The sequence below is a fragment of the Hemicordylus capensis genome, chromosome 8 (genome assembly GCF_027244095.1).
Source record: "Hemicordylus capensis ecotype Gifberg chromosome 8, rHemCap1.1.pri, whole genome shotgun sequence".
Classification (NCBI taxonomy): domain Eukaryota; kingdom Metazoa; phylum Chordata; class Lepidosauria; order Squamata; family Cordylidae; genus Hemicordylus; species Hemicordylus capensis.
In genome coordinates this window covers 25739208-25967374 of record NC_069664.1, presented here as the reverse complement: position 1 = coordinate 25967374, position 228167 = coordinate 25739208, and the positions used below count along the sequence as shown (strand labels likewise).

The following is a 228167-nucleotide window of genomic DNA, read 5'->3' as shown; positions in this document are numbered from 1 at the left end:
ATTACACTTCGAAATATAAAGCACAAAACACAGAGCCGCAAGTGCAAAATGCAGAATCAAAAAATAAAGCAAACCCATACGGAATAAACATTAAAGCAAATACAGATCCATAAGAGAATGTAAATACGTTGCACAGAATATCACAGCATATATCCTATATTGTATATGTGATATAGAATATCTCCTTGGGGTGGGTGCAAAAGTGCATTCTGCACATGCTCAAGGGGCTGAGCATCCCTGGAGCTCCTAATTCCCCTGCCCATGGTTGGTTGCAGAAATGCACTCTGCACATGCTCAAAGGCAGCCTCTTTTTGCCACTTGCAACCCTGTTAAGCATGTTATTTGTGTTCAGTGGGATGCATACCCGCCTTGCACATTAAAGCAAAATCAAGTGGCAAACCTGGGCCAAGATGCAGCTGAGGCAGTTGTGGGTTTCAATCCACCCCGCCAAAGACAAAAACTTGCTGCACAGAGGAAAATCAGAATCTCGGAGAACCTAGCATTCTTTTGCAGCTTTCTCGGCCAGGTTGAAATTCAAATCTCTGACTTATAACTCAGATGTACATTTCTACTTGTAAATAAAGGTTACTTCAGCGCATGGCCTAAGCAGTGCAGCAGAAGTTGGAGGGATTTTTTTTAGAAAAAAGTCAACCAAAGGGAGGCATGGTAGAGGTTTATGGAACTATGCACGGTGTGGAAAGAGGATTTTCTCTCCCTCTCTCCCAACACTAGAACCAGGAAATTTAGGGCCAACTAAAGAAAGTACCTTTTCCACATGGCACAGAATTAATCTGGAATCTATGATGGTCTATGACCGTAATAAAGATGACTGAGTGGATCTGTGGAATTATCCACAGATGGTCCTATTTCATTAGTTATGTTTCATTAACTTTTAAAGCTGCCCATTGATGTCTAGTAAACTTCAACCAACCAACTTTCCCTGTGATCCCCTATCAGTAGCTATGCTCAAATTTAGTTCTATATTCTATTTTGAGTCTCTGCAGCAGCATTTGTCCAAAATGGCCCCCAGCCGGTTTTCTTGATTCGGATCTAAATGTGTTGCTCCAAATACCTGTGTCATCCATGCATTGTGTTAATTCACTGTGCGTTGTGTGAACAACATGTTCTAGCAAGCTGGTGATGGCCACCAGCTTGGATGGCTTTAAGCAGGGCTTTGGCAAATTAATGGCGGACAATACTTATGGTTGCTAGTCTTGATGGCTATAGGCTGCCTCCTTGAGGCTCAGATGGCCTCTGAATAGCAGCTGCAGGAGAGGGGGAATGCCTTCATCTCTTTGTGGGTTTCATGGGGGCATCTGGTGGGACACTGTGGGAAACAGGATGTTGGCTTGGGGTTAGGAACATAGGAAACTGCCATACTTGGTCAGACCACTGGTCCATCTCGCTCAGTATTGTCTACACAGACTGGCAGCGGCTTCTCCAAGGTTGCAGGCAGGAATCTCTCTCAGCCCTATCTTGCAGATGCTGCCAGGGAAGGAACTTGGAGCCTAGATGCTCTTCCCAGAACGGCTCCATCCCCTAAGGAGAATTTCTTACAGTGCTCACACTTCGAGTCTCCCTTTCGTATGCAACCAGGGTGGACCCTGCTTAGCTTAAGGGGACAAGTCATGCTGCTACCACAAAACCAGCTCTCTTCCCTTGATGTTCTGGTTGGATCCAGAAGGCTCTTCTTAGGTTTTTGGCTCCATCCTCTGAGCTGCCATTTTGCATCTAGGTCTGCCTCACCCCAAATGGCACCTGCTTCTTTGGGTGGATCCCAGCCAGAGTTCTTGTCAGAAAATGAAATGGATCCCACAAGCCTAACATCTCCCAACCCTGTAGTTAGACAGTGTATTTGGGGGCAAGATAGCTTAAGCGGCCATTGTAGTCTCCCTCTGTGGCGATGGTTGATGTGTTGCTAGAAGACAGAGCTCTGCCAGCCGTGTTTCAATTATCAGGCACACCCTGTACAGAGGTTTATTATTCACAGCCACCATCAGATCGTATCAACCTGGGTCAAATTCCAACTGGAGCACCTGAAGGAGAACAGCAGCTAATTCTGCTCCCAAGTCCCGACTTTCATGTCTACAAGGGTGGCATTTGCATGGCTGAAGCAACAAGCCAGGTAACAGGACAGAGATAACATCTTGCATATTCTTTGGCTAGCAGGCTGCAAATATTGAGGCACTGCCAAGAACCAAGAGCTGGATCCTGTCAGAAGGCAAACTGACCATGAGTTGGGAGACTTCTATGGGCCCGTTGCACAGGAAAAGGACGCAGTGGCGTCGCAGCTCAGGGGGGAAACAGCTGCTTGGCATGCAGGAGGCCGGCCCCACATTCAATCCTTGGCATTTCCAGGTAGGGGGCTGGGGAAGACTCCTGCCTGAAACCGTGGAGAGCCACTGCCTGTCAGTGTAGGCAAGACCAAGCTAGATAGACGAAGCGTCTGACTCCATAGATGGCAGCTTCCAATGTTATTTGAGGCTAGGGCTGTAGCTCAGTAGGAAAGCATCTGTGGTTCATGCAGAAGGTCCCAGGTTCCATCCCTGGCACTTGCATTTGCATGCAGGGCAGGGAAGAACCCTTACCAAAGACCCTGGAGAGGCACTGCCAGTCAGCGCACCACTTCAGCCCCCGAGTGTTTAACTCCAACCCCCATCATCTCCAGCCACAGTGAGCAATAGTCAGGGGTGATGGGAGTGGTAGTCCAACATCAGTAGGAGGGCCAAACTTGGGCAGCCCTGGTGAAGACAATACTGCAGTATAGAGTCCAATAGTCTGACTTGGTATCATGCAGTTTTCTAGGTTCAAGAGCAAGGAGACCATGAGGCCATGCCCATGATCAGCAGAAATCGGGCTAGGGAAGGCTAGCCTAATTCCTCCCAATCATGGGAAGCAACAGGAGATGTGCAACTACCGGCAGCAAGCCCGCTTAACACCCCGCCCCCCGGCCCTGCTTAAATGAGGTTAAGCATGCGCCCCATTCACCCCGTTTCTCTGATCGCGTGTCACCACGCCACGACTCTGCGCCTTGGCGATTCACGAGTAGCTCCCCTTCTGGGGTGCTACAACAAGCCTCCTGCAGCGGCATCCAAAGTCAGAACAGTCCTAATGATAGCTAACCGCTGGAAGGAGACGGCAGCTGAAGAAGATGTACTGCCCCAAACCGACATCTCTGGGCAGTGTACAACAAAAATACAAATTAGACAAAATGAAAAATGATATGAACATTAAAATCATTTCAAACCCAACATTAGAAACTATTAAAACTATAAATCTAATTAAAAGCCTGGGGGAACAAAAGTGGCTTCAGTGCCTTTTTAAAAGTTGCCAGAGATGGGGAGACTTTTTATTATTTCAACAATAAATGTTAACGAGCTGGCCCGGCTGTGCCTCTGGTTCTCCCTTGTTCTCAGCCCCTCTCCCTCTTTCTCTCCCTGCCTTCCAGCTGGCCAGGCCACCACTTTCTCTCCCCACTGGCCACCCTAGCTACCACTTTCTCTTCCTGGCTCCCACTTTCTCTCTCCGCCGGCCAGCCAGACAGGCTGCCACTTTCTAGTGGGCAAGCTGTGGCATTTCAGAAACAAGGAAGGGCGCAAGGATTCACTGCCCTGTATAGTTCATTGTTTCCTTCCTACCTTGCAAAATGTATGCAAAGTAATTGCAATAAATGAAACTGTATGTTCATTTGGCTTGTGTAATTGTCTGACTGGTAGATTTCAGGGAGGAGTCTCTCCCAGCCCCAGGAAACGCACAGGGCAATGCTCCACCACTGGGTTACGGCCCCATCTCCAGCTGCAAGCTCTGTAAATCCTTAAATACAAATCCACAGGTGGTTACAGCAACAGTGATTGGCTTATTAGCAGAGACAAGTGCCTAATCAAAGCAGCAGCACCCATAAAGTAATCGCCATTTATTGATTCCAATATCAAGAAAGAAAGGAAACACAGATCAGCACTTGGGAGTCATTGGCTTGTCAGAAATGGCCCAACTGGAATTCTTTTAGGGTATCCAAAGGCTTTTCTGGTTAGCAGCCCGTGACAGATTGTGGGACAGACAGGCGGTTTCCCACAGACGGGTGGGCGGGTGGGCGATTGACTGCAAATGGAGGCGATCCCAACGAGAGGAGATCTGTCTCAAAGAACGCAACAGAGCTATGAAAAGGCCTTTGTGGTTGGATATATGCTTTCTGGGTAGAGTGTGAGAGGGAGGGAGGGGAAGCAGTGTCCTGGAAATGTGGACTGAAGAAGACCCCCCCCCCTGCCCCCCCAACCCAAAATGAAAGAACGAGACTATCAAGAACCAGCAGCTTCAGCCGCAGGAGCAGTTTAGGAGCTAGCTCATGGCCCTGGCAAAGATTCAGACTGGCTTCCTCTTTCTTTTGGAGGAGCAACAGGCCAGAGCAGATGGCCCATAGTTGGGAATCCAAGGACAAAAGGCCCCATTGAGATCCAGAGGGGATTTCAGTCCCCGAAGAGCAGCGGGTGTCAGGCGCTGCCTGTCACGGGAAAGCGGCTGCATATTTGAAACTTGGTCCATCAGGACTGTGATTTGAGGGGAGGTGGGAGCGGAGATGGGTATCCACTGGTAAGTCTCCCATCCTTTGCTCCCAGGATATGGCCACCACGGCAACCTGTAGCAGCTCGAGTGCACGGAGGTTGAAGACCAGCTCCAACTCTAGGCCTGTAGCAGACTCCTGGCTATGATCATCTTCATGACTTCATTGGTACCTGTGCAGCAGATTGAGAAAGTATTTGTATTAGCAAGCAAACGGACTGGATGCATTTCCCACACGGCTTGTCAGAGCAAGGAAACCGGACCACAATTTGTAACTGCGAGGATCTCAGCTCTCTCTCTCTCTCTCTCTCTCATTTAATAAATGTGTGTACCGCCCACTACCAAAGTCTCTAGGCCAGGGTTTCTTAACCTTGGGCCCCCAGATGTTGATGGACTACAACTCCCAGAATCCCCAGCCATGTCCATTGTGGCTAGGGATTCTGGGAGTTGCAGTCCATCAACATCTGGAGGCCCAAGGTTAAGAAACCCTGCTCGAGGCAGTTTACAGCAGAAAACAAAGCAAGAATTTAACAGTTAAAACATATACAAACAAGGGATGGGGCAGATCTAATCTCGGCAGGAAGTACATTCTACAATCCTGGGGCAACTACAGAGAAGGCACACCTTTGAGTTGCCACCGGACAAGCTGATGACACCCTCAGACGAAGCTCCCCTGAAGATGCTAATAGGCGGCAGGATTCATAACGTCTCTTAAGATATCTCGGACCCAAGCCATTAAGGGCTTTATAGGCAATAACCAGCACTTTGTATTTTGCCCAGAAACCTATTGGTAGAACCGGAGTAATATTGGTCTCTACAGGATGTCCTAGAGAAAAATCTGGCAACAGCATTCTGCACCAATTGCAGCTTCCAGACTACGTACAAAGGTAGCCCCACATAGAGTACATTGCAGTAGTCAAGCTTTCCTCTTTCAAGGAAAGCAAGCAGGTGTCATTCTTTATGGATTCAGTGACTGCCCCCAGGGCTTTGGAATGTGCTCCCTGTTGAAATAAAAGCATCTCCTTCTCTGTTTGTTTTCAGGAAAATCCTCAGGACTCTCCTGTTCTCACAAGCTTTTAATTGGAATTAGTTTTAAAAATTTGTTTTATAGTGTTTTTATTGTTTTTTGTATTTTGATCTGTGATTGTTAATATTAAAATTTGTACACTGCCTAGAGATGTACATATCAGGTGGTATAAATAAAATAAAATAAAATAAAATAAAATAAAATGTGGGAATGACGCTCCCATGCGTAGTTATCTTCTATGACAACATGCAACCACACAATCGAATCGCCATCATCCTCAGAACACAGTGCCTTGAACTTCAGTATTTTTCAAGTAGGGTCCATTTGTTGGGGGAAAATCTTCAGTGTGAGAGCCATTTCGCATCGTGCTGACCTCCATGCAAGGCCGCACTTTCCCCCGTGTCTGGGGCGAGTGCTGCTTTAAAGACTTGCCAAGCTCCACCGCCATCTTGGAAGACGTGCACAGAACACTAGGAAACATAGTTCTTCCCCACAGAGCTGTATGGAGGCAGCATTGGGAAGAACTACATTTCCCAGCACTCCATGCATGCCTTTCAAGATGGCACTGGGCTGGAGAGTTGCTCTGAGGGTTGATGGGAGATGCCACAGTGAAGGACACTGTTCTAGTAGCTCCATAGGGCCTCAGAGCCACTGTGGAGTGGGCTGATTACATGACCCAGTGTGCATTTCATCCACCTGGTTCTTAACATCAACAGGGAGGGCTGGAGAGCAGGGCTCAAATGGCCAGCGGCCACCAGAATGGGGCAAGTGATAGCCGAGGGCCCAGGTGGCATCCCGCAAATTACCTTCCAAGATCTGGTGCACCCGGATATCTCTCACAAACTGCTGCACAGCGTAGTCCTTCAGGTAGCCGTAGCCTCCATGCATCTGCAGGGCTTGGTTGCAGATCTGCATGGGAGAGAGTAGGAAACAGGGTCAAGAACGAGAGTGGGCAAACTTGTCGGGCAAGGCAATAGTTGCCATGCCCCCAGGATTCCGGGTTTCACCCAGATTTCAAGCATCTCACCTGGATCTGCCCGAATCTCAGCTTTTTCTTTTTTTAAAAAATAAAGCTAAGCTCTAGCCCTTGTAGAAGCGGAGTAATGGAACAAAAATGTGCAGTCACTATTCTGCTCAACCATTGGACTTGGATTAAGAGAGAAAGAGCACAGGAGGCTAGCCGGCAGGGTTTCACTTTTACAAGTACAGTGACCCCTTGAGGAATATTGCCTTGTTTGTTATCAGCAGAGGATCTCTTTCAGGCAGATGAGAGGATAGCTTGCTTTTGATGTGAATCACTCCCTGCCTACCAGGCTGTGTATTGTAATGTTTAAGGACTTGGCTTTACATTCAAATGCATGCCTACTTAGAAGTAAGCACCCTTGGTTTCAATCAGATCTTCTCTCAGAGAAGTGTGTACAGAATTGCAGCCTTAATTTAAAAGCTGTGCTTTTGTTGTTGTTGCTGTAGTTGTTGTTTTATTGCTGCTGTTAATATGTCAAGGAAAATGGTCAGGCAAAGATATCTTCCCCAACGATTGTTGGTAGATATCCAGAGCAAATGCAAATCAACTGGAAAGTGCAGCTGCTAATTCACATATGCAAAATTATTTTCAAGCCAATTTGCATAATATGCAAATCCGGCACCCGGATTTTAGAAAGCGAGAACATGGCAAACTTATCTGGCAATCCATAGCAAAGCAGATCTCTAGTTTAAACACTGCCTGAAGTAACAGGCCACTTTCAGAGCTGAGAACGGAACCCATGTGTCTTCAATCCTAGGAAACTCAGCCTTGCTTCTCACTACTACAGTTGTGCATATACTATATATCCCTTTCTCTCTTTCACGTAAAGAATGTAGTTGTATTTCCGTGGTCTTTTAAACAAAAGCTCAGGACGCTCTGGATGAAAAAGCAAGGCTGCCATCTAGTGGCAAACTGAAGCAGTGTCCAAAAATATGCCCCCCCCCAACGTTTTTGCTGCCCCATTCATGGGCAACGGAAATGGGCTCATGGAGCGGGGGGGGGGGATAGTTTTTGCAGTGTTCAGGGTGGAGTGAAAGGGTGCCTTACCAGTGGCAATGCGGTCCTGAGAGTGACCACCATTCCCACACAATCTGCCCCCAATGCTCCCTGGGAACGACAGGACACAATGACATAGCATCGTTCCCAAGTGCATTCCGGGGAAAATGTGGCTGCCACATTGGAAACTGGAAGTAGTGGCAAAAGGTGAGGGGAAAACCATGAAAAAGGAAGCTGGCTTGGTCCCCTTGCCGCACAAACTTGGTGCCAAAAATGATCTCAAGAGCTTTCACCTTAATTTAAAACCAGGGTTACTCCAATGTGGGTCCCCAGATGTGTGAGTCCCACAGGCAAGCTACGCTTCACCCACCATGAGTTATCTTCCTCTGCCAAGTACAGCTGCTACTACCACTACTAACACCCCTCCCCCCTCTCTATATGTATATGTATGTACACACACACACACACACACACACACACACACACACACACACACAGAGCTTTTTAAATATAAGCTTCCAAAGCAGTTTACAGTATGCAGAAAAATAATTAATAAGCTGCAGGGAAGCTTTGGATGTGACACAGAATTCTGATTATTAAGAATATTTCTATGCAGCTTTTCAGGAGAAGAAACCTCAAAAGCAGTTTACACAGAAACAGGAATCAGAAAAATGGTGCCCTGTCCCCAAAGAGCTCACAATAAAAAAAAGAATTGCGAGGGAGACGAGATGCCAGCAAGAGCCACGGAGAGGGATCCCGTACTGGGGAGAATAGGGGCAGTTGCTCTCCCCCTGCTAAGCAGAAGGGAGCCCTCTCTTTAAGAGAGGTCTCCTTGCTCTGGTGACGCAGGAAACTTCCTTCTACCGAGTCAGGCCACGGGCCCATCTAGCTCAGTCCTGCCGATTTGGACTGGCTGCAGCTCTCCAGGGCATCAGGAAGGAGTTTTTCAAGTTTTTGCAAGTATAGCAAGTTTACTGGGAGGCTTTACTGTGAACTCAAAGTTGTCCCCCCAAAACCGACACAAATCATGGCATTTTTTACCCCGGATATGAATCAAGCTCCACTTCAACGCACAGTGGAAAACCCAAATTGTGTGTGAACTGCTAACTGGGCAAAGAGGCACCTTTTACCGTGGTGATTCTCTTTATTGAGCAGGAGGAGAGTAACTGGCCCTATCCAACCCCAGCACGGGACCTCCAGTGACTGTTGCTGGTGTCTATCTTACATTTCTTTTTTAGGTTGTGAGCCCTTTGGGGACAGGGAGCCATCTTATTTATTTATTATTACTCTGTGTAAACTGCCCTGAGCCATTTTTGGAAGGGCGGTATAGAAATCGAATAAATAAACAAACAACAACAACAACAGTTCCCTGATAACTCGCAGGGACTTCTGGGTAAATCTGGCCAATATGTGGACGCAGCCCCTCCATCTTGGAGGGGATGCAAGTTAAAGGGCTTTAAAAGCCCGGTGTGAAAAACCTCCTGGACATGCTGCCAGGGATTGAACTTGGGACCTTCTACATACAAAGCAGGTGCTATGCCACTGAGCTATAGTCCCCCTCTGGGAAATGTCTGCCCTTAATACATATGAAGCTGCCTTCTACTGAGTCTGGTCATTGGTCCATCTAGCTCAGAATTACCTGCACTGTCTGGCAGCAGGTCTCCCAGGTTCCAGGCAGGAGTCTTTCCCAGCCCTACCTGGAGATGCTGCCAAGGATGGAACCTGTGGCCTTCGGCCTGCAAAGCAGATGTTCAGCTACTGAGGACCCCGAAGAAGCTTCATTCTTCAGAACGTAGTTGTGACAAGGGCCGATTTAAACCAGCCAACCGAATCTTTAGCTGCAGGTCCCTAATCGATGCAACAGGACTTGAACACGATTGCCTTTAACGGTACGGCGGGAACAGGGGTTTAAAAGGCTGCCGCACCTACCGCAAAGCACTCATCTGTGGCAAAGAGCTTGGCCATGGAGCACAGAGCGACGGCATCTTCGCGCCCCTCCTGCAGGGCCTGAGCCGCAGTCCGCACCATGAGCCGTGCCGCCACCAGACGCGTCGCCATCTCAGCCAGCTGGAACTGGAGGTACTGTCGGGAGAGGAACGGAAGGCGGGTGAAGAGGAAGGGGGGCTCGTTTAGGCAGATGGGAGCCAGTGTGGTGTAGTGATTAGCGTTGGACTAGGACTGCAGAGACCCCAGTTCAAATCCAGCCATAAAACTCACACAGCGACTCTAGGCCATTGACCTGTCTCTCAGCCTAGCCTCCCTCACAGGGTTGTTGTGAGGATAAACATAAACCATGTACACCACTCTGGGCACTTCAGAGGAAAAGCAGGGTATAAAGGTATAAATAAATGAATAAAAATAAAATGTGTCAGCCAGAGGCATTTATAGGAGTTTGGTTCTGGTTTGCTACTATGAAGATCCATGCACATGAAGCCGTTCAAGTATCCTTTGCTTCGTGTTTACTGGCCACTGACAATTTTGTAAGGATTTTGGTCTTTTTTAGACTGATTGCATCTCTTTTCGTTTCCCTCCAAACTGCAACTTGGATGGCGGTTATTGGGCAAGCGAGTGTTGTGCTAGACGGGTCTGTTCCTGCCTATCTATCTGTTCTCAAAATGGATGCCTCAATATAAAATGGCTGCGCTTGGGCTAAGGAATGCTTAGGGCTCGAAACAACAAGAAATGGGTTTCCCTCGTATAACTAGAGAGAGGACTGGCAGGAACGTGCCCGGCTAACACAACAAGCGCCTGGGGTCGACCACTCTGTTCCTAATAGGAACGTCCCATTCTGAGGCCAACAGAACGCACAACAAGAAGTCACCTGGTTGCTAGCGAGGAGCTTCCCAAACTGTTTGCGGACGTTGAGGTAGTCTCGAGCCAAGAGGACCGAAGCGTGGGCGGCACCCAGGGAGCAAGACGCTGGAGGAGGAAAGAGAAGAGATATTCCCCCGAGCCCATGGGCAACGGAATAGGTCCCCTTGGCAACCCATTCCACCCTCCGCCGCTCTTACCAATGTTAATTCTCCCTCCGTTCAGGCCTTTCATGGCGATGTTGAAGCCCTGACCTTCCTCTCCCAGACGGTTGGCTACCGGCACGGCGCAGTCCTCAAGGATGACAGCCCGCGTAGGCTGAGAGTTCCAGCCCACCTGAAGGGAAACCGGCGCCTCTTTTGCACTCTGCCCATCCTCAGATGGCCCCACTACACCTTCGGCCAGTGTGCAATTGCATCTTTGCTGTGGGCAGGCCCCAACGGTGTGGAGCTCGCAACCGCCATGGAGAAGTTCCCAGCCTTGGTCCCCCAGATGGAGCTGGACTACAACTCCCATCTTCCCCGGGTCATTGTGGCTGGGAATGATGGGAACTGGAGGAACATAGGAAGCTGCCTTATACCAAGTCAGACCATTGGTCCATTTAGCTCAGTATTGTCTATACCAGGGCTGCTCAACTTAGGCCCCCCACCGAGCTGTTTTTGGACTACAGCTCCCATAATCCCCTGCCACAGTGGGCCATAGCCAGGGATCATGGGAGCTTTAGTCCAACATCTGCAAATCTACAAGTCTGAGCAGCCCTGGTCTACACTGACCGGCAGCAGGGTTTCAGACAGGAGTTGCTCCCAGCTCTAGCTGCAGATGCTGCCAGGGATTGAACCTGGGACCTCCCACATGCACGCATGAAGGTGTTCTTCCACTGAGCCACGCCCCATCCCCTAAGCGCAATCCCTTACAGCACTCACGCGGAGTCAAACCAAGGTAGACCCTGCTTAGCAAAGGGGACAATCCATGCTTGCTCCCACAAGACCAGCTTGAGCTGCTCTTGGGGTTTGTGCAGGAGAATACTTCGATGCAGCTTAGCTCTCTTACCTTCCTCTCCTTCTTGCCAAAACTCAGGCCAGGAGCTCCTTTCTCCAACACCAGGCAGGAGATGCCTTTGGGACCTGGCCCTCCGGTACGGCACATGACCACGTACACATCCGTGTCGCCCCCACCACTGATGAAAGCCTAGCAGGTGAAGAATAAGAGGTGGTCACCGCCCGGGAAGAGAGAGTTCCCCAGTGCCCAGCCATCAGCAACCTTGGGGGAAGGAAAGAATGGAAGCGTGCATCATGGAATTGCAGAGGAGAAGGTAGGAGGGAGAAGAGACAAAAGATGCCGAAATAGTGCAGGAGAAGGAGAAGGGTGAAAAGGACAGGCAAGAAAAGAGAGCTCAGAAGAGCAATACAAAACTGTTAGGAGTTGACATAAGAATTCGCCTTGCAGGATAAGAGCGAGGGCCCAGCATGCTGTTTCCGACGGTGGACAGTCAAATTTATTCTATATTAAAATCATTTATATCCAACCTTTCTGTCTCAGTACGAGACATTCGGGGCAGCTCACAGGCGATCAAAACAGAATCACAATTAAATATAAAGTAGAAGCAAGAGCAAATCAAATACTTCAACCAGAATAAAACTGAAACGGCAGATAAGGCAGGCCCTCCCAGTCTTGTGCTGCTGGATCACAACTCCTATCATCCTCAGCCGCAATCGCCTCTGCTGGGGATGATGGGAGCTGCAGTCTAACATCTGGGGACTCAAGGTTGGGAACCGCTGAGATAAGGAGCAAACAAGGCACTACAGAACTATGGAGAAAAAAAACAAACCAACACACACCAGATGCTTTCTGGGAGTCCAAAAGGCAACAGCCCTCGCTGGGTCTTTGTTATCAGCATCAGGGATTCTAAGGTACACTGCCTCCAAACATGGAGGTTCTAGTCACTAAGGGTCTCTTCAGTTGACTTTGAGTCCAAGGCAAGAGTCATCCCCACATCTCAAAGCACAAAGGCATTTGTTTCCAGGCGAACATTCAGAGCCAAATTAATCCAGTGGAGAAAGAGGAAACATCCTGGACATCTGCAGGTATGACTACTGGAGGCACAGAAGCGTCCAGAAGTGGGAGAGGTAAGTAGGCATTTCTAAAAAAGAGAAGGTTCTTGGGCCAAATTTCTCTTAGAAAATATTGTCTTTTTGGATTCACCCAAACTTTCCAGTCTGCCTTTCAGGCTAATTTGCTCTTCCTGCCCAAGACCATGTGGCAGGAAAGAGAGGTCAGTACCAGTTGAAATCTGCGGAGGAGATGGCCTGGTACCCCAACCCTATACACATGGTCTCACCCAGCCCAGTTTCTGCCCAGGAAGGAAGCTAAGGGGTTGGCCTGGCTCCTGGGAGGCTCGAGGATCCCCCTGGCTGTACTGGCTTCTGCTGCTTCTTCTGGGGTAGAGGAGTGAGCAAATGAGGCTTTCTTTAACATACTTCTATACCACCCAAAATGTCCGCATCTGGATGGTTTAAACAATGGAGACCTTTTAAAATAATGACTCCAAGCTACAGGAGCATAACAGACCATGATGGCATTGCCTGGCACTGCTGCAAAGTTCCCATCTGGAGGATGATGGAACAGGACACATTTTGGGTGGAACGCCGCCTACTCCCCCTAGCTGTCCCATGGAATCATCCCTGCTATGAGCTGAAAACATGACAGGGCAGGGAAGCAAGGCTGACCTTCTCCTCGAGGGAGGGTCTGCAGGAGCTTCCAAGAGGAGGAATGCTGGTACCTTGGAGCCATTAAGGACATAGGTGTCTCCTTTCCTTTGGGCCGAAGTCAGCAAAGCAGCAGCATCACTTCCACTTCCTGTTTGGGAAGAGGAAGAATGGTAACAACGGTTGACCACGCAATTCCCACTGGATTCCTACCTGGATAACTGCTTTCTCCCCAACCTTCTATTGGTGCCAGGCCTCATGGAGAACACTCTGGGCTACCTGGGCTGTCCCAGGTGCCAAAATACCTTGGACAGGAAGTTCTCTTGCATCTCTCACCTGGCTCCGTCAAACAGTAAGAGGCTAACTTTTCCATGGAGCACAGCGAGGGGCAGAACTTGTGCCTCTGTTCCTGATTCCCAAAGATGTCAATCATCCAAGCACACATGCTGCAGCAACAGAAGAAGGGATCACAATGTAGACACGCCCACTTAGGTGACCATAGATGACCACTGCACAGCGTCTGCACCGGATACTCACTTGTGGATGCTGATATAGGCAGTGGTACTGACACATCCCGTCGACAAAGCCTCAAAGATGATGGAGGTATCCAGCCGAGATAATCCAGAGCCACCAACATCTGGCCTCACGTAGATCCCCCCAAATCCCAACTGGGCGGCTTTCCGCAGCGTCTCCATGGGGAAAATTTCCTGTTAAGGAGGATGGAGAGGGGAAAATTGAGCAAATCTGATAAAATAACAGAAATTGATTTATGCTGTTGAACCCTCCCCTTTTAAAACATATCTTGTCTTTTGATGCCCTTGCTTTTCTATATTTGCATATTTATTAGTATACATTTGCTTTTATTGCCTTAAATTTTTATTATTTATTGTTTTAATGTTTGTACATTACTTAAAGGCTGATGCATGGGGCAGCATAGAAATGTAACAACAAATAAAAGCAATCAAATACACCATAAGGTATAGTGGTTAGAATGCAGGACCGGGATTGGGGAGAACTGAGTTCAAATCCCTGTTCAGCCATGAAACTCACTGGGTGACTCTGGGCCTTTCACTGATCTCTCAGCCTAATTCACCTTACAGGGTTGTTGTGAGGATAAACATAAGCATGGACATCATGCTGGGCTCCTTAGAGGAAGAGCAGGATATACAAAGACGTAAGTTTTGGGCGGTATAAAAATATGTTAAATAAAATAAATAAAGATAAATGCAGTCAAACAAACATGCACTCGCTGATACTAGGTTTCTTGAGTAACTGTCTGCTAAGATCTTATTTAGGAGAAAGCCTATTCTATGTAGCCATTTTTGGAAGGGTGGTATAGAAATCAAACAAACAAAACAAAACAAACAAACCAGTGTCTACATTGCATTTTTTTCTAAGCAGAGCTATGAATTGACCCATTTGAATTGTTTATTTTTTATATACTGATTTTCAGCAAAACAAGTTTCCAAAGTAGTTTACATAGAGAAAAGAAGACTGCTAACAATAATAAAATGGTTCCCTACCCCCAGAGGGCTCACAGTCTAAAAAGAAACACAAGGTAGACACCAGTCTCTACATTTGCTGGAGGAAAACTAATAACATTTCATTAATTAATCCCTGGTCTTGGAAATGGTAACATTTACATATACTCTATATAAATAAATCTGCATATCTCAATTTTGCATTCATTAAATTAAGGTTTGTAGCCTCCTTTTAAAACTCACCACCACCACCAACAAAGAAACTGCCTCCTGTTGAAGGCACACAGATCAATGCACCAGTGAGTTCATGTTATTTTCCACCTCAGCTTTTGCTTTGTAAATTAAGGCGCCGTCACCTTTTCTTGGTGCTACATGAAGGCACTGGAGGTGAGTTGCTTCCTCACCTTTTCATCCCACTCTGCCATATGAGGGGTCATCTCTTTGGCGGCAAAGTCAAAGGCCACTTTCTGAAATTCTTTCTGTTCCTCGGTCAGGCCCATAGCAGCTGGTGAGGCAGAGGGAGAAAAAAAGCTTGCAAGACAAATACAAGTAACAAGGAGGCAGAGGACCATCTCAGGAGCCTCTTTACAAATCACGCTCTCTCAACATTACCCAAAGTCTGTAGAAATATATTTTCAGACATTACAAAATCAGGCCAGATCTATTCCACCTCTGGGGTTTATTCTGGGACACTTAATGATGCCCAATAAGCAAAGGACAGCTATTTATCTGCTTACGGATAATCACTCTAGAGAAATGGGGCAGCATCCGGAATATTTATTTACTTTATTTTTAAACATCCTTTTCTTAAAATTAAATCCAAGCAGCATACAACAGCTGCAAGCCATAGAAAAAACCCAGCGTGACTAGTAAAAGGAAAGGTGGTGCCATCAAGTTGATGTCGACTCCTGGTGCTCACAGAGCCCTGTGGTTGTCTTTGGTAGAATACAGGAGGGGTTGACCATTGCCTCCTCCCGTGCAGTATGAGGTGATGCCTTTCTGCACCTTCCTATATCACTACTGACAGATATAGGTGTTTCCCATATTCTGGGAAACACACCAGGGGGGATTCGAACCAGCAACCTCTTGCTCTCTAGGCAGGTTGCTTCCCCGCTGCGCCTTTAGGTGGCTCATTACTCATTAGCACGACTAGAGTCCTGGTTAAGTGGACCAGACTTCTGATTCAGTATAAGGCAGCTTGACAGGTCCTGCCATTCTTGGGAGAAATCCAACAAAGAAAGCTTTCCCTGTCTCACTGCATTTTCAGAGGGCAAAACTCCATCGGTTGAATTTCCCCAGAATCTCAGCAGATAAAGACCTCTTCATCCGCGCATTTCAGTGCAGGGGATGTGGAAAGTGGCACCTGTTGAACTCCTGCCTGCCGGATGTGACTGTTAAAAGCAAGGGAGTTGTGACACCCGCAAAGGGTTGAACAAATCCCTATTCTTCACATGACCAGCCTCTCGGCTCTTTCTCCCCGGGGTCTTACGGTCGATGCAGGAGGCAATCCCCCTCTGCCCCCATGCCTGCCTCCGCCCAGGGCTCCTTCCCAGCTGGGCCCCCAGCTTGCAGCAGCTTCTCCACGCCATGGTTTTGCAGAGACCCAAACATCCAATTTGACCGTCCTGGCTGCACTGCACGGTGGGAGTTGTAGTTCCCAGCTTTGCATCTCACCACGAACCCTTCCCACCTCCCGCCCTTAAGAGACTACCACTCCCAGCAGCAATGGGCGAAAGGCTGCAAGGGCTTCTGGGAGTTGTAGTGTTCTTCTTCCCGTGCGCTCCTGCAGGGGGCTTTCGGATTGGTTGAAGGCAGGGGGCCGGTCTTAAAGGCGTCGTAGCGGTTAGCATCACTTGTTATTTGTCCTCCGAATTAAGTGCGCTGTTTTCCGAATTAAGGGTGGTGTTACAGGGGAAGCATTTCTTTACCCTCTCTGGGGATTTGAGTTTTGCAGCCAATTAAGAGGACGGACTCCGGTTTGCAAAGAGGGAGGGAGCTAGTCGTGTAGACGGAGCTGAAGGAGGAAATCGCGAAGGAGATCCGAACACTGTGAGAAAAAGAAATTAAGTATTTGCATATGAATTATGATCGCCATTTAACTGTTTTTTCACTATGGCATTGGATTTGGTGTGCATTCACTTTGCAGCTCATACTGTAGTGAATGTATCAGCTATACCTACAGCACAGAATATGCAGCTTGGCTCACTTCTTTGAGTCACCCGAAACTCTTTGTTCTGCAGTTACTGTACTTCTGCCATATGATGGTGGTGTGTTGGGCTCGATCTCAGATGGAGAGGAGAGCTGGTCTTGTGGCAGCAAGCATGACTTAGGAATATAGGAAACTGCCATATACTGAGTCAGACCATTGGTTTATCTAGCTCAGTATTGTCTTCACAGACTAGCAGCGGCTTCTCCAAGGTTGCAGGCAGGAATCTCTCTCAGCCATATCTTGGAAAAGCCAGGGAGGGAACTTGAAACATTCTGCTCTTCCCAGAGCGGCTTCATCCCGTGAGGGGAATATCTTGCAGTGCTCACACATCAAGTCTCCCATTCAGATGCAACCAGGGCAGACCCTGCTTAGCTATGGAAACAAGTCATGCTTGCTACCACAAGACCAGCTTTCCTCTCCTTACTTAAGCAGGGTCTGCCCTGGTTGCATATGAATGGGAGACTAGAAGTGTGAGCACTGCAAGGTATTCCCCTCAGGGGATGGAGCCACTCTGGGAAGAGCATCTAGGTTCCAAGTTACCTGCCTGGCATCTCCAAGATAGGACTGAGAGAGATTCCTGCCTGGAATCTTGGAGAAGCTGCTACCAGTCTGTGTAGACAATACACTGAGCTAGATAGACCAGTTGTCTGACTCAGTATATGGCAGCTTTCTATGTTCAGTTGTGTTGGTTGGTTATAGGCAGATGTGAATGTACATAGAAATATAGGAAGCTGCTTTATATTGAATCAGACCATTGGTCCACTAGTAACTAGGAGAGTAACTGGTCCTATCCATCCCCAGCACAGTACTTCCAGTGACTGTTGCTGGTGTCTATCTTATGTTTCTGCTTAGATTGTGAGCCCTTCGGGGATCCATCTTATTCATTTGCTGTTTCTCTATGTAAACTGCTTTGGAAACATTTGGTGAAAAGCGGTATATAAATATTTGTTGTTAATATTATCTACCCTGATTGGCAGCGGCTCTCCAAGGTTTCAGGCAGGAGTCTTGCCCAGCCCAACCAGGAGATGCTGCCAGGGTTAGTGAACCTGGGACCTTCTGCATGCAAAGCAGATGCTCTGCCACTGCGCGACCGCGGCCCATCTCTTGTGGTCCTGACCTGAAGAAAGGTTCTTTTCTAGCACAATATCCTCTGAATATCCCTGTGTACTAGGGACAGTTTTAAGAAAGCTGAAATTCAAGAAGCCAAATTCTGTGCTGCTTTTGCAGAAATGCAGCATGCACACAGCCCCGTGTTTGTTTTTCTTGTTTTGTGTTATGCTAGGATATGCTTCCTGTCTTGTTTTTCCCTGTTGCAACTGCCAATACTTTATTCACAGCCACCAGCTAGAGAATGCCTTCACGAGGCAAGAAGAGACACAGAGCAGCCTTGGCAGGTCAGTAGGGGCGTCGGGTGTGTGCACTTTTCCGTCCCTTGCTCAGTTTCCCATGTGCTTTTTAAAATGAGAAAGGAAGAAGAAATGATTGGTGTTCTGACTGTGCATGTATAACCAAAGGCTATGCAAATATCACAGTCACTTGAGACTTGTAGCTTTATTTGGATGGTTAGTTGGACTCAACCATGTGAAATGCAGCCCGTTTCCCTATGCCTTTTGGTTTCAACGGTCCCTGCCCCCCCCCCCCGGGTACAGCCTTCCCTCCACTCCGAAGCCCTATTCACATGTTCCATTCAAGGCTTATACAATGAGTGTACAGTGCACACAGGTAGAGACCTGTACACAGGCACATTTATTCACATTATGTTGAACATGGATATAGCCGCACAATTCCTGTCTATACCCTGCATTTGGGACCTGTTCCCAGGTTCACTTTTAACATGAATGCATGTACAGTCATTCACACAAAAACATGAATGAGAGCCCAAACATCTGTACACTCGTACAACATAAAGACCTGACTCACTCAACAGTTCGAATTCAAGTTTAATGTGGGTTACCAACACTAGCATGATCGTGTGAATCCATACCAAGGTGGTTTATGACCTGAGATGAATCTGAGATTCGCACCTTGGGATGTGTTCACACAAGCATGCTAATGTTGGTAATGCATATTAAAGCTAGATTCAAACTATTGTGTAAACGAGACCAGTGTCTGAATAGGGCTTGAGTCTTTCATCCATCCTTCCATTAAGTTCCTACTTCTGCTTCAGAATTGATTTTCTCTTACTCTGGGTTTATTTCCCCCCAAACTTGGGCTCCTGTCTCTTACTCTTTTATTATACCACCATCCTACAGCCTCTGATAGTCCAAAATATCATGTTACTTCCTGTCCCCAATGATCCTCTTGATCCTTCATTTGCTTCACAGAAGCTATGCAGTTGACATACAGGTGCTGACACCTTTCTACTGCCCTGAGCAGGTGGAATTTTTGTATACATTCCATGACATCACATTCCATGGCACAGCAAATGGCTAATGTAATTTGCAAATACTAGGCAGGCAATAGCCAGTGTATATACATATGCTACGCTTCGCCGGAACTGGCATGGGGAAAAGTATGAATTCTACAATAGGAAAAATAGAATACTATCTGTTTAGAACTTGCCTTTGCACCTCTATCCCTTCTTTCCCCCTTTACTTATAAATATCAGTGTTCAAAGGATGGGTGGTGACTTTTTTAAGGCTTAGCTCAAGCCCACTGAACTCACATTCCTTATTTTTGACCTTGGCAAACCTCCAAGCTACAAAAGAACCAGATTTGAAGGTGACCAAATCTGAGACCAAGAAGGAGGAAGAGGCACCCGTGTCATCAACAGTCAAGATGAAGGGCCTTGCATCAAGAAATGCCAGGAAAAACACCGAAGGAGAAGTCACTGCTGAGCAGCAAGGAAGCAAGCCAACCTACAGTCACTGGCTTATGAAGTCTGAACCGGAGAGCAGGTTCGAGAAGGGAGTGGACGTGAAAGTAAGCATGTGGTCTTCTGTTATAGGTGGCATTCCTGGTCATCCACTTTGTGGTGTGTTTACACCAGTTAGAAAGCTAAGATTCAGTTTAATCTGTCAGTTTCAGGACAGACCGAATAATCTGACAGAACAGACTATTAACTTAGGGAACTCACTGCCACAAGATGCAGTGGTGGGCCCCCCTGGCTAAGGAGGCTTTAAAAGGGGATTATAAACATTCATGGAGGGGAGGTCTGCTATTCGTTATGATGACTGTGCGGCACCTCCCTGTACAGGAGCAGTCTCCCACAAAATACCAGTTGTTGGGGAGTAACTGCAGGAGATGACTATTGCCTCAGTGCTCCTGTTTGTGGGCTTCCAGGAAGCTTCTGGTTAGCCAGTGTAGGAAGCAGAATGCTGGGCTAGATGGGCCTTGCAGAGCACAGGTTCTCAGGGTCTACCTTAGCCTTTTGAATGGTTTTCAAGTTTCAGAATTATCTCCCTTTGAAAAACACAGATTGAACTTTAAATTGGCAAGTAATGTCCAGTTCTGTTATCAAGGACCCCAAGGCTATCCGTATCCAGGTGTCAAGTTCGAAGGTAAAGGGTGGAAATGTTGATAATCACCAAGCACTATGGGCTACTTTCTTAGCAAGGACTGGTCATGCAGCATCTCAAATAATGTGTGTTTTGCATCTGATTCTTCAGTTTGGCATTGAAGATTTGAAATCTCAACCCAATCAGACAGCTTGCTGGGATGGAGTCCGCAATTATCAGGTAAGTGTCCAAAGTTTCATTTTTTTGAAGACAGCATCTGACTTGAAATAACAATCCACTGAAGAGGCCACGTTAAATCTTAAAATCTCTTCTGGATTTGTTTTTTTCCTACAAGGAACTGAGCACCACATGTAAGTTTTGCTAAACAGATTTGCAGCTATTCTGTACACTGTAGCTTCTTGTAGATGCGTGATGTATTCATTAAAATATGTAGAGTTTATAGGCATAAAAGGGCTCTTAAAATCTGTTAAATACTCTCCCCCCCTTTGCCTCTGCTGTTGACATTTAGATTGTTTTGTAAGCTGATCAGGGCAAAGAATCTATCCCTCTTTTTTGCTTAGCAGTGCAAACTATGAGATGTAAAAATAACAGAAGTGAAATAAGATATCCAAACTGTTTGGCTTAATTCATGCCAAACTATGGCTAAGGACGTTTAACTATGGCTTAGTGCGATGCTTAACTGACCATGGTTTACAGTTAGCCAGCAGACTAGAATCCGAAACTTAAGGTGTGAAGTGGGTTTGCAAACCATGGTTTTGGCTAACCATGGTTTAGTGCTTAGGCTGAGTGACACCAGAGATGGAAGAGCTAAGCAGATGAAACTGAAAGGGGACAAATGCTTCTAAACCACGGCACAGCTTTTGTCCATTTGGAAATTCAACCTTATGGATTGGCTTCCAATTAGAGTTAACACAAACCATGTTTTAGTATGATTGAGCCTTTGCAGCCAGCTAGCATCCTTTCCTCTAGAGTCTGAGAACCACTGCTCAGAGTGCCAGCTATCTGCATGAGCACCGTGTTCCCTCTTTCCTGGCTTTGTTCTGAAAATGGCAACATCTTCTGCACTCCTTTGGCAGGCACGGAATTTTCTGCGGGAGATGAAAGTTGGGCAAGAGGCCTTCTTCTACCATAGCAACTGCAAGGAACCTGGGATTGCTGGCATCATCAAGGTAAGGTTTACTTCTTATGATTGCCTGCATATCCACGGGTTGAACGTGGCCGGAAAGGACCGCGGAGGTCATGTCCAGCCGCCATTTTCTTTCTCGGAGCCACAAAATGGCTCCCATTTTAAAAATAAAACATGACAATTTGGGGGGACAGCAAAGCATGGTAAAGACCATCCCCCACCCCGTGTTCCCCCTGCAATTTGGCTGAAAATCTGCATTTTTTTCTTAACCTCCAATTCCCCATTGACTCAATGCCTTGATATTCGCGGCTTCCGTATCCGTGGTACAATTGTGGAATGGAACCCCTGTGAATATCGAGGTCCCCTGTATTGCCTTGCATTGTTGCTCCAGTACATACAAAACTTACTCCTTTTGTCAAGCTGAGGGCAACTAGGCCGAGGTATAGCTGTCTTGATATAGCTGAGTGCAGTATATAGAGCCCTGGATTTGCATTCGTGAGACTCAGATGCCAGGTCCGGAGGCTAAAGGAGGGAGAAAATTGAAGGCTACTCCATACATGCACATTGGTCACAATGCACAACTTTGTGGTGGCTTCCACGTGTAAATGAGCCCTCACAGGAGATCTTGAAGTCCCTATATTACATATACAACTAGCATATGATCTCCATCACCAAGGTGTTCAATGGAGTTAGTTCAGGTGTGAGTCATCTGCGTAAATAGGGCTGTAGCTTGGTGGAAGAGCACGTGCGGTGCGTGCCGAAGTCCTAGGTTCAGTCCCTGGAAGCTCTGGGTAGGGCTGGGAAAGACCCCTGTCTGGAAATCTTGAAAGCTGCTGCCAGTCAGAGTAGACAGGCCTGAGCTTGATGGAGCAAGAGTCTGACTCAGTATATGGCAGCTTCTTCAGTCCTCCTGTGCATAAGTCAAGTGATGCACATGCAAGTGTGAACTGACCATGTGTTAAGGAAGCTTCTGTTTCACGGCCATCTTGGTGATGCTCATCCTTTGCCTGCGCTTCTTTCAAATCCTAGATAGTTAAAGAGGCCTACCCAGACCACACCCAGTTTGACAACAAGGATCCTCATTATGATGCTTCCAGTACCAAAGAGAAACCCAAATGGTCCATGGTAAGAGGGATCAAACTGTGCGCCCTGCTGGTTTTTAGCACATAATCTGTTTGCCCCTGCCTTGTTTGAGGATTACTCTTGCATTCGCTTGTCACATTCACTTCTGCAATAAGAAACTCCAATTTTGAATTAGGCATATAAATGGTCAGCTGTGTTCCTAGCCTGTGGTAACCATTACCTTGAGCCAACTGGGTAGGAGTGCTTTTGTGTGTTCAAGAATATAAGAAAAGTGGGACCACTCTTAAGTGAGAAAGTGGCATATACGTATTTAAAATGAACTAAGCACTGAGGTGAGCACAGTGTAGTGGTTAGAGGGTTGGACCAGGACTGAGGAGACCCAAATTCAGATCCTCGTTGATGAAAATCACTGGGTGATTCTGGACCTGTCACTTCTCACAGGGTTTTTGTGAGGGTGAAGATAACCATGTGCAAAGCTCTGAACTCTTTAGAGGAAGAGCAAGAGAAACATGTCAGTAAGTAAAGCTATCAAGCATTGCAGGAATAGTGACCCGCAAGGCATCTCTTTACCTTTCCTGCCTTTGGGTTACTTTTCTCCTTTACGCCGACAGGTCGACGTCCAGTTTGTACGCATGACCAAGCGCTTCATCCCGTTGGCTGAACTGAAGGTCCACCACCAGATGCACAGAAACTCAGGAGGGCCCCTGAAAGACGTGGCCCTCTTCACCAGACAGAGGCTTTCTGTCCAGCCCCTGACGGATGGTAAGGCTGAAGTCGCTGGCAGTCTGTGTAGACAGTACTGAACCAGATGGACCAAGGATCTGACTCAGTAGAAGGCAGCCTCCTAGGTTCCTAACTTGTGCTGACCACTGGGTGACTTTTGCTGATTTGCCAGTATTTGGTGCCATCTTGGGAACCCTTTACCAGTGCCTCTAAGGGAAGGAGCGCTCATTTTGTGGTAGTGAGCATGAATAGTCCCCCTAGTTTGCATTTGGATGGGTGACTGCATGTGAGTTTTAAGATATTCCCTTTAGCCTAGTGGGTGGGACCCTAGCTTAGTGGAAGAACATCGCCATGCTGACATGCAGCAAGTCCTAAGTTCACTCCCTGGCAGCATCTCCAGGTAGGGCTGGGAAAGACTCCTGCCTGAAACCACAGAGAGGCACTGCCAGTGTAGACGATACGGAACTAGGTGGACCAAGGGTCTGACACAGCGTAACTTTTCAGAGTGGTATGCTGAGCTTCAGCATGTAACCAGCCAATCAGGAGCAGAGGAGGGTCTTTGCTTTTCTGCAGTGGACACATTGCTGAGGACGCATGGGCCTCAAGCTGGCGATCCTCAGATGGGAAATCAGTAGCACGGCTGCAACATGGGGAGGCAGGGGGCTCTGGGTACCCCCTAAGAGCCCTTGGAGTCTCCCTAGGGGTACTAGCACCCCCTATTGGGAACCCCTGGTCTACAGGAATCTACTGACAATCTATTGCACTGGATGACTTGGAGGTCTTACTAGTATTCATCCCAGTGCCAATGTAGGTAAAAGGCAAATGCAGAGCCCTGGGGAAACGTTGTGATGCACCAGCAGACGGCCCTACTCATCCCCCCCCATGTCTATTCTTTTAAAGAGGCATTTGCATTCGTTTTGAGTCTGGAAGAGGAAAAGCAGCACTAGGAGCCAACTGCAACAGGCAGAATCATCCACAGAGTGGCCGAGAACTCAGTAAAACACATTTGTCCTATGCAACGTTAGGACTTCTGACTGACAAGAGAGGAGAACCTGGAACTGGACCAAAGCACTGTTGTCTTTGTGACTGCCTGTTGGCTGGGGCTGAAGTTTTGTGTTTTGGATTTGACTTTTTGTAAAAATAAAAAAGTTATTGTCTCTTTTACCTAGGTGGTTTGAGTGGGCCAGGGAAGCATGTTGTAGACAGGTTGTGCTGGAATAGACTGAGGACTAGTGAAGTGCTGAAACCAAAGACCTAAGAAGTCTTCAGCTTTTATGGATCAGATCCTGCTTCTGCAGAAGGGAGAAGAGCTGGTCTTGTAGCAGCAAGCATGAATGGTCGCCTTTGCTAAGCAACCCACCCCGGTTTGGATATGGATTGGTGACGACACGTGAGCACTGTCTGCTGGGAGGTATTCCTTTAGGGGATTGAGTCATAGCTCAGGGGTAGAGCATCTGCTTTGTATGCCCAAGGTGCCAGCTTCACTCCCTGGCAGCATCTCCAGATAGGGCTGGGGAAGACTCTTGCCTGGAACCTTGGAGAAGCTGCTGCCAGTCAGTGTAGACAAGGCTGAGCTAGATGGATCCATGGTCTGACTTGGTAGAAGGATGCTCCTATAAAATATTATTTTCAGTTAGTATATATGATTCCCAAGGCTTATCATGCTTGGGTCTCCAGATATGATTGGCTCACAACTTCCATCATCCCCAGCCCCGGTGACCAAAATCCAACAATATCTGGAGACCCACACACGAGTCTCTCACACACCTCATAGAGCAAAAAAATAAAGAATAAAATAATAAATAAATGTCAACAGTAAGACCAAAAGGCCATGAAGTACAAGAGGCACAGCTGATGACAATTCTGCGTAAAGCAAACATGTATACAGTGTGAGACAATTTTGCAAAAACAGTACTGGTGCCTCTAAGCATTACCTACACCCCGTAGAGTGAGATGTAAGATCAGCAGGGAGAATTCTCAGGCAGAGATGGTCTCCCACACACATCCTTTTATTTTTATGTCAGATGCTTGAAGGTGGGTGGGGGGAGGAATTACACCCCACCCCAAAAAGATGCAACAACACTCAACCACTGAAAGCCTAGTATGGCTCCTTTTTAATTGGAGAGAAAGAAAAAAACCTCCCATCATTTAAAAATACAACCATTTAAAAGACGATGAATTCAGAAACATGTAAACAATGCGGAGGCTTCAAATGTACAAGTTGCACTGCTTAACTGAGTACTTGTTGAGTCCCCACCACCCCTACGGAGCTTTCCGGAAGAGCAGACAGCCAGGTCAAATATGGGCTCATCTTCCATGCCATCTTGTACTAGAGATGAACTTTAACATGGCTTTTTCTAGGAATGATCAGAGGTGGTGGAAAGGGCATTGATATAACTGGAGAGGATTTCGTGGAAACGGATCTCGAGCGGAGGGGAAGTTTAGACAGGTGCACCAGAGGTATTCGGAGGGGTTTGCATCAAAACAAGTTGGTTGAAGTTAGCACACGATATAAAATGTGTCACAGTTCTGAATAATTTTCTCTGCTCATATTAGTCATGAAGAGAAGATGATAACCTATGCAGGGGATGAAAGCCCTGAAAAATCGTAACTTTTCTGAAGATTTCGCAAATCTTAATTTTGAAAATCTTAACTCAAGAGACACTTTTTGTGGCTTCTGAGATTTCACAAAGTAGCCAGCGACCTTCAACCATATTTTTGCAATTGCAAGGGTAAAGAAGTCACTTTAAATAACAAAAAGAAAATGAAAGCAAAAATCCTCAGGAACCTTTGTTTTAACACTTGCGACCACATCTGGTGCTTTTTCTGCACGTCTGTGGAATCAAGGCGTGCAGACCTTTCAAACTGCTTATACAGGGTTCAGTAAGAAAATGTGATGCTTGAGGAACAGGCAAACTAACACAGCATCCCTAATACAGCAAAGGTTAAGAGCCACCAATCTATATACAACATGAGAATATGGTATTAACTTAAAAACAAAAACTTAAGGATTCATCGCCTAAATGCTGACAAACTTCGCCTTTCAATTCAAAGTTGCCACCAGACATATGTACAATTGGAAAATATTTGCTTGGAAAAAAATTACACACACACATTTCGTTTCACATTTAGATTTCTCTGTAGTCCTGAAGAACAGGCACCGTGCATATAGAACCATCAGTTAAGAAATCCATGTATGGGCAACAAGAGACAGCCAGCACAGCATGATTCTCAATCTGGAAGGATGTTTGGATGATCACCAGTCAATGGTTAAAGTTGTTATGGACACAATGGGAAATTTTATCACCAGTTTGACACAGCAAAGACATCACATCCGAAAGAGGAACTAGAGAAGGGCAGTGATGGTTTAGGACAGGGTTGCTCAAATTTGGGTCCTCGTATGTTGGCTGAGGATGGTAGAAGTTGTAGTCAAACATCGGGGGACTCAAGTTTGAGAAACCCTTGGTTTAGAAGAATTAGCTGTTCTCTCTTCCTTGATGTCTCAAAGTAACCACCTTTTGCTTCAATCTAGGGAAGAAGGTTTTCCGACTTCGATACTGGTTTCTTGCATCCAAAGACCAAGGAAGTGTCATAAAAACAGTCCTGCTGGATCAGACTCCAAGCCTATGTAGCCCAGCATCCTGTTTCCTACCGTGGCCCACCCAATGCCCCTAAGAAGCTCACAGGCAGGAGATGAAGGCATGCCCTCTCTCCTGCTGTTGCTCCCCAGCAAATAGTGTCTTCCCTGCTTAGCGCAGGCACGGCAAACATGAAAAATGTTCACAGAGTAGGAGGTGATGGATGCCCCTGGCACATCGGAGAACTCCCTAGCTAGACAAAGGAGTATCTCTATGCGCCCGTCAATGATCAAAGCGTGAAACTAAAACTCACTTTGGCAAGTAGAAAGAGAGATCTCATTATGGACAGGAAACTTATTCCAAAAGAAACAGGATCTAAGGCATCCTCCTACTCATTACAACTGCCAGTGGATTCTCTCATGCATTCAATATTTGTGGAAGAGCTGGAGTGAAATCTTGCTCCAGCTCCTGCAGCTGTGAATGCACCAAAGAGTCCATGAACCTGGCCCACAAATTTTGGCCATCTGTGCCATTTTGGGCTGAAGATGCTTATTGTGATTGTTTTGCAACGTCTCTCCCGCAAGAGATGGGGAAACAGACAATAGCCTTGTTGCACTTACTGCTTTCTGAGTGCTATTACCCCTTCTTTATCCCTACCCCCACTAAACAATTTGCATAAAATTGCAGTCATTTTAGAGTTACAATTGCAGATGTGAAATCTGGACCATCAAGAAAGAAGCACATAAAAAACTGGGAGCCTTTGAGATGTGGTGTCTCAGAAGAATACTCAAGATTAAATAGACCAGCCGAACAACAAATGAAGTACTCCGAAAAGCAAAAACACAAACAAATGATACAGACCAATCAAGAGACGTAAACCAGAGAATTGTGGACATATCCTCAGAGGAGTAAATTATCAAATACCACCACTAACAGTAGAAGGAAAGCTAGCAGGAAAATGATCAAGAGGAAGGAGGAAGAAGGGGTGGATCGATGACCTGAAAGAATGGCTAGAAATGGACACAGAAGAAATCATCCACAATTCTAGGGACTGAGATCTATGGCTTTTGCTGGCCACCAACCCCCCACATGAAGAGAAGCAGACATTTCTGCACAGAGCAAAGGTGAAGGTAACGGTTAGGGTAACAATGAACAAATTGTCATATTTTCCCCATGAAGTAATCTTTCGAGGACAATTTGCAGTTCCATTCTTCTGGTAACATCCATACAATTTTACTGTAATTGTGTTTTTAATTTTTTTTAAAAAACAAACTTTGAGAACACTCGTGTGAAATTGGCCACTGTAGGCTCAGTGGTCAGGACAATAAAAGCATGATAGCACACCAAAAGCTGAAAATACTGCAATGCTATCATCTATTTTCCATCCCTAGGGGTGCAGACCGTGTCAGAAATCACAATGAACACTCACCCCTACGAATGGTACTGGACACCCCAGCTGGCTCATGTCGCTTTCGGTCTGTCAAGTGACAGAAACCTCCCTAACCATGTCTGTGCAGAATAAGCAATGAAAGACAATAATAAAGCTTGCTCCAATCCACCATGACGTATATACCAAGACAGCAGCTTAAAACATAAATCTTAAAAGTGCTGAAGTCAGAAGGCAAATTATAGAAATGTTTCCTATGCTATTACATTATCTAAAGTAGAACAGTTTCATTTGCAAAGAGGGGAGAAGAGCTGTTTCTCGAAATCACAAGTTTCTGATTCTTTGGAATCAAGATTCAGTATTTTAGGTCCACTCCTGCGAGAGAAAGCGAACATTTATCACAAATGGGGTGGAAGTGGGGAGGCAGCGACTGAGGCGATCTGTAGACAAGTTCAATGATCAATTAGCAAAAGAGCGACCCATGCTTACATGACAATACACACCTATTTACTCTGCAAGCCTATTTGTTCAAATTACTTCCAAGTTTATGCCCGTTTGCTGTAGTGGGAGGGGGGCAGACCCTTTGCATTGGGGGTACGGTTTTCCAGGTCAGGGGCACTTAGGAACTTGTGGCCAAATGCTGGGTGATGGCAGTGTTCCCCAAACGTCCAGTAGCCAAAGCCCACTTTTTCTGAATTAAAAGGGAATCCATGGGATTCTTGCATCCCAAAAGGTTCCCTTGCAGGCAGGGTCAACCACTGCTGTTTCAGGGCAGCAGCACAGCAATAGAGCACCCATTTGGATGCAGATGGTCCCAAGTTCAATCCCCAGGCAGCCCCAGTCAAATGATCTCAGTTAGGAGATCCAGCGAAAGACGTCTCCCATTTCAAATCTCAGGCCAGACGGACCAGATTAGCCAGGACCAAAAATGGTGGCCATAAGTACCATCTCGGGACGAATTCTCGTCGTGGTTTTTGGCAACATCTATCCGGCTAAAGATCAGAAATAGATGATAGCACTGTTGCACTAGCAGCTGTATGTGTGTCATCACCCCTTCCTTATCCCTTATTCTCGCCGCAGGCTCCAATAGATACTATTACTACTTGCCTACTCCAAACCATTAGCATAAAATTGCAGTCATTTTTGCACAGGGGAAAGGCTCCAGGGAACAATGAACCAGTTATTGTGCTCTGCCCAGGGAGTCACCTTTGGAGAACATTCCTGCCAATCTCCATTTCCATCCCACTGACAACATCTATGACCTTTTATACTAGCTTTTGGTGTTTTTAAAACTTTTAACACACCCTTGTAAGTCTGGCCACTGCAGCTCCAAAGGCTGGAACAATACAAGCATGAGAACACGCTGAAAGCTAGAAGGGCTAACATGCAATCACCTCTTTTCCATCTCTAGTCACCTTGTCAAAAACCAAAATGAGCATACCCTGCGCCCACAGATGGTCCTGATCACCCCAGCTGGCAGAATAACCCCCTTTGGGCTAGATGGACTGTCCCTTTCCGATGAGGCGGAGATGAAATGGCCTCCCCGCCCCGGACTTTTGCTGCCCTACTGGCAACACTTCCCAAATCAGGCTGTGAGAGCAGAGTACTGTACTCAATACCCTAAATCAATCAAAACTGGAGTGGGTCCAAAGCTTTAGTGTAGAGCATCTGCTCTGCTTGCAGAAGGTCCCAGGTTCAAACTGCCAGTCAGTGCAGAGACCATACTGAGCTAGATGGACCAAGGGTCTGACTCAGTATACGGCATCTTCCTACTGCAAGGCCAAAGCACCTATTGAGGAGGTGGCCTGTCGCACCTCTGTTGGACTGACTGCTCTGGCCTGGCCTCCCTCCTCAGGTGTGAGTGGCTGCTATTTACGGAATGATTAAAAAGCAGCCAGCCCCATCACACGCTGACAGGAACAGCTACCCCTTCCCAAACTGCAGAAGTACATCTTTGAGGGGGTAAGAGTGAAGCGTGGCTCAGATTACAAGAGGTGCGTTCCCGCACCTCTTGGAAATTTGGGGAATACTAGACCAGTGCTGTAGCAGTGCCCTCGCCAAGCCCCTTTTGAACTACAACTCCCATCATCCCCAGCCACAGCAGCCAATAGTCAGGGATGATGGGAGCTGTAGTCCTGCAGGAGGGCAGAAGCTGTGCAGCCCTGCGCTCGACGAAGAGCATCTTTGCACATGTATGCTCAATGCACCTTTGAGCCCCTCCAGCGCCTTTTCCAAAAGGGGGAAGAGTTCTTCTGTTGCTCTTAATAAAAACCTTGAATGTACAATCTCAACTAAGGAAGGTCAATGTCTACATTTTTTAAAAAGTGCTTTTTAGCGTCGTGTCTGAGAACACCCAGCGCCTCTCTGCCATTCCTCTCACACTTATGAAGCATCTGAGCTGCCCCGCCGAGAAACGGAAAGGGGCAAGCCTTGCACCTGCCACTGCATCTACTCTCTCCCCATCCTGCAAGCTGCTAGTCCTCAGGAGAAAAGGAATGAAGTGAGGGGGGAAACACACACACACGCGCACACACACCCAACCCAACAGATGATTTGTGTTCTCAAGTCTCTGTTGAAAAGATCCGTTCTGTGTTCTCCTTCTTTGCCTGCGTCTCCAGGCCTTGACCACAGTGGCAGAAGCCTCACACAGGGAGCTTCTCACTGACGACCGTTGTTCTCTGCAGGCTGGCTGGCCATCCGGCTCTCTGTCTGGGAGGACGTCCCTTCAAACCGCTGGGAGGCAATCGCGGCCTGATGGGACATGCTCTTCCGCACAATGTCCCCTTTGCGCCACAGCACCACCTCCTGCGCAAAAAGGAGAGGCGGGTTACTTGGTTTGGACCAGTAACAGGCAGAAACCCAACAGGTGCAGTGTCCCTCACAACTGCTTCCGATCTGGAGGAAATAAGCACCTGTTGCTATCCTATGGGTCAACTCATAGGAGAATGCCTCTAGCAACACAGTGATGCTTCAAAAGATGCTTCAGACCCTTGTTAACTGGGCCAAGGAGCACCATTTAACGTTGCTGTCTCATATTTAGCAGGGGGAGGGTGACTGTCCCTATACAACCCCAATACAACATCCCTCCAGTGGTGGTTACCAGTGTCTACCATATGTTTCTTTTTAGACAGTGAGCCTCTCTGGGACAGGGAAACATCTTATTATTTAGGTTTCAATGTGTAAACTGCTTTGAGAATTTTTGCTGCAAAGCAGTGTATAAATAGATATCCGTAATAGTCGTATTCTTTTCCACTTAAGCGGAGGACCTCGTGGAAGGACTGGCCAATAAAATGCCGTTGGAAAGGTGGCACATGGTTATCAGCTGTTTCCCCTCACTCGTCTTCCCCAAATATGGAAAAATGTAGATTGATCTGACAGCGTTCTCCCAGTCCATCTCAACTGGAAGCCAATATAGTACATTCAAAACTTATAAACAAGGAGGGATGTCCCCTTTCTATCCTTGGGAAGGAAAACTGAAGGATTATAGGATGCTTGCTTAGAAAATTATGTATGTATGTATGTATGTATTGTTTGCTTTATATACCGCTGTTCATTAAAATTCTCTCAAAGCAGTTCACAATACTGTATAGTTAAACTAATAAACCATTCAAATACAAAAAAGTAGAGATATTCATAGAAATAGAAAAATAATCTCTATTTTAAAAAAAATTTCAAGTCCTTGACTTGAAGGCAAAAGAAACGGATGGTCCACAGGATTCAGCCTCTTTTATTAGAAAAAGAATGCGACCGTGTGGGGTGGAGAGAACCAGGAGAGGAGGAGTCCCTTGTACTTGTGGAACTCCTTCCTACAGAATTTCACTCTTGCTTGCCGGATTAAGAGGCAACGTGCAGAATGCCCAGGCACAATATCCCACCCTCCCTCACCTGCTGCTTAAAATAGCGCCGTTCCTCCTCGTCGATCAGGACCAGGTTGAGGTAATAGCGCACCGAGAACTTCTTGTTGATGTCTCTCATGGTTGGCGTCAGCTCGTAGCCAGCTAGGAAGAGCCTGATAGGGATGGATTCCCCTGCAAAGGAAGGCAAAACAGAGCCTCTAAGTGGAACATGACATAAATACTGTCATCCCTCACCAACCGCAAGAGTTCCATTCCCGGAAAACCTCACGGTTGGCGAGCAATTGAAAAGCATTGGAGACAGGGGGCGTTAGGGGAATCGCATCTGCAAAAGGTCAAAAAAATGCAGGGGAAAATGACCCCCCCAAAAACCACCCGGAACCCCTTTAAAACTCTACTGGTCAGCAAGAGGAGTGAGGGGAGACCCCCAGAAATCACCCTGCGCCCCCCAAAACTGAAAAAAAAAAATCCCCCCTCTTACAAGAAAATCTCGCCAAACCGCAGATACTCAGGTCGCGGTTGATGAGACCTGTCACAATCTCCCAGTCGCAGATACTGAAAACCAGGACTGGGAAAACCGTGGTCAGCGAGGGATGATTGTACACAGCGAGGCCATTTATAGGTTCTCATGGAGGGACAGCTGGTGTGGTGCAGTGGACAGAGTGTTGGGCTTAGAGGGCTGGAGACACGGGTCCCAATTTCTGTTTAGCCACGAAAGCCAGTGGGTGACTTTGAAACTGGTGACACACTTCCAGCTAAACAAGTTCATAGCACTGTTGGGAAGATAAGAGGAGGACGCCCCATCTACACTACCCTGAATTATTTGGAGGATTCATAGTGAAAGTTTTAGATACCTTTCTCCCTCAGAAGGGGTTCTGACTGTCTTGAAGGAGTATTCTACACCATGAGTAATTTCCTGCTCATTTTGTCCCAAGCCCTCCTCCCCCCACCTCACCACTGAGTTCCATTAGCTCCGCCCACCTGGTTGTCTGTTAACTGTCCTCTGAATCCACAAACATTCTGCTCCACTGAGTTACAATGGGGCAGTTGTGGCCTCATTTCCCCCCTTCAGAACCGACATATCTGCGTGCTGCCCCAAGTATGCCGGTACCTCCCTCTCACACAGAGGTGCTCCAGTTAGATCATAACATCTCCAGCTCTTTCAAAAATAGATATAAGATTATATATTTTGCTCGCTTCCACATCCTTGGCCTCACATGCCTATGGTTCTTCCCAAGACCTCTGTTCGACTTCGACTTCCCTTGTCCAAGATACACACCAAAAGAAACAGAGGATTCTAAAGAACTAATTTTGGACCTCTCCTCCCCCCCCCCCCCCGCCGCCCAGATTTTGGAAACGCAGGAGGAGACAGCTCTAGGCTAGAGGGACCAAGGAAGCCTGAGGCACCTTCTGGTGAATTCCTCCTCACCTCTCACCGGTGCTCCATCCATGATCTCATATTTCGCTATTGTATCATTTTCGTGGTAGACATTGGGTCCGGTTCCTGTGGTTTCCCTCTTGATGATGTCGATCTCCATGTGTTTGATCTTGATTCGCACTAGCAGGAAGTAGATCTTCCCGACAATCACGTCTTTTAAATGGTATCTGATGCGAGATCACCAGCAAGTTAGTATGACAGATTGGAGAAGAGGCATTCACCAACAGTTCCTCAGTGAGGGTCTGGGGGATGCCTTACAACTACACTATGCCGTGACATACCAGCACTCAAGAGAGGCATTCTGGGGGAGCACTGCTGGTCTCCAAGGCTATTTCTTGGCTACATTTGAACACCATCTTTCTAACAATGCAGTCAAGGAGGTTCCAGTACCCCAAACGGTGGCTTACGACTGAATAAACACAACACAGAAGGCAAGAGAGATGAGAAAGGAAGAGGGCAAGAGCAGATACAGGTACAAACCATTATGTATCAACCAGGCAGAATGGTTAATCTAGTCTAGGAGATGGTTCTGGGTGAGAAGGTTTGGTACTTCCAGTTAAAAAAAACACACCTCTGCTCAAGGGCTGCTGCCTGTCAGAGTAGACAGTAATGGGATAGATGGACCAAAGGTAAGACTCAGAAAAGGGCAGCTCCGTAAACAGCCATTGGCCCCAGTTCAGCAGGTGCAGAGGGGCTTCAAGATCTCACCTCTGAGATGCAGGTAGGTGAAAGGACCACCAACAGAGGTTGTTTGGGGAGAGGAGAGGCCAAAGGGAGGAGAGCTGGTCTTGTGGTAGTGAGTATGAATTCCCCCGTGCTAAGCAAGGTCCACCTTGGTTTGGGTGACTACACGCGAGTGCGGTAAGATATTCCCATTAGAGGATGGCATCATAGTTCCAAGGAAAAGCATCTGCCTGCTTGCATACAGAAGATCTGAGATTCACTTCTCGGCATCTCCAGGTAGGGCTGGGAGAGACTCATTCCTGCAACCTTGGAGAAGCCACTGCCAGTCTATGTAGACAATCCTGAGCTAGCTGGACCAAGAGTCTGTCTCGGTATGCAGCATCCTATCTTCCTAAAGAAGTGGGTCCCAAGCCACAATAAACTGTAGCTGGGGATGATGGAAGTTGTAGTTCAGCTACATCTGGAGGAACCCAGTTTGGGAACCCACTGTCCCAAAGGGCACTTGGTCCCATTTGAGCCAGCAAAAGGAGCCTCACCTCTGACCCAATCGTGGCTACGGCAGGTAATCAAACCAGCTTCAAATACCCAAGACAGCAGAGACTTACTTGGACTTATTGTACTCAAACTCAATGTGCAGGCAGTCTTCAATCCCCACCTCCATCTTGATGGAGGAGTTGAGTTCCGGGTACGTGCTTAGCGTGTGGACAACAATGTCCATCTCCTTCACGACATCGTTCAGCCTGCGGCTCACAGTCGCGCGAAGGAAATACCTGCAAGGAAGGGGAGACACGTTCCTCAGGCTAGCGAGTCCCTAGCGACTTTAGAATATACATTTACTCAGTTGCTCTATGTCAAATAGGAGTGCTGTAAAAACAACTCTGCTCTCCCCTTTGAGTGCCTTTCCCTTTTGCCTTCCTCCTTTCTTTATGGGGGGCTCCCTGAACACAACAGAGCAAGATGGCCACTCTCAGGTGCCGTGCTGTGACATAGAAAGGTCTACTGCCTACCCTGGAACAGTGTTGCCTGTAACAAGGATTCCCAGACGATGTTGACTATAACTTCCATCACCCCCAGCCGTAATTGCTTTTAGCAGGGGATGATGGGAGTTGTAGTCAACAACTTCTGGGAATCCCTGATACAGGGAACACTGCCCTAGGGTTTCCGTTTTCTACCAGAGCCACCATCTAGATGCCTCCATCCGCTGTGTTTGAGCATCTATCTATCGCTCGCTCGATCAATCATATTTTTATACCGCCTGATATGTACATCTCTAGACGGTGTACAAAATTTAAAAGACTATTTAAAAGTCAACACAGATTAAAATACATGGGACACAATTAAAACAATAGTATAAAACAGTTACTGAAACAAATTATTAAAATTAATTCTAATTAAAAGCTTGCGAGAACAGGAGAGCCTTGAGGGTCTTCCTGAAAACCAACAGAGAAGGGGATGCTCTGATTTCAGCAGGGAGCATATTCCAAAGCCCTGGGGCAGTCAGAGAAAGCCTGGTCTCGGGTCGCCACCAAACGAACTGGTGGCAACTATAACCGGACCTCTCCAGAAGATCATAAAAGGTGGCAGGGATCATGACAAAGGAGGCACTTTCTTAAATAGCCTGGATCCAAGCCGTTAAGGGCTTTATAGTTAATAACCAGCACTTTGTATTTCACCCGGAAACATATCAGCAGCCAGTGCAGTTCAAACCTTTGCTGATTGCCAGAAGGAAAAGGCAAAATGTGGGAGCGGTTTTAGAGGAACAAGCCCCGACAGGAAACAGAGGTTCACCTTAATTTGACATTCTGCCCAGTGTACGACTCGTACGGCTTCTCCACATGCGTGAATTCAAAGTCAAAAGTCTGGGACTGGGTGAATTCGCCCGGACGGGCCAAGTCCTTCACCAGGGACACAAACTCATGGTGGTTCCCTCGGTCGTAATATAGCTCTAGAAGAGAAAGACATTTGGTAGAATACCACACAAGGCAGACCTACAACAACAACAACAAATATTTATATACCGCTTTTCAACAAATGTTTCCAAAGCGGTTTACAGAGAGAAATCATATATAAATAAGATGGACACTCCACATGCCACACTGGACACCCCACCTGCTGGGCTTTCTTTCCCTCCTAGGAATCTTGGAAACTATAGTTAAGAGCATAAGAACAGCCCTGCAACCTCCTGTTTCACACAGTGGCCCACCAGATGCCTCCGGAGAGCCCACTGACAAGAGGTATGTGCATGCCCTCTCTCCTGCTGTTGCTCCCCTGCAACTGGTACTGAGAGGCACTGTGTCTCTGAGGCTGGAGATAGTTCTGTAATGGAGTATGGGAACTCTAACAAGTGTGGGGCTTAGGTGCTTTTGGCTGCATAGAAAGGGGAGAATGATTTTTAAAAGATGCATATGTTTTTTAACTTTTAAACAGATTTGCATTTTTTTCTTATATTCCAACTGGCTATTTGTATTGTTTTAACTGTTTAATAGTTCTGTATTTTTTTTATTTACTGTAAAACACCTTAAGATTATTTTACTAAAAGGAAGCATATACATCTAAAAATCCATAAATATAGATAAAATAATGGCATTAAACGGAAGCAAAATCACAGTAAGCAACGTGTACTTCAAAACCAGAAGAAATGTGCTCTTTCTCCAGATTACACCGGCTGATTTTACAAGCTCTAAAACCAGCCTTGTGATTTTCAACGTCCGGGATTTAACAACACCGAAGTTCAAAGACCAAATTTGGATTGCACACCACATGATCTCTAGGATAAAGTTACCTTCGTGTGTCTGTGTAAAGAGTACCCAGGTCCGATCCTCTGCTCTCGCTAGACACAGCAAGCAGCCAGACGTGACTGGGACTTGAGAAGCAATGGGGACGGAATTCTGGTCTCTGTCCTCAGTCAGGGGGACAAGGGCCAGTGAGTGGCTGGACTGCTTCTATCCCAGCAAAAACACCCGGCAAGGGAAGATCTTCCTGACCCCAGCTGGATGTACCTTCTATTTATTTAACATCCCACCTTTCCACCTCCAAAGCTGAAGAGCTCAAGGCAGCTTGCATAACAGAACCCAACAAAGCAATAATAAATCTACCTTATTCCAAAACCAAACCAAACCAAAGGAGGTCTTCCTTGTTTCAGGTTTCATCCAGTGGCTGCCAGCTGGCATCATCAAAACACATTTCAAACTGTGATTTCAGCCAAGAGGTCCCATGCCCTCAGTTACAGCAGGGAAAGGCAGGGATTGACAAATTTTGACTGGGCTAAGTACGGTAGCCAAGATCTGTGGCTGCCAAGTTCCCTCCCCTTTGCTAAGCAGGGTCAGCCCTGGTTCCATATGAATGGGAGACGGCATGTGTGAGCACTGTAAGATCTTCTCCTTAGGGGATGGAGCTGCTCTGGGAAGAGCAGAAGGTTCCAAGTTTCCTCCCTGGAAGCATCTCGAAGATACGACTGAGAGAGCCTCCTGCCTGCAACCTTGGAGAAGCTGCTGCCAGTCTGTGTAGACAATACTGAGCTAGATGGAGCAATGGTCTGATTCTGTATAAGGCAGCTGCCTATGTTCCTATGACTCGGAGGAGGGGCAGGATTCAGCTCTCATTTCATAGATGGAGGTTGAACCCAGGGCCTTCTGCATACAAGCAGATGCTCTACCTCTCAGCTGCAGCCTCATCCCTTAAGGGGAATACTTTACAGCAGACAGTGCTCATATAATCACTCATCCAAATGCAAACCAAAACAAACCCTGCTTATGAAAGGGGACAATTCATGCTCATGAATGCAAGAATGGCTCTCCGCTCAGTCCTGATGAAGGAAAGAAGGGGCACAAATCCCTCTTCCTACTTCTGCCTTCCAAAGTGAGAGACCCACTCAGCCTCTCCATTGGGTTCTCTGTATGAACTGGAGGACCCATAGGAAGCTGCCTTAGACAGAGTCAGACCATCGGTCGATCTAGCTCAGAACTGTCTACACCAGGGATTCTCAACGTTGGGTCCCCAGCTGTTACTGGACTTCAACCCCCAAAATCCCCAACCAAAGGCCGCTGGAGCTAGGGATTGTGGGAGTTGAAGTCTAATAACATCTGGGGACCCAACGCTTTGGGAACTTTTGTAAACGGCTTTGGGAACTTTTGTCGAAGAGCAGTATATAAATATTTGTCGTTGTCAGCATGGTCTACACTGATTGGCAGCAGCTCTCTAAGGTTTCAGGCAGTATCTCTCCCAGCCCTACCTGGAGATGCTGCCAGGGATGGAACCTGGGACCTTCTGCATGCAAAGCAGATGCTCCCCCACTGAGCAATGGGTTAGTAAATAACTACCCAGACCCCTCCAGGCTGATGAGTTGCCACTGCCACCAGCACATCAAGACAGTTAGATATCAAATCTGAGAGGATGGATCAGAATGAAATGAAAGACTTCAAATATCTGGGTGCTTCCTAATAAACAGAGGCAGGAAAAACAGGTCGCCAGAGAACTCTGGCCAGGAAGGGGATAAGAGATCCACCCACACACTCAGGCTGAGGGAATCAGCCAATCACATACAACAGGAGATTTGAAATAAATGCCAGAGAGCCAGGAGAAATGTCAGCATAATTAACAGGCATCTGGGATGCTCCTCCAGAATTTAGAACACAGGCATGCTTAGCAAGTAAGAATGCTCCATACCCTGAGAACAAAGAGAGGATCTGGTACCTTGGCAGTAGAAAAGTAGGCTTATTCACATGACCATTTACTGGGTGGGACAAGCAGCCTACCCAGATTTGCGAGCATCCGCAGGATAGGGCAAGTATGCCCTCGCCAGATTGTGTCCCCAGCTGTGAAGAGAGTAGGAGGAAAAACCACCCTACCCAGCTGGGGCTTAGCAGGCAATCGTGCTCCCCGCCTCCTGCCTTGGTTTTTACTTGCACACAATCAGAAACCGGAACTGTGCACAGCTCCCAAAGCTGGGTAGGATGCTTGTCCCACCCAGGTGATGGTTGTGCAAACAAATCCAGGTACTGTTCCTAATTGTGTTAAGAGCACATATCCCAAAGATGCATGTGCTGAAGGCAGCCAGCAACCAATTCACACAATCAAACCAGAATGCCGATGAGATCGTTTGATCTCACAGGCGCCAGGGAGCCATGGCACCGAGAAACTTAATCATGATGCCTAGACCGGAATATATCCAGAGGTGGCTTTATTTAACAAAATCTTCCTGTTCTGAATATGTTCCTTGTAAAGGAGATAAAGAGAAGCACATCTGCCTTCCCCCTTCACAATGCCTGTCAATCAATCCTGCAATTTCTCAAGTGTCCACTATCCAGCTCCAAAATTTGGGGACTGGCTCCCAGGTTCAAAGAAAAATGGTCAAGGCCTGTCTTGCGGAGCCAGCCACATGGCAAAGGGGCCCTCGCAAGCATTCCACCATCAGCACAGATGACAAGCCACCTTCGGAGAATGAGTCAACACAGAGTGCGGGGTGAAGATCTCTCACAACAACCATTCCTTGCCTTCTTGAAATGCAGTAGTCACCTGAAGCTGGGGTTCTCAAACTTGGGGCCCCAGATGTTGTTGGGGTCTACAACTCCCATCATCGCTGCTGTGCAGTGTACTGGATAATGGGAGTTATAATCCAACCACATATGGGGACCCAAATTTGAGAACTCCTGACCTGAAGACTTCCTGGTTTGTGGGCCAGCACCAGTATAACCCTGTATCGTGGATTCCCAGATGATGCTGACTACAACTCCCACCAGGGCTGCAGAAATCTACTAGTCTACTAGTCTGTGACGAGTGAAAAATGATGACTGACGAGTGAAAAAAGTCTTGATGAGCAATGTACCAACACAGCTTGAAGAGTAAAATATTTTGTCTGGCTGATCAACTGAGTCAACATTCCTTCACCCCTGACTCCCACTATCCCCAGACAAGGGCTATTGCAGCTAGGGATGATGGGGGTTGTAGTCAACATTGTAAATCGCCCAGAGACGTAAGTTTTGGGTGGTATAGAAATATGCTAAATAAATAAATAAATAAATATCAGAGAATCCCTGTTACACGGGAAACTGGTCAGTATATTTCCCCCTACACTTATAAGACAGCATCAAAATAATGATGATGATGATGATTGCACATCCATCTCTTTCCCCACGTTCTGGTCAGGAAACAGGCAAGAATACCAGCCTCCCAGCCAGTGTTCCCTCTAACAGAGACTCCCAGATGTTGACTACAACTCCCAGCATCCCCAGCTGCAATAGCCTTTGCTTGGGGATTTTGGGAATTGTAGTCAACAACATCTGGGAATCCCTGTTACGAGGGAACACTGCTCCCAGCAACGCATTGCAATCAAAGATTCGCCTAAGGCCGTTTCCATGTTAACATTGCATGCTTAAAAACAACAACAAGCATTCAGCTCCATGTATGAAAGGGTAATCTGAGAGTTGACCTAGGAAGAAAAATAAAGCAAATCCCAGATGGGGAATTTGCAGAGAGGGAGGCAGGCCTAAATCTGGCAAGCTATGACTAACCCTGGTGCATGGGAAAGGCTTCTGTGGGAGAGAAATGCACACCAGGTATTGTACAGCATTTTGGGAACCAATCCGGGAGTGCAGGGCTGGAGGAGGAGAGAGTTGCTTAATGAGGCACCAGTGGGAGGGTGCGGATCCTGCAATGCTAGGAACCATTTCCACACACTGAGCATCCAGATTTAGATTCTGGAACAAGTCCTGAGAAAGGGACCCTTGAGATCTTGGGGCCGTAGCTTTGCCAAAAGCTTCTATCAGCTTTGCACACAAATTGGCGTCCGGTTCAATCCCTGCCAGCATCTCCAGGTAGGGCTGGGAAACCCTGGAAAGCACAGTGTAGTTTCTTAGTTGGGGAAGAAGGGTCTGGATTTCTGACAGAGGTTCTGTGAAGTGTTTCTGGCTTTTCATTGGGTTCACCTAGGACCTAGCACACTTCACGGAACCTCTATCAGATAAATCAGACACTTCTTCCCTGACTAAGAAATTACGGCACTGAATGCAAGAAAGTTCAAGAAATTATGGAACTGAACACCACAAGGATCACAAGACCTCTGGGGTCTGGACAGTCACCGTCAGGACCTGAAAGCAGCACCCTTCTCTTACGGTTTTCCCCAGCATATGATGTACAGATATACATTCTCTGCACATGGAGGTTCCATTCTGCCCTAACAGCCGAGAGCGGCGGACAGACCTCTCCCCCTCTTACCAATCTGCCCGATGAACTCCACCTTGATGCCTTGGTGCTCCAGCCGCTTGTTTGGGTGCTTGAGGGTGAGGATGACCCGGCCCGACACCGTCTCGCCATCATAGAAGAGGAAATATTTCTCCTTCTTGCCCTCCTCAGTCTTATGTTCTGCCCGGCGCCTGCTCTCCGCGTCGCTCAGAACCAGTTCCAACTCGGCACTCTGTCCAAAGCCAAAGAAGCTCATCTCAGCGCCGGGGAGAGGGGGCAGCACCCCACAGGGAGAGAGCGCAATGCCAACCAGGCCAGGCAGGGCGAGGAGTACCTTTGGGGATGCTGCTGCTTCTCAGTCCCAGAGAGGCGTCCAATACGGAGAGGGCGGCCCAAGCAGACAGAGCCGAAGGTGCAACCTTTTGCTGCCGGGGTGGAGAGCAGGTGCTCAGAGCAAGAGATGGGAGGCCCAGGAGGTGGGCATCCTTGAGCATGCAGAGATCTGGGTGCCAGGGAGGCAGCTTAGGACAGCGGCAATCGCCCGGTGTCGTCGGGTGACGAAGCCTCCAGACAGCTGGATTTAATGAGAGAGGGCCAGCGCAAAGGCACTACAGGGGAGGAGGGCGATGGGAAGAAGAGGGCACGGGAGGGGTGTGCCGCTTGGACCACAGACCAGAGAAAGGAAGGAAGAAGAGGAGATGCGGTCATGCGGGCGATGGAGACCACAGCTCAGGGCTGGGAATCCTGGCCCCAGGGATCGGCGGGATCCACGCAGCACTCAGCCCCGGGTTCGAGGGTGGGTGGGTGGCTCTCTCCCGACCTCCGACCGCCAATGCAGGAAAGGTGGGCGTGCAAAGGCGTGGGAGGGGGCGGCTGCAGCCCTACGACCGGTGCAACGCTGCACGCTAAAGGCAACGGGGCGCGGGGCGTGAATATTGTAGATGGGGGGTGGGGGTGGGCGGCCCAGCTCCCGCGGAGGGTGGGCAGAAGCATGCAAAGGGAGAAGGACCCTGCTTGCTCGGAGGGAGCATCCAATGCACGGGCCCACCTCCAAGGGGCTTAAAATCAAGGGGTGGGGAGTGGTGCGGGGAGCACAGGGCGGTGGGCGGGGGATCAGCCGCTGCGGGAAGGCCGGAGGAGGCTTGGGAGCCCCGTGCAGCGCGGCGCCGCAGCCTGCCTGCCCGGCCCGGCCTTTGCAAAAGCAATTCGCTGCTCGGCAGCGCTGGCAGCTGGCTGCGGAGCTCGCGCCGCGTCCCGGAGCCCAGGCCTGGCAGTGCGCATGCGTCGCGGCCCGGGGTGGGCGGGGGAGCCGGGGGACGAGCGTCCTCCCCGGCGCGTCGCCACAGCGCATGCGCCGCCTCCCGCTCTCGGGCTTCAGGGCGCTGCGCGCAGTGAGGCCGAGCGAGTTTCCCCAGCGCGCAAGCGCGGGGCGGGGCGCCACCTTCCTAGAGCCGGCGGTGATTGGCTGGCGGGGGGAGAGCGCGCCGATTGGCGGGTTCAAAAGACGGCGGCGGAAGGGGTTGCGGAGACCATGGCGGCGGAGGGGCTGCTCTGCGCTGTCGGGCGATGGGGGCTCCGCGATGTCAGCTCCAGTAAGTGTGGGGTGGGGAAGAGCCAGGCTGATGTCGCCCCCCCTCGCCAGTTCGTCGGGGGAGAGCTCGGATTCCTGGTTCTCCTCTAGGGTGGGGTAGTGAGAGACGCGCCCTGTGCAGCTCCCCCCGCCCCGCGGTATCAGGGATTCCCAGCCTCTGTTAACTACAACTCCCATCGTCCCCTGCTGCAGTGGTCTTTGTCTGTGGATGATGGGAGTTGAAGTCAGCAGCATCAGGGGATCCCCGTTGCTGCAGAGGTTCTCAAACTTGGGTCCTCCCCAGGCGTTGTTGGGTGATAACTCCCATCATCTGCAGCTACAGGCCCACTGCAGCAGGGGCTAGAGGCCACTGTGGTGGGGCATGATAATGATTGGTCCCCAGATGTTGCTGGGCTACATCTCCCAAGTTTGAGAGTCTCTGTCTTATGGGGAATGCTGCTCCTGAGCCTTTGCTATGGGAGAGTTTGGAGGGGATGCTTACTTTGATATTTATTTATTTATTTATTGTTTTATTTATTATGTTTGTACACTGCCCCAAATTTTCATCTCTGGGTGGTTTACAATAGTATAAAAGAAGTTAAAATATATACAGAAACTTAAAACAATTTAAAAATTTGACTTGTAAAGGAAGTTGGAGCTGTGTGTAATATAATACAGCATCCTAGAATGCCACAGTTGAAAGGGACCTTGGAGGCACCCTGCTTGGTGCAGGAATCTGCTGGATCATCCCTGACAGCTGGCTGTCCAGCCTGTTTGGAAACTTCTAGAGAGCCTACCACTGCATGAGGTGGGCTGTTCCACTGTCAAACAGCTCTTGCAGTTAGGAAATCCCTCCCAATGTCTAACCTAAATCTGTTTACTTCTCATGTCAACCTATTGGTTTTAGTCATCCTTCCAGGAGCAATAGTCTCTTCTGTCTTCTATTTGACAGCTCCTTAAGTATTTGAAGATGGCTCTTGTAGCTCTCTTTAGCCCTATTTTCTCTAGACTAATCATGCCCAGTTCCATCTAGGACTTGCTTTCCATATCCTTGCCATCTTGGTTGCTCTCCTCTGCACCCATTCCAGGTAATCAATGTCCTTCTTAAAATACAGGGCCCGGAACTGGAGACAGGATTCTAAGTGAAATCTGAACAGTGCAGAATAGAGTGGAAAAATTACTTCTTTTAATGCAGCTGAAGATTGCATTAGCTTTTTTAGCAGCTGCATCACACTGATGGCTCACAGTCAACATGTCCACTAAGACACATAGGTCTCTTTCGCATGTGCTGCTGGCTAGCCAGCTCCCTCCTATCCTGTATTTGTGCATTTGAATTTTCTTACCGAAGTGTAAGACTTTACATTTGAGCTCGGGTCTCTGTTGAGCCTTGTTGAACTTCATTTTGTTGCTTTTTGCCCAATATTCAAGCCTGTCCACATCAAATTGAATCATTGTGTAATTGGCCCTTGTGGAAATAGTTTGCCTAGTGCCATTCAAGTCCGCTGCTGAATGAAGTCAAAGCCGAGATTCATCCTGAGATTGCAACCTACTTTAGCATCGTGGCTGGAAGGATCAAAGCACTGGCAAGCCAAATACATTCTGTTTGGGCCTCTCTTAAATCTGGGTCTTTTCAGTCTTCACCTTTGACCTAGAATTTTAGGAGAAATTGAGCTTAGGATTGCCTGTCCTTTTCTATCCCTGTACTACCAATGTTGAATGAATAATGCTCAAAGAGTAAGGGTTATTGCTCCCTGTTCCTAGCAGTTTATAAATAGAAACATGTTTCACTGTTTGCCCTGGAACTGCAGAAACTGATGTTGGTAATTAGTTTTTAATAAGAGGTTCTAATTTATGCCTCATCCTTCCTTTTTCCACAGTCATTTAAAAAGATAATGACAGGGAAGCTCGGTGCTTATTCCTAAACTTCTGATGATTCAGTTTGCGCTCTCTTAAATAGAAAAGTGGGGAAAGGATGTATTTGGAGAAGGTGAAATATATTTTTGGTTCTCAGAATCAAGGTCTTCAAGAATTTGTTGCTCTTGATGCCCATTGTTGCCCAGCAGAACTTTGCTTCTCAGTAGTGCAACAGCAGGAAGTAGCAACAGTAGGGGACCCACTTGTTTGGGTTCAAGTTCATCACTATTTATTTAGGGGCTGCACATCTTTGGCCTTCCAGCTTTTTCTTTATCTTCTGCCACAGTGGCTAATAGTTGGGGATTGATGCAGCAGGGAAATGCTTGACTAACAAGCAGGAGGTAGCTGGTATGTTTCCCAGACTATGGGAAAAGCCTGTATTGGGCAGCAGTGATATAGGAAGATGCTGAAAGGCCATCATCTCATACTGTGCAGGAGGAGGCAATGGTAAACCTGGGTGCCAGGAGTTGAGATCAACTTGACGGCACACTTTACCTGTAGTCCAGCATCTGCAGAAGTGCCAAAGTTGTGCAGTCCAGTTCAGCATTCTTGACTGCAAGACCCAGTAACCAGTGGTGGCTTCTTTCGCCCCAAAGTGTGGCTCTCTAATTGTTAAGCCTGTGTGAAACTTTGGCCAAAGTTGAATACTAGGTCTCCCTGGCACTGTGCAGAGGTGACGGTTCCCAATGCATTGTGCTGCACTGTGCCCAGCACAGGTGGGGCCCCTTTAAGAGAAACAGAGCCCTTTTGAGCCCCAGGGCCCTCTTGGAAGGCACACACACAGAGCTGGGAAGTGTAGCCCTTCTCTGCATTTTCCCCAGATAGCTCCCCAGATTCTTTACAAACCTAGTACAACACTCTTACCTACTCTTCACAACAATACCTGTGATAACTCTCTTCCCCCTTAAAACTGTTTCTCAAGTATCTGTATATTCTGTACAGAGTGACAGGGAAGAAATGACTAAATCTTTTTCCTGTTCTCTTCCAGCCTGGGTCGACACAATCTGGGAGCTGGATTTCACGGAGACTGAGCCTTTGGATCCTAGGCAAGAGAGTGTGATAACAGAGGATGGTTTGGATGCCTTCACTCAACTCTACAAGGGTCTCTGTCCCTTTGCGGATGAGCATGGAACCACTGAAGTAAGAAGAAAACTGGCCCCCCAGATGTTGTAGGACTACAGCTCCCCTCATCCTCAGCCACAATGGTTGGTATGGATGAGGGGATTTGTAGTCCAATACCCTCCAGGGACCCAAGTTTGAGAAGCCCTGTCTTAAGTCAATGGCACTAGCAACACATTTTTGAATGCCATACAGCCCCTTCTTATGCAGAGTGGAGCTCACTTAGGCATTAATTTCAACAGGGCGCACCTATTTCAGCCTATGAAGCTGCCTTGTATGAGTCATGCCCTTGGTCCATCTAGCCTGGTGGTATTTATTCACATTGGCAGCTATCCCATTTTTGTCATCTTTTATATCACTGGCTGACATATCACGCAACATGCCATCCATCAAAGAGGGATGCATGTGCACAGTTTGTGAGCCAGCCAAGAACCTGCTCTTGCTGTTAGCAGAGGCCAGGGAGATCATGCCCACTCAGCTGCTCCCCTGCTTCTGCCATTATTTGCAGTCATTACGCACTGGCTCACAAGCCATGCATGTGCATCCCTCTTTAATAGGCAATGTGCTGTGTGGTATGTCAGCCATTCTTCCCAGTTTTCCTCACTCGACACTCTATGAGACCCAGGCCCAAAGAGGAGGCTTGGGGCTTAGTTCCTAGACTTTGCTTCCTCAGATGTCCAAGCTGTTTCAGTGTCTGACATGGCACTGATGGGAAGGACAAAGCACACTAATTTAGAAATGAGGAAAATGCCAAAGGTGCGCCGGAAATGTGGGTGTGCTTTTATTAGGCCCAGCCTGTTTCAAGTGGGCACTGTTCTTCAGAGCACTGATAAAGGAAAACTGCCTTTGTACTTTCTCTGGCCGTGAAGGAATGCCTCTGAAAGAACTGGTACTCCCCTTCAATTGCCCCTAGATAGGGCCAATGAGATTCAAGCTGGGACCTCCCCAGAGTGGGAGGAGCTTCCTTGAGAACCGCCCTGTCTAGTTCTGCAAAGGCAGGGTAGCCACGTTGCTTGTATCTTTTCCCTGTGAATTGTTGGTTGTTTTCCCCCCGTGAGTCTCACGGTGTTGCCTCCCATCAAATCTAGTCTTTTGTTTCAGAGTATCTGGACCCTGTTTGCAGAGAACAACATCTCTCACAAAGCCCTTGTTGCTGTCTTATATCACTTTGTCCAAGACGCCCAGAGTAAAAAGGCTTCTGTTCCCCAGCGGCTGCACGCTCTGCATGCTGCTGGGCTGTACTTCTTGTTGGTGGAAATTCCAGGTAAGCAAGTGACCTGGCCTCGTCATTGTGCCTGGGGCTTTATTTATTGAGAGCTGTTTTGATAGTGCTTTCCACAGTCATTCCAGGTTTCTTGGCAATTCTCAATATTTGTTGAGAATCAGCTCCACTGGGTTTTCTTCTAAGTTGGGCTCTTAAGTAGCCGCTCAGCTGCTCACCTCTGGTGAGTTGAAATGAGCTCCAGGTGACCAGCTAGGGAAGTTTTCCCAAGCCTTTTTTTCTCTCCTTGTGGGCCACGAATGACTGACACAGGCAAGGAAACTTTAGATTGATATTGGCTGTTGGTAATCACAAAACTGCCACATTTTTTTTAAAGCTACCACACATGCAATATCATGTGTGAAAAAAAATAAAATAAAAATCGGCAGTGGAGGCCCTGATCTAGCTTTCCTTTTTGGCAGGCAGCGTTGCCAATCAGATGTTCCATTCAGTGATGTTTGAGAAGTGTCTTCAGACCCTGTGCAAATGCTGGCCTCAAGCCTCGGACTTGCCCAGGAAAAGGAAAAAAGGCTCCAGCCAAAGCTCTCAGGGTGACAGGAATAAGAAGAGGGGACGATCAACACGAAAGGAGAATACCCTGGTAAGAGAATAATCACGTGTGCACATCCAGAAGAGCTATAAAGCATTAAAGTATGTTGACTCCAAGGAGAAGGGATGTCTGTCTAGCACAGACAGGATGACTTCTGCCCCTGTTGGAGGCTGCTTCATGCCCCAGATAGTAGTCTGGAAACCAGAAGGATCTCTCTCACACTCATACACACGCACCCTTCTCCCCCTCCTTGGCAGACAGTCTGTGTCATAAAGTTGGCACCATCTGTCACTTAAAAGGTCTGTGATTCTACTGCACCCATCCTTGTGAATACAAACGCACACCAAACCCAAAGGGAGATACACCTGAGTGTGGAATGTTTTGCAATTGTCTTGAAAACCAGGTTATTTTCCTTTTTGGTTGAATCTTTTGGGAAGAAAACAAGTCCAACAAATGCAGGAGACAAACTCACCAATACCAGCTGTCAAGAAGTGTTGGCTTGGTTCACCAGCCAGTCAAAATATTTTACTCAGATGGTTCCTCAAGCTATATTGGTACATTCAGGACTTTTTTCACTCATCACAGACTAGTAGATGAGTGGATTTCCTGGGCCCTGCCAGCTGTACAAATCCTATTTTAAGCAAGTGGCTCTGGTTGGAGAACTCTTATTATCCTAAACTTTGAGGGCTTTTCTCCCAAAGAGCCATTGCCCTACTGAGACATCCATGGTTGCTTGATATAAATACAGCTTGAATCCATACTTATGTTTCCAGCACTCCTTTCTCTTGTGAGCCATCTTTTCAGTGTGTTCTGAAGTTTCGTAGGACTGCTAAGGTCCACAGTGTCATTCCTTGGGGGCTGAAGCTGGCTTGAGGATCACCGGCTGGCCATCCCTGTTCTAGTGAATCCTTGTTCTATTTCCTGTCGTTCTAGATGGATGAGATGTTCGAGGAGGAAGAAGAGCAGGAAGAAGAGCTTTACTTATCTGCGCATGAGCTGCTGCAAATTCGAGAGGCCCTTTTCCTCCTCTTGAAAAACCTCCTGAGGCTTCTTTCCAAGTTCTCCCTGAAAGAGAAGTCACACTGTTTGCAGACTTGCATCCAGGTAGCCCAAACCGTCAGGACTAGAACAATATTGCATGGAGTCCTCAGTTTGTCTGGCCCAAAGCAGTGAGGACAGCCATCAGCTTAGTTGGTGCTGAAAAAGTGAATTCGGTCCCTAGAGGACAAATACCTCAAAGCCAACTAATAATACCTAACTAGAACCTCCGTATCAGTATAATTCTGAATACTTGAAGGTGGAAACAAAGGACAGGTTTTCATGATCATGTCTCCACCAAAAGTTGGGAGGAAAAGGTATGCGCAAATTTGATGAGAACCAGGGGAAATGGTGCGGACGTTTGGAGGAGCTCACACCAGCCGAGGATTTGACGCAGGGTGCTCAGGCTGGTGTGAGGTCCTCCTGGCATTGGTGCAATTTCCCATGGTTCTAGCAACACGTGCCGCTGGAGCATGTGTACCTCCTCCCGACTTGTGCTGGAGAAGCGATTGTGAGAATCTACCCCAGAACACACAGGGGAGAGCTGTAGCATTCATACCTGCTTGGCAAACTTCCAGACTTTAACTGGCTATCTCCTGCTGGAAATGGTGTACAGTCCTGAACTAAACAGTCCCTTGGTTGGTTCAGCAGAGCTCTTGAATATTAAGTGTTTGCAATTGCAAAGTGAATGCAATGCAGTTTGGGGGGTTTGGCCATTGCACAGTCGTCCTTGTGATGAGCTTCTGCCTCCTGTCGGATGGGGAAATTTCCCAGGCTCTGTGAGACGAAAAGGAGGGCTTCCCTGGGATCACAAATATGATTATAAATACAATTAAATATTTATGTACCACTTTTCAACAAGTTTCCCAAAGCAATTTGCATAGATATAAATAAATAAAATGGCTCCCTGTCCCCAAAGGGCTCACAATCTTAAAAAAAGAAACATAAGATAGACACCAGCAAAGAGACACTGGAGGGATGCTGTGCTGGGGCTGGATAGGGCCAGTTGCTCTCCTCCTGCTTAATAAAGAGAATTGCCACTTTAAAAAGGTGCTTCTTTGCTCAGTTAGGAGGGGACACGAGGGGCTGAATTAAATTTCTAAGCTGTATTTTTGTCAGCCTCCCAAGTAGGGTAAAATACAAAATGCAAATATCTCAGAATAAAATATCAAACAAGTTGGTATAGGAAATTAAAACAAATTTGGAGCATCAGCTAAAATGGTGAACTGGAAGTATGCCATACCAAAAGTCGAATGAAATAATATCTGTGTTCTGATATTCAGTTCAGTGGTGGCCAGTCTGGTGGGTGGGGGTGAAATCCCAATGCCTGGCCACTGCTAGTGAAAAGGCCTGCACTTCAGGCAGCCACAAAACAATAAAGCAACTGCTGATAGTCTGAATGGATGGGCAACTCAGTGTGGCTAAATGGACCGTATTTATCTGAATCAAAGGCTAGGTTTTTCCAAGTTCTTTGATGTTAGAAATCAGGCAGTCATCTTAAATTCAGAGTCCTGTACCTTTGGGGTAAACACAGATATAACCTGTAGTTACACTCTGTTTCTAAGGTCATCTTAAATTGTGAGTCTTCTCCTGGGATAAATATGGTATAAAGCGAAATAGACAAGGCAAGACATGAAAAAGACAATACTGTTCTCCTCACTGCTTATTTTAACTTCCATAATTACATCTTGTGCTGCCCATAGATCTTCGTTGGTCTGACCAGTTTTGAGCCCTGCACGTTTGAGTTTCACCCTTCAGAAAGAATGTGAGTTGCTGCTCTTGAATTGTAACACAGCCCTGCTTTGAGGACTTATGGGAGATTGTGGTGGGAGTGGGGGAGATCCCTATAAATACTTGAGGTAAAACTTGGGTACCTTCTCCCCCCCATTAATCCTATAATTAAGCTGGATGTTTTGTTCCTGACTTGTAATCATACGTACAACAGAGAATATAAAATAAATCCAATGGAAAGCTTTAAACTTTTTTCTTTTTTCACGCAGGACTCCTAACCAAGCCAGATATGTCCCTGAACTTGCCTATTTTGGCTTACGACTGTTGTGTTCCCCACTTCACAGCATAGAAGATAAGGTAAAAATGACACAGGCTCTCCTCTGCGTAGAATTCTTGCCATGTGGAGGGGCAGCAGGACCATTAGTTAAAGTCAGGCAGCCATCTCATGCTTCAGCAGACTTGGCGTGACATTAAAGCAAGCTTGTAGGACAGAGAAGCTTTTGTAGATTTGAAGGGTGGTTTGCTGCCCTCAGGGTGCCCCTGTTGTTGAACAGGTGGGTGATGGTCATGTGGGTGGGGATGTGGTGCAATGGATGGTAACTGCAGCTGGGAATTATGGGAGTTGTAGTCAACATCTGGAAATCCCCATTACAAGGGACACTGGTTGGGAATTCCAATCTCAAAGCTCCAGTGTAATGTGTAGTTTGATTCTGTTCTATATAAAGTCTATATTTCACCCCCACCCCACCCCACAATTGGTGTTTCTGAGGTCCTCTTGAGGGTTTCCTGCTCCTGGAAACAAAGTACAGTGTGTTGGTCCTGTTCCCCAACATTTGACCATGAGTCTATCAGTGGCCATGTAGTTCTTGAGCTTGCCTGCTAGAGGGAGCTTTAATACTGACACACACACAAACAGTCTTCTGGCGTTTCCTGATGCAAAGGGGCTGAGCAGGTTTTTTCACACACCACTCTGAATGCAACTCTGTAGAAAACACTTCACTCTGGTTCTTGGGTGGCCTGAAAAACTACATCGTTTCTGTCTAGTTGAGGCCGTCTATACATTGCTTCTGCCTCACTGGGGTTTTAAATTAAGAACATCACTTGCCGAACAGTGTGAGTGAAGGAGAAAGGGGGTCAAAGAGGCATTCACATGGAGTACAGGTTGGTCTCCCTGTACGTGGACCCGACATCTGTGGTTCCTCATATCTGCGGTCGGGTAATTAACACACAACATGGAAAACAGACAGATAAGGGGTTAATCCCGCATAGCCACAAGTCAGGGGTGGCCTGAAATGACCTCGGAGGTAATTTCCGGCTGCCATTTTGAGCATGGGTGCCATTTTATGGCTCGTTGATTAAATTTTTAAAAGGTGGGTGAATTCAGAAGTTGGACTGGTGTGTTCTTCAGTCTGGTACAAAGCTGTGCCTGTTAACTACACAGACAGCTTGTGATCTGAGCTGGAAGGTACACCTTCTGTATGAGCTCTTTTGAAAAGGACAGATTTTTTTGTTAGTACAAATCTCTCCAACACCCATCTGCAAGCCTCTTGTTTCTCTTCTAGGCTCTGCTCCGGGTCTTCCACCAGCTTCTGAGTGTCATCCTCATGTCTCCCAGGAGAGAAGGATCCAGCGCTGTGTCTGCCACTCTCCCGTCGCAGGTCGTTGCTGCTAGGAACCAGGCAATCAAATTCATAAGGTAACATCCCCAAAGGGGGTGTGTCCTCTGTCTTTTCATTGGTCCCGTCTTAACCCCTCTTCTTCTTGCCTGCTTCTAGCATTCTGCATCTTGTACAGATTCAGTCGAAGCAAACAAGCTTCATGTGCTTTCTCAGCAATGAAGTGTCCTACCTGATGACAACTCTGTGAAGCTTCACTGAACTCTGGAACTGCAAGGGCTAGAAACTTAAGATTGCTGCTGCTTTCCAGTTGCCGAGCATCTTCCCCCAGATAAGGCTCAATAAATGGTGTAAGGGGTGGACCTGGCTAGCAATCTGGATAGGAGACCCTTGAGAGAACCGTGATTAAGCACACAAACTAGAAGATACATACATTAAATACTAAAAACCCCGCCAGATATTGAGTCCTTAGCAACCATATTAGTGGAAGATGGGAACTAGTCTGTTGGTTCCACATTCTGTCTCACCATATTTCGATGTGAAGGTTAATTGAAATGGGACCTTTTCTGGGTTTTTGTTGTTGTTGTTAAATGCCCAGAGATGTACATTTTGGGCAGTATAAAACATGTTAAATATAACTAACTAACTAACATGGCTTCAAACTTTAAGATCCCTGCTTCCTCTGCCTAATTGCCTAGAGGGAATTCTTGCTCTCCTCTGACCAGGCAAATGATGACTAGGCTTTTTATGAAGCCTAGACTGTAGGAATTGGAGAGGGGTGGAACTTAGATTTAGACCTCTGCCCGACAGCTTCCAAGGGAATCATTCTAGATGAAGAGCCAGAGTCCAGCCGTAGAACCCTTGCTGTGCATGCAGAAAGTCGCAGCTTCATTCCACAGCATTGCGGGTCCTAGCCGGGAAGTGGTTCTCTGTTAGCAGGGCTTTGAAAGGCCTCTTCCTGGAGTCCTACAATGCTCCATTTAGCATCTCCCCTGCAATGCTCCATTAAATCTGGCTCCATGGAAGACAGCTTCACATGGTTTTTAGGGGACTGCTTGCTTCCGTTGCCAACATCACCTTTCAGGTTGTGCTCCGTCTGGTGCAAAGGCCTTCGGGACGGAGTAACTCCTGCATCTCCTGTTCTTCCGCAGCTCTCTCACTGAGGATCTGAAGGAGGCCGCCTTCCCAGTACTGCGCATCCTGTTGCAACATATTTGTGTCAAGGTGGGTTGTGCCCTTGTGCTTCTCCATTGTGGCAGAGAACCTCTCTCAGCTTCTGGGAAAGGAGAGCTCCTGCTCTTCAAGCCGACGGCGGAGCGGGGTGCCCTGGCAGGCCAGAGCAGACGTTTGAGTTGATTGGCCAGCCGAGGACCTTGCTGGGGTTGGGTTTGGCCCCAAGGCTGCTTGTTGCTGCAGCAGGAGCATGAATGACACAAGAAAAGCCCTGCTGGATCAGGCCAAAGGCCTGTCGAGTCCAGCATCCTGCCTCATGTGGTGGCCAGATAGGCACATCTGGGAAGCCCACAAGCAGGGCAAAGGGGGCAACTTCCCCCCCTCCCAGTAGTATTTCCTAGCACCTGGTGTTCAGGGGCATCCCCATCTCACCCACCCACCGATAGCCCTGTCCTCCAAGTCATTTTCTAATCCCTTCTTAAAAACCATCTAGATTGATGGCCTTATCACCATCCAGTGGTAGCAAATGCCATAGTTCATCAACATGCTGTGTAAAGAGGTCCTTTTTGCCTGTCCTGAGTCTCCCAGTGTCTCATAAGACAGCCTTCCTGCTGGATCAGGCCCAAGGCCTATCTAGTCCAGCGTCCTGTTTCCCACAGTGGCCCACCAGATGCCTGTGAGAAGCCTGCAGGCGAGCGCTGAGGGCATGCCCTCTCTTTCCTGCTGTTGCTCCCCTGCAACTGGTATTTAGAGGCATCTGAGGCTGGAGGTGGCCCACGGCCTCCAGACGAGTCGCCACGGATAGATCTGTCCTCCATTTTGCTCCCAGCAGCATTGTTCAGGTTGTTTTCAAAACACACAGCTTTGGGGAGCAAGCGAGCCCCGAGATGTGACCCAGGTCTTGCAGCTGTCTCTTCAAGGCCCTTCGCAGTGATGGAATCTGTAGCCGCCTTTCTGCTGAGGAATGGTTTGAGCAGTGCCTTTGTGATGGGATGGAACGGGACTCTGTGCTGCCATTCAGCATGTCGGCTTGAACCTCGTATGGCCACTGGGGAGAAAACTGTGTATGTGTCAGTCCCTGGAACGGGTTCTTCCACCCGGCAGTTTGCTTGAGTTGAATCCAGCCCAGGAGCTGCCAGTGGCCGCCGCCTGCCTCGTCCAGATGTTGCCGTCATGGTGGCAGATCGCCACTCTTCCATTCGTCTTGACATTTCCTTGCCTGCCTCTCATTCCAGGTCCCTGATAAATCGGAATACCGAACATATGCAGCCCTAGCGTTGGCACAGCTGCTGCCTCGGCTCCCTTCTGTGGAACACGCTGACTTCATCGCTTGGCTCTATAGATTCTCACGCAATAACAAGGTGAGGGGGCGGCTGGCGGGGCTCGGCAGCGTCTCTGGCACGAAGCGTGTCTGAGCAGAAGTGGGATCTCCGGCCGGCAGCTGAGGAGCGCAGCGGTGAGGGAGCTGCGTGCCGGTCCAAGTGAGCAAGCAGCAGAGGCTGTTGCCAAGCCAGGACAGGTCAGGTTCCAGGCCTGCCATCCAGGTTCAGGCAACCTTGGACAGGCGCATAGTCAAAATGAGGCAGGAGCAGAGTTCCAAGGCACCAGTCAAGGAAAGAGAGTGGGCTTGTAGGAATCTGCCTTACGGAGTCAGACTACTGTTCCATCTAGCTCAGTGCTGTCTACTCTGACTGGCAGCGGCTCTCCAGGATTTCAGGAAAGGGTCTTTCCCCGCCCTACTTGGAGAAGCCAGGGATGGAACCTGGGACCTTCTGCATGCAAAGCAGATGCCCTGCTACTGAGCTACTGGTCCATCCCCAACATAGGAATCTGCCTTATACCGGATCACACCTTTGGTCCCTCTAGCTCCGTATTGTCTACCCTGACGGGCAGCAGCTTTCCAAGGCTTTCAGTCATGAGTATTTCTCAGCCCTACCTGGAGAGTCTGTCAGGGAGTGAACTGGGACCTTCTTCATGCAGGCATGTAGATGCTCTTCCACTGAGTTACGGCCCCATCCCCAAAGGGGAATATCTTGCCGCATAAGAACAGCCTTGCTGGATCAGACCCAAGGAGACCCATTCAGTCCAGCATCCTGTTTCCCACAGTGGCCCACCCGATGCCTCTGAGAAAGCCCACTGGCAGGGGGTGAGGGCTTACCCTCTCCCCTACTGTTACTCCCCTGCTACTGGCTTATCACGTCATTGTGTCTCTGAGGCTGGAGATGGCCTACAGCCATCGGACCATGTAGTCACCCATCCCATGTAAACCATAGCAAAATCTTGTTGAACAAAGGGTTGAATTGATGCTTGCTCCTTCCTGGGTTCTGGCACAGGAGATGAGGAGAAGCTCAGTCAAGCTCTGAGACTAGCGCTTGACGGGACCTCGTGGGCCAGGCCTGGTCCTCGAGGCAAGGCTGAGTCGTGCCCGAGTCGGTCTGGCCCCACAGCCTAGAGGTCTCCCTCTAAGCAGAGCGCCCAGGCTGCCTGCCGGGCTCCCCTCAGACAGCTTGCGTCCTCCCCGTCCCCCACAGGTCTCCTACAGGGTGTTTGCCATCGATGCTGCCATGGCCCTGCTGGACCTTCCGGAGCGGGTCCCGGACCCTCCTTTGTCTGAGGAGCAGCAGGCCTTCCTGAAGCACAAGTTCCTGGTACAGGTCATGGTCTTTGGCCGGTGCTCGGATAAAGTGCCGACTGTCCGCAGCAAGGCGCTTTCCAGCTTGGCTCAGTGCCTGGAAACGAAAGCCCCGTCGAGCGTGGAGAGCCTGCAGGAGCTGCTGCAGGGCCGTGAGTATGGCGGGAGGAGCAGGGCTTGCCAGTCGGCGTGTGGGGGCGGGATGCTGCCCTCCTGGGGAGGCCTCTCTCCAGACTCCTGTTCAGCCGGGAGGCTCCCTGGGTAACCTGGAGCCCGTCGGTATCTCTTGCCTCGCCTGTCTCCTGGGTGGGGGAAGGCAATAACCCTCTGTGTGTGCCTCTGAGCTCTTTGAGGAAGGGGTGCATAACTAGGGGAGGAGTCACCACAGGAGGTGCAAGCACCCCGGAGGCGACTTGAAGGGCTCCCAGGGAGTACTCAGAGCCTTCTTGCCTCGCCATGCAATCCCCCTCTGAGACTCACTGGCTTGAAGCCAACGTGTCCTCAGCGATGTGTCCACTGCAGAAAGGGAGGGAGGAGGGAAGACTCTCCTCTCCTCTCCTCCTGATTGGCTGGCCACATGCTGAAGCTCAGCATACCCCTCCCCTCAGCCTGATTGACAGACTTCGGGAAATGAGCACTGAGTACTCCCATTGAAATTAATATAAGCGAACGTGGCCCATTAGCTTCAGTGGGGATGCATATGAGTAGCTTAGACTGGATGACTCTCATAATTGTAACGTGTGTGCACGTGCATGCACGGAGACACACACCCCACATCTATGGAGTCTCTGAGCTGAAAGTTTGCAAAAGAATACTTTAAAAGGGTTGGGAACCCCAGAAGTAGGCTCTGCTTGAGTGCCACCATGGCCCCAGAGAGAAATGACGTGCTTGGGACTGCTCTTATGTGTCTAGCCCAGGGCTGGCCAGTTGCTGACTCCTACCCCGCTTTGGGTGGGCAGCCATTACGTGAAATGTGGGCAGAGCCTCCTTAGGCCATCAAACGAGATCTTGTCATCTTTCTCTCTCTTCCTTGCCAGCTGCTGCTTCTACAGTTATGGGCACGGACACAGCTGCTGGGACTTTCCTAACCAATACAGAAGGTAAGAACAGCCATCTTGATAGTCAGAACAGCCTTAACATTGTTGTGCGAGTCCTTTAATGCTCCAGAGGAACTTGACACATACTTGTACCTTTTTTTACCTTTAAGGTTCCTCCAGCCATCGCCTGAAAACATTTCCAACATTCAAAACTATTGAAGTGACCAGTGAACATGATACCATTGAGTTTGATGGTAAGCTTTGGAATAGGATGGAGTTCTTTTTGCTTTGCTCAGATACGTGGTCCTCTTAATGTACATTTCTTCTTTGCAAACTGTAAGAAAATAATGGTATGTGTTGGTGTGTACACATGCATGCACACACACTCTCCGTCAGTCTATTTTGCTCTTTGGCCATAACCAGAAGACCTAAAACTGTATAATTGAACACATGCATATTAATAGCATATCTGTACACTGGTTCATTGGCAAGCAGATTACTCCACACTTGTATTGCAGAATAGAATTCGCAACTGCATTGACAAATACACACACCCTCAAAACTCTATAATTTGAGGTGCTCAGCCTCAAGTACAGGTTCTGGAAGTGTATCATAAGCACACCTTCTTTCTAAATACACGACCCTGCTACAGTACATGTTGGAACAAGTTGGAAACCAGCTTACATTTTGGCCACTTCATGCATTAGAAAACTCCTACAGAGAAGGCACTTCATACAGGGATGATGTGCAACCAAAATGGTTATGGTGGGAGAGGGGTGGGTGGGAGGGAGGCTGAGAACTCTTGTGCACGTGTTTTGTAATGGACAGAGTGGCTGGCCCTGTGGTGGCTGCCGACCAAGAGCACTGGAGAACAGTGTCCCCAGATGTTGTTGACTACAACTCCCATAATTCCCAGCCAAAGGCCATTGCAGTTGGGGATGCTGGGAGTTGTAGTCAACAGCATCTGGGAATCCCTGATACAGGGAGTACTATTCCCAATATTCTTCGTAGGAAGCAACCATTTGTCCTCATCAGATAGTCTCAAAAAGGCATGACTTTATTGTTCTTTTCAGGAATTGGGAGTCCCCTTGCCCCATGCTGCTGCTTGACTCTGTAGAGCAGCCCCTTGCTTTGAGCCCACAAGCAGTCATTGGCATTAAGAGGGTAATGGCATGCACAGTCCTGCACAGTTTTTGGGGAGGTTGTTGGTGTCGAAAACCCAGCCTGGTGGTTAAACCTGGTGGAGAAGCCTCCTACCCTGCCCTCCCTTTCTGCCCTATTTCCTTCCCCAGAATCTGCACACGCAAGGGCTCGTATTAAGAAAGGGGTGAGTGGTTGATAGTTTCAAGATGTACCATGTTGGTGATTCTTGCCTCCTTTTCCTGCTTTTAAGTGTCCGGAACCTACCTGTGTTCATTCTCCCACAGTGGAGGAGTGTCTCAATGTACGGGTGTGCTTCTCCTACTTGCTCCAAAGATAGATCCACTCAGCTTTCAAAATGCCCTCCTACAGAGAGAGAAGCTCACCCACACCTCCAGTTCTCATTCTGTCCCACTCCTAACTGTATCCATTTCAGCTGTTAAAGCATGGCTGAGACAAGGCATGGGAAGCATGCTGCATTCTCAAGGTGAAATGTGCAAATGGCAAACCCTTGTTCTATGTTCTGCTGAGCATGCCACAGTCACCAAGCTTTTTATTCTGTTCGTGCCTCCCTACCCTTCACAGGAAAGGAGATCATGGCCATGCTGAGACTGAGAGCTGGGGATGAGAAGACCAATGTTAGGAAGTCTGCACTCCAGGTATGTTCTTGGCTCAGGTATGTTCTTGGCTTCCTTTTGTCCTCCAATTGCCCGATGCTGTTCCTAGAAATACAGCCCTTGCACAATAAATCATGAGAGGTGTATGAGAATTACACAGTGCCCAAGTGCTACGTGCTGAACCCAATAACTGAGAACGAGGTGTAACTTCCAGTAATGTATAAAATAGTCATAACATGGATCCATCTAGCTCAGTACTGTTGATCTTCACGAGCAGCAGCCTTCTGGGATGTTGGGTACAGGCCCTTTTCTGCTTATGCATTCTACCTTCAACTGGAAGTGCCAGGGATTGAACTTGGGACTTGTATGTCCAGGGTCAAGGCAGCCTTGCTCTCTTGGAAGGGGGCCAGTCAGAGTTGGGGGAAGAGCCACGTGCTCGTGGCCGCTTGCTTTGCCACACTCCTGCTTCTTGGCTAAGGGATAGCCAGAGGCAGACATGGCTAGGACTCAATTGCAACTCTGGCATTGAGAAGAATGCTGCTCGGGTGACCACATCAGACCAGGGTACTTGACATACCGCATCCACACACATGAATCTGCCAGGGCCCTCCACATCTCAGGCCTCATCATTGATTCAGCCGGCAGGAACTAGAGATGGAGCCTTCTTGGTTGTGGCCCCTTGGCTCTGGCCGAAGGGCTTGGTGGTTCTCCCTCTCTCAGAATTCTTTTTAAAAAAAATAATCTTAAAACTCACCTCTTAGTTTCTTAAAACTGAGTACTAATTGGGTCTGTTTTTATACAGGTAAGCCCCGTTATCTGCTGGGGTTCCATTCTCCACTAGAACCACAGATAATGGGGCATTGTGGCAATGGTGATGTAGGGGTGGGGTGCTGGGGAAACCACTAAAAACAGTGTGTGGGGGGGGGGTGAAGCAGAGTGCCCTAACGTGCTCCACAGGTATCCAGCAATGCTCCCTAGAAGTCAAAATTTCTCATCCTTTTTGTATCCGTGGATATTGAGGTTGAGTAGCGATTAAGCCACTGTGGATATGTAGAACCATGAATGGCTGTGCTGTGAATAGTGAGGTCCCCCTGTATTGTGTGTGTGACCTCTTAGGCTGTTCTGTTTTTAACTTGGTACTGCATTTGTTGTAAGCTGCCCCAAGCAGAATGAACTAAAAGGTTGTCTTGGAGTTTAATGGGAGATGCAAGACATGAGAAACGCAACTGGTACCAGCCTATTGAGTATTAAGGACTGATTTTCAGGTTTGGGGTCCGTCTTTACCCTTTTCCTAATATGAAATTATAAATGCATGGTGACCTGAGCCCTTGGGATAGGGTGGGCGGTAAAGCTAAACAAACCAAATTATCATGGATTGGGAGCAATAATGGCTGAGAGATGGTCTTCCCTCCCTGGAAGCGACATTAGATGATGAACGGTGCCGAAATATGACCTTAATGTGGGCAAATACTTGATCTCCTGCCGAGAGATTTATTGCTCTGTAATGAAATATGTAAGCCTGAATAAATCATTTTTTAACGTTTAAGCCCTCGTGTTTAGAATATTGAGAGTGGCATAAAGGATTTTTGCAGAAGGGTAATGAATTAGCACACCCTGAAAGGTAGAACTGCTGGGATGAATACTGTCTGTTTCTGTTGTTGCATGGTCAGGGTAATCCACTCATTCCAGCTCCTGGGCAGGTGGTCTGTTATCTGGGGAGGTAAAGGCCATGGCACGATGGTCATGATCAGGGTCCCAAACTTCCACCTACCTGTCTCCCTCAAAGAACCCTGTTTGCCTCCCCAGCTTTGAACTAGAGAGCGAGTGTGGATTGTCCTTGGTGTCCTTCCACTTAGTGCTGTATGATTTATTTGGGAAGATCTATTTGGTACTCGAGTGCTAGCATCATTGCAGAACATGCAGATTCCTCTAAGGCTGGGTTGCCTGTGGGTTGGTTCAGCCAAACTGTGGCGTACACGCAATAACGTCTGGGCCACGATGTGAACATGCCTGCTCCGATGTCACTCAAGTATATTCCGAAGCAATCTCAGCACATTGTTTAATCATGTGTGAGGGGTGATAACATGAATTGCCCATTTGCACACAGTATATAATTCTCTAAGGCGTACCCGTGGCTAATCCTGTGTGTGGCAGCTCTTGTGAGAGTTCGCAAGCAGAAGCACCATGGTGATTGGGCAGTGAAGATTCCATATGCAGATAGGGAGGAGGAGCCTGATGGTTAAGGTCAGTTAGAATGCAACTGTTACTTGTCAGAAGATATTCTTCATTGGAGAGGAGAGGAGAGGAGTGTGTGTGTGAATTGGATGAGGAAACAAGATCTGTTAACTCAGAAAGGGAAGGGAAAAAGAGGGGAAGAGAAAGGAGGAGGTGCGAGGAATGGGCCTGAGCCTGTCAACGACCTGAGAGGAATGAGCAGCCATGGTGGTGCCTATTGGCAGCAAGGAAGGGCCCAGACAACCACTGCTGCTGTTCAGGGCTACCAAGGCCATTGGCAGAGGCAGGCAATGGACAGGCCTGGGCCTGTCAGCAGCCTGAGGGGAACGAGTGGCCATGGTGGTGGCAGCAGCAAGGAAGGTCAACCACTACTGCTCATGTGGGGAAGTCTCTGAGGATAGGGGGCTGTAGCTTAGCCAATAGGCGCTACAGCTGCAACCGTGAAGGGTATGGATGGAGAAGTGACCAAGGGGGATGGAAGCAACAGAATGGAGGAGGAGGAGCAGGAGTATGTTTCAGGTGAGGTTGGAGAGATCTCTGAGGTGAGAGGGGTTGTGGCGGGGTGAGGGGAGCCATCAAGTACTAGCATGCAGATGCTCTGTGTGGGTTAAGCTAGTTCAGATCATTGCTCCATATTCACACCGTGGCCCTGATCTTATTGCATGTAGGGGCTGCCACAGGCTGAACCAGCCGGTTTGTCTTGGAAGTTAATTCTAAGACCAGCTTTCTGCTGAAACTTATGAGCTGCAAGGACTGACAGTTGGAATATGTTTTCTGCCAGGTGGTTGGGGGTGTGTGCACACACACGTCTTGACTACCATGACTTCAGTATGTCTAACACCTGCCTTGATTGACCGCCAGGTGCTCATGAGCATCTTGAAACACAATGTGATTCCATGCACACCTGAAGACTTGGCCATGCTCCAGGATCGGTGTCGGGATCCGGCCGTCTCTGTGAGGAAGCAAGCCCTGCAGTCTATTACGGACCTCTTGATGGTGAGAGCGAAAGAGAGCTTGCTGTGTCTACTTCTTAGATAGGGCTGCGTGTCTGAGGCTAAGGAAAGCAGAACCTGACACCTGGGCAATCTTGAATTGGCACCACAAAAAGCTGAACTGCACAAATGGAGTTCATGGTCCTGTGCAGTGTGTCAGGAGGCAAATGTTTTGCCGCATGACAATGATTTGATTTGGTTTGTGCCATTCAGGCTAGTGTGCCCACAACCCTCCGACTGATAACACATCTCTTGCTTCTGGTTGACTTGGTACCGAAAGAGGCTGTTCATGCCTCTGCCTGAGCTCTAACAAAGTTTCCTCTTGCTTTAGTCTCAGCCAAGCAGTGTCCTGATCCAGAAGGCCTGGCTGACAGGCGTTGTCCCTGTGGTCATGGACTGCGAGAACTCTGTGCAGGAGAAAGCTCTGGAATGCCTTGATCAGCTCCTACTTCAGCCTGTTAAGCATGCAGAGAAGTTCGCCCCTCACAACAGAAGCCAAGTGTTGGCCTGGGACCTCCTCACGCTCTTCACCAAAGAGAGTCAAGAACTGAGGTAGGCTCAGTAGGCGTTGCGATGAGCTGGAACCCACGATTCAGTTGCATCTATTTATTTATATTTCTGTAAAGCGCTTTGAGAACTTGTGTTGAAGAGCAGGATATAAATATTTGTTGCTGTAGTTAGAGAGGAGACAAACGTTCCCTCATATTTTCCCCCCTACCTGGGCACAGAATGAGTTCTTGGTGGCAGTATCAAGGCTGTGTGTGTGCGTGCTCATGCATATGCATGCAGAATGGGGCCTTCCTGATTCAGTCGGAGCAGGATCCAAATTAGACTGAGCGGGCATTAAAACACCTACGTGCGCACGCACACGTGCACACCTTAGAGCAGGGCTGCTCAACTTTGGCCCTCCTGCAGAAGTTGGCCTACAACTCGCATAATCCTTGGTCACTGTGGCTGGGGGTTATGGGAGTTGTAGTCCAAAAATAGCTGGTGGAGGGGCTAAGTTGAGCAGGCCTGCCTCAGAGGGAACACAGATGGCGATTGGGCCAAATCTAGAGATACCAAGGCCTGGAACCCCCACCCCCAGTTTCCCCCCCCCAGGAAAAACACTGGTGGTCTTTTCCCCCCAGGTAAAAAGGGAAATAACTGTCCCCCGCGCCCAGTCCTTTTTCCAGGCCTTCACATCTCTAGCTGTAGAGCAAGCAAATAGAGCATCTGCTTTGCATGCAGGAAGTCTCAAGTTCAGTCCCTGATATCATCTCCAAGTAGGGCCGGGGAAGACTCCTGCCTGGAACCTTGGAGAGGTTCTGTCAGTCAGCGTAGGCAATACTGAGTTAGGTGGGCCAAGAAAAGTCTGACTCGAGATAAGGCAGCTTTCTGTGTGTCTTTGTTTTGTGGTGGAAGAGGGCAGTTGCGCAGCTTGCAGCCTCTTCCATGGCCATGGTGGGATGCTGAATGATCTGTACCACTGATCTGACGCAGGATAAGAATAAGCGAGGGGCTTATTCTTATCCTGGGGACCAGATGGAAACCTTGCAGCTGCTAGTCTCCTATCCTTAATATAGTCCCCCTTGATTTTTGAAGAGGCAAGATTGTTGAATGCTAATTAGAAGCTTGTAAATTAGAGTAGCAACCCTCTGCCGTTCATGGGGAAAGAAGCATCCGTCTTCATTCTGGAGCACAATATGGTTCGTGTCTGTGATTAAGAGTGTGTTTTTAGATATAGGGAGATGTGAAAGGGATGAGGTGATATTTCTAGAATGACAAGGACACGGATGCTGATTAAAAACACCGTATGTTTATTAGTAAGTAGCATGTAACACTCTCCCTCTTTCAAGCGCATCCCTTGGCTGTGCCACCTCACGATTCGTGATTCTGTCATCGATCCTAATTTTGGACCTTGGACAGCCTGTGTGGCATTTCTGTATTGCCTGCCAGATGACTGGCATGTCAGAATCCACCCACCCCACCAATGCAAGATTGGGGAAAGTTGCTACCTTGATTAATGGGGGGGGGGGTTTGACACAGAAATAGGGTGTGGGCGGCATTAAAGCATACAGGTAGCATTTGCCCAAATCGAGGACTAATTCCCAGATTCTGACGTGCTCTTCTGCTCCTTAGTCACAAAAACCTCTCTCTAATTTTAATTTAAGTTTCCAAAGCTTTCTAAATCCCTCTGCATTGTGTAGGCCAGGGGTTCTCAGACTTGGGTCCCCGTATGTTGTTGGACAACTCCCATAATTCACTGCAACAGTTACCTTTGTTGCAAGGAATGATGGGAGTTGCACCTGGGGACTAAGTTTAGAAGCCCTGGCATAGGTAGTATGGTTACCAGGATGGTCCTGGGCAGGAGGCGTATGTATAGGTTAGGTTAGCAAAGTGTGTGACAGCCCCCACTATAAAGGTGGCGGGGGGATGTGTGCAGTGTTCCCTCTAACAGGGGTTCCCAGACATTGACTACAATCCCCAGAATCCCCAGTTGTAATGACTTTGTCTTGGATTATGGGAGTTATAGTCGGCAACATCTGGGAATCCCTGTTAGAGGGAACACTGGATGTATGTATTAGATCTTTTTACAGGATGCATGGATAGAGACAGATCTTCCAGGTGAATGAACAGTGCCAGCCTGGACCTGGCATCTCAGCTGGTGTATTGGACAGACTGAGTTGTGCTGTAGACACTACAGCACAACTCTACAGTGTAGAGGGGCCCTTCTCTAGGTCTGGCTGTTGGCAGAGGTGAGGAGGGTGGTGACCAGAGAGAGGGCCCATTTTGCTCATGACTCCCCGTGTTGAAACTGGTGGAGAAGAGAACCTTGAGGATGATTGACAGGTTACAAGATCAGTTGTAGTCCTGGAGCTGAGAATGTTCATTTCTGAATATGACTGTTTGATGGTAGGTAAGGTTTGTCAGAGTTTGTAGTATATACCTTAATCAAATCTGAAGAATACCTCACTGAGAAGACAAATGTTCAGTGAGGTGTTAAGCAAATGTTAAAATTGGATGGTTGAGTCCAGAGTAATTACTTCTAACCATGTCAAATACAGATATCGATCTGTAGTCCTCAAATAACTTCAGCAGCTATCTCCAGAAGTCACTCCCCAGAGAGGTTTGCCAAGTGCTGAGTGGCAGTCTCTTCGCACAGTGTGAACCTTATTCCCCCAGGTCTCTTGGATATTCTTTGCCGTATATACTATATTGAGCTCTCTGGCTGCTGTGCTTCTCAACTGTGTGTGGTGTTTCCTGGGCTGGGCTAGGGTTATATGTCTTTCGTAAGCCACTCTGCAAATCCTCTTGGATTGAACAATGAGGTTGTAAGTTGAAGAACAAATAAATAAGTCTCCAAGAGCTCTATGTCTCCATTACATAGGACAGGAGCCAGGTGGAATATAGTGGACAGGATATTAGGCTTGGACTGGGCAGACCTAGATTCAGATCCCACTTCACCTATGAAGTTCACAGGGTGATCTTGACCAACCACCATCCCTTAGTCTAGCCTACCTCACAGGATTGTTGTATGGGATAACTCTTATGTTCGTTGTGTGTTTCAGATCAGGTGAGTGTAAGACAACTTGTCTTATACCAGAATTTTTGCAACCAGTGAGAGCTAAAGTAGCCATCTGTTGGCAACGTGTCCATTAGGTGGCCAGCTATTAATGTGTGACAATATTCAATGTCAATATCCCTATCCAACATAGCATCCTGCTGGTGCTGGTGTCTACCTTCTTATATTTTGGTGAGCCATTTTGGGGCAGGGAACCATTTTATTCATGCATTTTTCTCTGTAAACTGCTTTAATAACTCTTGTTGAAAAGTGGTATGTAACTATTGGTGGTAGTGGTAGTAGTAGTAGTAGGAAATCGAGTACTTGTGTTCTCTTGTGGTGCAAAGGGTGATCTGCGTTCTCCTTTCCTGGCTTCTTTTGCAGGCGATACTTGAGCAAAGCCTTCCACATCTGGTCCAAGCGAGACAAGTTCTCCACCACATTCGTCAACAGTGTTGTCTCCCACACGGAAACGGACCGTGCGGCACCTGCCTGGATGCTGCTGGCCAAGGTGGCCGGATCCTCGCCCAGGTTGGACTACTCCAAAATCATCGACGCCTGGGACAGTACCAGCAGGCAAGCGTGATCAGAGCAAAATGGAGGGTTGCTGGACACAGGGAAGGCTGCCTCCCCTGACCTATAGTGCTAGTCTCTCTCATTGCATAGTAGAATGATTCTGTGGGGCGGCTTACTCTGTGGACTAGGTGCTTTTTCTCCCAGGCCACATGAAGCTGCCTTCTACAAAGTTCGGGTAGAAGTCCATACTACTTCTGTCTCAAGTTACATGGAAGTTGGGTAGACACTGTGGCTACTAGTTCATATAGTCTAGTATTTCCCACACTGACAGTGGCCCTTCTGAGTCTCAGGCAGAGGTCTTTCCCAGACCTGTGACCAGAGATCCCTTGAACTGGAGGCGTCTGGGATTGAACCTGGAGTTCTCCTGCCGTGGAGGTATGCATTTGGCAAATGGGTTGCTCCTCCCCCTCATTCCTGAAATAGCCAATCAGAACTTGCCTGTTTGGAAGGAGGAGCTCCCCTTGCATCCCTAGTTCCAACTCTGTCTCACTCCATTAGGCAGGACGGCCATGGCAGTTGTCTTCCTTCCCTCCCTCCCTGATCTTCCCAGCTGTGGGTTAGATAGGGCTGGGCAGGGCAATGAAGAAGAACTGGCTTTGTTGCCCCTCACACCACCACCAACCTGGGTAAAGAGAGAACTGCTGTAATAAGATGGAAGGTCCTCAATTTGTTTAGGGAATATGGCACTCCAGCATCTTAGCACGTGCTAACAGCTGCATTGCTGAGCAGTACAACGTGGCTTCTGTACAGCAGCCAATGGACACAGAGCAGCCCTTATTAGAATTGGTCAAAACAGTAGAATGAATAGAAGATTGGGATTAACTCAGAGAATATAAATCACAATGGAGGAGCCAAGAGCAGTCCTTGCCCCAGAATCCTCCCTTTCAGGATTTCTCTCATGGTGTAATAAGGTATCCTTAATATGGGTTGTGGCTCCCACTTATTGTCTGTTGAAAGTTGGTTCTCATTGAGCTAGATCAGGGGTGCATAATTTCAGACCTCCTGAACCACAGTTCGCACCATCCTTATTAGCCCCTGGGGATGATGGGAGTTGTAGTCCAGCAACAGCTGGAGGGGTGAATTTGTGCAGCCCCTGAGCTGGATTTCGGCCAGAATTCTCATTCGAATTCAACATATGACCGCCGATGCAACATCACCACCTAGAAATGCACATATCAGCTGGTGTATCAATAGGTTAAATAAACTTTAAAAATGTGCAAAAGGGAGGCAGCCTTTTGTATAGTTCAGAGGAGAAGGATTTTTCTCAGTCACACTGATCTGCAACAACTTCTCTTGTTTGGGCTTCCCAGGAGTCATGCCTCTAGCTTGGAGACCACGGTGCACATCCTAAATGTGATTGGAAGCATTGCAAAGCACCTACCCCAGAGCGTCCAAGACTGGCTGACTGGTGAGTGTCCCTTGAAAAGCAGTGTTGGGGGAAGACTGAGCCCAGCTTCCGCCACAGTCTCCACTGCGTCTTATACTTCCGAAGAATCCCTAAGCAATGGTACCAGCTCATGCCAATCCCTTGGCCTCTTTTTCAGATGATATCAAATGCTGGCTGCAGGACTTCCGGTGCCCGCTGGAGGCCATCAGCCCCGCAATTGAGACACTCCAGAAGCTGTGCCATGCCTCTGCGGGGGACCCAAAGGAGGCGCAGGTGAGTCTGGGAATGCCCCTCCTAAGCCATGCATCTTACACTATGCCGGGAGTTGCACCTTCAGCAAACTGCAGGTGTTCAGTTTTTCAACCATCATTATCGGTCCGGATTAACACTTCTGCTATATACTCTACCCTTCAGTGGCTTATTTCAGGAAGTTGTTTGTTCAGTTACCTGGGCAGCATGGTTGCGGGCAGAGTTGAGCCACATGGGAAGCCGTCCATGTGAAGGGGCTTCCCAGACAGAACTGACTACCTTAACCACGCCAGCAACATGGTTGTGTGTGGTGTGATGCTTCTGTAACAGAATCCCAGAGAAGCAATGCTCAGGGAACTGGGTGTACTTCTGGAGAGAGTCCATAGCTTAGTGGCTTAGTCCGTGCTCTTAGCTTAGCATGTGCTTTGCGTGCAAAGGGCTTCTGGTTCAATCTCCCCAGCATCTCTAGTCCAAAGGAACTTGGGTAGTAAAGCTGGGGGACTTGGAGAACTTCTACCGGTCGGAGCAGGCGGTACTGGTCTGACTCGGTAGAAGATAGCTTTGCATGTTCAACGTGGCCCTTACAGTCGGGGTTTCCAAACTGTTCTGGTGCATCCGAGGATTCCTTGGAACCTTATTGGGAATTCTTCAATGATGCTTCCAATAAGAACAGCAGGTTACTTACCACCACCAATCATCCCCTTAAAACAGGAGTTCTCAACCTGTGGTACTCTGGATGTTGCTGAACTACAACTCCCATCATTCCAGCTACAAATTATTGTGGCTGGGGATGATAGGAGTTGTAGTTCAGCAACATCCAGAGTGCCACAGGTTGGGAACCCCTGCCTTAAAAGGACCAAGCAGAGAGGAGTGCTCTAAGTTTGTGGAGAACAGTAGTGAGGCCCCCAGTGGAGAAAGGCCTTGAGAGTTTGCTCCTCACACTCTCTCCACAGGCATGCACATATCAGTCATTGCAGTCTGGCCTCTGGCAGGAGGAGGCCTGACCTTCAACTCTGTTTCTAAACAGTTCATTCTTCTGGAAGAGGCTCCTTATTTAAGAAGGCCCTTGATCTTGAAAATAGGGACATAGGAAGCTGCCATATACAGAGTCAGACCATTGGTCCCTCTAGCTCAGTATCGTGTACACTGATTGGCAGCAGCTTCTCCAAGGCTGCAGGCAGGAATCTCTCTCAGCCCTATCTTGGGGATGCTGCCAGGGAGGGAACTTGGAACCTAGATGCTCTTCCCAGAGGGGCTCCATCCCTTAAGGGGAAGATCTTGCTGTGCTCACACTTCTCGTCTCCCATTCATATGCAACTAGGATGGACCTTGCATAGCTAAGGGGGCAAGTCATGCTTGCTACCACAAGACCAGCTCTCCTCCCACAATATGATTGGGGATTCCCACCCTCACCCCCTTTATGTGGTCCTTAAAGTGAAGACTGCTTTTATTTTTCAGTTTGGGTTGCTGTGTGTTGGATGGGAAAGTAGAGCCTACACTGCTGTTTTTGTAGCCAATATTAAATTGGATTCTTCCCACAAACAGGAGCTGTTGGACAGAATCTGTGGCGATCTAGTATCTGCATGTGAGCATTGCATTTCCAATATCGTCCTCCAAGAGAACGGCACAGAGCAGCTTGATGAGGATGCCTTGGTAAGCTTGGCCAGCATGTTACTGTTAACACTTTAAATACTGTATTTCTAACTTTATTTTATAGACCCAACCTACCGTCTAAGCAAAAGATAAGAGCTAGGAACTTGATAGTTCACCTGAACTGTACTGGGACGGCATTTTAGCTTCCAGTGATGGCCCTTCCTTGTCCTTGAACGATGCCCTTCCCTTTTTGGACAGGTGAGACACCTCTTCACCCTGGGTGAGGCTGCTCAGCTCTGCCCCGCCAAAGTGGAGAAGCGCATCTTCTTGCTGATACAATCCATCCTGGCAAGTCCTGTCGATATGGAGCCGAGTAAGCCCACCTTGCTCTTTTTCTGAAGTTGGCATTTGCAAAGTGCAGTGGCCGGCTTTAAGGGCCCTTTTTAACTTTTGCTGTGGTGTTTCTAGTGCCCAGCCCCACAGACAGTGAGGATCTGGTACCATCTCAGCCGTTGTCCCAGTTCAGAGGTTCCATGATGCCTTCTGTGGTCAGAGCGCATGCATTCATTACCCTAGGTAAGAGCTGTCTGTTGGTACAGTGCCTTGCCATCTTCAGCCTATGCTTGTTTTGCCTGTCTTTTCCTAACAGCCATGGTTACCACCTTTATTGCTATGTATATATTTAAAAATATTTATACCCGGCCTTTCCTTGCATCAATCAGGGTCCACAAATCAGCTTAACAAGGTTGTTACAATGCAGATAGAAAAGAGCCACATTATACAAACCACATTAAAAAACAAACAAACCAGCAAAGCAAGGTAATTAGTTCCCCCATTGGTTATCCCCAAGCTCTCTGGAATACAAGTGTCATCCATTGCTGCCTACTGCTACAACCACTTTTATACCACTTTTGAACAGAAGTTTCCAAAACGGTCTAGGGGTGTTGGCCAGTTCTCCCTTGGGAAGGGCATGCAAACACGTCAGTGCCACTGGAAGAAGCTTCTCCCGGAGAGGAGAGCTGAACTTGTGGTACAAGGAAAGTTGTGCTGTCGAGTCGGTGTCGACTCCTGGCAACCACAGAACCCTGTGGTTGTCTTTGGTAGAATACAGGAGGGGTTTACCATTACATCTTATATCGCTGCTGCCCAATAGAGGTGTTTCCCATAGTCTGGGAAATATACCAGTGGGGATTTGAACCGGCAACCTCTTGCTCCCTAGGTAAGTAGCAAGCGTTAACTGTCCCCTTTGCAAAGCAGGGTCCACCTTGGCTTGTATTTGGATATGTGACTACTTGTGAGCTCTGTAAAACATTCCCCTTGGAGCTTGCATGCAGAAGGTTCCAAGACTCCTGCCTGAAGCCTTGGAGAGCTGCTGCCAGTCAAAGTAGACAACCCCAAGCTGGATGGACCAAGGGTCTGACTCGGTAGATGGCAGCGTCCTGTGTTCACAACAGGGATATGGAACAGCGCCTCAGAAGTGGATCTGTAGGAATTGGAATGTACCTGGAGATTCCAGGGATTGAACCTGGGACCTTCTGCATGTAGATGCTCTTGCACTCAGCAAGTGCCCCATCCCATGCAGACAGTGGAGCCCAGTCTGGCCTCGGCCCTAATCCCTTCCTTGCTCTGGAATAGGTAAACTTTGTCTCCAGCATGAGGATCTAGCGAAGAAATGCATTGCTGCCCTGGCCCGCGAACTGGAGGTGTCGAAGGACGTGGCCATCCGCAACAATGTGGTCATTGTGATGTGCGACCTCTGCATCCGCTACACAACCATGGCAGACAGGTACATCCCTGACGTCTCCACCTGCTTGAAGGACTCGGAGCCTTTCATCCGGAAGCAGACACTCATTCTCCTCACCAACCTCCTGCAGGTGAGAAGCGGGAGAAGGTTTTCTCCAGTTCCCAAGGCCCAGTAGCTCTTCGGTCAAGTCTAGTGTGTCATTATGCTAAACCCAGAATATAACTCAAGTTGTGTATAGCCTGATTCTGCAGGAGCACAGGAAAAGCTTAGGGTATCCTGAGAGGCCTACAACGAAACTTCCGTTTTATGTGTGCATGTTTCTAGTCCTCATGGACTCAAGGCATGCTTGAAAGTGTAGGGGAAACGCCTGTTGAAAACCCGGAAGACAGAGAGGTGGCTAAATCAATTTTTTCAGTGATCCTCATGGCTTCTTGGTCCTCCCCAAGACTAGCAAAACCAGAGTAAATTTTGCAAAATGAGAATTGTGCATATTTATTACTATGTTTAAATTAGCTGGGTGCTGTACAAAAACCAGAACTAGCACAATCCCTGACCTCAGACTGACAGTTAAAACAAAGACATGACGCACGAGAGAGGAAAGGAAAGAGTTGGGAGGAAAGCTGGGTTACAGGCTACCCAAATGGGGTCTCTGTCTTTCTCCATCCTGTGCAGAGTGGCTGACCATTGGTGGAGGCTGAGAAGGGAGGGGCCAAGGTGGCAGTTGGGCCAAGGGGAAGGTGTTCTGCTTACCCAAAGCATACAGATTACAGGACTTGGCTTTCTCCTAGAGAGAGAGAGGAGTGCATCCAGATACAGGTTGCTTCTCCCCCTTGCTCCTGAAACAGGGCTGTATGGAGGGTGCAGCCTCATTTTACTGTGTACAGAGTACAGCTCTGAGAATGGCTTGAGAGGCTGCTGGGAAAGGCACGTGAGGGTAGATCTTGGTGGGATTGTGCATCATGAGGCAGTAGGAGTCCAATGTCCAGATGCCATCTGAATGATAACTGAAGCTCGCTTGCGTGTGTGCCTTGCTCTTGGTAGGAAGAATTTGTGAAGTGGAAAGGCTCTCTCTTCTTCAGATTTGTCAGCACTCTGGTGGACCCAAACCAGGATATTGCCAGGTAAAGGAACCTCTCCACGAAGCAGGCCAGATCTGGAGCTCAGCTCTGCTGACAGCTTCTGCTTAAATGTGAACAAAAGAGAATATGTTTTTAATTGTTTTGACTAACTTTGAGGCTTTAATGTGATTTTTGTATTTTAATTTATGTAACCTTGGTCTGTGTTCTATGAAGGACAATCTAGAGCTATATAAAGATCTTCAGAAGGAAGTTAGGACTTTGCCACTGGGCTGCCCAGGAAAGCAGATGAAAAAGCAAGAGTCCCCACTTTCACATTTCAGCATCTACAGCTTGTATCAAGCAAGCACAGAAACTAGCAGCGCTCACCACATTCATGCCGAGAATACTGACTGTCTGTCTTGGTCTTAAAAAGCAAAGTTTCTAGATCTCACAGCTGTGGAGATCATCTCCAGAGTGGTGGGCAATGCCTGGTGACATTTCAAAATTCAGGTTTCCTTAGTATGCATCTGACTCTCTCTCTTTTTTGCCTTTCCTCCTCTCCCAGCTCCCTTTGTGTACACACTTCTCAGGGACCACCCCACCTCCCACACAGCCCCTTTGAACTATTTTGAACAAGTGCTTTTGGAATGATTTGCGTGAAAAACATATCTGGGAGAAAAGTCACAGTTGGTGGGAATCTTGTATCTTCCATTGTCAGCCTCCCTGAGAAGTCCTAGGGATTTCTAACCCTGATCTAGCACTTCATTCACACACGCCCCTGCAGAGTTTCAAAGGCAGAGGAAGACATCAGGCTAGACGAGCCCTTAAACAGTAGACCTAAAATAATTCTGATCAAACACTACCGTCTTTGCTGTCCTTTGTCTTCCCAGGAGGTGGCGTTATTGTAGCGTCCTGTTCACAACCTGATTCTAGGCAGAATTCTAACTAGAAAATCTCTGAGTAGAACAAGCTATTTCTGGTGATATTCACCACAGGCCTTGACAAATTTTCTTTAGATCTTGGAGCCAGCCCAAAAGGTTAAGAGACAATGGATAAGAACATAAGAGCCCTGCTGGATCAGGCCCAAGGCCTATCCAGCCCAGCATCCTGTTTCCCACAGTGGCCCACCAGCTGCCTCTGGGAAGCTGACAGGCAAGAAGTGAGGGCATGCCCTCTCTCCTGCAACTGGTATTCGATCAAATGCTTGATAAAATTATGGGACTCTGATGGAGATTGTTGGGGGCAAGGGCAAATGGGCTACTCTTTATCCCCTTTACAAGTAATACACAGCAGAAACTGGACGGCCTGGGTCAAAATGTTTATTAAATAACCCTGCCTCTGAATATTCTAGTCTGAGTGCCACAGCTAAATTTCTAGATGCCCTGGCTCCCTGGCGCCTGGTCATTTGTCAAGCCCTGATTTACTGTTTTGTTAGAGCCATCCGATTAAAGAAATCTTCTTTAATTTAACTTGCGTGAATTTAAGTCAACTAGTTTTAAGATTGCATATTAGTGAAAGCATAAATTCTGAACCAAGGAGCATGCTCTTGGTTTTTATCAAGTATTTAAAATGAAGCATTCCTTCATGTGTGGGAATGCCTCTAAGATGGTGCTTGCTACCTGCATTCTTATGTGGGGTCTCTTCTCCCCCCACCCCACGTTCTATGCTCCCTGATTAATCAGGAGCATCTTTTTAGTTGGCTAGAAGACTTTTATTAAATTTGATGAATTGCCTGTGGCAGCCTTAATTTATTCCATTTCTGTCCGTCCCTCCTAGAAATCTATTGGGTTAGTCTATTTTATTTTCCTCCAAACCACCGTGTGAGGTAGGTTAGGCTGAGAGGTATTGACTTGCCAAGGCTTTCTGAGTGACTTTCATGGGTGTGCAGGGTCCCACTCCCTGACATCATATTGACATCTGCACTGTGGTGTTCATAAGAGCACCTCTTCCCTAAAAGAGACAGCTTAGATTCCTAGTGGTTCCACTACCTCTTTATTGGACTAGTAGTTAGGATAGCACACTCCAGTGTTAATGCAGAATTTTTTATGCAGAAGTATTCTGACCTGAAGAAGATTTCCATGGCATTCCAAAGCTTGCTGCCTTATACAACTCACTGGTTCAGTAAAAAGTACCTCTTGAACCAGCTCTGGTGAACCTCGGGGTTCTAATAAAAGCCAAAACAGATCCTGAAAGTCTGAAGTTTGCCTGCCTCTCCTCTTAAGAACTTGTTCAGTGTTGCTGAACCCAGCTAAATTAATCACTGCTGCCACATCTTGTGGTAATCTATTCCATACACTGTTCAAATTCATAATTAATGTATGGCTTTAATTTTCCTCCTCTGCACCTCAGTCATTTTTCAATGTGGTCCTTCCTCCACCCCAGCCTGTTTTATGCTGCAATGTAGCAAGGAATGTTTTTTCCTCCCCTGTGGAGCTTCTCAACAGTGCTTCTGAAAGTTGCCCAGCTATTAATAGGGCCTTCTCAATAAATACCCACATGCAGGCAGCAAGTAATTTTTTATTTATTAAGAACCACTCCTAATCATTGTGGATTCCAAGCTGCGCTTCGAGCTGGGAAGACCAGATCTCCTTAATAAGATCTTGCTAGCACCAGTGACTGCTAGTTAATTATCACAAACACTGTAATTACTGTCGGTGTTTACTGTTCAGTTGAGTTATTTCTCTCTTTAATTATGTTGAATTATAATTAGAAGCAAAATTGCAGGATGGGCCCAGAAAGCTTTCTAAAGGAGTCTTGGGGAAGGAATCGGCATGAAAATAGATTCTGTGTTCTTAAATATGGCAGCACCTAAACCACGGCTATGATCTGAGAGGGACAACTACAGGGGAGAGGCCCTGGTTTCATCTGGTGCTAGGTTTAGTAGTCCTGCGTAACTTGCAGAAAAGCCACTGACCAGCTGCAGATCAGCTGGTCAGTTGCAGAATCCTGTATTTACCTGACTAGAAGACCACTCTGAATTTGACGATGACCCCCTTAAATACAAGTTAGAAGCAGGCTAGATCTGTATTTACCTAAAAAGAAGAGAACTCTGAATTTAAACCGACCCCCACTCCGTAACATCAAATAACTTGGGTGGGCTGGGGGGGGGGCGGGGAGACTAGTCTTGGATTCAGGTAAATATGGTGGTATTATTCTATAGCAAGGCATGGAGGGATCTAATCCAATTGTCTTGGTCTCGGTAAGGAAAAGTACAAGGTGCCAGTTAATCAGTAAATGATTCTGATAGGATCAAAATGTTGCACCGGCAATATTGGATTCCTTGATGTATCTAAATCATGCACATTAAACAGACGTGCATATGTTTACATAATCTTACTGGGCAGGTTAGATAAACTGAGATTATTGGAACGTGGAATGTTGCACCCAGTGCTAGTCCTTGTGCTTATCATACCCCCACTGTGGAGGTCTGCAAACGCTTCCCCTGAATGTTAGAGATTGGATTCTTCCCAGCTCACTGTTTACTGTCCACCCAATTGGTTAGAAGCAGGGAAATCTGCATAAGATGCCCTTTAAGATTGCATTAATGGATGCCTTATATCTGAGGATTACACCATCAGGGCAGCTTGTTCTGTTGCTCTAATTAATAAAGCCCCACCCCTGCAGATCAAACGAAGACTCACTGGCCCTACAGACACTTGGAGGCTCAATCCAACTCGCATAGTTCTTCCATATTCCCCGCTCCTAGCATCTAAGATGCATAAAATATCTTTCACCCATGTCACTTTACAGAATGAGGGCTCTCACACACCAGTGTGAAAAGCAATCCAGGACCCATTGGAGCTCTCTCCTCTTAGTAACCTAGGAAGCTGCTTTATACCGAGTCAGACCCTTGGTCCATCTAGCTCAGTATTGTCTACACTGATTGGCAGCGGCGTCTCCAAGGTTGCAGGCAGGAGTCTCTCCCAGCCCTACTTGGAGATGCTGCCAGGGAGTGAACCTGAGACCTTCTTCTTTCAAAGCAGATGCTCTGCTACAGAGCTATGGCCCCATTCCCAAAGACCTGCTTTGCTTCAGTGAGGTGGCTGTATCACATGCCCTTAGACGGTTCTCTGAGATCCTTCTGCACCTCAGCTGCTCAATCTTGTGCCTGAGTCAAAACTGGAAAGTGGTGAGGTCTGCAGTCAGGGAAGGGCCCTGCCAGTAGCTCTGATGCAACTCGCACGGAGGATAAAGATGCTGGCGAGCCCCTTGGCAAAGTCGGTGTTGCTGGCTCCTTGGTCCCCTGCTCAACTGCAGAGAGGGCTCTAGAAAAAAGATGTTGCTGAGCAGCACTCGAAGAGATGGGGAGCAAGCTCTCTAAAGCCCTTCTCCTCCCTCTGCCCCCTGCATAGCTTGGCTGAGTTCTGCCTGGTCCATCTCCTGCTCAAGAGGAACCCGGTGATGTTCTCCCAGCACTTTATCGAATGCATCTTCCACTTCAACAGCTACGAGGGGCACGAGAAGTACAACAGATTCCCGCAGAGCAAGCGGTTGGTGGATTGGCGGTGGCTTTTCTTAACGTTAACAGGGCGCTGAGTGTCTTGTCGGGGCCAGCTGGAGAGGATGGCGATGGGAATCTGTGATCAGATTTCCCGTTTTTGAGATGGTGGCTCTCAAGAGCTCTGAGGTTGCTCTCAGTGAGTGGGGTCTCCAGGTACGGGAGCAAGTTTAGGCCACAGTCTGATGTGGTCCAGAGTGTGGCACTTCTACTTACTCCCATGAAAGTGGTTGCACATCACTCCTTGGGAGTTTGAAAGTGCTGTACTTGGAGACAACATAAGAGCAGCCCTGCTGGCTCAGGCCCAAGGCCTATCTAGCCCAGCATCCTCTTTCTCACAGTGGCCCACCAGATGCCTCGGGGAAGCCCACAGGCAGGAGTTGAGGGCATGCCCCCTCTCCTACTGTTACTCCCCTGCAACTGGTATTTAGTGGCATCTTGCCTCTGAGGTTGGCCTATAACCCTCAGACTAGTAGCCATTGATAGACCTCTCCTCCATGGATTTATCTAAACCAGTACAGAAAGAGCAAAATCTGCCCTCCACCCCCGACACTGGGAGACCCTCACTGACCTATTGCATTACCTGTGCTTCTTGTAATGCGCCAGCCCTTCCTCCACACTCGGACATGATAGCCATTTTGCGAGTGGCATGCTACTCCTGTGAAGTCCTAGGTGGCAGGCCAAGTGAAGGGAGGGGCAAAGAATGCTGGGAAGAAGAGCCAAGAGGGAGGGGGGAGTCGGTTGGTGGCAGTTGGAGGGAGAGAAGATGCTGAAGGAGAGGATAAAGTGGATAGGCAAGGTATTGGAAAGTGAAGGAAGGACATGGACTTCAGAACAGATCGGAAAGGAACCCTTTATGACGGGGATGTACTGCTACATAATCAAGAGTGGTTTGAGTTTGTGGCAAGTACCATTTTGTTCACTGTTGCCATTGCTAGTTGATTCTGCGAAGATTTCCCCACAATCTCATTCAGTGACTGCCCATCTCCCTCTCCTCATCCATGGCCAAGTGTGCCACCTCTTTAAAATAGCTCTATCTTCAGGAGGTGAAGGATGTGTGTGTGTGTCCCCATAACTCTAGCCCAAACACCTTCTGGCTACATTCAGTGTGCAAATGCAGAGTAGACCCAGAGAGGTCTTGAGTGAGTGTCCCCCTTAATGAATTGTGCTCCTTTACAACAGGGAGAGGACGCTCTTTTCCTTGAAGGGCAAAGCTCACAAGGAGAAGCGGACGCACATCTACAAGTTCCTGCTGGAGCACATGACAGACGAGCAGCGGTTCAACATCACTTCAAAAATCAGCTTGAATGTCTTGGGTATGGCCATGGCTTTAGATATGGAATGCATGGTGTGAAACGTGGACGGTGGGTGCCATCAGATCGGGGGCATCCTAGAGGGTGCTTCCAAGACTGCCCTTGTTGGTTTGCAGCTGCCTAGTTAGGTCTGCACCCCAACAGTGGGACCCCTGAAATGCGGCTGAAAACGTTGGCCGGGACGTCCCACAGTTCCAGTATGATCTCGGACAGAACTCACTCACCACAAGTTAAGGCTCCGGTGTGCAGGGCTTGTTAGTTTAGAAAAAAGGCAGTGAAGGGGAGACACAATCGAAGTCTATAAAGCTATGCATGGTGTGGGAAGAGTGGATAGGGAGAAGTTCTTCTCCCTCTCTCCCAGCACTAGCACCAGGACTATCCTATGAAACAGGTAGCCAGGAATTTTAGGGCCGACAAAAGTACTTTTTCACACCCCTCATAATTTATGGAATTATCTGCCACGAGACATGGCGATGGCCACTAGCTTGATGACTAAAGGGGCTTAGACAAATTTATGGGGGACAGGTCTGGCTACTAGTCTTGGTGGCTATAGGCCACCTCCAGGCTCAGAGGCAGGATGCCTCTCAATACCAGTTGCAGGGGAGTAAGAGCAGGAGAGAGGGCATGCCCTCATCTCTTGCCTGTGGGATTCTCAGAGGCATCAGGTCGGCTGCTGTGTGAAACAGGGTTAGATTTCCAGTATGGGAAACGGAACTAGATAGACCTTGAGCCTGATCTAGCAGGGCTGCTGTTATATTCTCAAGGTGGAAAATCTAGGATTCCTCTGAGGTTACTCATTCTTCTAAATGTGTTGGGTGGAATTCCTCTGTTGGCATTCTTATGACACACACATGGGCATCCTCTCCATTTGACGGTCTAGTCAGTTGACACAGGTCTTTGAGTGGCTTGTGTGCATTTTCGTATATGGGATTAGGGCCCTTGGCACAGAAATGGTAAATGTATGCAACCACACGAACTAAAGTTTATAGGTAAGCTTGGTTATGAAATTTGGGGACGGATACACCTCGATGCATTCTAAAAGTAACTGTTGGGATTTGCATGAAGAGATCATGCAGAACTTTACCATAGTGCTCCTAACTTAAACTTCAGCTTGAAGGTACTGCTTGTCACCGTTGCCTCCCATGTTGCTTCCAGCCTGCTTTGTGGATGGGCTCCTCCCTCTCGACATGGAGGCCAGTGAGCTGCTCTCAGATACCTTTGAGATCCTGAGTTGCAAGGAGATCAAGCTGTCGGCCATGAGATCCAGGCCGGAGGAGGACATCCAGCCAGACGAAGGCGAGCTGGCCATGGCCAATGTTGTCATGCAGGTGGCCCAGAAGAAACTCATCTCCCAAGTGAGTAGTGAAGCTCCACAGGTATCCTGGAGAAGTGACTGGAGTGAGCTTTGTGCCAGGGCTAGAAATGGGGAAATTCCAGTCCTTCAGAGCTAGGGCTGAATTTTTAGAGGCCTTGGCAACCAAGCACCTGGGCAGTTTGTCAGCTTTGCTGCTGTACAGTTCTCCATATGGGCAGTGTTATAAATAGTCAGGAGCCCTTTAGCAATAGAACACCTGCCTTGCATGCAGAAGGTCTCCAGTTCCATGTCCAGCCTTGCCAGGAAGCACTGGGAAAGAGCCTGATCGGAGAACCTGGGAAGTTATTGCTAGACAGTATAGACCTGGGGGCGGGGGGGACTGCACAACCAGCTCTCCAGCTGCTCTTGGACTACATCTCCCATCATCCCCAGCCACAGTGGCCAGTAGTCATGAGAGTTGCGGTCCAGCTTCTGCAGGAGGGCTGAAGTTGTGCAGTAGGCATGTGCACGACCCAAGGTCTGTGCACAGGTATAGTTCCTCCGGGGTAGCTGGGTGTGTCTTTAAAAAGGAGAACCCGCACACAGGTCCTTGAGGGGAGTGCTGTAACAGCATGGAGCAGTGGAGAGCAAGGAAGGACCAACTCCCCTCCTTCATGGAGATCCCACTCACCGATTTCCCTCCTGTCCCTGGTGACATCCCTATTGTGCCAGATGGGCCAGTGGTCTGACTTAGTAGGAGTTGGCAGCCTCAGTTCATCTTCTGGCAAACAGGGCCTAAAGAGGTAGCTGTCCTTGTGCTTGGCTGGCACCATCCTGAGCGCCCTTCACAGCATGCCAAGTCTTTGCCTTGAATCAAGCCGTCCCATTCATTGGGTAGGCCTTTCTCCGCTCTCTGTCCCTTTCAATGCACAGGTTCAAAAGAAGAATTTTATAGAGAACGTCATCCCGATCATCACTTCGCTGAAGACGTTGTTGGAGCAGAGCAGGCTTCCGGCACTGAGAGACCTCATGAACTATCTCCGGGTAACGTTTCTATGCCAGCCTCCTGCCGCTCAGTTGTGCAGTTAGGCACCGCCTCCGACCCGAACACCACCTGTTAGCAGTGGGTTGGGTCGCCCCAGGCCAAAGTGCCATGTCGCTTGGTGATGGTGAGCTTGCTTGCTGCTCTAAGAGTGCATGAGCAGTGGGATCTGAGATGCAGTCATCCCATGAGGAAGGACTCTTTCGCATGGCACATAATTGAGCCAGAATGGCTTGGGTCTGGGTTAGCTTAGAGAGCGCATGATCCCCATCACAAATTAAGATCTTCTGGAGAGGTCCACCTCCAGCTGCCACCGGTACATCTAGTGGCAACTTGCAATCAGGCCTTCTCTGTGGCTGCTCCTAGGCTATGGAATACGCTCCCCACAGGAGTCTATGGCTTAGCAACATTATTAGCCTTCAAGAGAGCCCTTAAAACTTAGTACTTTGGTCTGGCCTTGCGGGGTTTTAAGACTGTGTTTGAATTGTTCTATATTGTTGTTTTGGGTTCTGATTGACTGTCTTGGTGTCCATGTTGTGACCTGCCCAGAGCTGATAGGTAGGGTGGTATATAGAAATATAATACAGTACATAATGCATGAAATTCTCTGCCACAGGATGTGGAGATGGCCATTAGCTTGGATAGCTTTAAGCAGGGCTTTGACAAATGCATAGATTACAGGGCTATCAATGGCTACTAGTCTTGATGGCTATAGGCTCCTTCCAGGTTCAGAAGCAAGATGCCTCCAAATACCAGTTGCAGGGGAGCAACAGCAGGAGAGAGGGCATGCCCTCACCTTTTGCCAGTGGGCTCCCCAGAGGGATCTGGTGGGCCACTGTGTGAAACAGGAGGCTGGACGAGATGGGCTTCCTTGGGCCTGATCCAGGAAAGTTCTTATGTTCTTAAGCAAGACGAAGGAGATGGCTTTGAGGGTCTTGATGGGCCTGATGTAGCCTGTTGGTTGTTCATGTTCTCTTTTGGTGGAGAGGAGAGCTGGTCTTGTAGTAGCAAGCATGACATCCCCTTAGCTAAGCAGGGTCTGCCCTGGTTGCATATGAATGGGAGACTACATGTGTGAGCACTGTCAGATATTCCCCTTAAGGGATGGAGCTGCTCTGGGAAGAGCATTAGGTTCTAAGTTCCCTCCCTGGTGGGCATCTTCAAGATAGGGCTGAGAGAGATTCCTGGCTGCAACCTTGGAGAAGCCGCTGCCAGTCTGTGAAGACAATACTGAGCTAGATAGACCAATGACTTGGTATATGGCAGCTTCCTGTGTTCCTGGTTGGGTGTATGGCCAGAAGCCTTGGGGTTCACTTTCAAGGAGAAGCTTGAACTGGTTGGCCCAACTCAGAGGTAGGCAACCGTGGTGGTTCTGTTGTTGCTGGACTACAACTCCCATCATCCCCAGCTGCCATTGTTGCCTACCTGTGGTTTAAGTCATTGGTGGGCAACCGGTACAAGCCCTCGTTACTCGGGTCCTGCCTGGGACATGAGGAGGCCTGGCTCTACAGGCCAGAGGAGAAACTGCCCCAAGGCAGAAGAGTGTGCAGCAGAGAGGGCCCCCAGCCCTCGAGGCTGCCTTCCTAGGGCAGCAAGTACACCCCGCGTAGCGTTTGCAGCCTGAGAGCATCAGCTTGACCCTCTTCCCACAGCCTCCATCCCTCTTGCCTCTTCCAGGAGGTGATGCAGGATTATCGCAACGAAATCCAGGAGTTCTTTGCTGCAGACAAGCAGCTGGCGGCTGAGCTGGAGTACGACATGAAGACGTACGAGGAGCAGCTGGAGAGGGAGTCGGGCCAAGGCCAGGAGCCTCCTGTGGAGCCAGAAGCCCTTGGTGCAGCAGTGCAGGTACCAGCCCCAGCGAGGAGGCCCTGATGTTTCTGCTAACCACCGGGACCACTGGCCTACCTGTTAGTCGAGCCAACCAATCCCCAAGCCACTCCAAAATAGCCCATGGGCCAATCCGGCTGCTGCTCTTTTCTTTTGCGCAGTGGCATATAAAGAACCAGCCTGGACAGCGCGGCAAGTTTAGATTGGCTTCAGACCACTCCTGCAGCTTCTCTGCCCTGCCCCTCAGAATTCTGGGAGACCTCCTTGAGGGAGGGTGCTGGCAGTTCTGTTTAGCATCACCCCAAATTGTCCATCCCTGGGAAGAGGAAAAAACAGTGCTTAATTGAGATCTCTGCGCCGCGTGGCACTCACACCCTTTTCTCCTGTTGCTGTGCTTTGGAGACCCCCCAAGACCCCCGGGTGTTCCTCTTTCTCAGCTTTAACCTGCCTCATAGAGCGGTTAGGCTAAAAGCACTTCACTGGCAGTCAAAGGATGTCTTTTGTTGCAGAGGAGTTAGGCGAATGACACCATGTCAAGCCTTCTGCACACTAGGTGGGGTTCGTAATGGACTCTCGGCACGCCCCGTTTCTTTTGACAGAAGTCTCCCAGCTCGGAGAGAGCGGCGCTTCCAGGTGACCAAGACAAAGAGGACTCTCCTGCTGCCAGAAGAGACTCCTTGCCCGTGAGATTGCCTCCCCTGCCTCTGGTCCCGGTTGGATTTGCTACCCCCAGAGTGAACCTCCCGAAGCCCCGGCCCAGGTATGGGGGACTTGGCTGCCGTGGCTTCTCCATGAGCTCAGCCATTGCCTCTCGGCTTTGGACCTGGCAACTGCCACCCATGCTTTTGCTCCCTTGACTGCTAGGCTTCTGTAACACACTCTCTGCGGTGTTGCCTCCTTGAGGACAGTGCGGGAGCTCCATCCGCTGGGGAACACGGCCATCTTTCTCCTGGTGGGATCCTGTCACTAGAAGCCTAGCCTGCTGGCCTTGGCTTCTAGTCTCGAGAGCAGAGTCTCCAAGAAGGCCAATTCCATGCTAGGGATCATTAGGAAGGAGACTGAAAATAACACTGCTAATTTTATAATGCCCTTATACAAAGCTATGGTGCGGCCCCAGTTCATCTCCACCCTAAATCACTCGCTGGCTTCAGGTCAGCCTCACTCTCTCTCTCTCATTCCCACCTCTGCAATACGGGGATAAGAATGCCTATCCTGGGAGCGGGGGGGTTAAACACTTACAACCAGATAGTGCGCACAATAAAGGCTTCCCAGCTGTAGCACGTCATCCGTCCAAAGAATTGGTCAAATTGCAAGCTTCAGCACCGGGGTTTTTACACACACCTATTCATACGTGTGTTGTGTTAAGCTGGTGCTCTTCCGGCATCCGAAGCCGTCGTGTCCTTTAGGCAGCCAACGGCTCTAGGTGTGAGCAGATGGCTTTGGAGCAGATCCCCAACAGCGGGGTGAATCCAGCCAGCAGCTTGTGATGGGCAGCAGGCGCCTTTTAGAGCTTGCCCCGTCTCTCTCCTCGTAGGCATGTGTCCCTGAACACTTTGGCCATCCTCAACTCGGCGAAAAAGGCCGTGGAGGCCACTAACAAGCAGCGCAGCAGGAGTGTGGGAGAAAGGCCTGTGTCCCCGGGAAGCAGGCCGGGCAGTAAGCAAGGTAAGCCATCCGCAGGGACACGGTGTTGCAGAGCAGGGCAGCAGCAAGCAGCTCTGAAAGGGGCCTCAGCTGTGGGTCCAGGGCTGGTCTTGCAGGAGGCCCTGGCCACATCTGACACTTGTTTCCTTCCCTTAGCATCCTTCTGCAGCCTCAACCAACAGTCCCTGGGAGCCAACATTGCCCTGGAAGGCCGGGCAATCAGCACCCCCGAGAGTAAGTTTCCACAGCAGTTCATTGTGGGTCATTTGGAGATGAGGCTAGACGTGGGGGGTAGGCATTCCTGCTTTGGAGGCGGCGGTGGGTGGGTGGGTTGGCTTTGAGGCTTTCCACTGGCCCTCCCTTGCCACATCCAAGTGCCACCCTTCTGATGGAGCACACCCGGAGGGCTCTTCCCCTGCTGTGTCACTCGCTGCTGGCTGGGGAACTAACCCGAACAAACTCAGGGCGGCATTTGTGAAACTTTGTCCCTATTCCCACGTCGATTCTCACAACAACCCTGTGAGGTAGATGTGGTGCAATATCTGGGTCACAGTCCTTTCTCTCTGATTGCATTCGTCGCGTTCTGTGTTCGAATCCTGGTGCAGCCAGCCAGAGACTACCTTTATTCTGGGAGGAACCTAACCTCAGTGCTAAAGCACCTGCTGTGCATGCAGAGAGCCCCATAGGCTCAGTGCCCCATAGAGAGGGGATCCCAGGTAACAGCGCCGGGAAAGGCCCCTGCCGGAGACCTCAGGCCAGCAACGATTTTTTCAAATCTATCAACAGTAAGCTGTCTGCAGCGATTTGACCTCCCTGCTACCCAGCAGATGCCTTTCCCTGACTTGGCTATGCTGGAAAGCCTCCATGTGAACACCAGATGTCCTTAACTTGCCATCGTCTGCTTTGCAAACAGACCTGGGACGCCACAGCCGAGAAAATCTTGCCTTCCCCTCCGCCCAGGGGCTCGCGCTGATGCTCCACTTAAGCGACATATGCTGGGGAGGGGACTGCGCACCCCCTGGGGCGGGGGCAAAGCTTGACATCCCTGGTCCACTTCCCAGCAGCACCAACAATGTTGTGTTGCTGCTGCTTGAGGTGGCCTGGCTTGCGTTTGCCAGCAATGTGGCAGTGACCCCCAGGCCCCCCAAAATGATTGGGGAGCAATTTTCCTTGATTTCATCATCTAGTTTGGGAAAAATAGCAAATGTCATTTGGCAGCCCACCACCACCACAGTAGCGAGTGCATTTCTGTTCTGCTTTTGGCAAATAAGTGAGGAGAGCTGGTCTTGTGGCAGCAAGTGTGAATTTCCCCTTTGCTAAGCAGGGTCCACCCTGGTTTGCATTTGAATGGGGGACAACATGTGAGCACTGGAAGAGATCCCCCTTCGGGGATGGGGCCACTCTGGGAAGAGCACCCACATGCTTGCATGCAGAAGGTTCCCAGTTCCCTCCCTGGCAGCATCTCCAGGAGAGGGCTGGGAGAGAGTCCTGCCTGCAACCTTGGAGAAGCTGCTGCCAGTCTGGGTAGACAATACTGAACTAGACAGACCAAAGTTCATACAGGTACATGCCTCCAAGCAGGGGCAGCTCACAGATGTGGCAGGGCAGTGGCCTCAGGTGGCACTTGCACCATGGGATGCAAGTGGGTTGCACTTCACCTGCCTGCCACTCCCTGGCTCCGAGCAGCCTGCCACTCTTCCCTTCCTTTCCCTCAAACTGCAGCTCGCATGCTGTGGCTGCTGACTAGTAGTAGCCTAAAACCACCATCCCCAGTGAGCCCAGAAGGGGAGGCGGAGTGTGAGGCAGGGGGCCTTGGCACTGTTGGCCTGTGGATGGGGCGGCCTGGTATTGCCCCAGAGCTCATAGGAACATGGGGGGCTGCCTTCTCCAGGGGTCTTAGGCAAAGGCCTTTCTGGCCCTTTTCGCTGGAGATGCTGCCAGGGATTGTCCCTGAGACCTTCTGCATACAAAACGGGTGTCCTACTCTCGAGCTGTGACTCCTCCCGAAAAGCTACCAGCCCAACCAACGTTATGGGTAGCCAGCCCGCCCGCCCGCCCACCCAGCCATTTGTGGCACTCCAGTAGCCTAAAGCGGGGCCATTGCAATGCCTGGGCCAATCTGAACCAAACTTGCTCCAGCCGTAGGGACACGTGAGGACCAGTGTTCCCTCGAAGGCGAGCTCATACGCATGTGCTCACAAGTGTGTTTGATGTCTGCTCAGTTAATTTTAGATCTTGCTCAGGTTGAATCGGGAAGATCACACTCTGAATGCATGTGCCTTGAGACTGCTGCCCAGAACAAAACTCATTCCGCACACAGATGAGAAAAATTAGAACACTGAAAGACTCCTCAGTGGTGGTGTTTGTGGTGATATCTGTCCCAATTCACGATGGTGAATGTGCAAACATTTGAGGCTGACTTGGGCTAATGTGAAGATGGCAATTCGCAGTTAAGATTATAGTGAAAGGAAAGTAGGCAGATGAGTTCATACCAGAATGTCTTGTCCTTAAGCCCCCAAGCCCCCCAAGTAAGCCTTTGTGACTAGTCCTTTGTGTGTGTTTCAGAGTCGATTGACAACGTGACCTTTGGGGCAGGAGTCAGCTATATTGGTCTGATACACACCCCGGCTTCAGCTCAAGGTAACTCGCTCTTGTTATGATGTTGAGATTCTGTTGAGAAAAACCTCAAGCATATTAACGTTCTGGGCGTTCCACTTGTAGACAAAATGGGAGGCCAGGATCCACAGCGAGCAGTGGTCTGCTTGACGGCGCCCGATAAGCCGTGAGTATAACAGATGTCTGGACTGGGGTCAGCCCTACAACTTGGGAAGACTCAGCTCCTGCCGGTGGAATGTGTAGGATGACATGTGCACTCCCCTCATTTACAAACACAAATGGCACTGGCAGAAGTGTGAAGCATTAGACAGCAGGACTCATACTAGGCGCTAGATAGCTTGTGCTGCGTGTAGGTGGTGCAGTATAGAGAGGAAGAGAAAGGACATGTGATTTGGTGAAGTTCCTGAGTGAGGACGCTCTTCTCCCTGCTCGTTGACAAGCTGCCCAAATTAGCTTCAGCCTCCGAGCCAAAACACCCTTGCTCATTTGAGCCCCCGATGACCCCGACACCCCCCTTAAACTCTCCTTTCTAAATCTCTTTTCTGCATCATCTTGTAGATCATCCCAGCCTCCGCGGTGGAAGATAAGCTCCCCAGGGCTGAAAAACAGTGGCTCAAATATGGGGTTGAGGCGGTCCAGCCGCAAGCCGCCTCTGAAGCCAACCAATTGATCTTGTGTGCCTGCCCCAGCTGGCTTTTGTACAGAAGCATAATCATGTTGATATCCCTTCTTCCCCCACTGTTATGTTGGAAGATCACTGCTTCAGTCCATGTAAATTCATGTTTTCTTTTTGTACATGCAACAATACATCATGTTTGCTTTTAAGAATGGTGTGTTCTATCTGGGAATTTCTAAGAGACAGAACCTTGCACTGTGCTGGCTGGGACAGTCTAGCCATTATCCCAGAGCTTCCCAATATGTTGAAAAGATTCGGTTAGAATCTTCACCATGCAGCAACATCTGTCCCTACTCTGGGCTTTCTTGTTTCCAATGACAGCTCCTTCCTGCCAGTTTTTTTTTTTTTTTTTTAAGGCAGGAGCTCTTTTGGATTGTCCTCTGTTGAAAGAACAAAGAGCTGTGATTGGAAAGAGAACTCAAAAGAGCCTGGGTACAAGTGGAAGATTAATGCATGCACGGGCTTCTCTGCAACCAGGAACCAGACCCATCCTTTCCTCTCCAAAACAAGAGTGAGGTGTGTCCTCAGTTCCAGTTTCCACACATACCTCTCCAAAGAATCATGCCAAAAGTCGTCCTGCAGAGAGAACTTGCCTTGGCCGGAGGAATAATCTCAACATATGAAGGACTTCTTACATACACAACCCCCCCTGTTTGTGCCTTAAGGGATAATTTCCTGTCTTTGAGACATGGACCTAATTCCTGCTGCTACAATTGTATGCACAATAAATATAGAACAGAGTCATGCCTGCTTGCTTGCTTGGACTCGAAACTTGCTTTTCCTAGCTTTTGTTTTGGTTTTCTGAGGCTGACTCTCCCTTGCCTACTGTTTTCATTTCCCCTCATATGTAAACAGTGTAAGGTCCAGAATCAGCCTTGCTTGGCCAAGAGGGGTCTCATAAAAATTACAAGGATCTTGTCTCCCAAACAACTGAGGATGTTTCAGAGATGCTACTATATCTTGTAGGGGAGAATCTTCTGGTCCTGTGGCAGTGGGGGTGATTTTAAGTGACCCAAGGCTTATTTTGGGGGGTGTACCATTTCCTTATGTAAACACATGTGGCATATTTCTGCATATTCCTGGTGCAAGCAATTTGAGAGCATCTTAGCCTAACAGTGCAATCTGTCTAATCCAAAGTAAGTTTTAGGATAGGCAAGCAAGTTCTGAATGAATTGGACGAACAGAGGATCAGATATGTGCATTTTACTATCACCTTGAGTAAAAACCAGCAATGGTGGCCCAAAAAGCCTGCCCCCCCCCCAATGCCCCACTCTGATTTTAGTAGACTTGCTGAGAATACCTTCCAGAGTACAAAACACCAAATTTCCTTTCTATTGCAATTTGATGTTGAACCAAAAAAACCCACCCCAAACCCTGGCCTACAACCACCTGAGAACCCCAAGTCCTGTGATATGGCGACTTCACATGTGCAAATCAGTTGATTCTGCAGTTGTTGAATCTTAAGTGTGCGGAAGAGAAAGGGGGAGAAAATCTTAGCATCTGCAGGGAGTGTTCTACTGAGCTTCCGGGGGTGGTTTGGGCCTAAGCGGGTGCTAGGCTACACTTTAATTCCACCCAGGAATCTGTAAAGCCAGCACAGAACAAACCCACTCCTCCCCAGCTCCAGTTGCTAGTAACTAGAATCCTGTTTTCATAGCAGTTCAGCTTTATCCTCACAGATCCTTTGTAGGCTCCAGGATTCGTCTTGCCTCACCTGGAATCAAAAGCAGGTTCGTAGCCTTGGGACATCTTCGATCCCCTTTTGGTTAGAAGCCTCCCCTCCAAAAGACGCTCACACACTACTGGGGTATTTATGTAAAACATTCTTGGCAAAGTTAAATGCAATACATTAGTACAAACAGGTCAAATATTTACAAAGAGTTCTGTGGAGCTATTTCAGGGGAGGTGTCCCTTGTCCTGTTAAGGAGAGGCGGTTGGTGCATTCTTTGAACCCCAAAATAATATCTGGGTGGTGTTTCCAAGAAGGAGGAGCAACCAAAGGGAATCTTCAGCACACTTCCATACAACAAACAACCTGGATTAACTGTCATGGCTGCCTTCCAAGAAATGCCAGTGGCAGAATTCATGGGACCAGCTCCTGATCAGTGCTTCCTTGCTGTGTTCACGAGGCAGAAGAGAATTGCCCTACATCAGTGGTTCCCGACCTGGGTTCCTCCAGATGTTGCAGAACTACAACTCCCAGCATCCCCAGCTATGTGTTGAGGCTGGGGATGCTGGGAGTTGTAGTTCGGCAACATCTAGAGGAACCTCTAAAATGATGCAGTCCATTCTACAACCTTGGGCTTTTCCATCCCATTTTCCTGCAGGCGTGAGCCAGGCCCGAGACTGTCAGAGTTCTCAGATGACTGGATGGACTGTTCCACTTTTGGTGGCAACTAGAGAATTGAAGGGTGGGGTGGTTTTTTGCTGTCCCCCCCCCATTCCCCAAGTAAAGAGCTTCCAACTAAAGAAAGCTCTTTACTTGAGGAAGGAATGTTAAGTGCTCTTCTCTTCTTGAGATGCTACATGATATCCGAAGTAGCGGGGGAGAGCATGCCGGGGGCTGCATTTTTCAGCCCAGAAGCCCTCAGTCTTGCTCTGCATTTGTGCACCAGACCCATGAATCATGTGGGCCCCACAAGAGAAACCGCTACTCAGCCTTACATGAGTGAGAGCATTCAAAGACATGTCCAATTCTTGGCTGGCTGCTAACGAAACTGTGATGGCGTAACAAATCCTTGAGGAGAGGCTGAGCCATCTCTTGGATCCAGGTTGCAAACCACGGCAGTTAATTCGGTTTCCATTGGCTCTACAGACATACCTCAAGGCTGGGAGGTACCTGTCCTCCTTTTGGATAAATGGTTCTAATACTGAGGAAATCTCCGTTAGACATCCTCAAGTCATCCTAGAACAGAGACATTGGCCAAACTAAGGCAGAAGGGAGAGCCGTATTCCATCACTGGTAAGATTTAGAGGAAGAAAACATTTTGGCAGTGGATTAAGAAGTCTACTTTGGTTGAACGCCTCTTAGAGGTAGCCAAGGATAAATCAAAACAAGATGGCGGCAGTGTTAATGCATTGGTGAGGTGCCCTTTGCTTATGGCTGCCACCTTAACTTGGAAGGAGAGGTCTCCAAATTCCTGTACAGACATTAAATGCACCAACAACCTCTCCAAATCCCCTGAAGAAAGGAAGGGCGGGGGGAGCTTCGGTGTGCCAGATATTCCAAGGCTGGATTAATACAGAACAAGAATAAACTGAACACAGTTCAAAATCAAATATGCAGAAAATAATACTGTCTGCACCCAAAGTTAAGACCATCAAATTTGCAGCTAAAAAACACCAGCACTTAAAAAGTCTGCTGTATTATTTTGTTTGTTGGTCGTTTGAAAGAAGCACCACACCATTTCCTCCCGTCATGGAGCAGAATCACTCTGGCCGCCCATTTTAAATCCCTCGTGTGGAACAGAAGCTTCACCTGGAATCAGCTGCTTACAGGTACAGGTGATGAAAGCCCCTATAGCTGCTTCAAGCAAACAAACAAAAAGCTGGTTCCGTTTTTATAAAGTACTTCCACATCACCTTTTCTTCTCAGTTTCCAACAGGAATTTTTAAAGAGCTGAGATTTGTTCCAAGGAAGTGATGGGGAAGAGGTTTGTTAAAATGTCCTGCTGGTTGGACCATGCTGTGGACGGCTTCACGCGATCCGCCACAAGTCAGTAAGCAGGGAGAAAGTCAGTGACCGGGACTGCACGCCCAAGTCCGAGATTCTCCTGTGATTTTCAGAAGGGAAGCGAAGTAGGGCAAAAGCTCTTGAGACAGCCTTACTGGTGGCAAATGTCCTGCCATTTCAAAACCTTTTCAAAACCCTGAGAAGCTTCCTCTGAAGCACAGGACAGAAGTTTCTGAATAAAAAATGGCCAACAATCATGAAAGCAAGGGTGGAATACATTTTTCTGCACTTCCAAACCACCACCCCCTTCAGATAAGCCTTACCTGGAATTAACTGAACAGCTCTTTTGATCCTAGCCCATCATTTTGCAGGAAGAGTGGAAATACCAAGAGCAAGAGAAACAAGTATTCCTGCTTATAGAAAAATTTAAGTTAGGGGTTTTCAAACCTGGGTCCCCAGATGATGTTGGACTACAACTCCCATCCATCCAGTGCCACAATGATTGGCCATTGTGACTGGGGGTGATGTGAGTTGTAGTCCAACATCATCTGGGTGACCCAAGTTTGACAAACCCTGATTTAAGTGCTTCTTCCTTCCTCTGTCTACATCTATTCTCTGATGAGCCAAAAGGAGGAAGGGACAGGTGTTTTCATGCTTGTCTTGTACAGCTGTGTAGGTTCTGTGCTCTTTGTAACAATACTGATATGGTCTGAATCGGCACAGAAATGCTCACCTGTAGTTTTCAAAGTAAAAACACACCTTTTTTTAAAAAAAAGAAAAAGCTACATTATTACTTAACACTGTTTGGCCTACCAACCTATTTACATTTTAAATAGAAACATTAACCCCTTTGTTTTGTTTTTGGAAGTAATCAAAATATATCTTTGCAAAAAATTTAGAATGTGGAATTCTACAAAAGAAGGAACAGGGAGAGTAGAAAAGCTTTGCCTCCGGTCCTAGTACCATGTTGGGATTTTTGTCATTCACGCGCAAGAGGGTCCACATTTCAGGCTGACCAAGGCTGGGCATCTGTGGGCAAACACTGGCCTGAAAAGGAGCACCCTGTGAGCCAGACTGCCAAATGCAGATTTGTGTTCAAAGCGAGGGGTGCCCAGGGCTGTTTGGGTGGAAACCAAGGAATCCATCCCCTGGGGCTGAAGATGTTGAGCCATGGAGAGGAGATTCCGAACAAGGTGGGTGTATCTCTCTCCCCTCCTCCTGTGGCAGCTTCCTCAGTTGCTTTGAACAACGGAGTTTGTTCAACATGGGGATCCCCCAAGCCAGGGAGTGGGGCAGGAGGGCACAGCCCACCTGTCACCATCCCATGGCATTAGCACCTGGCAAGGCAGAGCCGATGGTGTCAGATCAGCCCTCTGGAGAACGGGAAGATGGCATTACATGTCGCCCTCCCATGAAAAGATGGCAGCTTTATCACACAAACACACACCCCCCCCAACCCAGGCAGTTTGTCAGCACAGTCCTATGCTCAAGTCGCACTCACTGGATGACGAAGGGATTGCTCTTAAATCCTTGCACAAGTGATAAATCCAAAGTCTAGTTTTAAGAGAGGTGGTGACCCTGTGTCAGGGCTCTACCGCTTTGGATTGCAGGTAAGGAATCACATGACTGACTCGTCCTCCACACAACAGCAGTCTTTGCATGCAGAAAGCTAGCATGCCAGGGTGACTGGTTTGAGGTGTGTCTTCTCCCTGACAAGCTAGTTTTCTCGGTGGACGGATTTTTGTTGTTGTTGTTGTTGTTGTTTCGTATGGAGCAACATTCAGCCACTTGAGCCCCCACTCACCTGCAGAACCAAGTTCACTCGTTTAGAGAGACCTAGGCCCATGTGAAGTCGCAATGGCGTGGAAAGCAAGGAAGAAACGCTCGACGTTGTTTGGGTTGGTATAAATGCAATATGCTGTGATTTGTTAATGGCAGCCATCTTGTGCAGTGTGTGTGTGTGTGTTGGAGGGGAGGGCTGGGGTCTTATACCAACATCATTGTGTTCCTTCCATTGCTGTATGTTGATTGGTGCTTTTCATGCATGGCTCATGGGGTGGCATTGTTGGCAAGCGACGTCAGAGGCGTTATGGAGACCAGGGACTCTGGGAGTGGCAGTCGTCGTCATAGCCCGCCTCTCTTCTTTAAGCCAGACCTTGTGGTGTTGTGCTTTTGGTGCTGCTTCTGCGGGAAGAGCACAGGATCCCAACTAGGAAAGCTTCTCTGGCCCAGCAGGGGCGATCTCCACTGGCCCACAGGGCCGGGCTGCCCGGCACTCAAGCCGGCAAAACGCGCTTTCACCTCCTTGTGGGGCGAGAATGTCATTCTGCTGCCATCGGAACACTGTACACAAACGAGATACATAGCAAACCAAGATGCGCAAACCAATTTCTAAGATTGTTCCTCCTCGTCAGCTTAGGCAGCCAGACAGTTTGTCCATTCCTGGCAGGAGGCAGCTTTCACAACCGCCAGCTATATGGCAGATTGTGGATCGAGGGCGGGGTACAGACACTTTGATGGCATCACTTGCTCCTACTGAAGGCTCAGAAGCGTCTCCTTGCCGCCAGGAGAGATCCCAGTGATTTGGGCGGAACCTTCTAAGGAGGAAGAGATTGGTTTGGTTTTTGTTTGTTTCTTAACCTTCTCTTGACTTTGGCAAAAAAAGTAAAAATCAGGTTTGCACACCCACAAGTGTGCATGGCTCCCCCCCACCCACCCCTTTTCTCGAAACACTTCCACGTACACGTCGTTCATTATCTGCTCGTCTTAAAAAAAATCCCAGGGGGGGAGGGTTTTTCCACACTCCATTCTTGCTGGTGGGCAAAATCCAATTTCTCGGCATTTCATATCACAAAGGAAGACTTGTGCCTGAAGTCACCCTGGAACAGAGGCACAGAAAAGAGTGTCAGGATAGTTTTGCAAAGAAGCCTTCTTTGTAAGCTGCAACCCACACACTCCATCTGATAGTCAAACCCTGTGGGATGGGGATGAGCTCAGTGGCAGAGAGGACCCCAGGTTCAATCCCTGGCAGCATCTCCAAGTAGGGCTGGGAAAGACTCCTGCCTGAAATCTTGGAGAGCTGCTGCCAGCCAGTGCAGACAATACTAAGCTGGATGGATCCATGGTCTGACTCAGTATAAAGCAGCTTCCTCTGTCCCCATGAGGCTATAACCTTCCATGCACCGCTCAACACAAACCACATCTTCCCACTGCACCCACACTGGTTTTCTAGGTTGATATACTACTGACATTTGGCCCATTGAACACCTCTTACCTCTTCATCTGTGCGGATGTAGTTCACACCATCTGGTTTCGCTGGAGTCTTGTAGCTGAAATAAGGGAAGAGGGGGGTTTACTGGGGGGTTGGGCATGGGAGGCCAGGGTTGGGGGTGGGAGGCTCTTAACTGGATCACCAGTTCCCCAAATTCCACCAGGCGACAGCTCTTCTGAGCTGTGCTGCCCATCCACCAGTGGGTCCATTTGTACTCAGACAGGCCTGCCTTAGAAGCAGCTTCCGCTCTACAGAACCGCAAGGAAGGGTTGTTTTTCTCCGAAACCTTAATGCATACAATTAATTACCTGCTTCCTGTCTTTGCCCCTTGTGCCATCCACTCCCATGCTTTGACATGACACAGAAACTGACCCATCCCAGGATACACCCAGACTGGAACCCCTGGCCAGCGTCTCAGTAAGCAAGGGTTGCAGGGGTGCCAACGAGGATGTGGGTGCAGAGCTTCCGGCCTCATTTTCCTCACATCCCTCCTCTCCATCCTGCCCTGCAAGTATCCAAGCAGGTCTGAGTTCCTCCCAATGGCCAGCCTGCACACATTCAGCGTTCACTTCCGGCTGAAGAAACAGGTCATCCCACCCCTATCTCGTTATAAGGGGTGGTGATAAAAAGGACAGCCACCCTCCGAATGCTCCAAAAGCCCAGTGCAGGGAAGAAGGGAGGCGCTCTCTGCACCCCCAAGGAATAGAAGTGGCTCGCAAGACTGGTGTTCCCCTCGGTGCTTCTCTCCACCGGATCTGGAGAGGGGAGATCCTGATGCCAAAGGGGCAAGGCCGAGCTGGAATGCCCCATCCCCTCATTCAAAGGTGGGGGAATTCTACCCATGTATCGTTTTTATGCTTGTATTTCATAGATTTTGAATTTGGTTTGTTTTTATATTTCTAGCTTAATATTGTTATTGTCATTTTACTGTATTTTTTTTAAACATTTGTAAACCGCCTTGAGATTATTTTTAATGAAAGGCGGTATATAAATTCAACAATAAATAAATGTGGGTGAAATTTGGGACAAAAGGCAAACCAGCTTCCAAAAATACACCTCTAATTCTAGAAAAGGAAGCACTGTTTACATTGACTTCTCTCCAATTTCACCCCAACTGCCCACCTCTGAATGAGGGGAGGGGGCATTCCAGCTTGGTCTTTCCACCTCTACGTTCTACCACCATGAAGTTCAAGAACTGCCCCAGGGGAATGGGTAGTTTTGGCCCCTCTTTTGCCCCTTAACCCCACCTCCTCAGTCATCCGAAACATCTTTCCTGAGAACTTTCAGCCTAACTTTGAATCTGGACCTAAACACACAGCCAGATTGGCTTAATTGCACATTTCCTCTCTCTGATCCGGAACATCCTCAGATAAATGTAGCAGCAGCAAAGTGGGCTTGTCTAGGATTACCTGTTTCCACCTTGCTTGTGGATTACTGTGAAGAACTGCCTGGTTAGCAGTTGCTTATGTCTTTATATGTGGCTTGGTCTGGGGGCTAGCGAGGTCTGCAAGGCAACTGTTGCTATGTCCTGGGGATGTCAGAGAGAGTTCCATGGATCTCAGAACAGAGTCAGTTGGAGGTTACCCGCCATGGAAGAGGCAGACACGGACTCGGTCTGAAGGGCAGAGAACTGTAACTGCTCGTGCTTTGAACTGTGCATTTCTTGGAAAGGATCAGTGTTTGTTTCATTTCTTAGTGAAACAATAAAGCCTCTTTATTTTTTAAAATATTTGGATTTTTTCTATCAAATTAAAGAATCCCCCACTATCAAAGGCAGTAGATATTATAAGAGAGGATGACTGAAGATAAATGGTGGCAGTGGCTACCGGAAAGATCCTCAGGCAAGTGTTGCAGCAGCAGCAAAGTGTGCTTGTTAGGTGTTACCTGTTTCCATTTTGTTTGTTGATTACAAAGACGCCCTTCCGGTAGGCACAGCAGATGCCCACCGTGATCAGCAACAGGACGAGCAGCACCACCAAGACGCCACCAATGATCCCGGCAATGTTAAGGTCGTCTAAAGGGAGAAAGACAGCATTGGCTCTGAAAACATTGCAGGTTTTGAAGCAAGGAGAGACTTTTGAAAGGAAGGGGGGGGAAGAGTTCCCCTTGGTCCCACTCCCACCCAAAGACCCCTGCCCACTTCTTCGCCAGACCACTCACAGACTCCTCTGTGGTTCTGGGAGGGGAGATCCCAGAGATGTACATATGGGGCAGTATTAAAATGTGCTAAATAAATAAATAGCTTTAAGGAGATTCCATTTGGAAAATGCACTTGTCCTTATGAATCAATCTTGGCTTTTTATCCAGGCCTTTACATGATTGTTTTATTTCTGCTTTTGTGTGTTTTTACCCGTGTATAGTTTTTATGTTTGTATTTTATATATTTTAAATCAGATTTGTATCATATTTTTAGTTTAATACTAAAACTAATACTAATAGGAACATAGGAAGCTGCCATATACTGAGTCAGACCTTTGATCGTGAGTTACGCCATTCTTTTATCGCTCCATGTTTCATTAATTTGCCAGGATGATATGATGAGTTTTATGTTGCCTATCTTCTCTCTGATAAAAGTTCAGGTACCACCTTTAATGTTGCCAAATTCTGTGCCGCAGCATGCTGCATTCGGCAAAAGGTGACGCTAGCCGCCATTTAACCTTCTGCTTGTACAGTCTTAGACAGATTATATCTTTGGTAATGTAAAGGTGCTCCGATGTATTCTAAAAGTAAAGTGTGCCGTCAAGTTGATTTAAACTCCTGGTGCCCACAGAGCCCTGTGGTTTTCTTTGGGTAGAATACAGGAGGGGTTTACCATTGCCATCTCCTGCACAGTATGAGATGAGGCCTTTCAGCATCTTTCCTATATCGCTGCTATTCCCCATAGTCTGGGAAACACACCAGCGGGGATTCAAGGCAACATTCTGATGTATTCTAGTGCTTGTTATTTTGTGTGGGTTACTTTGCTGGCTTAAGACTGAAATGAAATATCTGATCTGGTCACTCACAGACTTCCATCTCCTGCTCCTCACACTGGGCAGAGCCAACGTTGTTCGACGCGATGCAGTGGTAACGGCCCGTATCTCCCTTCTGCACCTCACTGAAGGCCTGTGTGGAGAATTGTAGAAGCATTTAATGCTTTGCTCAAAAACAGGAATATAAAAAAATAACAGATGGAATTTGCTGCCACAGGGTGTAGGGGTGGCTTTAAGCAGGGATTAGAGACATTCAGGATTGGTCTATCCACAGCTACTAGCCGTGATAACTAAGTGGAACCTCCATGTTCAGAGGCAGTGTACCCTTGAATACTAATTGCTGCGGACGGGGCAGGTAACAACAGTGGAGGGTTGTTGCCTTCTGTTCCCAGCTTGTGGGTTTCTTGAAGGCTTCTGGTTGGCCACTTTGGGGATTTATTTATTTTATTTTATTTTTTACATTTTATATCCCACTCTGCCTCCAAGGAACCCAGAGCGGTGTACTACATACTTAGGTTTCTCCTCACAACAACCCTGTGAAGTAGGTTAGGCTGAGAGAGAAGTGACTGGCGCAGAGTCACCCAGCAAGTGTCATGCCTGAATGGGGATTTGAACTCGGGTCTTCCCGGTCCTAGTCCAGCGCTCTAACCACTACACCACGCTGGCAGGTGGGATGCTGAACTACATGCAACTTTGGCCTGATCCAGGAGCTGCTTTCTTATGAGGGTAGTCAGAGCATTTCAGGGCAGCTCTCCTGGAATTGCACCCGTTCAGAATGCAGGGGCAAAAGGAATCACAAGGATGCCACTGTGGCTAGGGATGATGGGAGTTGTAGTCCACAGGGGACCCAAATTGGAGAAGCCCTGACCTAAGAGTGAATGAAGAGGTTGTGAGCTGAGAAGGCAAATCTAAGAAGCCTCACGGATGACCGGGCATTTGCAGAACACGCCGCTGATCTACGGCGACAGCAGGATGCTTCTCCAGCCAGCAGAAGATGGAATCCAGCAAGCCCCAGCCATGACCGGGCGAGTCAGCCATTCGGAGAGGAGATGAATAATGGAAATGTTCCCTTGCTGCACGAGGTTTGCGGTCCACGGCCAAACCAGCAACCAAGCCTTTGCTGGCAGAGAGCTGCCCTCTCCTTTAAAAGTGTACATGCAGGAAGTGGCAACCAGGGCCTAGGAAAAGAAGGGCAGATGCACCTCCTTTCCTTTGACTCATGCCTATATTTAGCACACACAGAAGTACTACTGGAGGGAAAAATGGTGGAGGAAAAGATGGAGGAGATGGCTGCTGTTGCTCCCTCTTGCTGTGCACACTTTGCATCCAATGGAAGCATGTACGCGCGCCCATCGAGATCTCTCAGCTCCACGAATGTATGGAGGAGTCCACAGAACTATAGCTAGGAGAGATAGTCCATCGATTTCAAGATGCTGCCCAAAGAGACGCAACCCACCCACACGCCTGCTCCTTCCCTGCCACATTAAACTCACCAGCGTGCCTGTTTTTGTGTTGATGGTGAAGGAGGAATTCTGGAACTTGGGGCTGGATTTGGAGTCCATCGGCAAAGGTTCACTGTTGCGGTACCAGGTGTACGTTGGCTCTGGGAAGCCCTCCTTCTCCTGGCAGTAGAGGGTGGCTGATTTGCCCACCGGCACGGACTGGGGCACTCGGCACCTGGGCGCCACAGGCTTCACTGTTGGGGAAGGAGATGCCCACCACGTCAGTGAATGCTGCGGGACCATTGGCCCCTGGTCCAAACTCAGAGAAGCTCTAGGAGCTTTAGTATCCTGTGGAGCTCCATGGAGTGGATCAGTGACGGCCAACTTTGTGTTGCCAGTGTGCCACAAGTCACGTTCGAAGTGGGAGGTGGTGCCACTCCCATGCATGCTCCAAGATGTACAGGCAATGCCTTGCTGGCTGCGTGAGCCCAAGAGAAGGCAGCAGTGCAGCAAGCAAAGGGCAAAAAAAAAAAAAAAAAGCTGCAGACTTGGCTTGGAGTTGTGTGCAATCAGACCAGCCACATGATAAACTCAGGTCTGCAGTTCCAGCCTGTGGCTCCTGCTTGATGGAAATGACTTCTTCCAGCAGGTGGAAGAGGCTCAGGGGGAGAGAGGGTGGGCAGTAGATGGCTGGTATCAGGGATTCCCAGGTGTTGCTGACTACAGCTCCCATAATCCTCAGCTACAAGTTGTCAACACATTTGGGAATCTCTGTTCCAAGGAAGGCACACCGTCCCTGATATAGATCAGCAGCCACACGAAACGCACCCGCATCAGCATAGAACCCCCTCCCCTCCACCACTGGAGGCCTCCAAGGAGGAAAGGGGGTGGGCGAGGCAGACACTGTTGCCACACATCCCGACACCCTGGCATCTCCAGGTGCAGAACTCAGGAGGACCCGGCTTGGGACCTTGACGTTCTACTGTCCTTCCGAGTGAACAGTACTGGGCTACATGGGCCATTGGCTCAGTCCAAGGCTGCTTCATGTGTGAATTGGCCTTCAGTTCCCAGGGGCCCAGTGACATTCGGGAAAAGGCAGCCAAATTGGCTGCCCCCGTACAACAGGAAGATGCCGATGACAGTACCGTGAACAGTCAGGTTGATGTTGATCTCCGCTCCGATGTTTTGGTCTTCGGGGGCCACCACTTCACACCGATAGATGCCCTTGTCCTCGCGGGTCACGTTGAAGATGATCAGTGACGTCCTGCTGTGGAGTTGGGCACGGTTTACCCAAGTCCCTGGAGGGAGACAGAAAGAAAGAAAGGGTGGCAGGGGAGCGCCTTGGAGATGCCTTGGCCGTGGGAAATCCTCTGCGACCCTCCAGGCTTCCATTGATCGCATTGTCCTCTTAGCCCAGATGCTTGGAGGGCATAGGAATCTGCCTTATGCTGAGTCAGACCAGTGGTCCATCTCGCTCAGTGGTGTCTACCCAGGCTGGCAGCGGCTCCTCCAAGGTTGCAGGCAGGAGTCTTTCTCAACCTGATCTTGGAGATGCTGCCAGGGAGGGAACTGGGAACCTTCTGCATGCAAGCTTGCCGATGATCTTCCCAGAGCGGCCTCACCCCCTAAGGGGAATATCTTCCAGGGCTCACACATCAAGTCTCCCATTCAACTGCAAACCAGGGCAGACCCTGCTTAGCAAAGGGGACAGTTCATGCTTGCTACCACAAGACCAGCTTGCAGGGGGAAAGACATTTCCCACATGCCCAGAGATACTCCTATTTTACAGCTGAGGAACACTGAGGCAGAGACAGAAGTGATAGGTGTGAGGCAGGCCACGGCAGAGAATGTTTTGCTCTTACCTTTCAGTCTTAGTCATTATTGTTAAACTACTAGGAGTCAAAAAAATATCCCGCTGATCTACTGCAAATCACTCAGAGATCCACCAGGAGATCCTGATCTGCCCACTTCTGCTGCAGCTTATGGAGACACGACTTGACCACCTTATTCAGGCTCCAAGCAACCCCAGGGGAGAAAGCCAGGCTTGCAAAGGGTTCCTACCTTGCATCTTGCCGCCGTAAAACACATAGCTGGTTTCCTTTCCGATCTTCTTCCACTCGATCCTGGGGTGGGCTGTGTTGGTGGTGGCAATAAGGCAGGAGAGCTCAGCGCCTGCAACAGGAAGAAGCGGGGGTGTGTGTAGTGCGGGAGCACAACTGCAGGCTGCCAAAGGACATCCGCAAGGGGAAACATCCTTTTCATGAGGCATGTTGGGGCAGACCCTACGATCACTGGAGCAGCTTTGGGAGGGATCTGCAGGCTTGGCAAGGAGAGCCTTTCTTCACACCCTCCTCGCAACACTTTCAAGAGGCATGGGGAGAGAAGCAGAAACGGCTTGTCCTACGGAGCCCTGAGGGGGCCAGCTCCCCCTCCTTCCCGTCTGCTCCCCGCCCCCCCCCCCAGTGTTAAGGAGAGCCACACTGCCTGCAGGCTGGCGATTCATCAGGTAGAGCTGCATGGTTGGGTAGGGCAGTTAGGCTAGTCTATTTCCCTCCTCCCCACTCACGGCGCCACTTCCACAGCTTGCAAGGTCAGTTTCGAAAGGGGGCTGACCCCCTCGGGTCATTGGGCAAGGCAGGATTTGGTGCCTTGTTATCTTGCCCCCCTCCCCGCCCCCGAACATCCTGGTATCCGCTCGGCTGGCTGGGGCAGCTCCAGAAGCTGCTGTAAGGGAGAGGATGGACTCAGGCCAGCCGATGGGAAAACAAGCCGATCACGAGTGCTGGGAGGAAAGGACACACCGCCTCTACAAACAGAACGGGCTTCTTTGCAAGGACTCCCTGCAAGCCTGGCCCAGGCGCAAGGTGGAGATGAGGCCACTGTTCACTAAGTGATGACAGGGCAGCAGGGGTCTCTTGGGCACTGGCCACGGAGAATTTGCAGCCCACCCACTCCCCGCTTCTTCGGCAGGGCAGGGCGCCTCCGGAACTGCCCCACCCAAAGGCAGCTGGCAGGGAGAGGTGGCCAGAATCCTGGAACACACTCGTCTTGCCAGGGCCAGAAGGGTAATGATAACAGGGGGCTGCCACATCGGATCAACCGATCTGTTAGATGAATCTGTGCAAAGCTTTTCATCAATCAAGAAAGTTGCCCTGATTCAGGAAAACATGTTAAAAACTGCAGGCAGAATTCATTAGAAAGCATCGAGTTTTTGAATCAGAAGGAATCTTAAGAGGTCCAGCCCGCTCCTGTGTAGCAGTCCATCAGATATTTGAAGATGGCTAGCATATCTCCCCTGACTCTTCTCTTCTGTAGGCTAAACATACCCAGCTCCTTCAACCATTCCTCATAAGACTTTGTTTCCAGAACCCTGAGCCATCTTGGCTGCCCTCCTTTGAACCCATGACAAGCACCATTTTGAAAGAATGATCTTTGATCATTGTAGAGGCATTCCCATTGTAGAAGGAATGCCTCTACAATGATACGGCTATGAGAGACTCAAGAAATCAAGAGAGTCTGTTTCTTGCCTCAGAACAATTGTTTTTAACCATCTGCAAATTTAATTGACAGATCAATGAGTAAATCAATTAAAACTCATACGATTAATTGGCAAAAAATTCTTTAATTGGGTGGCCACGCGTAAAAACAGCAACTGGTTGCAATTCAGTCCTGCCGGTAAAAAGCACAGGAGCCCTGCTGGAGACAGAGTTCTATCCAAAACAAAGGATTTGGTTTTCTGCAAAAATCCAACAGCCTATATGCTGGCTTGATGATACCTGGCACAGGTCATCTCTGAAGTTAAGCAGGCCCATCTCTGGCCAATATCTGGATGAAAGACAGGACGTTTCCCACCCACCCCTTACTCTTGCTTGGGCCCACCACACTTACGCTGAAATTCCTGCACCACAGGATGCATGTTGGTAGAAGTCAGTTCTACAGCCAGGATTCTATAACCTAGGAAAATAAACAAGACCCGGTTAAGAAACAGCAAGGATCCAAAGTCACTACCCATCCAGAGGCCATGCGGTGAAGCCCTCCCAGGCAATGTTCTCTCCTCTCTCTCTCTCTCTCCCTCTCTCCCATGAAAAAGTAATATGAGCCTATCAAAACCTTAATGTTTAATCTTAAAAACATAATTGGAAGCACTGTGCCATATAAACCAGAGAGAGTTTTACAGGATGACTTAAGAGAAATTAAAGCTTCAAATTTGCAGAAGGAATTTTATTGATACAATCGATATATTTATTTCTCTAAGGCATATTGGTGGCTAATCCCATGCGTGGCAGCTCTCGCGAGAATTCGCAAGCAGCTGCCCAGATAGCCACAGGGAAGAAAACAACTATGGAAGCCAGTGGCGGACAAGAGGTGGCTGCCGGGAGCAGGAGGCGGGCAGGCAAGCGGGCCACGGGGAGCAAGTGGCAGGCAGCCGGCGGGAGGCGCCCAGCGGGTGGACGGAAGGAGGTGGCAGGCCAAGATGGCCGGAGGACGGGTGGGTGGCTTGCGGGCCAGGAAAATCAGCGCTGGAGGTCGGCAGACAGGCGAGTGGGGTGGGGGGAGAAAACAGCTTCGGCAAACTAGAGCTGCAGATGCTGTATGCCCGACCCAGCTAGTTTTATTATAAACTAGCTGACCTGGAGCAGAGCATCTGCACCCCTCCCTGTCTCTACCCCCATCTTTCGTTCTCTGCCCCAGCCCCATTTTGTATTCCCACCCCACCCCATTTCGTTCCCCCCCCCATTTCTCCCCGCTGCTTTCCCCAGTGGCCGGGCAGTCTCTTCCCCATCGCTTCTCCCGGCGGCCGGGCCAGCCGGAGAGGGAGTACATGCCACCGGAGTTTTCTCGCCCGCCCGCCCGCCACTTTCTCTGCCTGGTGGCAGTGGCCATTCGCCGCTGCTCTTTCCCCGCTGGCCGGCCAGCTGCCGCTGCCATTTGCTTGCCCATACCCGTGGCTATCTGGCAGTGTTAATGCCTGTGGTGTGAATCTATGTATTTGTGCTATGCTTAGTTGACTGGAGCAAGGCCTTCAGTCTCACTCGCTCAGTCTGTAACAGTCTGTGCTCTGGTTCGGACGTGATGGGAAACTATAGTTTCCTTCCCGAGAATGAGTCTCTGTGAGTCACGGGCTCCCCTTCCTTCATCTTTTACATGTATTAAAAGGAGAGTGTTTCTCCTTCTCTTTCATTTTGAAAGCGTTCTACACTACAGTTCTACATTACATCCAAACTTGGAAACAGTGGTTTATTTCAAGCCACAGTTGAGGAAAAACAAACCCAGATCATACTAACTGCGGTTTCAACCCTTCTTGCCTCCAGCAAGGTGGCGACTTTGTGTGCCTTCTCTCCATGCCTTAGAACAGATGTGATGAGATTTTGGATTTGTGGGATCTATTTTCAAACTACCACTAGAAAAGAAAAATGGTGGTCTGAAATAGGCATGAACCAGTGGCACACGACGTTGCAACCTTGTCAGCATACGGTCAGTGCCTGGCTAGGAGACCACCTGGGAAGAACTCTATGATCTGGTTCACACTTGTTTGAATCTAGGTTTAAAGTCAGTAATCAACATTAGCATGATTGAACTGGTTCACACATTTGTTCGAATCTAGGTTTAATGTGGGTTGACAACATTAGTGTGTGAACCCACACCAAGGCGGTTTATGGCCCAAGATGAATCGGAGATTCCCACCTTGGTGTGGGTTCACACTATCACACCATGGTCAGTAACCCACATTAAACCTAGATTCGAACAGTTGTGTGAACCAGGCCAATTTACACCACCTTGATTTCTGGGGCATGGGAAAAGGGCAGGATATAAATTAATTAATAAAACATACATAAATGAATACAAGGAGGCCATGCAGGGAGTCGATTTCCATCCTGGCCCTGCACCTTCGAAGCAAAACCCTGGGACCCAGTCCACACACAAGACGGAACCCCTTTCATGCCCCCAGACCCACGTCTAAGCTGCCACGTGAGAGAATCTACTTCCCTCCTCTTCTTTTCCTTCATCCTTGCTTTCTTCCCCTTTCTGAGACAAAACACATCTCGCTAATCCCAGCAAAAAACCAAGGCATTGGCAGTAACCCGTGCAGCAAGTCTGGGAAAATCCCTCCGGAACCCTTTCCCGGCCCCTTGACGTCCTTATGTGGAAACTGCCACCGAGGCCATTTTGTTATTGCAGCAATGCCATGTGACAAGCTCCGGTGATAAATTGGTGCCATCCTCTTTGTTTTATCCATTATTTATTACTGGCACTTATCTGCCACTCTTCAGCCAAAGCTCTCAGAGCGGCATGCAGTGAAATATGAGGATAAAAATAACAATCGGATACATCAGACAGGAAGAGAATAAACCAGAGCAGCAGAGGAACGTTCCAGTTTTAAAAAACCCTAGCCATCAGAAAGGCCTGGGCAAACTCAGGCACATGCATGAGGGAGGAGATGATCTCGTAGGTACATAACTGAGTGCTGCACAATCTGTCAAGCCGGTCCTATTGGTATTCCCCACACATGGCTCTCCCCTCCCATTTTATCCTCACAACAACCCTGTGAGGTGGGTCCTCCAGCTGAGAGGCAGTGACTGGCTCTATTCCACCCAGTGAGCTTTGTGGGGATCTCAGCCCAGATCTTCCAGAATCAAACCGCAGAGGTTGGCCTCCAACCCCCATCATACCTGGCTACTGGCCATGATGACGCGGGTAGATAGTAATCAAAAAACAGCTGCCCCCATCCCCAGTCCCCATGGCCAGGAGCCAGGCATGATGGGAGTTGGAGGCCAACAGCTGGGCCACGGCTGGAGAGGGCCTCAGCTGGGGACCTGTGCCCTAGATTAACACTCCAACTGTCACACCAGACGGGCTTGCAGAACCACACGATCGCACAGCTCTGTCCAGGGCATCTTCGCCCGGCCTGTTATGCTTGCACCCAGCAAACATAAAGGAATTAATGAGATGGAGGCAGAGCACAACACAGACCAGAGTTGACTTGGTCTGAGTCAGCAACTGACTTCAACACACAGCCGCCTGCTCTTAGACACACGCAGTGTTGCTGTCACTTTACACACGAGTCGTTCTCAAACACGCACAATCGCTACAAGGTCCACCTTGCCCTGGAGACGCCCAGGGAAAGGGATTTAAAGCATCTCTGAGTCCTTAGTGGCATCCATTCCTCACGCCTCCAAGGCGTGACGGGGCGATCGTATCACCCACAAATCTGATTTATGGCTCATTGCTCTTCTGGCCAGTGTCTCATGTACCGCACGAGACTCTTTTGACAAGAGCGAGAGCTACAAGTGAAGGTGTCCAGACCGTGTCGAGCAGGACGCTCGTGCCAATCCGCGTTTTTGTGACCGCCGGCTCTGACAAGTGTCCTGCAGCGTTGCAAGGACTGGCACCGGGGCACGGCACGTCCCCCTTCGCTTGCAATTGGATCCGGCCCAGTGCAGCACAGCATCATCTGCCAGGCCATGCCCACGTGGCATGGCAGTGAATCGAGGCAAATCCATCATTTTAGATGGCTTCAGAAGGGGGGATTGACAAATTCAAGGGCAACTGTTGAATATTAACCGCCATCACGAAACAGAAACAGAGGCCGTGAGCCGAATTCCCAGTAACAGGGATCCCCAGATGTTGTGGACGACAACTCCCATCACCCCAAAGGTCATTGCAGCTGGGGATGCTGGGAGTTGTAGTCCACCACATCTGGGAACAGTTGCCCTGCAATAACTCCACAAGAAGTTTATTGGTGGGCGGCGGGGGGGGGGGCACAGGAGTGCCTGCAAAAAGCAGCCTCCGACTGGAAAATGGTCCATCTGGTCTAGAACTCTGTGCGGCCCTCTGGGTGCTCCTGGAAGCTCACAAGCAAAGCGGCAAGGACAGAGCCCCACCCCACTCCCCCCAGGTCTCAGGACTCAGTATTCTCCACTTGCGTCCCACTGCATGCAGGAACTGCTCCGTCAGCACGTTCGGCATTGTCTACCATTTGAATGAAATGAAAACCCGACTGACCCTTGCTTCCCCGCACCCCCCTGCTCTTGCCATGCCATAGGGGTCACCGGGAAGCAGGAGGGATTGGGCAGATGGCAGAGATAAGGGCCAGGTCCGGAAGCGGTGATGTCATGGCAGACAATGGATTTTCTCCGTTTTGTCACACACCAAACAGCTCCCCCCAACCATTCCTTTCTAGGGCCTATTGGTTTCTTTTCACTCTGAAAAAAATCCCAGGCGGCTGGGTCGGGAGAGAGGAAGTGCCTGATGACAACCAGACAAGATGAGGACCAGATTGCTCCACACCTGCCTGATAGGGCAGGAAGGGGACAGCGGCTCTTCACAGAGCACTGTAGGAAACTAGAAATATTTGGGGAGGGGTTTGTTTCGTTTTCCACACCCTGTAGGAAATAACGGAGGCTGAGGCACCCTTTCAGGACGCCGGGGTCTCCGCTTTCACCCTTGAAGCCTAGGAAAGACACGAATCGAATTACAAGCATGAATCTTGTGGCACCTTAAAATCAACCAATTTATTGCAGCAGAAGCCTTTGTGGACTGCCATTCACAAAACCAGTTAATGTCAGTTACCAACATTGGTGTGATTGTGTGGGTGCGAATCTGGGTTATGGCCTGAAATGAATCTGAAATTTCTGCTTTGACACGGGTTCACACAATCACACAAATGTCATTAACCGACATTAAACCTAGATTCGACAGGCTGGGTGAACTAGGCCTTGGTTGTCGTCTTCTGCCACAGACAAATGTAGCTATCCCTCTGGAAACAAATGACAGCTCCTTCCTGTTTCTTCCAGAGCCCCTAGTCTTTGGCCTACTCTTTTGTCTGGTTCACATGTGCATGTGTTGTTCGCACATGTTGACTGCAGCAGCAAGAGGTGACTTGCATATGATTTTGCTGGTGTGCCAACTGCATCGTTTTCTGGCTAAAAAGGACCTGGCCACAGTGATCCATGCCCTTTTCCTCTTTCAGTTAGACTACTGTTAACACACTCTATGTGGGGCTGCCCTTGAAGAGCCTTTGGACACTACAAATGGTACAGAATGTAGTGGCAAAAATGGCAACAGGAGCTAAATATTTAGATTACATTACACAAACTGCGCCAGCTGCATCAGTAGACTTTTGGGCACAACTCATGGTGCTGGTTATTACCAATAAAGCCCTAAATGACTTGGGACCAAGTTCCTTGAAGGACCTCCTCTTCCCTCATCACTCTGCCCAGCCCATAAGATCTTGTAGGAAGACCACTTTCTGCTTTCCCTCGCCATCAGTGATGAGATTGGTGGTCGCACAAGGTATACATTTTTAATACAAATCTATAGATATGTATGCGAATTTGCAGCCACCGATCAAATGCACCAGGCTGAAGTTTTGTATTGCTTCCCAAGCAACGTTTTTCAATAAAGTTGGGTCTCCAACATAGACCCTAGGAAGCTGACTTCTACTGAGTCAGACCCTTGGTCCTTCTAGCTCGGTATTGTCTATACCAGGCCTGCTCAACTTAGGCCCCCAAGCTGTTTTTGGACTACAACTCCCATAATTCTCAGCCACAGCAGCCAATAGCCAGGAATTATGGGAATTGTAGGCCAACTTCTGCAGGAGGGCCAAAGTTGAGCAGGCCTGGTCTACACCGACTAGCAGCAGCTCTCCAAGGACTCAGGCAGGAGTCTCTCCCAGTCCTACCTGGAGAGATTGCCAGGAACTGGATCTCAGACCTTCTAAATGCAAAGCAGATGTTCCACCACTGAGTTATGGCCCCATCCATAGACAATTCAGCTACCAACCAATGAGTGTCCAGTAACCAAGGACAGAGAAACCCAGAGATATGCATATATGAATCCTACCAGGGGCAGAACCACTATTGAGCGAACGGGTTCAAAGAACCTGGGCCAACGCCCCTCAGGGGCCACGCCTCTTATCCCAAACACCCCCCGCCCACGACCAACGTCAGATGGGAGGTGAGGCTAACCACTCCATGCATCTGACATCATGTGCTGATGCATGGGGTGGGGCTAGGGGGCTGCGGTGATCGCGGGAGGAGCCCGGGCTGCCACTGACCTCCCTCCGCGCCTGAATCCTGCACTCTACCCAATATAGACTCCAAGAGTGTAAAAATGGCAGATCTACAAAGGGCCAAATGAACTCCCATTCAGACTGGTATTTACCGACACCTCCCAAGAGAAGGGCTGGATAATGAACTTCCCTCATTCATTGTGAAATGCAAAAGAAAATGTCTTTAGTTCAAGGACATTAATCCCAAGCTCTTAGCAGCATCTGGCTTGACAATATTCGTAAGTGTGTGCCTAAGATCCAAGCAGTAATGAAGAGGAGCTAAAATTTCAGTCCCTAATCCCCGATTCCTCTGCCTCCTACACTAATCTCCTGCGTTCTCATTTCCCCATCACAATGATGAAGTGGGGGAAAGGTGTCGCTTGGAAATACACATGACAAACCTCAGTCTCTTCTTTGCCAGGGCAGAATGCAAACTGCAGAACCTACTGGCAATGGGGAAGCAGGATTTGCATTAGGATGAGCCTCTCAGCCGTTTTACATTTTTATGTATTATTTTACCTTTATGTGAACTATCTACGTACGTAGCAGCGTTGCTAGGTTGTAACCGAGAGATTGGCTCTGACCAGTGTTCCCTATAATAGGGATTGTCAGATGTTATTAACTGCAACTCCCATCATCCCCAGCCAATGACCACTGCAGCTAGGGGTGATGGGAATTGTAGTCAACAAACCTTGTTACAGGGAACACTGCCTCTGACCTTTTAAAACTGATAGTTGCGTGGGAAACGCCTCCCATTCCCACCCTGGTTATTTAATCTTTATCTCCCTGCTACCCACCCACCCACCACCATGGACAAGTTCAATACAATGGATACGAGAATATGCATAAGAGAGACAGCATAGCATAGTGGTTAGAGTACTGGACTAGGACCAAGAAGACCTGAGTTCGAATCCCCATCCAACCATGAAACTCACTGGTCAGTCACATAGCTCTGAAACCAACCTACCTCACAGGGTGGTTGTGAGGATAAAAATAACCACATACACCACTCCGAGCTCCTGGGTAGGAAGGGCGGGATAAAAATGTAGAGGTAAATAAATAAATAAATTTAAATAAATAAATAAATAAAAATATCTCACCTAATTGGTCTTTTGAGAGACAGAGTGAACCTCTACGCTGCAGCCCAACAACCTTATCAGCCAGAGCTGTCTCTCCTTTCTTCTCTCTCTCCGCCTTTTCCAATTCACCGTTCTCGCTCCCAAGTCCCAAATAAATGTGTGTCTTTATCAACTGCTTTTAAAGCAATAACCCCCCCATTCATCCCACCCCTTTGATCTTCAAAGGAGGCATCCTGGCATCTCTTGAGGATCCTGCTCAAGGTTTAGGCTGCAGTCTAGCCATTGAAAACCAAGGGGTATTACTATTCCTATATTAACCTCTCATCCTTTCTGGAATACTTTTTTCCTTTTAAAAAAGGCATTAATTGTGAATGGAGAAACACACCCTGGTTTCACAGGTCACACATTTTTTTTTATTAAACTTGCATTTTCAATTTCTCAAGAAAGGGGGGAAAAGGAAATACTGTCTAATAGAGAAACAAAAATATTACAGATATCTAATACCACTGCCAACATAACATTACAATTACATGTAACATTTAAGCAAAACTGATGAGGACAAAACAAGAACACAGTTAAGGAGAGGAAGAGAGAAAAACAAAATCTGAGTAACAGAGGAAAAAGTAAATTACTTCCTTCAACCTTGTCTTAGATCAGTCCTTATTCATTAAAAACGGCAGCTTATCTTTATGTTTACTCCTAGATCAGAACACTCTGAGGTCATGAAAATCCTCCCCAGGTCACATTTTAATTGGTGTTTTTATTCCCTACATATGTATCTCGCTCCAAGGCATCTGTTCCTAGGGCTGCCAACTAGGTTTGTCCAGCCAGTAAGCTCGTGCTCTGCCAAGCAAACACTGGGGCTGGGAAAGTGGCAAACCCCTGGTTCTGACAACTCCCCACTACCAATAACTGACCAGATTTCTATCCAGACTCCACCCCGTCACATCCCCACCACAAAACCCCCCAGTTCTGTCCTGGCTTTGCTTCCATCTTCCCCCCATGTATGGGCTGGTGTTTATTTTAAAACCCAAAGGTAGCATCCCAAATTGACCCACAGCAAACACATCCAAATATTAATGCGTTCCGGCTGTTAGAAATGTGCACATACTTTTTCGTGTGGAAGCCAAAATTCAGACCCCACCCCATCTCCAGAGAAAAGTCCAGAGATACGTGTTTTTTTTTAAAACTACAAGCTGTAAACAAATTTAGATGTTTGAAACCTAGGAAGCTGCCTTCTACAGAAGTTATTCTCACGATTGCTCGAAATGGTTTCAAGCAATCGTGAGAATCACTGGGCTCGTGGGTGAGCCCGCTCTCCCCGCACAAACCCCATCTGGCACTTCACATTCATCGTGTGAAGCGCCTCACTGAGTCAGGCCATTGGGCCATCTCGCTCAGGATTGTCTACACTGACTGGCAGCAGCTCTCTAAGGTTTCAGGCAGGCAGGAGTCTCCAGGGACGGAACTTGGGACATTTTGCAAGCAAAGCAGATGCTCTTCCACTGAGCTACAGCCACATCCTTCAAGTCTAGCCTTTTCCCAGGGATGCTAGTTTTCTACAGCTGGTTCACACAACCACAAGGATCCTGGTTAAAAGGTTAACCAGGATTAGTGAGAGGTGTGGAGTTGATTGTGTGAAACCATCCTGGTTATCTATCCTGGTTAGATGCTGGTTAACTGGAATGGTTTGACCAGGATTGCTCTGAAATTCTGGGTTTACACAATCAGCTCCCCCGGACTCACTAATCCCAATTAGATTTTTAGCCAGGATCCTTGCGATTGTGTGAATTTAGCCTATGTTGAGGTTTGTTTTGTTTATAGCTCATTCATAAGGCAAGATGTTGTTGGAGGCCCTTGTGGCTGGGGAAGATGGGAGTTGTAGTCCAACAGCATCTGGGGACCCAGGTTTGAGAACCTCTGTCATCAGGTATCACATGACTGATCAATGACTGATGCCATTTTTAAGACCACATCTTCTTGTCATTATTTAATGAGATGTAGCTGAGATACAGCTAAATGTTTTGTTTGCATTGTAATGAAACATGCGTGCAGCTACACAAAAACCCTCATGTGCAAATGCAAAAATTGCACAGACATGGTTGCGTGCTGGACAATCATGTTTTCCCATGGATGTCCACCACATAACTGCAAAATTCTGTGCACATGCGCAAGAGCGCTCCTGTGACGTGTGTGCATGGTCCATTCAAACACAAATGGAACGCTGGGCTGTATGGCAGCCTGTGTGTCCAGCAAACCGTCCCAATTCAATCTCCCCATTTCCAGATCTCCCTTCCCAAAATGGGAGCTGCAGAGTGGGCGCTGCTTTGGCGCAGGTCTTAAATTATTTCATGTTTTGGAAGCCCAGCATACACAGCCTTGACAACGGGTAAACATCTGTCAAGTCTTGTGTAACTCTTATTTCTTGGGAAACATAACAAATCAGATGCACGTGCCAAAAACTGGAAAGCCAGTGGAAGAATTGAGGAAACCTACACGTAACATCAGCAATCAAAAGGGGACTGCAAAGTATCAGGAAATAAAAGCTCCCTCCCAGCTGGAATAACTTGGCAAAATTAATCATCTTCTACGGCAATTTCCCTCGTATCGAAGACTGTGGATCCCAGCTGACCTGCCCCCTCCCTTTCCCACAAACTGGAATGTGTGTTCCCTGCCAGAAATCCCATAACCATTGGTCCATCTAGCTCAGTATTGTCTTCACAGACTGGCAGCGGCTTCTCCAAGGTTGCAGGCAGGAATCTCTCCCAGCCCTATCTTGGAATCTCTCCCAGCCTGGCATGAAAGGAGTTAAAGGGGTCTCACCAAGCATAGGCAAAACCAAGCATTTAGTAGAGAACTCAAATTCTGATAATCCTCAAGCTTTCTCTCCCTACCAGCTATTTTTAGCCAAGTATTCTTCCAACGTGCCAAGTTTCCTGATATCGCCGTCAGAAGCTTCTTGTTCCCACAGAGACTCTGCTTGTGTCTCAAGGTGCAGAAAAGCCTCCAAGGGTACATGAGATGCCCCTGTTTGGACCAGGGCCATTGGGTTTGGACTCAAATGTACAAAGATCAGCCCTTCCTCCCACCCCTATAGGCAAAGGATATTTGGACAAATCTCTCAATGATGCTTGCCAGATACATACTGGCCAACATCCTAATGCTGCGGTTGCACAAGAACATTACGCAAAGGACAAGGCTGTTGCACAAGCTCGTTGCACTCTATGTTCTTTGTCTTTTTTTTTTTTTTTTAGTTTTAGCTGGCTGAACAAGGTGTGCAAACAGGGGCATGCTGCATGTTTTGCAGGGAACTTACGCGCAAACATGCAATTCTGAAAAGCCCCAGTGATTTAGCACAGCTGTGTTGTCTTCTTGCACTAGCACAACATTGTTCGTTGTGCAAGTGCAGTGTTAGCCAGGACATGGGCCTGTATTTTCTTTAGAATCCGCTAATTATTTACAGAGAAGCCACAATTTCTCCCAACATTTTTGGACTTTCCAAACAGCATTTGTGGAACTGGAAGTTTGGCCATTTTGCTTCCTCATTCTGCTCTTGACCTCTGTCCCAGGCATATGCTGCACGACCTCAAGCAGAACATTCACTCTTTGAACACAAAGAACACTTTGTGTGGTAGCATACACCCTTTCCCCCTTGCCCATCGCTTTCCATGCCCCCCAAGCTGATGTTTTGTATTGTGAAAGTTTCTATGACCAAGTGCTTTTTGCCTCCATTTTTCAGACCATCGCCTGATCCGGACTGAACACCTCCGCCTCTCAAACAGGCAATGTTCAAGTAGTCTAGAAAACCAAGGTTTCTCTGTGTGTTCATGGTGCCCCACAAAATAAAGGAAGAGAGTCCTCTGTCCTTGAAGTCTAGCATTCAACACAGGTGAGGCGACAGACAAAAGGAAGTGAAATGGACACAGGGACTAGTCAATAGGTGAAGGATATGCATGTATTTCAGGTACACACATCCCTTCGACGTGGGTACAGCAAGCTGTGCATAGGCTACGAAGGCTTCAGGGGGAAGGTGGGTTTTGAGGAGGGAACTGAAGAAAGCGAAAGTGAGGGCGGCATGAAGTGGCTCTAAGGAGCAAAGTGCAAAAGCAACGAGGTGTGGATGTTGCAAGGCCATGGACGGTTCTGAAGACAAGGACCTAACGTTCATTTTCATCCCTAATTTTTTTTTAACTGGGGCCACGTTAAGGCTGGAAGAAAGGCTGGAAGAACGGCAGCATTGGTTTTGCCCACTCTACCTACTCTACCTTCACAAGCTGAAGCACGGGCAAAGGGCTCTATAACCCCTTCACACACATCGTGACCAGCAACAGAGGCCTTGGCAGAGGCCTGCCCATTTGGTGCGCCTCAGCACAGCCCCTGAATGAGGAGCTAGCAGCTGAGGGACATCGAGGAAGAAGGCAGGCTCGAGGAAGGCCTCAGTTCCCGTTTACACTGACTGGGAGCCATCTTGAAACAAGACCAATGCCGAGGGTGCTAACCCTTCAGGACTGCCTGGAGTCTCCCGGAATCAGCATCCATCTCCAGATGGCTCTTGAAAGCAACCTTGGAGGTTTTAATGGCTGGATATTGTGAAAAAGGCCTAGCTTTGGTCATAGTTGTCACCCCTAGCTGCGTCCTGCCCTTCTGCTTTCCCTCAGTTCCCAGTTCAGCGGAGACCATCACACCGTTAAACCGCCTCATAAGAGTTGGCGTCTATCTCGACAGGAGACACTCGCAGCTGGGAATGTGGGCATCTCTGTGTCCTTCATTTCCCTTTTAACCTTCCCCAGCTGCAAGGCTTCAAGAGCCAACGTGTTCTTTTCCCGAGCGCTTTCGATATCAAGCACAAAGAGCTGCCCTATATTGGCGGCTCCCTGGGTCAAGGAATGGACAACAACGGAGCCTTTTATCTCTTGTCTGATCACAAACGTCACTTCCGTTCCCCAGAGGGCGTGAGAGAGTTGAGCATTTTCAGAGCTGGCAGCAAATGCTATGGGGGTGGAGAAGGATGAAAGCCCTCAATCCAATACCTCCATGGGTAGATACAGAAGACTGTTACCACCCATTCTATTTTACATTTATATCCTGCTTTTCCTCCAAGGAGCCCAGAGTGATGTACATGGTTATGTTTATCCTCAAAACAACCCTGTGAGGTAGGTTAGGCTGAGAGATACGTGACTGGCCCAGAGTCACCCAGTGAGTTTCATGGCTGAATGGGGATTTGAACTCAGGTCCCCTTGGTTCTAGCCCAACACTCTAACCACTAACACCACACCAGACTTCTGCACCCACTATGTGATAAAATCCTTTCTTTTGTTTGGCAGGGTGATTCAGACAACCAAGCTACTGTGGGGTGGGAGAGCTTGCCCAGATGGACTCTCAGGTGCTTTGAAAAACCGGCAGTCAAGGGCTAAAGTGCTACCACTGTCAGAGATGGCCTAAGATATTTTGGTACCTCAGGTAGGAAAACCAACATGGCTGCCCAGGCCAGGCCAATCTTGGCAGAGATGCCATAAGAAACTAAATGACGGGCAATAAACTGCTCTTTAGTGGTATTCCAAAATCTTCCAGTTGAAGAGGGATGTGACACTTCGCCTTGTCAAATGATGAGGTTGACCAGTTCTTGTAGGCTGCAGGATAAATTTTAGAAAGCCAAGGAAGTCAATACTGTCTGCTGACATACATCTGTCCCTAACTGGGGTATCTGACCAGGGTTGTGTGTGGGGTTTTTTTAAAAGCAAATAGTATAGGGAGAGGCAGTCTTTGTTCCATGGAGTCTGAGGGTTTGGACATCAGCTAAGGCCATTTTGTTGCATAGGGCTGTGACATGCAAGAACAAGGGACATCTATTAAAACCAGACATACCTGCCAGCCTCAAGGGGAGCAGGCCTTTGAAGATGATCACTCATCACCTAGACTGTTAAAGAGATCAGAGCATTTCAGAAGACCTAGCTTTTCCTACGTTTGCAGCTCTGTGAGGCGAGAAGCAGCACCTGTACAAATTCCAAGAGTGGCGCACAAGTGAGAGATACTTGAGTGAACCCTGTCCCACATGGAATCTGATCTCCAAATCGGTGTGTCTGAACTCAGCTTCTACTGGGCAGAATTCAATTAACGCGTCGCCAAAGCCACACTCCAAAGCAAGGGTGAATAATTCATGGCCCCATCTGGTCAGGGACAGCCGGACACCCCTTGTTCCAGCCCCGTCACATTCCTGAGTTCTCCTTTGCCTGGAGTCCTCCTGGGGAAGGGAAGAAATCTGGAAAGAGCAATCTCATTACAGAGAGCTAATGCAAGCTGACCTGGCCTTAAGATACCCGCCTCACTCACAGCGTAATCGGAGTACCTGACCTGGAATAGCTCAGCAGGTCAGACTGCCGGAAAGTCAACTTTGATTAGCGCTAACTAATTCTCTCGTGCTGACATCAGCACTGGGCCTCTTTCTTGGGCCCACCAAGTAGCCATTCCCTTTTTAAAAAAGAGATGGAAAAGAGTGTTTAGCAATTATAGCCCCATCTCTTCCAACACCTCAGAGATAAAAATAGGGAGACGCTTATAACACTCAATTGTCAAGGCAAAGATGATTGCTTGAGTCTCCACCTTACCAGCTGCCATTTTGGAAAGGTCTTATCTTCTGGCTATATGCACCATTCACTTGCTCCATAACTGACTGCCTTTAGCATCTTTAATAACAGATATATTAGAAACCCAAAATTATTGTCCGATAATATGTGATCACGCTTCTGAACGTCAGATGGCAATGTGCACTATGTGGGAGAGAAAGCTCTCCATTTGGCACTCCTTTGGTAGATACAGAAGACCATTTACCACACATCTGCACCTGCGATGTGAAAAACGTCCTCCTTACCATTGGCAGGGTGATCCAGACATCCAAGCTAGTGTGGGGCGAGAAAGCTCATCCTGAAGTAGCTAGAAGGCCTGTACAGCTTCTGTATTACTTTGCAAAACCAAGTGATAGCAATGCCAGAGATGGCCCAAGATGTCTTTGAGATGACAGCAACTGCCGTATGTGAAATGGCAGCGCTACGCACATGAGCCCCCACAGACAAGGGACCCCCACCTGCTGGGAGATGTAACTTCCAGGAGGCCTTGGGGAGGGAGCTGAACCCTGGAAAAAAACAACTCCAGCAGTTCACCTGAAGCAAAGTTTCACAAACCACTTTAGGAACACAGGAAGCTGCCATATACTGAGTCAGACCATGGGTCCATCTAGCTCAGTATTGCCTACCCAGACTGGCAGCAGCTTCTCCAAGGTTGCAGGCAGGAGTCTCCCTCAGCCCTTGGAGATGCTGCCAGGGAGGGAACTGGGAACCTTCTGCATGCACCTTCTGCATGCAAGCATACTGATGCTCTTACGGTGCTCACATGTAGTCTCCCATTCAAATGCAAACCAGAGTGGACTCTGCTTAGCAAAGGGGACAATTCATGCTTGCTACCACAAGACCAGCTCTCCTCCCACCACACCTTACGAAGCCAGAAAGCAGGAGTGATTTACCAAGGGCAGGTGCAACACACAGAGGCTGCCCTTAGAAAACAGAGCAGTCAGAGCACCTGTATTTCAAGTGCTCAAGGGACTTCACACGCAGAAGAAAGAGGTACACAGCCCTGTAAGAGAGGCTAATAGAGCCCCGCATTGCAAGGTCCAGGGCCTGAAAGAAGAATGGCTTGCTGAAGGCCACAGTATCTAGGGCTGTGTAGGTCGGATTGGGTTGCATCGGAATCTGACACTTTGGCCTGTGCACAATCAACCTAATGGTTGCCTAAGGCCATTATGATGAACAAACCGTGGTTTCTGTGGCGGTTTGGACCGGTCTGCAGGCAGGTGCGTGGGCTACTAACGCTGCTGGTTATTTCCCCCCACACACACCTTACTTATGTCAAATCTGGCAACTATCAGGAGCAAAGGAGGAAGAAGACAGAGAGAAGGGAGCAGGGGCGGGAAGCATCCTACAGCTACAAAACTGAGCTCTGGAAAAGTGGCACAATGTGTTCTGTACCAGACACAAGAGCAACAGAAGGCCTATGTGTGTTTCTTCTTCTTCTTCTAAATCCTCCCCAGCTAAAAAAGAAAGAAGACTTCAAAGGGCTTATCCCTTTCCTTCCCCCACCCCACCGACTCAAGTGGGAGAGAAGCTTATTAAATCACGCAGGAAATTTGGGTGAGGACAGCTGGCCCCTAGCCTGACGGATCAGAAGAATCTTTATAGGGAGAGGGAAGGAACGAGTTAGTAGCCGGAATCACACACACACACCCCCCACAAACACACAAATATATACAAATGGAGGCACACTCTGGCCTGGGCTGGCAATCTCAAACTGCTACCTCAGCAGCCGAGTGAGATAATGCCCGGCTGTTTCTCCACACCTCCTAGTTTTCATTTTTCCTTGTAAACTCAAGGCTTTCTCAAGATAAACAGCCTCCATCTGGAAGGGTGGAATCTTAACTGCATATCAACACCACAGACTTAAACAGGTTTAACCAATCATTCCCTGTCCCTTGGGGACTGTCGTTCTGGGGTGTGTGTGTTGGGGGGGGGAAGTGGGATAGAGCTCTTCCCAGCACCCCTCCCCAAAATAATTATATGGTAATCTTATCACAAAATAGGAATTCAGTGTTAGTCCAAAGCTGGGTTTCAGAATGTATTAATGTGGTTAGGGGAAGGAAGGTTTGCCACCTGTCTCTCCCCCACCACCCAAGTAATTTTGAACTGCTTTGTGATAGGCAGAAATTCAACAGGTGCACCTTTTGCCAACCCAGAGCTGCCAGGATTTTATTTCTTTTATTCCTTTTCATTTGTAGTCTGCTTTTCTTCAACAACAGGACCCAAAGCATTGGCAACATGGGATCTAGGAGTGATCTACCATCCAAGCAGATATGGTCTATGCCTCGACCAGGTAGCTTCCTCATGTGCCATTAGTCCATGCCCTGAATGTGAAATCCTCCATGTACTTAGGAACACACCATATTTACCTGACTAGTTTTTGATGTTAGAAATTGGGGATGGAGGCCGTTCTCTTGAATTCAGAGTCTATTTCCTTTTGGGCAAATACAGTTACAACTTGTATTTAACCAGTATTTTTAAGGGATTCGTCTTTAATTCCGAGTCATCTTCTATTTGGGTAAATATAGTGTGTCATATCATCAGTCACACATAAGGTTGCCAGCTACTTTTTACTGCCACTGCTCCTCTGCCTTGAACAGCAGCCTGGCATGAAGATCAAACTCTTCTTGTCGCCTTATCTGTATGTTTGATCTTTCAGTCCTGGAGGCAAGGGTGCATCTCTACTCCAGTGAACAGTTTCCCTTTGAAGTTGACTTGTACTATGAAGGACGACGTGTGTTCTTATACCCTTGCAGGATCACACTCTCATTTTCCTAGCACTGACAACCCAGCTATGAAATTTTTCCGGAGGCTAATCTTGCTCGGAAGTCTATAAACACAGCTTTGTTAATTTTACAATACCTGTCTGCCTAGAGGATTTTCTTCCCCCATTGTGTGGGTGGTTCTTGGCTTTAAAAAAAAAATTAAAGAGGGAAGTGCAATATAATTAGATTAATATTATCACTGCTGGGTTCTAGAATAGAGCATTACTTCGCAGAGCTAGTCTTTTGCAAGCAATCGTGAAAAGCCAAAGTTGTACTGTAAACAAAGAACACCCCAAACTCAAGATACTTAGGAAAGCCAACAATGGGGGCCGGGGGGCATCCATGAGAGAGGTTTGATAACATTATTCATATTGTGCAGCAAGTGGACAGCAGTGTGCCCTCTAACAGGGATTCCCAGATGTTGTTGACTACAACTCCCAGAACCCCCAAGCAAAAGCCTTTGCAGCTGGAGATTCTGGGAGTTGTAGTCAACAACATCTGGGAATCCCTGTTAGAGGGAACACTGGTGGATTGAGGGAGGGAGGCTGTTCACATGAGCTGCCCTACAAGGGCTTTCACAGCCCGACCTGGGTATGGTTGGGATTGTGGCTGTCCCGCTGGGTAGCCCAAGTTTCTTCCTTGGACTATTATAGAGGCAGAAGTTCGCAAGCACACCCTTCCAGCCCAGTACCCAGTCATGTGTCTGTGCAGGCTGCCTACAGAGAGATTGTGTGGGAGCCGGAAGCTGGGTAGGATGGGCGTGGCCAACCCACATTCTGTCCCTAGCATTTTATCGAGAGTGGATGAAAAGCCATCCTCCCCAGCTCCAACATGGTCACCTTGTTACCTTTGCAAACCCACAACCGCCAAACAAGAGGATGCCCAGCAATCCTACTAGGGCTGGGGGCTCATCTGCTCCTCCGGCCACGTTGTGAGAACAGCCCCACACTGAGTCAGACCCTTGTTAGGGATGTGCAAACTGGCTCAACCTCAAGCTGGTTCAACATCGAGCCGGCCCGGTTTGAGGGCTTGGTTGAGCTGAGCCACACACACCCAGGCCAGGTTTTTTAAAAAATGTTTTTTTTTTAAAAAAAATAGCAGACTTACCACCTCCAAGACCTTTGGGAGTGGGGCTGCTGTGACTGATGTGGGGTGTGTGTGTGTGTGTGTGTGTGTGGCAGTTCCCCCTGGTCTTCCACGGGCAGTTTTGGCCCATTTGCGGGGACTTTCGGTCCTCTCTCTGCTCACAGTGGCTATTTTGGAGGCTGCTGTGAGCAGAAAAGGGGCCGAAATGCCCATGGAAGACTGGAGGAGGCCAGGGAGGGGAGGGGAGGGGCAGGGGAGGGGGAACCAACAGACACACACACACACACACACACACACACACACCATGGCTGCAGCAGCACCCCCAAGGCCTTGGAGGTGGTACGCCTGCCATTTTTAAAAGAAAGAAAAAGAAAAAAAATGTCCCTGGCAGCTGCAAACAGACTCTAGTTCAAGCCAAGCCAAGCCTCTCATTCGGGGTGCCAAAACCGAACATGCCCGGCTCGGTTTGAGTCCGGTTTTGTGCACATCCCTAACCCTTGGTCCCCTGAGCTCAGCACTGTCTACTCTGATTGGCAGAACTCTCCACTCCAAGGTTTCAGGCAGGAGCCTTTCCCAGTTCTATCTGGAGATGCCAGGGACTGAACTCGGGGCCTTCTACAAGCAAAGCAGACGCTCTTCCACTGAGGTCTGAACCCATCCCCAACTCAAGGAGACCAGAGTCGTTCATTCCGCAGACCCATTTTGGCACCAGGCTTTGATCTTCCTGCAGGAAGAGGAAGCCGACTGAGCACGCAACCACGTTAATTAATTTTGTCTCCTCGCTTCATCTGCTCTCACAGGCTGCAATTTCCAAAGAAGTCTCCAGACAGCACTAAATGTTGAACATACAAGGAGGAGAGAGATGAGGTTTACCCCCAAACCGTTTGACAACACAAATTGGAGCACTTTGCATAATGAGAAGGAGGGAAGCGTGGAGGGTTCTGAATCAGCACTTTACTGGCCAGTGGGAATCGCCCATCCTCTCCGCCTCCTTCACCCCAGCCCACCCTGCCGCCAGCGGGCTGCCGCTTTAGGAAAAGTTCACAAACATGCCATGGATCAACAGGGGTTGGGTGCAATCAGCTGTGAAACACAAGTTCTAAATTTACAGCATCATCCAGTTCTGCTTCAACACACAGACACACAAAGGGGAGGGGGGAACACAAGCCATCGCACTGCAAAGAATGCCAGAAGAAGAGACACAATTTGCTAAAGGGCAGACGTGAGCACACACAATTCCCCATTGTCCGCGGTCAGTGGTTTTCAAGCTCCCTTTTCAAGGAATCCTTTGGATGCTGATCAGTGGATAACTCCGCAAAAAGATCAATAATGACAGACCACCATTTACCACCAAAGAAGACGGCTGGCATTCACCTCTGCCAGCTTTCCCCATTTAATGCAGAGCGACATGGGAGCTTTGGGTGCGCTGTTAGTCCACATGAGGCAGTGGTGATGTCTAACACCGGTCCAGCCCTGAATAAACAGGGTAGCCAACTATGACCTATGCATGATGTGGAGAGAGTAGACACAGATAAGCTTTTTTCCTTCTCTTGCAGTAGTAGAACCAGGGATCGCCCCATGAAACTGATGTGGGCAGGAAATTTAGGCCTGGCAAAAGGAGGTACTTTCCCCACACAATGCATAATTCTCTGTCATGGGATGTGGTGATGGTCACCAGCTTGGATGACCAGTTAAGGGTTGCTCTGTTGGCAGAGCATTGGGGAAAGGCTGTTTTTTAAGTGTCCTTAACCCTGACCAGCAGCAAGGTGGATGGACTCAATTGCGACAGCCATGAACGCACCACTGGGAGACCTTCAAGGCCAAGTGGAAGACAGACCATCCTGGAGAGAATCTATCTATGTGGTCGCTAAGAGTCGACACTGACTTGATGGCGATCAATCAATCAATCCTGCTTGAGGTTCAAATTGACTCTATGAAGCAGTTAGCTGCACCCAATGCGTATCACTGCCCCATCCACTACAGAGCTGGACAAACACTGACTGGACAGCGAGGGTCTTCCTTGGTAGTAGCTAAATACCATCCATTCTCACTCTGTTGTGTTTTTGCTGCTTGGAGACCTTTTCTGACCAAATATAGCAGAAGATATATTTAAACCTAAATAAACAAACACTGGAGACAGCTTGACTCTTCAGAAACTGACATGGTTGCATTCCACTACAGAAATGACACGCTAAATAAGCCCTGCTAACTGAGCAGAGACACCTTTTAAAGTGGTGGTTCTCTTGACTGAGCAGGGGGAGAGCCACGGGCCTTATCCAACCCCGGCACAGCATCCTTCCAGTGGCTGTCGCTGGTATCTGCCTTACGTTTCTTTTTAGATGGTGAGTCCTTTGGGGACAGGGAGCCATCTTATTTAGGTATTATTTATTTTTCTATGTAAACCACTTTGAGAACTTTGGTTGGCAAGCGGTATATAAATATTCATCATAGCAGTAGAAATGGACATCGCTTTTTATTTTTTTACTTTAAAAAAAAAGTAACTCAGCCTTGATTCTTTGTTCAAGCCCTACGCAGAACCAAGGCATCAGCAAGGAGGCATAAAAATTACATTTGGGATGCCCGAATGACCACTTGCACCTTTGGCGTCTGGAAATAAACAGTTTAGAAGAGAAAGGAATCCTAGTTGAGTGTCAGGCCATTTGTTTTCAGCATACGGGCAGAGACCCGCACACATGCAAATGCATACCTCTCCATGTTCCAATGAGCATTTAAGGCTCCAAAATGGTTATGGTGAACATGGAGTGCAAAGGCAATTTGCCTGCATCACATTCTCGTCCAACAGCTGTGAAGTGGATGCACAAGAGACGGCACAGATGCTCCCCTGACGCTTTGAGGATGGCTTATTCACTGCTGCCCAAGAAACACCAAACCCTGCCCAAGAATGCTACTGAACCCGCCGTTCAAAGCACCCAGTTCTGTCCCAATGGAGCAAGCTTGTCTTGGGTCGCCTCTCCTCAGAAGACAGGAGGATGCAACTTCGTGCACACACCGCATTCCTGGCATTCACACCCCCGTTGCCAGCTTCGAGAGGCTAAAATCCAAGAACCCCGGAAAAAGAAACCCTAGGCCTAGACAGCTGGGACAGAGCACTTGCGTCTTGAAAGACAGCTGAAAGTCGGCATAAATGGGGCAGAGGGACCTCGAGACACTTTTACTACAATGCGACAAGACCGTCTTTGTAAGCCCACACTCTATTTGTGACTCTGGAGAATTCCAGGCCTCCCAACTATTTTGGCTCAGTTTGGGATGCAGTCCTTCTCAGGGAGTCCATCCAGAGCAGGTTGGAACACAGAGCGAGGTGGGGGTGATGGTGGAACAACAACAACAACAACAACAACAACTGCTGCTGCTGCTGCTACTGCTGCTACGACGACGACGTATATACTGCTTTTCGACCAAAAAAAGTTATCGAAGTGGTTAACATAGAAAAAGAAGATGGTGTCTTGTCCCCCAAAGGAATCACAGTCTAAAAAGAAACACAAGGTAGACACCAGCAACAGCCACTGGAGGGATGCTGTGTTGGGGCCGGATAGGACCAGTTGCTCTCCCCCTGCTGAATATAATAGAATCACCGCTTTGAAAGGAGCCTCTTTGCCTAGTTCGCCAGAATGAGGATTGTGGTGGAGTAATAGACAGATTTGGGGGTATGGCTATGAGAAACCAGGTACAATCCTCCACTCACTTCTGAAGCTGAAAGCAAAGAAAACACACTACTCTGATACAGTATGTACAGTGTTTCGGTTTCTTTCTTTTGTCGCAAGCCACCCCTGTTTTGCCTTGGCAAACCTAAAAGTTCCTAAAAGTATAAATGCATTTAGGAACATAAAAAGCTGTGTTACATCACTGGTCTATCCAGATCAATATTGTCGACACTCTCTGGCAGGCAGCAGCTTCTCCAAAGTTTCAGGCAAGAATCTTTCCCAGCTCTATCTGCAGAAGCCAAGGATTGAACCTGAGACCTTCTGAAATCCTCCCCCTGAGCAAAGAGACACCTTTTAAAGTGGCGAGTCTCTTAAATTTAGCAGGGGGAGAGCAACTGGCCCTATCCAGTCTCAGCACAGCATCCCTCCAATGGCTGCTGCTGGTATCTGCCTTAAGTTTCCTTTTAGATTGCAAGCCCTTTGGGGACAGGGGACCATCTTATTTATGTATCATTTATTTTTCTATGTAAACTGCTTTGAGGACTTTGGTTGAAAAGCAGCATATAAATATTCATAATAGTAGTAATAGTAGTAGTTGTCATTGTCATCGTCTCCCACCCATAAATGCACTTTGGTCCTTCTGTGCCCACTCACCCCCCATTTTTCTGGTTACCACCACTGTAAGACACTGCAAGCTGAAAGTACTGCAGTGCTATCGCCTCTTTTACATCTCTAGGGGTAACCTCCATGAAGTTATCCAAACTGCTCTTAATCAGAACATAATTCCCTCCAGTAGGAGGAAAACCTGGGTAGCCTTTCCTCCAGCCTTGCTTCCACACAATCACTTCTGCCCAGGTTTCCCTCCAGCCTTGCTTCCACACAACCAAAAAATGGGATCACACGCAGCTCCCAAACCTGGGTAAAACACTGTTTTTGATTGTGTGAATGACCTCAATGTATTAATGTGTACTGTCTGCCTGGAATCAGGACCAAAAAAGGGCAGTAAGGTAAAAAGCCCCCACCCCCACCCACCCCATCCCAAAACAATGACTGTCAATCTCAGAGACACACACACACACACCCCTCCCAGCCTTTATTAATAGCCAGACAACAAGCCAGGCCCCCTTGCACTGGTGAATGGAATTAGCAAATGTTTTTGCAATTAAAGCAGCAAACATTTGTGTGGGGCTCCTAGAACAAAAGGGGTTTGTCTTGGCAAGTGAATCGGCTCCAGTATCAGCTCTGCCTGGCTAAGCACCACATTCCTGATCCCCCCCCATCCCTCTGGAAAGGTGGGGGAGGTGCTTGAACTGTGGGGAGACTTGGGGGGCAGCCAGGACCTCTTGAAACTTGGACAGGGAGCGGCTTACTCTGCAATGGTGCTAAAGAAAAGAAGCCAGCCATTGGGAAACACACTTTGCAAATCACAAATCGTGATGCAGCCACTTTGTGTGGTGTGTGTGTGTGTCTCAAATTGCCTACAGATGGAGTAGGGGGGTGCACGCCATTTACTTTAATGGTGCCCAATAATCTCCTTCTCACCCGACCACATGAGAGCAAAATCTCCCTGCTTCCACCCTCTCTCCCAACTTCGCAACAAGAGTGTGTGTCTCAAAGTTACAGAAAGATGCAGGAACTTTGATTGCTTTCAGGAGCTCCTCTGAGTTTTTGTCCTTGCCTCCCTCCCTCACAAAAAAGGGGGTGGAGGAGTCTTAAAGAAAGACACAGAGCTTGATACACACACACACACACCCCTTGAGGAGTCCAGACACCAGTGTGTCTGTTTACTTGGCGACAGATGGGGAGAAAACTGTATCGACACAGCATAGAGACCCCCTGATTTTCAAGTCTGGAGGAGGGCAGGCTGACCCCAGGGTGAGGAAATACTTCTGACTTGTAGACCCCACAGGTGGGTCCTCCCTCCTGGATGCTGTCCCTTTCCCTCCAAAGCCGTTAGGGAGCTCCACAGCCCCGCCCTGGCCTCCTTTCACGGCACTGCTATCAGCGCGGTTCACACGGGAAAAGGGGGAGCCAGAGCGAGCCCCCCCACCCCCCATCACCCCCCCCACCCCCCATCACCCCCCCCCCCTTTCATGGAAGATGAAAGTTTCCCCGCGAGTGCCTTTGGCGCAGAGATGCCCGAAGAAGCCACGCGGCCACCCTCTCCCTCCTCCCCACCCTCCGTCCCCCGCAGCCAGACCCTGGTGGAGCCAAACATCACGGGCGTGAACAGCCTCTATTGTTCCCCGCACCGCCTGCCGACAGACGGGGAGGGGCGCCAGTCTGAGTCACATCTGCCCCCCCCACACACACACACACCCCAGCACCAACACCCAAATCCTGCCCCCTCCTTTGCTCCACTTGTGGGTGCTGGAAGCCACTTTGGGGGGTTGCTTGGGGGGCAAGGAAAGAGGAGCCGCTCTCCGCTCTCTCCAAGCCTCCCCACGCCCCAGCAGGGTCTCTCTCTCCCCCCCCCCTTCCAGCCCCAAATGGCCACTGAGGCCTCCTGCGCCCCCCTCTCCCCCCGGCTCCCTCCCACTCTCCCGCCGGGCGAGACTCACTGAGCAGCGGGAGAAGCAGCAGCAGCAGCAGCGAGAGCAGCACCCGCCGTCTGAGCGCCATGATGGGGATGTGACTGAGCCGTGGGGCTGGCCGGGCCGGAGCCTGCGCATTCCCGGTCTGGCCGGGTCCCAGCGCCGGGTGGGAGGAGAGAAAGGCGGCGAAGGAGGGAGCGAGCGATGCCGGCTGAGCAGGACTCGGCTGCCTGGGCAACGGTCGCTAGGCGACGGGAGATGCTGGGGCGCCGTTGCCGCGGCAACCGCATCCACAGACGCGCGGCGGGGTTGGTCGGGAGGCTCCCGAAGAGGATGGAGAAGGGCGGTTTGAAAAGCGGCTTGCTCGGGCGCTCGGCAGCCGTTGGAGGGCCGGAGGAAAGGCCTGGGGCGGGGGGGTGGGGGGCAGCAGGGGCTTGTCCACTGTGCAGCTGGGCACATCTGGGGCAGTGAGGGGATGGGAAACACCGTGTGCAGGAGGGACGAGGCCTCTGTGCAGTTGGGAATATGGGGCTTTAATAAGGAGCAGAGCTGTGGAGATGGAGCATGGAGGGGGCGGGGGGGGGGGAGGATGAAAGACACGGGCAAAAATAAGAGGATCACTGTGCCCCTCTTCATAGCTTTATATTGATAGTGTATTACTGGGACCGGATTCCTGAGTAGTCAAAAGCTTGTATTGACTCATGGAATTGATAGATAGATAGATAGATAGATAGATAGATAGATAGATAGATAGATAGCGAGAGAGAGCCTCCCCTGATAGTGGGATCATGTGGCACACCTCCTCTCACTTTCACTCTGCTCACACTATTTCAGTCACTGTTGTGTTTCTCTTTCTCTCTGTCTCCCTCATTAGGAAAGGCTGGGGAAGTACTCATGGATTAGGCAAGGGATGTGGTTGCCTCCTCAGCTACTTGTGCAGTGTGTGTGTGTGGCGGGGGGAAGGCTTAGAATAAACCCTGGCTTGGGGTTGTGGGCATACGCGCTCCTACCTCTGGACTTCGGGGTAGAAGTCCAGGGCCTCCACACCCTCTGGGGTCCCCCAAATCTCTGTCCTGTGTGCTGTGGTTTGTGTCCTCAAGAACCTACATGTTAAAGAATGATGCTTAACTTGCAGTAGGGGGCCTCCAAAGGCCTTTAGGTCCAGGCGCCAAAATTACCTAGGTGCACCTCTGGTTATGGGGGGGGCGGGGGAAGGAATGGTGTCTAGTGATGGGGATGCCATGGAAACAGTATCCTGGCAACAAAGGATGCTACAGCCTGAGTCCATTGAAGAAAAGGTAGCCATGAGCTTAGGTTAAGCAGTCTGGGGTTTGACTAGTGTGTGTGTGTCCTGGTCATTTGAGGGGCTGAATTCAAGCCTGTTCTCTATTCAATTTATATGCTGAACATATACTGAGAGAAGCTGGATTGGAAGAAGATGAGTGTGGTTTTAAAGCTGGAGGAAGAAACATCAATAACCTGCACTATGCTGATGACACCACTCTGATAGCTGAGAATGTGGATGATCTGCAAGCTCTAGTAATGAAAGTCAAGGAGCAAAGTGAAAAAATAGGGCTACAAGTAAAGAAGACTAAACTAATGACAATGGGTACAGCAACCCCCCGCCGAATTGATAATGAAGACATTGAAGTGGTGGATAGCTTCTGCCTTTCAGGAGCGACCATCAACCGTAAAGGATCCAGCAGTCAAGAAATACGCCGCAGACTAGCACATGGTAGGATTGCAATGAAGGCTTTGGAAAGGATATTTAGATACCGTGACATGTCTACACCTACAAAGATTAGACTCATTCAGACAATGGTTCCCCCCATGACACTCTATGGATGCGAAAGCTGGACTTTGAAGAAGCAAGATAGAAAAAGCATTGACGCTTTTGAACTTTGGTGCTGGAGAAGACTTCTGAGGATACCATGGACAGCCAGGAAAACAAACCAATGGATCATAGAACAAATCAATCCAGAGTTTGTGCCTCAAGGCACAAATGACTAGGCTCAAACTATCATATTTCAGAAACATTATGCGAAGACCCAGCTCCCTTGAGAAGTCCATAATGCTGGGGAAGTAGAAGGAAAGAGAAGAGGGCGACCAGCAGCAAGGTGGATGGACTCGATTACAACAGCAATGAATGCACCACTGAGAGACCTTAAAGGCCAAGCTGAAGACAGATCATCCTGGAGAGAATCTATCTATGCGGTCGCTAAGAGTCAACACCAACTTGACGGCAATTAATCAATCAATGTGTCACATTTCACGTGTTCCTTTTTCAGTGTACACTTCAGTCATGTTAGGTGTACATCTAAAACAAGTGATTTGACACATATTCATATGCTTCCTGTTTCAACCTCTTCTTAATAGATCTCTTCAGATGTCTTGGAGCAACATTTGGATGCTATGTGTGGACTGGAGATGGCTTTGTTCAGTATTCCAAATACAATCAAGTGAACACAGACAGAAACCACCTCAAGTGAGATGAGAGAGGTCTGCTAAGACTATCTCAAAAGAAAAACAGAGAAAAAAATCTTGCTTTTGGTGCCTCATCAAAGGTCTGAGCAATGTTAGGGACTGCAGAGAACCCAAAAGCCAACAGGCCTGGGTAGTTTCAAGAGAAACCCCTATCTCCCTTCTACCATGCAGTCGCTTCCAAGGTTAGCTTTTAAGATCGCAGGCACCAGCAGCCCAAAATTCATTAGCACCCAAAATAGCAATTGTTTTGAGCACAGACCGTGTAAAGTAGACACATCGGATCTGGATATTTGCAAGATCCAAATCTACAGCAGAGCAGAGAGGAGGCAGGATGCTATCATTCCTGGCTCTTATCTTAGTTCACAAAAGGAGACCCTGGTATGTTCTTCAGTGCACCAACACATGTTAGGATTGGGAGAGGAGGAGGTGAATCTCAAGCTAGTCACCGGTTTATGTTGGGCCAGAAAACTGACTTTGATGTTGCATCAGCTGCCGTGCACTCCAGAGCAAATGTCGGGAAATTAGCATTATATTTAGGAGAGCTGAATTCAAGTTCTCCCTCTCCCACACAGGCCTTGGATCAGCCACTTGGCCTCTCTGCTTAACAGTGGCCATTATTTTGGCTCCCCAAAATAACAGTGGCCATTATTTTGGGGAGCAAACACAACCAATTATGGCAATGTTCTCCGGGAACAAAAATTAAGCTCACATGTGGAAAGTGGTAGTAGGCAGAGCTCTCTTAAAGTACTCATGCAAAGTATAGGCATTTCTGCTCCCTATGATATCCTAAATACACAAATCAAGCCCAGATTCAAATAGAAAAAGGGCAGGCAGCTTGCTCTAAGCACTTGCTTTTGTATGTTTACAAGCAGGGGGTGTAGCTATAATTGGGTAGATGGGGTCAAAGTACCCGGCCCCCCAGATCCACCCCTCCCCATTTTCTTCATTCTCTCCCTCACCCCCAAGGGGCCACCAGGGGTGAACATGCCCCCCCCAGCTACACCCCTGTTTACATGTAATTAACCAACAAAGCCATCTCTGAAGCTCTTTACGATGGCCAATTGAGTTTCCTTTAAAGTGTGGCTGCATACCCTGCATTCTGATGGTGTTTCCCAACAAAAGTAACCATGCCATGACTAAAGGAGGTTACTCGAGGCCACAGAAGTCTTCTTTCCCATTTCCTTCATTTGCAAACTGGCGTCTATTCATGCAGATCTATATTATAAGTCTGGAGCGTGGCTGTTGCCTACTGACAATAGCGCCAGGCAAAAAATAAAATAACATTTAAAATGCTCGCTCTAAATGGACTCCTTAGGTGCTCCTAGAAAGGCTATCTAAAGAGGCTTGGCCACCCAGAATCAACAACCATTGCATTCCATCCCTGTGCACACTGCTGGTCCCTTAGGCGTTGTTATTTCTGGCTCTGGGTGATCCAGGGAAACATTTTTGTGTCTCCCCCCCCCCCCCCCGCCCGCTTCCCTGGAATGAATGTCTCATTCCTTCAGTTCGCTGCTGCATCTTGTTTCTCCATCTCCAGGTCAGCCAGAGGCTTCCTACCACCCAGGCACTAGCTGGAAGGCTGAGACGATGGAGCTTCACTTCCTAACATAGGGGAGGCACTGGACTCCTCGTTCTCCTGTGCTGCTTCCCAGAGTGGAACGCACCATGAGGCAATGTTGTGTTGTTCTCTCCGCCTGCAAGGGCCAGCCAGGGATGGCTCCACCCGGTGGCAAGGAGTAACGGGTGCTGAGCTCCCTCCAAATTATTTCCTGCTTCCCCATCCACCAGACGGGAACTTTACAGCTAAGTGCCAGGCAATACAGTCATGGCATCTTAAAGTCCGAGAGCTTGATAGCCTTTTGATTCTTCTAAAAGGTGCCTGCTGTTGTTTCACAGCCTCATTCACTCACCCCTCTGCCCCAGAACAAACAGCAGAAGACAGAGCGTCCACGTAGGTAAGAGAATCCTCCAGCCCCGCACAAGCCAGGCCAAGCCCTGGGATATTTATTTATTCTTATTTATTCATCACACTTATATATTGCCCCCAAACCCGCGTCTCTGGGGTTATTGAGGGATAACCCCAGGTAACAGATAACCCCTGCTAACTGAGCAAAGAGACACCTTTTTTTAAGTGGTGATTTCTAATTGAACTTCTGCAACAAAATCTGCCCCTACACCCCGGTAGTCACAGCAAGATTTATTTGTAAATGCCCCCTCGGTCAGCAAGGTCTTTGGGCTGTCCTGGTCTTTTGACGCTATCTCTGTTCTGACAAATGCAAAGCCAGGTACTGTTGATGGCCCTGCCCATGGTGGAAAACAAATTGTTCTTGGCAAGCCCTTTTTCTCATCCCAGTGCAAATAATATCATAAACTCCCCATGCACAGATGCATATAACGAATATTTATATACCGCTTTTCAACAAATGTCCCCAAAGCAATTTACATGGATATAAATGAATAAGATGGCTCCCTGCCCCCAAAGGGCTCGCAATCTTAAAAAAAAGAAACATAAGGTAGACACCAGCAGCAGCCACTGGAGGGATGTTGTGCTGGGGATGGATAGGGCCAGTTGCTCCCCACCTGATAAATACAAGATAATCACTACTTGCCTCTTTGCTCAGTTAGCAGGGGACATTTCTGCACATATACTTGTGCATGCATTTCCCTGGCTCAGAAACATTGTTATATATGGGATTCTAGACTATAATAACCCAGTATATACATAAAGAGAAACCAGTTGTATCGGGAAGTCTCTTTATGATTGGATACCCCATGGTGGGTGGGGGCGGGGGGAAGAAGAAGAAGAAGAAGAAGAAGAAGAAGAAGAAGAAGAAGAAGAAGAAGAAGAAGAAGAAGAAGAAGAAGAAGAAGAAGAAGTCTTGCACAGATATGGGCAAACATTGATTGGAAGTGGGTTTCGATGCTCTGTGCACCTAATGGCCCTCTCTTCTTCACTTTCAAAGACTTGGCAAGGTAATATGGATAACAATGCTCTCCCAAGCCCTGAGGGCAGGGCTCAAAACCGCACGGAATAGGAAAATAAAGCTCAGAGGGGGTTGTTTGGGTTGGCCATCAGTGTACTGGCACAACATTGGACTCTGCAAAGTGTACCAGCAGCACCTCTCCCCACCATTTCCTTTATTCTTGACACCCCCCAAGTGATCAAAGGCTGCTTAAAAAGGCAAGAATAAATATATGAATTTGTGCCTCTCTGGATAAATGTGTGGAGTTCGACTGCTTTAGAAGGGGCTCCATCTGCACTTTAATGCAGTGCTTTCTTGGCTTGTTTCTGAGGACCACCTTTGGGGTCCAGCCCTGGGTTTGGGGCACCCTCCGTGAAGTTTGACTTTGGCACGCACACCCCAGCCAAGAAGTGTATATGAATATGACAAATATTTATATACTGCTTTTCAGCAAAAAATTCCCAAAGTGGTTTACATGAAAGAAAGAAAGAAAGAAAGAAAGAAAGAAAGAAAGAAAGAAAGAAAGAAAGAAAGAAAGAAAGAAAGAAAGAAAGAAAAGGCTCCCTGTTCCCAAAGGCCTCACAATCTAGAAAAGGAACATAAAATAGATACCAGCAACAGCCACTGGAGGGATGTTATGCTGGGGATGGATAGGGCCTGTTGCTCTCCCCCTGCTCAGTAAAGGGAACCACCGCTTTTCAAAGGTGCCTCTTTGCTCTGTTAGCAGAGAGAGAAGAGCTCTGACTCTCTGGAGCTTGGCCAGATCAAATGTGCAGTCCATGTGGAAGATCAGCAAGTGACTAGCCCACACGGGCTTGAGGATACAGCGGGAGAGAGTTCCCAGTTTATGGTGGGGGCAAAACCCAAACACTTCAGAGATGAAAAGATGCTGCTGTGAGTTTGGGAATCCAGTCTGGAAACGAATGCCAAGGCAGGCCATTTGTTTTCCAGAACGGAAGTGCAGCTCATGAGACTCGTGGTTTATTGGGGGCTGATGTGCGTGCAAGGAGCAGAGACTGCATTTGGGGGTTCAGAGTGTGCAGAATCGCATCCTGTGCAGCGCTGCAGGGGTGCGATACAAGAGGGAGAGGGAGAAAAATCAGCAGTGCTCTCTTCTGGCGCTGTTCATGTGCCCCCTCCCCACAATGGGTGACCTAGGCAATTGCCTAGGTCTGTCTGGGGGACAGGCTGGCCAAGTCCATGCTCCACTCCATCTTGAAAAAATGAGAACTGCTTTTGCTTTCTGACTGCAAATGCCCATCTTCTTCCTGTCCTCATGTGCCACAGCCCCGATCCTTCTCATAGGAACACAGGCAGCTGTCTTATCCTGAGTCAGGCCATTGGTCCATCTAGTTCAGTATTGTCTGCACAGACTGGCAGTGGTTTTTCCAAGGCTGCAGGCAGGAGTCTCTCTCAGCCCTGTGTCGGAGATGCTGCTACCAGGGAGGGAACTTGGAACCTTCTGCATGCAAGCAGGCAAGTGCGCTTCCCAGAGCGGCTCCATCCCCTCAGGGGAATATCTTCCAGTGCTCACATGTGTAGTCTCCCATTCAAATGCAAACCAGGGAAGACCCCGCTTAGCAGACAATTCATGCTTGCAGCCACAAGACCAGCTCTCCTCCCTTCTGTCACTGCCCTGACGTTACTGTAAAAGGTTCCCCCGTATGAACTCCCCCCACCCCCCCACAGCCTAAGTGCAGCGAAGCAGCAGGAATAAACTCAAGAAGTTTGAAGTTAAGCATCCCAATCTCGTCCTGTATTTCACGGCAATTATCATCCATTCCTGCTAGCCTCATGGCTCCCCCTTGTGGCCATGCCATTCCCTTGCAGCTCACCTCTGATCTGAAGGCGATTAGTTTTTTCATTTTCTGAAGCTGGAAAGTATAACTTGGGGCAGGGGTTCCCAACCTTAGCGGAAATTTTGGGGAAGGGTACTGGTGGGGTTGTTGTTGTTGTTACATTTATATCCTGCTCTTCCTCCAAGGAGCCCAGAGCGGTGTACTACATACTTGAGTTTCTCTTTCACAACAACCCTGTGAAGTAGGTTAGGCTGAGAGAGACGTGACTGGCACAGAGTCACCGAGCTAGTCTCATGGCTAAATGGGGATTTGAACCCGGGTCTCCCCGGTCCTAGTCCAGCACTCTAACCACTACACGCTTGAGCTCTGCATGTGCTAGCAGCAGAGAGAATTGTGCAAGACAGTCACCCACCCCCACCCCCCATTTCAGCCCTGCTGAGTGTGCCCACACGCTCAGCTCACTGACATTACTCATGGCCGTGGGTAGCTGACACTCCGCAGACACGGCTTATTTCTGCAAGTGAAATGTAACCGATTTGAATTTCATTTTCTTGACGTGAGAGTTGTGCTGTTCATGTGAGGGACGGGTCACGAGCTGTGGGGTAAGTGTGGGGTGTTTTAGAGTGGCAGGTGGCAGGCTGCTTTTCTGCTGGCGGGGGGGCGGGCTTCTGTGTTGCATATGCCCCCCCCCCACAAGTATCGATAATGTAAGAGGTTTATACGCAGCTCTGTAGGAAGGTTCTATACACAGGCCTGAAGCTGGATTCCTCCCTTTTGGAGGGGCGGTACTTAAGTGCGCTGTTAATTCCCCATGACTTCCTGCTGCTGCTTTTTGAAAACAGATGCTGGGAGTTCCTGTCCTGTCTTCAGCTTCTGGCCCCCAGCATCAGCCTCCGAAACAGACAACAGACAAGGTGGAAATCGTGTGCTGGAATGTCAGGACTCAAGCCTGGACCGTGGACAATAACAGCAGCAAGAAGCTTGCCCCTGACCATGTGCAAAGTTCATTTCTGTCCCTCAACAATGAGCAACCATAGCTGTCATCTCACCGCCTCCCGCCCTGGCATCTGGAATCAGTCTCATGGCCTTTGGACAGATTCCTCGGGAAGGAGAGTTGGTCTTGTGGTAGCTGTAGTGGGCAGCCAGCCAGCACTGATAGAGTTAACTGGTTGACCTTGATTGACAGACTGGAGACTCTAGGTAATGACCCAATCAGTTAACTAGTGGGCGGAACTAGAGGGCTCCAGAGGGGCCTCTGGGAAGATGAAGATGTGCCCAGGTGAGAGAGGAGCAATGGCGTCTTGCCAGATTCCCACAGGGTGAGTTCTGCAAATCCCTGAGGGTCAGAGATTTCAGGGATCCATCTCACCTAGGCCCTGGTGAGGTCCAAGGGAAGGAAGTCAAGGCTTATGGCTTCAGAAGATTAGACTTAGGAGAATGTTTTAGTAAGACTTCCATTAGCATTTATGTTTCTTTTTCTTTTGTGTGTGTTGCTTTGTATCCCCAAGTATCTGCTTTTGCAATTATCTATCTTCAACTTCAGTCTAGCAAATGAACAAGTTAAGCACTGCCTGAGAACATCAGGGCATTTTGAATACTCTTGTAAATATATATTAAAACAATACATTGTTTTCTTTATTTTACAAGGCCTCTCAGAGTGTTTGACTGACTCTGGGAGAGTGGGAGTGGAAGCCTCTAGTTCACATGTTCCCAAACAAGCAGCTACAGCCCCACTTAAGCATATATATAAGTGGGACCACGTTTTTATATTTGCCTGTTAGCAAGGTAAAGCAAGGTTGGAAGTTTTATTGCTCTCTTCCAGTTAGGAAAAATTACTAAGGAGTGATTGGTGGCAGCGATACAATATACCGGAGATTCTTCTTTTCTTTTTAATTAATTTTAAACCCAGTCGGCTCACCAGGTAACAGTGAGTGGTGACTCAGCGATAATTCCTCTCACGTGAGCTGGCTGGGTCTGTTCCTTACAGTAGCAAGCATGGATTGTCTCCTATGCTAAGCAGGGTCCACCTGCTTAGGATGGGGAACTACATGTGAGTGCCTTCTGTTGTAAGCTATTCCCCTTAGGTGTTGGGGCTGTAGCTCAGTGGTAGAGTATCTGCTTGCATCCAGAAGGCCCCGTGTTCAATCCCTGATGGCATCTCCATGTAGGACTGGGGGAGACTCCTGCCTGAAACCTTGGAGAGCTGCTGCCAGTCAGTATAGACAATGCTGAGTTAGATAGCTCAATGGTCTGACTCAGTATAAGGCAGCTTTCTGTGTTCTTCTTGCAACATCTTTGAAGCTGGAGTCTATGAGCTATTGCCCAAGAAAGATGAACCAATGCCACCTGGATATCTGCTACATGTTTCTGGAGCATGGCATGCCTGGCATAGGGTCATCACAATCAACAAATGGACAGAGTTTGGAGTTGATAGCTACTGGTGAAGTCCCTGAGCATTCCACCAGGGGGCGAGCCTATCCCTCTATACACTGGGCTTCAAAGCCTTGCAGAACTCAAAACACTTTAATTAAGCATCTCTTTGGAATTATCTCAACATGATAAAGGAGAGTCTTTGGCGCTTTCAGCAAAGGAATTCCCCCGAGACGGAGCGGGTGATGCAGGAAAGGGAACAGGTGGGGTTTGTTAAGCAGAAAGATGGCTCAGGTTTCTCTTTGGAGTCAAGTCTCCCCAGCAAGGCCATGGTGAAGATTTCAGTGAGGATTCAGGCCAATGGGTGGTCAGGGCTATAGGGAAGGGGATACAAAGGGACTCACTTTGGGGGCACTTGGCAATCCTGTGGAATTTCTCAGTGGGGCCCTCATGTGGCACTGAGTGCAAGTTCCTAGCCAATTGGTGCAACAGGCCCAGATAATCATGGGAACCTAGGAAGCTGCCGTTGGTCCATCTAGCTCCGTGGTAGCGGCTCTCCCAGGCTGCCGGCAGGAGTCTCTCCATGCAGAAAGTCCTGGGGTTATTCTGCAGCATCTTCAGTGCTAGCATCAAGGAGAGAAGATCTCTCCGTGGGATCCCGAGAGACCTCCCGCTGCCAGCCGGAAGAGCTCTTCGTATTGGGCCAGGCGGCTTTCTCGTCTGACTCCCCACCAGGCAGCTTTGCATCTGGTGATGCGATGTTGGGGACCCAGGACAGGCAGGAAAGAAACCGCCGAGAGAACAACAAGAAGAAGAGGAGGTTCGCCAGTCCCTCTCTCCTCCGCACAGGCACGCAAATTGCCACCTTGATCAGCTCCCCGGGTTGTGCCAGCCATCTTCTGGCAGCCTCCAACGGATGCTTGAAGTGACAGCTTCATTCAGCTTAATTGCAGCATCTCTTTCCTCCTCTGTCAGCTTCCGTTCTCGTCTCGGTATCATGTAATTGCCAAACCCACCAGAGCAGCCACAGCTGCCTGCCTGGGGTTCGGGGCGGGAGTCCCTCTTCTTCTCCCCATCACTGCCTCTCCTTTGGGCAGGGGAACGGGCTCCCTTTGGGCCTCCTTCGGCACGGGAGAGGGCCCAGGACCTCTGCCCGTGCCCCTCGGACCGGCAAGGCCTCCTGGTGGCTCCATCCAGCGAGCTGTTAAGCTGGTTAAGCAGGGGGCCAACTTCCTTGCGTGGTCAATCGGGTGCAGTAGAAGCCGCCGTGTCTGGTGACCACTAGGGCTCAGGGCAGGGGAGGGGAAGAGAAACCATGCCTGCTAGAAGCCAGCTGCACAGCTTTGCACATGCAGGCATAGAAGCAATTCACACGATCGTTATCTGGAGAGGACAAGCAGCCTACCCAGCTCCGGGAGCTGAGTCCACTCCTGATTTTTGATGCGATTTTTGAGTGATCGTCTGGGTAGGACGGCAGGCTCTTCACCCAGGTAGGAGGGAAAGCCGCTCTACCCAGCTCCTCCCTCGCAGGTGGTCACTCCGCTTCCGCCTCTGCCTCCCTAGGTTTTTGCGAGCACCTGATCAAAAAACAGGAGTGCACACAGCTTGCCCTGCCTGAGATTGTATCAGAAGCCCCCTCGTACAGACAATCGTAGGGAAGAGCCCATGCACCATTGCTAGGTGGGAAGCATAGGGACAGAGGAAGATGTTATACGGAGTCGGGCCATTGGCCCATCGGGGTGCTTTCCAGATGACACCCTGCAACGGGGTCGCGGCGAATCTCTGAAGTGCGCTTCCGCACTTCCTGTGTTGTGACACCCCAGACCCTACACTGACAGCAGGGTGCCGTTCAGATTCCCAATGCCTTGTTTAAAAAAAAGCAAAAGGTGAGTGGACAGGGGAGGAACCAGGACCATCACTCTGGGCTCTTGGGAGAAGGTGGGATAAAAAGTGCAAGCCATATTTTGGAACATAGGAATCTGCCATATATCGAGTCAGACCATTGATCCAGCGAGCTCAGGATTGCCTCCACGTTGACTTCTCCAAGGTTGCAGGCAGGACCTGGAGATGCCAGAGATTGAACCCGGGACCTTCGGCACGCAAAGCAGATGCTCTTCCACTTAGCTACAGCCCCATCCCCATGCGTGTTTTGGGGGCAAACACCTGCAATCCAGCACCCTTTCCAGCTTGTCACCATGAAGCGTGCTGTGTGGTTTAAAAACTTGCATCCTTTGCTGCCCAGACCGGGGCCGATCCGGAAGTGGCCGCTTTCCCGGTTTGGAATCCAAGACGGCGACTTTGCCACAACGGCCTGTTGCGGGGGGGGGGGGGGGCCTCATCAGCACTGTGGCCGATGCTCCCTGAGAAAGTTGCGCAGGCACCGTGACCTTGGCGGTGGAGGCTGGAGGGACCCCTGGCTTTGACTGCAAAGACGCCGCACCGGACAGCCTGCATCCCTCCCCCAGCTCTGCACGGAGCTGGTTGCCTGAGACTCCCTCCCTCCCTCCCTCTCCTGGCTCCCTCCACACACAGCCCGCCTTTGCAAATGCTTCCCAGAGAGAAGGTCTCTGACCTTGTTTGCTGTGCTCTCGGTGTCCTCTGGAGCTAATTGATCACCGGGCAGGCCCTGAAGCAGGGAAAGGCCCTCTCCTTTGACATCCTCCTGAGCCGCATCCCAGGCCAGACAAGCTCCGTCCTTCTCCCATGAGCCACTCCAACTGGGGAAAGGGTCACTGGATCAGGACCGGCCTCCTCCTTAGGCAAAGTGTGGATCTGGCCGGGTTCGAGGGTAGCAAATGGACAGCCATTTCATGACACATTATGATGTCTGGATGTGTGCACATGCGGGGGTGCACTACCCCCCTGTTTAACCTTGCCTCCTCTGCCCTCCCCTTCCCCTGCTGTCTCCCTGTATTGAATGGCAGATTGTATGGCCCTTGGGGCAGAGACTTCTCCCCTGGGATCGAGTAAAGCCCCATGCACACAGGCAGCGCTGTCAAAATAGCGGAAACCATCAAACTGTTTTGTGAAATTCTTGTCGAAAAGCGGCAGGTAAATATTCTGACATCATCATAATGAGGGCTGGCATGATGAGGGGAAATACTCCATCGTGACATTAAAAGGGGAAGTGAGGCCATGCCTAACCCACTCCACATCTATCAGGAAGGTTGCTCCTTCCTAAGAGTGCCAGCTGACCACCTGACCTGCTCTTGTTGGGCCCTAACGGCCACTTGGTGGGCAGGAATCGGCAAGAGAAGCTTTTTGCAGAACGCAAGCCAGCACGATCCCCCTGGCTAACATCCGCAGATCGTGCTGTCGTTAAAGGCACAGCCATGGTATGTGGTTAACAGGTTGGCGGTCCTGCCCATCGCAAGCTCTGCTGCTGGATGTGGCTACTCCACCTTGCCCCGTGATAATTCACAGATTCCTTTAAATAGCAGCAAAGCAGAGCAATTCCATACAGCAGACGTTGGGTCCCCAAATGCTGCTCGACTACATCTCCCATCATCCACTGCCATGGTGGATGATGGGGTTTGTAGTCCAACATTTGGAGACCCAAGGTTGGGACCCCTGTCATATCTATCTATCTATCTATCTATCTATCTATCTATCTATCTATCTATCTATTCCCAAAGCAAGACAATCATTTCTTTGATCTCCTGGTTAGAAGAGGGAATCGGCATCTCCCCTCAGCCGTGCCTGCTGAAAAACCCAGTGCCATACCTAGGCCTGACAGCGCTCTCCTTGACACATTAAAAATCCATCTCGCAGCCGCCTCCTGCTAACGCTGGAGACGTCTCTTTAGATGCTGGAAAGATAGCACTCCTCCCATTCAGGAAAGAGCAGATAACGCCGCGTTCAGAAAATTGCCTCCGTTCTGGGCACGATAAGGCCAGATCGACGGAGATGGGGGGGCTTGGCAGCCACTCGGGAAATTTATTAGCAACAGAAGGGGGGGGGAATTGCAGCCGCAGGATGGAAAGCGTCGAGTGCATTAACACGGCGGCGTGGGCTGGATTTGGGCCCCAGCTGCGTGTCTGCAAAGGTGGAGTCACACCGATATTCCTTGGTGATGCTGCACAGCTCAGCTGTGGAATCCATCCTGGAGATGATAAGAGAAGCCAGTGGAAGAGCACAGACATGGCGCATGCCCAGCTTTGGGTTTTGTATCTGCCATTCAAAGAGCTCAGGGGGGCAGATCCTCCAGCGCAGAAGGGGACAGAAACCGTGGACGACATCCGGACGAAAGGACTCCGTGGCACTACTCAGGAGTTATGCGAAAGGACCGTGCTGCTGAAGGCGGTTGAAATTTCAGGAGGCGTTCTAGTACATTTTGTCAGGATGTCAGCCAGGGATCTGAATCAGGCCCAGAACAAAGATGGGAAGTTGGCGTCCTGTGGCTGGCACTTCAACCGCTTTGCTTCTCCTTTCCCAAAAAAGTAACTGCAAAGGACCTGATCTGGATGGCGCCTGCAGCAGAGAAAGAGGCCATCTATGCCCCCCCATCATCCTCCCCCCGGGGCAAATAAAGAACAGTGGTAGCACAGGAACAAGTATAGGAGCACAGAAAGCTGACTTATACGGAGTCAGACCCTTGGTCCCGCTAGCTCAGGATTGTCTGCACTGACTGGCAGCAGCATCTCCAAGGTTTCCAAGGCAGGCGTCTCTCCCAGCCCTACCTGGAGATGCTGCCAGCCATTGAACCTGAGACCTTCTGCATGCAAAGCATGGTCCCGTCCTCAACTCAAGGAGCCATGCATAGGGTTACATTAGGAAATGGCCCTAGTCAGAATCAGACCCTTGGAACATCTACATGCATGAGCCCTGTAAGATATTCCCTTTTGGGGGTGGAGCTGCTCTGGGAAGAACACCTGCCTGCTTGCATGCAGAAGGTTCCCAGTTCCCTCCCTGGTGATAGCATCTCCAAGACAGGGCTGAGAGAGACTCCTGCCTGCAACTTTGGAGAAGCCGCTGCCAGTCTGTGAAGACAATACTGAGCTAGATAGACCCATGGTCTGACTCAGTATATGGCAGCTGCCTATGTTCCTATGAGCTACAGCCCAACTGGCCAGAAAAGGAAGTCTCCCCCCACCCTTGTGTCTTTAACAGCAGCTCAGGGTGCAGAAATCCACGGGCAAAGCTTCCAGTGATAAGAGACAAGCGTGGGATTGCCAACTGTTCAGAAAAAAATGGCTTGGCTTGCTCCTGTGCCCCAAACAACAGCTCAGTGGCAGAAATCCACAGGCCAAGCTTCTCGCTGTAAAGGGACAGAAGTGATCATCTGCTGATGTCTCCAGCTCAAGGTACAGCCGGTGTGGCTGGCCGGAAAGGGGTCCACCCGTTTTGCCGGTATTGGGAAACGGAAGGGTGGCAAGCAGGGATAGCTGGCACGAGGCAGACCATGCCCTGTGCTGATTGCCAGAACGCCTCTCAGGAGCTGCGTGTGATGCATCTCTCAGTCTGGCTCAGTCGAAGAGCTGGTGGGCAGTCAGAGGGAAAAAATAGGCTGGCGTGGCTTGAGCGAAAAAGCGCCTGCCCGTATTTCCGTAGTGTTTGTGATATAAATAGAGCTAGGCCTGGTGCCTTTTGTTGTGATGGATTCCAAGCCGCTTCTTGATAAACAATTCCTCGCCTGTGCCAGGTTTCTGCCTCCGGATGAAGGACAGGAGGGAGAAGTGAGAAACTGCGCCAGGCAATGGGCTTCCTTCAAAGATGGCAACGGGCCGATGCGGAAGGCTCTTCCATATAGAAAAGAGCATACGGACTAACTGTGCCTTGGTCATGGGTGATCACTGCACACACGTGTGCCTGCTTTAGCTACATGTTAACAGGAACATAGGAGGCTGCCATATACTGAGTCAGACCCTTGGTCCATCTAGCTCAGCATTGTCAACACTGACTGGCAGCAGCTTGCCAAGGTTTCGGGCAGGAATCTTCCGCCAGCCCTACCAGGAGATGCTGCCAGGGATGGAACCGGGGACCTTCTGCATGCAGAACAGATGCTCTGCCATGAGACATTAAGAGGAGTGATCCTAACAGTAAGAGCTGTTCGACAAAGTGGAACTACCTGCCTCATGCAATGCTGGGATCTCCTACAGTAGAGAGATTGAGCAGCCATCGGTCAAGGATGCTGGAGCAGATTTGGGGCGGAGAGCTGGTCTTGTGGTAGCAAGCACGGATTGTTCCCTCTGCTAAGCAGAGTCTGCCCTGGTTTGCATTTGGATGGGGACTACATGTGAGCACTGTCTGCTGTAAGATATTCCCCTTACACCATAGCTTAGTGGTAGAGCATCTGCTTAGCATGCAGAAGGACCCAGGTTCAATCCTTGGCATGCCCAGGAGGGCTGGGAAAGACTCCTGCCTGAAACCTTGGAGAGCTGCTGCCAGCCTGGGTACGCAATACGGACTTAGATGGCCCAAGAGTCTGACTCGGGCAGCTTCCTGTTGTCCAAGGTTCCATTTCTGTGCTGAGCAAGGGGTTTGTCTAGGTGACCTTCAAGGCCCCTTCCAGCTCTGTGATTCCACGGCTGTTTAGTGCCAGCTCTCCCACCCCTGCTCTCCTTCCAGCCAGCAGGAGAGAGAAAGGCGGGGGAGCCCCCAGGGCGCATACGCACAGAATCCCCAAAGCTCTTTTTTCGGACTGTGAGGGCGCACAGGTGCTTTTCATCGGAGAGTGCCTCCAACCCACAGGCCACTGAGCTGAATCTGGGAGCCGCTGGCCTGTTGGAAGTCGCAGGCTGCAGCCAGGAAAGCTCGCTGGAGAGGGAGGAGAGATGATGTCATTCCTGCCTCTGCTGCTGAGCTGCTCTGCCTGCTGGAGCGAAGGATGGGGAAGCAGAGAGAGAGAGAGAGAGAGAGAGAGAGAGCTCCTGTCTGCAGCCGCAGCCCTTGTGACTGGACTGGGGAAGGGGGTCACCCCTTTCCTACCCCTTTCCTTCCCCTGCGAGGGGCAAGCAGGTGTGTGCCATGCAGGTGTGTGTGGCATCTTTGGGCCCCTCCCGAGATGGGAGATGCCACTGAAGAAGGGGAACCCGCCACCTCAGAACCCCGGAGTGATTGCCAGGCAGGGATTTCAATGCAGACTGCAGGAAAAGGGACGTTGGAGGAGGGAATAAAACTGGGGGTGGGTGGGTGGGTGGGGGGAATTGGAAAGACCAGGCCGGAAAGAGCTCTTTGCATGGCCAGCTTTCAAGGACCGAGTCTCCAGTCACAGCCCTGGCTGGCATCAGGGGCGTTGCTAGGTACTCGGAAGGTCTGGGGCCTGGGCAGAAGAAGTTCATCAAACTCAACCATGCTGCCTCCCCACAAATAATTCGATCTCACACCCCTCCCCAGGGGCTGCAACAGAACAAAGACTGAGAACGGCGGCTCAGAAGGGGCAAAGCGGGTGGGCGAGCTGTGTTAGATTTCTGCAAGCATGGCGTGTCCCTTTTGCTAAGCAGGGCCCACCCTGGTTTGCATTTGGATGGGAGACGACATGTGCGAGCATTGTAAGATATTCCCCTTAGGGGATGGAGCTGCGCTGGGAAGAGCAGAAGTTCCCAAGTTCCCTCCCTGGCATGGCAGCATCTCCCGATGGGGCTGAGAGAGATTCCTGCCTGCCGCCTTGGAGAAGCCGCTGCCCCAGTCTGTGCAGACAATACTGAGCGGGGATGGACCAAGGGTCTGACTCGGTATATGGCAGCTTCCTGTGTTCCTATGGGGGGCAGCTTGCGGGGTGGGGGGGGGCAAAGTGCTGAGAGGGCCTGCTTGCCCCATTGCCCCCCCCTCCCGGAGCCACCCTTGCTCCTCCCCAAAGGGCAGCTGGAGGGGCGCTAAAGCGTCTGCTTTGCACCTTTTAGGGAGGGGAGGAGACGAGGCGTGATTCCTGCTGCGGGAGGAGCAGAAGCAAAGGTGATTGCCGCCCCCCAGAAGAAGGGGGGACTGATGAGATTCGGGGCGCTGAGCCCCACAGACACCCATCCCGCTATGAAGCCCCCGCGGCTGGCACGAAAGCGGAGAGTTGCCTGGCGAGTGTGCGCCGGGCGCCAGCCGGCTTTGCTCCCGCAAGCCCCGCCGCGGACCTCCTCGCGGGATCGCCCGCCGCCGCCGCCGCCGCCGGGCTCTCGCTCCTGGCAAGGGCCTCCTTGGGTGTGCGCGGCGGCGGCAGAAGAAGAGTCCGAAAGGCCCGCGGAGGAGGAGCAAAAGGCCATCCCGCCGCCACGGACGAGCTGCTGGCTGCTGCTGCTGCTCTCCCGGGTCACCTTTCCGCTCGTCTCCTCTCGTTTTGGTGAGTCACTTTTTGGGGAGGGGGGGAGGGGGTGTGCGCAGCCCCCCCCCCCGCCCTGCTGCTGCTGCTGCTGCGTGATGACTAACGGGGAGCTGGGCAAGGAAGGCGCGTGTAGGCCGGAGGGACACGCGCTCCTTGCCTGTCTCCCCCCACCCACCGGCCCTGCCGGCAGCAGCCTCCTGCCTCTGATCGGCCTCATTAGATCGCTTCTTGAGTCATCTCCTTCCTTCCACCTCCACTTGGCGGGGCCAGGAGCGCGGCGGCGGGGGGGGCCGGGGGCTGCGCTCCAGCCTTCAAAGGGCTTCTGCGCGGTAAGCAGCAGCCGCGGCGGGGCTGGAGAGGGGATTGACCTGGGGACCGGCCACGGGGGGGTAAAAGGACGCATCTTTCACCGTCCCCCCCGCCCAGCCCCGCCAGTGCACAAAAAAACCAGGACGATCGGTCTGCCGGGGGGGGGGGCTGCTGAAGCGCCCTCTTCACGGCTTGCGTGTTTTAGGGGAGGGGGCAGTTACTCCGCCGGCAGATCTCACCTGCTGCTTGGCCCGCAGAAGGTTCACGCCCTGGCAGCATCTGCACCAGGTAGGGCTGGGAAATACCGACCCGGTATATAGAAGCCGGTCAGTGTAGAGCAGGGCTGGGCAAACCTGTCCCTCCTCCTGAATTACAACCACACACACCCATCATCCCCCAGACACCATTTATTGTGTGAGTTGTAGTGGGCTGGGTGTGCCCACCCGTGGTCAGAGGGGCACCTAGGTGATTTGGGACCCGGGACCCAAGGCCTTTGAAGGCCCCCCCTCCCCTGCAGACTAAGCACCATCGTGGCAACCACACTACCCAGGACAGAGTAAAGAGGATTTGGGGGCCCCCAGCGGCTGCCGAGGCCCCAAAGTCCAGGGGTAAGAGTGCCTCTGCCCTGGTGTAGACCATGCTGACCTCAATGGACCAAGGGTCTCACTCAGCTGCTTCAAACATTCGTGCATCCGTCTTGCAGTTCCCAGAGGGGTTTTGACGTGGGTCTCATGCATCCGGGGCCAATGATCAATAGCAGAGATGGTCAGAGTTCCCTAGAGAGTCAGAGTGATGCAGCAAAAAGGGGCAGCTGGAAATGACCTGAGTTGTAATCTAGTTGTAATGACCTGAGTTGTAATCTAGGGGAGGTTTTAGGGAATGGGGCGACACAGGGGCGTAGCTAGGGGAGAGGGGGGCCCGTGTGTCCACCCCTCTCCCTGTCAGCATCTCAGAGTGAGGGAGATCGTGAAGGAAATTGCCTGCTAACTTAGCAAAGAGGCACCTTTTAATGTGGTGATTCTCTTTATTTAGCAGGGGGAGAGTAACTGACCCTATCCACCCCCAGCACAGCATCTCTCCAGTGACTGTTGCTGGTGTCTATCTCGTGTTTCTTTTTGGACTGTGAGCCCTTTGGGGACAGGGATCCATCTTACTTATTTGTTATTTCTCTATGTAAACCGCCCTGAGCCATTTTTGGAAGGGCGGTATAGAAATCAATCAGTCAATCAAATAAATAAATAAATAAACAGGGAGGGGTGGAACTGGGGGGGGGCCCTCAGGAACTGGGGCCCCTGGCTTCTTTGAACTCATCTGCTCTGTTATAACAACGCCCTTGGAGTCGCAGCACAGAGGCAGAGGCCCTGGTTTGCATGCAGAAGGTCCCAGGATCTGTCCCTGGCAGCATCTCCAGGGTGTTTTCTATGCAGAGCTTTTAACTCACATCTCCTCCGGAGTGGAGGTCTGCATTCACACCTCGGCCAGATTTACCCCAAGGTCTCTGTGAGTGATCGGGGAGCACTTCACACATAATGTGTGTTTTTCATTGCACGTTAAGAGTGTAGCCCAATTCATATCCAGGGTAAAACAAAAAATCTACTTTTTGCATCAGTTTCTTTGGCTCGATGCCCCCTAGTGGTGGCAGGGAGCATCTCGCCACTGCTGCCGCCCCATGAATTTGCCGCCTGAGGCAACTGCCTCACCCTTGCCTCATTACAGGGCCGCCCCTGTCCATACCCTTCATACAGGTTGGTTTACGCACGAAAAGAGACAGAAGAACTCCGAAGGTGAGCTGCAGTCTTTGGGACACTCACCTGGAAGGCCCTGCAAGGATGTTAACGGGCCAAAGTGTCATGAGCGTGGATGGAGCAGGTGCCCATGCTCATGCCGATGCTTGATTTATAGCAAACTTCTCCATAGTAAAGCAGCTGCTATGTCAGCGCCATATTGCAGGAGAGTCTTCCGAGGGCGCAGCGAGCGACTGGAGAAACGCATGCGCGCCAGCTTGCGAAAGGTAACCCGCCCCCCCCAGCTTCTCCCAGAGCAGAAATACCATTACACACAACATGATCACCAGCCCGGCGAGAGCCGTTAGACCAGGAGCGACAGCCGTGTGTGTTAATCAAAGCTGGAGTGAGAAGAACATGAAGCTGCCAGTTGGCATTTAGTGTTGCCCCCAGGAAATTAATGAGCAGATGACGGGCCGTCATTTGCCCCTTCTCCGTCAAGCTCCTGGAGATATTTATGACTCGCTCTTGGTCCCTGAGAAAGGCACCAAAAACCGCAGGAGGAGAGCAAGAGGAAAAGATCCGTTCGGTACAGTTTTCTTTTTTAAAAGGAGACTAGGAAGGGGGGAAAGAAACACAAAGATTTAATGAGTGGGTGTGTGTGTTAGTGGACGGTGGCCTCGTCTTTGTGTGCCCAAAGAGAATGATTTGAAGATCTGTGGAGGGTTATAAGACAAGATCAACGTGAGCAAGTTGTGCCTGAAGACTGAGGTTTCAGGATATGTTCCTGCAGGTCCTGCATCGGAGGTAGCGGATTTGGGTGTACCATGACAGAGCAACAAATTGCCAGTCCGTTCCGTGGTTTTCCAGCTGCGGCCTGGCTTGGGTTGGGTTCCTCCCAAGCTTTTTAAGGGTTCCCCAGTGAGAAAACCAGCAACGGCAGAGAAACACGGATCTTTCTCTCTTCAGTTTACAGCTATGGCTGGGGGGTGGCGATCTTGAGTCCTTCTGGACGACTGCAAGGCCTAATGTCTGCCCCATATGAACGGGGCACACTCTAGAGCAGGGGTCCCTACATGTTGGTGGACTCCAACTCCCATCACCCCGATGGGGAGTTGTAGTCCAACGACGTCTGAGCACCCAAGGTACTCCTGCTCTAGAACCGACCCCGGAATGAAGAAACAGGTCCCAACACAGTCCTTCATCCTGCCTTAGCATGAGGAGAGTAGTTCCTTGTGAACTGTTCAAGAAACAAAACTCTTTATTTTTAGCCCAAGAGAACCATCCTGTTCTTCACCTTCTCATCTCCCGTCTTCTCCTTCCTACGTCTCTCCCTCCCTTTCCTCCTGCGGAGGAGGCTGTTTTGTGGCTTACAAAATTTCTCTAACGGGGAAATCACACCCACTGAAAATGCCAAATTCTTGGAGACTGCTGGCCAGTGCGGCTTTGCACGCAGAAGATCCCAGGATCAGTCCCTGGCACCATCTGGGAGGGCTTGGCAGGACCCCTGGCTGAAACCCTGGAGAGTTGCTGCCAGTCAGTGTAGACGATACTGACCTAGATAGACCAACGGTCTGACTCAGTATGGCAGCTACCTCTGCATTCTTTTCATTAGCGTAGGGGCAAAACTGGGCCCTTCTGAATGCAAAGCCTGTGCTTTGCCACCGAGCCAAGCCCCTCCCCCTTGCTTCAGGAGCACGAAGACAAGCTGGGTGCACACACAAGCCCATGCTGTGGGGCAGCATTGCAGCAACAGCATGCTCTCTTGCAAGGAATGGGAGAGCCTCTGAAATCCTTTCAGGTAAATAGCTAGCACTTCAGGGAGAAAGCAACTGCTCTCTGCCTGCTTGCTTTCTACTTGTATGGAGCTTTTAAAACAAAACAAAACAAACAAACAAAGTGGGCATTTCAGTGCAGCATCTACCACTGACATCTTGCCTTCTGCCTCTGACATTTGTGACTGAGGATGATGGTTTCTGTAGTCCAGCCACGTCGGGGGACCCCAGGCTGAGAACCCTTCCCTCTGGTGAACCATGGGTAGTTGATTCCTTTCGCTTGCCACTCATAGTATGACTGAAATCAGGGCAAGCACGCAGCCAAAAACACACCACCCCCAATGTCCCGTGTGCGAAGGACAAGGCTGCTGGGCAAGGTGCCCAAAGGAATCACCCAGGCTGTGGGCCAGAAGAAATCTCCTGGGCTAGGAGCCAGTCAGGGCTTCTGCAGGCCTCGTGCCAGGGAGAGGGATTGGAGAAGGTTCTCACAGGCTTGGTGAGCTTTCCTCCTGGCAGGCAGGGTGCCTCTGGGACCTTGGAGAGCGCCTCTTCTGATAGCAACCCTCCGCCACCTTCATTGGTCAAACCAGGCCCTGATTTCATGGCTCTCTCTTTCTCAGCACAAAACCAGATGCTGGACGCAGGGCCTTTATAGCTGTGGCTCCAGGACTCTGCAACGACTGCCATCTGGGCCTGTGGGATCGTGCAGAGAACCTCTACACTGGAGGAGCAGCGTCTGAGAGATGCCCGGAGCAATCTTCCCAGTAAGAGGGATTCCCGGATGTTGTTGACTTCAACTCCCATAATCCTTGACCGAAGGCCATTGCCGCAGGGGATGATGGGAGATGTAAGCAACGACATCTGGGAACCCCTCTTACTGTTTCTCTACTGTTCAGCCAGAACCATTGGCAAGGCACACATCACCAAAGGCTACTTGGACTCTATCTATCTGTCTGTCTGTCTTCCAACTTTGTATACCACCTTTCATTAAAACAATCCCAAGGCGGTTCACACAAAAATTAAAAACTCCAGGTCTGGAGCATCACTCCACCACCCTGGCCTGGAGTGATGCTAGTGAGAGGGCTTCTCCTGCTGTCTTCTGGGCAACCGACAACCCCCCCTCCCCGCTCAATGCCAGAGCATCCTGCTTTTTCAGGAGTCATCTCCTCCACCCCTGCCCTGTAACGCCCCCCCCCAGGCCTCAAACGGAGCACTCTCTGGGCACTTGCTCCAGAGTCCCCTCACCCAGCACCTGCTGCTTCAGCGTCCCCCTTCTCTGCCCCCAAGGCCGCTGTGACCTGCGGACCCATCCCTGCTCCATGGCTGCAGCCATCCGTGAGGATTATCGAATCAATGCCTGCCAGGTCCTCGGAAGATGATGCAAAGTGCTCTGTGAAGAAGTGCTGAGCGATGGATTTGCTCACCAAGGACCTTCTCAGCAGGAGCACAGTTTCAGCGTGTGCTGCTGGGGTGAGGAGCAAGCTACCTGTCATGGAAACCAGGTGTAGGCCAGAGACAGACCAGAAACGGCCTTGGTTGCCCAAATTTTCTTTTCTTTTCTTCTTTTCTTTTCTTTTCTTTTCTTTATTACATTTATAGACTGTCCCATCCAAAGGCCCTAGCGCAAGAGTTCACAAACATGGGTTCCCAGACGCTGTCGGACTACGACTCCCATCATAGTGGACGATGGGAGTTGTAGTCCAGCTACATCTAGGACCCCACGTTTGAGCACCACTGCTCCTAGTGGGTGAAATGCATTGGGAGCTGGACCAGAGGACTGTGACCTTGCCGGCCTCTCGGCGCCATTCAGCCTCATCGGCCGTGGTTTCCTTCTGGACTGCCTGGCAGGGATTGGCTTGTGAGGCACCGTTTGGTAGCTCTGCTCATATCTGAAGAGCAGGCCCTAGAAAGTGCCACCAGGGGGCCAGTGCCCGACCCTCAGCCTGTGGCATCCTGTAGGGTTCCATCTTGCCCCCCATTTCCTTGGAAGGGGCGATCACTGGAAAAGCATAGCATTGTCTGTCTGCTTATCTACAGACATATGCACGGATCACGGAGGAAGAGAATGTACGAGCTCAGACAGGGGCATCCTTCCCCATTCCCCTCAGAGGCAACTCTAGAACAATTAGTTTGGGGGAGCAAAGAGGTGGCAAAGAATGATTTTAGGGGAGCAAATATTTTGTTACACATTCCATTCTTATAGACGTAAGGTAAATGTTGTTGTTGGTATGTTTACCCGGTCAATGGAGCTTGTTTGACATTTTAGGTCAGATTCTTCAGTCGGCTTCCCAGGTTTGTTTTCGCTTCCTGTCCAAGACCATGTGGCAGGGCAGAGGTTAGGACCAGGCCCGCTGAAATCTGCACCCCTCTATACCCATGGGCGGCCTTCACACATAACGCCAGATCGGAGGCGAAAGAGCCTGAGGTTCCATTTCGTGGTCATCCGAATGCATGAAACCGCGGTTTCGTTACAAGAGCGACCCAAGGTTTCCGAGGCGAAAGCATAGCTTGAACCTTTGGTTGGTAGTGAATTTCGTTGCTCCAACCTGAGGTTTGAAGGTGGCATCATGTCGTCCGAATTCTGCCACTGCCGTAACCCTGGTTTGCTGCTGTTTGTGACTGCTGCCAAAACCATAGAGAGGGCGGCTCAGACCAGCCTAGAGTTGCACCCGCTCTATGCCTGCCACGCTTCTTGCTGGCCGCCTCTCTGAGCACTTGCCCCACCCTCCGCTTTCACCGCACTCCTCCAGCCATTGCTTGGCAACAGGGACGCCATGTTGCCTTGTCGCAAGCTTCAAAGATGTCAAAGGGGAAAGCCTGCTTTCCACTGTGTCTCATGGACCCTGCTTTGGCGATCTGCAGCAAAAGGGGGGTGGGATGACAAGATGAGCAGTTTGTGGAGAGGTCTCCGCAGATCAAGTGATAAAAGCAGTATTTGCACAAGTACATGGAGTCCTGGTGGCACCATAAACTGGGCAAGCTGGTTGTTGCCCAACAAAGAATACATGCCAGGGAAGTGATACCCGGGGTCCAGTGTTCCCTCTGACAGGCATTCCCAGATGTTGTTGACTACAACTCCCATAATCCCCAGCCAAAGGCTGCTGCAGCTGGGGATGCTTGCAGATGTAGTCAACAACATCTGGGAATCCCTGTTAGAGGGAACACTGCCGGGGTCTGTGCTGAAAGGCAACCCCAGGAATTCTTGAGGGATGGGGTTGGCCTGACTCTGGGGGGGCTGGAGAGGTCTGTCTTCTCCTGATCTGGCTGCACCGTCTTCTGGGGTGGAGGAGTGAGTGAATGAGGCTTCTTTAAGCAATGGAAGCCTTTTGAAATAACCAATTACAGCCATAGGGCCATAGTATAGGATGAGCACATTGTCTGACATTTCACTGTAAAGTTCCACTGTGGTGGATGGGGGAGTGAAAGGAGGTGCGGGGAATATTTTTTGGGGAAGCAGCCACTACCCCTTGCTGTACCCCTTGGAGTCATCCCTGCTTCCCCAAAAGCAAGGAGCTCACACGTTTTGCTAGCCAGCGGCAAACCTTAAAACTTACCTGTCTCTTTCCCTCCCACGTCCCAACCATCACAGTGTTTCTTGCTGTTCTGCATCCAACCTGGCAGGGAATGTCGTAGCTAGTACCGACCAGCCATCACGGCTCATTCCAGCAAGCGCCTCCCCGCTCTCCGTGCTCATGGACCTCTTTCTCCCTCGGCAGCCCAGACGCCTGGAAAGAGTCTCTCTTCTTGCTTGGCATCCTCCTTGCAATGTATTTATAGCTTCATCACGGCTCCGTGCATCGCAGTGGGGGCGGGCAAGCAGGCGCCTTTGGATTAGCGCCAGAGGATTGGGCTGCAGAGAGCGACACAGCCCAGCTGAGTAAAGTGATAGGAGATATTGCACCGTTCGGCTTTCTCCTTATTGGCTTGTCTCCAGATTTGCAGCTCTCTTGGACATTTTTAAAATCCAAAACAGTCATTATTTTTTTTACATAGGCAATGGGCACATCAATCACACCATGGGTGCTGGAGTGGCACATGTGCTTCCTTGACTCTCCAGCTGGGCCAGGGCCAGGGGTGTAGCTAGGGGAGAGGGGGCCCATGGAGCTGGGGGCCCTGGGTTCTTGGAACCCATCCACTCAATTATAGCTACCCCCCTGGGCAAGAGACTGGGGACCAAATACCAAGAACTGGATACACATGTTTCCTTTAAATACACATGATGCAGCTGTGCACTTGCTTTTTTCTGTGTAAAGGAATGTGCACGGGACCCCGGGATCCAGACCGAAATGGTGTTTGTGTGGGGGAGAGTCTTAGTGCCTTGTACCCCTGCGGTCCCAGTCTGATCCCCCCCGCCCCGGTCATGACTGCTATTTAACCTGTGATAAAAGGCCCCCTTGGCACCATTGGGAGAACCCCTCCCCACCAGATCAAATAATGTATCTGGGGAGGAACAATCTGGATGGGGACCACAGGAGCCAAAGGCTTTCAGCTCCTTGCCCCAGCCCTGTTGTGGTCCTGATCCATATCATCTCCATGCACTGTTTTCTGCAGAACTAGCAAGCTCATGGCTACATAGTGCACATTTCAAGTAACATGGACTCTGAGCCTATGCATTCATGTGGGTCGTCTCTGTCACTCAGCCCCAACAGCTGTTTTAAGTGCTGAGGCCCCGTTTTAATGATGCCTGGGAACAACAGTGCCTCCAAACATGTGCAGAGTACATAACTTAGTTCACAATGCAGCTGGAGGCATATGATTGCCAGGCACAAGACATGCCATCTAAGTAGGTTTGAGCTTTTTGTTTTGGAAGTTAACCACTCTTGGCATGGTCTGGCTATGTGTGCTCACTGGTCTGCTGTGCAGATGGGGGTATCATCTTCTTGGGTCTATGCTTGGCCATCAACCAGCCTGCATGGCCACAATATGGCAAAGGAGATGTAGTCCTGCAGTAGAGAGCATGAATTGCCCTCTTTGCTAAGTAGGGTCTTCCCTGGTTTGTATTTGGATGGGTGACTACACGAGAACACTAACTGGCTGTAAGACAGTTCCCCTTGGGGGCTATAGCTCAGTGGCAGAGCATCTGTTTTGGGTGCAGAAGGCCCCAGGTTCACTTCCTGGTGGCATCTCCAGGCAGCGCTGGGAAAGTCTCCTGCCTGCAACCTTGGAGAAGCCGCTGCCAGTCAGTGTAGACAACGCTGAGCTAGATGGACCAAGGGTCTGACTCTGTATAAGGCAGCTTCGTATGCTCCTGTGGGGGCCACTAATTGTAAGGAGGATCAGGGCTAGCTCAAGACTCTGCATTACAGGCAGGGTCACCCCAAATGTCACCCTGCCGTCGCCTCCTCCGCCTCCTCCTCCTCCTCTCTCCCTTTATTTAAAGCAGGAGTGACTTGGTGCCCCGATAATCTGCCACCTGAAGCAACTGTCTCACTTCGCCTCATGGAAGGCTGCCCCCGGTGAGGACTTCTTGGGACAGCCCTCCAGTTCCCAAGTCAATCAAGCCAGCTGAAATCTCTCCTGAGCAGATCCCCGCTACCAAATCCCATGTGCTTCCTGAAGTTTCAGGAAGTTAAGAGACCTGGCACCCCGCTCCTCTGCGATCCAGTCCACCTTTTGCAGCCGCTTCTCCCCACCCCTCCGCTTGCTAAAATGCTAATGTTATTAGCTGTAATTGATTGCCTTGGAGTAAGCTATATTTCTACTGCAAGTACCGCTGCAGGACAGGAGGGACAAGTTCTGCCTGGAGTTCGTGGACGTCTCTTTCTCCAAGGGTGTCTTAATAGATCACGTTGGGCTCAGGGTTGTAGAGGAGGTGGGGAGAGGCATTGCCCATCTCTCCAGTGGAACAAGGGAATTGAAGCAGCTGCGTGGGGTGGTCTGTGTCTGGGATCCATACCCAGCAAGGCAGGGTGGCCACTTAAGGGTGGTGACCAACCGTGCTTTTGCCAGATGCCGTAAAGTCGAGAGGAATGGGGCAGTGTCAACTTCTTGGGGAAAACTTGGGTGCAGCTGCAGAGAAGGCCCTGTCCTGTGTGCTCAGCAGCCGAGCCTTGGCCTTAATGATGATTAGGCTTGTGCACAGTGGAAAATGTCAGCTCTGATCCAGTCTGACCAGACCTGATGGTAAAATTGTCGGGAGGGCCACATGGCTCCTGCAAAATGGTTGGTCAGAATCGGGTTGGAATTATTATTATTGGGTTGGAATGTTGAATATTATTATTCCAATGTTGGGTTGGAATTCCCAACATTTACCCAACATTCCATCCGTGGCTTTCAGAGGCTGGAAATCGGGAGGGGAGGGGAGGGGAGAAAGACAACCCCCAACAGGTGACCTAGAGAGTCTGCCATGGGGGCGGTGCTCTGCTTCCCTCACTCTGATTTCCAGGGTGCAGTCCCTGAAAACCAGCCCGGCAGTTCTTGGGTAAGGAAGAAATCAGAAGTGAAATGGCCCAGGCAGCCTCGCAGCCAAGAGGTGCACATTCAGTTTCGTCTGGCAGGAATTCCAGAGTTCAGCCATGGCAGTGGGGAGCTGAGTGGGAGGTTGTGACGGTCGGAGCTTCCTGCCATCGCGTCTGACCTCATCCCGATAATGCCCGGCAGACCTGGCAGACCGACATGACTGCCCAGCTCTAGGATCCACGCACAGGCCTTGACATTAGACACGTCCCTGTCCAATCCCCACTCTGAGGTTCCTGGAAACACTGGTTGGGAAGTGAGCTGAACCCTGAGGAACGCCTAGTTTTGCAACTCATGTGGCATTTTCAAAAGTTATTCCTCAAAGACAAAAAATCCCACCCCTGAGTGCCCAGAAGCCAGTGAGTGGCGGAAGAAAGGGAAGGTGCGGTGGAACTTGCCTGGCTGGCACTGTCCCCGGACACTCGCGGGAGCATCGGGGCAGGGTTCCCTGTAAGAGAGGATCCTCACTGTTGTTGACTACAGTTCCCAGCATCCATAGTCAAAGGCCATTGCAGAGGGGGCAGGCACTTGCTTGCCTGCTCCCGCTGTAATGCACGGAGCCGTGATGAAGCTATAAATACGTTGCAAGGAGGATGCCAAGCGAGAAGAGAGACTCTTTCCAGGCGTCTGGGCTGCCGAGGGAGAAAGAGGTCCATGAGCACGGAGAGCGGGGAGGCGCTTGCTGGAATGAGCCGTGACGGCTGGTCGGTACTAGCTACGACATTCCCTGCCAGTTTGGATGCAGAACAGCAAGAAACACTTTGAAGGTTGGGAAGTGGGAGGGAAAGAGACGGACTCTGGGAGTCGTAGTCAACAACATCTGGAATTCCCTGTAACAGGGAATATTGGGTGGGCGGGGGCGGGGTTTAACATAGGGGGCGTGGCCAGTGGCAGCATGGCACCACCTCAGTTGGCTCCAGCACATAAGCCAGCTCCGGATCAATCTGCAAATTTGGGCAAATAGTAGAAAGTCACCCTAAATCTGCAGTGCCTCGGGGGATCCAGGATCTGAGGCACACTGCGACCCCCTGGAACATCTCAATGTGTGGGGCAGTGGGGTGCCTGGGAGAGGACAAGAAATGGCCATTGCTGTGGTTTGGGGGTAAGGATCCAGCCCGTAGGAAAGGGCCAGCTGTGCATTAGGACAGCAGGGGGCGCCATGGGGAAGGCTGATGGGATGCAGGAAGCCCGGCCCGCGCCATTGAAACGCTCCATTGAAGGGCTGGAGACTTCTCAGTTGCAGTCAATAGACCCAACACCAGCTCCTCTATTTATACGCCTGACAAAAGGCCAGCGAGAAGCACTTGGCCGAGGCAGCTAATCCTTGACACTGCTCCCCATTGTCCGCCTCGCCTTTGGCAGCTCCCTCCCCGGCAGACGGACACGCTCCCCATTCTAGCCCAGCAGCTGGGCCAAACCCTGCGCCAGAGAGGGCACTTGTAGGGCAGCAGCTGGGCCGGGGAGCCAAATGCCTCCTGGCAGTCGCGCGATGCGGCTGCGTCTGCGTCTGCTGCTTATGAACGGAGGAAGCCGGATCACTGATCCACGGAAGGCAGTTCTGTCCGTGCCGATTGGCGGCAGCTCTTCCAAGTTCCGGGCAAGAGTCTTCCCCAGCCCTACCTGGAGATGCCTCCAGGGATTGAACCCGGGACCTTCAGCATGCCAAGTGGATGCTCCAGCCCTGAGCGACAGTCCTTCCCTATAGGAGAGCTGCCGTATGCTGAGTCAAGCCACTGGTCCATTTAGCTCAGTCGTTTCTACTCTGATTGGCAGCGGCTCTGTCCATTTCCAGGCAGGACTCTTTCCCAACCCTAGCTGAGATGCCACCAGGGATTTAACTCGGGGCCTTGTTCTGCTTGCAAAGCAGACTGGCAGCAGCTTCTTCTCCTCCTCTGATTCCTGCAGGCAGGAATCTCTCTCTCAGCCCTGTCTTGGAGTTGCTGCCAGGGAGGGAACTTGGAGCCTAGATGCTCTTCCCAGAGCAGCTCCATCCCTTAAGGGGAATCTCTTACAGTGCTCACACTTCTAGTCTCCCATTCATATGCAACTAGGGTGGACCCTGCTTAGCTAAGGGGACAAGTCATACTTGCTACCACCAGACCAGCTCTCCTCTTGTGAACTCCTTAAGGCAGGAGTTCACAAACCCAGGTCCCCGGATGATGTTGGACTACAATTCCCATCACCCCCAGCCTCAATGGCTGAAGACCTGATAAATCTGCAATGCCGCATTCTGTCAGGTAGCCGGGATCAAGGTCTGAAAGGGTAGCCAGCACCCGGTTCTGTTCTGGCTGTGCCCCTGAATCATAGGGCCTGTTCTGATGCTGCTTGGTGGCCCCACCTTGGTAGGGGAGCTGAATTTGAGAAATCATAGCCTGGGAAGGGACCTCAGAGGTCTTCTATCCCACCCCCCTTCTCAGTGCAATAACCTGCTCTAGTACCTCTGACAGATGGCCCTCTAGCTCTGGATGAAAATCTCCAGTGAATGAGAGCCACCCTGTCCAGGATCCTGAGGAAAAGACTTCCAACCCCGCCTGCCAAGCAGATCCTAGACCCCACCCCATGCCCCTTGGCTTGTGGCCCTAGTTTGCTCCTTCCATCTTTCTGATTCAAGGTAGATCACCATCCCGGACATCCTCCATGCATCTACTCTGAAAGAGACCACTAGGTGGCCACTTGTGTGATTCGAGTCTTGACTTTCCTCCGCTGAAGGCCCTGGAAGCCTGCCAATGGCAATGGGCCCAGCCATTTTCCTCTACAGATTGGTGAGGAAGGGCAGAAGTCTGCTAGAAAAAGATGGAGGAGGAAAGAAGGACATAGATCTTTGCATGGCAGCATCATATCGAGGAAGCTTGTTCTGCTTGCTGGGCTCTGGGCTCTGCTTGCTAGAAAGGGACCACCACTCTCCCAGCCTTGAGCAATTCCAGGGGAGCCAAAAAGAGTACAAGGGTCTTGAAGGGTCCCATTTGAGGACCGTCCTACTCCCAATGACTTAGAAGAAAGTCCCATTGAAATAAATAACATAAAGGCGCAATCTGAGTGCGTGTGTGCCATTTTGCACACTACTGTTTTAGGTGAACACCTGAACAGGTAAAGCCTGGTTGCAAGGAACACCCCTCTGCAAACACATGGGCTGCACAGGTCCCCTTGGTATGCCATAGCTTGGTGAAAGAGCATCTCCTGTACCTGCACCCAGGTCCAGTCCTGGAAGCATCTCCAGGTCGGGCTGAGAGAGACTCCTGCCTGGAACCTCCAAGAGCCACTGCCAGTTGGAGTAGACCAGGGCTGCTCAACTTCGGCCCTGCTGCAGATGTTGGCCTACAACTCCCATCATCCCTGGCTATTGGCCACTGTGGCTGATGATGATGGGAGCTGTAGTCCAAAAACAGCTGGAGGGCCAAAGCTGAGGGCCGGAAACATCTGGAGGGACAAAGCCCTGGTCTAGGCAATACTGGAGGGACCAATGGTCTGACTCTGTATAAGGCCGCTTCATGGGTGGGGGCACTGTAGCTCCGTGGCAGAACATCTGCTTGGCACGCAGAAGGTTCCCACTTCACTCCCTGGCAGCATCTCTGGGTAGGGCTGGGAGAGACGCCTGCCTGGAAGCTTGTAGAAGCTGCTGCCGGTCAGTGTAGACATTGCTGAGCTCGATGGGCCAAAGGTCTGACTCAGTACAGAGCGGCTTCCTCTGGTCAAAGGAGGAAAAGGACGCAGAGAAACACACCGATGTCTGCGAGGAGCGACAAGGCATGAGGCACTGGGGGACGCCTGCAAGCACAGCCAGGCCTGTGAGCTCATCCTAGCTGGTTTGGAAGGAATGAGCCCCAAGCCACTGGAACAAGGTCGGCTGGATCCAGCCTGCCCTGCCCACCCCGCACAGAGCCAAGCCGGCTGTGCAGCCATGCAGGTGGTTCCTGGCAACCCTCCTCACCCTCCAGCGGGAAGCAATGGCACGATTGAGAAGGCTTCCCCCTGCCTATGGCAGGCTGGGCTCCCTGCCGCATCGCCCCCCCCCCCCCGGTCCTGCCTCCTGCCTGCCGCTGGGGATGGCCAGAAGTAGCCCCGTCCTCTCTCCGGAAGGCCCCCGAGGGAGCATCGCCACGCAGAAACTCCCCAGGGAGGCTCCCTTGCCGATACAACGAGGTCCAGGCACCTTTCTCAGAGCAATTAATCGAGGTCTCGACATCCCCGGAGAGGCTCGGAAAGCCCGAGTTCTGCCGGGCACGGAGGCTGCAGAACGAACGGCATTGTGTGCCGTGTGTGCTCCGCCTGCCGCTCGCTGCTTATTATTCTGGGCAAGTCAGGCCAAGTGCACAAGATCTACATACTGCGGCACAAGACAAGTTACCCTTCAAACCGAGCGTAGGTTGTGCTCAGCAGTTCCGCCAGCGGCCGGCGGTCCCAACCCAGAGAGCATCACCTGTTGGGCAACCCCTTTGAAAGCAGCCCATGAGCTGATTTCTTCTCCCGGCTCCTCTCCTGTTGCGGCCACATTTTGTTGTGCAGTCATTCAGCATCCAGGCTTAGCCATGGGCCATCTTATTTATTTATTTATTTATTTATTACATTTATATCCCCCTGTTCCTCCAAGGAGCCCAGAGCGGTGTACATGGTTATGTTTATCTTAACAACAACCCTGTGAGGGAGGTTAGACTGAGAGAGAAGTGACTGGCCCAGAGGCATCCAGTGAGTTTCATGGCTGAATGGGGATTTGAACTCAGGGCTTCCTGGTCCTAGTCCATCCCTTTAACCACTATACCACACTGGCTCTTAAAGGTGCCTCTACAGAGGTTGCCAAGTTGGTGGTTTTGGAACCGCTCCTGTGTTGTGGACTGTCCAGTGCCTATGGCTTCATCTTCATGCTGCAAAAAGTGTCTCCTGCTAAATTTCTACCTGTTCAAAGCAGAGGAGCAATGCAAAAAAAAATATGTTGGCAACCCCACTTCTGTTGGGTCAGGATCTCTGTTGCAGCTTTCAGGGGCTCTGCAGCATGTTCAGCGTGTAAATTCTCCCCCAAGCAACACTTCCTAGGACCGTCAGAAGTTGCAACAGTGCTGGGGAAGAGAGAACTTTCAGCAGCTGGAAGGGCATGGCGGGAGAAGGTGCATCTGCTGAAATTCTCCCCCAAGCGACACTTAAAGGATTTGCCCTTGATCCTATTAATAGGGTGTACTATTAATGCTATGGTTCAAAAAGTACCACATAGATTCTTTCTATACTTCCTACAACAATTTGAAAAGCAGGCCAGTTTTACCTTCATCTTTCCCCATATTGGGGTATGTGTAGCTGAAAGAGTAATGATCTGCCACAGGGCCCCCAAGGGAGGCGAGATGAACCAAGAACTTTCTGTCTCAAATCACTGAGCTAATCATTGCAGCTAGTCACACATAACCAACGGCTTGGGATGGGGATGTCAAGAGATGCACCCAACCAGTTAACGAAGCCCATGTAACGCAGACGGGGATGCATGTTCAGATGGGCAGTTCTGTTTCCACATGCAGACTTCCCTTGCAAGTACTTGCCACTGGAGTCAGCACATCCAGAGCCAAACTAGAAAGCTGCCTTATACTGAGTCAGACCCTTGATCCGTCTAGCTCAGCATTATCTGCACTGACTGGCAGCAGCTCTCCAAGGTTTTAGTCCGTCCCAGTCTTTCTCAGTACTAGCTGAAGACGCCAGAGATGCCATCACCATCTTTCCTTTGTGACATGGGAGTTCCATAATTGAAACTCCTTCTGACAGCTTTTTGTTTCTCAAAGGGCAGCTGCAAGGGTCCACCATTTGGATCGAGGCCACAGCGCAGGAGGAGGAGGTTTTTTTTAAAAAATATCCCCCCTAAGATGAATCCCTGACTTAAATTAGCCCCCACCCCCAAATGGTTATTAGCAGCCAAGGGGAGAGAGAACCATCAGGTTTTGGGTAGTGAGCTGCAGAAGGCAGAGGAAATGGGTTTCGAGCTGATCCGAATTGCCCCGTTCCCATGGCTGCAGCCCTGATCTGAATTGCCCCATCCCCATGAAAAAGGAAAATGTGTAACATGTTCCAGAAGACACAGAACTCCCATCTCAAGTGATGAGAAATCCCAGGATGGAAGCATGAGGGGCAGCAGGCCTTGGTGGGGGACAGAGTTTGTATCTCCCCCCGCCTTTCCCCACAGCCTTGTGGTAGCAAGCATGACTTGTCCCCTTAGCTAAGCAGGGTCCACCCTGGTTGCATATGAACGGGAGACCTGATGTGTGAGCACTGCAAGATATTCCCCTCAGGGGATGGAGCCACTCTGGGAAGAACATCTAGGTTCCAAGTTCCCTCCCTGGCAGCATCTCCAAGATAGGGCTGAGAGAGACTCCTGCCTGCAACCTTGGAGAAGCCGCTGCCAGTCTAGGTAGACAATACTGAGCTAGATAGACCAATGGTCTGACTCAGTATATGGCAGCTTCCTATGTTCCTAATGGCTTGGTTTTAAGCACTGCATTCTCCAGCCAGATTAACCCTCTCCTTCCTTGCAGCTTTGGTGCCTGGCTTGCAGGTGTGTGCAGCAAGATCATCTGCCTTCCTTGCTTCTTCCTGCCCCCAATCCTGACTCAGAGTTAGAGGCAGCCGGGATGGGTGAGGCAGAGAAGGCAGGTGTGGAATTTAGGAGTGGAGCGTGTCAGCAACGCAGGCTCAGCCTCCCATCCACCAGTCAGCTCCCCGCCCCCCTTCCCCCCCCCAGCCAGTCTCAGGGATGACATCACAGCTTCAAGGGGCTCAGAACTGGAGTGTGTTTAATTAGCAGGGAAACGCTGCATTGCAGGATTCAAGGACTTTTGAGGGTCTTCAGCTCCCGGAGATTTTCTCGGCTGTCTTTTTGTCGTCAGCTGCTGCCGGATAACCTACATCTGCAATCCTGTCCAGCCCAGGCGTTCGTTTTGTGTGTGTGGGGGGGGACCATATTGCACTTCTGTCTGAGGAGCTCAGCACCTTTGCTGCTTAACTGACATGCGCTTAAATTGCTCCCAAATATTCGGGGTCATCGCTTACCCAAAGGGGTATAAAAAGATGTCAGATTTCCTCTCTCGCTTGCTCCACTTGCTCACAACTCTTCTGCAATAAAGAGGTTGATCAAAACACTAATGAATAGCTGTGTGTGTGGCTTTAACAAAATCTGAGGTTTTGACTGAGCACGAATGGAGGAAAAATGAAACACAGTACATCCAGGTATACATTGAAGGTCTATAGGACCCCAACGTGGCAAAAGCTCTCATTTCACAACATAATAGTGGTTATGTTGATAAGGAAATGTTCCCATGGATTTCTGTTCCACTCTTCATCCAAAGAACTCAGGGTAGCGTATATGGAACTCTCTCCACCACCCTTTGTTTCCTCACAACAACCCTGAGAGATATTGACAGTCCCAAGATCACACCATGAGATTCACGGCTGGGTTGGAAGCAGAACCCAGATCTCTTCTGTCCTCACCCAACCCTCTGAACCAGGGTTCCCAAACGTGGGTCCCTAGATTGTTGCTGGACTACAACTTCCATCTTCCCCAGCCACACTGGGCAAAGACCATTGTGGATGTGGATGTGGATGCTGGGAGTTGTAGTCCGACAAATTTGGTTGAGAGCCCCTGCTCTGAACACCGCACTACAAATATTAGCTAGTCAACATTTCTCTCTTTTTCATGTCTCCTAGGAGAGACATGTACATCTCATCCAGCACTCTGCTAATTTGAGTATTTAATTATTTTTAACATCTACTTCCTGGTTTTCCTCCAAGGAGCCCAGCAAAGTTTTCCTGGTTATGTTTATCCTGAGTAACAACCCTGTGGTGTAGGTTAGGCTGAGAGATAAGTGACTTGCCCAGGGTCACCCAATGAGTTTCATGGCCAAACGGGGATTGGAACTTGGTTCTCCCTGCCCCTAGTCCAACACTCTAACCACTACACCATGCTGCCCAACTATGCACTGAATCTAACATGTCATTTGGCCTGGGGGCAGAAAGAGAGGGTTTTGTCAAGCACCAAAATATATAATAGGTGGCTTGCACTTCACCTACTGGACCAAAGAATGCAGCTATATTGTAAAGTCAGCATTATCCAGGTCTCCCCCCACCCCGCCTGCCACTACTAATGGACTGTAGTGTCAGCAGGGACTCAGAGAGAGCAACGCAGACAGACAGACAGACCAGCCGAGACAGGGAGAAATGCTTCCATGTGCTTGGCTGTCTGTTCTGGAGCATATGTGCCCCTGTCTGCTCCGTGCCTGCTGCTTATCCGATTCCTCACAGTTAACTTATGTTCCCGTTCCTGCCCATCTGTCTCTTTAGCTAGTCCCCTTCCATCTCACACCTTTAAAAAAAAAAAAAGATTATTCTCAGCTTTCTTCATTCTTGGCTGGCAAGCCGGCAGGAATTCCCAGTTCTGATCTTGCAATTTGGGTACTTGCATCCAAAAACTAGGAAGGGGCCTCTCGGACCCTGAAACAGTCCTTCAGAAGAGCCTCTTCGTCTTTTACTAGAAGTTATATGGGCCAGCATTCCTTCTGCACAATTATTAAAGGCCAAGGGCCTCCGTTTGCATTTCGCCATTTCCCCCGGAGTTCATGGCCTCCAACACTGCAGAGATGAAAACCAGAGCTTACTTGCTACCCTCCATGTTCGTACCAAGGATTACCGTCAGCATTCTGCTTAATCAAAATGCTTATGCTGTCAGTGCTTGATAGATAGAGAAAGGTGCCCTGGCAGGGAATAAGTCCTCATGAAAGGCCAGCTCTGAATAAGCTTGCCACCTTTTATCTGAGCTAGCCTCTTCTGCCTTTCATAGGCAGCCTAGCTCAGCCCAGCATATATGATGTAATCCCCACATCCTGAGGGGCTGGCTGGGAATGAAGTGGTCTGAGCTTTGGCTTCACATTTGCTCAGGAGTTTGGGGTGAGACCAGGGGACTGGAGCATGGGAGCCAGGTTCAGGATGAAGGTATGTTGCCAACTCTTTTTACCGGCTCCTGCGCCTTTAATGGCAGCAAACCTGCAGAAATCAGAAGAGGAAACATGGCATAGAGGTATCTGTTCATGCCTTCAGATACCTCTATGCCATGTTTCCTCTTCTGATTTCTGCAGGTGCACAGAAGCAGAGCAAACTGTTCTTTTCCTGATCAGCTAGCAGTCCTAGGATGAAGGTGGAAGCCAATGAGCTAGCTGACTGCCCAGGGCCTAGTTCCTGTACAACACCCTGGCTTTTGGTGTGTGTGTGTGTGTGTGTGTGTGTGTGTGTGTGTGTGTGTGTGAGAGAGAGAGAGAGAGAGAGAGAGAGAGAGAGGATACTGAAACAGCATCATTGGATATCACCTCTGCTATACAGGTCAAGATCAGAGTTAGCATTATGGTTCCTTTCTCCCAGCTGGAGGAATGATGGATCAAGTGGGGATGGGGCCCTCACTCAGTGATACAGCATCTGCTTTGCATGCAGAAGGTCCCAAGTTCAATCTCTGGTAGCATGTCCAGGTAGGGCTGGGAAAGACTCCTGCCTGAAGCCCTTCTGGCACAGGATTCCAAACCTGTGGTCCTGCAGATATTGCTGAACTACAACTCCCGTCATCCGCAGCTCCAATTTATTGTGGCTGGATATCATGGGAGTTGTAGTTCAACTTCAGCAACATCTGGACTTCTGCAGGTTGGGAACCCGTGGTGCCAGCAATATAGAGCGAGATGGATTAGTGGTCTGACTGGGTATCAGGCAGCTTCTCCTATGCATGTTTACTCAGAAGTAGGTCCCATTGAGTTCAATGGGCGTGGCAGAGAATCTTATACTCGGGTCCCTAGATGTTGTTGGACTACAACTCCCATCATCTATTCACACATTACATTGTCCACACATAAAGGTGTGTCTATGCATTTCCAGGGACTAGTCCCTGTTTCAAATCTCACTTCAGCCACTTGTTGGATCCCACCCAAAGTGCCTCTCCATAGGCTCTCATTTCCCAACGAAGCAGCCATGGCTTCTCGCAATCCTCGTTGCCCCCCCCCCCAGCTGCTGTTAGGGTTGCCATGCCAACTGACCAGAGAAAAACAGCTTGGCCTGCTCCTATGCTTTCAGCATCCTCTTGATCTGCAGAAACCAGCTGATGATGCTTATAACAGCATGGAGATATAGGGACGGTTCAGACGTAACGGGAAACCGGAGGTCTCTTCGCCTCTGGTTCCCAAACCTGAACGTCTGAACTGGGGAGTTCCAAAACCAAAAAATTGACCTGTGGTTTCCCTCTAATTGCAATTGTTACCTTCCATTTATATTGTGTTACGCTGCCGATAACTGCATTTTGGCAGCACTTCCATCATGTCCAATCCAGGGATTGGAGTTTGCCTTGACTCAAACCAGAGTTGAGGGAGGAAGCTCCTCCCTTGCTCCAGCTCCTATTGGCTGCATGGGCTGTCCTTCAGGACATAAGAAAGCCCACATAGCCAGCTCCCCCACCTCTATAGTAGGTCTGAACTCAGACCAGAGAGTGGGGGGAGGAGGTTAAGGTCCCATATGTTGTCTGAACCAGCCCATATTGTTACCTAGAAGTATCTGTGGGTCAAGCTGCTGTTAAAGGCGGTGGTTCAGCTAGGTAATTTTAGACCCTGGACCTAATGAGCTTATGCCCCCAGCCCTTGCAAAATAAGCTTCACAGTTCTCATGCAGACCTTTTGGAACACAAACCAACTTGAGCATAGTGCATTTGTTTTACGAGGTCGAAAATGCTGCAGTGCTGAAGGTGTGTGGACAATGGCCTAGAGAAGCTTAGTAACTTCTCTGCAGTGTGTGTGTGAAAATTCATTAAAAATCACAGGAGTGACCAATTTCCTTGAAATAAAATAAACAGAGTCCTGCCATCTTGGGCTACTACATGTGTGCCCCGTTTCAGAACTCTAAGCCCAGCCAGAAATGTAAAGGGTTGGGCAAAAGCAGGGAGCTTGTTGCATTTTTTAAAAAATGAAGGCAATGGGCAGATTCCTCCACATGGGGTGGAATGACAGTCCACGGGAAGGGCTTCCCTAACAGAAGCTTTTGTAATTTTCTGCCGCGAAACAAACCACTTCTTGGACTTTAAAAAATGTTTTAAATTATTATTATTATTATTATTATTATTATTATTATTATTATTATTATTTAAAAATCAATGGACAGAGCAGTCTGCTTCAAGATCAATACACAGATAATCTGTCCTACATTTGTACCACATTTCAGAACTCTAGTCCAGGCCATTCTGGAAATATACAAGGGGACCTCTTTCCCCTTGGGTAACATCGTGGGGCCCTCCATGAGAGTGGGCACACAGACCTGGTCCTCCAGGTCCATGCCTAACGGCACCCCTGCTTAAAGGCAGAGGAGCATGGGGCCGAAACAATTTGGCAGCTCTAGGAAGCAGCTGCGTGCCCTTCCTGTTTAACCGTCTCTCCCTTCTCTTCTCCTGGCCTCTCTTCCACTCATCAGAATAACAGCTTTCTGGAGGGGCTTTCATCGCATCCCTTCTCCTTTGCAGATGCAGGTTTATTGGGGCGCTCAGCTGTGAGTACATTTACATGTTGGGAGATTGATAGCCCTGACTGAGAGCTTGGCTCAGAGGGCTGGAATTCAGATCTGCAAGCAAGCCCTTTGCGCTCCCTCTGGCTTGCAGTTCTTGTGCTCTGCTCCACAGCCTGGCAGCTGTGATTTCCAAGCTGGATGATTCTCTTCCCTCGATGTCTGTCTGTCTGTCTGTCTGCTTTTTCAGATCCCATTTTGCCACCGTTGCTAATAGCCTTTGACAGAGCTATCCTTCATGAATTTGTCCAAGCTTTTTTAAAAGAGCTGCCACAGCTTGGAGCCATCATAGCATCTTGTGGCAATGAGTTCCACCAGTCAGTTATGCATATAAAACCAGGAGAAAAGTCTATCCATGCCCATTAGAAGATGAGATAGGACTACCATGCTCAGAGGTAGTATACCTGATAAAACAGGTACAGGGAGGAAAGCCATCACCTTAATGCCAGACAAGGTGGTCTTAGTCTGATTGGAACGGCTTTTTACCTTCATGGCAATGCCTCATCCAAAGACAGCTGCATTATACTGAGTCAGACTATTGGTCCATCTAGCTCAGTATTGAAGTCTGAGAACTGGGGCTTCTCAAACTTGGGTTCAGATGTTGTTGGACTACAACTCCCATCATCCCCAGCCACAACGGTCAAAGTGTAAACCCCTGGTTAACACTGACTGGCAGTGGCTCTCCAAGTTTTCTGGCAGGAGTCTCTCCCAGCCCTACCTGGAGATGCTGCTGGGGCGTGTACCTGGGGCCTTCTGCATGCAAAGCAGATGCTCCAGCCCTGAGCTACCATCCTCCCCACTTCCAAAAAAAATAAAAAAATAAAAATAAAGCTGCTTCCCAGCCAGACGAGGCTCCCCATTCAGGCCTGGGCAGGGGCATCTGGTTCAGACTGCACCGCTTTCCATCAAACCTGCCTAAAGACAAAAAGAGAAGCACTGCAGTCTCGACCCAGCCAATGTGTCCAGCTCATCCCAACTGCCAGGCACTTGCTTGTGGGCCCTGGAAGAGATGCTCGCTGATCTCGTTTGGATTGCCGCACCTGCTTCACGCCTGCTGGATGTTGCATGCATACCGGTTGTGCCCGGGTGTGGGTGTGTGTTTCAACCATGAGGGAGGGCACGCAGCTGCCTGTCATCTCTGTCCCTTGAAGGACACTTTGCTCCACCCTGGCAAGCAGGCCTGTGAGGGCTTCTCTGCTCTTCATATCCACTAAGAGCTCCACCAAGCGCTTTCTTCCTCTGCTAAATAAATCATGCTGGAAATGACCCTGCCTGGCTGACGGTGGATTTCTATTCACTGCTTGGCTCCCGATGAATCAGTGTTGCAGAGCCAGCTTGAGAGAGGCTACCCAGGCCCAACAGCTGAGGCTGCACAAATGTCAGCTCCCCATGGCAGCCTTTAAAGGCCACAGGATCGTAGCCGGCTCCTGACTCCTGTTTGCATCGTGCCAGCTAGTCCCCAGTTTTAACACGTTCTCCAAAGACACTCAGATCTGCACGCTGGCAGATCTCCAAGGGGGGGAAATGTGACATGGTAGTGAGCTGGCCACACAGGATGCCACAAGAGCTTCAAGTGAAGAGAGAGCCATCTCAAGAGGTTCTCAAGCTTGTGTCCCCAGATGTTTGTTGGCTCGTTGGCTGGTTTTATTCAGTTTCTATACTGCCCTTCCAAAATGGCTCGGGGCGGTTTGCAATTAAATGTTGATGGACTACAACATCCATTGTGACGGGCATTGCAGTCCATCAACATCGGGGCACCCGAGTTTGAGAACTCGGCTTAGCCAGGAGCTAAAGGTGTTTCCTTGGTGTGCTGGAATCTTATTAACGTACACATGCTCATTGGAAATCTAGAAGAAAACTCAGAAGGGGAAAGCAACATAGGAGGTGCCTTATTCCAAGACCATTGAGCTCAGTACTGTCTACTCCAGGGTTGCACAACTTCAGGTCTCCTGCAAATGGTGGACTATCACTCCCATCATCACTGCTGGAAGGCCAAAGTTGTGTAGCCCTGGTTGACACTGACTGGCAGCGGCTCTCCAAGGTCCCAGGCAGGTGACTTTCCCAGCCCTACCTGGAGATGCTACCAGGGGTGGAACCTGGGACCTTCTGCATGCAAAGCAGATGCTCTACCACTGAGCTATGACCTCATCCTTAACGTAGGAAACTGCCCTATTCCGAGTCAGACCATTGGTCCATCTAGCTCAGTAGTGCCTACACTGACCGACAGTGGCTCTTGTAGTTGCAAATTCAGAAGTGCCAGAGCTCTCCATGTCAGCCCCCACAGCCACGCCTACCCCCAATGGTTACCCACCCTTAGATAGATGCAGGTGTTTTTTTTTTTTTTTTTTTGGTGGTGGTGGTGGTGGTGGTGGAGGTAATCATTAAGCTTATTCTCTTCATTTCCTTTTAGGAACATACAGTAGGAAGCTGCCATATACTGAGTCAGACCATTGGTCTATCTAGCTCAGTATTGTCTATACAGACTGGCAGCGGCTTCTCCAAGGTTGCAGGCAGGAGTCTCTCTCAGCCCTATCTTGGGGATGCTGCAAGGCAGGGAACCTGAAACCTTCTGCTCTTCCCAGCGTGGTGGCTCCATCCCTTGAGGGGAATATCTTGCAGTGCTCACACTTCTAGTCTCCCTTTCGTATGCAACCAGGGTAGACCCTGCTTAGCCAAGTGGACAAGTCATGCTACCACCAGACCAGCTCTCCTCTCTGATCATCTTCTTGAGCATTGGGATACTTTTGCTGGCATGCTTACATAAATGGGAAATCTGCCCTTTGGAATAATTGTGTCTTTGCTTTGATTCCATTGGGATCCAAAGAACTTGCACTCCTCCAGTAAGGGTGTAAGAGTGACCATTCTGCCCACCCCTGCAGAGGGCTCTGCTAAATACTTTCTGGGTACAGTCCAAGCCCAGTCAGCCATGCCAAAATCTCCTTGAAATCAATGAGATTCAAGCTCTTAACTACGCATTGATGTCCTCTCTCTAGGATGCAGCCCCTGCCATTAAAACAAAGATGCTCTCTTAAACTGAGTCAGATCAATGGTCCATCAAGCCCTAGAACTTTTTATTTTTATTTATTTATTTTTGCTTCCTTTTCAGTTTAGCAACAGCTCTGTAGGATCTTTGGCTGGATGCCTGGCCCACCTTGCTCAGATCCTTTAAGGAAATTTGCCAGGGATTGAACCTGGGCTCTTATATATGCAAAGTATGGATTTGTCATCAGGGCTATGGACGCACCCCAGGGAATCCTGCACCTGCAATTCTGGCAGGCAGATGACAGGTACAATAAGAGCTAAAGGAAAGGGGGTGGCATTCTTGCCTGCATTAGGCTTTAGGTTCCATTTGCATTTCCAGGAGGTTTTTCACACCCGGCTTCACATCTCCTCCAGAATGGAGGTGTCATATCTGCCAGATTCACCCCAAAGTTGGGAGACAGCAATTCACACATAATTCGGGTGAATAAATGAATGCATTACGGGCAGTGACCAGCAATCAGCAAATAAAAATAAAAGTCGCAAAAGGCTTCTCGGCCTTTTGTCTAAGATCAAGTATTGTATCACAATTAGGGTTTTTCATTGCACGTTAGAGGGTAGCCCGATTAGTGGTTGTTTTTTTTTTAATCCACTTTTTGCTTCATTTTTTGGAGCAACTTCGAACTCGCAGTAAACCCTGCTGTCTGAAAATGCCCCAGGCTGCTTCCTTCAACAGGAGCGAGGTCTAGAAATGCAGCAGTGCTGAAGGGACATGGATGATGGTCTAGAGCAGGGATTCTCAACGTTGGGTCCCCAGATGTTATTGGACTTCAGCTCCCATAATCCCCAACCAAAAGGCCACTGGGGCTGGGGATTATGGGAGTTGAAGTCCAATCACATCTGGGGACCCAACGTTGAGAATCCCCACTCTAGAGAAGCTTAATATCTTCTTTGCTGTGTGTGTGTGTGGGGTGTGTGTGTGGTGGTGGCGGCTATGGGGGTGAGAAATCGGGGGCCTGCATATACTCAAGACTTCTGTTGACACAATCACTGATAGAAGTTGCATTTCTTTTAATTATACTATTCGTGCTCTCTTTTGGATGGATGGATGGATGGATGGATGCTTAAATACACAGCGATCAGATCACACACAAACAAACACAAAGGGTTACAGCTCAGTGGCAGAGCATCTGGCTTGGCATGCAGGAGGTCTCAGATTCAATCCCTGCCACCCCCGGGTGCTTTCCAGATTACACACGACAATCGTGTCACTATGTGTCCGTTTTGTGTGCTTCCATACTGCCTGTGTGGTGCTGTTCACATTCCCAACGCCTTCTTTCTGGTTTTACCTTTGCCTTGCAGGGCTACAATGTTGTTAAAAAAGCAAGCAAGCTGTATTTCCCTTTGTAGGAGGTTTGCGCAAGCTAGAAAAGACTTCTCCCCCTGCTGGTGGCTTTGCACAACTCCCCTTCATTTATGGTTTCAAGGCAATCCTGCCAAGCCGAAGTAAACTACCGCGGTTGTGGCGAGTAATCTGGAAAGCGGCCAAGTGGGGCTGAGAAAGACTCCTGCCTGAAACCTTGGAGAAGCCACTGCCAGTCTCACTCGGCATAAGGCAGCCTCCCGTGTTCCTCTATTGGGCCTACGGGAGCACAAAGCGTTAACGTCCCTCTCTCTACCCAGCATGATCCTGATCTTAGCTGCTGCCCCCAAAGCTTCTGTTGAGTAAAAAGAAAAGTTAGGTTAGTCAGAACGAAGAACATGCTGTACAGTGTGGCCCTTCCTCGGCGTGATTTTGGCTTCCAGTTTTTAGCTGTTGCAGCAGGGCCTGATTCATCACTCAGCCTTGCGCTGACGCTCGGTCTAGGGCCAGCCATCTGTGGCTGCCTCCCCCGCCCCCTCCCCCACGGTATATGCCAACCTCCTCCTCTGGCACCCATGACAAATCAAGAGCGAGGCTGAATGCAGCTGCAGAGTGGCCACTTTGGGCTAGCTGGCACACCCCTCATTCTACAACGAGATTCTGAATTAGTCACTGGGAGTGGGGCGGGGGGAAGGAAAGCTCTGTCTCCTTTCTCTGGGGTGCTTGCTTCCGAGGGCCTTCCGGCTGTGCTGGGCTAATATTGACTTCTCCCCACTACTCTGTACATTTTCTGATGCTTGTTGTGTTTGTTTGTTAAATGTTTCAGAGGCCCCCCCGAGCATTCTCTCCTCTCTTTTCCCTTTGTTCTCCTGCCTTTAGAAATCCTGCCGGTTCTCGTGCACAGTGTTTGTACCGGGGATTATTCCAGCCTGCACAGGCAAGAGGAAACAATGGGATGCAGTGTGCCCGTCCACCTTTCTGCCGCTGAGCCCAAACGTTGGGGATCTTAGGGATAGCCTCACGTCTGTCTCCCTCTCTGCAACGCCAAATGTGGCAATTCTCTGGGTCCGAAAAAGCACCTTCCTTTTTTTGCTGGCTCACAAAGCCCTTTGTGGCAGCTGCTTTCCTCTTCTGGAGGGTCTATTTATAGCCTCCCTGAGCCCGCACTTTCTTCCCAACGCAGCTGAGCAGCTGAACTCTTAATAGCTTGGCAAGGCCCCTTTGTCGTGGGCTCAGCCACATGTGAGCCAGGGGAAGAAAAGAGGCCTTTCTGAAGAAAGGAGGAGGAGAACAAGAATCGTCCCAAGCAGCTTTGAAAGCCTCCCTTCTCTGCATCCGCAGGCTCGTTGGAAACACTGGAAGCTGCCTTCTACCGAGTCAGACCACTGCTCCCTCTTGCTCACTATTCTCAACACTGACTGGCAGTGGCTTCAGGCAGGAGTCCTTCCCAGTCCTATCTGGAAATCCCAGGGAGTGGTCCTGGGACCTCCTGCATGCGAAACCGATTGCTCTTCCACGGAGCTACAGCCCCATCTTTGAAGGGGAATATCTTACGTCAGACAGTGGCCCACATGTAGTCACCCATGACCACATTTGGTCATCCATCCTGCAATAGACTTGCATTTGGTCACCCATCCAAATGCAAACCAGGGCAGATCCTGCTTAGCAAAGGGGCCCTTCATACTTGCTACGGCAAGCGAGACCAGCTCTGCTTTCTGTTGAGAGGCGTCTGCCTGCACCACGTTTGTGTCTGTTTTCATTCGCTCTGGAGCCAATGGTCTCAGGAAGCAACTGAATGAACGGGGAAGCTCAGTGACCCCATGGACTGGCACTTGGTTTCATGGTGGTTTTTTTGGTTTTTGTTTCAAATGTGCCTCTTGCTCGCAACAGAACTGCCTCCTTTCAGCGGCCATTTCAATAACCCACCTGGCCCGGCGAGGATGCTTCACCCCGGGGCATATGGGTAATTAAAACGAGGCTGCAACTGTGAGGACGAGTTCCTGCTGGGAGTTCCTGTTGCAAGGAAGAGATTCATTTTATTGGATTGAAAAAAAACCCCAAATGCAACAAATTAAAAGCACAAAATGGAAAAGAGTAAACAAAGGGAAATGAAAACATTTTTGTCAATTACCATGAAAATAAAATAAAAATGTTCTCTCTCTCTCTCTCTCTCTCTCTCTCTCTCTCTCTCTCTCTCTCTCTCTCTCTCTCTCTCTCTCTCTCATATGCCCACACCCACGGTCTATTTCACGTCCAAACACAGCTTTGCAGCCAGCAAGAGATGGCTGCCGTGCCTCCAAGTTCCGACTGTGAAGCATTCAAAGGCATTCTGATGGCTGCTTCTTGAAGGAGACAAGCTGGCTGGCTGAAGATTGGTCTGATCCAGCCAGACAATTGTACTTAATTCTTGCCACGGTTATTAATACTGTAGCACAGGGCTGCTCAACTTCGGCCCTCCTGCAGATGTTCGCCTACAATGCCCATAATCCCTGGTGAGTGGCCGCTGTGGCTGGGGTTTTTGTGGAAGAGCAAAGCAGATACTCTTCCAACGAGTGATGGCCTTGCTATGTAAAGTACTTTGAGAACTTTTTTGTGTGGTGGAAAAGTGGTGCATAAATATTGTTGAGAATAGCAGCCACCCACATGATGCACAGAGTCATGCTTCCATCATGCTGTGAAGTCAGAATGCAGCCCAGTGCTGGTCAGAGTGGGCGGTAGTGCTAGCAGGACCTCTCCGTTCCCCGCCATTCATCACAATGGGGAGAACTGTGGAAGCACGGCCAGCACTACTTTTCTGACCAGGGTTGAGGGCTACGTTCTGACTTGGTGGCTGCCCCAGGGTACAGCATCATGGAGAAGTAACAATGAGGAACCTGTGTTAGAACCAGTTTTTGGAGCCACATTCTGACTCTGCAGCTGTCCCAGGGTGCAGCATTTGGGAGACGTAACACTGTGCATCATGGAAATGTAGCACTGAACAACTAGGGTTAGAACCTGTTAACCAGGGTTAGGGTCCATGCTAGAAACATGGAAAGCACTGAGCAACCAGGGTTAGAACCTGTTAACCAGCATTAGAAACTGTGAACCAGTGTTAGGACAGGTGTTAGAATCAGTGTTGGGGCTGTGTTCTAGCTCTGCAGCAGTCCCAGGGCACAGCATCATGGAGATGAAGAAGAAGAAGATTTATATTCCACTTTTTGACCAAAGTTCCCAAAGCGGTTTACAAAGAGAAATAAAAATAAATAAAGATGGCTCCCCATCCCCAAAGGGCTCACAGTAAAAAAAAAAAGAAAAGAACCTTAAGACAGACACCAGCCACAGCCACAGGAGGGGTTCTGTGCTGGGGATGGATAGGGCCAGTTGCTCTCCCCCTGCTCAATAAAGAGAATCGCCACTTTAGAAAGGTGCCTCTTTGCTCAGTGAGCAGGGGAAACATAACATTGTGGGCCAATGTAGATACAATCCCCACCCTCCACAACAAGAATAAAAAGACAAACCAGTGTATTTGTTTATTTATATCTATGTAAACCATGATGGGAACATTTCATTGAAAAGTGGTACATAAATATTAATCGCATCCAATGTGTAGTTCCATGAGCGTGTGGGTGGGTTCACACAGCCACCAGTAAGATTTGCAAAGAAGGTATAGGGGGGATCGGGGGTTGCAGAGAGCACACGCTCCCATCAGGCACGATGTCTGAATCCACCCACGTCCAGTTCCCAGCCCCAGTTATCCACCTTTGCCTTAGATTTCACCAACTTTGTCAAGTCAGCTTCAGAACCGGTGCGGTGTAGTGGTTAGAGTGTTGAACTAGGACCAGAATTCAAATCCCCGTTCAGATATGAAGCTCACTGGGTGACTCGGGACGAGTCCCTTCTCTCCCAACCTGACCTACCTCACAGGATTGTTGTGAAGATCCAACAAAATCATGCGCACCACTCTAGAGTCCTCATACTTACTTTGTCAGTACCTACAAATGCTTGTGTGAGCCTGCCCTATGTCTTTCCACTCTCAGACCTCCAACACCTCCGGTCCCTGGCTGTTCATCATCTCCCAGCTCAGACAGCTGCAAAGAAAGGGCTATCATGAAACCTGGTGAACCTCTGAGCCCAGGCTATCCATATTTAGGGCTATTCTCAAGGGTAAGATTGCTTGAGGCCAATGTACATCATGCATTGGAGGGGGCTCACACCCACCTGCAGGATCAGGGCCTCTGGAGAGTAGATAGCCGTGTCGATACAGCTGCCTCCGAAGGGCTCCTCCGAAGTGAGAAACAAGGTGCCTAATTTCCCATCACTGCTGTGGCCACAGAAAGACCTTTCTCTGACTGCAGCCAAGGGAGCAATCAAACCCAGCTTTGCCATCAAGAATAATCTTTCCTATGACAATTCTTGTTTGCTATGCTTTTGTACTGAGATGTTTTGTGTGGCAGTAATTGTGTGAGGCACCTGGAGTACACCGATGCAAAAACAGGACATAAAATGAATAATTGGTGGGATCAGATTGGTAGACGAAAAGCCAAGGCAAATTTCAGAGTGATTATGGTTTTTCCCCTTTCAGCTAGATTTAGCTAATTATATTTAGTTATATAGGCTGACATCTGACTAATGCTGTACGCATGCTTTCAACAAAGCTGCTTCTGCAGTACTAGCTTCCTCTGTGCTAGCTTCCCTGCTTCTGGAGTGAGGAGGTCGCTCTTGCACAAGAGCACCATGATATTTGCCAATCTCCCCTTGCCCCAGAGGCACTTTTGATAGTGGAAACACATCCCAGAGAATGTGCAGCCCTGAAAAATGATGACCCACAAGTTCAAAAGAGCCATAGCAGCATAGGAAGATGCCATATACCGAGCCAGACCCTTGGTCCATCTAGCTCAGTATTGTCTTCACAGACTGGCAGCAGCTTCTCTAAGGTTGCAGGCAGGAGTCTCTCTCAGCCTGAACTTGGAGATGCTGCCAGGGAGGGAACTTGGAACTTTCTTCATGCAAGCATGCAGGTGCTCTTCCCAGGGGTGACCTCATCCCCTGAGGGGAAGATGTTACAGTGCTCACACATGTGGTCTCCCATCCATATGCAACCAGGGCAGACCCTGCTTAGCAAAGTCATGCTTGCTACCAGAAGACCAGCTTTCCTGAGAGAGAACCCATCAGGATGAAAGATAGACAGGTAAGTATTCTGACACAGCAGAAGCAGCCTAGGAGATCAATCACATTTGTGAGGCCTTTTTCAAAGTCAGAAAGGGCAACCAGATTTCTGTAAAAAAAAACCCCTATTTCTTTCATAGGCCTTGCAAAATCCAGAGCTGGTGAACAAGTTTGTCCATTGAGCAATAGAGAGAGGAGCCAGCTCTTTCCATCCTCATAGAATGGGAGGGGTCCCTGAGGCCATCGAGTTCACCCCTGCTCAGTGCAGGAAAATTATATTCATTTTTATGCATTTGGTAGAAAATAGCTCCATCCTACCTCTCAACGGTATCACCTATAGCTGAACCAAGAGGCAGTCTAGCGACATGTGGATAAAGATGCCCAGATATCCCCAGCCTCTCAACAGGATCTATTTCCTTTTCAATAAATGCATTTCACTAGTACTGAGGCAAAACAGCAGAAATCAAAGGTTTTCTGGTAAGCATAAGAGAGACCATCTCCTACCTCATCCTCCTCACTCCTCTGTGCTGATGTCATTGCTTTATTGACACAGACTTAAATTGGACTGGTCAGACTTTGAACTCATTTCGGTAGATTTTGTTGGGGTTGAAGAAACCAAGTCATTGCCAGTTACTGGAAGACTTTAAAATGATGGTTTTCAGTTCTCATGACACAATTTGAGCATGTCATTCCACAGAGCAGGGGATCTAACAGGGGAAGCTGTTATCACTTCATGCCAGAGTTGGGGGAAGATGAGGAACAAAAATAAAAACAGAATGTGCATGTGTGCATGCTTGTATAGATAGATAGATAGATAGATAGATAGATAGATAGATAGATAGATAGATAGATAGATTATCCAAAAAGAATGAGGTTGCCATCTGCTGTGTGGGCGAGAGAGCACGAGACGCACATTGGCCCCTCCACCGTACGACTTAACAAGGCATCTGTGATATTTTTCCATTGCCAAATGACTAAAAGGTGCAAGAAATGAGAGGCAAAGCTCTCCTTCAGGGACGTCGCCTCATCTGCCAGCGTCATTATTCGCTCTGTGTTCTAGGCAGAGGCGTGACAGAACTGCATCTTGCGAGGTGTGGCAGAGGGAGAAGTGAGAATGAGGGCCTGGCCACCTCTCTGGAGCCGTGTTGGTTCAGCTCAGCCCTAGATGGGATCACAAAGCTGGTGGCCAAATTGTCAAGGGGTAATTCATCTCATTCAGAAATTCTGAGGGTGCAGCCTTCAGCATTCTCTCACGTGCTCTCTCTGGACCGTTTCCGTCATTGAAATGCATAGTTAATCAGCCGAGATCTTGTGAATTGAGGGGCAACCCTTATCTGCAGGGGCAAATAAATGGTGCTAGTCCACAGGAACATAACAACGTAGGAAGCTGCCATATACCGAGTCAGACCCTTGGTCCATATAGCTCATTATTGTCTACACAGGCTGGCAGCGGATTCTCCAAAGCTGCAGGCAGGAGTCTCTCTTGGCCCTATCTTGGAGATGCCAAGGAGGGAACTTGGAACCTTCTGCATTATCATTATCATTATTATCATTATCAACATTTATATCCTGTTCTTCCTCCAAGAAGCCCAGAGTGGTGTACTACATAACTTAAGTTTCTCCTCACAACTACCCTGAGAAGTAGGTTAGGCTGAGAGAGAAGTGACTGGCCCAGAAGTCACCCAGCAAGTATCATGGCTGGATGGGGATTTGAACTCAGGTCATTTGCAGCTTTGATAAGTACTTATACTGTATTTACCCAAATAGAAGGTGACTCTGAATGTAAGATAATGCCTTCAGTGATAGAGGTTAAATACAGGTTTCACCTGTATTTAACCCCCCCCCCCAACAGGGATTCTGAATCTAAGATCAACCCCCCCCACCACCAATTTAACAGGAAAGAACTGGGGAGGGGATATTTACAGATTCATGTAAATATGTTATTAAATACTTTTAAAGGGAAAAAGTCAAATTCCGTGGACTGCTTAACCAGGGGCACTGGTTAGAAGTTGACAAGTTTTCACTAATCAAAGCATGCAATAAATTAAACACTGCTGCCTTCTTATATAGAGTACAAACAAAAGAAGAGGGAGGAAGGGAGGAGAAGAGGAGGGAAGGGTCACAAGGGATGAATAGGGACACATGCAAGAATTCCACCTCCTTTGAGGTGCCCATCTGGACACTTACGTATCTTGACGTACCTGCCAACCTGCCCCTATTTTCCCATTCAGGTGATGGGAAAATAGGGATATGTTGGCAGGTATGATTTGATCTAGCACAGCAAAAAACCCACACCATTTGCCAATGTCCACTCAGCACCAATGTTTGTTCTAATTACCCAGCAGCCCTTGCTGCCCTTGTCAGCAGCTCACAGGGAATAAATTCTGACTGGTGTCAACCCTTCGCGCCGCAATTAGTTACTTTTTAAAGGAAGTGCTATTGAATATTTTTGTAGGAATGGCGTTTCCATGGCACCCAGTCAGCAGAAGTGTTTGCACAAGCTGACTGAATCCCAGCAATCAACATGCACCAAAGCCTGACCTGAGTCAACTTTCTCGCTCTGTGATCACACATGTGTGGACTGTCCTGGCACATGTTCCTGCTCTGGCGCATAGGCTCAGCAATGTGGTCATGGGCATGTGCAAATTAGCAGAACAATGCATGCCGTGTTTCATGTCAAGCGGTTAACAGACATGTCCTTCTCTATCGTGTACATGGATAATGGTGCTACGTCTGCCAGCAGACCACTCTTTTGTAACAGATCCCTGGTTAGTTGCTGCTTCCTTAATGGGAGTCTCCCAGAGAACAATTTGTTATGGGGCAGCTAACAAATAAAATTTATCATCATCATCATCCACCACCATTATCATTATCATCATCAAGCTTCTGCTTGGCAGACAGCTGGCAATCTGCAAGTATTAAGAATGGGAAAACAATCAAAGTTAGAAAAGATAGGAACATAGGAAGCTCTCTTATCCTGAATCAGGCCATTGGTCCATGTCGCTCAGCATTATCTACACTGACTGGCAGCAGCTCTTTGAGGTTTCAGGCAGGAGTCTTTCCTAGCCCAACCAGGAGATGCTGCCAGAGATAGTACCTGGGATTCTCTACATACATGACCCCATCCGCTATGGGAAATATCTTACCCTTATAGCGAGATATTCCCCTTATAGGAGAATATCTCGCAGTGCTCACACATGCAGTCTCCCATTTAAATGCAAACCAGGGTGGACCCTGCTTAGCCGAGGGGTCAATCCATGTTTGCTTCCACAGGACCAGCCCTCCTCCCATCAGTGGTGCTTGAGCAACAGCTTGCAAGTGCTGCTTCCGGCTAGAGCTGTGTGCCTTTCCCGATGAGAAAGGAGGGCCTGGGTGTGAGATGTTGAGCCACAAAGGGTGGTGAGTCACGTCCTCTTGCCTTCCCCTCTCTAACCTTCTCACAGCATGTCAGGCCTGTGCATTTGCCTGCCCTTGGGATGATGCCTTTGTGACTGTGCAGTCCTGCTCTTCTTCCGAGGCGGTGGCAGGCAGCTCCCCCAGGAGTGCAGAGAAAGGCTCCGTTAGTCACTGCTGGGGAGTCACAAGCGTGGATTACAAATGTGCTGACTCAACGCTCTATTCTTCTCCAAGTGACACAGCGGATTTTTCTCGGGGCTTTCAACAGAACCGCTTCCCCTCCTTCCCACTCTCTGGGTCTTTATGCATGTGACAAAGGGGGGCTGCTGTACCCGAGGGCTAGGGGGGGGAGGCAGGCTGGCAGCTGCTCTCGGGATCTCAAGGAAGGTGAGGGGGCCTGAGTGGCAACCACGGGGGTGATGCAAGCGCCTTGTGCGAGAAAAGTAAGCCTGGGCCTGTGGGAGGGGTGGGTGGGCGCGTTGGCCCAAAGCTGCCAATCAGAGGGCACGGGCAAGGGTGCGGAGGGGGAGAGCTTGGTGTGCGCTCCCACTCGGGTTTCTCATCAGAGGTGCTAATTGGAGGTGATTAATCTAGGAAATGTTCCAGCAATCATTGCTGACTAAGGTTCTATAAGCTCCTTGGAACGACTCATCTGTTTGATGACAAGGAGAAGGGTTTAGCTGGAGAGAAAAGAAAACAGATGTCATAGAAAGTTTGCTCATTTTGCATGGGGGAGAATGGCATTGGCCCATGCTCATTGATGCGCCGACACGCAGGCTGGGGACTGAACCCGCGATTACGCGCCACAGTCCCCCTCTGTAATGTCTAGCGGAACCCAACGGGGTCGTGGTGATTTCGTAATTGCGCCAGCCACCCACCTCCAGAGACAGCCAATGCCGCCGAGCAAGACAGCGTCCTGCCTTGGAACACAGGGAGCTGCTTCTTACCGAACATTCAGGAGGAGAGCTGGTCTTGTGGAAGCAAGCATGACTTGTCCTCTTAGCTAAGCAGGGTCCGCCCTGGATGCATATGAAAGGGAGACTAGAAGTGTGAGCACTGCAAGGTATCCCCCTTTGGGGATGGAGGCGCTCTGGGAAGAGCATCTAGGTTCCAAGTTCCCTCCCTGGCAGCATCTCCAAGATAGGGCTGAGAGAGATCCTTACCTGCAACCTCGGAGAAGCCGCTGCCAGTCTGTGAAGACAATACTGAACTAGGTGGACCAATGGTCCGACTCAGTATATGGCAGCTTCCTATGTCCCTATGTTGCTCCTCCATCTACCAGGCCTGCACAACTCCAGCCCCTCTGCAAATGTTGGCCTACAGCTACCACAGTCTCTGGCTATTGGCCATTGTGTCTTGAGACTGTGGGACTGGTAGTCCAAAAGCAGATGGAGGGACGAATCTGTGCAGCCCTCATCTGTACTGACCGATGGCAGCTCTCTAAGGTTTCAGAAAGTGGTCTTTTCCAGCCCCGCCTGGAAATGCTGGGGCGGCTGAGCCTAGGACCCAAAGCAGTGGCTCTGCCCCTGACCTATGGCCCTCTCTGAGGCTCACAGAGACAAACAGAGTCCATTGGGGACATACTGTAGGCACAGAGACATGGGGCAGGCAATCGCCCACAGAATCCCAAGCTGGGTGACTGCAAAGGAATGGGTGAAGAGTACATTAGGCAGACAAGATCTGCAGGACTCACAGAGCTCTATCGAGCAGTCAGATTGCTCCGTAGCAGCAGAAGCAACATAGTCCCTTATACAGGAGAGCTGGTCGAACATAAGAACAGCCCTGCCAGATCAGGCCCAAGGTAGCCCATCTAGTCCAGCATCCTGTTTCACACAGTGGCCCACCAGATGCCTCTGAGATGCCTACAGGGAAGAGCTGAGGGCATGCCCTCTCTCCTACTGCTACTCCCCTGCAACTGGTATTGAGAGGTGTCCTGCCTCAGAGGATGGAGGTGGCCTACAGGCAGCCACCAGACTAGTAGCCCTTGAGAGACCAGTCCTCCAGGAATTTGTCTAAGCCCACTCTTGTGGCAGTGAGCCCGAATCGTCCTCTTTGCTAAGCAGGCTCTACCCTGGCTTGCATTTGATGGGTCACTACATGTGAGCTCTTTGAGATATTTCTCGTAGGGGATGGGGCCACAGCTCAGTGGAAAAGCATCTGCTTTGCATGCAGAAGGCCCCAGGTTCAATCCCTGGCAGCATCTCCAGGTAGGGCTGGGAAGGACTCCTGCCTGGAACCCTACGGAAGCCTCTGCCAGTCAGTGTGGACAATACTGAGACAGATGGACCAATGGTCAGACTCGGCAGAAGGCAAGTTCCGATGTCCCACCTCTGTGCCCAGGCTGCACAACTTTGACCCTCCAGCTGTTGGACTACAATTCCCATCATCCTCATCCACAGTGGCCAGTAGGCAGGGATGATGGGAGTTATACCCCAACAACATCTGGAGGGCCAGAGTTGTGAAGCTCTGCCGAATACAGATGCAGGTGCTCAAGCCTAAACCGAGTCCTGCCTCCCCTTGGCGAGAAGCAACTCCCCAAAGGGGCCAAATTCTGACTAGGAACCCAGCACTCTCTCAGCATGCTTATCAGTAGGTCAGTGAAAGCCGAGAGCCCTAGAGTGCCGAATTCTGATCTGAATTCCACATTTTCAGGGCACAATGATAGAACCATAGAGTACATATGACTCGGTGTCTCGCTTCGCTTCTTCAGAGCCCTATTCTGCCAGGATGCTTCCGTGCTTTTGACAAGATCCTCATCAAAAGACTCCTCTGGCTTTAAGGGAGGTGGAAAATGCAGGGGCCAAACAGACTCTCTGGCAGAATTTAGGGAGATCAGCGGCACTGGGCGATCATCAGCATATAGATTGAGATATTAATGGGACAGAGCTAAATAGATGAATGCAGGGTCAGCTAGCAAAATGAAATCCTGTTTAGAAATGGGAAGAGATAAACAGTGGGCAGCTGGGGGCAGGAGGAGGGAGGGAGGGAAGCTGTTCCTCTGAAATCCACATAATCTCCATTGTAACTGTACAAACACTTTGCAGGAATCTGTTCTTGTAGAAACGCATTTCGGGTGTGCACGGTGCTCACCGTATTTACCTGAATAGAAGCTGACTCTGAATTTAAGTCACCCCCCCTTAAAAAAACAGAGGATAAATATAGGCTATACTTGTATTTACCTGAAAGGAAGAGAAAACTGAGTTTAAGATGACCTCCTGGTTTCTAATGTCAAAGAACTCTGGGAGAGCCACTGCTAGTCAATGCAGACACCACCACCACCACCACCACCACCACCACCACCACCACCACCACTATTTTTATACTGAGCTAGATGGACTTCTTATGTTCCTATGGGAGTATACTCACAGCGAACAGTGCTTCCATACTGCTTCCCTCTTTAGGAAGGAGTAGGAAACTCCTGCGTGAAATCCGGGAGAGCTGCTACCTTTCAACCTAGCGGACCCTGAGCTAGGTAGACCAGAAATGGTCTGACTCAGGATGAGTCAGCTTCCCGTGTTCCTCTTCGCCCCCTTCCAGGTGTATACACTGGTGAGCCTTCACTGCCACAAGCAAGACGGTAGACCATGATGTATGGAAAGCTTTATATCCCTGTGGGCTGGGATGCATTCGGAAGGAGGTAAAGAGGAACACGGGAAGCAAACAGGAGCACCGGAAGTTGACGAACACGGAGTCAGACCACTGGCTCGTCTAGCTCTGTAGAGTCTGGGCTGATGGAAAGGACCTCGCCAACGCTGGAGGCAGGAGCCTTTCCCAGCCCTACCTGGAGATGCTGCCAGGGATTGAAATGGGGACCTTCTGCATGCAATGAAGATGGTGCACCACTGAGCACCACCCACCCCCATGTATGGCCCCGTTTAGCTCAGTATGCTGACTGGTAGTGGCTCTTCAGAGTTTCAGACAAGGGTCTTTCCAAGACCAACCTGGAGATGCCAAGGATTGAACATGGGACCCTCTGCAGGCAAAGGAACTGCTTTATATTGAGCTATAGCCTCATCCTTGAAGGTGAGGGGCCCAGAGAAGTGATGAGGGGGGGGGGAGGGGGGGTGCCTGGTTCACACATTGGCAATGGATGCTTGTCATTCTCCATCTTCAGCTCCAGGAATGTGTGAGCTGTATCTCCCTGCCCATATGCATATTTTCCACTGGCACCTACAGTGGGGATCTTGTCTAGGTTCTAAGATAAATTATCCAAATGGAGAGAGAGAGGGGTTGCCTTGGCAACCATCACACTAGCAGCAGCACCCATCATGTTGAGCATCTCGGAGGGACAAACTACACATTACTCCCAAAGGAAGGGAATGAAGCCCTGGTGGTTTTTGAGACAAAGACTGGCCCCAGGAAACTGAAATTCTGAGTGGATGTTGGGGGGCAGGGAGAAAAGAAACTGCTTACATCTCTCTGCACACTGACTGCTTCTCTGCTCAAAATGGCACTTCTAAACTCTCCCCACTGCCCCAGGGTTCAAAATGAATATTGGTCTGATGGCAGATGAACATACATGGGCACATTATGTAGCACCCTTGCTGAAGGAAAGGAAGCAGAGGTTTGGTCAATGACTGCCTGGGGAAACAGAGCTTGGATGCCTCTGAGTAGCAGTTGCAGGGGAGCAACAGCAGGAGAGAGGGCATGTCTTCACCTCTTGCATGTGGGCTTCTTGGAGGCATCTGATGGGCCACTGTGGGAAAGAGGATGCTGGAGTAGATGGGGTTTGGTCCTGATCCAGCAGGGCTTTTCTTACGTTCTTGTGTGCTGACTACCTGAGAAAATTATCTGATGTTTCTTCTTGGGAGGGACCCTGACATGCAGGCCAATCTGAGCTGTAGCAAATCACAGCCAGCGGTGGCTTCCGGTTTCAGTTTCAGTTCAGGCTGCATGCTACGCTAATCTTCCACAGTGTCTCTATCACTGATGGGCTCAGATCTCCATGATGTACTCACCTACGAGCTGTCAGGGTGCTCCAGATGCTGCTTCCCCCTGGTGGGTCCAATTACTCCAAGCAAGCTCTCCAGGACAGTTTCAGAATGAACAGATTGGCTTCCAGCACCAAAAGGCTGCAATTGGAGCTCTGGCAGAACAAAGAGCGCAGGTCTGTCTCTTCTCCGAGGGCTTGCTGCTCACCAGCTGCCCTTGCTGCCAACCTAGGCTAGTGCCCCAGGGCCCTCTGACTCTCACTGCACTGCGGAGGAGGAAACCCCCCTCTGTATCCCCTGCTGCTAGAACCACTGAGATAATTGCAGACACGTGGCTGCCATTCTGAGCAGAGAAATGGCAGGCCAGAAAACATGCATGTGACAGGAAGAGGATTCTGAAATGCTAGGGGCAGCCATGGGGGTCACCCCCCCCAGTTGGGCACCACAGGAAGCATGCAAGAAGCACTTAAGAGATGCCTCCCTAGCCCCATAATATGGCCCCTGAAGAGCTCTGCTGAGCAAGTGTTGGTTAGCTTCTCGGTCTTCTCATAGCTAGTAGGGGGCAGAGCCTGTGGTGGAAGAAGGAGGCTGCTGAGGAATCTTCACTAGCTACTCAAGCTGTAGGGTTGTTTCAGTTTCTCCCTGTTTGAGAGCCTTTAGGGATGGCTTCAGGGCTGCCATAGAGTTGCGGGGGGGGGCACAGGTACTGAACTACCATAGAGTTACCATAGAGTCGGGGGGCATGGGTACTTGTTGTAAATCTGTTAGCTCAGCTAACCCAACATGATTTACAACCCCCTTCAGCACTCCCCCTGTGACTTAGCAGAAAGTAGCAGCGACGCTGCACGAAGAAAAACAAAAAGGCTCACAAAGAAAATAGTAAATGAATCAAGTCCCCTGAACTGAACTAGGTACCCCACTCTAACAATAACTGAAAAGAAAACAACAGAGCAAGGAATGAAAAAAGAATGAAGGACACCAGAGCAAGGAATTAACGGTACAAGAACACAGAGCAAGAAAGAACAGAACAAGGGCTAACTGGAACTCAGAAAAGTTGAGCATTCAAAACAGAACACGGTCCGCGGTCAGCAAAAGTTGCTAACAGCATTGGTGGAAATCACAGACTGCTTGATATATGGCTCAAGAGAACCAGCAACCAATCAGGCTTCCCTGAGTCAGCATTTCTGCTTCCTCTCTTGTGATCTCCTGCGCCTGCGTGTCTCCCACTGAGCTTTCCTCTTGAGACATCTTCTCAAGACAGGTGAAATCCCAGCCTTCTCCTGATCAGCCTGCTCCTGATTAGGATTCTTGTCTGGCAGCTGTTCCGGTTCCTCAGCTCCAGAGTCTGGTCTCCCTGCCAAACCCTGTTGCTGTGCCTCTGAGCCCTCACTAGCAGACAAATCTTCCCGTTCCTCCTCTGACTCTTCTGAGTCAGAAGTATGAGTCATGACACCACTGCGCTACCATAGTGTTACCATAGAGTTAGGGGGCATGGGTACTGAGCTACTATGGCGTTACCATGGAGTTGGAGGGCATGGGTACTGCGCTACCATAGAGTTACCATAGAGTGGGGGGGGGCATGCTGAGCTACCATAGAGTTACCATAGACGGGGGGGGGGGTACCCGGGGGCCACAGTTCCTCTTAGCCTGATGACCGAAGCATGCCCCCAAAGTGGGAGCTGGTGCTCTGAGTCTTAAATTCAGTGATTTAGTTCTTATTTTTAGGCATTGTTGGCTACTGTATTTACCTGAATCCAAGACTAGGTGCCCCCAAGTTCTTTGATATTAGAAAGCTGGGGGGGGGGTGTCATCTTAAATCCAGGGTCCTCTTCCTTTCAGGTAAATACAGCATAACCTGTATTTAACCTGCATTTTTTAAGTGGGTCGTCTTAAATTCAGAGTCGACTTCTATTTGGGTAAATATGGGTATGCTATGCCAACCCAATTGCTTCCTTCATGGTGGATGGACAAGGAGATCAAAAGTCATTGCAGGCTTCCAAGGAATGCCTTGCCTTGTAAAGCTGTTGCCTTTTATTTATTTACTACCAGTACATGAAGCTGGCATTCTGCTGGTGGAGATGCATTCTTGGTGGCTCCTCACAGGGCCCTGTCTTTCAGGGCCATCCCTGATTCAAAGGAGTGACCAAGCAATGGACCTTTGCTCACCCAGCAGCATCCCCGTTCCATGTGCCGCTTGGCTGGCTCTGTGTGAGCATCATGGAGGATGTATTTACCAAACTTCAGCACCCAGCGAGTGTGGGAGTATTTCTTTCTTTCTTTTTTTAATTATTGGGGATATTTTAAGCTTGCTCTTCACAGTAAGAGATATCCCCAGAACATCAAGAAAAGCAACGATTTAACAAAGCCTACCTCAAAACAAAACAAAAGGGAAATAATAAAGACAACAGAATAAAGAAGCTTTAAAAAAGTGAGACACTGAGGAACTCTAGGCTTACATTCCATGTTCAGACTGCCTCCTGTCTCGGCATCTGATAGGAACATAGGCACAAAGGAAGCGTTGCAGTGGATATTAAACAGAACAGAGACAGCCAGCATAGTATAATGATACAGAGTGTTGGACTAGGACTGGGGAGACCCAAGTTCAAATTCCCATTCAGCCATGAAACTTACTCGGTGACTCATGGCCAGTTACTTATCGCTCAGCCTAACCTACCTCACAGGGTTGTTGTGGGAATAAACAAAGAGAGGGAGGGAGGGAGGAGACTGGGACTGACAATAAGGTCCTAGACTCTGGGATTTCCTGAGATAGGAACATAGGAACATAGGAAGCTGACATATACTGAGTCAGACCATTGGTCCATCTAGTTCAGTGTTGACTACACAGACTGGCAGCTGCTTCTCCAAGGTTGCAGGCAGGAGTCTTTCTCAGCCCTATCTTGGAGATGCTGCCAGGGGAGGAACTTGGAACCTAGATGCTCTTCCCAGAGTGGCTCCATCCCCTAAGGGGAATATCTTACAGTGCTCGCACATCAGGCCTCCCGTTGATATGCAACCAGGGCAGACCCTGCTTAGCTAAGGCGACAAGCCATGCTTGCTACCACAAGACCAGCTCTCCTCCCTTTGAGATCCTTTGACTGCAGGTGTTGTTGTACCAAAGAGAGAACTTTAGCGGGTGCATCCTCTCATCTCTTCAAGACAAACTCCACTTGCCAAAATCTACTCTTCTGCAAAGGTCATCCTGTTCGCCTCGGCACTTAGTCATACTGGATGAGAGAGGCAGGGAGAGAGGGACATATTTCTGCATCTGGAAGCTGGGCATGCACAATGTTCTACCAAATCTCTCTGTAAACTGGTGAGCATCTTAAATATACCACGGATATGACAAACAAGATCTAAATGTGGAGATGGTGATGAAGGGAGTGAGTGGTGGGGAGAAGTTGCAATATGTTATTACGGCCTTCAGCTGAGAAGATGACATTTTCTTTAGGACTTTGGTTTAGTCAAATAGAGGAATATGCCCCGCCCCCCCCCGGGCACTTATGCCTCAAAGATGGTTCTTTAATGATCGTTGATGGCTTGTGGCTACTAGACACACCCCATCTGTCGGACTGGGACGAAGCCACCTGGAGTTGGAATGTAGCCAGTGAAGGGGGACTGAAGTTGAAATTGTCTAGCTGGCTGGGGAGGAAGAGAGGAAGGGGGTCATGCGGTGTGCTTCTAGGGAGATGGAGAAGCTTCCTTTGGTCACTTTCTGGCCAGATGGTCAGTTTCTCTGGGTGGCTGTCTGCACCCCCATGCATCCATGTAAAGAAGCAGAAATTTCAAAATGCTAATCGATACATGGAATTGGATGGAGCAAAGGCTGCCTCCAGAGAAGCTTCCTTGGCCCAGAGTGAAGCATTATTATGGATTTCCCATGCTGCTGCCAGTTCTAATGGAATGCCCAATTTCTGTAAGGCTTCAAGGGGGTGGGGCCCTTATCGACCTCCAATGAAGCTGGAGATATTTGATTTATTGATGATATCCTTTCATGACCTGAATATGCGAAGCAGTCTTATACTGAGACAAAGCACTGGTCCACCCAGCACAGTGTTGTCGACACTGACGGGCAGCAGTTCTCCTGGGTTTCAGGCAGCGATCATCCCCAACCCTACATGGAAATGCCAGAAATGGAAGCTGGGACCTTCTGCATGCAAAGCAGATGCTCTCCCACTGAGCTACAGACCCATCTCCGGATCCTTGATGGAACTAAACAGGGATGCAGGTGTGTGTGTGTGTGTGTGTGTGTGTGTGTGTGTGTGTGTGTGTGTGTGTGTGGGGGGGGTGTGTCCCTGGGCCCTGAGGGAGGAGGGGTCTACTGGCTGGGTGACAGTTCACTCTCCCCCTTCCACCTCCCTGACTCTCTGACACATTACTTGTCCCCTGATTGGAGGACTGATCGTGGCTTCAAGCAAGACAAATCCTCTTCCAAATGGGAGGGGGGATGTCATGCAGCACCCCCATCCCCTCCGTCTCTTCCCGATTAGCTGATTTGTGCTCAGGTTCAGCCTACCTTCCCTCAACCTGACTAACAGGCTCCACAGTGAGGGGAAATGTCACTGAGCATCAGGCTTCCACTCATGAGGAAATGAGGAGGGAGGGTTGCTGCCTGACACTCCCCCCCGCTCCATCCCTCCAAAAGCTGAGATGGAGCTGAACAGATATTCAGTTAAAGGCACACTTTTTCAATCTGGTTGTTGTTAAAAAGATTGGAGGGGAGGGAGAGAGAGAGAAAGCAGAGTCCTGGGGGGGGGGGAGACAGGGGCCTGGGGGTGGAAGGGGCCCATCTTCACTTCTCGTCCCAGGACCCACTCCAACTTTGCTATGTCCTGGAACTGGAACTAAAGGCAGCATATGGCCAGCCACATACACCAACAGGAGACCATCATCATGGAACCATCAGGTTAGGGAGTCCAAAAACCAATCCACACTGAAAGCCCGTGAAAACAAGACATTATCATCACCAGCCACAAGAACATAATCTATCATCCCCTTAGGTGTCTTCTCTCTCTCTCTCCATGAAAAAGCCCCTGAGCACTTTGGCCTGTGTTCTGGCACAGATCCCCTTCCTTTCCATGGGTCCTGCATAGAAGACATCCTGAATGGATTCTGCCCAGAGGCTGCATTTCCTCTCCAAGCTCCATAGCATCTTTTTGGGGGAGCAGTCATTGCAAACTGCCATCCTCAGTCGTAGGACAGCTCCTGTTCTTAGCCTCGAAGTGTGAGAGACAAATTACTTGGGCTATAAAAACATCTGAAAAACAACACATTTTGTTTTGCAATCGCTGTCATCTTCTGTGCCAAAATTTTTATTTTTGTGGAATATATTTATAGTCTGATGCAGGGGGGCGGGGAGAGAGGGAGGGAGAGAGGGTGGGATGTTTCCTTACGAGCTCTTAGCATGGCATGCAACAGGGTTTTCTTTTCTTAAATCCCAGGGCAGCCGTTTGACCCTTCTTGATTTTAAGTGTTGCAGACAGGCAGATGTCAATTACCAATCCACAGACATGAGCAGAAGTGATGGGATCTCATCCGCTCCAAGATCCGAGAAGTCTTGGAAGTGGGAGCTGGACCCAAAGACCCAGGCCATGAGCCGGGGTGGCAGCTTGCCAGAAGAGGGCGCTGTTGGCTTGAGCACTGCCACTAACAGACTTCTCCACTGCCAATGGCCAGAGAGCAGAGCTGCAGCTATTAGCTCAGTGGGGAGGTCAGAGGTCACAGGGGACCAATAGGGATCCACCTGGCCATATAAAGCCTCTGATTCTAGCCCAGCTCCTTGGCCTGAGTGGCTTGTCTTTAGTATAAGTGCCAAGCTGTTATTGGATTGCCCACACCTGCTTCCCAGTTCCCTCACTGTTGTCCAACAACATCAAGGGAACCCTTACTTGAGAAAAGGAGTAGGCAACCTTGGCTCAGATGTTGTTAAACTACTACTCCCATCATCCCCAGCCACAAATGTCTTGTGCCCAGGAATTATGGGAGTTGTAGTTCAACAACAGCTGGAGAGCCAAGGTTGTCTAGAGCAGGGCTGCTCAACTTCGGCCCTCCTGCAGATGTTGGCCTACAACTCCCGTAATCCCTGGCTATTGGCCACTGTGTCTGGGGATTATGGAGTTGTAGTCCAAATACAGCTCGGGGTTCTAAGTTGAGCAGGCCTGGTCTAGAGAGACCTCACTGACCATTGCTGGAAACTATACTGAACTAGATGGTCTGATCCAGCAAATTTCGATGTCCTTATATCAAGCCAGTGGCAAGGTCACATTTGCATTCTTGGTATGATGAAGAGAAGGAAGGAAGGAAGGTCTTCACTCCTATTTTGCCTTGAATCTCTCTCTCTCTCTCAAATTTGTAGACTGATCCAAACTTCTGCCTCTGGGTGGTTTACAACAACCTATGAATATGCTTGCAATTTCAAATGCAGTTGCTTACCACCGACAGGGGTATTCAGTGGTGCTCTTAGCCCTGGACTTCGGGGCCAAAGTCCAGGACCTCCACACCCTCTGGGGAGCCCCCAAATCCTCTTTAGTTTGTCTTGGATGGTGTGGTGGCCACTGGCCCACAATGTGCCAGGTGGCCGAGTGTGATTGTGACTTATGCCGGGTGTTTTAGAGTCGGGGGAGGGGGGGAGAAAGATATGGGATGGGAATCTGTTAAGTTGCATGTTGAAATGCTTCTGCTAATGCATATTTGCAGAAATAGAACTGTTTTATATTCGTACGTTCTTGTACGAATTCAGTTGCTGTTTGTGCCCTCAAAAACCCATGTGTTAAAATATTACATGTGTCACGGTGTGTGTGTGTGTGTGTGTGTGTGTGTGTGTGTGATGCTTAACTTGTGGAGGGCGGGGGGGCGGCTCCAGCAGAGGGGTGTGTGTGCTCCAACGGCCTTTAGGTCCAGGCTCCAAAATTACCTAAGTACACCTCTGTGGATATTAGCAACAGAAGGGTGAGTACCAATGCTTTGCCTTGGAGTGGCTGGTCCAGAGGCACCAGAAGTAAACAGCCATTAATTAATAATGGGGAAAGGGCCCCGCTAGCCAAGGGAAGGCAGAGGCGTATTGAGAGTGGCCAATTGAAGGACAATGGAGAGGGCGGTGTGCTGCTTGGTGGAGTCTGCTTAGCCAGAGATCCTTCAAGCCTGCTTAGCAATCGCCTGCCTTTGCAAATGGTAGTTGTGAAGCCCAAAGAAATGACAGGGTGAAAGAACCCCCGCCTACGAAATGGAGGCCCCAAAGGCCCTGCCAAAGCAAACCTCTTGGATCAGCGTCATCTATGATTATTGGCTTGGCTCATTATTTATGGTCTTCAGCAAATCATCGCAAATTGTACAATAACAGGGATTAGTGGGGTATATTTGCGCCGTCTTTGCTGCCGCATTCTGGAACCCACACCTGCCAGGCCTCTGGAGCCTTTGCATGGCATCTGATGGATATTGGATCCAGCAAGGTGAAGGCTGGAGAACTGAGGCAGAGGAGAGCTGGTCCGGCGGCAGCAAGCGTGAACGGTGCCTTTGGCTAATCAGAGTTTGCTCTGGCTTGCTTTTGGATGGGTGGCTACATGTGTGTACTGGCTGTGGCGAGATCTTACCCGGAAGGGAGGGGGATATAGCTCAGTGGCAGAGCATCAGCTTGCATGCAGAAGGTCCCAGGTTCAATCCCTGACTGCATCTCCAGGTAGGGCTGGGAGAGACTCCTGCCTGAAACCTGGGAGAATTGCTGCCAGTCAGTGTAGATAATACTGAGCTACAGTAGATGGACCAATGGTCTGACTCAGCATAAGGCAGTTTCATGAGTCTGGGCCTTTTGCATTATGCAAAATGAGGTAGCAGGGTCTCTCACCTTGAATTCCATTTCTTTCATTGCTGCTTCCAGTTAACTCTGACACAATTTCCCAGAGGCCTTTGGTGCTGTCTTAATGTGAGCTGTCAAAATGATGTCAAGTTTTCAGTGCATCAAACTGCACAGCTTCCCTTTGTCTTGGGGAAAAAAAAATTCAAATACAGCCAATGTGACAATTTTGTCAAAGCTTGATTTGGGAAAAGATGCGTCTTGACTGGCTGCTCATGGCTCCTGTTGTAATCCGACAATCAGCCTCTGCAGCCAAATCCCTCACCCTTGGGAAGTGGGGGATTGTTTTGCAAGAGAGTAGGCATGTATTGCCTAGGCTTTTTTTGCCCGATTGTGGATAGGGATGGAGACTTGTTCTACCCCAGTTCAGGAACTGTGTGTGCTCCTTTCCCCTGATAACCTGTAACTTCAAAATAGGGTCGGAGGCACCATCAGTGACTGTGTGCTAAGCAGCATCCAGGCCAGAGGGCTCAGCACATGATCACAGCCACTGCACCTGGTCTTTAACAAGGCAAGAGGAAATGTTGCCAGGAGCTCCAAAACGGAGCATGAATTCACGGAAATAGTCATCTCTGCAGTGACCACCCCCGCCCCCATGATGCCCCAGAATAGGCTACATCCAAAAATGGCCGCCTGCAGAGATAACCATGATGAGGACGGAGTCTGATGGTTCTTTTCAGTTTTTCTAATAGTTCAGAAAATGGGAGGGAAGGAAGTTGCTCTGCTGTGATGCAAGATAAGCCCCTCATAATAAAAAATGAACAGGATAATGAAAGTGGACACCATTCATTACAAAATCCATGGTGGTCTGATTAAGCCCGTGACAACAAGAAATGGCATTTTAAACCACATAAATAAATGGCAAAACAACCACCACACAAAAAAAAGCTTTTTGCACACTCCTTGCCCCCAATTTTCCTGGTCTTGTTTCTGAAGTGGAACCAATGCATCATGAGTTCTCCATCAATCTGCTTTTTGTTTCTGAATTTTGTAGAGAGTGCTGTGCATGTGCCATTAGCCACAGCTTTTGTAGTGCCCGTAATTTACGTCGTCACCGCACTTTGTATTATAGATGTTTCTGTGTATATTGATAAGACATGACAAAAATCTGATCTGATTATGCAGAGATCTGAACCGTATCAACACTGTGTGTTTGGGTGGTGGTTCACACCTTCGCAGCATGTACTTCAGTCAATCAGCAAACAAAAAGAATCATACGTACAAGCCTCTTTTGCCATGTTTGATGAATGTGCATGTGTGTGGCAGTAACAGAGAGTGCAGAAGGCATGCCAGCACTGAAAGAAATGGAATGCAGTGACCAACTGCACATGCACTAATTCCAGAATTAATTTTAGAATTCTACCAGGAGGAGTGGAACTCAGGACAGAACAGACACACAAAACGATGAATGAATGCAATGGGGAGAATCTGCTTATCTTCACTTGTGAGTGAGGTTAATGTGGAATAGAAAGGGGAAGGCCGCTCTGTGGAATCTGGCTGTCTAGTCTGCAGTTTAGAGCTTGCCAGGACTCCAACTTCTTGGCTAGGAAAGATAATGGGCGGAAAGAAATGAATGTATATTTTAGAAACAATGAAGTCTTTATCATGCCACTTTCTCCTTTAATTTATGAGAATGTGCTGTGTTTATTAAGAGTGTGCAGAACCAGTTCTATTCAAACTTGGTCTGCATAGAACCAGCCTAGTTTGACCGGTTCAGCCTTGAACCAAACTGAACCCTCCAAAAAGGGGTGTGCTGGTCCGAGTTCGAGTGAAACCGGCCCCAATTCTAACAGAACCGGTTTGGAACTGGTTCAGCAGTTTGAGGGGGCATGCTTATAAAGAGGAGTCCGGGGAGGATTCCCATTTACAAGCAAAGGGAGAAACCCTGACTACCTTTAAAAAAAAAAAATCCTAATAGGGGCAGTGAGAGAGCAGCTTGTGGCTGGAGGTGGCGATGGCAGTGGCTCCTCCGAACTCTCCAGATAGGGCCTGGTGCTCCACTGTCTCTGACTATAAGGTGCCCTCTCACTACCCCATTAGGATTTTGTTTTTAAAGGTAGGCAGGGTTCTCCTGCTTTGCTCACTGGATTCCCCTTTACAAGCATGCCCCCTCGAGCCAAATCAAACTCATTCCAGACAGGTTCAGCTTGGTTTGAACCCTGGACCCAACCGGGATCCAGCAACTCAAACTAGCTCACGGTCTGGCAGTCCGGTTCAAGTTCGACCTGGACTGGAACCGAAGCACCAAAATCAATTCTGCAAACACCCTGAGTGTTTAACACATCGGCAGGAGCTGCCCAAGATATGGCGGCCTTTGAGTTAAGGAGTCAAGGCTACTTTGCTGCATGCCCCTGGTGGGGGCCAGCCCCTTTCCAAAACTGACCCCTGCCAGCTTTGAAAGTGGCCAGAGGGCAGAGAAGAGAGAAGGTTGCCAGCAGCCTCTCTCCTCTCCTCATCCTGCGTGCCAGCTTGGCGAGGAATTGTGAGGAGACACACTCTTTGCAAAGTCTGCAAGCATCAGATTAGTCTCAAAGAGCTGCTCCAGTGGTGATGGGGGGCATTTTGCTGCCCTGCTGATGCCCCAGCAATCTGCCACCGGAGGCATCTGCTTCGCCTTGCCTGATGAAAGGGCTGCCCCTGCACGTCGGAAATACAATATGTTCAAAACGGCCATATCAAAGGTGTGGTGCTCAGATCACCAATCATAGCTGGAGTCTTTCTGTTGTGAGGATACAGAAGGGAATGAGCAAACCAGGTTCAAAATATACAAACTGGTGTGGGGGGGAAATTACCATCTTCTTGGGGGGAAAACCCATCAGATGCCAAGCAACTACACCGAATTCTGCCGTGCATGGACAGATTATGGTCAATGTATTTTCTCCTCCTTGTGATGGGTTCTCTGGGCATTTTGGAGCCCTGCCAGTGCAGCAGACCTCTGGGTGCCCCTCCAGGCTCCGTAAACCAATGGGGATGGCGGTGCTCACGTGCTTCTGAATGCCAAAGCACAGTCAAGAGATTGGGAGCTGGGGCCATTTGCCGCTCCCCTGCTTAGAACATAAAATGGAAGTTTAAAAATAAAAACCAATAAACATCATACCATCAAAATGGGATTAATATAACATCAAAAATCTTAATGGGATTTGGAGGCTTGGTAATGAAGGCTGAGGATTATGGGGATGATTAGAATAAATCCCAAATGCTGAACAAGGTTTCCAGTGTGTCTTTGTGAAACTGGGATGCGTTAGGGGGAGTGGAGCTAGCCCCTGATGTGGAACAGCATTGAGCTGTAACAGGAGGAGATGTCAGGATACCTGAGGGCTCTCTCATGGCAAACCCCAGACCCCCACTGCTAGCTCCAGGATTTGGGGAGAGCCTCAACTGGGAGATCTTTAGTAAGTCCTCTAATAATGCAAGCTGAGAGTTCTCTCACACGGCTTTTGGCTTGTGTCATGCAAAGTATGATGCTGTTGGGATGGGGAGCCATTTCTCACATTTGGGGCCCCCAAAGTGACAAGTGTCCCCCATCCCAACAGCAACGGCTCCTTTGCATGGAGCACCCAAGATGGTCAGAGACAGTGTGAGATAATTCATAGGATATAGGAAGCTGCCATGTACCGAGTCAGACCTTTGGTCCATCTAGCTCAGCATTGTCTACACCAGGGGTCCCCAAACTGCGGCCCTCCAGATGTTGATGAACTACAATTCCCACCATCCCAGCCACAATAAGTTGTAGTCGGGGTGATGGGAATTGTAGTTCAGCAACATCTGGAGGGCCGCAGTTTGGGGACCCCTGGTCTACACAGACTGGCAGCAGCTTCTCCAAGATTGCAGGCAGGAGTCTCTCTCAGCCCTGTCTTGGAGATGCTGCCAGGGAGGGAACTTGGAATCTTCTGCATGCAAACATGCAGGTGCCCTTTCTAGAGCGGCCCCATCCCCTAAGTGGAATATTTTAAAGTGCTCACACATGTAGTCTCCCATCCAAATGCAAACCAGGGTGGAACCTGCTTAGCAAAGGGGACAATTCATGCTTGCTACCACAAAACCAGCTCTCCACCCCTTGCATTGTGAGGACATAGTGCCCCTTATTGGGGTGTGTGTGAGGACACACATAACCCAGTAAAGATGTGTGTGGGGGGTGGGTGGGATGCAGCATGTGCAACAGACCTCACTTGACCTGTTTGCCATAATGTTAGTGCACTCTCATGTGTGGAGAACGGGCACCTGGCCATGTGCAGAGTTTTTCCAAAGGCCCGGAGCTGGCCCTCCTTTCTGCCACTTTCATGCTGCAGGGTACAAAATGTTTACATCTTCCAGCAGAACTTCTTTTCTGCCTCCCTTTCATGTCTGGCTGTTGATTATGTTGTCGCTCCCTGCAATTTTGTTCTCCTTGGCAGAGGGCTGAGGCCCAATGAAAGATGAAGCAGAGGGAACGGAATGGAGGAGGGCGGGAGGATGGGGAAGCCAGAAGTTCTGCCAGCAGACAGACACCGCTCTCTTCTCCCCCTGACAGCTGGGCTTGGAATCTAATCCCCTGCCCTGGGTAATAACCAGCGCCTGTTCCCAGCTCAATAATCTTAAGCATTGATTCCAGCAGGAGGGGCCCCCTGGCATCTGTGGATCAAATTAATTACTCTGGGGGGAGGGCAGGGAGAGGAAAGTGGTTGCTTCCTTGGACATTTCAGTGCCAAGGGCGTCTCCTGCAGCCTTCAGGGGAAGAGGCAGAGCTTCCTGGCACCTTGACCTTGTCCAGGACTTGAAGGGGGCCACCAGGAAAGAGACACAATCAGATTTCCCCAGCAGGTGACTGACCTTCCAGCTGACTCTGGTGGGCTTCCATTATCGGCATTTGTGCCTTGCAACAATTCCTATGCTGACCTCGGGCCATGCTTCTCAGGAAGGTGACTTCATAACTGGCATAGCAGAGTGGCTATGAGTGCAACCTGGGAAGGTCCCAATTCCAATCTCTCTTCAATCACATGCATGTCTTACATGGCCCAATCCAGTCCAGATGGAAGCACTGTCCTGTTTGGGTTGAATCAGGGCCAAATTTGGCCGAGAAGATGGGTCCAATCTGATTGGGCTGATTCGGGTAGCTGGATCGGACCGATTCAATTTGGGCCAATTCAGGCACGTGGCAATTCAGAGTCGATTCAGGTAGGTGGATCAGGTTGATTGGGCTGATTCAGGAAGCGGGTGGCTCTTTGGCCCCAACTCGAAGCAATTGCTTTGCATGGTTCTGACACCAAATGGAAGCCACCTGATGCCTCGAAGCTTAGCCGGGCTACTTCACACAGTAGTACTACTTAGGAGTAGCACTTAGTGGTTGTCCTTCCAGCCCCCCAGACTCCCACACCATCTAGGCCTCCAAGGATAAAAGCAGTCATTTGAATTGTGCTCTGAATGGACTGGAAGCCAGTAAAGCTCTAGCGTTCGTGTGCTCCAAGATCATGCAGAGCTGTCACCTGAACAAGAGACACAGATCAGACAAGGGACACAGATCAATTTTAAAATTGGTCTCTATGTCTGGACCAATAGAAACTATGGAATTTTGGTTTGGGGGCTCCCAGCTCCCTTGTGGTTTCTCCGTTCCCAGTTGCCTTGGTTCTCCTTTGATCTGATCACACTTTCTGAAGCACCCTTGGAAAGACGTTGGTAACAATGTGATCTTCTCCTCTGCTGGCTTCCACTTCCCCAAAGCCTCCACAGATGCCAGCTCGCTCTCTGAAATTCTCTCTTAATCACCTCTGCTCCCCCCCCCCAGTATAGTGGTATTGTCATCCCAGTTAATCAGCGACCCTCACCATTAGGGATCATTAAAGCTTAATTCACTGCCCGGGGAAACATTTTCATTATTAAGTGGAATTGTTGATTAAACGGGTCCCGATTAGGGAGGAAATCCTCCTCTTCCTGATGGAAAAGAAGGAGGGGAGTGCTTGCTCTGCCAGTGGCCTGTGTGGAATTACATTGGAATTGGGTCTGCATGCCCTCCGACATTTGTTAGGGGCATCTTTATATTATGAATATTGCTACTATAGTGCCATAAGTGTACATAGCATTTTGCAAGATGAATAGAGATTTCTGCTCCAAGGAGCTTACAATCTGAACCATAAACTGCAACTCACACTTTGGTGTCTAAATATCCACACACAGAGAACTCCTTTCAGTCAACAGATGGACCATCCACTCCTGTCTAATTTTTCCTATTCACTAAGGCAGAACTTCTGCATCTTGGGTCCCCAGATGGTGTTGGGCTGCATCCCCCATCATGCTCAGCCACAATGGCCTTTGTGGCTAGGAATGATGGGAGATGTGGCCCAACACATCTCGAGACCCGGCTGGGAATCCCTGCACTCAGATCATAGGAACATAGGAAGCTGCCTTATATGGAGTCAGACCCTTGGTCCATCTAGCTCAATATTGTCTACACAGACTGGCAGTGGCTTCTCCAAGGTTGCAGGCAGGAGACTCTCTCAAACGCTGCCAGGGAGGGAACTTGGAACCTTCTGCATGCAAGCAAGCAGATGCTCGTCCCAGAGCAGCCCCATCCCCAAAGGGGAATATCGTGCAGTGCGTTTTTAAAATGGGGGAATTATAAATTGTACCAAAAAAATAGGGAACTATCTGTGGGTATAACAGAAGAGAGACATTTTATACAAGTGAAAACTTCACAGATGGCTGCATATCATCCTGGAAGTGAAGTTTCCAATAATTATGGAATGAGATCTAATAACTTTGTTTGTCAATGTCTTTTCAGTCTCCCATAATGTCTAAGTGTTGTGATCAGGATTCTTATCCAAATGCTGGTAAACCATTTCAACAAGGTTTAGGCAATTTCTAAGAATCTGTAATGTAAATTATTGCGGCATCCAATGAATAAGTTGTTAATTTGAAATCTGCCTCCAGAACTGAGTTTTGTGAAAAACAGATAAAGACTGTCTTTATATTATAGGGAGGAGCGTAAAAAGCCATATCCTCAATCTTATCCAGGATGTTTTTCCCAAAGTCTTCAATTATTGGACAAATCTAAAACTTATGTAACATCCCTGCAGCTGTGCTTTAGCATCTCCAACATCAATCTCCTTGAAGATTATAAATAAGTATATTTGAAATGCAAGGAAGTAAGATACCATCTAATCATTTATGCCACAGTTTTAACTTGTAAAGAGACCAGGTCTTTGAAACAACCCTGTGTGGTACATTGTTATTTTCTTTCCCAGTTCATGGATGAGGGGCAGTGGCTGAGAAAAGTCCAGCCAACGAGATGGTGTTGCAAGGCAGTTGGAGAGCTTCAGGACCCTGGAGAACTCCAAGTCAGCAACCTGATCCAAAAGAGCCAGGGAAGGAATGAGATCTTAAATACCTCCATGCTCAAGTTACCTCCCAAAAGCTCCACCTCTCTGCTTGGAGAACAGATTTAAGGACAAACTGGCCTGGAGTATTGCACTCTTCCATGTACCACATTTCTCTTGGCCAGTGTTGATGTCCAGGCTTGGAGGAACACAAAACACTTGTGTTGGAAAGAAGGGCCAGTTTGTTTTCTATGGGAGAAGAATGGATCTTGTGGTGGCAAGCATGAATTGTCCCCTTTGCTAAGCAGGGTCTTTCCTGGTATGCATTTGAATGGGAGACCACATGGGAGCACTGTAAGATATTCCCCTTAGGGGATGAGGTTGCTCAGGGAAGAGCATCTACATGTTTGCATGCAGAAGGTTCCAAGTTTCCTCCCGGGCACCTCCAGATATGGCTGGGAATGGCCCTTGCCTGCAACCTTGAAGAAGTCACTGCCAGTCTGGGTAGACAATACTCAGGTTGATGGACCAATGGTCTGACTCGGTAGAAAACAGCTTCCTATGATCCCATGTTATAATGGCCTGTGGGGGTTGAGCAGTGCTGGTCTCATGGCAAGAACTCACCAGGGCAGTGAGATGTAAGTCAAGGTCACCATGCTGGGGTCAGAAGCCAAGAGGTCAGGTCTATGCAGGAGTAAGATTAAGCAGGTAAAGGCACAAGCTGAAGTCAGAAGCCAGATCTACACAGAAGCAAGGTAAATACCAAGCTGAGAGCTTGACCATGATGATGCTCCAGCAAGGTCCTGCAGAAGACAAGGCCCTTTTGAAGGAGAAGTCGAGCCTGGCCATGTTTCCTGGCCTAGAGGGCTGGAAAGCTCCATGGGCCCACACCTTGTGATGTGGTTGCTGGATGTGGCATAACTGAAGCACTGGTGGTGGAGGAGGATGAATAGGGCAAGGGGACCTCTTCAAGTCAAAGAAAGGCGCGAGAGATACAGGGTCCCTTAAGCCCCAGAGTGGGGGAAACCTTCATACTGCTTCTCGCTCTGCATCTCCAGAGTCTGTCTCAGGGTCAGACCCAGGGATCATGACAGGCCCCTCCTCTGAGTCCTCAGGGTCTAACTGAGAGTCTGTATCAGACAAGTTGGGGTCAGGCTCAAAGATCACGACACTTGTCAGGAGGCATGGCCTCAATGAGCACGTCTTCGGGGTTTCTAGCTCTGGGGTCTCCTGCCTGGTATCAGGATCTGGGGCAGGGACTGGTTCTGGGTCTGGATCTTCTAGCCTGATTGCTCCGCCACCAGGGTCATATTCTGAGCTTCTGCTCAAGGTGGGTGTCCCAGCACTCTGCCCCTGCCTTCCTGCTAGTAGTAATCGGGGCTCCTTGGAGACCATCCCTATAAAGCACTGAGCCCACAGGCTGCTCGAGAGGGTGTGGGTGTGGGTGTGAATTTGTCTTCCTGATGCCTGGGTCAATGGCATCGACCTGGCAGGAGTGACGAATCAATGGTAATTTGGTTGACAGGACTGCTGCCATAGCAAGGACTGAGTAATTAGGAGGGCAAAGACGTCGGGAAGAGGGGCCTTGGCTGAGCCCCCATCTATGTTGTGGGCTCGTTAATGAAGTCCATAGCCAACTTGACAGTTATTAATTTGGAGGGAAGGGGCTTCCTCTCGGGGTGGGTGAAATAAGGGTGAGCGGCATTCCAGTCTCTGCTCTCCCCATCTCCTTGCAGCATCTCTGTCTCTCATGATGTGCCCCATGATTCTGGATTTTAGTGCAGCTGTAGTTGGGCTGGTGGGCTCTTTCTTTCTCTCTTTTACAGAGCAAGGATCTGCCTCAGACCAGGAAAGCATCTAGAGGGCTAGGCAGGATGCAATGGGGGAGAAACCAATAGATCTGTAAGGGAAAAGGGGTGCAGACTTGTGACTAAAGTGTTGGAGGATTGTTGCTCTAAGGCAGGGGTTCTCAAACTTTGTTGGACTACAACTCCCATCACCCCCAGCTACAATGGCCTTTGGCAACCCTAGCCACAATGGTTACTTCATGCCAGTAACAACGGGTGTATGGTGTGCAAGAGAATTTCATATTAACTTGCTTTATTCAGTAAACCCAGAGAGATACATTTGCTTGGATGGCCTGAAAAGGGGCTCAGAAAAATTCATGGAGGTCAAGTCTATCAATAGCTACTAGTCTTGATGGCTAGAAGCCACCTCCAGATATAGAGTAGGACACCCCTGAATCCCAGTTGCAGGGTAGCAACAGCAGAAGAGGGGTCATGCCTTCACCCCCTGTTTCTAAGCTTCCCAGGGGCATCCAGTAGGCTACTGTGGGAAACATGATGGTGGACTGGATCAGTCTTGGGCCTGATCCAGAAAAGCTCTTCTTAGGCTCTTTTGTGTATTTCACATTTCAGTGTTGAAATTCAGATGTGCAGTTAGACCACTTTGACCACTTACTTAGACCACTATTAGACCACATCTGAAGAAGCCTACCTTGGATCCTTCAGAGTTGAGCAACTATAGGCCAGTCTCCAACCTTCCGTGGCTGGGCAAGGTAATTGAGAGGGCGGTGGCTTCCCAGCCCCAGACAGTCTTGGAGGAAACTGATTATCTAGACCCATTTCAGACTGGCTTTCGGGTGGGCTATGGGGTGGAGACTGCTGCCCCGAGGCTTTGGAATGTGCTCACTGCTGAAATAAGAGACTCCCCATCTCTGCCGGCTTTTAAAAAGTCTTTAAAGACACATCTGTTCACCCAGGCTTTTACTTAAATATTGTTTTAATAGTTTTAATACTGTTTTAAAATGTTATTTAATTTTTTTAAAAATTGTTGTAATGTTTTAACTTTTTCTTGTTCATTTGTTTTAACTAATATTTTACTTTTTTCTGTTTTTACTTTGTTGTAAATCACCCAGAGATGTAAATTTTGGGCTGTATAAAAACATTTAAAATAAATAAAATAAAATAAAATAAATAAAAGTTTCAACACCAAAATCAGCTTGAAAATCATAGTGAAACATCAGCTTTTATGGATGTGTGAACCGGCTCGAGGTCGATGACCCAACCACGCAAATGGCCAGGAAGCATGTGTGGTAGCCTCCAAAATGGCTGCCACCACCAGGGAAAGGGCCAGAATGGCCACCAAATGGGCCAAAATGGCCCTTGCAGGACCGAGGGGAGGCTGGTGGGGGAATGGGAAGCTAAGGAGACCCCCCCATGGCTGTACTAGCACCCCCCAAGGCCACTAGACCCATGGCACCATGGCAGTGAGTATAAATGTTTTCGGTTCAGTTCCACAAAACCGAAAGTGCCCAGTACGTTTTGAGTCCAGTTCGGATTCGAACCAAACCAGGCGAATCGGCTTTGTGCATACTCCTATAGAGAAGTCCTTTTGTGCGTGCAGGATCTGTCCTGATATAAACCAGCATCTTTTCTGCAGTCTATGTTGACTCCCCTCACCACCCACCCCATGAGTAACTTCCCACCCTCATCTTTCCAAGTGTCAAACAAAAGATCTCCACACAGGAACATGAAATTGCTATGCACTTTTTGTTTACAGACATGGTCAAAAGGAACAGATTGGCAAAGAAGCAGTGAGAAGAGTGTAGAAATGCAAGCAAGATTTCGGAGGAAGTGTTGTGATGAGGCTTTGTGGTAGGCCTGAGGCAGGGGGTGGGGGGGAGGAGAGTGGGGCTCTTAATTGCTGCAGTGAAATAGAACAAAACAGCCACCCAGAGCTGCTCAGATCTTTTTTAGGCTTCTCTGATTCCCTGGAAATTTCCACCCACCCACACAGCACAAGCCTGAAGCTTCCCAGAGCAGTTGGCTATGCAAGGAGCAGCAGCAAAGGTCAGAACGGAAGCTCAAACTGCCAAAGGTGGAGTTGTATTATGGATGGCAGAGTCCGGCCAGTGGACACAACCTCCTGACCTCTCTCAGCAACACACTGGACAGGCTGAAGGGAGGCGGCAGATCTGGGAGATTTATATTAGGCAGCGTGACACCTGGTTGGCCCACTGCAGTCACCTGACTCCCTGGGCCAGGAGACCTTTGCACAATTGTACGAGTGCCCCAGATTCATCTGCCTGTAGTTCCTTCTTCTTACCAGCAGGCCCCGCAGTGTACAGAGCAAGGAGTCAACAGCATCTGCTCCACTGGACTGATTTAAGCCTCCTAAATCTATTCGAAGTATTACATCAGAGTTGGGATATCGGTGATTGTCTTAGAACGCAACCTAAGAAGACAATTGGTGATTGTCTTGAAAGAGCTCTGTAGCTCCTGGATCTCCTCTTAGCAGCCACTGTGTTCAAGAGGAAGAGATTCACCTTTCTCTTCCCCCCACCACTCTACCATTTTATTTTTCCTGAGTAAGGCTCTTCAAATTCGCCACCAATTTCTCCTTAGTGAAATTCATTGCAACTCAGAGGTGTGCAAAAAAAACCAATGGGCAATTTTTCTGTAGAAATTTCCCTTGAAATTTCAACAGAAGCTTTGTGTAGGAAATTCACACAGAACGTTGCTTAAAGCAACATTCAAGGGGCAACTACTTTGAGGCCAATAGCTCCTGCCTAAAAGATGCTGGTGAACAGAGAGAGAATACAAATGAGACTGAGAAAAAGAAAAATGAACTGGGAGGAAGAGGGTACTTTGGGCACTGAACAGAAAGATGAAATGATGCAGGGGAGGCTGAAAGGACCAAAGAGAGGCGAGAAGGCAGTCTTCAAATATGAGTCAATGAAGGTGGATGAGTACCCTTTAAAAAGCAACACCAGCCGTATTCATTTGCTGTTGCCAGCCTGGTAAGTGCTGTATAAAAGATTGGATGGCAATGAATCTATCAGTGTGGTGTGGGGCTGTCAAAATGGCTGTCCTTGCAGCTTTGTTATTTTTACAGCAAAGTGGAACTGCAATCCAGAGATGCTCTCCTCTTTTGCAAGGACACACCCGCCATTCCTACACCCTTCATCAGCCTTGCCTCCTGAAAGCTAGGCCGGCAAACGTGGAGGAAAGAGGCAGAAAAGACCAAGAAGACTACGGTAAGTATTCTTACTCTTAGCTGCTGGAAATTGCCTTCTCCAAAGGGGGGGGGGATAGGCTGACACCCAAACTGACATGGCACTGGTACAAGAAAGAAAGATACACACACACACACGTCTTGTAGCTAATTGGATGCCCCAAACTGCATGATTGTGCACAATCTCTGTCTGCTTGTGCAAGCATTACTGCTGCTCATGGCCCCGCCACTAACAGAGATTCAGTTGGCGGGGACTAGAGACAGGGCTTTTTTGGTTGTGGCCCCTCGGCTTTGGAATGCCCTCCATGAAGGGCTTCACCATGCCCCCTCCCTCAGTGTTTTTTAAAAACAAACAAACACTAAAAACACTTCTTTTAAAAGAGGCTTTTAAATGCCCCTTCTGTGGTTATTTCTGGTAGGTTCTTTAGTTTTTCATTTTTGTAATTCTCAGTTTTTAGCTTTTACAATTTTTAATTTGAAATTTAATACTGATTGTGGTTTTTAACCTGATTTTAACTTGTTTACTTAATTTGGTTAATTGTATTGTACTGGAGGAGCGGGGTACAAATATTTTTTAACAACAACGAGTCAACAAAAAACAATTGGAGAAAATAATTAAATACAAGGACCTTCAGATTGAAATTGAGTGGCTCTGGAAAAAGAAAACAATAGTGGTGCCAATAGTTGTGGGTGCCCTTGGTGCAGCACCCAAAGAACTTGAATACCACCTCGACACCATGGGCATCAATAAAATTACAACACATCAACTACAGAAGGCCACACTACTCGGGACAGCATGAATATTATGACAATATCTTTAATTCTTCTTTAGTTATCCTAGACCCTTGGAAAGGGCTCGATAACTGAAGTACCAAATCCAGTCAATAACATCTGGTAGAATGTGTAAATAGCATGATGATGATGATGATGATGACGACGATGATGATGCAAGCTCCTGGCTTAATGGAGTCAGCGAGCATGACATTGTAGTTCTAGACTGGAGCACAAGATTTTATCACCACAGCAATATTTATTTATTTATTTATTTATTTATTTGATTTTTATACCACCCTTCCGAAATGGCTCAGGGTGGATGACTGGATGCCAGTCAAAGAGAGAGAGCCATTGCACATTGGCAGTCTGACATGGTTGGCATATGACTCCCTGGCCAGGAGACACAGTCAACACTGATGGAGATGCAGGAAAGGAGGGAGTGAGGAGGAGTTGGAGGAGGAAGAGGAGGAGGAGTCGGAGGAGTCTGGGCTGTGCTTTAGTTGAGCTTAGCTGTGGGACTCCAGGTTCTGCCTACACAGGGCTCTTTGTCTCTGGTGGCTTTCTGGAAGGCCTCAACACTACTTGCTTACTCAGGCTTCTGGTTGCCTTTAATTCATTTTAGAGGGTTTCAATTTGTTTGTGTGGTTTTAAATGATCTTGAATTGTTTTCACAGCTTTGCTTTTCATTGTATACTGCCTTGTGTCTTTGTGATTTGGAAGTATAAAAATATGATGGATGGATGGATGGATGGATGAATAGCCAATGGTCAACATTCTTTCTGCCTCTTTTTCACAAGGTTGTGTGTCTTTGCCTGCCCCCACCCCCAGCGTGGGGGTTTCATATGGCAACCAGGATTCAAATGGCATGCCTGGCTCACAGGTGACATAATCCACCTGGTAGAGAAAGGGAGTGCCCATGCTGCTTCTCCATTGTGTGAAGCCTGCTGCTGACCCAGGCCCAGGAAATGTAATGTAGAAAGAATTGTATCGGTCAGGGGTAGACAGCCTTTGTCACTGCAGCTGCTGTGGAAATACTGCTTCCATCATCCCCAGCCACAATTTATTATGGCTGGGGATGATGGGAGTTGTAGTTCAACAATAGCTGGAGTGCCAAAGGTTGCCTATCCCTGGCATAAAGGGTTTATTTGTTGATGGCTCTTGTTGAGTTCTAGGGGACAGAGTGGAGAGGGAGAACAGGCTGTCCTCATCCCTTCCCCCACCGGCATGCTGGTCCTACTGCCAATTCCCTGCAGCCAGTCATTCCTTTGCTTTCAAAATCTGCCATTTGGAGAGAAAGAAAAGGAGCTGCTCTCAAAAAATGGCCCTAGCTCTATTCAGGTGCTTGAAAGATGCTGTGACTGTTTGATAATTGGAATTATTCACCTGTGAAGAGCTCTAAGGGATGAAGTATTTAGAGTGGTACATCATCGCTTCTCTCTTCCGGAGGCAAGGTGGTCCTTTCCTGCTGGAGGTTTCAAATGGCTTCTCTCGGTTTCCCAGGAACCAGTTTCTTTTCTGCATAATTGTTTCTCTTCCTCTGGAAGCTTTTCCTTACCCCATCCTTGGAGGTGGATCTCAGATTAAAGGGCACTTGGGTGAAAATGTCAGGGTGAAAACAAGAGCAGTTGGGGACAAACTACATGCTGCAGACAAATCCATTTATTTAAAATCCCTTCGGTTGTTCCATCTAGGGGGAAAGCAGGTTTGGCAGTTTTCACCAGAGAAGCAGTGTATGGAAGGGGGGCGGGGGAGTATTTAACCCTTTTCTCACCCACTGATGGCCCATTGCAACCCCCCTCAAACACTTTTAAGAATGTGAGCTCTGCTGGATCAGACCATAAGGCCATCTAATCCAGCACCCTTCTTGCCACAGCAACCAACCAGATAGGAACATAGGAAGCTGCCTTTGACCAAGTCAGACCGTCAAACCCAACTAGCTCAGTAGTACTGTCCACACTGTACTTGTCCACATTGGGCTCTCCAAGGCTTCAGGCAGGAGTCCAACCCAGCCCTACCTGAAGATGCTGCCAGGGATTGAGCCAGGGACCTTGGCAAGAGGCCCAGTTCCCTGGTTTTCTTTGACATACTGCCTCTGAGTCTACAATTCCATATCATCATCATAAGGATAGATCTACCTGGGTTGGTCTCTGTTAAATATCAGCCTCAGGGGGCACAGTCCAGAATGGGACCGTCCACGGAAGAAGGAAGCCTTTAAACGTTTTCCTTGAATGCAGAACCAATCCAGATCAGGGGCTCCATGAATGCTCTTTCCCTTAGAAAAGGCATCCCTATTGGCATCCATAGAAGAGTCATTCTTCCTAGAGCAGGTAGGAGGAGACATGGTTGGAACAGGGAGGATCCAGATTGAGTTAAGGGTAGAGGAGGAGGTTGGACACAGCGTCTCCCAGTCTTGAGTCCAAAGATATTGTTGGATGGGGACGATCATTGTGCCTGGGGACGATGGGAGTTATAGTGAGGAGAGCTGGTCTTGTGCGAGTAAGGAGACAGGCATGACTTGTCCCCTTTGCTAAGCAGGGTCTGCTGCCCTGCATTTGAATGGGAGACCACAAGTGTGAGCACTGGAAGATATCCCCCTTAGGGGATGGAGCCATTCTGGGAAGAGCATCAGAAGGTTCTAAGTTCCCTCCCTGGCAGCATCTCCAAGATAGGGCTGAGAGAGATTCCTGCCTGCAACTTTGGAGAAGCCTCTGCCAGTCTGTGTAGTAGACATTACTGAGCTAGATGGACCGATAGTCTGACTCAGTTTATGGCAGCTTCCTATGTTTCTATAGTCCAACAGCATCAGTCTTTTTTTCCTTTGCTGTTAACATTCACACAGCAGAGCCAAAATAGCCTCAGAAACAAAACACAAGAGTCGACCGTGCCCCAAACGCTCATCCCCAGCTTTTAAAATGTGCCATCTCCTATTCAACGGGGCGCTGCTGATTGGTCAGCTAAAGCTTTCGTTGTTTAAAGTACCAATTAAACTTATTCAGGCTTGCTGCTCTGTTTTTAGTAAATCAAAATGCTGCACAGGAGGATGATATGACAGTCGTGTGAGGAGCTGTGGAACCTTCGAGCAAGAGGTTTCTATGCACTTCCTCCAAACGCCATCATCCACTGGATTACCAAGGCCCAAGTAAACTGGCTGAAAATCCATTTAATTTTGGAGTGTGTGTGTGTGTGTGTGTGTGTGTGTGTGTATATATATATATATATATATATATATATATATATATATATATATATATATATAGCCTCTCCCCCCACCACCCACCTTCCTCAAATGGCATTGTAGAATGAGATCTCAGACGTTTTAGAAGTTCTTGTGCTATGGAAGGGCACATGAGGCAAAGGATGAGGAAGGAACAGATAGGAAAGGCAAGCCCGCTCAGTTTGCTCCTGTATTTCTGTGGCATTTATTTTCTAGGCCATGCACTCCTAGGGGAAGGGAGGAAGACAGAGAGACAAAAAGTACAGAGCTACTCTTTATAGAATGCCAGCGAGAACTTTGGGGGTACTCACCCTTTCCACGCAGCGAGTGCAGAAGGGAAATTGGATTTCGGGAAGCAATACGATGACTAATGCAGGCTCAAGGTTTTTGATCATTCTGCTGGGGCAGAGGAGAGAACCCCAGCTCTGTGGCACAGAAAACAAGCTGCAGGCAGCTTAAAAAGATAATGGTAGATGGTTAGCTAGAGACACTGGCAAGGTTGCCTCTGTAAAATTCAAAATAGATTGTCCACAGCTCTCCCGTTCTGATCTTCTCCCCTTTGGTTGCCTACTCCAGCTCTGAAAACATAGACTGCGGCATATCTCTTGGCATAGGGCTCTAACCATCCCTTGCCATTACTCTGTAATGCTCCTGCATGGGGCCGTAGCTCAGTGGTAGAGCATCTGCTTTGCATGCAGAAGGACCCAAGTTCAATCCCCGGCATCTCCAGCTAGTGCTGGGAAGGATTTCTGCCTAAAACCTTGGAGGGTTGCTGCCAGTCACACTACTGAGCTAGTTGGACCAATGGTCTGTCTGAGTATAAGGCCGTGTCCTGTGTTGTCCCTGTGTTAGTCTTCCTGCAATAAATACACATAATCAAATATGTGCCTGCCTATGTGTGCAAGCAACTGTCCCACAAGCATGGGAAGTATTCTTCAACTTCAGGTGCCTAAGGAACTCCTAGACTTCAGATCATCAATAGATCTATCTAAAGAGGGTTGTCGACTGTAGAAATTCTAGAGCCACAATAACTTTTAGCTGGGGCTGATGGGAGTTGTAGTTCAGCAACACCTGGACCCTCCATCCAGGTTGGAAACCACTGTTTTAGAGCATAGCAGTTCAAAGAACCTTTAGTCCCACTTTTCCTCAACTGAAACAGAATGGGATGCTGTCAGGCTCAGAAGTAGTGCCTGAGGAGAAAAGGCTGAAAAAATGGCCGCATCCGCTCACAACAGAACTGCGGGTCCAAAGTACCCATGGTTCTGCTCCCCCTCCCTCCACTCTCCCTTCCGAATTTGGACGTAATGGAGGGTGATCTCTCTGCAGTCAGTGAGATGGCAGAGAGGAGGAGGAAATGACTATGCAGGTTTGCTTCTTGCCTGAAGGACAGCCCATGCAGCCAGTCATAGCCAGAGTTGAAGGAGAAGCTCCCTCCCTCAACTCCGGTTGAAATGGACACAGCCTGGGGTTCAGCATTCAGACACAACGCAGGCTGCGTCCAAGATTGCAGCAATGAACCTCACTTCAACATGAGGGTTCAGATTGGAGTCAGAAATATGAAACTTTGGTGGGCATGTTACCGTGCCAAACTACATTCGCTCACATTCACACATAATGCTTTGGGAACCTCTGGCCCATTGAACTCCGGTTCCATGTTATGTGTGAATGTGGCCAATGTGTTAGAAGTGAGAATTCTAAAGCATTGTTTTTATCACCGCAGTAATCTCTTCTGGCCTCTAGAGGCATGATGAGTCATGTTAGTAGGACTCTCTTGGTCAGTTAAGAGTCAGTTAAAACCATTCAGTTGTTGTTGAAGGTTAGTGCCCATTTGTGTATGGAATTCAATGACTCTAAGTATGTGATGCTTTAGTTTCTTAATAAACCTTTTTTAAAAACTCAACCTAATGTCTCCAGATAATCTCTTGGGTTAAACTTCTTTACCACTAGAGCATACTCTGCTGTGTGAGGATTTTAATGTTTCTCCTCACACCCCTCAACAAAATGTTGGGTTAAATAGATCAGAATTTAGAACTAGATATTCTGGGGCCATACAATATTACAAACTTGCAAGAAATTCTTACCTGTCTTCCACCCTTTTTTAAAAAGCCATATCATCTGGTTGAATCTGGTTTTTGCTCGCATGGCAGACACCCACTATATATTCCTCTGGAAAAATAAATTGTGACTAGGGAAACTGGGAGTTGTAGTCCCAAAATATCTGGTTCCAACAAAATCATGAACTCATGGTCTAGAGCAAGGATAGGCAACTAACACTGAGGCTATTCACACACTCGTGCAAAACTGGGCTGAGGGAGCCCAGCCCGGTTTTGCATGTGTGTGTGTGTGTTCCACTGGGATAGGGCCCGATCCCAGTAACACCAAAGTGGCAAACCCGCCTATGAAGCCTCCCTTTAAAATGAGGTTACAGGAGCTTACGGGAAGGAGGTTAAGGGAATTCTTTGCCATGGGATGTGGTGATGGCCACCAGCTTACATGGCTTTAAAAGGGGCTTAGACAAATTCATGGAGGACTGGTCTCTCAAGGGCTACTAGTCTGGTGGCTGTGGGCCACCTCCAGCCTCAGAGGTACGATGCCTCTCAATACCAGTTGCAGGGGAGCAATGGCAGGAGAGAGGGCATGCCTTCATCTCTTGCCTGTGGGCTTCTCAGAGGCATCTGGTGGGCCACTGTGGGAAACAGGATGCTGGACTAGAGAGGCCTTGGGCCTGATCCAGCAGGGCTGTTCTTAAGTTCTTATGAGCATTCCCGTAACCTCGCAGGCCTGGGGAGGGGAGGGGGATTCCCATAATTCACTGTGCACTTGTGCAGTGCATTATTGGAGCTCTGGGGGGGTGGGGTGATGGGGGTGATGCATCTTGGCACCCTGACCCTTGGAGCTGCTGGCAGCAGCCGGTGCTCATTTGGGTGGGAGTTCCGCCTGCTCAGGGAAGGTGGAATGATAGTCTGTGGAGAGGTAAGCTCTTTAGGGCTTCCTGCCTGCCAACTCTGTAGCCCTTTCGCACTTTTTGTGAGAAAGGGTTCATTATCTCTCAGGCTAACCTACCTTACAGGGCAATGGTGAAGATGAAATGGTTGTGTGTGGGATGGGTGCATGTGTGTGTGTGCCCTGATCTCCCTAGAGGAGAATCAAGAATAAAATGTGATTAACAACTAGTTTAATATTTTACAAAGGCATCTATAACACTTCTTCATCTCAGCAGGCCTCTGTGTAACCTGAGCGAATATCACATGGTATAGCTCTGACCTAATTTGTCTGCAGATTATTTCGGGGCTGAGATGGGCTGCAGGAAACCCATCCTGAAATAATTTTCAGACAAAGATAAGTGAGGCTCAACTCTGTGCCTTAGCTCAGAAACATCACTATGTTTCGGTTTTTTATTTTTACATTGTAATCTAATTTTAAAGAATAATTGAAAAGTCAGATCTTTTAAATTCTTTTGATGTGATTTAAGACTCTTATAGCCAAATTTGGAAGAAGGGCAATTCAATGTTAAATAACTGCTAAATGCTGCTGGTTGACATCTATTGTTGCATTATAAGCAATGAAGAAAAAGGAAACAACCCAAATGTATTCATGCAAAATTGAACTGGGATCCAGAATGAGGAAGAGTTCAGTGTAACTCAAAAACTCACATAAGTATTGTCAACATCAGTTGGCCTAAAGATATGATTGACCCCTGCTTACTTGGCAAAGAGGCACCTTTTAACATGGTGATTCTCTTTATTTAGCAGGGGGAGAGTAACTGGCCCTATCCACCCCCAGCACAGCATCCCTCCAGTGACTGTTGCTGGTGGTTTCTTTTAGATTGTGAGCCCTTTGGGGACAGGGATCCGTCTTATTCTATTATTTCTGTGTAAACCGCCCTGAGCCATTTTTGGAAGGGCGGTATAGAAATTGAATTATTAATAATAATATTCCTGTGAAAGTCCTTTGTGTTTCTCAAGTCACCTGAGAGATGCCCATCATTTTTTGGTTAGTCATTTCTAAGGTCAGGCTCTGACAAGTCAACAGTGAGCTGTCCATGGTCCTGCATCTTAGCCAGAGAATACAAAGCAGCACAGATTTCCTGTTGCCACAAATGACAGTGGCTTCAGTGGGTACAGCACAGGGTCATGGATGTATAACTTAACACACCTGGGAGAAAACAAGCTGATTTTGGGACATCATCAGTTGCAAATATTGCCTGTGTAAGTCAAGGAGTGATGGGCTAACTTTGTCAAGAAACACTGTGGGGTTACAGTGAATCATAAACAGAAAACAGAGAGTCAGCACGGTGTGGTGATTAGAGTGTTGGGTTAGGGCTGGGGAGACCCGAGTTCAAATCCCTGTTCAGCCCTGAAATTTACTGGATGACTTGAGGCCAGTCATTTATCTCTCTCTTATAACCCACTAAAGAGTGTTGTTGTCAGGATGAACATAACCATGTATGTTCATGGGTTCTCTGGGTTCCTTAAAGGAATATTGTATTGTGTTGTGTTGTATTGTATTGTGTTGTATTGTATTGTATTGTATTGATTTTATTTATTTATTTGATTTCTATACCGCCCTTCCAGAAATGGCTCAGGGCAGTTTACACAGAGAAATAATAAATAAATAAGAAGGATCCCTGTCCCCAAAGGGCTCACAATCTAAAAAGAAACATAAAGTAGACACCAGCAACAGTCACGGGAGCTACTGTGCTGAGGGTGGATAGGAACACAGGAATGTAGGAAGCCACCTTATCTTGATCTAGACCATTGGTCCATCTGGCTCAGTATTGACTTCATGGACAGGCAGCTGACCTCCAAGGTTTCAGAGAGGAGTCTTTCCCAGTCTGACCTGAAGATGCTGCCGGGGAGAGAACCTGGGGCCTTCTACATGCAAGCCAATGCTCTTCCACTGAGATTCTTTTTTATTGCTGTTTCTTTTCCTGGGCAATGAATTTGTTGTGTTTATATTGAGTATTTATGGATGTCAGCTGCCTTGGGTATTCACTGAGTGGAAAGGAAGGTTGTTGTTTTTTTTTAAAAAAAAATCCCTCAATGCAGGGGTTCTCAAATGTGGGTCCCCAGATGTTGTTGAATGACATAATCCCCAGCCATAATGGCCAACATCTGGGGGCCAACATTTGAGACCCGCTGCCTTAATGATTGAATAAATAAAAACATGAGGCAGAATTAAAAAAGCATTGATTGGAGCTTTGGATTTAGATGTACCAATCTATCCAGTATGGAATCGATTGTATTTGGAATACTTCATTTTGTTCCAGACACCACAACTCAAGAACAGTGTCGACAAAACTGTCAAACATTTGATGATCTGCCTCTTTCATCCAGGGAAAAAAGCCACACAGCATCCAATTTTTCTTTTCATATTTTACCCAGTGGATTTGGATGAGAAAGAGATCTTTTCTGTGGGGATATTATCCTTGGGGATCAAAACAGGAAGGAATTGAGATTTTATTACAGGTTGTTGATTTCTCAATCAGAGAGATGCACAGAGATGAAGGCAGCAATGCTAAATAATATTACTAATGGGAGAGGATCGGTTTTGGATACAGGTCTTATGAAAGTGGGTTGAGCCATCAGAAACTTATTCTTTTTGGGACCACAAAGATTTCTTTTCCTCTCCATGTCTCCTGCATCAAACATGGATCCAGCTTCTACAAAGAGGAAGGCGCTTTTTTCCTATCCTTGAAATGCTCAGCATAAGAAGCTAAAATAGAGGTCTCTCTCAGCTATCCCTCCCTACACTTCCCTCTCTAAGCAGCTTTTCCTATGACATCCTTGCCCTTGCTGGGCAGTTCTGTGGCCAGTCTTTGGATCAATAGATACAAGCACACCCATTTGACCTTTTGTTCTATGAAAACCCTTCTTGGCTGATTTATGACAGTGGTCCATGTGAGTCTGCATGTACTTTTGTGTTCCTTGAGAAATGGGAGCAGAGGATGGTTTCAGCCATCGAGGAAGGGAAGAGGGACAATTGTTACTCAATTTCATGTCAAGTTTTTTTTTTTTAAGATATGTATTTTAAAAATATCCCATTAGTTGCATGTGATTTCTGCTGGCGCCACCTACTGTCCTTTGGTGGTTCACACTCAGAAGTAAAATGGGTCTTTGTGGATGGAACAGCCACTTTTGGGTCCAGAGAGAGACAGAAACTGAAGATCACAGGTAGGCAACTTTGCCTTTCCTGCTGTTATTGGACTACAACTCCCATCATCAATGGGAGTTGTAGTCCAATGACATCTGGAGAGTTGCCTTCCCCTGCAGATTGCATAATGAGAATTAGTGGCCCCAGATAAAAATATTGGACAAATGCACACGATCTAGTGTAACCCCTATGGGATCAGCATGTAAGGTTAACCACCCACATGGGTGCCTCTTTCCACAAAAAATTGGGGAGATTTGCTTTCTTTGTTTGTCCATCTACTAGGAGTAAATTCATTAAAGAAATCCACCCACACCATCTACATTCGCCTATCTGCTGTGCCCACACACATGCTTTAATGAAGTTTATAATGATTAAGGGGATGCTTTATGCTAAGCAACCTTAGATTAAGTGTACTGAAATGGATGGGAGTCACTGTATAGGGAGGGAGGTCACCCGTGGAGTTGCTGCATTTCAGTTTACCTTGGATACTAGAAAATAAATAGGTGATCAGCAGTACTTTTAGAGTGACAGCTTTAGACTAAACATATGCATGTTCCATGCGAAATCTGTTAAAGGATTGCAGCCTTTCGGGCCATTTTATACCTGTTTCTGAAGGAGCTGGAACATTTATGATCCTTATGCATGCATAACATAAGTTCCTGGGAAAGTGTGAGTTATTGGCAGACTCAGGATGACTTGCAGTAACATCAATGTTCAAAACATCTGAAGCAACATTCTGGCCCTTGATTATCCCTGATTCCTTTTTCTAAACTCACTTCTTCTTCACTCCCTGGCCAGGTTCAGGTGAAATATGAAACTGTTGGCCCTTTCACCTCCGATTTTACTAACTGAACGTCCTAACCTGGGAAACTACAGTTAAAGGGGGAAATGGAGCCACAGTTTTCCTTCCCCAATTCCATTAGTCACCTTCAGTTATCTTTAGGTTTCGTCGTCCCAACCTCCGGTTTGCCTGTGGCAATGGTACGTTTGAACGCGGCACTGCTGTTATCCTTCTCCCAAGCCAGAGTTGAGGGAGGAAGCTCTTCCCTTGCTCTGGCTGCTACTGGCTGGGTGGGCTGTCCTTCAGGAAAGAAGGAAGGCTGAGCAGCCAGCCCCCCTGCCTTTCTGCAATCTCACTGACTACAGAGAGGCCTCTCTCCCCAATGTCTGAACTTGGACGGGAGAGCGGGGGGAGTGCGGATGCAGAACCGCGGGTCCATTGGACCCATGGTTCCATATTTCATCTGAACATCGCCCCTCTCTCATTTTGCAGTACCTTAGGAGCCATCACTCTTTCTAAGATTCCTGCCTGAAACCTTAGAGAGCCGCAGTCAGTCAGTGTAGATGATACATATTAAGAAAACTCCTACATATTAAGAGAACTTTCTTCATATGTGGGAAAGTTTTTTGTTTGTTTGTTTAGCTTTATTTCTGTTTTTTTGTTTTGTTTTTGAGTTTACTCTTTTAAATTCTCTTTTGCAACAAAACATTCTCCATGTGTGGGAGATTTTTTTTTTTTTGTCATTTATTTTTGTCTGTTTTCTGTTTTGCCTTTTAATTGAATATTTCAAAATTCTGTTTTTCAATCTGTTCCCTCTCCCCACCCTGCTCCACCCCCATATCTTTCCTGGCTTTATTTCATACCCATAATTTTAATTTGTAAACAGTAGGGGTTCTTTTGTTGGTTTGCTAGCTTGCTTGAAATGGAACCACTGCACTTTATGGATGTTGTTTGCTGCTTGGGAAAGTCTGGTCAAAAAGTGAGATAAGAATCTAATTAATGAAATGAAGAAGCAATCTGCTGCAAGCAGTCATCAAATGAATTTTCAGAGCTAAGGTCGAAACACAAGTGTTTATACAAAATCTCTGCCCAGGGGCAGCAGCTGTGGGTAAGTTTTTGTTTTGTGGAAGTATGACTGAATCTGGATTTAGGTTCAGGTGAGACACTAGCAGAAATGCATCTTAAAGAGCCATGTGTAGACCTAGTGACTGAAGTCTTTTATATGCTCAAGAATCAGGAGGTAAGAGGCAGTAAACCTAGCTTTTTCTATCCATGAGAACCTAAACTGTCCATTCAAATGTGGGAAGCCCAATGTCTTTACCTTGATTTTTACCAAGGTAGGGCAAAAATAGCAGTTTCCCTAATATAACTTGGTCTGCTGATCGTGTGTGGAAATATGCATTGTAAGCAGTCCCTGGCAGCTGGCGGCCATGTTTGCCGAAAAGTTCTGCAGCTAGAGGGGCCAGTCAGAGGAGAGCTGCTGGTATACTGAGGGCTGCCTCTACTGGGAGTACAATGCATTGTGGGGTACCTCCCTCAATCCTCGGAGGACCCAGCTCCCTGACACAATAACGGAGTCCGTGGCTGCCATGTTCATGTGTGGGGTGAGTTTGCAGAGCCAAACAGAAGCTCTGCTTGTCTGTCAGGAATGGGTAGGAACTCTTCCTTCCCCCAAACCACCTCCAGATGGTTGTGTGAAAGACTTTACTCTTTGTTCAAGAACACGTCAGGTGGAAGGGGAGTCTGATCTTGATTGGGGCCATGATGTGCAGGCAGGGAGGGAGGGAGGGAAGGAGAGGTTAACCCAGGTGTGGCCCAAGCTATTGCAGTGCCTTAGGCAAGGTGCAAAATCCTGGCTCGCCCTATGACCCTAATGGGAGCCAGCACCCTTACAGGACCGCTCCTTGCAAGCTCTGAACGTGGCACAGGGCACAGGAAAGAGGGAAGGTTGCCAGCAGCCGGCCTCCTCTTCTCCCCTTCTGCTTCTGGCAAATTTGCAAGGAGTGCGTGGAGAGGCACTCCTTGCAAAGTTTACAAGGGTCAGATCGGTTCCAAGGAGCTGCTCCAGTCGTGTTGGTGGTAATGGGGGGGGGGGCATCTTGCCACCCTGCTGGGGCTGCAGTAATCTGTCACCTGAGGGGACCATCTCATCTTGCCTCATGAAAGGGCCGCCCTGGGTTAACCCTTTCCCCTAGAGCCCGTCTCCTGTTGACAATTGCTCCCAAAGAGCTGTGAGCTGCAAAGGGGATATTTGGTGGGCTAATGCTGCAAAAGGGGAGAGGGGGAGACCTCTTCCTGCTGGCACACTACAGTATCAAGCCTCTCTCTGCTGGTTTTCTTGTGTGTGTATAAAAGAGATGCTCTAGTTGGAAGCCCTCCTCCTTAAAACACATCCCCATGAATGTCTACATAGGAACACAGGAAGCTGCCTTCTACCGAGTCTGACCATTGGTCCACCTAGTTTAGTATTGTCTGCACTGACTGGCAGTGGCTCTCCAAGATTTCAGGCTCAGGGGTCTTTCCCAGCCCTACCTGGAGATGCCGCCAAGGATTGAACCTGGGCCCTTCTGCATGCAAAGCAGATGCTCTCCCACTGAGCTACAGCCCCACTGTCTAGTTTGACCCTGGGGGGGGGGGATGTTGACTGTGTCACAGAAGAGCACAGGGTGTGTTCTAGGGTGGAACATAGGAAGCTGCCATATATTGAGTCAGGCCATAGGTCCATCTAGCTCAGTATTGTCTACACAGACTGGCAGCAGCTTCTCCAAGGTTACAGGCAGGAATCTCTCTCAGCCCTCTCTTGGAGATGCTTCCAGGGAGGGAACTTGGAACCTTCTGCTCTTCCCAGAGCGGCCTCATCCCCTAAGGGGAATATCTGACAGTGTTCACATGTAGTCTCCCATTCAAATGCAACCAGGGCAGACCTGGTTAGGGTGCACACTCAGTTCATGTATGGTAGATTTGGCCCAGCAGATTTGGCTGATGATGCCCCACATTTGTCTGTCTGTCTGTCAGTCAGTCAGTCAATTAATTAATACAGCTAATTAATTATATCCTGCACTTCCTGTTCCATTTACAGATTGTGCTCAAGGAGGCTGTTAACATCTCCATCCACACAACAACACATCTTTAACATGATACAAAAACTGAAAGCAAGACTTTTAATATTATAGGGAGGGAAGGCAGTCAGTCTGATTCCGTATGAAGCTGCTGCATACAGAGTCAAGCCATTTGTCTCCCTAGCCCAGTACGGTGTGCTCCACCTGGCAGCAGCAGCTCCAGCGCAGAGAGCTTAGTCCCAGGCCTACCACCTGTGTAATTGGATATGCTTGGACTGAGTGTTTGCATGCAGCGCACGTGCTGTACTCTAGAGTTGTGGCTCCTACCCAAAAAGGATAAAGTACATGCGTGGATGGTGGAGGGCAGAGAAGGGTGGGGAGGGACAGACCGCAAAATTCATAATCTACAGGGGGGGGAAACGGAGTATCCACCTACATCATGCCCTGGGATCCTCTGCAAAACGTTCGGGTTGCGTTGCAGATATGGAGAATTTCCCTGGCAGATGAGATGGAACAGAAAGGGCTCCTTCAGGTCGACAGTTTGACAAGCACTGTGCAGGAGAAAACGAGATGCATCTGAGCAGGAGAAGGTGGCGAGGAGAAACAAATGGAAACGAGGGGAAAAGAGGTAATAAGCAGCACGGGAGGAGGAAGAAAGTGAATGGTGCCCAGAGGGTGGGAAGCTAATCGAATACAATGGCGTTGGGAAGGGCCTTCCAGTGCCTGCCATTTATCTGGGCAGAATGGCTTTAAAGGGGGCTCAGACAAATCCACGATGGAGGACAGCTCTCTCAATGGCTAGAGGCCACCTCCAGGCTCAGAGGCAGGGTGCCTCCGAATACCAGTTGCAGGGGAGCAACAGCAGGAGAGGGGGCATGCTTCTCCGAAGCAGCTGGCAGGCCACTGTGGGAAACAGGGTGCTGGACTAGATGGGGCTTGGGCCTGATCCAGCAGGGCTGTTCTTATGTTCTTATTTCAGATTACACTGAGATGGATTCATCACAATGTGCAGCGCCTTGCCGACCCAGGAGCAGGGCCTGGGTGCGGGTTTCTTGCCACCCCAGAGCCCACCCTTGCTGCTAATGAGTGCAGAGAAGCCCCGTGGTAATGAAGAATTATATCATTGTTGCAGGGATGGTTTCCCTGGATGCTCTTCTTAGTAGCCATGTAGCCTCTCTGTGCTCACTAGCAGCATGGATGGGCTTTGCAGTCACCTGAACTATCACGTATCTTGCTGTTAGTTAGGGACACAGGAACATAGGAAGCTGCCATATACTGAGTCAGACCATGGGTCTATCTAGCTCAGCATTGTCTTCACAGACTGGCAGTGGCTTCTCCAAGTTTGCTGGAAGGGGCCTCTCTCAGCCCTATCTTGGAGATGCCAGGGAGGGAGCTTTGGGCCTTCTGCTTTTCCCAGAGCGGCTCCATCCCCTGAGGGGAATTTCTTCCAGTGCTCACACATCAAATCTCCCATTCATAGGCAACCAGGGTGGACCCTGCTTAGCTAAGGGGACAAGTCATGCTTGCTACCACAAGGCCAGCTCTCCAGATCAGTGGGGCACTGTGCAGAATGGAAGCCACTGAGCCAATCTTTTGATATAGGGTCCTCGGAAAAGCATAGGAACACACGTGAGAAGGACAGCCTCCTTTTGCCACAACACTGACCCATGCTAAAGGAATTTCCCACCAAGCTGAAGAAGGCATTGCTTTTAAAATGTATACTATACCCGATCATGGCTCCGTGTAGCCAGCCGGCAGGGCAGCTCGTGCATATGGAAGCTGCTTTGTACTGAGTCAGATCATTGAGCCATCTAGCTCAGAATTGTCTACACTGACAGGCAACAGCCCTTCAGGCCTCCCTGGAGACGTCAGGGATTGGATTGGACCTTCTGCATGCACCACATGGGCACTAGCACTGGTGTATGCTTTGGCACAGGAATCTGGAAGCCGCCTAATTTGTTGAATTTCAAGAAAACCATCTGCGGATTCCGAAGGCAAGCCAAATGAGTTTCTACAAGACAAGTGAAATTTTTTAATGGGGAGGGAGATGCACATGCAAAGGGTGGACAATGACATTTCAAAAAAGGGATATTTGAAGTGGATTCCAGGGATCTTCCAAGGAGAAATATCTGAGGATTTCTAAGGGAAATAATATGAGTTTCTATAAAGCAAGGGGCATTTCTTAGGGGAATTTGGCACGTCCCTAGCTGGAAATAATTCCAGGAGTCCTAGACTCCTGCAGTCCCATGGACACTTGCCTGGGAGTAAGTCCGACTGAACGCAATGGGGCTCCTTCCCAAATAGGTGTACACAGCTGGACTGCATTGCACCACGATACTATAAGGCAGCTATTGCCACTCAGCAAATGTGTGAAGGTGTACTGATGCTTAATTATGTAGAAATGCCAGGACCACCCCGAAAACATAGGAAATATAGGAAGCTGGCATATACTGAGTCAGACCATTGGTCTATCTAGCTCAGCATTGTCTTCACAGACTGGAAGCAACTTCTCCAAGGTTGCAGGCAGGAATCTCTCTCAGCCCTATTTTGGAGAGGCCAAGGAGGGAACTTGAAACCTTCTGCTCTTCCCAGAGCAGCTCCATCCCCTATGGGGAATAACTTACAGTGCTTACACTTCTAGTCTCCCGTTCATATGCAACCAGGGCAGACCCTGCTTAGCTAGGGGACATTTCATGCTTGCTACCACAGGACCAGCTCTCCTCCTCTAAACTTGGCATAAGATGAAGTGAATCCTAAACCAATGACATGTATATAGCTATGCCCATATATTCATATTTCCTTTCCTTTCCCTGAAGAAGAACTAGGCTTGAGAATACATCTATTTTTACACTCAGATTCTCAGATCAATCCTGTATGCAAATGATGTCAAAGGATTTGTACTGTTCACACATGCACTTTAATTTTCTGTATTCTTTGCACTGTGCTGACTGAGTACCACTGAGTAGGTAGGAGGCAAGCAGGGTTGCTGTACAGGCCCACTTTTGGGGCCTGCAGTTCCAAGAATGTTGTGTACTCCTCCTTGGTTGGAGAGTGGGACTGAGCTGGTGTAGCTTCTTCCTGGAGGAATCTGTCTGGACATTGCAGGAAACACAACGCTGAGTAGCTGAACATACCACAAACTGGACATAAGTGTTCCTTTTATTATATGTTTGTAATCTGGAGGGGTGCTCAAACTTGGGTCCCTAGATTTTAAACTACAGCTCCCATCATCCCCTGCCATTGTGGCTGAGGGTGATGGGAGTTATAATCCAACGGCATCTGGGGACCAAGTTCTGAGAACCACTGGTTAATCGTTTTGGTTATTTATGCTGCGTTCTTGTTGGATCATCCAGGATCAGGCATGCAGGATCAGGATCAGAATCTACTTCACAAAGGAAGGGGAATGGATCTTGTGGTAGTAAGCATGAACTGCCTCCTTTGCTAAGCAAGGTCTGCCTTGGTCTGCATTTGGGTGAGTGATTACATGTGAGCACCTTAAGACATTCTCCTTAGGGGATGGGGCCATAACTCATTGGTATTAGCATCTCCTTTGCATGAAGAAGGTCTCGGGTTCAGTCCCTGGAAGCATCTCCTGGTGGGGCTGGGAAAGACCCATCTCGGCCTGAAACCTTGGTGAGCTGCTGCCAGTCTGTGTAGACAATACTCTGCTAGCTGGGACAATGGTCTGACTCAGTATCAGGCAGCTTCCTTTGTTCCTAAAACCTTCCTTAGGGATTTGCTTCTGAAGGTATTTCATCTTCTTATGCTCAGTTGAGGAAGAAAGCATTGGGTGACACAGGGGAAAGAAAGCCAGGGAAAGGAGGGGTCTTCAGCGAGGGTTTTTCTAGGAAAGTAATTGACAAGATAAGGCCGGAGCTTTATATTACCCAAGTCGAATCTGTATAGGAGGTTAACAAGACACGACAGCCAATTGTTGCCGCCTGATATGGGGAGTGTTGTGCAAGTGGTCTATTAGTGGGATTGATGACTAATACAGTATGTTGGGAAATCTGCTAACGGGCAGGAGAACAGTTAGCATGATTCAATTGACTGACCCATTCTGCATGAGTTACCACATTATGTGTGTATGCTTAATCCCCCCCCCATTTAAAAATACCATCGTCACAGGTGGATTTTTCTGACTGGTAGAAGGGGATCAAAAATAGTTTCCTCCCTCAAGCCAGCTGTGACAGTTAGTAAGCGACAAACCGTTGATCATCGAGGGAAAGGAGAAGACCCAAGAAGCCAAAATAGAAATGTGATACTTTGCCTTTGATGTCCTCCCGAATCCCGTTCCAGGGACTTATTTTGCTTCCCTAATCCCAGTATGATGAATTTGCCGTGGCAATGGAAGCCTACTTAGCATCTTCAAGTGAAGAATCCCTGTCCTCACCAAATGGTCCTGTGTGCTGAATTGTGAAAGCAGGCTGAGATGCAAGTGCTTTTAGGAAAGCAGCGTGCTTGGTGCTTCTAGCTGCCCGTGTCTGATGATGTATTTGGATAAATATCTCCCACCCTCACTGGCAGGTGGCAGCTTAGCCTTTGCAATCATCCCACGACTGTTTGCCAGGTATTGGGGGCACTTGAAGCAGTAAGTTCATAACTCAGGTTGCAACCTGGGCTAGTGAGCATCCACCAGGACTCTGTGTGCTCAGGTATCCCATACTCATTTTCAAGGCAAGGCAGGGAAGTTCTCCGGAGACCCTGACCAGCAGGGGAGCTGTCCAGCAGGGTCTACATAAGAACGGCCCTGCTGGATCAGGCTCATGGTCTATCTAGTCCAGCATTAGGCACGGAACCGATTCTGGTGGTTTGGTTTGAATTCAAGGCGAATTCAAGCCAGCGCACGAGCTGGTTCGAGTCAAACTGCCCCCTCCCCCCGGTTCAGACCAAGGTTTGAAATGGGCTGAACTGGTTTGGAACTGGTTCAATTTGGCTCAAGGGAGCAGACTTATAAAGGGGAATCTGGTGAGGATTTCCCTTTAAAAGCAAAGGAGGAAACCCTACCTGCCTTTAAAAAAGTTCCTAATGGAGGCGATAAGAGGGCACCTTGTCGTCGATGCTCTTCTGTGAGACCACTGGGTGGTAGCAATATTGGGCAGGATAAACCTGGATTGTTCATCATGAAACTTTTAATTGCTAGGATAAGGTCTAATTTCCCATAATTTATCCACCATGGATGAAACAGGGAACATACTGTAGGACCCCAAATTAGAAGGGAGAAGTCCTGAGTCAGTTATAACTAGTGCGGGCTTAATATGCAACTTTCCCATCTCGGCAGTGACAAATTAGATCTGGCTGAAAGGAAAATGGCACCCCGATTTTGAAGTTTTGCTAGCACTGGCTATTTTATGCCTCCAAGGGCAACTTTATCTCTTTCAGAAACTGACGATGAGTTGCAGACCATGAAGTCCTCTAATATCTTTTTGGCTGTGTAAGAAAATTGATTCTACCTTCATGATTGGCTATGGAAGTCCAAAGAGCTCTCTCATGGGAGTTTAGATAGTAAGGCATCATATGTGGCTTAAATTTAGCATAGAAACATCCAATCAATGTCTCTGTATATTATGAAGGGCCAGATGATCCTCAGTCAGTGTGAACAGATACAGGGGTGGAGGTGAACTGTGGAAGTGCAAAAGATTTTATCAGGATCGGGCATAGAATTCAACTTTCCGAGGACTATGGCTTTCAATCTTTTTAAAAATCAAGTTCCTAGCCCCCATGGCAACAAAGTTATGCTTCAAAGCATGTGGGCAATGAACTTGAATGAAGCCGTCAATGCAAAGGGAAGCATAGGGTTAGGCAGCAATTATAGCAGAGCAGTGGGGAGAAAGGCAAAGGTGCTTGGGCCAAAGGAAATCTATGGCAATGTGTCTCTTGGGAAGGCAACCTCAAAAGCTCAAAGCAAGGGAGATCTATTTAGAGACTGATTGGCTCAACACAAGCAGATGCCCAAGTTCCAACCCAGCTCTAGAAGGCCCATTGCATTGTCCTCCTGTGGCTGATGTCCCTGATAGTCAAGCAGCTCTCTTCAGAAGTGAATGTGACACTCACAGCTGTCTTAGAGTTCTCTTTTTCTCTACTGAATTTGAGGCCATTTAAACTGGGAACAACTTGGATCCTGCATAAGGGACTTCACACACATCATTTTTTTAAAAGGACATACTTATTCACTTAAGAGTTTTTATTCTGCTCTTCCCCAAGGTCCATGCTGAGTTTTAATGTTAGTGGGATGGGACCAGAGCTCAGTGGCAGAGCATCTGCTTTGCATGCAGAAGGTCCCAAGCCCCTGGCAGCAGCTCCAAGCAGGGCGGGGAAAGTCAGTCTCCTGCCTGAAACCACAGAGAGCCGCTGCCAGTCAGAGCAGATAATATTGAGCTAGATGGACCAATGACCAGACTTGGTAGAAGGCAGTTTCCTATGTTCCTTTGCAACAAGTGGAACGAGTGCAGTGAGGGCTGTGTTCATGCACCAGAGCTGCCTAATTCAGTGGGCTGCACACGGGAGGTCTTCCAAGTGCTCTGCTGTCTCCAGTGAGGGACATGTGTTGCTGGGAAGGGTACAGGTTGCCCCCTGGGGAGGCTGCTGCCAAAGTTTGAGCAGACTAGGCCTCTCGCCCAGCTAAAGAAATCTGAGTTGACTAGCCTGCCGAGATTTAATAATTTATAAATTATTAATTAATTTAATTAGTTGATATTTGCATAAATTTGCAATGGCTAGAACAAGAGGCAGTCTGGTTCTTTTATGGATTGTCACAACTCTGTGTGTGTGTGTGTGTGTGTGTGTGTGTGTGTGTGTGTGTGTGAGAGAGAGAGAGAGAGAGAGAGAGAGAGAGAGAGAGAGAGAGAGAGAGAGAGAGATGGTAATGCCTCTCCCAATGGTATAAGAAGAGGCATTCTCTCCTGTGTGAGTATGAATCTTCTAAGATGGAGCTTCCCATCTGGACATTATTTTAAACTTCTGCTTAAAAAATGACATTTTTTTCATTTTTTTACAAAATGTTTTGCCCAATTAATCAGGCACGGCTTTTTAGTTTATTTAACAGATTTCGAATGGCTCTCGTTGAATGGCTCTAGAACTAACCAGTGGATTAAAGGTTGCACTCTTAGAACAGACCCCATGAAACCTCAGGCTGTTCATAGTCCTCCTTTAGAGGTCTCTTTTTCTGGCACTAAGCAGGATTCTTTTTTTCTTTTTTTTTAAGGGTGAACATAAACTAGCACACACAGTCAAGGCATTTCTGTCCTTTAAAAAAAAAAAAAACTAAATGAGAAGAATCCCATTGAGTCACAAGGGGATCAGGCCATTGGAAGGGAATTTGCAAGCTTTCACTTCAGATCCTGGGATTAAGCGCTGAGTCAGTGCTTTTAGGGCCCCCCCCCCAAGTCTAGTGTTTTTGCAAGGGAAGCAAATTGTGGAGGCATGAGGACCAAGATGTGGGAACCTTGTCCAGAAGGTCTCAGCTGGCCTCAGGGCCCTTGTCATCACATCTCCCTTTGTCTTTTTCTGATCCTTGGTTTGTGTCAGTGGAAAGGACATGTGGGTCATCCCCGCCCACCCCTCCTCTTTCACTGAGCTTCTTCCGAGGTCGCATTTGTCTATTTCTAGTGCCCTGAAAAAGAACAAGATGGCATCAGCCACGGCACTGCCTTGCATGGCTACTGCACAGGGCAAGCACTCCAAGTAGCCCCTTGCCCTGCAACCAAGAGCTGGGTAGGCATGCTCCATTGTGGATTTGAGTTGGGTAGTGCATAGTCCATTGTATTTTCTTGTGACAGGGGGTAGGCAGCCTTGGCTCTCTGTGGAACTACAACTCCCATCATCCTCAATGGCAATTTACTGTCATTGGGGATGGTGGGAATTGTAGTTCAACCATAGCTGGAGAGAGTCGAGAGTGCCTACTCATGATTTATGAGAACCCTGTGACCCACCAACCGAAGCCAGGTGCAAAAGGTGGGGCTCAGACGGCACAGCAGGTTGCAAAAAGCTGGGCTGGGAGCAGAGGGAGGGTCCCTGAGCGCAGCCTAAGGGCGGATGATACTGCCACCTTGTATACACCTTGACCCATGTATATCATCTTTGGGGGGGATGTGGATGTACTGTAGCTCTGGGCATCTGCTTGGCATGCAGAAGGTCCCAGGTTCAATAGAGACTCCTGCCTGAATGCTTGGAGAATCTGCTGCCAGTCAGTGTAGACAATACTGAGCTAGGTGGATCAATGGTCTGACTCAAGCATGACTTGTCCCATTAGCTAAGCAGGGTCCACCCTGGTTGCATTTGAATGGGAGACCACATGTGTGCACTGTAAGATATTCCCCTCTGGGGATGGAGCCATTCTGGGAAGAGCAGAAGGTTTCAAGTTCCCTCCCCGACAGCATCTCCAAGATAGGGCTGAGAGAGATTCCTGCTTGCAACCCTGGAGAAGCCACTGCCAGTCTGTAGACAATCCTGAGCTAGATAGACTAATGGTCTGACTCAGTATATGGCAGCTTCCTCTGTTCCTAAGTCTCACACCAGCTCTCCCAATTTTAGACCAATTATGCCCTTCCAATTAGCTAAGGGTCTGCGTCCCTCTCTATAGATCAAGCACTGACACAAGTAAAATATCTACAGATTAGGAATCATAACCAGCTCATCTAAAGTGGGAAGAAAAGCCTTTCTGCTATTATTCCGAAACTATTGGGAACCAGGAACCCTGGTCAATTACGTAAGCTGCAAAAGAAGCAAAATGTTTGGAGATGATCAAAGCAGCACTTTTGAGTGCCTCTCAGTAGTTACAGCAGCTGGATGGAGCCTCCATATTCAGAGGCAATGTATCTCTGAATAAGACCAGTTGCTGGGAAGGAGCAGCAGGAGTGCTCTGGTTCTGAGGGGCTGGCCACTGCAGGAAACAGGATGCTAGATTATAGAGATCCTTTGGTCTGACCCACTAGAGAGCGAGTCAGAGTGCATTGCAATGATCACTAACTAGCAAAATGCCTCTGTGGGATGCAGTGCATCTCTGTGTGTAGAGGTGGACTTGCCCAAGCTGTGTGCAGAGTACAGAGACTTGACCCCTTCAGAGGCCCTTGCAAGATCCAAGATGCACTCGCCCCCCTATCCCTCACAAGGATGGGTATTCTGTGAGTTGGTGATCATTGCAGACCCTCTAAAACTCCAGAATGCCTTACAGCAGGAGTTCTCCGATCTGCCCCGCCCCTGTGATGGTTTTGGACTACACCTCCCATCATCTGCGGCCACAGGTGATGTTGGGAGTTGTAGTCCAACCACATCTAGGGGCCCAAGTTAGGGAAACCCTGCCTTCCAGCAAAGGAGGCAGACTTCAGGCTTGGAGGACTTCCCTGGAACCCCAAGGTCCACCAACAGGAGCCAGGGCCCAGGGCATGGAGGCAGAGACAACACAGCTCGGAGAGGGGGCCAGGCCAATCGCCTATTACTTCGTTTAAGGAAATCACCTACTGCAGCCCGAGACCGGGATAACCTGCCCGTGGCTAAAGTCCAAGTCTAAATCTAAGTTATGGCCATTCCAACCCAGAACCGATCGGGCCATTCGAAGTCCAAACTGGCCAGCAGTGCTGCCCAAAGGCCCTGCCCAAAGGCAACCAAGGATGAACAGTCCCATTTCACAGGCGGGGATGACTGAGGCTGAGGGAGCCCAAGCGACCCCCCCCCCCCGCCCTTGCAGTTTCTTGCTCTGGCTAAACTCCCGAGAGTCAGACGCCGCGGCGGATCGGCTGCAACCAGCCCCGCTGAAGAGGCGAGCCGCCCTCCCGCCTTACAACTCCAGGCGGCTGCAGCTCCCTCCCCCTCAGTCGTGTCCTCCTCTCAGCAGCTCCGGGATGGCCCACACACCCTCTCTCTCCTCCCGGCTGGGTCGTTGGTGGCGAGAGAGAGACCGAGAGAGGCAGGCAGGCAGGCAGGCCGGGCACGGGCTGGCATCAGCATCCTCAGCCTTAGGGGAGCAGCAGCAGCGGCGGCAGCAGAGCTGAGCCGGGCGAGTGGGTGAAGGCTGCCAGCTCTCCCTTCTTCCCACTCGGGACCAGAGTCATCATCGCCGGGAGAGGGGGCAGCGCGCGGCGGAGGGCAGGGAAAGCGCTCCAGCTCCAGCCCGGCTCCAGGCAGCGGGGACCCCCTCTCCCCCCTCCCTCCCTCCCCGCCTGGCTCTCCATCGCCGCCCCCTCCTCCTCCTCCCCCTCCTCCCCCTCCGCTGCATTGGGAAGCTCTGCTGCAGCGATCCTCCTCGGTGAGTCTCCCGCAGCCAGCCAGCCTGCGCCACCCCCTCCCTGCCTGCCTGCCTGCCTGCCGCCGCCGCCTCCTCCTCTCCCACCCCCTCCCCGTGCTCCTTCGCCCCGTCCAGCAGCATCCTCTCCCCCCGCCCCCCT

The 228167-nt window shown here is 49.1% G+C and overlaps 6 protein-coding genes and 1 long non-coding RNA gene across 14 annotated transcripts; 3 read left to right on the top strand and 4 right to left on the bottom strand.

The window, feature by feature from the left end:
* Positions 1-3898: 3898 nt before the first annotated feature.
* Positions 3899-16256, bottom strand: ACAD8 (acyl-CoA dehydrogenase family member 8). 4 transcript variants are annotated; one of them, XM_053269396.1, is made up of 11 exons: positions 16091-16256; positions 15006-15106; positions 13658-13827; positions 13457-13566; positions 13195-13271; positions 11466-11603; positions 10616-10751; positions 10426-10523; positions 9534-9686; positions 6391-6493; positions 3899-4730 (listed from the first exon to the last, which is right to left on the bottom strand). In XM_053269396.1, exons 1-11 carry the CDS (start codon positions 16188-16190, stop codon positions 4678-4680), a joined length of 1239 nt encoding a protein of 412 aa, XP_053125371.1. In that variant the 5' UTR covers positions 16191-16256; the 3' UTR covers positions 3899-4677. The 4 variants fall into 4 exon arrangements, with proteins under 4 accessions (XP_053125371.1, XP_053125372.1, XP_053125373.1 ...); XM_053269397.1 differs by having other exon boundaries at positions 15965-16101; XM_053269398.1 differs by lacking the exon at positions 16091-16256 and having other exon boundaries at positions 14958-15075.
* Positions 16257-16442: 186 nt separating this feature from the next.
* On the top strand, positions 16443-24364 carry THYN1 (thymocyte nuclear protein 1). Its single transcript, XM_053269401.1, has 8 exons — positions 16443-16650; positions 18148-18204; positions 19509-19732; positions 20419-20487; positions 21345-21437; positions 22424-22519; positions 23089-23239; positions 24101-24364. The coding sequence occupies exons 2-8, from the start codon at positions 18162-18164 to the stop codon at positions 24145-24147; spliced, it is 723 nt and encodes a 240-aa protein (XP_053125376.1). The 5' UTR covers positions 16443-16650; positions 18148-18161; the 3' UTR covers positions 24148-24364.
* Positions 24365-25288: 924 nt separating this feature from the next.
* Positions 25289-42603, bottom strand: VPS26B (VPS26 retromer complex component B). The gene is made up of 6 exons (XM_053269400.1): positions 41354-42603; positions 35930-36086; positions 34747-34911; positions 33449-33624; positions 32051-32193; positions 25289-30970 (listed from the first exon to the last, which is right to left on the bottom strand). The coding sequence occupies exons 1-6, from the start codon at positions 41574-41576 to the stop codon at positions 30824-30826; spliced, it is 1011 nt and encodes a 336-aa protein (XP_053125375.1). The 5' UTR covers positions 41577-42603; the 3' UTR covers positions 25289-30823.
* A 195-nt stretch (positions 42604-42798) lies between these two features.
* On the top strand, positions 42799-87749 carry NCAPD3 (non-SMC condensin II complex subunit D3). 4 transcript variants are annotated; one of them, XM_053270188.1, is made up of 35 exons: positions 42799-42912; positions 45793-45944; positions 47025-47187; positions 47607-47785; positions 48668-48838; positions 50476-50537; positions 50773-50860; positions 52066-52199; positions 53271-53343; positions 54528-54653; positions 55824-56076; positions 56962-57024; positions 57132-57215; positions 58687-58760; positions 61815-61949; positions 62277-62497; positions 65874-66065; positions 67376-67473; positions 67610-67725; positions 69247-69354; positions 69553-69667; positions 69763-69870; positions 70930-71168; positions 72080-72159; positions 76449-76586; positions 77777-77910; positions 79063-79262; positions 80135-80245; positions 81921-82091; positions 82673-82833; positions 83608-83738; positions 83874-83951; positions 86283-86357; positions 86439-86499; positions 87370-87749. In XM_053270188.1, exons 1-35 carry the CDS (start codon positions 42852-42854, stop codon positions 87617-87619), a joined length of 4605 nt encoding a protein of 1534 aa, XP_053126163.1. In that variant the 5' UTR covers positions 42799-42851; the 3' UTR covers positions 87620-87749. The 4 variants fall into 4 exon arrangements, 3 of the variants coding, with proteins under 3 accessions (XP_053126163.1, XP_053126165.1, XP_053126164.1); XM_053270190.1 differs by having other exon boundaries at positions 87366-87520; XM_053270189.1 differs by lacking the exon at positions 87370-87749 and adding an exon at positions 86892-87161.
* LOC128334007 (uncharacterized) lies at positions 71515-77279 on the bottom strand. Its single transcript, XR_008311151.1, has 2 exons — positions 77178-77279; positions 71515-72217 (listed from the first exon to the last, which is right to left on the bottom strand). It is a non-coding gene; the product is annotated as an uncharacterized LOC128334007 (long non-coding RNA).
* A 1068-nt stretch (positions 87750-88817) lies between the features above and the next one.
* On the bottom strand, positions 88818-126405 carry JAM3 (junctional adhesion molecule 3). The gene is made up of 9 exons (XM_053269933.1): positions 126195-126405; positions 102256-102321; positions 100429-100539; positions 99513-99665; positions 98419-98621; positions 96959-97058; positions 95838-95967; positions 93957-94011; positions 88818-93561 (listed from the first exon to the last, which is right to left on the bottom strand). Exons 1-9 carry the CDS (start codon positions 126253-126255, stop codon positions 93526-93528), a joined length of 915 nt encoding a protein of 304 aa, XP_053125908.1. The 5' UTR covers positions 126256-126405; the 3' UTR covers positions 88818-93525.
* A 16925-nt stretch (positions 126406-143330) lies between these two features.
* Positions 143331-174004, top strand: LOC128333554 (uncharacterized). Of its 2 annotated transcripts, none has more exons than XM_053269102.1 (3): positions 143331-143456; positions 143625-144052; positions 172445-174004. In XM_053269102.1, exons 1-3 carry the CDS (start codon positions 143359-143361, stop codon positions 172492-172494), a joined length of 576 nt encoding a protein of 191 aa, XP_053125077.1. In that variant the 5' UTR covers positions 143331-143358; the 3' UTR covers positions 172495-174004. The 2 variants fall into 2 exon arrangements, with proteins under 2 accessions (XP_053125077.1, XP_053125076.1); XM_053269101.1 differs by lacking the exon at positions 172445-174004 and adding an exon at positions 171061-172279.
* Positions 174005-228167: the final 54163 nt, after the last annotated feature.

What these genes read in the sequence shown, in the direction of transcription:
- LOC128333554 (XM_053269101.1), top strand. Translation starts at nt 143,359, where the DNA reads ATGGGGCTGAGAGAGATTCCTGCCTGCCGCCTTGGAGAAGCCGCTGCC. An exon ending in TGGACCAAGGGTCTGACTCG is followed by an intron (nt 143,457 to 143,624) that starts GTATATGGCAGC and finishes TGCACCTTTTAG; the next exon opens with GGAGGGGAGGAGACGAGGCG. An exon ending in GCTCGTCTCCTCTCGTTTTG is followed by an intron (nt 144,053 to 171,060) that starts GTGAGTCACTTT and finishes TCCTGCCTTTAG; the next exon opens with AAATCCTGCCGGTTCTCGTG.
- THYN1 (XM_053269401.1), top strand. Translation starts at nt 18,162, where the DNA reads ATGCCTTCACGAGGCAAGAAGAGACACAGAGCAGCCTTGGCAG. An exon ending in AGAAGGGAGTGGACGTGAAA is followed by an intron (nt 19,733 to 20,418) that starts GTAAGCATGTGG and finishes CTGATTCTTCAG; the next exon opens with TTTGGCATTGAAGATTTGAA. An exon ending in AGAAACCCAAATGGTCCATG is followed by an intron (nt 22,520 to 23,088) that starts GTAAGAGGGATC and finishes TTACGCCGACAG; the next exon opens with GTCGACGTCCAGTTTGTACG.
- JAM3 (XM_053269933.1), bottom strand. Translation starts at nt 126,255, where the DNA reads ATGGCGCTCAGACGGCGGGTGCTGCTCTCGCTGCTGCTGCTGCTGCTT. An exon ending in ACACAAAAACAGGCACGCTG is followed by an intron (nt 97,059 to 98,418) that starts GTGAGTTTAATG and finishes TTCTCCACACAG; the next exon opens with GCCTTCAGTGAGGTGCAGAA. An exon ending in ACATCCGCACAGATGAAGAG is followed by an intron (nt 93,562 to 93,956) that starts GTAAGAGGTGTT and finishes CCTCTGTTCCAG; the next exon opens with GGTGACTTCAGGCACAAGTC.
- ACAD8 (XM_053269396.1), bottom strand. Translation starts at nt 16,190, where the DNA reads ATGGCGTGGAGAAGCTGCTGCAAGCTGGGGGCCCAGCTGGGAAGGAGC. An exon ending in TTACTGTTTGACGGAGCCAG is followed by an intron (nt 13,272 to 13,456) that starts GTGAGAGATGCA and finishes CTTCCCAAACAG; the next exon opens with GAAGTGGAAGTGATGCTGCT. An exon ending in CGGAGGGAGAATTAACATTG is followed by an intron (nt 10,524 to 10,615) that starts GTAAGAGCGGCG and finishes TTCCTCCTCCAG; the next exon opens with CGTCTTGCTCCCTGGGTGCC.
- NCAPD3 (XM_053270188.1), top strand. Translation starts at nt 42,852, where the DNA reads ATGGCGGCGGAGGGGCTGCTCTGCGCTGTCGGGCGATGGGGGCTCCGC. An exon ending in TGCAACATATTTGTGTCAAG is followed by an intron (nt 53,344 to 54,527) that starts GTGGGTTGTGCC and finishes CTCTCATTCCAG; the next exon opens with GTCCCTGATAAATCGGAATA. An exon ending in GCCTGGGACAGTACCAGCAG is followed by an intron (nt 66,066 to 67,375) that starts GCAAGCGTGATC and finishes TGGGCTTCCCAG; the next exon opens with GAGTCATGCCTCTAGCTTGG.
- VPS26B (XM_053269400.1), bottom strand. Translation starts at nt 41,576, where the DNA reads ATGAGCTTCTTTGGCTTTGGACAGAGTGCCGAGTTGGAACTGGTTCTG. An exon ending in GGAGTTCATCGGGCAGATTG is followed by an intron (nt 36,087 to 41,353) that starts GTAAGAGGGGGA and finishes TTTCTCTTCTAG; the next exon opens with AGCTATATTACGACCGAGGG. An exon ending in GGGCAGAATGTCAAATTAAG is followed by an intron (nt 34,912 to 35,929) that starts GTGAACCTCTGT and finishes CCTTCCTTGCAG; the next exon opens with GTATTTCCTTCGCGCGACTG.